Here is a 269,796-nt window from a genome sequence, read left to right on the forward strand (position 1 = left end):
CATGTTATGATTTTTAATTTGATTTAATTTTTTATTAGCAGGCAAACTTTTTGCATTTCTGAGTTGACACATGCCTCTGTCAGACAGAAGGAGAAGAGCAAGAAGGAGCACGAGGTTGCAGCTGAATTTAGAAAGTCAGAGGTGCTCCCACAGCCACATGAGATGAACGGAAGATTCCTTCCAGTGGGGAAGAGAGCAGAGTGCAGACAACAGATGTGAGAAGGTGCTCAGCGCTGCGAGCTCCAGCATCCTCGTGCTGAGAAAGGGGCGGTGCAAACATGATTGACGTTCACAGGGAACATAAAGGCGCCGGCCTTCTCCCCAGCTGCTTGTCACGCTGACCTGTACCATCTCTCGCCTGCTCTTGGGGTTTCTGTCAACTAGCACCGGAAAGGACAAACTGTTTGGAGAATAACATTTTATTGTGACCATGCCAGAACCCACTAAGAAAGAGGGTAAGATTCATCCCTAGATCTTTTTGTTGTACTTTTTAAATAAAGCATGTTTTGTTTTTTTTTTTGCTGTTTTCAAAAAATATTCTATTTCTTAAAGAGACTATAAGATAATAGAATACTGTGACTTAAAGAAAAGAATCTTAGAGTAAAAAGACCAGAGGCTAAATATAGGAGGAGTATAACCAATTAAAAAATATCTGTTAATGATCATTTATGAAGGAACATTAACTAAAATGATCAAATTAGAATTTTATCATTAGTTGCAAAGAATCCTTAAAGTTTAGTTTTCTTAGGTTCAGTCACAAATTTTTCACCATGTATTTGCAGTTTGTGGGGAGTGGGAGGAGCTTGGAGTGCTTTCTTAAATAGTTAACAAATTTGATCAAGATTTCAAAAAAGAATTTGTGACAGTATTTCCCAATTTGCTATATTTTTCTCCTAGAAAGACATTTAAAATATGCAGATGCAGTTATTTTTTGCTTTTATCAGTTTGGAGCTTTATTAATTATGACATTATTACAATCTTGCACGGGAAAAAAATCAAACACCTGGTTAAAGAATGTCTTTGAATGTCACTGACAGACTGTGTTCTTTAATGAGATTTATTGTAGGTAATTTCATAGTAACCTTTTAAAAATAATTAAGCTGAGAATCATCTTCATTAGGAAAAATGCTTCCTCCAATAAACAGCTTCTCCCATCTATGAAAAATCAATATCTTAAAACTACTTATTAATAATATAAATAAACTAAAACTCAAAATTACTAAAATAACTAATGAAAAACACAAATTAACAGCAGAAATATATTGAATTTAATTTTAAATGGTAATCAACATCTTTTAAAAATACTTTTTTCACATGTGTTAGTCTTCATTAGTGCCTACTAAATCTTTGTTTTTCACTTTTGCAAATAAAAGCAACAAACTGACAAACGTTAGCAGGGAGCCAGAGAGCATAAAAATGGTATTTAGCTTTGTTTTCATTTTTAATTCTAAAAACTCCTTTTAACCATTGTTTTGAAGAGCCTTGGAAAAGATGCTAGATGTTGAATCTGAAGTTGAAATACTAACCAAATTACCAAAAGTTTTTGAAATATATTTTCTTTATGTAATTAAGTAACCAGTGTTGACAGGCTGTGGTGATCAGCTTACAGGTTGGCTTTACTTAGTGGTGGAGGGCATTGATGGATGAAGTCTTCTACCCGAAATAACCACACCAAATGCATGCATTAATATGGGAACTTAATCCTGACTATCAAGCAGTGAGTCCAGTCCCTGCTGAAGTGTCTTATTTGTAATGCAAATGATTTACTTGTGTATTAAGTGTCCTTTTCATTTGATCTGTCACTTGACTAGCCTCTTCAAGGCTTATTTGGATGAAATGCATTCTATGTTTCCTGACTGAGGACAGAATATTGTTTTAATTATCCTGCATTTAGTGGATGAATTTGTATGTGTTATTTTAAAGCCCATTGGAAAATGGCAAGAAAAGCTGATAAACTAATAGGTAATATGAAGAGCTGTAGAGCCTATAAAGCTAATTAAATTATTTGGATTGCTAGATGTGATTAAGTTTTACTTCTTGTCTGACAACTTAATCTGATCCATTCTACTTTCAAAGACAATGAAAAAAAAAAAATAAAGACAATGAAACTAGTGAGACAGGAGGAAAATATATCTTTAACTTCAGCCCTTCCCTCACCCCACCTCCCAAAAACCCGTGTATAAATTTTGGTTATAAATCAACATATATACCAAAGTGCCCATAATCTTTTACTATAAAAGTACTGTGGATATTCTGTGTAGGAGTTGCCCTCAGCACAGTAATTTTATACTCAGATTCTTTGGTTAGTTTAAATTTGGATGGTGGGGAGTCAGGATAAAAAGAGGGTTACTGATATATTTAAAATCCTTTGAGGAAGTACAGTGATTTTTTTGGTTTCCTTACCAGCAGAACTGATTTTTAAAGGAACTACACCTTAAAGAGTTTTCTTAATGAAATCATTGGATTTTTGTATTGTTTACATCAGAAACGTAAGGAGTGTGGCAAGTCAGGGGCTGTTCTGGCCCTTGCATCTTCTCCCAATTAATGTCATTTACTGGCGTTGAACTACCTTAGTGGCTCAGACGGTAATGTGGCAAACCCGGGTTCAATCCCTGGGTCGGGGAGATCTCCTGGAGAAGGAAATGGCACCCCACTCCAGCATTCTTGCCTGGAAAATCCCATGGATGGAGGAGCCTGATAGGCTACAGTCCATGGGGTCACAAAGAGTCAGACACAACTGAGCGACTTCACTTCACTCCTTCCTGGGGTTGGTTTTGGTCCATATACACACGCCTCTGAAAGACAGCCTAAGAATAAAATGTGCTGCCAAGCCAGTTCTACAGAATCCTTTCAAACTATCTGCAGAAACAGCCCCCTCAAGCAGGTTTCCCCAGCCCCTATGGGTCTGCTTACATCTCTTCCTTAGCTGGAAGAACCATGCCCAGGCGCAGCGTGATGGCCTGCTGTAAATCTTGATGACACATGAGCTGCTTTGACCTTCCCAGGATCCAGGAGCACTTGACAACTCTTCAAAAGAGGCCGAGTTTTCAGCACCTGGGAGTGCAGAAGATGTCTCTCTCAAATAAATGCCTCCCGACCTGCAGCGGCCTAATTCTGGGAGCTTCAAGTTTGGTCTGGGGAGAGTTGGTCCTTCTAAGGAGAAGGGGGAAGTATGGTTGTACCTTTAGACCTCATGGAGGGATGCTAATGGAAGTAATTAGTCAACAGCCCTTATTTAGACCCTTCAGAATATTCTGGATGGCTCAGTAAGCTCTTTCTGAGAAATAAATTTTTTTTAGGAATAGTTTCCCTGGTGGCTCAGACAGTAAAGAATCTGTCTGCAATGTGGGAGACCCAGGTTTGATCTCTGGGTTGGGAAGTTACCCTGGAGACAGGCATGGCAACCCACTCCAGTACTCTTGCCTGGAGAGTCCCATGGACAGAGGGGCCTGGTGGGCTACAGTCCATGGGGTCAGAAAGTGGTGGACATGACTGAGCAACTGACACTTTCACTTCACTTCCCTTTATCCTCTCCATCTCTATGTTATATATTTATTCATTGTAGAACTAGACCACTTGTACCGCCAGTTCCAAAGAAAATGTCTGTCTTAAACTTTAGATTGATGCAGATCTGACACCCAGTAAAAGTAAGGTGTTCTAATCAAACAGTGAGAAGGAAGTTTCAGATTTGTGGGAATCTCCCAGGATGTCTTGCTGATACATTCATTTACCTATCATCAATTAATTGAGCGCTTACTATGAGCTGGTTGCTGGGATTTCAGAGATACATGCAACATGGTCTCTGCTCTAAAAACATTTATGGTGAATTGCCCCTGAGTCTCACTGAGTAAAGAAGTCATCTTTTGCTGAAACTCTCTTTTCCTGTCAAAAAGTGGTTTTATCAACGTGAAGTTAGAAACATGCAAGAATCATATGCTCTTAATAATGTTTTTGCCCACAAATCATTTTTTAAGAATTTTTGCTCTGTACTATGTAATGATTAAAACAATAAAGTCTGGTTCTTTAATATATTTAGACAAATCGTTAACTGTCAGACCCTATAGAACCTAGAAAAATTCTTTTCTAAAACACCAAGTTAAGGTGTTAATGTGAATTTCACTTTTTGTGATATATCAGGCTCTATTATATTTCATGCACTTAACTTGTAGGAAAGAGGCAAAAGTTCCTTATTGGAGCTTGCGGGTCATTCAAAACACTTTGAGAGTGTCGTGGTAGATTTCTCATCTTCCTTGTAAGATCTTTTGTTGAAAACTCAAGCATATGGCAAAAGATACCTTCATTGATGACCATAGTTTTAGGGGCCATTCTAATAACTCCAAGAATCAAAAGTATGGCGTTGTTGCTACAGATTCGTTTGCTACTTCAACATGCAGTGTCTGTCTATTCTATCTTGGCCTACTTCAGTAAACTTAAGTGGGAACATGGTCATGGAGAATAACTTTTTCAGTCCATAGGAGCTTTTCCTTTGCTACTTCTTTTTCTTGGTCACTAGAGATTTCACTACCTTTTAAGGTTCTGCTAAGCCCCAAACCCGTCTGAATGCAAAGCAGCACTCATCACCTCTTACCTACTTCCCAGCGTCACTCAAGGCTTAGTCATCATCAGAAAAAGAACCTTGGTGATGGGAAACCTCCCTCTCATATATACTCTTTGACCTTCAGTTTCCACCCAGATGAGACTGGATGGTCTGTTTCAAGCACCAAAGTAAATTTGTCTTTGGAGAAGTTGTATTACATATAGAATATTATTTTTCTCTCTATCGAGAGAAAAGTAGGGACTTCTCTGGTGGTCCAGTGGTTAAGACCGTGCTCCTAAGGCAGCAGGCCTGGGTTCCATCCCTGGTTAGGGAACTAGATCCCACATGCAGCAAATAGGACCTAGCGCAACCAAACAAATGAATAAATATATATTTTTTAATTAGGGAAAAGTGCAATTGTTGAAAGTAATGAAAAGAAAGGGAGAAGAGGGAGGAGGTATTTGATTGAGGGTGGCTACTTCCCTCCAAACTTCATGTGGTTCATTTAGGCCACATTGAAGATTTGGATGAAGAATAAAGAAGCTGCATGAATGAATGCCAATGTTTCCCCCCACCCCCACCTCGAAAAAACTTTGCAGGCTGTACTGGCCATGCACAGTGTAGATTTGAGCTATCTGCTGTAAGAAGGAATACTCTTGGGCTAATGCATGCTAGAGGAGCTCAATACTTGGCAAAATCATTCTTTTTCAGTAGCATGCTTTTATGACTGTCCGACTGCACCTGTTAGGAAGATAAATAAAGGACTGGCCAATTCTTTCCTCTCAAGCGCCCTAAATATATCTCTTAAAAAAAAAAAAAACTTTGAAAAAACAAGTTGTATCTTTGTTTCTCATCCAGTAAGTTTGAAGAAGTCTCCCCTAGGCCTTGCAAAGAGCAGGGGTAAAGGAGTTCCTGAGATGAACAAAGGTTAGGCTCTCTGGCTAGTCTGAGAGACCCCAAGAGAAAGGAAAAAGAGAAACACATAATCATTGCTCTCTCAATGCCACACTTTATTCTGGCCTGTGATATAGCCTTGAAACATTTTAGATTCCTCATGGGCACACACTTCACAGAGTTCTCTTCTTTTTAGCAATTTAGAGGTATTCCTGAATTTGGCATGAATGTTAAAATAAACTGCCCAGGCTGACATTACTCTAAAGAAATGCTTGGACTTAAAAATAAATAAACAAACCATCTTTTAAAAACCTTGAGTCAACATAAAATGATGTTTTTGCAATCTTTTTGGAAGCTCATAGATGCTTTCTTTTAGAGAGAATTGTGGAAAGAGGCTGCCATGAAAGGAAATAGAATGCAGTTGTTTTACAGCCCTAGAAAGCAGTTTTGTTATTTTTGCTGAAGTCTCTTATGATTGTTTAATTTAAAATTTATTTTTCAACTCTTTATGGCCAAATAGAAGAATTTTTATTGTTAATAATTACAATTGTATCTGCTTGCCTCCTTAATTAGTCTATGAAACCTATATTAAGAGACACAAAATACTCTTGGCAGCCCGTGACTTCTGTGGTAATTCTAGACCTCATCTCTAGACATACTTGGGTGTGTTAGATAATAAAGAACAGAATTAAAGTTCCAGCATTAAAAAATAAGCAGAAAACTTCTAATTTCATGTGTGTTCCTGCAGAGATATGACCATGTCTTTTTCCTTCTTTTTTTTTTTTTTTATCTTTGTTTATCTGTGGCTGTGTCGGATCTTAGTTGCAGCATGCAGGCTCCAGAGCATGTGGGCTCAGTAGTTGTGGCTCATGGACTTAGCTGCCCCACGGCTTGTGGGATCTTAGTTCCCTGGCCAGGGCTCAAACTGGCATCCTCTGCACTAGAAGGAGAATTCTTAACCATTTGGACCACCAGGAAAGTCCCCCATTTCAGTTCTTGAGGGGGACAGATGTCTTTTCTGAAGTCCTTAGCTTGTTCAGAACATGGCATCCTGTATGTTCAGTCACTAAGTCACGTCCAACTCTGTGACTCCATCGACTGTAGCTCATGCAGGGAAGCCCGACTAATACACAGAAAGGTAGTTATTGAAATACAGTGTTTTGAGTTAGGCTAATCACGAAGTAGGTATCGTTTATTGAAGAGCAATTTTCTAAAATTTAAAAGCATAATGATTAAGGAAAACGAAACTATGAAAAAGAAGAAAAAGACTTCATCACTCAATTTCCTGTGTGTGTGCGTGGTAAGTCACTTGTGTCCGACTCTTTGTGACCCTACAGACTGTAGCCCTCCAGGCTCCTCTGTCCATGGAATTCTCCAGGCAAGAATACTGGAGTGGGTTGCTGTGCCCTCTTCAAGGGAATCTTCCTGACCTAGGGATCAAACCTGCATCTCCTGTGGCTCCTGATTGCAGGCAGATTCTTCACCACTGAGCCCCTGGGGAAACCCCTTAATTTCCTGCATGCCTGCAAACCGTCTCGTACTAGAGAGAACAGAGCATCTGTCCCCACAGCTTTTTATAAAGACAGTCCCCAAATATCAAAGTGATGACACTGTCACACCCAAATCTCTTCTTTGTGGGTAGCCCAATTATAATTTACAGAATATATTTGTTTTGGACAGCCACACAGATAGACAATAAGCCACATTTTCAGGGTGTTCCCATGCAAGGGGCAGATTAATTATGCACTTTTACATGCATTTCCAGAGTAAAGTTGTAGATTTCATCTGATTGGGGCGTGAAGTGGTTGATTTGGCAAAGAAAAAAAGACCAGGATCATTTAATCCCACGCTTATTTTTCTCTCTAACTTGAGTTCCCGATAAGCTAACTGAAATCTGACTTTCATTATGCCTTTCAAATCTGAACTCCGCTTTGATAAGATTTTTAACCTTTTATACTGCCTAAGAAATCTTTTTATGGACCAATTTGGAGCATCAATACAACACCCAAAATTAGGTTTATTTATATATCAAATCTTTTAATTTTGTTTTTTTTTTTTTTCTAAATTTTGTTTTTTGACTTTTACTTTAGATATTTACAAGAGCTTGGGTTTCAAATTTTTTTTTTCTTTTTCTCCAAATCATCCAGTTTATCCTCTCTCTCTGTGTGTATGTGTTAGTCACTCATTTGTGTCCAACTTCTTGCGACCCCATGGACTGTAGCTTGCCAGGCTCCTCTGTCTATGAAATTCTCCAGACAATAATACTGGAGTGGGTTGCTATTTCCTTCTCCAAAGGGTCTTCCCAACCCAAGGATCAAACCAGGTCTCCCGCATTGCAGGAAGATTGTTTAACATTTGAGCTACCAAGGGAACCTGGTTTTTCCTCTAAATAGCATCAAATCTCTAAGTACCTCAGGAATTCTTTGCTTGCAGCAAGTATTAGCTTTTGCCTTCTATAAAATTTTATATCTCTTGGAACAGAATGTTCTGCTTTTAACTAAAAATTCACCTTATTATATAATTCTACAATTTAATTTCTCATTTTTTTAGTTACATGTCTTTAGACTTATTCTTCATCCAGTATGTATTTTGGCTTTTTTCTTATGTATACTAGGTAATATTCATCATTAAGTATAGTGACATAAAGTTAACTATTCACAGAATATTCTAGACAGCTCAGATTCCTGCTGTATCCTGTATTGAGTTAGTTATACTTCACATGTCTCATTTTCTTCATCTGTTAAATGTGAATAATAATAGTAACTAGCTCACTGGTTTTTTGTAAGAATTAAATAAGTTAGGTGAAAAGCTGAGAATAAACCCTAGCATGTAATGAGAACTTAAGTCCTTTCCTTCTAAAGCAGCAAACTCAGAAATTTTGTCGAGCCTGAGGTATTAAATGCCTAAAGTTTAATATAAACTTTGAAGGCATTTCTGCCAACACATATCAAACACTGTAAGGTATGTTACAACCACAGTTCACCTCTCTGCCTGGTGTTAATGTTTATAATACAGTCCCAAACAGCTGTGGTTCCGATCATAGCCATCATTGCCACCACCTTAAGTATTTCTTTCTTTTTAGACTTGAAGTAAAATATCTTTGCTTTCATCCATGGAGGCTCGGCTCAGAGGCCTACACTCTAGAGCGTCTGTGTTCACACTGAAATGCGCCGTGTCCAGCTGAGGGTCCCCAGTTGTTAGGGAGGTGGTGATAACCACTGTGGGGGCATGGCCTTCCCCACTTGGATGAAAGAGTCCCCCTGCACAATTGAACATGTAACTGTATCCTCCACCAAGGGCTAGAAGGCTTGGGTGTGGGGGGGCATTAAGATTTCTCTTCCCACCCGGGGTGCTATTGGCAGGTGGGGAGTTTTCCTCTGGTCTGAACATTTCTGAGATAGCCACATAAAGAACTCTCCATGACCGCGTATGAATATGGTGGGTGATTGATTGAGTGGCTGTGTTTACTGCTGTGGAATTTTATTTTTATGACCCCACCTGGCATCAGGCTTGTCGTTCCTCTATTTTTAAAAAGTCACCCAATGTGAGGCCCAGCAATGGCTTGGGAAAGGCCTGTAAGTGGTTTATTCTGATAACCCTATAATCACAGAAGAGTGATATGATTGTAGGGATGGTCTACTCTGGAGCAGACCTGTCAGGGAAAGACAAAATGGGATGAAAGGGAGAAATTTTTAGTGATTCAAATCACTTTTGACCTGTGCTAAATTTTTAAACTTCAGCTTAAGGAAAGCTTCTTCTATACCACTATACCCACCGAGGTTACTCCCAACCCTCACTTTGTTCTTACATTAAAATATATTAAGAAGAACAATAAAGAGACAAGTAATCAGATCTTAGCAAAATATCTCATTTTCATCCAGTCCCATGTTAGCAGTGAGAAGCCATTTGTTGCTCTGTGATAATCATCTGACTTTAATCTTCCTGCGTGGAATGACATCTTAAGTTAAAATCATGTAATTTGAACAATGGAAGAGCAAGTTAACTAGGAAAGGGAAAAAACCCTGTGGATTCAGGGAATTTCCATCAAGTTAACTAATGAGTCATTGAAAATTTACTACTTGACGTACAAATAGGCTCCACCTATTCACAACCTTAGAATATCATCTTTGGGGCTATTTGGCCACAGTCAATATTAATAACTATTAAATTGATTGAATCAAATTTTGAAATAGCTGGAGTCGATGGATAGCTAATATCTCATTTTGTTCTTGAATCTTATTATTTCAACCAATTTGGATATAAACAGACTTAAGAAGTAACGTATTACTCCTTGTTTTTAAAAGCAAAGTACACTGGATATAATTTAACTTTGTCATCACTTACAGATATCAGTCATCTTACCACATGATATCTGCAGAGCTCAAATTATTTGTCTTTTTGTTAATGAGGCCACATTGGTTTGTATTTTGAATTCGTGGCCAACTCTGGATAGCTTTCCTGTCTCATCCCTTGCCAGAAGGCTGCTGTCTTCTTTAATTACTCTTACTAGTCAGTGTGTGAAGCTGCCCCCTTCTCTTCCCTCTGTTGCTTGCTTTGGATCCTGGCCAGGTCAATACTCTAGCTGAGCAGGACGACACTGCAGAGTACCCCATTTAAGGAGGCACTCATTCTCCAGGTCGTGCAAATGCAAGGTCCAGACCTGGGCCTCAGTGCCTCTCTAAGTGATGCTCCCTAGTCGCCTGGCTCCCCTCACCCTCGTTCCAGTTCCAGGGCTGGGGACCCAGGTGAGGTCTTCTCTTGGAAGTATAGCATTTGAGCTCTGAGAGTGCCAGGTAGGAGGAGCTGGAGACAATTCATTTCGCTCTTCAGAAGCCCCTGTAATTTGCTGATCAGCAGCTGTTATCTGGATAAGTAAGGTTGCTAGATAGCTGAATTCTAAATAGGGGAGGTGATACCAGACAATATCACCCTTTGTTCCTAATAATTATGTACACTGTAGAATAAGTTACTGCCCCCAAATCAGTTTGTGGCTTTTATTTTGACTGAATCACTCATTTTTATTAAGCAAGGCTACGGATTTCTCCTAAATGATGCATTTGACCTGAGTTTATTTTTTTAAGTGTACACACACAAAATAATTTTCAAAGATTTACCATAAATTCTAAATAATTCTCACACTTTTTGGTCTTAGATCAATTGGCATTCAGTAATTGCTGAAGACATTAAAAAGTATTTATGTGCACTCTATTAATACTTACTGAATTTGAAATTACAATGGATGAACTTTTAAAGCATAAGAGTACAAAGCACATGCTCTACTAGCTGTCAGTGTTGACATCATCACACATTATAGATCTTCTGGAAAACTCCACTGCCTGTTTGCACAAAATGTCTCAGCATTATTGTGAAAATAGTTTTGACCACATGGACCCCTCAAGAGGGTTTCAGGGGCTCTTGGGGACCCAAGATCATACTTTGAGAATTTCTGTTGTAAGTCAGTATATAATTGCCTCTAAAAAATGTATAATCCGCCCTTAAATTTCCAAGATATAAAATCCAGACCTGTGGCCCATAGTGAACAGAACAGGAGACAAGACAATCATTTAATTGTGAAAACATTAAATTACATCTTAAGTTGTGTCCAAAAATCTTGAGCAATATGGTCAGTGCAAATCCACTGTCATTCCTATTTGCTAATTTTTTTGGTGGCCTTTATGATTCATATAATCAAAACTTCTTTAAGTGCAATGAATGTCCCCATGCAGACAATATTTTACATTAAAGTGGTTTCCATTGTGCTATTATCAAGGCATATGAGAGATGGGCTGGGACATGACTTGTGCCAGACTTCACTGTCAACAGTGTTTATTGTATATTTAATCCAAAAGAGAAGACAATGCTATAGTACCAAAAGTTACAAGAGTTGGCCAGATAAAACCTTTTTTACCACAATGTTTGCAATATATAAAGCATTCACATATTTTATTTCAAACCAAGAATTTGACTTTTAGGGAATTTCCTGGTGGTCCGGTTGTTAAGACTCCATACTTCTGCTGCAGGGGCGTGTGAGTTTGATCCCTGGTTGGGGAATTAAGACCCTACATGCCTTGTAAGGTGACCAAAAGTAAATTTTTCTTAATAAAAATTAAGAAAAAAAAAGAATTTGACTTTGAGAATAAGAAATAATAATTAAGAATAGCGTGAAATTTTCTCCTGCACCCCAGGTTACCAAAGGATGGTTTTAATACATTTGTTTTATCCAAAAAAAGTGACAGAAAGTCACATAAATACAAAAAAAGATGTTTAATGATTACAACTGTTATTATGTGTTCTAATTATCTTTTCTATGCCTATTAACATATTCATATAATGTAATTATGCTCTCTATGCTATTAAAAGCCTAAATTTAAATGCACACGAGGGCCCATAAAATAATTTTTAAGTAAATCAGGCAGTATATTATTTGAGCAGTGAGCCCAGGGGAAGAAGAGACCTGGGTTGTTTATATCATTTTGGTGTATAGACACACGAAAGAGAGGCAGATTAATGCCTCTTATTAAAACTTAACATTTTTTCCCCCTTTAATGTATTGACCATGGAACCCTTGATTATGGAAAATAGAAATAGACTGCATTGGAGGGAGCCAACCATTTATGGAGTACTGGGTGCCTAGTCTTTCTGCAGAGCAGCAGAACCACATATGGGCTGTCTCTTTTATAGCGGCCACCAGTGCCCGTCAATTAGAGGGCCCTGGCACTAACTGTGCGGGCCTGCCATTGGTGGCATACCTGTGCTTTTTACAGTAGGTGGTCATAGGAAAAATCCACCATAAATAGACCAAGCCCTTTGAAAGCATGTCAGTGTCGCAGAGGGAAAGAAAGGCTATATCTGTGAATTAGGGAGGATCAAGGACAGCCGCCCTTGCTGAAGGAGCCTTAGTTGCTGGTTCAAAGTCTGGTTGATTTTTATGTTGTCCATAAAAATATTTCCTGGGTTTAATTTTTCAGAGTATACCGATTTCTTTCTTTCTTTTTAATTCAAAAACTGTTTAAAGACAGCCACTTACTTAACCCTGCTTCTTGAGTCCATCCTGTTGGTCTGTTTTCCAGTGGAGACAATAGGGAAGGATGGATGAGGGGGACAAAAACCCAACTTTATTCACCTGGGAGAAAAGTCCCACGGAATTTGCCTTTTTTTTTTTTTTTAATTGAATTTGTTACAATATTGCTTCTTTTTGTTTGTTTGTTTTAATGTTTTGGTTATTTTGGCCACAAGATAGGATCTTTGGTCACAAGATAATTTTGGCCACTTGTAGGATCTCAGCTCACCAAGCAGGGATTGGACCCACACCCCCTGCATTGGAAGGCGAAGTCTTAACCACTGGGCAGCCAGGGAAGTCCCTTCCCTCTGGTTTCTGAATAAGCAGAAATATAGCGGCCATCAGAGAAGGAAATGGCAGCCCACTCCAGTATTCTTGCCTGAAGAAGTCCATGGACAGAGGCTCCTGGTGGGCTCCTCTTTACAGTCACAAAGAGTCAGACACAACTGAATAAACCACAGACAATAACCTCAATAGATGCCTATTTGCTCAAATCTCAGGAATCAGAGAGCTTCCCAGGCCTCGTGTTTCCTGCCAGTTCCAACACGGTAAAGCTGGGTGATAATGGGATTGGCATAGTTGGCTGAGGGTTATTTGCTAAGAAAACTAGCCAGATTTTGAAAAGCAGAATCCTTAGAAAGGCAAAAGGTGGCAATTTTATTTATTTATTTATTTATTTGACTTTGCTGGATCTTAGTTGTGTCACATGGGATCAAGTTTCCTGACCAGGGATTGAACCTGGGCCCCTGCATTAGGAGGTCAGAGTCTGAGCCACTGAACCATCAGGGAGGTCCCCAAGGGGTGTTTTGGGGGTCAAAACTCTGGTCCTAATTGCTCTTTCAAGATGGAAGGTATGTTGACGATAAGAAGAATCTAAATGATGAAGTTGGGTGTGTGCCTGGGAGAAGTCAGCCAGCAAAAGGGTCACCAGCGGGAGACATAGTGTACCCTACGGGTAAGGCAAATGAAGAAAGCTGCCCTTGGAGTGCCAGGGGACGGTTCTTGATTTCTTGGCAGTGAGCAGAAGGGGCTTTTGTGTGGGTAGAGACAGCCTGCCAGTCAACTATATTTATAGAGCACCTGCTGTACGGAATTTGAAAAGGAGGAGGAGACAGGCCTTGTCCTCAAGAAGCTTGTGATCAAAGAAGTGCCCATGTACTGTGAACCCATTACCATTCACAGTCATATTTGGAATGGGAGAGGATTCAGTGATATTCATGGCACAGTCTGAGCCTCCTTATTCAAAGTGTGCATCATGGACCAGCAGCACTAGCATCATTGGGGAGCCTGTTAGACATGCAGAATCTGGAACCGCCCCTCCGCAGATCCCCAGAGTCAGAACCTGCACTTGACCAAACCCCAAGATGATTCGTGTGCACATAGCAGTGTCAGAAGCACCAGAAGGACTGTGAAAGTGCTGAGTCTCAAATATTTTGAGAGAGGAAAGCCTTCTGACTTGGTGACTAAACTGGTAGAAAAGGCACTTAATTACCTCTGAGATTCTTAAACATGGGCATCTCATCTCATCTAATGGATTTGGGGAATGTGCAAATTATTTCTGGAGGTGTAGGCAAAGCAGGGCATGACAAAGCCTGTCAGAGACAAGCATATGAGTAAGAGAGATACATGAAGAGTTTTTTTTGTTTGTTTGTTTTTTAAGGCAAAAACGGAGATGTCTTGAGGCCCCAAAATTACCCGTAGTGACTTATTTTCAGACGAAGTCATGTGTTACTTGGCTTTCACCATTCCTGGTTCCTCATCTCTTCAGGTTTAGAACAACTGGAATTCATTGTTTTAGATGCCTTGAAATCTATTGAGAGTTCATCTTTTTATGCTTTCCGTTCCACCAGGATTGATTTGACTGATCAGTTTACTTAATTGTGCAAACTCTGTAATGCATATGTGTGTGTATGTGTGTGTGTGTGTGTGTGTGTGTGTGTGTGTGTGTGTTGTGTGTTAAGTTGCTTCAGTTGCGCCTGACTCTTTGCAACCCCATGGACTGCAGTCCTCCAGGCTCCTCTGTCCATGGGATTCTCCAGGCAAGAATACTGGAGTGGATTGCCATTTCCTTTTCCAGGGGATCTTCCTGACCCAGGGATTGAACTTGAGTCTTTTACATCTCCTGCATTGGCAGGCAGGTTCTTTACCTCTAGTGCCACTTGTAGATCTCATCAAAATATTAATTATTACCATTTTACAGTAGAAGACTGAGGGGCCTCCCTGTGTCATTTAATTCTCAGATGCTTCCTCAGACACTGCTCCAATCCCAAACGTGGTCTAACGTGGTGTAGCCCATGTAATAAGGCGAATCTCAGGAGGTAGCATGTGAGGAAAGGCAGGAGCATCATTCTCCCAGGTGTGTCCTGATAAAATCATGATCATAATGTGAGAACCATGAAAAGAGAGAGAAAGTATCTATGATGTGTACTGCATTACCTGTCCCTGCACGACCCCCTTCATTCCTGCCAGCAACCCTTGAGATGAGTTCTGTTGTTATTGCCATTACTCAGATGAGGAAACTGAGGTGTATTCTACTCCCTGGGGCAACATCTAAATGAGGCGATGTGGCCTTGACCATCAGACCAATCAGTTCAGCAGGGGAGAACACAGTGAAATCTCTGAAAAGTCCATCAGCCCATTTCTGCCTCTACAAGAGTGACCGGCCAAGAAGGGCAGTTCAGTTCCACCCTGAAGAGGCCACGTACTATCTCAAGCAGACCTGGGTCAGAGCCTGTTTCCACCCTTCAGGGACTGTGGGACCCTGCAGGGCCTCAGTTCCCATCTGTAAAATGCCAATAATGATAATACTGACTGCAGTGTTGTAAGGATGGTAGGAAGTAATATACAGTAGGTCCTGCATGCAGTGAGTGGCCAATACATAGTTGTTATTTATTTATTCCTTCACTGGCTGTAAAAAAAATGGGGTTTCTATGATTTTAAGAAGGAACACTCTGACTCTGCCTACTCACCAGGCCGACTTGCGTTTTCCTACTTCTGTTTGCCAAAACTACCCTAAAAATGCACCAGCATTACTATCCTATAATGTTTCTATAGTTCTGAGTATCTGACATAGCTGACTGTTAGTGATGGATGAAATGTGGATTTGTTGGAAGTTGAACTAAGCCCTTTAAACTGTCATTTTGGTTTGATTTGGGGGCTGTTCCATAGAACGCTGGGGCTACAGACATCACAAAAATGAAGAATACACAGTCAGGACATTTTTACAGTTTCAGTGTCTAGAAACATTCTCTTTTGTTTATTTAATTAGAATTCACCCTTGGCCTTTTCCCACAGCTTTCCTTACAAAATGGGCCTTTGTTTACAAAGATGTTGAGAAAGCATGACCAATTTGATAGTTCACATAGTGACCGAAGAATCCCTTGTTAATTTTTTTTTAATCAATTCATTTAAAGTGGTTTTAGCAATAAGAAGAGGTACTAGGGAGATAGGAAAGGAATCAAAGGTCCCTGTTTTTGTTTAGTTGAGAGGGACAGGAAGCATCAATATATGGGACTTCCCTGGTGATCTAGTGATTAAAATATTGCACACCCAACGCCACGAGTGCAGGTTCAATCAGTGGTTGGGGAGCTAACGTCCTGCATGTTGCGGAGTGAGGCTAAAAACACCCCCAAAAAGCAAAAAAGAAACAAATAACAAAAAAGAAACATGAATATATGGAGGCAACTGGAAAATAATTTTTTTCCAGTTCATAAATATTTGTTTAGTTTTCCCTTAATTTCTCTCAATAGTGTTTTATAAAGTTCTGCATAAGAATTTTACACATTTTTAATTAGGTTTATTCCTATATATTTTACTTTGTGAACTTTATTCCATAGTAAAATAATGGTATTTTTTTTTTACATTATTTTCTATCTACCTCCAGCCTAGCAACCTTATTAAGGTAACATTATTTTAAAATATTTATTTATAGATTCAGTTGAATTTTTTTAATTCCATCTGAGAAATAATAAAATAATTTTTCCTCCATTGTAACCCTTCCACATATTTTTTTCATATCTTACTGCATGAGTTAGAAACCGTTAAATACTTAAGGAATAAAGAGTGTATTGTGAGGTGGTCCACAATGCCTCCAGAATAAAGAAGGGGAACAGAATGGTATCACCAGCTCTGAGAGTCTTTAAGACAAATGTCAAAAAAACAGACCAAGATTGCCAAAGAATAATAATGGTAATAGTTACTGCTGCAAATTCTAGGGCTCTATCTACACGCCAGGAACTGTGCTGTGCATTTTACATAGGATTAGCACCCTAAGAGCTCATTTATCTTTTTATCCCTATTTCATAGATGAGCATGCCAAGACTAACAGAGATTAAGGAATTGTCCTCGATTACACAACTCGTAAGATGTAAAGTCAGGGTTCGAACCTAGGTCTGTCTGACACAGTCACATGTGGAGAAAAAAACCAAAGGTCAGTTGCGGAGAAGATCATCACTCTTTTCCATGGCAGAAAGGTCAGAAGGTGAAAAAAGAAACCGGCTCTAGAGCAGAGGGGCCACCAGAGTGCAGTGAGAAGAGGGGGTGGTAGGAGGTGTCTGCCAGCAATGGCTTTGACCTTTAACCTGAGGAGTGTAGACCCAGCCTAGTAGGTAACAGGAGCCTTCACGAGCAGAGTAACAGGATGAAAGTCAGTGAGAGCAGAAGTAAACCTGCCGTCGTGGGGGAAGAGACTAGAAGGCAGGGAAACCTGTTTTTATCTCTTCGTGTATTTTTTAATCAGAGTATAATTGCTTTCCAATGTTGTGTTAGTTTCTGCCAAGCAGCGTGAATCAGCCATAGGAACACACATATCCCCTCCCTCGCGGAGAAGCTTGTCTTAGAGGGATCCAGGAAGAGGTCCATGGGCATTGGATGACAATGGCTCCGTCCAAAAGATAGAGTGTCAAAGACATTGGCTCCTCACTCTCGGTATTCTGATATCCATGTGCAGCCTCAGCTCACCCAAAGCTGAGAGGTCAATATTAGATTTCCATTGCCACAGTCAGAGCTCTGAAAATAAAATCCTTTGACGGAGGGTTTCATCTCCGGGTTGACACTGGCAGGAAAGATCCTTTCCATGACGTGGCAAAGAAACAAAGCGTTTCTGGTGTGCCATCTATGGGACGCTTATGCTTTCACCATATCGCCAAACCATATCACATCCTGCCACGTTAACTTCTGCCTGTCTGTACGGTGATTCGTCTTTTCTCCTTTCGTTATATTTCCCCAATAGTAAATTGTAATATACTTGCTTGTGATCATTTGGATGAAAATGCAGTAATTGTGCATTTTAAGCAGTAAGTTGGAATTTATACCCAGCACAAAACATTAGCGATGAAAAAAGCCGTTGCTGTCTCCTGGCAGCCCTGCATTCCTCCTCTCTTCATTTGCTGCTCTTGCAGTGCAGGCTCCTTCTTCTCCTGTCTCCTCCCAGCCTGCCTAGACTAAAACGGGGCACCTGACTTGCACGGTGATGATTCTCAGGCCAAACTGCTTGCTGTGAAGTATTGTCCTCTTAGCTTGGAAAGAGCCACTTATGGGGGAAAAAATGTGGAAAATCATAGATCTGGACAAAGCTAAAACTCCTGGGATCCCACAATATGCTTCTACTACAAAAACTTTTCTTTGCTGTTTATTTATCAAACAAAAAGTAATTTTTTAAAGAGATCACCTTCATTAACTCTCTCTTCCTGCCCTAAAGTAGGAGCAGCTGATTCAGATACCCGTCACTAATTCCCTGTTCTGGGCGTCCATGGGGATTCAGCAGGGGAAATCCTGTGCCCCTTGTTCATAGGATATGCCTTTAGCTACTTGGATACGTATTCTTCTATTTTACTGGCATATACTTGCTTTACAAAGCAGCTTTAGTTTCTGCCGTACAATGAAGTGAATCAGCTGTATGCATGCATAAACCCTCTCCTCTTGGATCTCCTTCCCAACACCCTGGGCATATATTCTTCAGTAGAAGTTTCTTTAACAGACTTCACTGCCAGATTGCTATAATCCTGGGCACCCAAAGCCAAGTATAAAACCTCAAAACCAGAGCCCCAAGAACTTTGGATACGTGTAGGCAAAATATCTCCAGGCACACAAACTTCCAAGAATGACTGTGACTCTGAGGGTGGCTGGTTCTCTTTCCCAGTGAACAGTGGTTTACTTCATGATAAGAGGTACTGCGGCAAAGCCAGAGGACTTGGTTCTCATCATTATTCAGAAAGAGATGCTGCTGCTGGTGATGCCGCAGGGCTCTTGCTCTCTGGGGAATGTGGGGTCTCATTTTCTGAGCACCTGGGGTTCTAAGGGACATGCTTGGTACTCAGCGTGTCTCATTTCAGCCTCACAGCAACCCTAAACGTATGAGCTAGGTGTCTGTCCATTTTTCCAGGGAAGGGAAACAGGCTCAGTGCCATAAAATGCTCTGCCTGCCGCCCAAGATTATAACTAAGTGGAAGGACTTCTGGATGCCCATTTCACCCACGCTCTGTCCATTACTACACACTGCCTCTCCTGGAAGTCTCCACATCTTCAAACCACATTTAGATCCTCACCTCATGCCGTACACCAAAAGAGAGTGTGCCTTGGGTTGAAGCATTTCTTTTCTTGTCAGTCTCGGGAAGATGGAGTTGAGCAGAGCCTGGAGCTGTGGAAAATAACTTTTCTCAGGATAAGAGAGACTGACACTTCCATTACTCTTTTCATTTGTAGAAAATGAAGTGCTGGCCCCAGCTCCAGCTCCACCCCCGGGAGGTGAGTAAAACATTACGGTCTTACATGTTTAGTCTGCAAACACAGAACATCCATCCCAGCGTGATTTGTCCTCCATGGAAGCTGTGAGTATTAAGCTAACTCCCAGCTGTCACGGGTTTGTAATCATAATGGTACCTTGTGTTTATATAACTTTCTTACGTTAATCTGGTTTGGATAGCACATCGTACACTTATAAAACCTAGGAAATTATGCCAAAGTTCTTATGCTCATGCTTTCTCATTGTGGAGGCTGAGTCTCCAAGGGGCTGAAGGATTCGCAGTATTTCTTCACACATAGCTACAGGTAAACAGAGCTAAAAGTCAACACCTATTTCTTCCTTAGTCCTGGAAGATGAGCAGCACTTTTCTTACTTGAACTGTGTCACCACCAAGAACTTCCAGAAACTCCCAGGGGAGTTTCCAGGAAGGTTTGGTGGCCTCGGAGGCTCAGCAGCAAAAACTTCTGCAGTCCTCAGTACTCTGCTATCCAGCAGACGGCAACAGAAGCAAGCACAGTCCCAGTGACTTTGGCAGGTAGAGGGGGTGTCTAGCAACACAAGTGAAGCCTGCTTTTTTTATCCAACACCTAAGGAAGAGAATGAGATTGGAAGAATGGCAAGTTCCACTGGAGTCTCCAGGACCATTTTTCTGCCTACTCAAATAGCCCCCACGGTGGAGGCAACCAGAATTACATGCATTTTCCTATGAAGATGGGCTTCCCTGGTGGCTCAGACAGTAAAGAATCTGCCTACAATATGGGAGGCCTGGGTTCAGTCCCCGGCTCGGGAAAATCCTCTGGGTCGAGAAAATCCACTGGAGTGGCTACCCACTCCAGTATTCTTGCCTGGGAAATCCCACGGACAGAGGAGCCTGGCGGGTCATAGTCCACAGGGTTGCAGAGTCGGACGTGACCGAGCAATAACACTTTCACTTTTCTTTACCCATCAAGGCACCAAAGTGCCCTCTCTAGGAAGATGAGAAACTGGAATCCATTCAATAATTATTCACAGGGTATTTTCCATGTGCCCTAGCCCTTCAGAAGGATAGAGAGCTTACTGATAGCTGTGTGCAAATATACTGTGTTTAGAGTGGAGGAACTCTTAGTAGTAAACAGTCCCCTGTATTCAGTTTGCTTACAGCCAATTAGATAATAAAATACGGCTCAGAGAACAATTAAATAAGATACACTGGTGGCTCAGTGGTAGAGAATTTGCCTGCCAATGCAGGAGATGCAGTTTCAATCCCTGGGTCAGAAAGATCCCCTGGAGAAGGAATTGGCAACCCACTCCAGTATTCTTGCCTGGAGAATCCCATGGAAAGAGAAGCCTGGCAGACTACAGTCCACGGGGTCACAAACAGTTGGACACGACTGAAGTGTCTTAGCATTCATGCAAAATAAATGAAACAGCCTCAGTGCCATTTAGTTCAAATGGGGGCAAGCTCAAGTTTGGTTTTCTTTCAAATCTATGACAGTCTTCTTAGGAACTTCTTTGGTATGTTTTCTCCTTGCACATACAGACTTTTTAAAATTTTGCCAGCGCTGAGGACACAGAACCTGCAGGCCAATACAGATACAACTTTTCTTTTCTCCAGATCAGCAGCTGTCGCTGGATCACTGTAAAGTTTCCCTTGCTATGCCACATTTCATGTTTATTATGCAATACTGACCCTCTGTTCCTAAAACAAGTCTTCTCCCAAACTCTGGTAAAATTATCCGTATTAGTTCATTCAGATTCAGATGTCTATTCATCAATCAAAAAAAAAAAAAGAGAGAGTGAGAGAAAATTCATGGTTGAAACAATTCTTTTCTTGCATAAACCATAAGTCAGACACCATTTGGAGGTATCTAAACAATTGATGATACAATTTTAATTAGAGATGCAAGCCAGAAGTTCTCAACTGATAAAATCTGCTCTTGTGTTGCATTTTTTTTGCTACACAAATTAACCAAGAAGGTTCAAAGAAGGTTCTTCAAAAAGTCTATCCTTTTTTGGGGTCTAAAATGAAGTGATCAACATTTTATACTCATTCCATACCAGCATGTTATAACGTGGTCTCAGCATAGCTAAGCTATTTTAAGGAAATCTGTATTGCATGTTTCTATGTGTACTTTTCTTCAACATGATCAGATTTATTAACTGTTTTTATTAAAAGTTTAATGTGACTCTACATTATCATTCTTCAATTCATAATAATTCACATATAGTGTAATAAAGGAGTATGCAGCATCATTTCTGCTCTGTTCTGTTGTCATTAATTTCTTGATTTCCCCCTTCACCTCATTGCTCATCACACAATTGAATGCTTTATTTAAGATACTTTATAAAATGTGCTTGTACTTTCCACAGAACCAAATAAAGAGAAGGAGGCTGGAACTGCACCAGCAAAAGGTGAGTTGAAGAGAGGAAGAGTGAGAATGAATTCAACAAAGTTAGAAGCAGAAAGAGCTTGATCATCATCGCCAAGGAAGCCCCATAGAATGTGTCCTTATTAGTTAACTATGATTCCAGATGTCTATTCATCAATTTTTAAAGAGGGAAAGAGAGAATTTATCATTGAAACAATTCTTCTCTTACATATACCACAAGTCAGTCACTGTCTGCAGAATTCTAAACTCATATGATTCTAAATGGAGAGACACAAACCAGAGGGTCTCAACTGATACAATTTTATTTCTTGCTCTTGTATTTATTGCCACTCAACTCAACTGAGAAGATTAATATGGACACCCAAATATTTTCTTTGAAACCACTGTACAGTTGCAGATTTTATCCCCGATTTTTTAATATTATCTATAGGTCTGAACTATTGGACTTCAATCTTTCTTAAAATGTCTGTCTGTTGTTGGAGTCTAAAATGAAGTGATCCGTACATTATGCAATTTCCACACCAGTATGTTGTAATATGGTCTCAGCATAGCTAAACTATTTTGGCAAAATCTATTTTGCATGATTTTATGTACACTCCCCCCCTCCAGGTGATCAGATTTATTAGCTGCTTTAATTATGTTTAATGTGACTTTCTATTATAATTTACCAAATTGTAATTCATGTATAGCATAATAAAGGAGTGCATAGCATCATTCATGCTCCATTCTGTTGTCCTTAATTCTTCTCTCCCCACCTCCACCTCGTGAAACGAAATGCTTTCTTTAAGATACTTTATAAAATGTGCTTGTACTTTCTACACAGAACCAAACAAAGAGAAGGAGGCTGGACCTGCACCAGCAAAAGGTGAGTTGGGGAAGGAGAATGAGGCTGAATTCAACAAAGTTAGAAGCAGAAAGAGCTTGGTCATGGTTACCAGGGGGCCCCATAGAATGTGTCCTTATTAGTTTGCTATGATTCAGATGTCTATTCCTCAATTTTTAAAGAGAGAGAGAGAGAATTCATGGTTGAAACAATTCTTTTCTTACATACACCACAACAGACACTGCAGGATTCTAGACTCCTATGATTCTAAATGGAGAAATACAAACCAGAGGGTCTCAACTGATACAATCTGATGTTCTTGCTCTTGCATTGTATTTATTGCCACTCAGCTCAACCGAGAAGATTAATACAGGCACCCAAATATTCTCTTTGAAACCACTGTACAATTGCAGATTTTACCCCTGACTTTTTAATATTATCTGGAAGTGCAAACTATTGGACTTCAAGCTTTCTTTAAAAGTCTGTCTCTTGTTGGAGTCTAAAATGAAGTGATCAAACTTTATATTATTTTCAAGCCAGTATGTTATAATATGATCCCAGCATAGTTAAGCTATTTTAGCAAAATCTGTTTTGCATGGTTTTATGTATACTTTTCCCCCAAGATGATCAGGTTTATTAGCTGCTTTAATTAAGTTCATATGTGATTCAATAATTTCCCAATTTGCAATTCACATATAGCATATTAAAGGAGTGCATAGCATCATTCATGCTCCATTCTGTTATCATTAATTCTTCTCTCCCCACCTCCACCTTGTGAAACGAAATGCTTTCTTTAAGATACTTTATAAAATGTGCTTGTACTTTCCACACAGAACCAAACAAAGAGAAGGAGGCTGGACCTGCACCAGCAAAAGGTGAGTTGGGGGATGAGAATGAGGCTGAATTCAACAAAGTTAGAAGCAAAAAGAACTTGGTCATGGTTACCAGGGGGCCCCATAGAATGTGTCCTTATTAGTTTGCTATGATTCAGATGTCTATTCCTCAATTTTTAAAGAGAGAGAATTCATGGTTGAAACAATTCTTTTCTTACATACACCTCAAGTCAGACACTGCAGGATTCTAGACTCCTATGATTCTAAGTGGAGAGATACAAACCAGAGGGTCTCAACTGAAACAATCTGATGTTCTTGCTCTTGCATTGTATTTATTGCCACTCAGCTCAACCAAGAAGATTAATACAGGCACCCAAATATTCTCTTTGAAACCACTGTACAATTGCAGATTTTATCCCTGACTTTTTAATATTATCTGAGGTCCAAACTATTGGACTTCAAATTTTCTTAAAAAGCCTGTCTCTAGTTGGAGTCTAAAATGAAGTGATCAAACTTTATACTGTTATCAAACCAGTATGTTATAATATGGTCCCAGCATAGCTAAGCTATTTTAGCAAAATCTGTTTTGCATGATTTTGTGAACAGTTCTTCCCCAAGATGATGAGATTTATTAGCTGCTTTCACTAAGTTTATATGTGATTCTGTAATTCCCCAATTTGCAATTCATGTACAGCATATTAAAGGAGTGGATAGCATCATTCATGCTCCATTCTGTTGTCCTTAATTCTTCTCTCCCCGCCTCCACCCCGTTGCTTATCACACAATGAAATACTCTCTTTAACGTATTTTTTAAAGTGTGTTTGTACTTTCCACACAGAACCAAATAAAGAAAAGGAGGCCGGAACTTCACCAGGAAAAGGTGAGTTAGAGGGAGGGAGAGTGAAGCTGAATTCAACAAAGCTAGAACCAGAAGGAGCTCAGCAAGGATTACCATGGAGGCCCCAAAGAACTTCTCTGCAGTCTGTTTCATCAGTGTGGTTTAGAGTTCTTCCTTTGCATCTTATCTGCACAACCTAATCAACATTAACGACAGATGGTGCCTTGAGCAGTTTTCATCACATTTTCAAAAGAAAAGCAGCAATGATACAATCACAAGCACTTGCTGGGATGCCAGCAAATTTATTAGTAGTTTCCAAGTTCCCATGTGCATGTGAAGGAAAAGAGATGTCTGGTTTTCTTGGGATTACGCTAATTTGGAAAGCTTTCTTGATTACCCAGATTTTTTTTTAATTGAATGTTTTCATGTTAGTGTGTAAACTGTTATAGGTTTCACTGGTAATTTTGAAAACTAGCATCCCATTTTGTAACACTTTGTATTCATGTAGATTTATAGAATGGGTCATATAGAGGGATAATACAAGTTTAAGCAAGCATCATGTTACTTCCTATTGAATTGGAAGCATTTATTTCTGTACTATTATTCTAGTCTCACTTTATATCAGGGTAGTCTAGTTTTAGAAAATGAATAATCTTTATCATATACTTTTTCATGGATCTATGAAATACTAATTCCTTTGTTTCCCCATGGAGGAAGTCATTGTCATTCTTGACCATTTGTTTCAAGTCAAGGAGCATTAGTCTCCTATAAAAGAAAGTTTCCACTAAGGTAGATGACAATTTTGCTTTGTACATCTGTATCATCATTTAAAAATTTTATTTGGTATTTGTGCAATGAAAAAGATAGTTTAAATTCTGGAATAATCCATTATCTTTTTTTTTTTTTTTTTTTTCTGGAAACCCCTTCTGTTTGTTCTTACTATGTTAAATTTCATTAACTAATTCCTATGATATTATTATCTTCTATACATTAGTAAAATACTTTTTTTTTCTTTCTTTCAGTAAATTGGATCACTTTTCTTCAGCTAACTTATTATTATCTCCTATACATTAGTAAAATACTTTTTTTTTCTTTCTTTCAGTAAATTGGATCACTTTTCTTCAGCTAACTTGAATTTACAGCTCTCATAAATGAATACCTAATGTTAGTACACTCACTTTGTCCTTGACCTTCAGTGGCTTCCATGGATAGTAACATGAATGCTAATCCCGGCCACATGGACCAGTCTGAAAGTTATTTGCTTATGGAATGCAGAAAGTGCAAACTCCTAGAACACCTTCCACGAGATGAGTTCAAGGAGGTTTGGACATCCTGGCTGAAGTTATTGTAATATTATTCTTTGCAAGGCTGATAGTGTACACCTGTTTCCAGATTTGGAAAGGTGCTTGGACCAGGCTGTAAGGCTTAACCAACAGAGCAGATGATGTAATCCCAGAAGGCAAACAGTCAAAGTTTTAACAAAGCCTGTGCCTGACCCTTAATCTGAAAAGCCATATTATATTTGTATGTTTAGATGAGAAAATGCCTACCTTTAAGTTAAAATCAACCAACCAACCAGTCTACCAATCCAAAAAGCTCTTTATGCAGAACATAATATGATGAAAGAGCAAGGTCATATGACCAAGAAGGGCATTTTGAAATTGGTAACATTTTCTTTTTCTGACATTTGCAGAAGTTAAACAAGGTCATGGCTACATGCAGTCACATGCTCAGGAACATAAACTGCCCTGTATGTGTTTGCTGTACATGCCTAGAAAGCAAATCAATTTAGGATAGAAAGTGACATCCCTAAATAAAGAAGGTAGGTGGTGGAAGTTACTTCTAAATATTCAGTCCCCTTCAATTATTACTTACTTTCATCAAAGACAGGGAAATTTCAAAGAAAATGCTCAAGTGAAAAGTAGACACAATAATCATTGCTACATATATAGCCCTGGTTGAGAAAGAATTCTTGCATGAGCATAAGCAAGACTGACAGGTGCAAAAGACCTGCCTTCCAGTTTACACTAGAATTGCTGTCCTTCACCCTCCCCCAACCCTCAGTCCATCTAATTGTTTTTAATCATTCAAGGCAGGTGCTACTTTTTCCCATGACCATCCTAACTAACTTTCACTTCCTCTTCTTTCTCCTGATTTTTCTTGGATTGTGTGTGTCACTAAATCACCCTTGTCTCCACTTAATCTTGTATTAATTGTTCACTCCTTTTCCTAACAGGCTGTAAGCTTTGTGATGGTCACGCACCAAGTTTTAACACCTCTTTGGACCTCTCATCTCATTTCTTCCAACATCTGGCAGAGAGCTGCATATGGCGATCTCCTAATAAATACCTGTAGATTGAATGATCAGTTGCATTTCCGTGCTGACTTAGCTGCTGACTGTACAGACAATGGTAATCTAGATAGATTTTTATTTCCATTTGCTGGGCAGGAGGACGAACACCCATCCCACGCATGCTCTTAGTAAGGTTTGGCATGGGATGCCCGTGCTGTGTATTTTGTGTGCTAATCCTAAGATCACACGGATGACATAAGATCAGCCCATTTAACATTGGAAATGGTCACAGCTGGATTAGAACATTTCTTGCACTTTAGTGTACTATCTAATTAGTTGAAGTATATTCAGTTAATAGCTCCAAGATGCTCGCTATTAAGAACATTCATTAGATTGATTGTAGTTCCATCAGGACAAAGATAGAACAAAAAGCCATCAATCTCCCTTTATACCACATACATGACATACATTCTGGGCTTAACCTGACCTTCATTAATAGAGCCATAGAGGGCACATCATTAATCATGGCTCTCTCTGATGATATTAATCCAAATTAATTTTTTTCATTTATTTTTATTAGTTGGAGGCTAACTACTTTACAATATTGTAGTGGTTTTTGTCATACATTGACATGAATCAGCCATGGATTTACAATCCAAATTAATTTTAAAAAAGAGAACAACATCCATAGCAAAGCCATCTTAATGTCTTTTCCAGATTGATTGCCTCATTCTGTGACAACCTGGCAATGTTCTGAGTTTTTTTTTTTTTGTAGTTGCAGAATGTTGTTTGGTTCTGATATCAGTCTTACCAGTAGTGTTTGTGATTAGATGCGCCAGCTTTTCACATCTACTGAGTCTCTGGTAAACAGCTGATTTCTCAGGAAGTGGTTTATTGGTTTGTTTATATTTGCTTGCTTGCCCCTGAACTTTCCTATCTAGGTATCCTGTTCCCTAATACTGCTCACTGTCTTGGAATTGAAACGATCAAGATGACAATAAAGGAATGGGTTTAACCAAACAGCAACATTGGAATTTAGATATCCCTTTCGGAGTGATCCTACTGGAAGATAATGTCCTTGAAAAAATAATGCTGCTGTGGCTTAGAATTCTTCCAAAATAATCACAGGTAGCAAATCAGTGGAAAGCTAAGTATAGTATCTATATCCTCAGTGGGGCCAGAGATCTGCCTTCTATTCCAATATTCATTTATTCATCTCAAGTATCCACTGAGTATTGGCTATGTGCCAGGGGCAGGTCTGGGAATTGGGTCTTGCTCTCCTAGAGCCAATTTTAGGGAGCTTTAGAGGGAAGAATGGGCTTCCTTGGTGGCTCAGATGGTAAACAATCTGCCCTGCAATGTGGGAGACCCAGGTTTGATCCCTGAGCAGAGAAGATCCTGGGGAGAAGGGAATGGCTACCCCCTCCAGTATTCTTGCCTGGAGAATTCCATGGACAGAGGGGCCTGGTGGGCTACATGGGATCGCATGGGGTCCATGCAACCTGGGGTCGCAAAGAGTCAGACACAACAGAAGCACTCACACTTTCACTTTTCAGAGAGGAGAATACCATTAGTAGAGGACGGTGGATTTCAGCTTTGGAAGTAGGCAACTGCAATGAAGAGCCATGGGTGGGGAATAATGTGGGTGCGCAAGTGAGGTCATACTTTTTTTCTTTTGATCAACCAACATCATATGTGTGAACTTAGTCTAATGAGACTGAGTCTCTTCTGTGCCAAAACGATTAGCCCTGTGGGACATTTCAAGTCTGGTCCTATGAGTGGTTCTGCATCTGTCAGTAGCATTAGAATCAGACATCAGTTTGCAGATCAGTACTCATCCTAATGCCTAAGTTCTGATATATATTTTTTAATTTTGAAGCTTATCATTTTATAGCCAGTATATTTTTTGGTAAGACCAGCTGGAATTGTTACTGCCACTCTTTATTTTCCTTCCAGAGAAAAAACTGCCCTTGGTTATTGCTGCAACAGAAATGAAAACTTTTTCCCCAGGCATTTTCATTAACGTTACCACAAACTATCACGAATGAACCCTGTGTATGTTCACTGTCGCATAACTTGAGATGAAGAGTCGTTATTTTGGCGTGAATGTGGTTGTTGGATGAGGAAGTGAGTCAGCAGAAGTTCCAGCAAATTTCTCCTAAATGATATGATTTCTTAAGTGAAATGATTTTTTTCTTCCTTTAGGTCCATTTACATCTGCAATAACACTGTCTTGTTCTGTATATTCTAACTACATGATTTATTTATAATGGATTTTGTTAAAAAAGTTAGTATGACTATACTTCAACATTTCAAAACACAGCCATTATAAAATGAAACATTGATTTAATAGATTTGGAGGGAACTCATTAAATAAATGCATTTATAGTACAGTGAATCCTGATTTCAGAAGCACCAAAGTGTGAAGACGTGTGTCTTATTCAGAAAACACCATAAATTAATCAAATGTCTCAAAACATGATGAATTAATATTCGCTGTTTTTGTTATTGCCTTCCATATTGATTGTTGTTGTTGCTGTTGTTATTTTGGTAACACATGCCGATATTTACTACAATTGACTATCCTGCTTGAGGAGTTCATAAATTCATCTATATGAAACAAAGTATTATACCTGTATTTAATTGAGGTTTGTTTACAGTACATTTTAACTGTATATATTCTAAAATCTCAGCAATTGTCCTAAGTGTGTATACTTTAAAAATTAATTGTAAAAAGGCAATTTAAGTCAAACATAGGAGTTATTTTATGCCCAAGAGAGCTTGGAGAATTATAGGAATGGATACCATCTACATCTCTGGGGTTCTTTCCCTCACTTTCCAGATTTTTCATATGGAACCCCTGAAAATTCCCGGCTTGTAACATGAGTTCTTTCTCCATTTTCCAGATGTTCTTCATCAGCAACTTCAGTGTTGAAAGAACTATTTTTATGATTTTCCAAATGCTGTTTTCCCATGACTTAAAGACATAAAATTCAACTTTGGTAAACTTCTCTTCTGTGTGGCTCGGGAAGAGAGTTCTGTTGCTTTCAATTTGTCATTCACATAGGCCATATCTTCAGCCAAAAACGGATGTTTAAGCTTTCATCACCATTGTGGTTGCTTTTAAATAGAAATAAGAAAATGTGACATATTTTGCATTTTTTGTTTGAAAATGATCTTTGTATAATGCCACACCTTTCATATGTGTGATGTTGGATTAGGCAGATCCCAAAAGAGTTGGATATTCAATTTTCCTCCAAGCAGTAGAACCTGTTTTTCTATGGTACATAAGAAAAAAATTCAACCAGGCAATTTTTTAAAGGAGTTCAGGTTAGAACCCCAACATCTTAATTTTATTTCCCAATCTAAAAGATGACAGGAACAAAACTACTTTATTATTTTTTTTTAATGTCAACATTTAAGTTTTATTTATTTATTTTAAAATTCCATCTCATTTTTAATTGGAGGATAATTACTTTACAATACTGTGATGGTTTCTGCCATATTTCGACATGAATCAGCCACAGGCATACCCACATGCCCTCCCTCTCACCGCCCTCCCCAACCTGCCTCTCGAGGTTGTCACAGAGCACCAGCTTTGGGTTCTGCTTTATTTATTTATTTTGACCGTGCCACATGGCTTGCAGGATCTCAGTTTCCTGACCACAGGTTAAAACCAGGCCACAGCAGTGAAAGTCTGTGATGTTTTCTATATTGTGCCTTAATAGTCTAAAATAGTTGTGCACGTTCCTCAAATAGTCTTAAAATTTAGTGGACTTTGAAACTTCTTACCCATCAAATTTTTGCTTAGAATGTGGCTTCTCTTTTCATGTCAGTTTTACGAAAGTGTGTGCCCTTTTCCCAATCATTTGCATTCTAAACAAGTAACTCCAGGGTTCATTAGGGTTCATCAGGCACTGTGCATAAAGTAAACAAACAACAACCATGCCTGGATAAAATGCAGTGTTCGTTTCACTCAAAATGGTTCTAGTTCCTAGTTAATACATAATAAAGGAAGCTGCTTTCTAGGATTTGGTTGCACTTTAAAACTTCATTTTTAAGAATTTTTACAGGACTTTAAATCAAGATTCTTTATGTATTTTAGTAAATAAAGGCCTTCAAATAGGTTACACGAATAAAATACTACATACTGAGTTAAACGTATGGCAAATAATATAGAGAGATTGCAAGGCATTTTATTTTTGGTTATGTAAAATTTTAATTATATAAGTTTTCTGAAATGTAGAATTACACTAAGAGCTCAGAAATACCTCAGTTCAGTTTCAGTTGCTCAGTCACATCTGACTCTGCGATCCCACAGATTGTAGCACGCCAGGCTTCCCAGTCCATCACCAACTCCTGGAGCTTGCTCAAACTTGCAGAAATACCTAGACTTCCCTAAATGCAAAGAGTCTGTGGAAAGTAAATAGATATTCCAGGAGAAAAGGATTCAAACATGAACTGAGTTTGGGAAATGCTAATACTGTATCATTTCTGATCTCCATCCTCATGAGCACTGAAGACTTTGAGATACCCTTCCCACAAACAACAGTCTAAAACACAAACATGTAACTTTATTTCGCCTAGTGTTTCCCAAGCTTCTTTGACCAAAGAGACCTTCCTCTGAAGAATCTTCAATCCCACAATACCCAGTGAATCACCTTTTGCGTTCTGAAGATATGACATTAAGGTTTTCTATACATTACATTAGTTATTTTGTTAAAAAAAGTAGTAAAACACATCTTCGGTTGACAGTTTAAGAAATTTCAGATTAGTAAATAATAGATGTTGTAAATATACTAATATGTTGTATCTGTGCTATTTTACTTCTTGTCAGGACTTTATTAAGCACTTTTTTAGTCAAGAGTCTCATGTGTTTGTTTTCTATACCCTGTTTTATATAGTCATTTAAGTTTGCATTTTGAAGCCCACAATTATTCTAGTATTTTAAGTACAAAGATTATTATTATTTACACTAAGGCTAGTCTTTCTGCTTTGGGAGGAAAGAAGCAGAAGTTTAGATAAACACCAAATACCTATTTAACCATCTAAAATGTAAGACACTTTGAAATTCAGCCATTTTCTAAAAGGGAATATTCAGTGTCTGTACAAACACTACAAAGGATATTTTGAATTTTTTAAAGGGGTAAATATTGGATTGGCTAAAAAATTCATTCGTGTTTTTCTATAAGATGTTACAGAAAAATATAAACAAACTTTTTGCCCAACCCAATATCTTATAAATGTATATAAAGTATTTGTAAATAGTTTACAAATTGGTAAATATTTTTCAGATTATATTGTCCAACACCAATATAATCTTGGGAGAAGATAGATAAAATTTCTATAATAACTACTGGTGAACTTAGTATAACAAGTTGATACATACTAGTTATTGTTGACTTTTGTTTCCTAAATATAGAAGGAGAATTAATTATAAGGCTTTCTGAGGGCATTGAGTTATCAAACTATATAAAAACATATATGCTTTTATGTCTGTGTTCAAATGAATGTGGTATATGAGTTATGCTGTCAGGGACTTTTGCTACAGAATAACTCAAAACGCACCTCCATTGTTGATTTCATCGAGGTTAGATAGTTTGCATTAATTTTGTTTCTAATTTACAAGTACATAAAACATTTGCATAGACCACCATTTTTAAAGCTACTTTCATTGAGATTATCCAAGTCTCTCACTCTTTCACAACATTTATTTATTTTTCTCTTTTGCCTGCAGTTTAATCTTTCAGGTGCCAAGTCCTCTAAGGCTTACTCATCAGTTGAGTGTTTTGTGTAGTTTCTCTTCTTCTTTTGCAGATTTCTCTTTTCCCAGGATGCTCAGGATGAAGTTCTTTTCTCCTTGACTTTTGATTCCTCTTTCTTATTTCAGATGAAGAGGACGCCTCCCCTCCTGGTGCCCTGCCTCCAGGTTAGGATGATTCCAACTCCTTTCCCCACTTTGCAATGCGTTATTGATCGACAGCTAAGGTGATGGGTTGACAGAGTTGCTCGATGAGACCCAACTCCGAACAGGGTCCCCCCTTCCTGGCAGTGCCAAAGAGGGAAAATGTTGGCTTTGAGGGCAAGTTTTTTTTTTTAACATCAGAAGCTTTTTAAAAAGAGGCTTTCTTTGTGAAATAAAAGTAGTAACTCTTGGATATAAATTTTAGGGGCAAAAATGTGTTTCATCTGCAGCTGTATACTCTTTTCCCCTTGTTCTTTAGATATGTGGATTTGTAAAACTTAATTATTGTTTTTTAAATAGGACACATACCTTTTATAAATGTTTTCAAAGTTGAAGCTCTACTGATTTTCCATCCAGACCAACTTCTAGTGTCTTTTCTCCCCATCATCAAAAGAGACAGGATTTGGGGGATCCGAGAGGGTTAAAGCCAGCGTTCCATTTTCTCCCCTCCCCTTGTGTCATCCAAATCACACTTTCCTTTCAGGTTTGGGTAGTCGGGCTCTGGAAAGAAAAGATTCAGGTGAGCACACACCGGAAGCAAGGTGTCTCGACCTCATCCTAATATAGTAATCACTAATGACGTCACTTCTTGAAGCTGTATTTGATTCTAATCTTGGTTTTATTCAGTTTGTAGCTTTTATAGCAGTCTTTCATTACATTTCTCTGACTAGAAAACTAATGCATTAAGAAACAATTAATTTTGCATGATACACATACACACACCCCCACACGAATTCAGAAATCTAGCCACATACACCACAGGTTCCTTTGTTTCATTATCACTATCATTTTAACATTTGGCAAAGACAAAGAGACTTTTAAAATCACCATTCCGGGGATGTATTGACATTGGATAATAATTCCTATTTTTATAGAAATTTACATGCACTTAAAAAGAATATTGCCAAATGTAACCTGATGAAGTCACAATTCTGGATGGTTATTTATTTTTTCATTTATCCAACAATTGTGTTTGAGTGAGGACTGATTCTGCTATGGACCTCTTTGTGGGTGGGGCATTTTTGCAGACCCCTTCTGAAACGAGCAAAACAGAAAATCCCAAGTCCTCACATTTCAAATATTAATGGCCACTCTGCACTATCACAAATATGCACAACATAAAATTTTAACATCAACTTGAGTATTTTTAAAAATTGTACAATCATGTGAAAACATTGCTTAACTTCACTGTGAAAATGATGGTCTATGGATAGGAATACTAAGCATGATTGAGACATGGGAACTAAAATAACTAAATCTACATTTCCTCCTTTTCAAGAAACATTAACAGGTTGAGTGTTGGCAACCCATGCACTTTTTTTTTCCAGTTATTAGTGGCTGAAACTGAACTTCCTTTCATTCAGCTCTCAGAGACAGAAGAACTTTCTACTGTTCTCTCTCCTGCTCTCCTCATTGGACAGCTGATTGATACCTCCTAAGCACCTGGAGTGCAAACTAGAAAATGCAAAATAAGCTTCATTTCCAGATTGTCTGTCTTCATGGGAAAGCCTCAAAGAGATTATTTCTCTTTCTGTTTTTCTAGTTTTTCCCCTCTCTTTCAGGATGATCCTAGAGTTCTTGAAATCTGTGCCTGCAGGTCACAATCTGTGACTTAATTGTCAAACTAAGGCTACATCATACAAGCATCATGGAATTATCTACTCATATAGCAGTGAAGAATCTGGACGTATGAGGCCAGGCTTGGCAGCCTGATCTTTCCCACTTGACCTGCAGACTGATCCATCCCGTTAGTCTTTTCCAACTCAGCTGTTGTACAGACAAGGCTTTATAGCCTGTCACCTGGAAAAACACTAAGGCTCTGCTTTCATGGCCTTCTCAGGGGTATTTATCAGTTAGGGGATAAGCAGAACTAGGAAACCAAGGAAACTTGGCTGCCAGGAAAGAGTAACAACCTTTCTGAGAAGTTTTGCTATTCCTAGAAATTAGGTTCCATCTGGAAGAGATAGCCCTTTAAGAATGGGAATCGCTCAGTCTCTACTGATGGCTGTGGGAAGGTGGATGGAAAAAATGATGTTATATTTATCCAGGTTAATTAGACAGAGAGAAGCTTCTGTGTTGACAAGAAAAACAAAGCCAGGTAAGTAAGTGTGCCTAAAAAGAACCTGGCCCTGAAATGATCCTTTTCCTCCTTTCCGCTCATTAGAATGGTCTATTGGTGAACCACCAGCTGGGGAGGAGCAGGACAAGCAGAATGCCAACAGTCAGCTATCCACCCTGTTCGTGGAAAAGCCTCAAGGCGGAGCCGTGAAAGTTGGTGAGTTCCAAGCATTAAATCCTGGTCTTTTTTTCTCAGATGAAGATGAAATTCAAATAACATAGAGTTAAGCATTTTACAATGAGTGATAAGTAGCTATTAGTACACTCACCTGTATAGTTCAGTTCAGTTCAGTCGCTCAGTCATGTCCGACTCTTTGCGACCCCATGGACTGCAGCACGCCAGGCCTCCCTGTCCATCACCAACTCCCGGAGTCCACCCAAACCCATGTCCATTGAGTCGGTGATGCCATCCAACCATCTCATCCTCTGTCATCCCCTTCTCCTCCTGCCCTCAATCTTCCCCAGCATCAGGGTCTTTTCAAACAACTGTATAACCAAGTACCAAAATACATTCATCACCCCAAATTCCATGGACAGAGGAGGCTGGTGGCCTTACAGTTCATAGGGTCACAAAGAGTTGGACACAACTGAGTACATACACTCCCCAAAAAGAAACCTGCATCCTGTCCAGCTTTATCCTGCTTTCTCCCTCCCTGAACCCTGGCAACCGATAATCTCTTTGTCTCTATGAATGTCCCTATTCTGGATATTTAATATAAGTGGAATCACACAATAATATGGAACCTTTTGTATCTGGTTTTTTTCACTTAGCATAATGTTTTCAAGGTCTATCCAAGTTGTGGCATGAATCAGTGTTTTATTCCTTCTTATGGCTGAAAAATATTCTTTTGAGTGACAGCTATTGTTTCAATAATCTGTAGCACAGAGTGTTGAGTGCCTGGACCCCTGCCAGGGTAGGTTCAAATCAGCTTCCTCATCTGTAAAATGGAGATAATACTACCCATGAAGCGCTCTGAATAGTCCCTGGTGTATCTTCAACTGGAAGCCTCAAGGTGGAACCGTGAAAGTTGGTGAGCCGGTGTTTGCCGTCATTACAACACACCTCATTCCATAAAATGATTATAAATCTGCACACATGCTGGATCAAGAGTTGCAATGTCTCAGAGGAAGCTGATCAGATAGACGGTTTAATTCTGAATATATTCATTAATGAATATTGACTATACACCTCCTGTTTTAGACATTGTGCTAAACACTGAGTAAAATATGTGAGCACTCAGAATTTACAGACTTAATGGGATGAGCAAACAAGAAGAAATTAAACAAATCACCACAAACGCCATCACAGGTGCCATGAAGGAAACAAAGTGGTAAGCCAGAGAGTGACCAGGGGGTCCAAGACTTTTAGTTAAATCAATTTTTATAAGGAATATTGTGATCAGAACTAGTCTTTGACACCAAATGTTTTGCAAATGAACACACAGCTGACTACAGTCTAAAATTACTTCTTTTAGGCCTGGAATATAGAAGCACACTGCATATGAATAGAAATGCTTGCTCTCCTTGTGTTTGTGGAAGACACCAAAATGCTGAACTGGCCACTGGGCTAGAATTTTGATGTCCTTTAGGTCTAATGAGTCAATACAAATAGATAGGAGACTGTACTTCAAAAAGATCAGCTTCATTTAGTCATATTCTTATAACTCCAGTCTTAGCATTATCTTGCCTAATTAAAAGGATGGAAAAAATTCATATATATATACATATGCATATTTAATATATGGTATGTATGTGTTTTCTCATTTTTTCACATTTATGCATACTCATAGAGATATTGTGGATTTGGTTTTAGACCACCACAATAAAGCAAATATCATTATAAAGCAAATCCCAAGAATTTTTTTCCTCCCAGTGTATATGAAAGTTATGGTTACACTATAGTCTTTTAGGTATGCAATAGATGGTTGGTTGGATGGTTGGATGGCATCACCAACTCAATGGGCAAGAGTTTGAGTAGGCTCTGGGAGCTTATGATGGACAGGGAAACCTGATGTACTGCAGTCCATGGGGTCACAAACAGTTGGACACAACTGATTGACTGAACTGAACTGAGTGTTATGTTTAAAACAACAATGTACTTACCTTCGTTAAAAATGCTTTATTGCTAAAAAATGCTAAGCATTATCTGAACCTTCAGTGAGTCATAATCTTTTTGTAATACTAACATCAAAGATTACTGATCACAGATCACCATAACAAGCATAACAATAATGAGAAAGTTTGAAATATCACCAAAGTGTGACACAGATTGGAAAAATGACTTGCTCGATGCACGCATGCCACACACCTTCAATTGGTTTAAAAAAAAAACAAACAGTAAATTTGAAGTACAATAAATAAAGCAAAGTGCAATAAAATGAGGTATGCCTGAATAGGTTGTTTTATACACATTACATGTGCTTGGATTCCAAAATTATTTCCACTAATTTCCCCATTGCTCCTTTTCTGCTCCATAAACCTCAAAAGCAGAAGCAGTTGGAGTATCCTAGAACCTAGGGTGCTCATAAAAAAAGTCAGGGCCCTTCCATTGTTCAATTCCAGCTGTGCCAGTCACATCATAGGAGCCCTGTCTAACTCCTTTTGTGCATGCTAAGTTGCTTCAAGTCGTGTCTGACTCTTTGCGACCCCATGGACTGGAGCCCGCCAAGCTCTTCTGTCCATGGAGTTCTTCAGACAAGAACAATGGAGTGGGTTGCCATGCCCTCCTCCCGGGATCTTCCTGACCCAGGAATCAAACCTACATCTCTGTTGTCTCCTACATTGGCAGGCAGGCTCTTTACCACTAGCACCACCTGGGAAGCCCCAAACGGCAATTTTTAAACCACAGTCTGAATTGCCTGTGTTTTTTTCCTAGGTGAAAATATCACCTTTATAGCCAAAGTCAAAGCTGAAGATCTTCTCAGAAAGCCCACTGTCAAATGGTTCAAAGGGAAATGGATGGACCTGGCCAGCAAAGCTGGGAAGCACCTCCAGCTGAAGGAAACCTTCGAAAGACACAGCAGGGTATGACCCTGAGCCCCTCTGCAGGGGCTTGGCCGGCTCGCTCCTCTGCATACGTCAAAGGCCATTTTCAGGTTCAGCTTTGAGGGACGTCAGTTCCAGAACACCCACTGGAGTTACCATTCCCAGTGTTTATACTCCAGGTGGTGGCCCTGCTGTGCCCAGCGCTTCAGAGCACTGCTCTGACCCCTCCTGTGTTGAGAACATTGTACCCGAATCCCCAGAGGCAGACACATCTTTAAGCCAACACTGTGGACTTGGGGAAATAACTGCAATGTGGTGGCTTTTTTCTGCCAGCAGGGTAGGACTGAAATATGTTCGGATGCGTTTCATTGCAGGTGTACACATTCGAGATGCAGATCATCAAAGCCAAAGAGAACTACGCAGGAAACTACAGATGTGAGGTCACCTATAAGGATAAATTTGACAGCTGTTCATTCGATCTTGAAGTACACGGTAAGAGAGGCTTCTAGTCTGGATAAGTGTGATTTTTTTTTTTAATGGAATGTGAAAGGATAGAGGAGAATAAGATCATTTATTAGTATGAGATTTTGAAAATAAAGTTTCCTGGGACAAGAATGTCAGGAAACCAGGTAGAAGGGAGGATTTTCTCGTATAAGGACTAATGTCAGATACGGACATTCTTCATCTATATGTTTTGTGTACTGCCAAGAGTGAATTTGATAAGAATAAATTAAAGGCATATATGTAGATTAGGGGAAAAATACTTCGATAGTTAAACAAAGGGAAATTTGACTTGGTAAGAAATCAGAAGTGTGACATAGCTTTGGATTTTTAGACAAAGCTGATGTAATTTAAAACCAGAGCATTACAAATGCTATAGGATCTAGGTTTAGGAAGTGCTACTGCTCTCTATAACATGTTACTTGTTCCATGTTTGGGGGTCATGCCTTTGGTCATAGGCACTGTATCTCCCCTGGGATCCCTCCTGGAGTAGGGTAACTGGGAGGATGAAGAATCCAGGAACCATGGTCCATTCACCTCGAATGTGTAGGTGAAGGAGGTTCAGCATTTATGACTCATTGTAATAAATCACAGAAGGGCTGTCACAGAAAGAGGGAAAGGCTCATTTTCGGTTTCTTTGAGAAGTGTTTAGGCAGATTAGAATCGAAAGGTGGAAATTATGAGAAGGTGAATTTTACATTCACGTTAGCACTAGCTCTTTCTTTAAAGCCATATAGACACCACAGATGGCTGTGAGAGTCCCAGTCTGAGAATCGTCAAGAGGCTGAAGGACCATGGGTGGAGGTGCTGTCGAGATTTCAGTATTAAGTGGGACTCTGGTCCTGAGCACCGCTCCTTCACCTGGCCAGGCATCTGAGAATCACCTAAGGGGCTTTCTAAAAATACTGATTTCTGTGTGCCCATCCTCAATCTGGTGAATCAAAATTTTCAGCAGGGAAATGAAGAAGCTGATATTTTCTAAGCTTCTTGGATGATTCTAATGGGCACACAGGTGGGATGACAACAGGATAGAGGAACTCCTAAAGCCCCATCATCGATTCTGAGGGAGGGAGGATAAGCTCTGATGTCTCAGCAGCTCAGCCAGCAGAGGAGAGCCACCCCTCCCCCACCCCCTTCAGCGGATTCCTTCCATTGGAAGAATCCCCACAGCCTGGAGAGGAACTGAACACAAAACTGGGTTCTTCATGGATGTTTATTTTACTGTTTTCTTTCCTTTCAAAGAATCTACTGGGACTACTCCAAACATTGACATCAGATCTGCTTTCAAGAGAAGGTAACTTCAAAAGGGGGATCTAGGTATCTTTTGTAAAACATGAAAGTAAAGGATTTTCAAATACATGTTCCCTTCCGCCACACTCTATATTTCAAATGAGATCAAGTCTCTTCACCAAAGTCAAACATACTGAATATTGAGACGTTAGTTTTCAAGAGATGCCATGGGCTTAAAGCCATATTGTGTATATGCTGATCATTTTTTAGAATATTCTTGCTATAGTGAAACTCTTATTTTACAGGTCTCACTGTTGCCTTAGAAAGACACATTTTCTTACTATTCATATGTGGCTTCTTCATGAATTGCATTATTTTCTGCCAAATGACCCAGAAAAATATATAACAATACACATCTCATATAGCATCAGTTAAGTAGTGTCAGAAAACTTACATTGCTTTTTATTTAGGAATCACATACAGAGCTATTAGACCATATGCCCAGAAAACTACAATTAAGTAGCTCCTTACTAAAGTTAGCACAATTTAAGTATGGGATTATCCTAAATGAAAGACCATTGAGTCTGCTGGAATAAGGAACATTGTAGAAAGGCAAAATATAGACACTTACCTGATTTATTTTGCAACCACCAAGGCTGAAAAATCAGAAAGTCAAGGAAGAAAAATGAAAAAAATTTCTAGCCTGTGAGAAATGCGACTAGTTTCTTCCCGGTATTATTTTCTTCTCTGTACTTCTTTACTTATCTAGAATTCTTCCAAAATAGAAATTCATTAATGAGAGGAAATGATTTGTTCTTCCTAAGACTGAATCCACATAACAGTTTTGTTGAGTAAGGAGAGTCATCCCAAACTAGTATAAAGCAATGATTTAGTCTTGTTCATAAAAGGCAAAATTTCTTTCTAAATTATGAAGTAATGAATATTGTAATTACTCTTAAAATATATGTAGTATGTCCTGATCAGTCCATTGTATTTTTTAAAGTCATAACTTTCAAAATCTCCTGGCTTCCCTTCACCCCGCAGTTAACAAACACATAGATCTCACACTAGGTTCATCCTACGTATGTCTCTTTTAAGAGAGAAAGATGTCATCTACTTAGTTTTGGGCTTTAAGAGAATAGAAATATGTTTATGTCAATAGGTCTTTTCCAAATATCTGCTTTAAAGAAATTTTGAGGACACATTATTTGAGTTCAATTCTGATAACTTAACGTGTTATACACGTTGTTTTTAAACCTGCAGACTTTTTTCTTAGAAACCATAACTAACATTTGTAAAGCGCAGGAAACAAAATCTTCATTAAAAAATTAAACATGTAAGTAACTATGTAGCACCATTTAAATATCAGTTCATAGCTTCCATTTAGAGTTTATATGAAATCATGAAGGTGGCTGCATGCCTAAATTAAGATGCATTTCTCCACAGGAAAACACTTTAAAAAACTCCTAGCAAAGGGCTCAACAATTCCAAGACAAACTTTTGGAAAACACATTTTAAATGGTATAAATATTAACAAGAAAATAAAAAGCTTATAATCCTTTCCCTTTCAAGAGAAAGGAATGCATCTTTTAAAAAGCCCTGCGCTAGCTCCATTTTTATGTTATGTTGGTATCACATTACCTGATTCGTCTATTGATGGACACAAAGAGGTTACCTTTGAATAGAAGCTTTGTACTTATATATTTGACACTAGTCCACTTCATCTTCCAAGCCAATCTCTGTATGACTGGAGTAACAGAGATTGGCAAAAGTCCTTTGCTTTTTACACACGACATTCCCAGAGCCCCCAACTTGCAAAAACAAAGTACTTTGTGTTGTTTGGCTTTAGTGCATTTGTGTTACTCTGTTTTAACACAAATCCAATCAGTTTTACATATGCAATCTACAAAAATGTGTCTTCCGAGATCGTAGAGTAACACAAGTTCCTTGTGTTTACATTTCCACAAGTACATCCTCCAAAATTGAAAATGTCACTTGTGTGAAAAGAAACTGTTTGTGTTGATTTAGTCCCATGATTTGTGTGCATATACATTGGACGTGGAGTGTTGGGGGAATTGTTGTGTATGTGTCTCAGCATTAAACCCAGATTTGCTTTTCTTTTGTTAATGACAGTGGAGAAGGTCAAGAGGATGCAGGGGAACTTGACTTTAGTGGTCTCCTGAAACGTAGGTGAGAACCCAGTGATGGAGTGAGGCGCTTTGGCCTGGAAATCTTTTAGATACCCACTCAGAGAAGTCAAGTTTAAAGTGGACCTTTTTCAAAGAATTTCTCATTTCTTAAAATGTGTTTTGCTTATGGAATATTATAACAGTGTTGATTAAGAGACAGTGAAAAAACTGCCTACTAATCTGCTAAATATTTTAGCTGATGCTTTTACTTTCTTTTTAAATGTTTTATGAGTCTTCATGTATTTTCTTAGTAGGGGATGAGGAAATTTGAAAACTGAGACAGAAGACTTAAATGCCTGAAAACTTCTTATTTCTCTCATGATTTCTATTATTTCAATCATGATCCCTCATCATGATTGAATAAATAAAGCCTCCATTCTCCTGCTTTTGATATTTGACTGAAAAGTCAATTTCAAAATTTTGGTAGAAGTCTCAGCAGATGTATATATTTATGTGTGCATATATATATATATATATGTATATGTATATATATATATATACCTACTTTAACATAGTATTGATGATTTACTGTATTTCATCAAATCTAAGACACCATGCTAATATATACCTGTATTATAAACCACTAAGCAATGAAAAAAATTGTCCAAATAGCTTATTATGACATACTGCTGATTATAAGGTACATCCTTATTTCAGAGATATTTAAAATGCCCCAAATTTGCATTTTTAGAAGGGATAAAGTAGTAGTGAAATGGCTTAGTGTTTAGTATTATCACTCACGCTCCTTTAACTTTGTACTCTCTGGCAATAAAATTTATAAACTTTCATTATGGATATTTAGTACACAACCATTTTATAGAATTTCTGCCCTATATATGCATATTTGTTTTTTGTTTTTAGTTGCTCAGTCATGTCCAACTCTGTGTGACCCCATGGACTGTAACCCACCAGGTTCCTCTGTCCATGGGATTTCCCAGGCAAGAATAGTGAAGTGGGTTGCCATTTCCTTCTCTAGGGGATCTTCCCAACCCAAGGCTCAAACCTGCATCTCCTGCATTGGCAGGTGGATTCTTTACCACCTGGAAGTCCATATATGCACATACATAATCATAAATATACTATATTATATATATGTTATATATAAAGATATACATGTCTAGATAGTTGCTGTAGCATAGAAGAAACATAAAGAAAATGACTTTTGCTAGGATGGTGTTTATGTACCAAATTTGTGAATAAACAGTAAAACTACAACTCTAAATTTATGATATATGATATTGATATTGGGCTTCATTTAGTCTTTTAGGTTCACTTCTTATTATTCTTACTGCTTTCTATGTCTACTGAAAATCATAGGTATAGATATGCTTCAAAACAAATTACAAATGGTAATAAATAGGCTTGTCTTCATTCTTAGTTTAGTTGGGTGGTTTTATTCAAACCCCTGTGAATGAAACATTCACCCCCAGCTCTAAACATTTAAGCTGAGAACAGAAAGATTAACAGGTGCCATTTATTAATAACCAAATGGATATTAGCCAATCAATAGACTTTGGCAGTATCAAAAACATCATTCCTTCTCCGGATACTTCAAATAATCATTGGTCTCAATAATATTAATTCTCCAAAAGTATTTTAAAGCAATAGAATATGAAGTGACCTTAATGAGCCACACTCTTTGTGTTCTACAAGTGAGAGACCAAAGACCAGAGAAGTTGAGTGACTTACCCCAAGTCATACATGTAACTTGAGGGAGGGCAGGCACCTACATCCAAGTTCCCTTTTCTGAGTCAGCACACTTCCTGACTCCACATAAGAAACGTCACTCTGAATCTGCCTGGGAAGTGGGCACCTTGTACATTTATAACAAGTTAAAACTTTAGGAAGACAAGAGGTTTTGTTTTTGGGTTTTTTTTTTTTCCTGCAGTCATTTACTCAACCAGGAAAATGCTAAATGCTTTCTTTGTGTAGACTGTAACACTAGTTGAGGTGAGGAAAAGAAATCCAATGCCTTCCAGCGCCTGGCACATGGAAAGATATAAATACATATTTGTGGGAAGAAAAAGGTAGTGGTTAAAACATGGATTTGACTCTCAGCTCTCCCATTTACTAATTACTGGACATGACTGGGGTCAAGTGATATGTCCTTTCTGAGACTTGCTTTCCACAACTGTAAATGCAGAGGATAAAAGCTACTTGAGTATTATTGAGAGAATTAAGTTAAATGTAAGAGACCAGACTCATACAGGTGTCAAATAAATATCCACTTCCCCCCAAAATGTGACATTTTCCCTTGAAGAACTTACATTAGTGTCAACTGTTTAATTTGTACTTGCCATCTTCCTCTATAAAGATTGAATCACGTGCTGATTTTCAATACTCCCTGAAAGGAGTTCAGGGTGGAGAGCAGAAATGAGGCACTGTGTGCTTGGAAGAAAAACTGGAAGGACCGGTCTTCAGGTAGTTATATTCGGATATTTTCAGGAGCTGATTTTATGAGCCCAATTCTCATATCTCCTCATATCTAGAAAGCACTAAAATCCTTCGTGATAACGACTCTTCCTCATAACTAGCAAAAGCTTCATGAGACTAGCAGAAATTTTCCAGAAAAATATGTGCTTAATTGTGTGTATTCCCCCTTCACCAAAATCACATATATACTGACCTTCCTCACTGCCTCTCTGGAACAGTTTCTCAGAGCTATCTGAGGTGCTGTCTTTTAGGCTGCAGTCCTCATTTTGTCCCAAATAAAACTTAATTCATAGCTCCCACATTGTGCAGTTTTTTTAAGTTGACATTAGTAAAGTGACAAAATACACATACACACACATAATCAGTCAATAAAAATGTAATAGATTATTAAGTGCCAAGTCTGATTAAAAGGAAAAGGAAAGAAAAAAGAACACGCTAGTTCTATCAGTAGTTTTCAGAGTAAAAGAAATCTAATTAATGGTCAAAATGACTATAGAAAAAAAGTATTAGAAAAAAACTGAGCAGTCAACATGTCTCTAGTTCTCATTTTCTTTACATCCCCTAATTATGATTTTGACTCATAATTAGATTGTTGTCACCATGAGACTATATTCATTTAATATACTATGTACTAATCCACCAGTATAACTTTGGAAATCATTGTGTTTTCCTACTAATTTGTGAATTGCATGTGTTTTCACTGTAGTAATAGCATGTGGTAATAACATTTCTACTCCTAGAGTGTATGGCAAAATCCTCATGAGAATAAATATCATTACCACCAACATCTTTATACAATGAAATATCTGCCTGCCCTGAACAAAGTTAGCATACTCCAAATAGACATTAGATAAATCACAGTCTTTGGGCAGTATCTTGTTATGAGACCTGACCTATATAAATACTTTAAAGTTTTATTCTACATAAAATTTCTATAACTGCTTTGTATTTCACTAGGATTGTCAAGTTATAGAAATTTTGATGTAGATGGAAGTACTGTAAATATTATATAGGTCTATGCTAATTCTCAGAATCAGTAGTGCCTATAGAAATTTGGATTTTTCTCCCAGCTGAAATTTAATGTAGCCGTACAGATATGGTCATGTGCAGCCGCCACGGTAAGTAAACATATGTTCTGAATGAGTTAAGGAAATACTACAGATGGGCACCTTGACCTCATATTCCAATACAAAATGAGGAATCCATCTCCTTGCAATTTGGGTTTCAGTTGAGTGGTGGAGAGGAAAGTAAGGAAGAGGCAAGAGGTTACTTGTGTTTGTATACAAAGCGTGATAGGATTAAGGTTGTGGTAGAGTGGGATGTATTTTGGTGTTAATGAAGAAAATGGTGAGGATGATCAGTTTTATGAATCTATCAACAAAACTGACTCAAAAAATCACACTGAAAATAGTCTTTATTCCTTAGTGACTTCCTCATGTAAACATTCACCCTTATATCTGGATATTCTCAGCGTTTGGTGTGTAGCTCTTGTTAGCTCTTTTATCTGTCTTTGTCATTGATATCTTTAAATCTTTTCACCAATGTCAAGAGGATATTTGAAATATGTGGGTAATTCTTCTTGGTTGAGATACAAATGGAACAAAATATAGAATGGGATAATTTTACAATGTGGAGACTCAGGCTAATATGACTAAAATAGAGCAATAATAAAGAGGATTGAGGAAAGTCTCACAGGAAAAAATAAAATGTATACACACACATACACATTTTTTTTCTGATGTAATTGTTTAATGACACAGGAAAGTAACGTTATGAAACAAGACGGTTACAAATACTGGGTAGAGGATCACTTCACTTTTGATAAAAAAAATTTAAAAGTAATGTATGCAAAACACTGGAAGATTAAGTATCAAAATATTAACAGTATTTACTTCTGTTCCAGTGATTAAATATTCTTCTCTGCTTTTGTGTGCTTTTTGAAACATGATTATTTCTGAAACAAAGAAAAGTCACTGTAAACACATACACATTTTAATCGCAATTCTCCAAGACTTCCTACAAAATATTTAAATGTTAAATTTGAAATGTAGACTGCTTTCAGGCAATAGATATAGTAGACCTGACAAATTATTACTAATATTTCAACTTCAGGACAATTTTCTTAAGCTTAGCAATTTCCCTATGTTAATAGAGGGCGTAGTTACCATTTCAGTGAAATGAGGAGTTGGATCTTGAATCTTTAAGAAGCACATTTTCCTAATGTGTTTCTAGTCCTTCCCATAAAGGTGGCTGAGGGACCAATGACCTCTCACTTTCTTCCGTTATCCAGATGTGCCTCAGCATCATTTACTGGGCAAAAGACTTACATGACAATGGAAATTAGATATGCAGAAGCCATCGTTGCCTAATGCCACCCCAAACTCTATTCCATTCTCCTACCCTTCCCTGTGATTATAACCCAGTATTTCCTCAAGAAATTCTGAAATGGGTATAATTAATATGACAGTGCAAACATATGTAACTCATTATTTGCTATCATGATAGCATGCACCTCTTTTCACACTGATGTTTAAGATGTGTTGACCAGTTTTCCTGGAAAAATCATACCCAAACCAGCATTATTCACAGTAAGTAGTCACTAAAATATTTCCAGTCTAACCTTAGTCAATAAAAACAGTCAACTAAACTTAAACAAAATTGCAACTTCTTAGCTAGTTAAGGAAATCAATTTAAATTATATTCAGCATTTACAACTAAGGCTCTTTCCCTGAAGAGGGCTTCTTCCTGAGTTTTGTTTCACTTTTAGGTTTTAAAATACATACAAGTGTATGTACTTTAAATCCTATGTATGTGTGTGTACACAGTAGTTATATATGTTCTTTATATGTTCTATACGTTCTTTTGCCAGTGGTCAAAAGTTAGAGTCATGATTTTGATAATCACAGTAAGTTACTGTTAGCTTGTTCATGGAACACTTTATGACTTGCTCTATAGTTTCACACTTATATTTTCATGATTCAAAGCAGTTTATACCCAAACTACTTCTATTTTTTTTTTTTTTTTTTCTTTTTTTTTTTTTCCAAACTACTTCTAAAAAAGTTCCGGACAGTACTTTTAGATGAAATATGAGAGAATTTTGAACCTCATTCTTTTCATTCTGACAATTTAGAAAAAAAAAGAAGTTTTCTCTTTAAAATAATATGTATACACAAAAATCATATGAAAAACAACCAAAGCAAACAAACAGAAGCAAAGACCAAGTGTGCTTAGTCACAGTTTCAAATATTTTTTGTGTTAAAAAAACAGCAAAAAATGGTTAATGTACACATTTACTAACATGGTAGGGAAAATGCTATTTGCAAAATCTGAAGATTTGAAACACTGTTATTGGTACCATCTCCATGCAGAGTTAGGGTATGCACACCAACGAAGGCAGAAGGAGCATTGTTCTTTCATGGACCAACACCTAAAATCTTCTGGTTCTTAAACCTTATTTCAATATCTAAATCCTAGATGAAAACTGATCTTTTAACTTTCTCCTATTTGGATTTTCAGGTTGAAAATAAGTAAAAATAGCTAAAGGATATTTCCTGAAATCCTTCTATCTCCTTAATACTGTGTGTTTAACTAGGAAAACGAGAGCGTTAATGCAAGTGCAGGGATCTGATCTTTGACTATCTAGAAGTTGCACTGAGACTTCATGCAAAGTAGACTTTCTCCTTGGCTATTTAAGTACTCAGGCTATAAACAGAGCTTTTAGCGCCGAACCAAAAAAATCGGTACCATACTCCGACTTTCCTGGTCTTTAAAGGCCAGTGGGCAGCTATTAAACTAGGCAATGGTTCTCCCCGGATAGGGAGGTGAAGCCGCAGGAGGAACAACCCGAGGTAGACGTGTGGGAGCTGCTGAAGAATGCGAAACCCAGCGAGTACGAGAAAATCGCCTTCCAATACGGCATCACGGACCTGCGTGGTATGCTCAAGCGGCTCAAGCGCATGCGCAGAGTGGAAAAGAAGAGTGCAGGTGAGGACGTCTGGGCGCTCCCAGCGGAGGCGATAAGCCTCCCTATTTCGTTCCGGGTTTACAGGTCGGACTAGCTGCAGTGGCATTTGTAGGGGTTCCGCTTCCCTTGGTTAACTTGGCTTCGGGTGAAATGGTTCACCGCCCCGCACGTCTCAGCAAAGTAGGTAGTGGAGAGCTGCTGAAGGTTCAAGGTAACAAAAGTCCATGACAGTGACACAACGCATAATGGAGGATTACATATTCCTGTGTTCCTGGGGATTTCTCAGCTGCCCCTTTCTCCATCCGCTGCATCTCTCCGTCACTCTCAGGTTCCTGGTCCTTATCTAGGTACAGTAGATTCTGTGTTTGTTTTACTGTTACATTCTTCCACCCATTTGATGCGTCATGGGGAATTCACGTCTCACACCTGCAGAGGTAACCCAAGTGTTTAAGCATGTCAATATTTGCACAGGTTTCCACAGTACCAAAACTGTGATAAGCTTACTGTTTCAATCAGTCGAAGGCATTCCATTTAAGCTCATGAGTGGTTGGAAGTATCTCATAAATTCTGTGATAGAAAAAACTATCTGTAAGATAGATGTACACAGATAATGCCAATGAAACTGAAAATAATCACTTTAGGAGAATAAGCATGTCCTTCAAGTTCAAATTTCATTTGGATATTTTATATTATACATTGCCCAAAGAATGAAGACAATCATTTTTAAAGCCTCTTCAATAATTCTTTACTTATGTTTCTTCCAAAAGCATATGGACTCTCTTAAAATTTTTAAACCATCTTATTATTTATAAATCGATGCAGAATTCTAAAATATGAGGGATAATTTGAAAGTTTCCAATTTTTTCTTTTTGTCTCAATTTATTCAGTTTTAGGTTTTCAGATTGACTATTTAAATTCATATCATATGCATATACATATTAACATAGTTTTGTATCTTCTCTCCACTAGCTTTTGCAAGAATTCTTGATCCTGCATATCAGGTTGATAAAGGAGGCAGGGTAAGATTTGTCGTGGAACTGGCAGATCCAAAGTTGGAGGTGAAATGGTATAAAAATGGTCAAGAAATTCGACCCAGTACGAAGTAAGTCAAATTTGCAGATAATCAGTAGTAACTATATAAATCAAAGAGTAATTTGACTTGATTTTCTATGCTTGAAAGCACTTTTTAGTTATATTCGTATTATGCAAAATCATATGAGGGGACGGCAAAAACTTTTTATGTATTTTGGAAACATTGAAGTTATGTTGCTATATAAATTGAACCTTGCCTTATGTTTTAATTCTATATAAACTATTTCAAGTACTTGTAATATGATTTTGTGTCATTGTAGGTTATATGTGATTACTTCAGAGCATTGCCAAACTTCGCCCAATTTAAAAAAAATTTGAGAAAAATTGAAATATGTATTCGATATACCAGTTTGTTATGGGAATCACACTTTATAAGTAGATAACTTTTGTTCTTCCAGAATAGCATCTAAAGCCTATATTTTATTGTTTTTTGACCCTTTTCCCAAATGAAGGAAACAAACAAATCCCTGATTTCTGATGGTATTGCTAGGGTATTAGGAAGCTACTTTACAGAGATCCTTCTCAGTCTGAGAGATTTTCAACTCCAGTATATTTTTTTAAGTTAACAGGAACCATGTGTATATTTATAAAGGGCTTTAATCCTGAAAATCTGTCACTTCTGTGGAACAATTAGGTAGTTTCCAATTTCTTAATGTGGTCCTGCTCTCAGAGTGACTTTGTGATAATAATGTTTACATCTGGTAAAAATCTCTTGAAGGCAGCCTGAATTTACCAAAAACATAATTTTACTTGCTTACTTTTATCTTGAAAATTGTTGCTTAGTGTTTTGTTCTTGAAGTCTTCGAGAATTTGCCAAGTAAGAACTCTTTCTTTCATCTGTTATAATGCCCTAATATACCCATCCATAATCTAGATCACAGATAATCAAATTTTGCAGTCTTCTGGATTTCAGGTTTTTGTTTCCACTTAAGTTCTTTTTCAGTAGATGATAACTATGATATATATGATAGTACTAGTTCTTAAGCTCATTTAAGATAATATCACATTGTATACAATTACCATCTATATTAATGATTAAATTCATATTATTGCTTAAATTGTGTAATCATTTACTCACCCAATAAAATGTCACTGGGCTAGCAAGGAGTGAATTCAATAAATCAATGAAAAATATAAACCTTCTTTCCCTCTGTAGAGTAGATGAATTGATCACTTTAAAAAATGTAAAGAGTTAAAAATCTTAGCCTACTGTATTTTTCAACAATCGGTTAAAAATTGTTCATTGGTAAATATGTGAGTACTGATTTTATGTTTGGAATAAAAAATATGTGTGCTAAGTTGCTTTAGTCTTGTCTGACTTTTTGCAGCCCTATAGAATATGGCCTGCCAGGTTCCTCTGTCCATGGGATTCTCCAGACATGAATACTGGAGTGGGGTGCCATTCTCCTCTCCAGGGGATTTTCCCAACCCAAGGATCTATCCTGCATCTCTTATGTCTTCTGCATCGGCAGGCATGTTATTTACTACTAGCACCACCTGAGAAGTCCAAAAATCATATATAAAAGAAAATAATGACAAATATTATGTGCAAATATGCATATGTATTACATTATGTGTTATAAAGATAGAAATTGACTTCATGTTTAATGTTTATTAAGCTATGTAAGATATGGCTAATAAATTGCAGATCAAAATGACTATTTCTGACTTTCAGATATTATGGAATTATAAGCCAAATTTGCTGGCAATAAAGAAAAGAATAAAATTGGATTCACAGATTCTGTTTATCTTCCTCCTATTTAAAACAGATACATCTTTGAACATAAAGGATGTGAAAGAATCATGTTTATCAATAACTGTGCGCTAACAGATGACTCAGAATATTATGTGACAGCTGGTGATGAGAAATGTTCTACTGAGCTCTTTGTGAGAGGTAAAGTAAAATCTCTTACATAACCATTAAGAGTCAATGGCTTTCTTTCTCTCAGGGGTAATAATCAAAAACGAAAATGAAGTGAGCTCTTGGGCTCCAGAGCAGAGATAGTAGTACCTCTCGAGATGGTTAACTTGGGGTTGTTAGATTGGCTCTGGATTGAAGCATCTTTGTACGGGTGTTTATAGGGTATCCTAATTAATCTTCAGGTTTGTTGAAGACTAAAAAAGCTGACAGGAGAAAAAATCTGTTGAGTAAAAATGTCTTGTAGTTTTGACTCATGTAAGCAGCATTTTGCAATTTAATTGCTCTAGTGATAGCTTTTGAAACCCAACAAAGCCTACTGGATAACCGTTTCACACATTCGGCTCATCACAAATTGATTTCCTTTGAAACAGCTTCGTTAGTAAAAGTCATCGATGGTTGGCACTGAGGTTGCTGAAGACCATCATTTACTAGTGAAAAGAGCTGGAGGGTGTCAATGAAGCCATGAAGCATTTATTTTCTTTATGAGGACCTGTGACTAAGACAGCTTTGTAATCTTGCACATCAACTATACTTCAATTTAAAAAAAAATTTAAAGACAATTCTGTAACCTCTATCATCTGTCTAAAATCATAAGTAGAGAATTTTAGTGTTATAGATTTTCCTTCCTCAGAAATGTCCATCTTCTGCTGTTTTATTTACCCAAAGAAGATTATTTGATACAGTGTGTCTGCTTTCTAAAACAATTATTTATTTGATTTGAAGAGTTCTTGGGAAACTATGTGAAACTTACCCAAGGCTGCCAACTGTTTATTTTACCATGAAAAGTCATTAAAAAATCCACCTTCTAACTACCACCATCTAACCATCACTCTGTGATTGACCACAATTTCTTACTTTTGGTTTTTCATCTGTGAACAAACCAGGGTCATGAGCAGATTTGGGGGCATTTAATGATTCTGATTTTCTTTTTTTTTTTTTTTTCCCACAATAGAGCCTCCAGTTATGGTGACCAAACAGCTGGAAGATACAAAAGCTTATTGTGGAGAAAGAGTGGAATTGGAATGTGAAGTGTCTGAAGATGATGCCAATGTAAAATGGTAAATAGATATCCTGAGGTCTGTCCATTTTTAATAAACAAAAAAGGGCCTTCATATTTTGGAGAGTAGGAAATTGCTTTTACACATATGAAAAGGATCTCAACCTCATTTGTGTTAGTAGAAAATGTAACTAAAACTATCCTAAGATACTGGCTTTTTTCACCTGTGAGACTGAAAAAAAAAAAAAAAAGATTCAGATAGCAATATTGATAAGGATATAGGGAAGTAGGTACTTTCTAGTAAATGAATATTTCAAGGTTCCCCATGTCTATTTGACTCCAAAGCCCATGGGTGCTCTTTCCGATGCATGCTCTCACTCTGCCATGACGGCAAGTTTTATGGAAAATATGCTTTTTTTATGTCCTAGTCACTTTATTGTCACAGTATCTCAGAAAAATATTTTAGGCTTAGAATCACCAAATTACTTGAATATTTCTTAAAAATAAAAAACATATTTTGGGGGTCAGATGGGATGTGTTTTCTCAAATTCACTGGGAGTAACCTCAAAATTAAAGACTAGAAGATCTGGAATCTTAAAATGTTAATTGAGAGACAGTGTATTCTGCAGCAGGAATCACTGGTAATTTGGTTTAGAATAGATTGTTCATTGTAACCTAGAATCATAGCTATCTTTAAAATGTATTAAAATACTATTCTTCGTAGTGTGCACCAAGAGCCCAAACATAGGTAATATCCACTCTTAGCATCTTTATCTAATTGATCTTGAGTGAAAGAAATGGGATTTTGTCTTTTTAATGTAATTTTCAGATAATACTTCTTACAGCAGTCATCTATTGATAGAGACTGATCCATACATTCTTTCATTCACCAAGCAGTTCTTGAGTGTCTGGTGACTACCTCTTGAAGCATTTTTTATAAAACTTTAAAAAAAAATCATCTATTTAACTCAGGTTTAAGAATGGTGAGGAAATCATCCCTGGTCCAAAATCAAGATACCACATTAGAGTTGAAGGCAAAAAACACATTTTGGTCATAGAAGGAGCAACAAAGGCTGATACTGCAGAATATTCTGTAATGACAACAGGAGGACAGTCATCTGCTAAACTTAGTGTGGACTGTAAGTAAGAATTCTTGTGTGTCTCCCAAGTTGTTTTACTAGTGTGTTGTGTTTGTTAATTCAGTTTTAGAAAAGTTTCAATCTGTTTGAGTTCGACCTGTGACAGTTTTAGATGTGTAAAATTAGATGGATGCCATTCCAGCTGAGTGTCTATATCATGTCAATCAGAGTCTCTAAGAACTTAGCACTCAGTTTAATAGAGTACCAGTATTGAGAAGGAGCTCTCCACCATGACCCATCCGTCTTGGGTGGCCCTACATGGCTTGGCTGGAGAGCTCTGACAAAATGTGGCCCACTGGAGAAGGGAATGGCAAACCGCTTCAGTATTCCTGCCTTGAGAACCCCATGAACAGTATGAAAAGGCAAAAAGATAGGATACTGAAAGAGGAACTCCCCAGGTCGGTAGGTGCCCAATATGCTACTGGAGATCAGTGGAGAAATAACTCCAGAAAGAATGAAGGGATGGAGCCAAAGCAAAAACAATACCCAGTGTGGATGTTGTGGTGATGGAAGTAAAGTTTGATGCTGCAAAGAGCCACGTTGCATAGGAACCTGGAATGTTAGGTCCACAAATCAAGGCAAATAAGAAATACTCAAACAGGAGATGGCAAGAGTGAACATCAACATTTTAGAAATCAATAAACTAAAATGGACTGGAATGGGTGAATTTAACTCAGATGACCATTGTATCTACTACTGTGGGCAAGAAACCCTTAGAAGAAATGGAGTAGCCCTCATAGTCAACAAAAGAGTCTGAAATGCAGTAGTTGGATGCAATCTCAAAAAAGAATGATCTCTGTTCATTTCCAAAACAAACCATTCAGTATTACAGTAATCTAAGTCTATGCCCCGACCAGTAATGCTGAAGAAGCAGAAGCTGAACGGTTCTATGAAGACCTACAAGACCTTCTAGAGTTAACACCCCAAAAGGACATCCTTTTCATTATATGGGACTGGAATGCAAAAGTAGGAAGTCAAGAAACACCTGGAATAACAGCCTAACTTGGCCTTGGAGTTCAGAATGAAGCAGGGCAAAGGCTAACAGAGTTTTGCCAAGAGAACACACAGGTCATAGCAAACACCCTCTTCCAACAACACAAGAGAAGACAGACTCTACACGTGGACATCACCAGATGGTCAATACTGAAGTCAGATTGATTATATTCTTTGAAGCCAAAGATGGAGAAGCTCTATACAGTCAGCAAAAACAAGACCGGGAGCTGACTGTGGCTCAGATCATGAACTCCTTATTGCCAAATTCAGACTTAAATTGAAGAAAGTAGGGAAAATGACTAGAACCATTCAGGTATGACCTAAATCAAATCCCTTATGATTATACAGTGGAAGTGACAAATGGATTCAAGGGATCAGATCTGATAGAAAGACTGCCTGAAGAACTATGGACAGAGGTTTGTGACATTGTACAGGAGGCAGTGATCAAGACCATCCCCAAGAAAAAGAAATGCAAAAAGGCAAAATGGCTGTCTGAGGAGGCCTTACAAAGCTGTGAAAAGAAGAAAAGCAAAAAGCAAAGAAGAAAAGGAAAGATATACCCATTTGAATGCAGAGTTTCAAAGAATATCAAGGAGAGATAAGAAAGCCATCCTGGGTGATCAGTGCAAAGAAACAGAGGGAAAAGGAGATGAGTCCTGGGTGTTCATTGGAAGGACTGATGTTGAAGCTGAAACTCCAATACTTTGGCCACCTGATGTGAAGAACCGACTCATTGGAAAAGACCCTGATGCTAGAAAAGATTGAAGGCAGGAGGAGAGGGGATGACAGAAGATGAGATGGCTGGATGGCATCACCAACTCAATGGACATGAGTTTGAGTAAACTCTGGGAGTTGGTGATGGACAGGGAGGCCTGGTGTGCTGCAGTCCGTGGGGTCGCAAAGAGTCGGACGTGACTGAGTGACTGAACTGAATTTGATTGAGAAGGAAGTATAAAAATCACCTGCCAGAGAAGTTACCCAAATGATTAAGAAATGTTTTAATTCTAAAGCCATATAAATAGATGATAAATACTTAGATATGATATCAAATCCTGATATCCTATTTGCTTAATCCCTAGGTGAATTTGCTATCTATTCAATAAATATTCAACATTCTATAATTGTTGAATTATAGGGGTGAGAAATTACTCAAACTAGTGGGCCTCAATTGAGAAGATTGTAAGAGCTAATTCGCTGACAGGCTTTAGAGGTGTGAGAGAATTCATGGCCTTCCTCAAATACCCCATGATGGTAGTAAGTTCTTAATGGCAGAGCCTGTCCCTTCCAGTTAGCCATGAAAATTAGAATAGCAAACTCCACAAGAAGATCAGTTATAGGTGGAGAAAGCGAAGTCCTGTTCCTTATTTCTTAGTCCAGTTGCAATTCATATGACCATTGAATTATTTGGAAGTAATCACAGTAGACTCCTTATGTTTTGTGGGATAATGGCCATTGTAATGTAATATCAAAAAAGTTTTTTCAGCCATAGGCAGATCCTTATCTGATATTTATATTCATTTCAGCAGTTATAGTTAGTCCTACTATAACATTAACACATGCATTTTAAAAAATTACTATGCTGTACAAAGTCATGCAGTGAAAATCACAGGGGCAAGGGGGAATGTGGGTTACAGACACAACACTCAATAATTTTTCAGGGACCCAGTTTTTAAAAAGTAAAATGAGGGACTTCCCTGATGGTCCAGTGGTTAAGACTTCCTACATCCAATGCAGAGGGCACAAGTTCAATCCCTGGTCTGGGAGCCAAAAGCCTTCATGCTGCATGGTGCAGCCAAAATAAAATAAAATGGTAAGAACCTAATAAAAAAAATCAGTGGCACAATTTTACACATGTCTAGTAAATATTTCCATAAATATGGCACTTTACCTTGAAAAAGATCTGAAATTTGCTTGTGAAAGTGGGGTTAAAAATATTGCAGCTTGTGAGCAGTTGGAGGCAGTGGAAGTAGGTTATCTGAAATTGGGAGAGTTGTAGTCTCAGGCGTGCATGGTTGTGGCTCATTTCACAGGGTGAACTAAAGTAACTGGTCGATATTTCAGGTGTATGTGTGCGTTCTGCACAATCCTGCCTGGCTCAGTTCAGCTGGGTGCAGTTTTCGGGATTCTTCTAGTCTTTCTCATGAATGAAATCATGGATAATCAAACATGAAATGCATGTTATGCTCTGATTGTCTTGGAATATTTCAGTTGCATTGGAGCAAATGCTCATTTTCAAAACAAGCATTATAGTGAAACTGTGAAACAACACCATCTTGGCCTGTCTGAAATTTGGATTTGGCACTTATAACTATTATTTCTGCAGTAAAACCTCTGAAGATATTGACACCTCTGACTGATCAGACTGTAAACCTTGGAAAAGAAATCTGCTTGAAGTGTGAAGTATCTGAGAACATAACAGGAAAATGGACTAAAAATGGCCTACCTGTTCAGGAGACTGACCGTCTGAAGATTGTTCACAAAGGAAGGTAAACAAGTCAGGGCAATCCCTGGAGGGCTGTCCCCATACTGGCTTCTTCTACTTCCTAAGTTAGATGATTGGTAAGGATGTTTGGAGAGTAGTCATAGGGAGAGTATCTATTTCTGGTCTTTTGCTTCCAAATAGCAAGAATAGGTGATTTCTCTGCTGTACATCGTGTCTTACTCGTGACCTGGTACCTGCACCTTACAGTGAGTTGCTGTGTTATTTTGGAATCCATTGATTGAGTCTTTCCTTATAAACATGAACTTAGAAGAATGATACTCAATTCAAGTTGAGGAACTGGTCAAATTGGATTCACTGTCCCTAACTAATAAATGTCACATGATCTTTCCATATTTTTTTTTTTTTTTTTTTTGCTAGTGGGGAGGTTGCTTAATATTCTAGAATCTAGCAAAGAGGCAGGGCAAGTCCAAGAGTTCTTAAACTTGAATCCATGGATTCTTAGGAAGCCTATGAACTTCAGGAGCCCCCCAGAATCCTCTGAAATTGTAAGCAGATTCTCTGTGTACAAAAATACTTGTTTTTCTCCAGATTGAGGTGCCATTGTGTCCATCAGATATTCACTGGTTCATGATGCCAATGACGTTAAGAACTACTGTTCTTATGCCAATATTTTTTAATAACTATCAATGGAGTAAAACCTTTAAAATTGTGAAGTACTATATTTTATGTCGGAAACATAGAATACTGTATATCAACTATGCCTCAGTTTTTTTTTTTTTTTTAAAGAACTATTGCTCTTAGGTTTGCATAAAAAACCAAAGTCAAGGTTATTCTTGGTAATTTCTTGAATCTTAGAGTGGCATCAGTGAGATGTTATCTTCTATTCTTTTTTTAAGCTATGAAATTTTTAAAAGGCAGAAGAGATTCTTTTTTTTTTATTTTTATTTTTTTAGAAGAGATTCTTGCATAGTAAACAGGCTGTATTTGTAGAGATGGTTTCATATAGCCCAAAATAAATACTGAATGTGGATCAAAAAATAGGCTAGTCAAGTATTCACATTATTATCACTCTCTGCAGGCTGCGCTAAGCAAGTTAAGATAAAACCATGTGTCTCCTCAGTTTGGGTCTTACACAGTCTAAATCTCTGCACAGTCTTAGAAATATGTTTTTTCATTTCCTTAGAATCCACAAATTAGTGATAGCTAATGCTCTCGTTGAGGACGAAGGTGATTATGTATTCACACCAGATGCCTATTCTGTTACTTTGCCTGCCAAAGTTCATGTTATTGGTGAGTAGATAAAAGAAATCATTTCAGAGTTGTATTCTTGTTTTTCTGGGTTTGCTTACCTTGGAATTATATTCAAAATGTGACATTTAAAGAAAAATGCATAAATTGGTATTAATCACTAGGCACAATGTTAATAGTTGATTCTTAAGAGATCTTAACAATGAAATAGTTTTGCAAGGTACTGGTACCGACTGCTTTGACTCCTCTTATATCCTTTTTGACCAAATAAAATATTGGTTATTACCAATGTTTAACACTAGACAAGACCTAACCCATATAATCACGTGGAAATAAATGTCTGATAACAAAGGCCATGTTTCATATTCTAGATCCACCTAAGATCAACCTGGATGGTCTTGATGCTGACAATACAGTGACAGTAATTGCAGGAAATAAGCTTCGTCTAGAGATTCCCATCAGTGGGGAGCCACCTCCTAAAGCCATCTGGAGCCGAGCAGATAAGGTTTGTTCTACACACACAAACACACACACACACACACACATACACACACACACACCCTACTCCCTTCCTTCCATAAGTCAGATGAAAGAAGGCAGCAAATAAATGTATGGCAAAGTTATAATTACTTTAGCAAATAAAGATCACGGATTTTTAGGCAAATATAATAGTTGTTCATTTGCTTTTCATATTTCTGACTACCTACTATGTGAACATATGCAAATGAGTGTTATTATGTGCCGTGAATGAGATTCTATCTTTCCTTCTAATGGGTATCAGAGAATGGAGTGGAAGAGATATAGATAATGAATTATTAAATAAATAAAGTCCCTTTGGATAGTAATCAGTGCTATGAAGATTAAAAAAAAAAAAAAACCAAGGTAATATGATTAGTAAGCGACTGCATGGAGAGTCTACAGCCTCTATGAATGACAACAGGGAACCATTATGTGGATATAAGAGCAAAGAAATTTCCAGATGATGTCAATGCAAGAGCAAAGAACAAGAGAAAATGCGCTTGACCTTCTGGAGGAATAAAAAGAAAGCCAGTGTGGCCAGGACAGAGTGAGTAAGGAGAATAATCAATAAGACTGGAGTGGTCAATTGGAGCCAGCTCAAGTGTGATTCTGTGGCTTCCTATATTAAATGTTTTAGGGGCAGTAAAACTATTCCACATAGTACTATAATTATGGATACCTGTCATTATAACATTGACATCATGACATTATGATCCACATGACATTATGACCCACATAACCCATATGACATTGTAGGTTTTTCAAAACCCATAAAATGTACAACAGGAAGAGTCTATGTAAACAATAGATTTTCAATTATAACCTTGTATCACTATAGGTTCATTCATTGTAACAAATGTACCTACTCTGGTGGGGGTGTCAATAGTGGGAAAGTTTGTGTATGTGTGGAAACAGGGATTATATGAGAACTCTTTGTACGTTTCCATTCAATTTTGCAGGGAACTCAAAGCTGCTCTACAAAAGCAATTTGTTTTTTAAGGAAGTTGGAGACTGTTTCCTCCTTTTCTGTTTTTTGGAGAGAAAAAAAAAGAGCTTTGTTAAGCTATGGAACAACTTCAAGAAGTCAAATCTATGTGTAATTGGAGTCCCCAAAGAGTAGGACATAAAAATTTATAAAGAATTAATGGCCCCAAATTTTTCAAATTGATAAAAACTATAAAATCTCAGATCCAAGAAGTTCAATAAAATCCAAGCACAAGGAACATTAAGAAATTTACACCATCATAATCAAATTGCTCAAAACCTGTGGTTAAGAAAACAATCTTAAAAGGAGACAGAGAAAAAGGTCACATTAAATCTATAGGAACAAAGACTAGGATGACAGCTAATCTCTCTGGAAGCAAAGCAAGTGAGAAGACAGTGGATCAACATTTAAAGGGGGGAAAAACAGTCACCTAGAATTCTATACTCAGTAGAAATAATTTTCAGAAACAAAGGCAAAGTAAAGTTATTTTCAGATATACAAAAACTGAAAGAAGTAATCTCCAGCAGACTTGCAGTGTAAGAAATGCTTAAAGAAGTCCTTAAGTCAAAATGAAGTGATGATGGGCTTCCCTGGTGGCCCAGTGGTAGAGTCTGCCCGCCATTGCAGGAGACATGGGTTCCATCCCTGATCTGGGAATATCCCACACGCCGCAGCGCTACTAAGCCCATCCACCACAACTACTGAAGCCCAGGCCCTAGAACCCAAGCTCCGCGACAGGAGAAGCCACTGCAATGAGAAGCCCACACACTGCAACTAAAGGGTAGCCTCCATCACCACAAACAGAGAAAAAGCTTGAGCAGCAAGGCTCAGCGGAGCTAAAAATAAATGAATATTATGTTAAAGAAGGAAGTGATACCAAGATGAAAGCATTTTCTCAAAGGAACTAAGAGCGCCAGCAATGGTACCTACATGGATAAACATTTAAGAATTTTTCTTATTATTTAAATCTTAAAAGATAATTGGTTGACTTAAACAAAAATAATAATTATGCATTGTGGAGCTTTAAACATTAGTGTAAGTAAAGTTTATGAAAAATGAAAACATAAGACCAGGAGGGGAGAAACAGAAGTAAGGATTAGAAGGAGTGAAATGGATGTATGCTGTTGTAAATTTCTTTTGCTAAACATATAATAATACCACATAAAGGTAGACTATACTATAAACCCTAAAGGAACCACTAAAATAATAAAACAAACAGTTATAGCTAATAGGCCAACACAGAACATAAAATAGAATCATGGAAACATATTTAATGAATCTGAAAGAAGGCAAAAAAAAAAAAGAGGCAGAAAGAACAAATGGGACAAATAAAAACAGCCACCAAGATGATAGAATCACAAAGAAAAATGGTTAAGTTGGAGATTTTAATACTTTTTTCTCCATAGTTGATAGAACAAGACAGGCAATCAGTGAAGATACACAAGGTTTAAGAAATACTATCCACCAGCTTGATGTAGTTGACATTTATAGAACACTCCATTAAACAAAGCAGAATGGGCATTATTCTAAAATGCACAAGAAATTTACCAAAATAGGCCATAAATAAGTCTCAATAAATGTAAAAGGACTCAGGTCATGCAAAGTATATTCTTTGACCACAATGGAATTAATTAGAAAACAATAACAGAAAGATTTGTAAAATTTCTAAATATTTAGAAGCTAAGTAGCTTCTGTTTTTTAAAAAAAAAAAAAGAAAAAAACATAATTCATAGATCAAAGAAGAAATTACAAGGAAAATCAGACAGTATTTTTGTGGTCAGTTGCTTCTAACTGTTTACCAGGCTCCTCTGTCCATGGAGTTTTCCAGGCAAGAATACTGGAGCAGGTTGCCATTTCTTATTCCAGAAAATATTTATGAACATACTATATATCAGAATTTGTGAAATATGACTAAATCAGTACTGAACATCCCTATATGTATTAAAGAAATGGAATTTGTAGTTTAAAATGTTTCACAAAGAAAATTCCACACGTAGATGGCTTTATTGGATAGTTCCACCAAATGTTTAATAAAGAAGTAATATAAATTTAATATAGACTTCTAGAAAAAAATTGAAGAAAAGAAGATAGGAATATTTCTCAACACATTCTTGAAGGCTAATATTATCCTTACAGAAAAACCAGAAAAAGACATTACAGAAAGAGAAAACTACAGATCAGTATCACTCCTAAACATAGAACAAAAAAGTTCTAAACAGAATCTAGCAAATCAAATCCAAAAGTACATAAAAGGAACAATGTGTTATATCCACAGGTGGCTTATCCCAGGAATGCAAAAGTGGGTTTAGCATTTTAAAATAAATATAATTCACCATATTAACAAACCAGAGAAAGAATGTGACCTCATCTCAATAGACACAGAAAAACATTTGACAAAATTGAACACTCATTTCTAGTAAAAAAGAAAACCAGAACATGAAAGGAACTTCCTCAACATGATGAAAGACATCCTTGAAAATCCTACAACAGTCCTATCATCCTATGTAATGGTGAAAGATTGAATGCTTTTCCTCTAAGATCAGAAAGAAGAGAAAGATGTTCACTCTTATCACTTCTATTCAACATTGCACTGAAGGTTATAGCCAGGGCAATCAAACAAGAAAAAGAAGTAAAAGACATACATTTTGGAAAGGAACAAGTAGAACTGTCCTTATTTACAGTTGACATAATCATTGATGTATTGGTTTGGCCAAAAATTTCATTCAGGGTTTTCTATTAAAATCCAATATAAGCCACACACACAAAAAAACAACCCTGCTAGTACAAATAGTCAAGGTAGCCCTATTTGTAATATTCAAAAGCTGAGAAAAATGCAGATTCCATCAATGAGTGAATGGATAAACAAAATTCATACAAGGGAATAATACTCAGCAATAAAAAGGAATAGATTTGTGATACAGTGCAATAACTTGGATGAGTCTCAAAATAATTATGCTCAGTGAAAGAAACGGTACCATTTTAAGAAACCGTTAAAAAAAAACACCTGACAATACCAAATAATGGCAAGGATATGGAACAATGAAAGTCTCATACGTTGCTGGTCGGAATGCAAAATGGTCCATCCAGTTTGGAAAAGAGTTTGATATATTTTTAATATAAACATATACTTCCATACAACTACAAAGCTATCCCTAGGTATTTTCTCCAAAGAAATTAAACACGTGTCCACGTAAAAACCTGTTCAGGAATGTTTATAGCAGATTTATTTATAATTGTCAAAACCTGGAAATGACTCAAAAGTTCTGTTGTATAAGGATATAGTTTGTACATACATAAACCAACTGCACATGGAATATGCAATGGAAAACTGCACAGTAATTATTATTTTTTTTAATTTTATTTTATTAGTTGGAGGCCAATTACTTCACAAACTGCACAGTAATTAAAAGAAATGTGCTCATAATATATGCAGCAAGATGGATCAATCTAAAAAGTTTCACTTGAAGTATTTGACTCCATTTATTTGACATTCTGGAAAAGAGGAAACTAAAGTAGCAAATAACAGACCAGTGATTGAAGAGACCAGGGTTTAGTGGGCTGAATGCCAAGGAGGGTGGGGACACTGTGGGAAGTGATGGAAATAGTCTGTATCTTGATTATGGCACTGGTTACAGAATCACAGAAATTTGTCAAAATTCATGCACTATATATCTAAAAGCTATGAATTTTACTCTATGTAAATTATAGCACAATGAACAAAATAAAATACAGAAATATGAAGTGGATAATATAACACTGCCCTAAGTAAATCATTTTTCTTTTCACATTAGAAAAAAGAGCAGAACATCTTTTACAATCTTAAAGTAAGGATTTGGCTAAAATGAGGATATTTTGTTTTGTCATAAAATAAGAATCATGAAAACCACTTCAAATATTCTTACTGTTGTAACAATCTTATGTTATTGAAGATTTGTAAGTCCTAATCCAGACCCTAAAGAGTAGAGGTGACAATAGTTAGTGGCAAATTACCCAGGTTCTAAACTGCCTGTACCTTCTCTGCTTTTCCTCTTTGTGTATTGGCTGCCCATTGTTGCATGGAAGATATGACCTGGGAATCAGAAAAATGTAATGTTGCTTTAAATTTCTGGTGTGAGAAAGAAGGAAGGGGAGAAATGAAGGAAAATAAGAAGGGGAAAGGGGGAAGAAGGAGAAAAGAAAGAAAATATAATAGAAGTCTCAGCTTCCTTCTGTCTTTACTTTAGCAATTAGATGTTCATTCTTTCATGTCCCACTGGAAGGGAAAAATCAAATTGGAAAATTGCCACTGTGTCCTTCTTCAACCCCTTTCAGTATTTAAAAAACTTCAAAACATTTAAAGAAGTGAACAAATCATTATTTAGTTTCTGATATGAGCTTAAATATTTCTAGTTTAATGTACAAAGAAACTCTTCTCCTAGAATGACTGTTTTGTGCTTATATTTTTGGTCCTCCAACTTCCTCTTTTTAAGGAGTTAACTGATAGTGAACTTGGGAGTCAGATCCCAGTTCATAACTTTCTTGGCATAATTATGGCAGCCTTGGGCCATAATTTTCTGATGTGTGAAATGGGATGACAATACATTTGTCCTTAGAGCTGGTCGAGGATAAAACTAGGAACTTGCATTTCAGGCATTAGCACCATTTCCAGCTTACGTGCCCAGGCACGCGAGGTGTCCTTATTGTTTGCACAGGTCATACCACATTGCGTTTCCTTTTTCCCTAGGCTATTATGGAGGGCAGCGGCCGGATAAGAGCTGAAAATTACCCTGACAGCACCACTCTTGTTATTGACATAGCAGAAAAAGATGATTCTGGTGTTTACCACATAAATCTGAAAAATGAAGCCGGGGAAGCACATGCAAGCATCAAGATTAAAGTTGTGGGTAAGTCCTCATGTCAACAAACTTCTAGAATCAAGCTGATGTGCTTAGATCCTAGGTAGACTCTCCGAGCTTTTGGTTGTCTCAGCTTTTCTGGGTAGCCGACAGAGAAACTTGCACTATAGCTGTAGTTTATAAACCACTGCCTTTCTTTCTCTGCCTCTGCCACTTCTTTATATGTCTTTCTTTTTCTTTTCTTTCTCCTCTTTTCTTCCTTTTCCTTCCCTTTTTCCCCTTTCTCATCTCTTTTCTTGCCTAGAGGACTAGTTGCAAGAAGGAATAGCTAAAGTTAGACTTTGGGGTTACTGACCAAGTTCTCTCAGTCACATTCCCTTCAGTGTCTTCCACAGTCGCGGACACACAATTGTTGAATAATTTCCGGCATCACATTCATTGTAGAGTGCCGAGGCAGTGTAAGCGCAGGTTGGCAAAGAATTTCCAGAAACAGCTTTTCAGAAGGGAGTGAGTTTATTAAGAACAAAGAGCAGAGATTATGGGGGCACTGCAAGTGCAGTGGGCTAACCTCCTGGCAGACCAGGGAGAGTCAATGCTTTTTTGGGTTAGTAGCCAATTTTTATAAGCCTCAAGACAAAGCAGATTCCTGCTAGACGGTTGGCATTAGGTGATTGGTTAGGTCGCCATAGGGTGACTACCAGAGTGGGCACTTTAGCTTCATTTGGGATCAGGAAGTCTGCTGACAGTTAAGGATCAGGGTGGCGTTTGGCACTGGTTACAAAGGGGCTCAGTCAGTTCCAGCGGTGACCTTGGTTCTGGGCTCCACTTCTGTGGCCTTGGTGCAAGGCCTAGCACCTGTGGCCTTGGGGCAGGACTCCACATAGAGGAATAAGACCTGCCTTGGTTCTTAGATGACTTTCTAAATACTTTTTTCCAGACCCCAAAACCAAGTGAAATGAGTCTAGCAGATTCCTGATAGACCAAGATCTCTTGATTTCTTCATTCCATTTTAGTTTTCCCTCAAGAAACATATTTCAAATTGACCCAAAGCTAAGGTCATTTTATTACATATTGAACTATAGAAGACATGGTAACTTGACGTTTTTTAAAAATTTATTTATTTGGCTGCGTCGGGTCTTTGCTGCGGCGTGCCAGATCTTCGTTGCATCTTGCACGGCCTTTCATTGTGGTTGGATGGACTCTAGTTACGGTCTTTCGTTGGGTTTGGATGGACTCTAGTTATGGTCTTTCGTTGGGGTTGGATGGACTCTAGTTGTGACATGTGGACTCAGTAGTTGCGGCACACAGGCTTGGTTTCTCCTAGGACTGCAGGATCGTGGTTCCCTGAGCAGGTGTTGAACCTGTATCTCCTGCATTGCTAAGTGGATTCTTAAGCCCTAGACCACCTGGGAAGTCCCTAACTTGCCATTTTTGACTTGGATTTCTACCAGTCAATATCTTGAATTTTCCAACTGATGTAAAATGTACAATACTTAATTTTTGACTTAGTTCTGCTGGAAGTTCACTTTGTAGTTAAGAAACAAAATCCCAACCAATATTTAGACAGTAATTTAATTTCTTAGTTACCATTTTCAAGACAAACAACAAGAGTCTTGGATTTCATGTGGTCCTATACCGTGACACTAACTTAAAGGATTTGGAGACATCATTTGTATTTGTATTGGGCTCACCTTCCCTGATTTCATAGGGAATAGGACCTTATGCCTAGTTAGGCAGTGTATTTCAGTAAACATGGAAAAATAATCAGAAATAGCATTGCTTCTGTGATTATTACCCTAAAACATATTTTCCAATGAATGTTTTTCTTTGTGCTTTTGGTCAATTTTATTTTATTTTATTCTATTTGTTTGTATGTTACAGATATCCCTGATCCTCCAGTGGCACCAAATGTGACAGATGTGGGAGACGATTGGTGCATCATGACCTGGGAGCCTCCTGTCTATGATGGAGGGTCCCCAATCTTAGGTAACTGCATGTTGGTTCATCTGTGGAATGGCCAATGGAGTTGATGTGCTCTTTATGCACATTAGCACAGAACACATTTTAAAATGCTGAATTTATTTATTTATTTTTAATTAATAAAAATAAATAAATTGAAAGGTTAAAAAAATAAAATAAAATACTGAATTTGGAAGAAAATCTTTAAATATCCATGCAAATTAAAATATATTTGGGGATGTCTGTCCTTTAAGTACTTGAGATTTAAATAGCTCTGATGAATATCATCTTACTTCCTGTCCTCATTTTTGACATTTCTATTCAATATCTAATTTTGAAATAACCATAAGTCTAACTTTGTTCTGGTCAGTAAATGCCCTGTTCCAGAGAATTATGTCTATGAAGCAGTTTCATTAAGGGTTAAATATTTAGAAGAATTTACTTCCCCCATGGAACAAGAACATTTTTCTCCTTGCTAATAATGAAACTTACAAAACGGGTTATTTCCCCCTTCTTACTTACATTGCTGGGACTCAAAGTCACTGTACAAATTTCTATGGCCTGCATATCTGTGGTCTACTTTTTCCTCTTCTCTTCCTAGCACCCCTTTAACTTTTTTCTAGTGTTTTTATTTTTGTCTATATCCCATGATGTTAATATTTGTATTCCTTATAATCTCTCTCAAACAACTGATGGAATAAGATGAGTTGAAAATACGTGTATGACTTTTTCACTTAGAGTACTGAGAATTTTTGAGAATTCTAATATTTGACAAAGTTTACTTTTGGAGGCCAAGGAAAAACCTGTTTCCATTTTGTGTCCCCTTCAGGGTATTTCATCGAGAGGAAAAAGAAACAAAGCTCCAGATGGATGAGGCTGAATTTCGATCTCTGCAAAGAAACAACCTTTGAGCCCAAGAAGATGATTGAAGGTGTGGCCTACGAGGTCCGCATCTTTGCCGTCAATGCTGTTGGCATCTCTAAGCCCAGTATGCCCTCCAAGCCTTTTGTTCCATTGGGTGAGTCAAGAGAGATGTGTCTTTGTCATGAAAATCATTGCCCCAGGTTGTGACTGCTGTCTTCTGACTTCTAACTGAACCAGACCTAGAAGCTTCTTGGAGTGGTGCCAGAGCCAGAAACTAGAAATTGTTAGGGACAATTGTCTAAGAAATTACAAACAGTGTGATAGAGTTGAATGCCTTCATAATGTAGGCCTGGAATTTGTTACTGGAATTCCAAAGACAGCTGTGGGTGGCTCTGTTGCCCCTCCTCCCTGGAAACATAGTTGAGCCTGTTGACACATGACTACCCTCGTTTGACCTTTTGAAAGTATAAGCCGGCACCTTAGTATAGACACTATAACTAAAACAAATTGAGATCTATTCAACCTAGCACACTTGAAAGCTAGTCTCTTTGCTTTACAGTCACACTTTAAATGATATCTATGAACCAAAAAAGTCAATTCAGTAAAGGCAAAGAAAGAGATAAGATGTCTCTACCATTTTATGGAAGAGAAGTGTTATTTTCAATAGAAAGAAGAGTTTGCACTTGAAAATTAAAAAGTTGTGGGAAATCTACGCTAGATCATTAGATCTCAAACTGACTTTTTTCAATGCCTTGGGCCTCCCAGAATCCCACACCAACCTCCCAAGTGGAGGGCAAGTGTGGCCGCATTCCTGAAATATTTTTCATGCCTGGCAGATCTGGCCATATATACAGCGTAAACTCAAGAAGTCTTCGCTGAGTTTTATGAAGATGTGGGGGCTTCTGTGTGCATTTTTATTTGTATCCTAGTCCATTTTACCGCAGTTCCTGTGCCATCATTCTGTAGTTTATAGTTCCGGCTTTTTCTGCCTTTCTTATCTCTAAAGCTGTTACCAGCCCTCCTACTCTCCTGACCGTTGACTCGGTGACGGACACCACGGTCACCATGAAGTGGCGGCCCCCAGACCAGATTGGCGCAGCAGGTTTAGATGGCTATGTGCTAGAGTATTGCTTTGAAGGAAGTAAGTACAGCTCATAATTCAAACGAATACCGTCGCCAATAGGTGAGATATGCCCCTCTTTCTTTTGTTTCTGTCTTGGGAATTCTTCTCCTGCCTACTGAAAATGACAAGCCAAAGGTCATCCTTCTGTGATGGATAAGAATTCAGCCCTTCATTGGTATTAATCATTGGAGCTCTCCAAAATATCCAGATGGGCTCTCAGATCTGATCACACGATAGATGTAGGACATAGGAGGAGGGATTCTAACCAAACTTCCGGGATGCCTTCTTCTTGAATTGGTGGAATTAAAATGTGCCAAAGCAAAATAAAAGTCTCGCTAGGATAAAGCAAATTGGAAATGCTAAACTCTATATTGAGCAGAGGTCAGTTATCAGCCGAGCTACCTGTTTCTAGGTAAGGAGAGATTATATATTTGACTGTTTGGTGATCAATTCCTGCCTTCTTCCAGGAAAATAAAAAGAATAATCAAGAACAACTTTCAGTGTTTTAAAGAATCAGTAAAGAATCTTCACCAGAAGGTGTAAGAAATAGATTTGACAAATGGCAGTAATTTGTCTCAGGACATGAGCATATAAAATTTTAATGGTTTAATGGCTTATATTTAGGAGGTGAAGAGAAGCTGACAAAAAAAAAAAAACCCTCTTGCTGATAGCAGTAATAAAAATAGAAAATGACACAAGAAAAGATGGGCCAGAGTATATCTAAAACCAAACAAAAAAGTACAGTTCACTAAAAGCCTCTTGTATTTTTTTATTTCCTACTTGTCATGATTTGGAGATGGGTGAATAATACTGCCCTAGCTCTAAACTCAGGCTCCATTCTAGATGATGGTAGGTAAACAGTCCACCTGGAAAACTTGTTCAAATCTTGACAGATGAGAGGCCAGGATAGCCTCTAAGGAAATTTTTTGGACCCACAACTTTAACATGACTCTTACATGAATAAAAGAGAGACTCCAGAGCACATCTGAGAAAACAGGAGTGTGAACAGAAGGAAAACGTCTATGAAGAAGAAACTTCTCTGAAGAGGCAGACTGCTGAAAAAGAAGCCCCAGGCCTCTGGATGGGAGCACCTGTGGAAATAAGCTGAGTTGGTCGGGAGGGTAGAAGAGAAAGGGGAAATAGAGAATCTTGGTAACACTCCATTCCATTCACATGCACTCACTTACAGAGCACTGTGCTTGATTTTTCCAGGGCTTAGAAATCCACTAACCAAAACAACAATGGGGGGAATTAGAAAACAGTTCCCAGAGTTATCTCAGTGTGGGAGGGGGCATTGTCACTCAGGCAACAAATAAAATCTTGAGTACTTCAGAGTATGGTTTGTTCCCATTCCATTCCCCTCCACCTGTTGGGAACACCCCCCGAGCCCTCCTCTCTGCTATTTATACTGCCCTGCTGGCAGACTTTCCCAGTCTTCTATGTGATGGGGCTGCTGAATGTGAACCTTTTGTGTATGTATGAAACAGAGCAAATTCTTTACTCTTTTCTTTCTGATAGGTTTAAAAAGTAAGAAGATACAGCAAAATGATAGATGGCTGTCATTTTGATGTTACCCACCTTAGATAAAATACAACGAAGTGTATTTTACATAATTTTGTGTGTGGTCTGTGTAGATATATATGTATACCCCTATACATATATATATGTACACAGTCATTATTATGTACATATTTTGCCACATAACGTGTTGGAATTAGCTTTCTATGGAAGTTCTTTCATAACGTGTATATCTTTCTTCTTGCAGTCTTTTCTTACTTCCTCTCTGTGGCTGCCCTATTCTCCATTCTCTTTTAATGGCTGTTGTCCTCCAGACTAATTTCTGTAGTGTTTGATGCTTTTAGATACGTCAGGTTTTATTCTGTAAGAGAACTCTTTCTTTTATAAGATCGTGTGTTGGTTTGGACTCTGTCTTTCTCTTGGTTTTTATTTTATTTTGTAATGCCTGCACCATTTTACTCTTCTTTTTCTTCCTTCACCCTGGTTCTTCCTTTTCTTCCTGAAAACTTTTCCTCATGTATCAAATAACTTGCACATTCCTTTCCCAACCCCCGGACACCAATTTCTTTCTGTTTCCCTCAAGTCGTTCCAACGTGAAAAGATGTTTTTGTTTCTCTCTGATCTTGCTTTGTCCTGTTTCCTCTTGAAATTTTCTTCTCTCCTAGTTCTTCACTCGTTCGTGCATGTTTTCTCAGTCTCCTGCTTCACATTCTCATCAGTTGTCTCTTCATTATGAAATATCAACATGGTAGCTCCCAAACCGACCATTGACTTCAAGGTGTTTCTCTTTTTCAAAGTCCTGAGTAATTTGTATCATTCACGTGCCCGCCTAGCCACCAGGATATTCTGGCTTGCTGCTCCTTCTCAGATACTCCTAGAATTGTTGAAATAAGAGAAAGAAGAATCCCCATCCCCCTGCTCCCTTCCTAATAACCTAGATGGTCATCATTCCGAACCATTGGGGGAGCACCCATAACGACTCTGTGAGCCAGGAGCATCCTCCACCTGTGTGGAATGCAGGAACCCAGGACAGCTTAATTTGTTGCTAGACCAAGAACCTGTTGTCATGACAACCAGGGGCTGCCTCCTGGGCTGCTGGGGCGGTTTCTATTTTCATGGAGAACACTTCCAGTTCCTGGTAAGACAAGGTTGCCCTTATCTCAAGTGCCCTCACTCCCAGACTCTGATGTGTGAGCCCCACAGAGGGAGGACTATGTTCCCTGAGGACCCACCGGACCCTCCCCGGCTGAGGCGGCAGGGACAGGAGCAAGGGAGACTGTTCCACTGTGGACGGCCCCCCTATGGAGTCTAGGCCCTGTTCCGCTTTTGTCTGCAGGGTCTTGCTTTGTTCTTCTCTACTTCTTGCTCCCAGAGCTGGAGGTGTCCCAGCCTGCTTTCTCCTCCTCTTCTCTGTGGCAGGTGCCTCAGGATAAAAAACCACAGTCTGGACAGAGCAGGCTGTGCCTCTCCTGAGGACTCCCCCCTCCTCTAACGTGTCTGGTCTCTTCCGTCACTGTTCTGAAGACAAATATCTTTGCATACTTTGCACACTTTACTAACAGAGAATGCTGACTACTGATACGATATTCTTCTGGTGTGAAAGTGGGTGTCTTTAATTAATTTTAATGACGGATTCTCAAAGGTACATCAGCAAAACAGTCTGATGAAAATGGGGAGGCTGCATTTGATCTACCAGGTAAAGTATTCTCTGAAAGCTCTCCAAGTTTCTTACTATATGATAAAGTTTCTGGGAATGTTCCAAGACCAAGCATGAAGTACACCCACACACAAAAAGCCCTTAGAGATGGAGGGGGAGGCTGGGCCGTGAGTTAATAATGTGGGAACCGAGCCTTCTTCTTTCTTGTTTTCCCCCCGTGGGCATAATAATGCATATAAACTTTTAGAACTTGAAATGTTTGTAAAACCTGGATGCTGGGTTTAAATTTTCTTGATGTTATAGACAAAGCTACCAAAAGCATTTTAAAAAATCAGAACTTTTGACTGAAGTGAAAGATTATGCCAGTTCTTTATGAGGTCTTGGCTCTTGAGCTGTGTTTCCTCTTTACTATGATGAAGCTTCTTTTCTATATAACTGGAGGCATAATCCAACTTCCCATGGGCTTCCCTGGTGACAGACGGTGAAGAATCCACCTGCAATGCAGGACACCTGGGTTTGATCTCTGGGTTGGGAGGATCCCCTGGAGAAGAGAATGGCTAACCCACTCCAGTGTTCTTGCCTGGAGAATTCTGTGGACAGAGGAGCTTGGCAGGCTACAGTCCATGAGGTGGCAAAGAGTCAGACACAACTGAGCGACTTTCACGTCACTTCACTTTACTTCCGACTTCCCGTGGCCATACTATTGTCTTATAGTAATAAGCCTGCCAGGATAAAATGGAGAGATCGTATGACTATAAAGGTCAGTGTCTCTCATTCATAAGAATAGCATTTTCCTTTTCCCCTGAACTTTAATGTATATTGATAGATAACTATCATGGTTATATCAATTGTAAAAAATGTATACTGTGAAACCAAATTAGAATAAGCTACTACAAAATTCCTGGAACAGTCACTGTCATTCAGGATACCCTAGTATCGTGCATAAGAGACTTTTTAGTAATAGCAGAATCTAATTATCATTCCTGATTTTTACCTTAGCCATTCTAGGCCATTTTTCATTTAAATATGATAAAAGCCCAGCCATGTAGTCTTGAGTTCAGACCAAAGTCATATTCCCTCAAAATGATCTAATTTAGAATAAAATACTAATTTGGAGTCAGTTGTTTAACAAGATGATTTCTTTCACTAACTGTTATTTTTCTTTTCTTTTTTCCTTAATGGATTTTAGCTGACGACTGGATAGTTGCAAATACGGAACTGATCGACAAGACCAAGTTCACCATCACAGGTCTGCCGACCGATTCAAGGATCTTTGTGCGTGTGAAGGCTGTGAATGCCGCCGGCGCCAGCGAGCCCAAGTACTACTCTCAGCCCATCCTTGTGAAGGAAATCATAGGTAGGTGGCGAGGCTTTCAAAATTTTGTCTCCATGTTTTTTTAACCGCTTTCTTTCTGAAACCCTCCTCTTTTGTTGTCACTCCTTTGATACTTTATTAATATCTCCTGGGAGTTAGAAATGGACAAAATAGCCCTTTATAGGCAGTGTGAGAGGTCAGCTCCCAGTTTTAACCTAGTATTAGGACCAGATAAGTACACCAGATTGCATGAGCCAAATCTGATGGGGCTGCCTTTTTATAATGGAGACAGACAGGGAAGAAACAGTTCAAACAATCCGTACAGCAGCAACAATGGCTCCAATGAGTCTGTGAGGTCAAATAATTTTCATAGTAATATGAATGTGTTGTTTTCCCTTTTCAATGTTTGGCCTTTGCACTGATGGTGCAAAAGCAATGGTGTGTAAAACTGCTGGTGCCTTAGCACAGATCGTATTCGTGCTACCACCTTGTCTGGTCAGTCTTTTCTTCTTTATCACCGTGCACTCCCAATTAAAATAAATGGGCCTTAGAGTGTTCTTGATGAGGCATAAAAATCATTAATAATCATTTACTATGATTATTTAAATATTTAGTAATAAAAAATTAATCATTTAATCATTTTTAAACCTTGGTTCTTGAGTACACTTTTTCCCTGTATGTGTGACAGTGAAATGCAAAGTATATGTCAAGATTTTATGATCTGTACCCTAGTACAATTGTTGTCTCTAGGGAAAAGTATTTCTGCAACTGAGTTAAGAGCCTAAACTAGTGCCCTATTCCAGGAAACTCCATTCTTCCTTGAAAGAATGACAGAGTGACAAACTCTGGCTTGTCAAGTTTGGGTATTTGGCAGATGTTTTCTAGGAAATGAATGGAGTGAACCTGTAACTTCAAGAAAAACAATTTACAGTATTTGTTGTCAATTTGCCCATGAAAAAATTTAATCTTCGAAGCAAAAATTAGAATTGGAAAACTGGTATCCACCATTATTGACTTGACAGCTTTCTAATACTTAAAATCTTTTCTGATAAAGTAGGTGGTGATATTAGCAAATGCAACTTTTTGATACTGAATAACGAATGGAGTGTTTCAAAATTTGAATGATCCACATAATTCAGTGAAGCTATATTTTCCAAAAGACTAATGCAAGTTTAAAAATCATGCCTGATTAGATACATTCAAAATGAAAGGTAGATCAATGGACTTTAATGTAACAGAATATGAAAAGTTCATAGAAGGTTTTGGATTCCACACTGTAGCTAACCCTTAAGAAATTACAATTCATGTTTTAGTACAGAATCAAAAAGGAATACCCACAATTATCTGAAAAATTTTATTAAAATATTCTGTGTGAAGCCAAATTTTCTTCAAGCACTTCAAGCAAAACAACATATTACAATAGATTAAAAGTCAGACAATAAAGAGAATTGCCAAAACAGAAAATAACGCCGCTCATATCACAAGTTTTTGTTAATGTAAATATGGTTGTTTTCATTAAAATGATATTTATGTTGTTAGTTTTCAAGTAAGCATATAAATATTTCAAAATTTACTGGTTTTAATTTCTAATATGGTTAATATGATAGATACAACTTACATAAATAAAAGCTTTACAGGACCTTCCTTTAATTGTTTTTAAGAGTGTAATGGGATACAGAGACCAAAAAGTTTGAGCATCACTGCTCTAGGGCAAAGAATATTGGAAAGTAGCTTGAGCATCTAGATCTGGACCATGCTGAGCCACAGACTTATGGTGTGACTGCCTGAAACCTTTTGGGAGGTTAGGGGATGGATGGATGGAAAGAAGTGTGAAGAATGCACATTTTCTTAGTTGATTCTGGAGAGAGACTATGAAAGCTGGGTTCTGTTTCTTTCATTTATTGACTGTGTGGTTTCAGGCAAGGGACTTGCTTTTCCTGAGCCTTAATTTCTTCATCTGCAAAATGGAGACAATAATAGGACTTACTACCTCAAGAACTTGTGAGAGCTGAATGAATCAATCCCTGTTATTTGCTCAATGAAATGCTTGCCACACAATAAGCTCTTGGTGTATGCTAGCTTTTATTATGATGATGGTCTAGTATGCTGTGGAACCTCGCTGAATCTCTGTTTCCTTAACTCTGTGAAGTTAGGGAGTTAGAGGATCCCTCAAGTTCTCTTCCAACTGGAACATTCAGGATCACCACTACTACCACCATCATCTCCTGAGTTTATTGAGCACTTACTATTCTCAGCCAGCATGCTAAAGGCTTTATCTAGATGACCTTTTTAATCCTCACAACAATCCTGTGAACTAGATCTTGTGGAGCAGGCTGAGACCAGATCTACTGTCTGATCTAGAACTCAAACCCAGATCTCTCTGACCCCGCAGTCCGTGTGTCTAAGCAGAGTGTAGGTACTCAAGGCTGACTTCAGGTTCTAATTCTGGCTGTGTCACCTTGGGCAAATGACTTAAACCCCTGTTGGCTTTAGTTTCTTTATCATAAAATAAAAAGAATACCTTTGCCATAAATGTAGCTGTGAGGGTTAAGTTGGTCCCTTCATGAGAAGCATTTACGTTCCATACTGAGCCCTCAAATGACACTTCTTCCCTGTGAGCCATGAGCCTCGACTTTCTTCTGCCTTTGATGGGTTTCTATCCACATGTCCTAATATCTTTGCAGTGTTTAATGAATATCAACATTCAGTGGATTAGGGCTGCATGTTACATACTTCACCATAGCCGTAGAGGGAGAAAGCTACCATCAAGTTCTAACATAATTACATAAGCGACAAGTGCTAGGTACTAAAACTTTTTATAATTTTTTAAATTATTAAAAAATATTTTTTATTGGAGTACAGTTGCTTTACAAAGTTGTGTTAGTTTCGGCTGCACAAAGCTATTTTATTATTATCATGTTCTGGTAAGAAAAAATGGTCATTCCTACCAGCTAATGTGGTGACTGTAGATCTTTTGTCGAATGTTCATTGGAGAATATACTCACTGTTAGAAACTGAAAAATATACGTAAGGCCCTAAGAGAAACTTTAGTGTTTGCTTTCAGTTAGTTCAGTTCAGTCGCTCAGTCGTGTCTGACTCTTTGCGACCCCATGGACTGCAGCACGCCAGGCCTCCCTGTCCATCACCAACTCCCGGCGTTTACTCAAACTCATGTCCATCAAGTTGGTGATGCCATCCAGCCATCTCATCTCTGTTGTCCCCTTCTCCTCCTGCTTTCAACCTTTCCCAGTATCAGGGTCTTTTCAAATGAGTCAGCTCTTTACATCAGGTGGCCAAAGTATTGGAGTTTCAGCTTCAGCATCAGTCCTTCCAATGAACACCCAGGACTGATCTCCTTTAGGATGGACTGGTTGGATCTCCCTGCAGTCCAAGGGACTCTCAGGAGTCTTCTCCAACACCACAGTTCAAAACCATCAATTCTTCAGCACTCAGCTTTCTTTATAGTCCAGTTCTCACATAATAAAATAGGAAGTTGCAGAAAATCAAAGAGGTCAAGAGTAAATTTTGTTGAGTCAAACTGTTAAAACATCTCTTCTTGAAGGTAACATTTGGAACCAAAGTTACCATATATAATCTATTAGTGGCCCACCTAAGATTTTACTGCAGAGACATAAGCACAGGGAAATCCTGATGAGTGTGTGCCAGGTACGCCGCTTATGTAAGGGTGCTTCCAGTGTATGGTACTAACTACAAAATTATGCTCTTCTACTCTATCTCAGAGCCTCCAAAGATTCGCATCCCAAGGCACCTGAAGCAAACCTATATCCGCAGAGTTGGAGAAGCCATCAATCTGGTTATTCCTTTCCAGGTAATAATTCAGGGTTGTTCACTTTCTCTTTACAGTGCTGGGGTGTTTAAGGAGTAAAAGGAGATACTTCAGCATTTATGTTATTCACGATTGAAGATTTCCTCAGAGGAAAAGTAGGAAATGATGGACCAGATTGGGAGAATGACTAAACAATCTCCTGCTTTAGAAGTACAGAAATATAGAAAACTGTCATAGATTTTCCAAATGAGACCTCATCTTGTCCGAAGCTCAATGACTATAGTGGGTCAGAGAGCAAATACCGAGGAGACACCAAAACAAGAAATGCTTAAAGATCTTTCTGGTTCTATCCATCTGTAAAAACGATCTCCCTTTTAAGTGAAGTTCTTGCTGTAACACGCAGGAAAACACCATGTGCTTCCTTCCCACAGTTACCCCAAACCACACTCAAATTACCCAGGTTCCAATGAGGGATAACTGAAGTTTGAAATTTTCATGTCACTAACTGAAGCATATGAATATTGTTAAATCATTGCTCCTGAAGAAGAATCTGTTGTTTATAAGTTTAACCAGGTTTTGCATACAGTAATCATTTTTGCACTCTCTCTCTCTCTCTCTCTCTCACACACACACACACACACACACACACACACACACACACACTGTACCATTACCTCCTTACTCGTTTGATTCCTTTTATGCCTTAGACAATGCTGTTCAATAGAACTTTCTGTGACGATAGACATATTCTGTAAATGCAATGTCCAGTATGGTAGCCAGTAGCCAGATGAAGCTATTAACTTAAAAAGAGCATCTAGGAACTAGGGTGATGGGGGAATTTTTAATTTTCTTTAATTTTCTTTAGTTTTAGGTTAAACGGTCACATTTAGCTTGTGACTCTTATATCAGACAGCCTTAGAACTAAAATTTAGGTCTCTGCACACTTTTGAACACACACATACACCCACAGCTGTTTCAAACTCAGGCTCCCATGAAAATTAACCTAAAGGGACAGCCAGTTCAGGTCATTCTCACTGCACTTGGGGCCTAGCCGTAGAAGAAGTTATCTTCTAAATACACAGAACGTGAAGTCAGAACGGAAGTCAAGGAGGAAGTGAGCGTAAACATGGCGGAGGAGGAAGGAGACGGCTTGGCAAGACTCCTCCCACTTCTCTCCTCCCACAGCCTTAAGTAAAACTAGGAGTTGGCCAAGGCAGGCACCCAGGACCCTGCTCTGTACCGGGGCTGAATTAACCCTCAGTCTCCACACCATGTTGACAACTGGGCCTAATCCAAGTTCTGGATCTTGTAGAGGGAGGCAGTGTATTCAGCTTCTGTCACTGGGTCTTGGGGAGGAAAGAGCGTGAGAACAGGGACCTCGTATGTATGGCATCCCTAGGGGCTGGTCATTTACCAGGAGAGGGATGGTGAAACTAGTATGTCATGTTTGTATATTTACGTAGCCTCTAGAGTTCTGAAACCTCATGTGAGCCTCATGTGAGCCCCATGTGAGAGGCAGGAATGGCAGATTTCCTTACCTACCTTGAGAAAGGAAGGAACTGATATTCAGAGAAGTTAAGTGATTTGCCCAAAGTCATCCAGCAAGAAAATAGTAGTGCATGAATAGTGTCTATGTCTCCAGACACTAAATTCAGTGCTTTTTTCACTTCATGCTTTATCAGAGAACTCAATTTCCCCCCTAGTAGTTAATAATAAATTGCAGTTTAAGGAAATGAGACCTGAAACTATTTTCCTATCTTTAACAATATTGTTAAACTTCCTACTAGTACATCTGGGCACCCTGTCCATTTTCTCAAGGCCTGCGGGCAGGGGTTTGAAATATGTCTCTCACATTCCTTAACAGAACCTATCAACAAGCCACATTAGGGTCCCTTGGGAAGGCCGTGCCTTACCAGACACTTGGTTCTTGTGGGGGTGAGCCTGGAGGCTCAGGAATCCTACGAAGTTCCTTTGTAATGTAAACTAGAACTCGCATCCTCGAATGACATTATAATTACTCAAAGTCTGCTCTTAAAGATAGTTTCAGCTGTTATCAGAGAGAGAATTACAGACAAATCTAAAATGAGCAACACAGCACAGTGGAGTAATAATCATTAATATGGAGATGATCAACAAAACACGCAGTGCGCAGAAGCTTAAAATTTCAGTCTTGATAACCACAATGTGAGATGGGTACTACTTTCATCCCATTTTACGGATTAGGAAACTGAAGCAGAGAGTTTAAGTAACTTGCCCAAAGTCACACAGCTATCAGACAGTGGAGTCAGGATCCAAATACAGATTCTAGGGCCTTGGGGCCTATGTTCTGAACCATTAGGCTGGGATGTACAGGATTTGGAGCTGAAGAGACCTGGCTGGAAGACCAGGCTGCAGCACTTACCTGCAAGGCCTTGTACAAGTCATCTGATACCTTTATCCAAAAATAAATAAATGAAGATAAGGATACTTACTGTGAAATGAAGATTAAAGGAAGTCATAAATATCATGTACCTAACAGTGCCTTGCATACCCAGTGCAATGGATGGGCAATAGTGAATCTTACGATACTGCTGTAACTGCCCACCACCAGACAGTTTTCCAGTCTTGCCAAGGATGGGGTAAGCCACTGACCATTTTTTTAATGCTGAAAAAATCTGGAGACAATCTGATCCCCTTCCACCTCTGCTTTTTGTCTTCTTTTTTAAGGGAAAACCAAGACCAGAATTAACTTGGACAAAGGATGGTGCACCTATCGATAAGAATCAGATCAACATTCGCAACTCTGAGACAGATACAATCATATTTATCAGAAAAGCAGAGAGGAGCCATTCTGGGAAATATGATCTACAGGTCAAAGTGGAAAAATTTGTGGAAACCGCATCCATCGATATCCGGGTTATTGGTAGGTTTGGAGGATGAAACTAGAATATTCTATGCGGTATGGAGACAAATTGTCCTTGTCAATAAGGAAAGAGTCAGAATTTCTGTTAGGTTGGCTCTGCAAAAAATTCCTTTTTTTAGAATTAAGAAAAAAGATAAATTAGTGAAATTGGTTAGCTTGTTAGAGTAACTTTTCACTGATTAAAAGGACTAATCATGAGAAACTTGGGGCATATATATTAAATAAAATTAATGTTTGTACTTCCTGGTGGAAACCCTCTGTACTGTTTACAGTCTAGGTCTCTCTTACTCCGTTTCCTAACTCTTTGATGATAAAACTATTTCTTGTGTTGAATTCTTGCATTAAGAAAAGATTGTAGATTTTGGATATAGTTTAACATGCTTCTTACTTCGTTTAAAATTGGCTAATAGTAAAGTTAATGTAGATGCAGTTTCGATCCCTGGGTTGTGAAGATCCCCTGGAGGAGGGCATGGCCACCCACTCCAATATTCTTTCCTGGAGAATCTCATGTACAGAGGAGCCTGATGGGCTGTAGTCCATAGGGTCACAAGGAGCCAGCCATGACTGAAGTGATTTAGCACAAAGTTAATGGAGAATGAAGGATTTTTATTAAATGTAAGAAAGGTGTACCTAAACAGAGTTAAACAATTAAAGACTGAACTGTGGTTGGTCATGTAGAGCTAGTTAGATATTTACCTGTCCAGATAATGTTAGTTCTTACTTCTTTCCACAGTCAGGGTGATAGAGAGAGGATTTCTTATAAGTAGACTCTTCTTGCTTGAACGGTTCTACAATTTTTGCAGTGTCAAGAAATAAATCTAAGAGCAGAGTTAGGAGAATCCTTGTCTCCAATCATTTTTATTAGTACAGTTTAGCAAATATGCTAGAACAACAGGTTCTCTAACCAAAGGAGCAACTTCCTATGGCAAGCATTCCCTTAGGTGAAAGCTCATGTCCTTTAAACTAAAAATTCTTTTCCCACTAACTATAATTGTCTTGATTTTTGTTAAGTAGAAGAGAGAATGGAGGATGCTGTGTGTGCCCTCGGGTCTGGCCTGGCTCCATTTTAATGGAAGCTCTTGTCGTTGGATCTGGAAGAGGCTTACCCTCTGAAACATGGGGAACGACTTTTTTATTTTTCCGACTTTGACATGTGGTTACTTCACCAGGTAGTTAAAAGTGCTTGGCACAGTCACTCACACATTCAGAGGGTGCAATAAATAGTAACAATGATTATCCTACTTACTTTTTTTAGCCCCAAATTTATGTTTCTGCCATGGCCATAAAAATCTAGCAATGCCATTTACTCTTGGGGAGCAAGTGTTTGAAAAGTCAGCGCCAATTCTGAAGACAAAGCAGATGAGTGCAGGTGGGAGGTTGAACTTAGAGAAGCCGGCTGTCTGTGGACAAGTGGGTGAAAACAGGTCAGAGATTGTGCTTGTAGAGGCTTGCCACTGGTAATTGTGGAAAGAGAGCAGGGATTATCACTGTGGTTTCCTTCCTGGAGCCCATGAAGACTGCTTGTTAAATGTTGATTAAAAGAGAAAAACATGACCAGAAAACACTCTGATATTTACTCTTTTCAGTCTGACATTTCATATAGAAATAACTATAGGGAATACGGGAAAGATGTTCAGTTCACTGGTGGCTCAATGTTAAGAATCCCCCTGCAGTGCAGGAGATGCAGGTTCGACCCTGGGTTAGGAAGATCCTCTGGAGAAGGTAGTGGTAAATACTTGTTCCAGTATGCTGGCCTGGGATGTTCCATGGACAGAGGCTACAGTCCATTGAGTTACAAAAGAGTTGGACATAACATAGCAACTAAAAACAAACAGAAATAACTATGATTGCATTTTAATACCTGAAGAATATTTCAGGACAGAAAGGATGATGCTTGTACTGCAGAGGACAACAGATGTGAAATTTCCCTGAAAAAAATTAAGAAATTATGTCTTTAAAAATACATAATATTATTGTCTTTCCTTGCACTTCTGTGCAAAGTTTCTTTGTTTTTTTTTTTTTTAAATGGGGCCTCAAAGAAAAAAGAAAGCTTAGTTTTCTTAACTTTGGGCCTTTCTGAGTGTTACTGCCATTTACTGAAAGGTCAGAGGTTACAGAAATTCATGATGTAGTGAAGAAAGACTTTACTTCCTCATGAATGCATTTTACTTCCATAAAATGGAAACACTTGATAAATACCAATGACTCTTAAAGTGAGAGACGGCAGAGGAAGCATGTTTTCCTCACTCCCATTAAAGATGCCTTTTTAGTACAGCAGGAAACCCCTCTCACAGGCTGCAGGGTTTGGGCCTCTCACCAAAAGCTGGAGTCCCACAGCCCAGGTAGACTCTAAGATTTCAAGTCCAGTGTCAGCTTACCATTCATTAGGCAGAGTAGCCTGTGATTCATTGCCAGTCATCGGCCCCTGGAGGATGTTTAATGAGGTTTGAAGTTTCATTTAAGTTTTCTTTACAAAACCTTTTTCTTTCCATGAAGATGGAAGTCAAGCATTTGCAGATAAGCTAAGCTGGACTGCATTGCACTTCTCTGGATAAGAAGTACGCAGAAGAATTGTGGGTGGAAATATGGGTAGGAAGTTCAGTTCAGTTGCTCAGTCGTGTCCGACTCTTTGTGACCCCATGGACTGCAACACGCCAGGCTTCCCTGTCCATCACCAGCTCCTGGAGCTTGCTCAAACTCACGTCCATCAAGTCAGTGATGCCATACAGCCATCTCATCCTCTGTCATCCCCTTCTCCTCCTGCCTTCCATCTTTCCCAGCATCAGAGTCTTTTCCAATGAGTAAGTTCTTTATATCAGGTAGCCAGAGTATTGGAGTTTCAGCTTCAGCATCAGTCCTTTCAATGAAGATTCAGGACTGATTTCCTTTCGGGATGACTGGTTTGATCTCCTTGCTGTCCAAGGGACTCTCAAGACTCTTCTCCAACACCACAGTTCAAAAGCATCCATTCTTTGGTGCTCAGCTTTCTTTATAGTCCAACTCTCACATCCACACGTGACTGCTGGAAAAACCATAGCTTTGACTAGATGGACCTTTGTTGGCAAAGTCATGTCTCTGCTTTTTAATATGCTATCTAGGTTGGTCATAGCTCTTCTTCCAAGGAACAAGTGTCTTTTAATTTCATGACTGCAGTCACCATCTGCAGTGATTTTGGAGCCCAGAAAAATAAAGTCTGTCACTGTTTCCATTGTTTCCGCATCTATTTGCCATGAAATGATGGGACCAGATGCCATGATCTCAGTTTTCTGAATGTTTAGTTTTAAGCCAACTTTTTCACTCTCTTCTTTCACTTTCATCAAGAGGCTTTTTAGTTCTTCTTTGCTTTCTGCCATAAGTGTGGTGTCATCTGAATATCTGGGGTTATTGATGTTTCTCCCGGCAATCTTGATTCCTGTTTGTGCTTCATCCAGCTCGGCATTTTGCATGATGTAATCTGCATGTAAGTTAAATAAGCAGGGTGACAATATACAGCCTTGATGTACTCCTTTCCCAATTTGGAACCAGTCTGTTGTTCCATGTCCAGTTCTAACTGTTGCTTCTTGAACCTGCATACAGATTTCTCAGGAGGCAGATCAGGTGAACTGGTATTCCCGTCTCTTGAAGAATTTCCCACAGTTTGTTGTGATCTACACAGTCAAAGGCTTTGGCGTAGTCAATAAAGCAGAAATAGATGTTTTTCTGGAACTCTCTTGCTTTTTCAATGATCCAACGGATGTTGGCAATTTGATCTCTGGTTCCTCTGCCTTTTCTAAATCCAGCTTGAACATCTGGAAGTTCACAGTTCACGTACTGTTGAAGCCTGGCTTGGAGAATTTTGAGCATTGCTTTGCTAGCATGTGAGATGAATGCAATTGTACGGTAGTTTGAGCATTGTTTGGTATTGCCCTTCTTTGGGATTGGAATGAAAACTGACCTTTTCCAGTCCTGCGGCCACTGCTGAGTTTTCCAAATTTGCTGGCATATTGAGTGTAGCACTTTCACAGCATCATCTCTTAGGATTTGAAATAGCTCAGCTGGAATTCCATCACCTCCTCTAGCTTTGTTCGTAGTGATGCTTTCTAAGTTCCACTTGACTTCACATTCCAGGATGTCTGGCTCTAGGTGAGTGATCACACCATCATGGTTATCTGGGTCATCAAGATCTTTTTTGTATAGTTCTTCTGTGTATTCTTGCCACCTCTTCTTAATATCTTCTGCTTCTGTTAGGTCCATACCATTTCTGTCCTTTATTGAGCCCATCTTTGCATGAAATGCTCCATTGGTATCTCTAATTTTCTCAAAGATATCTCTAGTCTTTCCCATTCTATTGTTTTCTTCTATTTCTCTGCACTGATCACTGAGGAAGGCTTTCTTATCTCTCCTTGCTATTCTTTGGGATGGGAAGGAAAGGACATTTTAAATACCCTCCTACAACAAAAGTCTAGATTGGGGGAAAGTGACCTCACAGTGACACCATGAATTTATCCTACAGACCGTCCAGGTCCACCCCAACTTGTGAAGATCGACGATGTCTGGGGAGAGAACGTTGCTCTATCATGGACCCCACCACGGGATGATGGAAACACTGCCATTACAGGGTACACGATCCAGAAGGCTGATAAGAAGAGCATGGTAAGCTCTGGCTTTCTCTGGTTCAGCAGCAGCAAAATCAGAGTTCAGCAGAAGTTAGGGGGAGGCATGAAGTCCTCTTTGGTGAGGACTCATTATGGTCATGGAGAAGTGACATGACACAATGCGAAGACCTTAGGAGCCATGGAGAGTTGGATTTGAGTTTCCACCTAAGACCACATATACATGGACAGTCACTTGGCCTCTTTGATTTCCATTTCCCTCAAATGTAACATAAGGACAGTGAAGTTTACCTTGCTTGTTTATCAAGAGGCTAAGACAATAGAATGCTCAATAGAATTCACTAAATTTGTTCATTCAGCAAATATTTACTCACTCTGAATTCTGGCTCAAATTTGCAGCCATGCAGTTTCTTTCTCTTTGTGAAATAATTGTTGGATACCATAGACTGATGTCTCAAAAAAAAAAAAAGAAAGATACCAGTTAGAAAAAAATATTCTAAAGGGAACAGCATATGCAAAGGTCCTGATGAAGAAAAGAACTTAGAGTATTCAAGAAGCAAATCAACTGGAATATAAATTATTATTACCTATGCTTTATAAATGAGGATATTAAGGCACAAAAGGTTAAATGAATTGCTGGAAATCACTAGATTTTAAATGCTAAAACCTAGGTCTTAACATTTGATCCACTATACCCACTATTGCCCTGCCTGTAAGTCAGTAAATGAATAAATGAATGTTTTACACAGAATGTCATGGAGCCACTATCCATTCTCATAGGAAAAGTAGAACAGCATACTGAATGAATTTGACAGGAAGTCTTTAGGCATTTATACTAGTAGATCTCAGTAAGAGCTTAGGTTATAAGGTTACACTGGATTAACAGAAGGGGAGAGGGATGAAAAGAGCAGCCTAAGTAACAGGAATGGATTTCAAGTCTTTCCTTTTCATAAACTATTTCTAGCCTGTCTTTCCCCACAGTCCTCGGTGGGTGCTACATGACAAAATAAGACTTGGCATTTAAAGAAACATCTTTCAGCCAAACCCAGACAGCTTGAGAGCTAGGTCAATGGTGACTTTGCAAGGAAAGTATTGAATATGTTGGATTTCCTTAGCAAAAAGGGCTCTTCCCTGGACCTTTGTCTGGATACTGGCAGTGAATCCAGGGGTACTGCATTTCCCCAGGTGCCCCACCCCTACCACACTGCCCAGCATCTGTCTTCTTAGATATCTAGTCAAGTCCAGGTGAGCCAGGATTTTGCTGCTGCTTCACGTGCCTTAGCTCTGCCTGCTGATAGGAGAGGAACCCCAACACCGCACCATTGTGTTTCTGGCGCATTTCAGCAGACCTGCAGACCTGAATTATGTTTCTGGCACATTTCAGCAGACCTACAGATCTGAAAATGCTCACTGTGCCCAGCGCACTTCCCAGGAGCTCACCACACCACTGTGTCACTGTGTCTACAGATGCTGTTTTTCACTTAAGTTCCTATAGTCCTCTATACCTTCCATAAACATTGTTTTCATGATGTATGCCAGCACATTCTTGTATTTATTCATTTCCTATGTGTTAAGCGCTGTTCTAGCTGCTGGATCAAAAACAAATAGACAACTCATGCTCTTGGAGCACTCATAGTATAAGCAAGAAGAAAGGCATAAACCAAATGTTAAAAAATAAATCATAAATATTGAAATAAAGGTGTGCATAAAGTGTTTTGGAAGTTAAGGAGGACATAACTACAATTGCCGGGTGTCTTTAAAATAGAGATCAGAGGCCCTAAACCTTGCAAGAAAAATCCTTTTCCTTTAAGAGTTTTCTGGTCAAGAAATGTATTTTCTCAATTAGTGGTACTAAATATATGTAGTACAATGTGGTTTTCTACTAGTGGCAAGATAAACTTTGAAGCTACTTTATTTCTTGACATGGTGAAGGAAAAAAAAGAAAGAAGAACATAACTTTAACTCACTCAATCATTCAAGTATTCAGTTTTGTGCATGCTACCCACTCTATACCAGGTGCTGTGATAAGGCACTGGAGATACAAGGGGTGAGAAGAAAAGTACATTTTTACCATCACTGTATATCCATTGCAATGGGGAAGGTAGTGAAAAAGCAAGTAAAATAGTAAGTACATGATATATTTAAGGTAACAAGTGCTGTGAAGAAAACTAAGCCAGGTCAAGGTGAAAAACTATGACCAAAGTGGAGTGGTGGGAGGGTAAACAGTTAGGGAGGAGCTAATAATTAATAACTGAACAAAGAATTGAAAGATCCTATGATAATGATATTAGACAAATTAATTGGGTGATGTTAACTTTTCTCTCGTGATTTAGCATCAGTATGACTCTGGTGCTTGGGAAGGGAGCTTTATCATGGAACATATACCAGCATTAATGTCCCAGGAAGGGAGGCATTTATCTGGATTTTCAAAAAAGACACTCTTTACTTCCAGGCAATACATGCTTTTCCTTAAATGTTTAAAGCAGATGTACAATATGTGTTTAATAGGCCACAAAACAGGCTGTTCTAGTTAGTATAAACTTTAAGTTAAATCACATATAAGCCAGAATGACATCCCCAGAGCTCATTATGTGAAAATTTCTCCCATCATCATCTCAGGTAAATGAATCTAATGTGTAAATGAATATTAAATTACATAATCAGGTATAAATCAATTATAAAATATTAAATTAAATATATATTTCTGTTACTCTAAGTATAAAAATTAGTGCTTTTTTTTTCCTTTTAGTTAATGAAACATCCCTGTTATTTATTCTAGTTAACAGTTGAAATAGCTGTGTATTTTGAAGTGACTTTCCTTAAATTATCTTTGTTTGTTTTTAGGAGTGGTTCACTGTTATTGAGCATTATCACCGAACCAATGCCACCATTACTGAACTGGTCATTGGAAACGAGTATTACTTCCGGGTCTTTGCTGAAAACATGTGTGGCCTCAGTGAAGATGCAACAATGACAAAAGAGAGTGCCGTGATTGCCAAGGATGGTGAGTTGGGAGTGGGCTGGACATCTGTGAACCTTAGTTTTAAGTGATGAGACAGAGAAGACAGAAAGAAAAAGAGATGTGGCAAAATGAATAAGAAATCATAAACATGCATTCAAAACTGTGGTAAGAATGTCCAACTAAAATTTTAATCTTACAAGTAAAATATCTTAAGGAAAACTGTATTATGAGTATATTTTTTCACATACATAATTTCATTCATTCCAATATCTGGACAGCGAGTCTCTCAATGACTAACATCACAGGGATAGGAAAAAGTCGCCATTTACTTCTAGAGCTTGGGTAATTCTATTCCTGGACACCTTCGAGGATGCTACTTATGAGAGCCATTTTGTAATGAAAGAAGTTGGATTCCACCTCCATCATTTCATTTCCTCATAAATCAAGTCCTTCCAGCCCTTCCTCATTATATTCAGGTTAAAACACATTGTTGAGCAAGACACCCAGACATTGTATTCTTCCCAATATTTATTTTGGTTCCAAGATGGTTCTCTGGCTTTCTGGCCCATGTGATGTTGGTTGTAATTGGTACCTTTCCAGATGAATGCCCTGTGGTCTTTGTTCATGTTTTCACGTGTTTTTCTAAGCTCAGAGGGGCTTCCCAGGTTGCACGGTGGTAAAAGAATCCGATTACCAATGCACGAGATGCAGGAGACCCGGGTTCCATCCCTGGTCGGGAAGACTCCCTGGAGAAGAAAATGGCAACCCACACCTGTATGCTTTTTTAAAAATTATTATTAAAACATCTAATTAGCAAAAAATATTACAATAGCAAAGAAAAACCCACTCCAGCATTCTTGCCTGGAAAATTTCATGGACAGAGGAGCCTGGTGGGCTACAGTTCTTGGGATCGCAAAGAGTCAGACATAATTGGGTGACTGAGAGCGTGAGCATACACTAAACTGAAGGAAGTTTTTATCGTAGTCAAATATGCCAAGAATAATATTTTTATTTTTAACTTGCTTATTTTTAAGGCAAAATCTACAAAAACCCAGTGTATGAAGACTTTGATTTCTCAGAGGCACCTATGTTCACTCAGCCATTGGTCAACACCTATGCTGTAGCTGGCTACAATGCTACCCTGAACTGCAGTGTGAGAGGAAATCCTAAGGTACCACTGTTTTCTTTAATCACATTAATTAAATTTAAGAATTAACTCCAGACTCCATCTTTTATATTTGCTATGTTATAATTGTAAGTATTGGGTTTGTCAAAACGTTTACTCAGGTTTTTCCATGACATCTTATGTCAAAACCCAAATGAACATTTTGGCCAACCCTACAATAATATTAACTGACTTTCCAACTGCTCAATGTGTGTGTGTGTGTGTGTGTGTGTGTGTGTGTGTGTGTGTGTGTGTGTGTGTGTGTGTGTGTGTGTGTGTGTTTTCTGGGATAGAGAGATGGGACATGCAGGGTAATGATGTTGGAGGGCAATAAAGGACACTATTTAAATGTATAAAAATGTTCCTTTACTAACTAAGGAATATTTTCTAAGGGGGAAGCAAACCACTTATTTTTAAAAGAACTGAAAAGTAAGGAGATGGAAGTAATATTGTGTCATCTGAACAATTAGGTGGTGATGCTGATTTATCAAGTTTCCTGTAATAGTGTAAAGCAAATGATGATACTGTAATGCCAGGCAGAATACAAAATGTACAGTGATAAAGGTATAGAGCACCGGGAAGGAGAGATGGCATCTGACTGAACAGGTTACCTGTTGTTGGCATTTGAAAAGAACAACACATTAATGAATGTTGCCCACAGAGCTGTCTATCCCTGGGTGGCGCTGACAGAAAGTGCCCTAGAGTTTGGAAATATTGCAAACGGTGATGTTTTTCCAGCATATACCAAGAGCAGAAATAGAGAAGTCAAAGGGAGAAGCCAGACTGAGGATGCAAAGAAGATGCTAAATCTATGTTTAATTGGAGGTGATGTTGGTACACGCAAGTGGGAGTGGCCAGGAGGAAAGAAGAACATCATCAGAGCTTGGGAGAAAGGCGAGGGTAGTGACTCTTGGTTTGGGTGCCCCAAGCATAGAATTACTGCATCCCACCCCTTGGAGGTGAAACTCTAGAAAGGAGTATCAGAAGAAAGAGAGAAGTGAAATGGAATGTCAAGGACCAAGATGTGAGCCTCAGGGAATATGCCCATTTGAAAGGTGGAAGGAGGAAAAGAACGGTGAGGTCACTGGGAAGTGCAATCTTTTGGGTCTGAGCAAGACAAAATCATTTAAGAGATAGAGGCAAGAGTGTGTGTTTACAGGAAGGAAGAGAAGATAGTGTGAGAATGGAAAGGAGAGTTAGTGTTGGTGTAGCAGAATGGAGTGGCCTTCCCAGGTGAATGGATCATTATTGATCTGAGATTATCTGATTGGAGCAGGTCCATCCATTGCCACCAGATGATGAAGACAGATGTCAGAAGAGAGATGAAATAGTGAGGAGGGTTAAACAGTCCATAAAAAATTAGAAAAGTATATTGGGGAAAATGTAAAGAAAATTGACCGGTGATGACACTTTACAGGGATTCTTTGAAAAACATTGAGCGATATACATGCTCCTTGATGAGTCAATCTCATAGACATGTAGATGGAATTTAAATGTAATTGAATCTGTTTGGGAAGATTGCCCCAGGGCTGTCCTCTAGACAAATCTGGCTGTTTCTTAGAAACTACTCATTTGCTTCCTGGCCGAGCATTAAGTAGAATTTAATTTGAAGAGAATCAGTGCCTAAATTGATGTGGATTCTTCTTAGATGTAGTGTTTTATTTCTAAGCCACATTTTAACATTCTGTCACTGGCTTGGATGGTCTATTACCCCAGGCCTACTACAGATATGTTTTGACCTAATTTGCCTCCATCTTCAGCCCAAAATTACCTGGATGAAGAACAAAGTTGCTATTACGGATGATCCAAGGTACAGGATGTTCAGCAACCAAGGGGTCTGTACTCTGGAGATTCGCAAGCCCAGCCCCTATGACGGGGGCACTTACTGCTGCAAAGCAGTCAATGAGCTTGGGACAGTGGAGATCGAATGCAAACTGGAGGTGAAAGGTAGGACATCCCAGATCTCGTGTAGACCTAGATGAAAGAAAATCATTTAATTGCTAATCCAAATTGCATGCTAGCATTTTGGGGATAGGCTAGGAAGGGGGGGATAAGATCCCGGTAGAGGACATTTTTACATTCTGCATTCACTTTATTTGTGATGGCTACTTAATTTTTTAAGTAAACTTATTTTCATCTCTTGCAACTCTTGTTATTTAAAGGACTATTAATTTCAGTGAATTGTGTTATGTGCACAGCATGGTAACAACGACTCAAGTCAAGGGGTATTACTTTCATGATGTAGTCCATCTTAGATAAATGGAAAAACTCACTGATAAAACCGCAATTAAGGAATTTACACTATTTTTAACGAGTTTACTATCTTTGTGAAACTTTCTATATATGTAAATTTTCTAATTTAGTATTTAATATTACAAATGTGCATGCTCTGTTGCTTCAGCTGTGTCCGACTCTTTAAGATCCCATGGACTATAGGCCCACCAGGTTCCTCTGTCCATGGGATTCTCTAGGCAAGAATACTGGAGTGGGTTGCCATTTCCTTCTCCAGATGTAGAATTCAGCATACACATAACCCACTTCTTTTAAAATCTCACTAGAGAATTTCCATTTGGAGGTATACATTTCATTTATACTAGTTTTCAGAAGTGTTGCAACTAATGTAAACCAAGAAAGGACATAAAAATTGATGTCGTAGAAAAGTCTCAGTGTAATTGTCATCTTAATCAATTTTCATATTAATTGAGGATAAGTTTTATGCTGAAATTTTTTCTTGACAATGAGTACCTATTTGGGGACACCATGAAGACTCCTACACCTGTCAGAGTCACTGTTAGGAGTTAATGGGTGACATGATGCTTATGTCTTTTCTTTCGTTCTTGTATTATATTGCCGCTTTATAACAACCAAAGTCTTTACTTTTCCTCCATCTTTATAATGGAGAAATTATAATCTAAAAGTCAGATATGACTTTATAAGTATCTATTTTAGAAAAAATGATAGTAAATGTTTAAGGTATTTATGTAAATAATAGCAACAACAATGAAAGAGTTTTTTAATTCCTAAATCTAGTGTAAATATAGTGGAAAAACTTCTTGAAACATTTTTTTCCTTCTCTAACTTTAAAAAAATCAGTGTTCTTTCTCTTATGATTTTTGTCCATCCTCAGATAATATAGGAGAGTAGATGCACAACTGATAGAAATTAAAACATTTTTTCTTCGTCTCAAACGTAAAGCATACAATATTCTTAGAAAATTTTAACCCTTTCTATTGAGATAGTGGATACAAATTTAAATGTTGTTCTTTTAGCTATTTATTAGCTTTAAATGCAAATGAAGGTCACAATGCAAACACATCTGATTTCTAAACTCCTAATTAGATCCAAGGTATTGTTGCTACTTACATTCCAACACCCAAAAAACAAGAACTCAAAAATCAAAAACCCAAGACTATATGTGCATGCTCTGAAAGTAGCTGAATGTTGCTAATGATATATAATTATGGTTTCATAAATGGTTCAACATTTGGGGTCCTCCATAAGTGAATAATTTTATGCATCTATAAATGTTATATTTTATGGTAATTGTATAATAAATTGTAACATAAATAATATAATCTAGTATATAAATTCATAATAAGCTATCAACTGTGATATATTGGTAAAAGCTTTTGGTCCTAAAAGTAAAGCCAAGATTGTTTGTCATCAGATTTGTTATCTGATAATACGTGACTTGAATCAAATTAAGCTGTGAAAAAAAAAAAAGGTAAGAATGTCAACTGAGAATAAATAAATACTGGTGCAAATATTCTAATTCTGCAGTGATATATCAAGGAGTAAATTCCCCTGGACAACCAGTCTTCCTGGAGGGGCAGCAACAGGTTTTACAAGTTCATATCCCACTGGATATTTCTTCCTTCTGTTCCATTCCTCTTACATGAGATCGCACTTTGCATGTAAAGCTTGTCTTTCTCTTTTGCTTTTAATTATATTTCTTAGCAGCTCATGGCATACAGTGGTTATGCCATGAACAAGGAAGGCCAAATTATTCAAGGATATTAGGTAATGTAGGAATATGTTTTGTCAGAAAACCAAGTACCATACCACAGGTTCCCAGAAATAAAGCCCCAAAGCCACATTAGATGATGTCCTCATTTTAGATATAAGAGTACCAGAATTCAGGAACCAATGACATTTCTTTAATACTTTCATTTTCAAGTGCAGAGAGATATGTTCATCCTTTAAGATAGCATCCAGTGTAGGTTTGTTAGATTCATGTTGAAGCTCAGAAAATTGAACATTTTTCTGTTACTAGACTATAGAAAAAGTGTTCTGTGTATTTGTGATGGGGAGAGGACACAAATAAAAAATGTTTGGAATATTAGGGTCCAATATTTGCAAACTTCCATATTTAAGATTGTCCAATGAAAACTTGTAGATACTAGTAGAGTATCTGTAATCCATCTATCTGTTGAACATTTTGTATATTTTCATGGGGCCAAGATTATTTCATATATTCATGAACTTAAAAGAAAATTCTAGACCCCGTTACTTAATATATTAAATGGTAAATGGGTTCTGCTGTTTATATACAGATTGAGCCCCATTGGGAAGAGTGAATTAAGGAGTTCTTCAGTGCTAGATGAGCAACCTGATGTAAACTCTAATGACGTAGACCCATGCCTGAGTTTACAGTGTTAGCTTTCTGAATTCCTAGAGATGTCAGCTTTCAGAAGAGGAAAGAATTAGGATTCTTTCTTTAAAGTTTGGTAGATTGCACATATAGTCACTTTCTAGTCTTTTTTTTTTTTAAGCCTTGTGTTTATTTAGAGCAGTCGTATTGGGTTGGCCAACAAGTTTGTTCAGATTTCCCCCTAAGCTGTTATGGAAAAACCCAATGAACTTTTTGGCCAAACCAATATATTGTCAGTTCAGAATACAGTGTTATAGTTTAATTTTTAAATCCACTTGATAATTTTGCCTTTTAGAATTTCAACATATATATATGTACACTAATGCTTTGTCTATTGTCCCTGTTTTTCTTTTGTTGAAAAACACAATATATATATGTTGCAGGGTTTTTTTTTTTTTTTTTTTTTTTAGCTAATGGTTTGGAAGCTGTTCCTATAATTATTCACATTACAGTCAAACTGGCTTTGCCACCTGTTCAGGCAAAGTGGTTGTGCCTATTAATAAATGTTTTACCTATTAATGATCCTTTTGAAGTGACTGGATCCCTGCCCTTCATTCCATGCGCTTCTCTTTTCCTATACTTTTCACCTGACTAAGGATTAATGAAATCACCTCATCATAATCGTGACCGTAATTTCCTCCAACAAGTAGTCAACTTTGGATTTAGCACTTTATTAATGCTTACAACGTCTCTCTCTCTTTCTCTCTCTTTTCCTTAGTTGTAGCACAGTAAGGATTTTTGAATGTGTATTATCATCTAAGGTAAGCTTTCATATGGTTTCGGCATATGAAGCTTATGACTGTCATAAGCCATACAGAGCCTGTGGAGTATGGCATGATTTTCATTATGTAATCCAATGAAAATAGACTCTTTAAAAATCTCTAACATTGTAGCTGTAATGTGTATTTCAGTATCTTGACATTAACGGCTAGTACTTATTCATCACAACAATCTTCTGTTGACATGAAGCGAGTTGCTGAATGCAGTAGAGCATGAATTGAAGCACTTAATGTAGATGAAAATGAGTGATACCCAAGCATTCTGAACGCTTTGCATCAAGGAATGGACATGTACATAAGTGGCATCATTTCTACCAATATGTGACTTGATTTTTTTTTTAAAAAAGGAGAATGATTTTCCCAAATTTGCATTAAAGAAGTTTTAAGAATGTTCAAATGGCATGCTGTTTTTGTCTGGACTTGAATTTATTAGCAAGTAGTAAAACACTTTTCTAAAGGACCATGAATTTTTGTGGTTTCATGGGGTCTCTCATGAAAGGTACTTTTAGTTTTAAAATGCAATTCAGAACCATGGAGGGTAAGTATGAAATATTAAGAGGTGTTTCTCTCACCTTCAGAGGTACTGGACAGACTTTACTATTTTACTAATTTTTTAATTTTTATCTTATTATTTTGCAGATTTTACTCTTGGACAGATTTTACTATATTTCCAATTTTTGCACTTTTGACAGTGTGTAAATAGCCAAAGTTAAAAGAGTATTCCCTTTTTTCGTCTCCCATGTGCTTGAATGGGAACTCTTTGTGCTTAATTAAAAAGAACATTAACAAACTGGAAAAGGTTCTTCCTACTGACTCATAACACGATTTGCATTTATTCTGCCATTTAGGCAGAACACTGAAATCATTCTATAGAGGAATCTCAAAACCTTGCAAAGGGCAATAAATACTCTCCAACTAGTTGGGAATTTAAAACAAGAACAAATAATAGTAGGGAACAAAAAACTGCTATGCGTCTGCAGGGAACTTGCTTTTCCTTCTCAATGCGGAGTGTTTTAGATTCTAAATGTACTAAACCCAAGAGAAGATTTCCAAGTAGGGACTGAATGAATCTTTGTAACTAACTGAAACATAATTAGTCACATTTGCAGGCAGCTAGTGAAGAGGTCTTGTTTCAGGGATTTTTCACGTGTAGACAGTTTTGACTTTGCTTTTTCCTTCTTATCCTTTCTAGGTGGCCTTTCCTTCTGCAGGCTCCTCTTGCAAGGTGTGCCTCCTAACATAATTGATTCATATTTGCGAGACTTGCACTCAAGCAGCCACGAGGAATACTAAGGGCCTGGGCACTGCCTCTCTGCACGCCACTGCTTTGAAACCAGGTTGCAATGAGAAAGCATTTCTGTTTTTCCACCAGGCTCCCAAGTGTGGTCGTTTTTTTTCCTCCTGATGCTGAAGAAAAAAAAATGTTTGCACGGATTGCTTAATTAAAAATTGCAAACAAAATCTCATTTGAAGTTAGCATTTTGGTCATTGTTGTCTTTGCTTGATCACTGTACTTTCCAAAAAAAGAAAGCTATAGAATAAGCAGAAACAGTTATTTTAGCTTAACATAATAGACTCTGAAAGCTTTTTTTTCCCTTAGAGTAAAAACAAAAGTATATATATATACATACAATAAACAGCAATGTAATCTTAAAACCCATCTTTCTCTGGATCTAAGAAATTTTTCTAAGCAAAGAAGAATTGTTTATTTCCCACAACCCTACTTAACTCTAGTGGATCTGTACCCTTTCTCCCCATTTAAATTCACTATGAGCTATTCTTGAAGTCTTTCAGATAAGTTTTCTCAACAGAAGGGAAAATGTATTCAATAAGTGGTACAATAAATCTGAACCATTTATGATGAAATGATACAGTATTCGTTTATGTGTTTGGGGTTGCATGATCGGACAGGCCTAAGGACACAGGCTAGGAGTCAGGATGCTACCAAACTCAGGCCTGACCCAAATCATGTCTCTGGCACAGCATCCTGGCCAAATCCACCAGAGTTCCTGCCAAAATACCTCATCACAGTGATGGAGAGCTATTGTAGACTACAGAGCAGTTACAGATTTAGAGTTTGCTAATGGCATCTGTTCAAATTGATGAAAGCCTTTTCCAAATTCTAGATGCCAAGAAACACTTGTATTATAAACAATGTCCTTCACTTTCCTGATACTGCAGAGAAAGTTTCACTTCGGGGAGTGGAGTAGAGGGGGAGTAAGCTACCACATCATTACTGTTTTCTACGTACAGTATCTCCTCATGTTAAGAGTACTTATACACCGCAAAGTTCCCATAAGGAAGAAAATGTCCATTTTGAAATTGCAAATAACAGAGCATCAGCAGCTGTCATTGCTATTAACTTTCCTATAAGTTTGTGTAAATTTCCATTAAATTTGTTTAAATTCCATTAAATAAGTTTGTTTAAATTTACATTAAAGAAAAATGTTATACCACAGGAATTTATGAAAAATTCTCTTGGGAAATGAAACATTCATTAAAATTTTTTAAAGAATTACACTGTTGACCCACTTTATTTTTCTATTTACTCACTTTGAAAGAAAGCTTGATGAATGTTTTCATCTAGATTAATGAAGAAATAGGAAAAAACCCTACTAGTTCCAAGAAACATTGGAATAAGGCAATATATCCTTAATCACTCACTTTCAGTTTTGTTTTAATTTTATTGGAGTATAGTGACTTACAATGTTGTATTAGTTTCAGGTGTATAGCAAAGTGATTCAGTTATATATATACATGTATTTATTCTTTTTCAGATTCTTTTCTCATATATATTACCACAGAATATAGAGTAAAATTCCCTGTGCTATGTAGTAGGTCCTTGCTGATTATCCTTCTTATATATATAGGGTGTGCATGTTAATCCCAAACCTCTGATTGATCCCTCCCCACACCCTCCTTATAGTTCCCTTTTGATAATCATAAGTTTGGTTTTGATATCTCTAAGTCTATATCTGTTTTGTAAATAGTTCATTTGTATCATTTTTAAAAATTAGATTCCACATGCAAGTCATACCATATGATATTTGTCTTTGTCTTATTTACTTAACTTGGTATGATAATTACTAGGCCCATCCATGTTGCTGCAAATAGCATTATTTTATCCTTTCTTTGTGGCTGAGTAATATTCCATTGCATGTATATACCACAACTTCTTTATCCATTTCTCTGTTGATGGACATTTAGTTTCCTTCTATGTCTTGGCTATTGCAAATAATGCTGCAATGAACATTAGGGGGCATGCTCAGATATGTACCCAGGAGTGGGATTGCTGAATCATATGATAGTTCTATTTTCAGTTTTTTAAGGAACCTCCTTACTGTTCTCCATAGTGATTGGACCAATTTACATTCCTACCAACAGTGTAAGACGGTTCCTTTTTCTCCACACCCTCCCCAGCATTTATGGTTTGTGGACTTTTTGATGATGGTTATTCTAACTGGTTTAAGACAATACCTTCTTACAGTTTTGATTTGCATTTATTTCTCTGATAATTAGTGATGTTGAACATCCTATTGTGTGCTTGTTAGCCATTTGTATGTCTTCTTTGGAGAAATGTCTAGATCTTCTGCCCATTTTTTATTGGGTTATTTGTTTGTTGATGTTGAGATGCATGAGCTGTTTGAATATTTTGGAGATGAATCCCTTGTCGGTCACTTCATTTGCAAGTATTTCCCCCCATTCTGTGGGTTGACTTTCATTTGGTTTATGGTTTCCTTTACTATGCTGAAGCTTTTAAGTTTAATTAGGGTCCATTTGTTTTTGTTTTTAACTTCATTAAAATGAAATTTTAATTTTAATGTAAATTCATTACTCTAGGAGGTGGGTCAAAGAAGATATTGCTGCTATTTATGTCAATAATGTGTTCTGCCTATGGTGCCCAGTCTTATATTTAGGTCTTTGATCCATTTTGAGTTTATTTTTGTGTATGGTGTTAGAAAATGTACAAATTTCATTCTTGTACATATAGCTTGCTAGTTTTCCCAGCACTGCTCATTGAAGAGACTGTCTTTTCTGCATGGTATAGTCTTGCCTCCTTTGTCATAGATTAATTGACCATAAGTGCATGAGCTTATTTCTGGGCTTTCTATTCTGTTCCACTGATCTATATTTCTGTATTTGCATCAGTACTATACTGCTTAACCACTCATATTTAAATTGATACCTGAAACATTCTTATTGGTTCAATGAATGAGTTTTTGAATGTCTGATGTGTGCATGGCACTGTTTTGGACTCAGCTAAGAATTCAATGAGAAATAAGCCACTTCCTGCCTTCAAGAAATTTATAAGGTACAAGACAAGTAATCAAAGGGAAGCATATAAATAGGAAATACTGTAGGTGTAAGAGAATACTATAAGGATTCAGAAGTCAAATAATGTATTTAGGTAATTGTTATTATCAATGTATGTATCACATTAGGATGGCATGCAGGACATGCCACAGGATTTTATTTTTCTAAATCAAATATGACTCTAATCTCCCCACTAGCCAGAGAGATTGAAAAGATCTCTTTGTCTTCCTTCTGGATCTGGGTGAACTCACTCTTTCTCAGTGCCTAGAAGATGGAGAGAAGGAAAGGTCTCTGGTCTTCAGGTTACACTGGTGATGGCAGAGATGCCCATGGTCCAACCCAGTATAGTCCAGCCAAGGACAAGTGACACGGAAACTTCCCGACAAGTGTGGGCCTGGGTCTTTTGACCTCCAAGGCCAGAGCTTAACTATTTACCTGCTACACACACACACACACACACACACACACACACACACACACCTTTTGGCCACAGCCTCTGCTTGCAGAACCTTAGTTTCCTGAACACACACACACACACACACACACACACACACACACACACACACCTTTTGGCCACAGCCTCTGCTTGCAGAACCTTAGTTTCCTGAACACACACACACACACACACACACACACACACCCCTTTTGGCCACAGCCTCTGCTTGCAGAACCTTAGTTTCCTGAACACACACACACACACACACACACACACACACACACACACACACACACCTTTTGGCCACAGCCTCTGCTTGCAGAACCTTAGTTTCCTGACCAGGGACAGAACCCAGGCCTCTGGCAGTGAAAGCACAGTGTCCTAATCACTGGACCACCACAGAATTCCCTTTACCTGCTACTTTGACAGATGTTCTTTGTGGGGAGACTGGACAGTTCTACCACTTAGTATTAGACTTGAACCTGGGCAAGAGGACCCTCTATGCTCAAGCCTCTCCCTCTGACTCTCCTCCAGCCGTATCTTCCTCCACAAAGCAGGGAGGCCATAGACCCAAGGGGGCATGCATACCTAAAGCCTTCAAACCTTCCTCCCTTCCTGTAGCCTGCACCCAGATCCAGTTTTAAGGACTTTGTGGGCCTCTTCCTTTTCTATCCCCAAGGAAGAATGAAGTGACCAGCATACATATCCTGAGGCACAGTGGGTGGCCTAGTGAAGTGAGGTCACTCAGTCGAGTCCGTCTCTTTGTGATCCCATGGACTGGAGCCTGTGAGGGCTCCTCTGTCCATGGGATTCTCCAGGCAAGAATACTGGAGTGAGTTGCCATTTCCTTCTCCAGGGCATCTTCCAGACCCAGGGATCAAACCCAGGTCTCCTGCACTGCAGGCGAGTTCTTTACCCTCTGAGCCTAGAAATGCTTATTTTTCAGGGAGTCGCGGTGTGGAGGGTAAGACTGAGGCTGCACGTGAGGCAGGGCATTTGTGTGTGTGCATCTGAGACCCCTCTTGGTGCAGGGGGCAGCAGGGTGGAAACCACAGGGGGGCCTGAGCCTGGCTGGGCGCCACAACATCCTGGCAAGTATCTTTGAACTGATGACCCAACATGCAGTCAGCCTTCTGGGGCTTCCCTGGTGATCCAGTGGTTGTGACATCATGCTTCCGCTGCAGAGGGCGCAGGTTCGATCCCTGGTCAGGGAACTAAGATCCTACATGCTGTGGAGCCCAGCCAAATAAATAAATGAATAAATACAAATAAGGACGTGTACTCAGTTGTCATGATTTAAGAAGGTTAATTTTTTTTTTTTTAATCTAGACTTCCAGGTCATTATGAGGATAACTCCCTCAGAAAACTGAAGGATACAACCATTTTATTAACCATGCATTAGATTTATAACTTCTAAATATTCATGTATATGAGCTATAAAAAAGAGGGGTCAGCCAGCCCCCAGCCACCTTTGTTCCCTTTCCTGTGTCCCTTCTTCCCCCTCCTCTACTATACACCATCACTCTTACCTCTCCACTATCACCAGTTCTCTCCTGACTCCAGGCCTGACCACCCATCTCCTTCCTTACTTCAGTTCCTCTGAATGGAATCCTAGAAACACCAATTTGGCTTTCTTTTCCTAGGAGTAGGAGCAGGAGTAGAATTGTCTCATTGTTTAGTTGCTAAGTCCTGTCTGACTCTTGCGACCCCATGGACTGTGGCCTGCCAGGCTTCTCTGTCCATGGAATTCTCCAGGCAAGAATACTGGAGTGGGTTGCCATTTCCTTCTCCAGGGGATCTCCCCGACTCAGGAACCGAACCTGGGTCTCCTGCATTGCAGGCAGATTCTTACTGACTGAGCTACGAGGGAAGCCCAGGAGTAGAATAAGGAGTAAGAAACCAGACAGTCTTCTCACCAACCCTCTCTTATAACATTCCTTGACTCTAAACTGAGCTCTGCCTTTATTACCATCCTTGCACCAAAGAGTCAGCTGATTGCTATGCATGGGTATTTATAAAATTCCTTTGTGGCTCAGCTGGTAAAGAATCCGCCTACAATGTGGGAAACCTGGGTTCGATCCCTGAGTTGGGAAGATACCCTGGAGAAGGGAAAGGCTACCACTGCAGTATTCTGGCCTGGAGAATTCCATGGACTATATACTCCATGGGGTCGCAAAGAGTCAGACACAACTGAGCGAATTTCACTTTCACTTTTGTATCAGTAATTGAATTTTGATAACTTAGACTGGATTAGAGAAACAAACCCACTAATGGGATGACCAATTCTCCTGATTCTAAGGGCAGAAATCACCCTCTTAAACTCACCTGATGATCTCTTTCTGTCCCTAAATACCCTGACTTGAGAAACCTTTGGCCTAGATAAACATTTTTCCTCTATCTGGAGTTGATTGCTAGGGACAAAAGACCAGGCGGGTGGCAGGAGTTAAACGCTTCCAAAGGGGTCACTCAGCATGTGGCTTAGGGCACTGGTGGACTCATGTCTTTAAAGGCAAAAACTTTGCCCTCAAGTGCATAATTGACCATAGCTTCTTTTTCTCTCAAGCAATAGCTTTAGAGAAATCTTTCTGTTCTTTGTAGGTAAGCACTTACACAGGCAAGAGATTTCCTCCTTTTACTCGCCTCTCACCTTCATCCTAGTCTTGGAGACCAAGAAAATATCTTAAAGACATTACACACAGATTTTAAAATGTTGGCTTAATATTTTTTAAGTTAATGGGTAAAAACACAAAGAACAAAGGAAAAATAAACAGGAGTTACCAGCAAGACTGTGACAAAGAAAGGAGCCATGCTTCCAACTCTGCAGGCGTCCCTTTTGGACAACTGGGACGAGGAGTGTTTGGAAGGGAGCCATGTTTCAAAATAAACCGAAGCTGATTTGAAGTCATGTGGTCATTTGGAAAATTCTAAGTACTAGAGAGCCAAATAATGTATCCCCTGCAGGATATGGGATGAAGTGCCCCTGGGCTGATCATCCCAGCCTCATTCCTGCGTGTCCACTGGGGGGGGGTCACTGAAAATTCAGTTCTCATTCCTGCGCAGGGCAGTACCGCTGAGTTGGAGGCAGGTGGGGTAATGGTGGTTGGAGGCAGGTGGGGTAGTGTTGGAGGTTGCCAAGAAGGGGCAGAGCCTCTCTATGTGGGGTTATTTTTATGTACTTAATAGCTTATGGCTTCTTAATAGCTCATGGCTTCCCAGGTGGCGCTAGTGGTAAAGAACCTGCCTGCCAATGCAGGAGATGTAAGAGATGTGGGTTTGATCCCTGGGTCAGGAAGATCCCCTGGAGAAGGGCATGGCAAGCCACTCCAGTATTCTTGCCTGGAGAATCCCATGGACAGAGGAGCCTGGTGGACTACAGTCCATAGGGTTGCAAAGAGCTGACTATAAGAGCTCACAGTTAGGGTTCAAGGAACATTGTCTTGCAGTAGAATCAAGAGTTCATTAGTGAGACAAGTTGTTCTAAGAATCTTTCCATAAATGTCAAGTCTTCATAGTGGCCAGCATGGACTCTGACCCACAGTCTTTAGTAACTCCACTCCCTGAAGAAGTTAAGCAACAGTGATGAAGAGACCAGGAGGGTGTGGCTAGGATGGGCTCATCAAAGGCCAAGACCCAGGATCATTGTCAAGTAGGAGGGAGGAAAGGAGCACAGACGAACACATTAACATCTGTACAGAGGGAAGGGCAGTCAAGAGCAACGAGACAGAAATGAAGCCAGAAACAACAACACCAGGCAAGGAACTAAGGAAAGAGGAAACAGAAATGAGAAAATCAACAACAGAAAGAGAAGAGCACCTGTTTCTGTGCTTCACTGGGATTATCTCAGGCACGGGCTCTTCACCCTGTCCGACTCAACGGCCCTCCTCTTGGCAGAAAAAAGGAAAATGGTGGACAGGATGTGAGAGCCCAGCCTGAAGCCACTGCCACAACCCTCACTTGCTTATTCGTTAGAGTTTATCCATGTTACCTTCTTCTCCATGATATATGCATTTATTAAATAGAAAACTATGTTTTCTTCCCAGATCTTCAAATAGATGTCATTCCAGTCATGTCAGGGAGCTAAATGTATCCCAGTCTGGAAAGCACAGTATAATGAAATACCTCATCAACAATGAACAACCGGGACTCTACCAGTGGTCTAGTGGTTAGGACTCTGCATTTCCACTGCAGGGGGCATGGGTTCGATCCCTGGTAGGGCAAATAAGATCCTGCATGCTACAAAAAACAAAACAAATGAAACAATGACCAACCAACAAAATAGACCTCAATTCCACTGTAGATGGTATTATATAATCAGTTTAATACACATGTGTATTAGTTGTCAGCTGTATCCATCTCTTAGCGACCCCATGGACTGTAGCGTGCCGGACTCCTCTGTCCATGGAATTCTCCAGGCAAGAATACTGGAGTGGGTTGCCATTTTCTTCTCCAGGGGATCTACCTGACCCAGGGACTGAACCCGGTCTCCTGCATTGCAGGCAGATTCTTTACCATCTGGACCACGAGGGAAGCCCTTAATACACATATGTAATATAAAATAGAAAAATTTAATCTATCTATATATCCCTTCTTTGTCCTGGAAAGCACCGTTTAACCAAAATTAAGTGAGCCAACCTGGTCTTTCTCATCCTTAAATTTTCCACAGCCCTGTTTCTCCTCATTCTGCTCCATCCCCTTTTCACCTGGGGCCTGCTCCAAGCCATGCCTCAACCCAAGCCTTCCAAGACTGAATATCCGTCAGCCCCTTATGACTCAACATGGGGTCTGGTTTCCAGCAGCATCAGCATTACCTGGGAGCTCCTTAGGACTGAAAACCTTCCCTGCACTCTCTGTCCAGATTCGCTAACTTAGAAGCTGCCTCATCACAGGATCTCTAGGTGTTACATGTGCTCGTCTGTGTTGGGGCAGGCAGCTCCAGCTGTCTCTCACAAGTTCCTGGCATGGCTGTTTGTTTGGAGTCATTCTCTCTCAGCTGTCTCAGAGGAAAGACTTTCTGATAAAAGCATTGCTCCTAAGGTGTTCCTGATAACGACTTAACCTAACATGGAAATCTGACCTACCTGCTTATCCTAAAAGCCCCAATCCAAAGACAGGAATAACTCATTGTGCGGCTTTACCATAGATTGCTGAAGAAGGAATTTGTGAGGAAGGAGATTCGCTCCAATGCTCCTCAAATCATATCATGGAAAACATTTTAAAGCAGTGGGATGAGAACTCAGAAAACAATAATAAATAAAAAACAGTTAAAGGATATAAATAGGACCGCTAAGAACTGTGTCTCTGAGGAAAATCAGTTTCCAACCATAAATTGCTTTTGAAATATCAGACAAAAAAACACAATTACAACATCTCAGGGATTCTATTGTGAAATCTGCTTTTCTGATCTTGATCCAGAAATTAAGTCTTTCTAGAGAAGAGAGCAAATGTTTCTGTCAATCTATTATTGAAGACTTTATGTCCACTCATGTATTTTGTAAGGTGCCATGGTTCTATAAAAGTTGGACTTTAGAGTCACTAAGTACAGAACTATAAAAACAAATTAAACCAGAGCACGTAAATGAGAAAGGGCAAGGATTTATACCACAGAACTATACTAATCTTCATAAATACTCCAGCCTGTGGGTCCAAAACTCTAAACACTTATACACATAGCTTGACTCCCTGAAAGATAAAATTCTGCTACACTGAAAATCTAGCCAGGTGATTTTTTGATTGCAACATGTGCCTTTCCAAACCAATGAAATTTAGGGGCTTTTTGAAGCAGTTATTTTACACTTAATCTGGCTACATGAGACCAGAACATTTTGTGGAAATTTGATCTAGATGCTGAGGAAGAAGATTTGAAATATGATTGCAAGTTACACAAAAAGAACTGGTAGTTAGACCAAGATAAACCACCAAATAAAAACTTATGGATATCTCTTGTACTGAGGATAATGTAAGACATTACTACTGGGAAAGGCTGGCTGAAGAGTACAAGGAATCTCTCTGTAGAATTTTTGCAACTTTCTGTGACTCTATTATTTCAAAACAAAAAGGTTTTAAATGTATGGATATCTACTCGGTACCAAGGACTGAGGAACACAGTGCAGGGATACAGTCCTTGTACTCCAAGCTGGACAAGAAGGAGATCAGAACATAAACAAGTGCCTCAAGGCAGACTGGATTACAAGGTATAAAGGACTCTGTAGAAGCAGGAGAGATCAAACTGGAAGAATCTGAGAGGCCATTTCAGAGAAGGCAGAATTTAAGCTGAGCCTTGCCTAATTAGCAGTGTTTTGGGGGTGATGAGAGGTGGAGGGTACTCCCCAAGCCTAGGAAGCAAAGTAGGGCATGAGGAAGTGCTGGGTGTACTTGGGAATACCTCATGGACCCATGACGCTGGAACATCAGATTAGGGAGAAGAGTGAGGGAAGAGACACTTGGGAAATAAGACTGGAAAGAAAGATTGGGTTTTTGAATGCCAAGGTAGGGAGGCTGGACTTTACCAAAGTCTTCCTGGCAAGAGAATGCATCATTGATTTTAGTAAATTTAGTAAGATAATTCCTTTTTTTTTTTTTTTAAAGAAAGAACTGTGGGGTATAGTAAATGTGTTTTTTTATTTTTTAAAATACTTTTGGCTGCACTGCACAGCATGTGGGATCTTAGTTCCATGACCAGGGATCAAACTTGAGCCGTCTGCATTAAAGGCACAGAGTCCCAACCACTGGACCACCGGGAAATTCTTTATATGATCTGGGTACTCTTCAATATGGATTTTATTTGAAGGAAATACCTTTTCCCAGCTTGCCCTTTCATTCTCTTTATGATGTTTTTTGATCTATAGTTAAAATTATCTGTAACAGAGTTAAACTTATTAAACTGGAAAAGGATTTTTCCTTGACTCATTTGTGACCCTGCCAAGTTAAAAGATAGGTATCTCCAAATTTACTGTACAAAAACCCCAACAAAGTTAAGAATGAATCTCTATCATTCTGATTCCTTTCCTGCATTTGTATAATTTTTCACATAAGAGACTAGGAAATGGATATTCAATGCATGATTTTGTCTACAGACACCCTCCTATTCTTCTAAAGAAGGGATTGCCAAATTTTTTTCAGTAAAATGCTAGACAGTCAATATTGTAGTCTTTTCAGGCTATATGGTCTCTGTCACAACCACTGAAATTTGCCCTTGGAGCATGAAAGCAGAAAATTGTATATAAGGCATAAACATGGCTTTATTAGTGGCACTGAAATATGAATTTCATGTTATTTTGCATCACAGAAAAAAATTCTTTTTTTAATCGTTTAAAGTCTAAAAATCATCTGTAGTTTATAAGCTGTATGGGAACAGCTGGTGGGCTGGGTAGTAGTTTGCTAGCCCATCTCCAAGGTGTTGTGGTGGCATCTGCCGGACAAACTGTACCCGCTGATAACCACTGCCCAACACGACTGTCACTAAGCAGCTTCTGAGTTAGTTCAGTGTCTTAGAGAAGTGCCTACCGATAAGAACCCTGAGGTGAAGAAAAGGAAAGTGGCAGGCTTGTCTCTGGTTGTGCAAAATAATATGTTTATGACAGGCCGTCCTCTGGTCTAAAGAGTGCATTGTGAGGTAAGGGGCTGGTGAACCGCCATTGTGTGGTGGGCAGTGGAAGGTACCACCTGGATCCTTGTCTTTGGGGGGAACGGTGTGTGTTGAAAAAAACAAGGTTATCGGTAGGAGCTGCTCTGAAAAACAGGCATTTGGGTTCCAACCATTCAGTCCCCTTGTTATACGGTGTTTCTAAATCCTGATTGGTAGTTCCAATACCTTGGAATCTGAACCCTGAACCTTGATCCCTGAACCGGAAAGTGAGGGTTCTCTAGAGCTAATACGCGGCCAAGGCCCCAGCCCTGGGGGTTGGAAGGAAGACCTATGCCCGTACGTTTATCAAACAGGACCTCTCTAGGGGCCAACGGATGGGCCCCTCAAAGCGGTGACCCAAGATGGGCAAAAATCATGTTCTCACACAGTATCCCGCCGACGCCGGGTCTGCAGGCAGCGGCGTCCTTCAGTGTGGCTGAAGACGAGGGCGTTCGCCAAAGAGGAGAACCGAGCTTTGCACAGCCCAAGAGTTAGAGGAACCCGCTACTAACTGTCCCGCGGACGAGACTTCCCTCCGGGGGCGTCACCAGCGGTCCCGGGAGAAGAATCGGACCTTAGAGGCAGGTGCATCGGGATCTTGCGGGCGTCTGGGCCCTTCGTGCGCCAATGAGAAGGTGACGGTCGGCGGAACCCCCGCGGTGACCCGAGGCCTGCGCGGACCGGTCGCGCCGGCCGGACCCCTCGCGGGGCGGCCCCGCCCCCTCCCCGCGCACCCCAGGCCCCGCCCCCTGCGGCCGGCGGCGCAAGGGGCGGGGGCCCCGGGACCAGGGGCGGCCCGGCCTGACCTCGACCGCGGCCGCGGGCCGGACCGGCGAGTCCCACCCGGCCGGCGCAGGCCCGGGCCCGCGAGCCCCTCCCTCCACCTGTCCCCGCCCTGGAGCCCCGCGCGGGCTGCGCTCGCTCGCAGCCGCGGGGCCCGCAGGCGGCCATGGCGGCGGGCGCCGGGGCCAGGCCGGCGCCGCGCTGGCTGAAGGCGCTGACCGAGCCGCTGAGCGCGGCGCAGCTGCGGCGGCTGGAGGAGCACCGCTACAGCGCGGCGGGCGTCTCGCTGCTCGAGCCGCCGCTGCAGCTCTACTGGACCTGGCTGCTCCAGTGGATCCCGCTGTGGATGGCCCCCAACTCCATCACCCTCCTGGGCCTCGCCATCAACATGCTCACCACGCTGGTGCTCATCTCCTACTGCCCCACGGGCACCGAGGAGGTAGGGCCCGCCGCCCGCCCGCCGCCCGAGGGCCCCCGACTGCTGCCCACCTTGAGCCGAGCCCCGGCGCAGGTGCGGCCCTGGAGGCTCCCGGGGCGCCCGTGGCCCCCGCCCCCAACCCGCGCGCACCGCAGAGCCGCCCGGGACCGCGGAGGGGTGGACACCGTCTCTGCCCCCGCGCCGCGGCCGCCGCGAGCCTTCTCCGCTCTGCCTGGAGGGTGTCGCGCCGCTACCCAGTCCCGTGTGTACCCCGAGCCTCTTCCGGGCGGCGGAGGGGCTCTCAAGGTCACTGCCCATTCCCGTCCACCCCACGGGCGGCGGACGGGCTGTCTCGGCCACTGCGAGCGAGGGGCCTGCCTGTCTGGCCGCCGCCCCGTTCTGCGCCAAGTTGGGGGTGGGTGTGGACAAGCAGTCGGTGACTTTGCACACTGGTCACTGAACACCCCCAGCTCCGTCCCGCCTGGCCTTCGCGCTTGGGTCGGCCAAGCCCGAAGTGCCCTTTGGACACTTCTGTACTCAACCGTCTGTTTCTCAAAGCTTGTGCTAGTCATCCTGTAATTACTGATAGCGCTGATCAAAGATAAGCTACTTTTAAGAGATTAACTACTTCCTTTTTCTTCGACTTATTCGTGGAAAGCAAAAGTATTAGCAAGGTGTTAATGCTTATCATCAAGACCCAGGGATCGTAAAAGCCAACGGATTTTCTTAACCATATTTAACCTGTATCTGAAATAAGAGTAAATAACGTGGGCTTTTGACACGTGGTAATCAGAAGCGTCCCTTGGACTGAGTGTGATGGGGGGAGCAGGAGGCAGAGGGGGCCACTCCCATCTATAGCTTTTTAGAGTACCTGGAATAAAGACTGCTTTGCACGTTCTGTGACATTGCTTTCTTTTCTTTGCCCTCCACATAGAGACTCCGTTTATAATCATATTTGAGTATAGGTCCTGGTTCGTTGGTTGGTTTAGTCGCTAAGTCGTCTCCGACTCTTGCAACCCCATAGACTGCAGCCTGCCAGGCTCCTCTGTCCATGGGATTCTCCAGGCAAGAGTACTAGAGTGCTGGCCATTTCCTTCTCCAGGGAGTATAGGTCTTGTGGAGAACTAATTTGACTTGAGGTTGGATAGGAATACAGTGCTCTCCACAATGGATCCATTTTTTTTTAAAGTATTTGATGAAGCCTACATTTTAAACATAAATTGATGGATATGTTAGTTATATTAATATTTGATTTTTCGACAGACGTTCCCATTGTCAATTCATTTACATATTGTTTAAAAAATGTAAGTGGAAGCCCATTTGCAGAATTCCCCAGAGGCAGTGTGCCAGAATGGTAGGTGCATTGGGTCAGAAGGGAAGGCCTGGTTATAATGTGGCTTTGCCACACTATGGAATGACAAACAACGTGGGCCTGCTTTCCTCATGTAAAATAGAAATAATATACTTGCCAAACCAATTTCCCAAGAATGCAGTGAGGACTAAATGATATATTACGTGCAGATAAATGTAGAAAATTAGAATTTGTTCAACCTGTTAAAAATATTACTGTTATGAAAAATGTCCTGCAAACCTATAATAAAGTTTAGCTTTTATTGGGCCTAGGTTTGGCTAACAACATTTGAATGTTTCTGATATTTGCCAGTTAAATCATGAACTTTTCAATATTAATTTAATAACCATCTGTTGAGCACTTCCAAAGAGCAGGACAGGCAGAGAAATCCAGGAGAATCTGTTTAGGGATCACAGGGGGTGGGGCCTGATGGAACAGGTAAAATTATTAATTTTTAGGCTATGCCTCATTTATTAAAAAAAAGGGGGGGGAAAGGTGGCAGACAGGGAGGATCTGAGGGACTTAAAGGAAATCAGAATGACCCAAAAACGGGAAGTAAGGTTTGAAAAAACAAAATGAAACTGAGAAGTATTTCTGAAATGTAATTGGATCCTGCACGTGCTTCTAAGTGGCTGTAGCAGTGAGGGGAAACACCCTTACAGGAGTCACGCTGCCTTCTGACAGTATCCTAGCAAGACCACAAAAGCAGCGTTGTAGTTCATTGGCCACAGAGACAGGATCTGACAAGATTCAGATCTAAGAAGTCCTGACTACAAAGCCTGATTCTTTTCGCCACATACCACCACTGTCTCATCTGTAGTTCTTTCCTTTCTGTGTGATCTGCAGGAAAAATACCTTGTGTTTCATGTAATGCTTATCAGGTGTGTAACATGCTATCACATTCACTGTTGCATTTGTGTCTCCTATCAACCCAAGGAGGCTGGCAAGTTTTTTCCCTTCCTAGAAAGGCCTTCCCACCATTTTAGTATTTCTTCTATCCATCCATCCTGAACTAATAGTGGCATACATTTTATTAAGAGGAAGTTGAGGCCTGGAGTGCCTTTAACCTGGCTTGAAACTTGTTTTCTGATTCTTAGAGTTAAGAGTTAGTACTTTTTCAGACTTGGCAGGTTCCTTCCAGAAAGGGTCAGGGAAAGCCCATATGATTTTTGGACTCTCATGCTTGGGTTAATCTACCCAGTTATGATTAATACTCACTACGTATCTATGTTAATAATAATATTTGATCTACTTTTTAACTGTATTGATATTCTAGGACATGACTGGGGATGATGAGAAATTAGTAGAAAAAAGTTAAGTGATTTACATTGTTTGTACAATGTGCTCTGAACTGCATGTCACGCCACCATTTCATTAAGGAACTTTCCACTCCAGCCAAATTGAACTACTTCCTATATCAAGGGTATTTCTTGGGACTTCTCCTGGCAGTCCGGTGGTTAAGACTCCATGCTTCTAATGCAGGCTGGGGTTGGGGAGGGGGGTTCATTCCTGGTTGAGAAATTAAGATCCCACATGCCATGCAGTACAGCCAAAAACAGGTTTTTTTTTTAAAGATTTCCTTCCTTCTCGTCCCTCTCTTTTCTCCTTCCTCTTTCTTTCTCCTGCCCCACTTCATCTCTCAGTGTCCATTCCTTCTCTGAAGTCAAATCAACCACTTAATCCTATGAACTTCCATAATAGTAGCAATGATAACTAACACTCTGGAGAAGGAAATGGCACCCCACTCCAGGACTCTTGCCTGGAAAATCCCATGAACGGAGGAGCCTGGCAGGCTACAGTCCATGGGGTCGCAAAAGGTCGGACATGACTGAGTGACTTCACTTTTTAACTAACATTTACTGGGTATTGCTTATGTACTTGGGGCTTCCCAGATGGCGCTAGTGGTAAAGAACCTGCCTGCCAGTGCAGGAGATGTAAGAGACATGGGTTCGATCCCTGTCGGGAAGATCCCCCTGAAGGAGGGCCTGGCAGCCCACTCCATTGTTCTTGCCTGGGAGATCCCATGGACAGAGAACCATGTAGGCTGCAGCCCTTGGTGCTGCACAGAATCAGACATGATCGAAGGAACTTAACTTTCACACGCACACACTTGTGTACCAGGCATTCATTTAAACTGCTTTTGTCTATTATTGCATTTAATCCTCTCCACAACTTTATGAAAAGGTACTACTATTATCCTCCTTTTATAGATGAGGAAACTAAAGGGAAATAAATTAACCTCTTTAAACTGAGTGCAGGATTCCAAGCTGGAAAACTATACTTCTGCTGCCGGTCTTTGTAGCTCTCCTGTGGATCTTCTCCATTTTATTTTGGTTATGTGTGTGATGTGATGTTTGGTTATGTATGTCCTTATTGAGTAAGACAGTCTACCATATTTTAAGACATCTAGTGCCCATTTATTTGAACATTCTCCACAGCACAGTGCCTTGTGTAAAGTAGACACTTGGTAAATATTTGCTAAACTATTGACTGCATGCAGGAAATAGCAGTTTATAATCTTGGGAGATTATGTTTTTCCATCCATATTCAGTTTTAGCTTAAAACTTAGCATATTTAGTTTCAGATTAAATACTTATCAATTTGGTCCAGGGAGTTTTGACATGAGTATGCAAGAGTCAGGGCAAACAGGAAACAAGAACTGAGTTGCATCCCCTCTCGATGAGAAAATTTGGTGATTTGAGTCTGGTTCTTCGGGCTCCAGCTTAGTAGCATTCTTTACCACAAAACACTCCTCTGCTTGTTTTTGACTGGCATAAACTGTGGCTCCATTCCCTCTTCAGCTTTCTTGAGTAAATGTTTTTGCTCTGCCCTCTTGCTACCTGTATATAAATCCATGTGACTACTATTAAGAGTGTGTTTCTAGCAGATTGGTGCCCAGCATAGGGCTGTGTCAAAGGGCCTTGAATAATTTCTTTCCTTTATGATATGAGTCGAAAGCAAGTGTATCTGAGGAGATATTTACGACCTTAAGAAATGGTTTGTTCCCTGTCTAAATAATTCAGATTCGAGTGGACTATAAAGAATTATTTGTTGGAGGAATAATAAGATAAGGCCATAACCTAATCAAATTCTGTTACAGGTTGGGTTTCTTTGAAGTCTAGAATATTTCCTTCCAGTTCAATAGCTTATGAAGCGTCATTTATGAAGGCAGGACTCTTGTGAGAGAGTGGCCTCTCGTACTAAAACAAAATACCTCACAGGAAGTGAAAGTTCTAGAAGCAGGGCAGGGAGTAGAGTGAGGCAGGCAGGCACAGACCACCCGAGAGTGGAAAATGCCTCCTTCAATTCTGCAACCACGGTGCCTTGCCAGCCTCACCTTCATCCCAGTGCTTCTAGAAGGAGCTTCTGCCTGTGATGTAGGAGTAGCTCTGATGCCTGTGGCTTTTCTGTACTTGACTCCCAAGGAACAAGCTGTTTCCCCTTTAGAAGTCTGGTTCAAGTGTGGCTAACATGGCCTTGTGGGCACGGCAGGAGCTTTAAATCCTGCTCCTAGTGGGTGTGACCTGGGCAGAAGCTCCGGCCGCCTGGGTTCTGTGAAGGTACCCGAGGCAGGTGGCGGTGACGGTAGGTCTGTCCAGGACTTCTCTTCGCTGCCCTCCCGCCTGCTTCCCTCTGCCCAGAGAGAGGCTGGCATTGTCAATGAGAATTCTACTAAGCGCTCAAAGAGGGCTTTAAAAAGAATACTCCTGTTTACGCTGAACTTACAAAGGAAGGCTGTCTTTCAAGTACAGACTTCTAATGTCCTGAGAAAGTGCCGCTGGCCCTGAAGCTGGTTGAACGCTGTTGGGTGTTCGCGTCCTGCCTGCTTTCCACCCCGCTGGTAACCCGCCTCATCTGATGAAGGTGGGTGAGCTCCTCCCAAACGGGGCCCTGCCCGGAGTTGAGGCCACAGGGTGGGGTGGACCAGTGAGCTGGGAGGGATGGAGAGGGACTCGGCTTCCTGTCGCCAGGCCTCTGGAGCCTCCCGGCCTGGCTCCAGCAGGGACCCTCCCTCTGTGAACAACGAAGTGCCTCTGGCCAGGCTCCGCTGCGTCACGGGCACATAATGCAGGTCAGAGCCGTCAGGTTAGCAGTCTGTTAAACTTCCATGAGTTTTCTCTCAAAAATCACTAGACTCGGGTATACCTGTGGCTGATTCATGTTGATGTTTGGCAGAAACCAACACAATGCTGTAAAGTAATTATCTTTCAATTAAAAGTAAATAAATTGAATTATATTAAAACAAATCACTAGACTCACCCAACTGGGTACAAAGGCCACCTTCTAACGCTGTACCAGCATTACAGTTTTTCACACATGCCTGATCTTTGTCTAAACGCAGCTTTTATTTTTTTATGGAGAGAGAAGTCAACTGATGTTTGGATAATTGAAGTCTCTCCATTACCAGCTGACCCAGTGGTTACTGGTTATGTAATATCTTTTGCATCTGTGTCAACTTACACCCAAGGCCATTTAAGGCAAAGAGGACTTTTTTTTAAGTGTGCACATTCATATAAGCAGGCATGTATAGTTTCAGTATTTCCTAAATTTTAATTTGGGAACATTTTTGCTTTTGTGTATTACTTATACTGTTTTTCTTTACATAAACTTTAAATCTACTCCCTAAAAACTTAGATTCAAAGCCTTAATATCTGTACAATTATAGGTTTGATAGCTATGCTAGCTAGTTTTTAAATTGTTATTTTAAAAATAGATTAAAGACATAAGTATTAAAATGAAAAGTTTACCTAAGAATCATTCAAAAAGTATCTTATATAGTGTCAGAAATAATAATAACTAAAATTTACTGAGCTCTTCCCAAATGCCAGGCACTTTTCTAAGCACTTGACATGTAATAATTCATTTAATTCTCACAATGAGCTGAGAACAGTGATTATTCACATTTTTCATAAAGAGAAACTGAAGCATGAGAGGTACAGTAGCTCATTCAAGAGTCATTTGCACGTGGAGTACAGAGTATATAGTCCTATCCAGTCTGCAGAAAGCCCCAAGACATGTACTCTTAAATTTGGAAACCATTTTACTGAATAGTTACGAGGTAACCTGTTACTTAATCATCAGCTGATTTTAATCATCTAGTTATTTAGCTCCCATGGTGTATGTAGCAGGTTTTAAAACCAAAGAACACACCTCCTTCTCTGGAGAGGATTCTATTCTCATATCAAAGATGGGGCCTTGGAGACAACCTGGTTTAGCCTTTTCATTTATAGAAAAACCTAAGAATGTATTCCCCCCAAATCCAGTATTCTAGGGTTTGAGCTGTAAGTTAACTTTGTCCAGTGGGCAGAAATGGTTCACTGATCACTTGCTAAGTCTCTTTTTCCTTTTCCTGATGTGTGTGCTCAAATACACAAATAAAAAGGAGTATGATACCTGGAATAAATAATTGATCTATATATGAGTGTTCCCAGATCCAGAGTTATTTTGAACAAAAACAGTTGCCACATGTTCTAGTTCAAATCTCTGGTTTCTCTAACCCTTTAATTTAAGTAGCTAGGAAAAGTAAAATTTCCCAAATACTTAAGTTTTATATAGTTCTTTTTTAGTGATGTAACTGACAAGCAATTTAAATTTATTAGTTTTTTTAATGACATTAACTTATGATTATTTCTTAGTAGTTATTTTATTTTCTAGAATAAACTTATAATCTTCCATACAATCATGTAAGATTCATCTAATGATGAAGATATTATTTAAATTGTGATTTACCCACATCATTGAATACCATGCAGTCATGTAAGCAAATGGTGTAGATCTTTATACTTGACTTGGAAAGATTTCTATGATATAAACTTCTGATCTTAAAAGATACAGTAGATATTTTTTTTTCTTTTGGCCGCACCACATGGCTTGTGGGATCTTAGTTTCCTGACCAGAGACCAAACCTGTGTTCCCTGCAGTGGAAGCATGGAGTCTTAACTGAACCATCAGGGAATTCCCAGATACAGTAGATATTATAGAGATAATGTAATTTAAAACTTTAAATGTTAAGGAGCTCATATGATCTGGAGAAGTTCCACTTTTTGTAATAGCCTTCTTCTATAGAAGTATTCTGATATTAACATATTGCTTATGACTATAATTCGTAATCCATGCCCTGATTTTCCTGGGTTTACATTTGAAATTTTTGAAAGTAAGTTTTTTTTTTTTTTTCTCATTTATTTTTATTAGTTGGAGGCTAATTACCTCACAACATTGCAGTGGCTTTTGTCATACATTGACATGAATCAGTCATGGAGTTACATGTATTCCGCATCCCGATCCCCCCTCCCACCTTCCTCTCCACCCGATTCCTCTGGGTCTTCCCAGTGCACCAGGCCGGAGCACTTCTCTCATGCATCCCACCTGGACTGGCAATCTGTTTCACTATAGATAATATACATGCTGTTCTCTTGAAACATCCCACCCTCGCCTTCTCCCACAGAGTCCCAAAGTCTGTTCTGTACTTCTGTGTCTCTTTTTCTGTTTTGCATATAGGGTTATCATTACCATCTTTCTAAATTCCATATATATGTGTTAGTATACTGTATTGGTCTTTATCTTTCTGGTTTACTTCACTCTGTATAATGGGCTCCAGTTTCATCCATCTCATTAGAACTGATTCAAATGAATTCTTTTTAATGGCTGAGTAATCTTCCATTGTGTATATGTACCATAGCTTCCTTATCCATTCGTCTGCTGATGGGCATCTAGGTTGCTTCCATGTCCTGGCTATTATAAACAGTGCTGCGGTGAACATTGGGGTGCACGTGTCTCTTTCAGATCTGGTTTCCTTGGTGTGTATGCCCAGAAGTGGTATTGCTGGGTCATATGGCAGTTCTATTTCCAGTTTTTTAAGAAATCTCCACACTGTTCCCCATAGTGACTGTACTAGTTTGCATTCCCACCAACAGTGTAAGAGGGTTCCCTTTTCTCCACACCCTCTCCAGCATTTATTGCTTGTAGACTTCTGGATAGCAGCCATCCTGACTGGCGTGTAATGGTACCTCATTGTGGTTTTGATTTGCATTTGTCTGATAATGAGTGATTTTGAGCATCTTTTCATGTGTTTGTTAGCCATCTGTATGTCTTCTTTGGAGAAATGTCTGTTTAGTTCTTTGGCCCATTTTTTGATTGGGTCATTTATTTTTCTGGAATTGAGCTTCAGGAGTTGGTTGTATATTTTTGAGATTAATCCTTTGTCTGTTGTATGGTTTGCTATTATTTTCTCCCATTCTGAAGGCTGTCTTTTCACCTTGCTTATAGTTTCCTTTGTTGTGCAAAAGCTTTTAAGTTTAATTAGGTCCCATTTGTTTATTTTTGCTTTTATTTCCAATATTCTGGGGGTGGGTCTTAGAGGATCCTGCTGTGATTTATGTCGGAGAGTGTTTTGCCTATGTTCTCCTCTAGGAGTTTTATAGTTTCTGGTCTTACATTTAGATTTTTAATCCATTTTGAGTTTATTTTTGTGTATGGTGTTAGAAAGTGTTCTAGTTTCATTCTTTTACAAGTGGTTGACCAGTTTTCCCAGCACCACTTTTTAAAGATGTTGTCTTTTTTCCATTGTATATCCTTGCCTCCTTTGTTGAAGATAAGGTGTCCATAGGTTCATGGATTTATCTCTGGGCTTTCTATTCTGTTCCATTGATCTATATTTCTGTCTTTGTGCCAGTACCATACTGTCTTGATGACTGTGGCTTTGTAGTATAGTCTGAAGTCAGGCAGGTTGATTCCTCCAGTTCCATTCTTCTTTCTCAAGATTACTTTGGCTATTCAAGGTTTTTTGTATTTCCATACAAATTGTGAAATTATTTGTTCTAGTTAATAAGTTTTTTTTTTTTTTTTAACTGGAATTGAGTTGGGATGGCTCTGGAAATCCTGTGTCCACCTGGAGAACTTTCTGGAGTGACCCACAGTTAAAGCAGACTCCTGGAAGGAAGAGGCCCTCTGTTCCTGGCAAGAGGATCTCCCTGGGGGCCTGTTTTGCAGAGATAACAGATGAGAAAAGATGTTGAAAATCTGCAGACTATTTCATAGCCCCCAGGTGGAAATGGAGGTGATGACAGTAGGGAAGAGAAGAGACAGGTCTAGCCCCTGTGGCCTCAGGAAGACTGGCAGCTGGTGGACTAGTGGGCCTTCCTGGGTTTAAAAGGAAGGAAGTCTTTCTCAGCTTACAGCCAGTTTCCCACCGCTCTGGTTCACTGAACTTGAAATTGTATTTGTGGGGGCAGGAAAGTACTTCTCAGCAGGTTTGAAAGAATAGCTAAGAATCCAGGTGGGACGCTGCACCTACTCTGTGTAGCCTGCAGAGCAGTAAATCTGATAGACCTCGTCTCATGGGCCAGGTCATAAAACTAGGGTTTGCTTCCTGGATCCAGTCTAACTCTCTTCTTGATGGAACTTTATCACCCCTCCCTAAGTTTCACTTTTATCTGTGATGAAAAGAACATAATAGCTGCCTTGTCTCTGTGGATTGCTGTTTCAAACAAAACAATGCATTTTTGAAAGTCCTTTGTTGTACTGTTGAAGATAACATTACTACCCTTCCAGTCTGTCTTGTAATGACCTGTGGATCATCTGTTTCAGAAACGTGAGCTGGTCATGGACTCATGAATAAACCTTTCACTTTCAGGCCTCTACCTTCATTCCTGCCTAGCCCTCCTCTCTGTCTTTCTCGTTGAAATTCCCCTGCCCCTCTTTCCCTATTTAAACTCTAAATCTTAACTCCATTGATATCCTAGTGAAGTCATGTTAGGCCAGTGAGCCAGTTTTCATTTCCTTTCTCCAAATAAGGGGCAGAGTCCACTCCCAAGTGTGGTGTCCTGGAGTAGCCAGATTTATTTTGGCATGGATTCTGTTAACACCTTGACCTTTAGACTTGTTTGCTGCCGGGCTCCCAGATTAGAAGTTAGAATCAAGAGCTTTTTAATGTGGACCTTTAGGAGTTGCTTCTTGAGAAGCTCCAAATTTTCCATGTAAGAAGGTTCTGTATAAGAAGGGAGAATTGGAACATCCTCATGTAGATGATTTACTTTCTGTCATTTAGGGGAAAAGGATTCAGTGGACAGGAGCTTCCCAGGTGGCACTGTGGTAAAGAATCCACCTGCCAATGCAGAAGATGCAAGAGACCTGGATTCGATTCCTGGGTTGGAAAGATCCCCTGGAGGAGGGCATGGCAACCCACGCCAGTATTCTTGCCTGGAGAATCCCACGGACAGAGGAGCCTGGCGGGCTGCATTAGATGAGGTGGCAAAAGAGTCGGACAGGGCTTAGTGACTAAACAACAACAGTGTACCTATTAATACTGGGTGTCTAATATTAACAGATGATGAAATGTTTGTTAAAGTTCAAAGTAAACTTTTGTTTACTTTGAAAGATTGAGGAATGAGGTAGCAAGTTGATTGGTTATTTGCAGAATTACCACATAAGCCATACCTACATTGATATGTCAAATAAAATTTTAGAATGTTTAATGACAATAGCTAAACTTCATTGAGCACTTATTACATTCCTGGTATGTGTAAAGAATTATCTTAAGAATTTTTTCATTGTGTACAATTACAAGTTTTATTTGCATCTTAAAAATGAGGTAACCAAAGTTTAGAGGGTTTAAATGACTTGCCCAGGGTCACTTGACTATTAAATAACAGAGCCAAGAACTCAAACACAGATCTAACTTTGAAACCCTAGGTCTCAATACTTTTGCTATACTTCATTTCTGAGGCAGAATTCTGGGTTGGCCTCACATGGGTCCCTGAGGAAGTAGAATACATTTATAAAGTGCTGAAAGAAAAGAATGGTTGTTTTAAAATCCTTTTTCTCTCTTTCGTTGAAATTGCATCATTTCTATTGACCTACCTACCCAATAATTGGAACACCAATTATTACTGACTCTTTGCTCTGTCATATTTATCTATGCTTCCGTATGTAATGTGTCTTTTTCTTCTGGCTTCTTAAATGATTTTCTCTTCATCACTGGTCTCCAGTGATGTGCCTCGGTGGGTTTTTTAAAAAAATACTTATTCGGCTTGGGGTTTGCTGAGCTTCATGGATATGTGAGTTTATAGATTTTATCAAATGTGGACATTTCCAGTCATTATTTTTCTTGTATTTTCCATGTCCAACCCTTTCTCTTCTCTCCTTCTGAGACTGTAATTACATATATCCCACACGTTACTGAGGCCCAGTTCAATTATTTCTAGCCTTTTTTCTTTTTATGCCAATATTGGATATTTCCCTCTAAGAGTCTGTAAATTCACTGATATTTTCTTCTGCAGTATCTAATATGTTGTTAATCTCATATAGTATATTTTGCATTTGAAATATTATACTTTTCATTCTAGAAATTTTACTGGAGTCTATCATGCTTTTCTTCTACCTTCTTGAATATATGAGGCATATTTATCAGAACTTTTAATGTCCTTTTCTGCAAATTTCACTCTCTCTGTCATTCCTGGGCCTAATTGTTTTGATTGATTTTACTCCTAGTTGTCAGCATATTTTTCTGCTGCTTTGAGTGACTAGTAATTTTTTAATTGGATGCCAAACATTGTGAATTTTACATTCAGGGGTACTAGGTTTGATGGGGTATTCCTTTAAGATGTACTTTGTGTTGGCTATAGATATGTTACCTGGAATCAGTCAGATCCTTTTGAGGCTGGATTTTACGTCTGTTAAGGCTGTCAGAGAAACCTTGAGTCTAAGGCTAATTTATGCCCACTGCTAAAGCATTGCACTTCTGAGAACTCTCCCCAGTGCCACAAGTATTACAAGGTCTTTCTGCTGTACCTGGTGGGAATGTGGTTCTTTCCCTGGCCTTCACTGGTAGTTTTTTCTCATTGGGCACAGGTCACTTCTCAGCCAAAGACTCAAAGATCCCCTCTGTAGATCTCCACGTGTGCCCCTCTGCTTACAGCGCTCTGGCCATAGATTCTGTCTGCCTTGACTTTGCTGAGCTCTGCTCGGTTGCTCCTCAGCACAGCAGGGTCACTGGGCTCTGTCCCAGGTCCCCACTCCTGCGCTGCGGGCTGGACACTGCCTGCAGGCACTCAGCTGGAGTCCTCAGAGGGCGCCTGACGCTCATTTCCCTTGCGTCAGGGATCACAGCGCTGCACTGGCTGCGCTGTCTGAACATGGTGGTTTTGTTTATTTGATCGTGTTTCTAGTTATCCACGGTGGGAGAGTAAATCCAGTCCCTGATATTCCATCATAAATGGAAGCAGGGGTCTGTGGTTTGTCTTTAAGTTCTTTTTTCACAGTGGAGACTTACCGAATAATTTCAAATCCAGTGCCATATATGAATAGTATTATATTAAAGGAGCTGTGGACTAAGAATCAAAATCAGGGTCCCAATCCTCATTCAGTCGTTTAACTTTCTGCTTCCCATAGTATATTCTGTGACCTTCTACCCAATCTAGAGCAATTCATTTCTTACTTTAATTCATATCTGTAGAAAGAGAGTTATGAATGTTTTTTATATCATGCTGAGGTGCTATAAAGCGAGAACATAAGAAAATGTGTTGGTTGGCTTGGGTTGAGCTGTTTTCAAACAGAAGCTGGCTTATTGTCACTCACCAATCTTCATTGTTAACATTTCATGTTAGGCACCATACTGGACATACCTTTTATGTGCATTAGGACTCTTCATCTACCAGTCACTGGATGCTATTGATGGGAAACAAGCCAGAAGAACAAATTCTTGTTCTCCTTTAGGGGAACTTTTTGACCATGGTTGCGACTCTCTTTCCACAAGTAAGTTAGTGGAGATTTTTTCCTATAGTTGTTTTTTGTTTGTTTTTTAATGATGGCTTAAAAAATGAAATGAACTGAACTGTTTGGTTTGTTTTGGTTCACATTTGGAAGCAATTTTGCATAGTGTATTTTTTTTAAATACACTAAAAAAGTATGTTCAGTAATTTATTCTTGCCTAATTTTAATGCCAAGATTATGCACCTTAAAATTCTATATTTCTAAACATTCAGTGGCAATTATTTAACTTATTTTAAATACTTAATGGTTTCTAAACCTCATTTCTTTCAGTTTTTATGGCAGTTGGAGCTTCAATTGCTGTTCGCTTAGGAACTCATCCTGACTGGTTGTTTTTCTGCTCTTTTATTGGGATGTTCATGTTTTATTGTGCTCACTGGCAGACTTATGTTTCAGGCATGTTGAGGTTTGGAAAGTAAGTATGTATTTTAAGTTGTATATTTTAAGATGTAATCAAATTCATTTTCACTGTCATACTTCATTTAGTCATAATAAAGGGAACAAACTGTCAATCAGGAATTTAAATTACCTTTTAATTTATTGAAGCATCCATAAATGTTATATCTTAGGGTATTAGTCTTTCAGGTGTTTTTGTTATAGTTACATACTTGATGATAATTTTATTTTTCTTCCTCTCCAACTTACTAGCCCAAGTTTACATTGACAGGAGAAAAAGAAAAATAAGGGATATGAATAAAGTAGAAAAAGGATATAAAGTACCTAAAAAAGAAGCATTTGGCTAAAAGATAAAATAATGAGGTATGGAATCTAAAGGTCCTTTATAGTCAAATTTTTGTGTGTCCATAAAGGGGAACCCCTTGACAAGCAGTCCTGAACAACAGTAGTTGTGAGAATCTCAGCTGTGGTGTACGGTTGGTGAGATAATGTAAAAGCATCTTGTAATATTTTCCCCGATGCTTTATTCTTACCAGGAAACACTGCACAAGACTGGAACTCTGTTCTCTCCCTCTCTTTCTCATCGGCTCCCTCTTTGCCTAACCCTTTAGTAGCCGTCTCCCTTTGGCTCATTCTCAACTTTGGCTTCCCCTGCCTTCAGATATTTTCCTGCAGCCCTTTGAAGCAGTAGCTCGGAAAAAAAAAAAAAAAACTTCTGATAATGATAAATGAAAGGAGAAGCTCAAAACAATGGATCATTTAGCAGAGTGAAAGCCATTGGCAGTTTTTCACGTTGACTTTCAATTACAGAATAGTCACAGCTGTCAGCTGTTGAGCACTTGCCTGGTTCTGGCGGTGTTTTCAGTGCTGTACATGCCTTTTCTCATGTGTTCCTCACTTTAACCCAGTTAAGGGTATTGCTGCCACTGTACCAGTGAGGCGGAGAAGTTCTGTAACTTCCTTATACTGCTAAAGAAGTGTGGAAGCAGGGCTAAACTCAACTCTCCAGACCCCACACTCTTAAGACTGTTGTTCAGTAGCAGCAGTTATTTAATGACTTAGACTTTACCTCTTTGACTTTTAACTTCATTAAAATCTTTCTGAAATGAATTATTTTACATTCCTGGCCTAGTTGTATACTTTATACTCATTTACTGTTGACTGAGAGCTTAATGTGTGCCTAGAATTGGACATAGAAAGATGAGTCACTTGTGGGTGGGATGTGGCAGACAGATTGAGGAAAAAGCATTGTAGGCAGGAGGATAAGGAAAGGAAGTACTCAGAACATTAGGGAAGTGGTTGCTGTGGTTGAGCCCCAGACATGTGAGGGACTGGAGGAGATCCTGCACTGCCCAGGGTTTCAACCATGTGAAATACTTACTGTCTATGGCACAGACCCTCCTCTGTATGGTTTCACTTTATCAAAGTAAATGCATCATTGAGCATTGAGTAGGATACACATGGATGGTCCAGCTTAACACTATAAGAAGGATCTATGTGTGGGACATCAGCCAAGCTTCTGTAAATACTTACAAAGTCAGTCAGTATCAACTGTCAGTTGGCTAGGATGGATGTCCTGAAAAATCTGTCAATAAACAATAATAAATTTCCAAAAAAATCAGTCATTTATATAGTTTATTCTTAAAAGAGGAAGAATGGCACTTTCTGTGGTATGAATGATGCATATGTGAAACCAAGGTTCCTAGCTCAATCCCTGTATATGTCCTTTAGTTCACTGAAAGTTTGTCCTGTAATTTCTGTCAGCTTTCCTAGTTGCTTCTGGTCACTAGTCATACCCTGGAAAAATTATGGATTAACTTAATGGAATTCTTCACTGTTACTTGAAAAAGAGTATAAAATTCTGATAATAAATCATAGGTGTAGGGGAAAGAATGTTGACTCTGATGTCATTTCTCTATAGCAGTATCCAGCCGTTTTCAATACAAGTGTGGAAAAATCACTTCACTTTCTCTTTCCCAAAAAACAGGTATAATGTATATATAGCCCATAAGACTCATAATAGATGCTCAGTAAATGTCAGTACTTTTCCTCTTTTTTTCTTCACAAAATACCATACATTATATTACTTAGTTTACCTTTTTGAACTAACTTGACTGTTTCCCCATGCAGTCTGGAGGCCTTGATTGGCCTATCACTAATCTTACAAATACTGCAATGTCATTACATTTTCCTTTTATTTGTGCATTAATGTTCCAGTCACCTTTTCCCTCTAAATGCCCTCAAAATAACTCAGCTGAGAAGTCTTTTCTTCCATATCTGGATCTATTTTATCATCTAATCCCTACATTTCTTGTATTTGCAGCACAGTAAGTATTCCTCTAGCACGGCATTTAAGAGGAGATGCAAAGGAGGTAGACACATAAAATCTGAAGCTCAGAAAAAAATATATGGATTTGGAGAAATGATTTAGAGGTCATTGGCATATAGATGATAGTCTTAAGTATAGATGTAATATTCAGAGAATCTAAAAAGAGAAAAGAGGAATTCTGGAAACAGTACCTTTTAAGATGTGGAGGAAGGAGCCTGGGAAGATCTTCTAGAAAGGCAGGAGAATCACAAGAGAACATGGCATAAAAACAGCAAAGCTTTTCAAGAAAAAGGGTGTGATGAGCAATTTAACTATTGAGGAGTTACATGAGATAGTAACCAAAATGAATCCCTTACGTTCAACAAATTGAAAGTCACTGTTTACCTTAAACAATTTTAATGGAATGGGGCCAAAAACTTGACTATGGTGGATTATGCAGCAGTATGAAGAGAAGAGGAAATTACAGCTGTGGACTACTTGCTGGCCTGTTTATGGAGCAAAAGAGAGAGGAATTGGTAGCTTCAGAGAATGCAGAGTAGGGACTGATGTTGCTTGGTTTAGTGGGTTTTTAAAAGAAGTTTAAGTATGTTTAGGGCTTCCCTGTTGGCTCAGACAGTAAAGAATTGCCTGCAGTGCAGGAGACCTGGGTTCAATCCCTGGGTCGGGAAGATCCCTTGGAGACAGGAATGGCTACCCACTCCAGTATTCTTGCCTGGAGAATTCCATGGCCAGAAGAGCCTGGCAGGCTACAGTTTATAGGGTCGCAAGAGTCAGACAGAACTGAGTGGCTAACACTTTGACGAGTGTGTTTATATATAGGGGAAATGTCTGTGGAGACCAAAAATTATAAGGACTATTAGTAACATGATGAGGAGAACTATTGGAATTTTCCCTACTTTTTAATGAAATTGACTTGAGAGTGTTTATAAATTTGCCTTAAATCATCTGGTTGTTTTTATGTTACTATTAATTTTTCCTGATTATAAGAGTAATACATGATTGTTATTAAAAATTCAAACTTTGTAGAAGTATATAAAATAGAAGATAAAAGCCTTCTGTAATCTCAGCGGTAACTGTTACTAGCAATTGTATATATGCTATACAAGTTTTTTACCTATATGTGAGCACATTGTTGTTCCTGTAGGCTTTTTCACTTAACAGTGTAGTTAACTGATAATTCAGTGATGGAACTAAAGATAAAAATAAACTAAGCCTGTGGAGATTTTTACATCTTTGATTTCAATATATGGTCCATGAACCTTCATATTCCGGAATTTGATTTACAAACCTCTCTTCTTTATCTTTCCTCTAGAGTGGATGTAACTGAAATTCAAATAGGTTTAGTGATCATCTTTGTGTTGTCTACATTTGGAGGAGCAACAATGTGGGACTATCTGGTAAATCTAAGTGTTTAAATTTATATTTAAGTACTTTTTAAACATTTGGGGAAAATATTGTATTGTTAATTTTCTTCAGATATCCTTAGAGCTATATTTAATACTCATTCCATTTCTTAACCTTTTTTCTTCATTTTATAATTTTATTATTCTATATACCTTATTACAGCATGACTATACTACCACATGAAAGAAAACGACTCCATTTCCCAAATACACAATTAGACTTGCTAGTTGAACTACCTTTTCAGGCCAAAATTTATTTCATAAAATAAATTTATAAAAAGTAAATTCAGTCAAACACTTTATGTTTGAAACTTGCCCCTCAACATTAGGAAAGTTGCTAATTTGTATTTTTTATAATTTACTATGCGTGAAGTTTCTCATGTTGAATGTTTTTTATTTTCTGCTTGGTTGAAGACTTCAGTATTTAGATAAAAGTTGACTCTCAAGGAGGCTACTGTTACAAATTCATGCTTTCCACAGGAAGGAAATTTATGAAGAAACAAATTATTTTCTCACTGCTACCTAAGTTTACACTATTGGCTGATTCAAAACTTCATGCCCATAGAGTTAAGAAGAATAATAAGGATAATATCAGCTGTCAACAACTACTGCTTATTCAACACTTACTATGTTCTTAAATATTTTACTGTCACTCTTTTCATCTGACCCCCAGAACAATTCTATGAAGTAGATACTGTCATTATTCTGATTTATTAATAAGTCTTAAAATGATTAAGTAATTTGTATAAGGACATGTAGCTAGTAAGTACTGGAGCTAGAAATTAAGCAGACTAATTCCAGACTCTGTTTTTAATCACAAAGCAATATACCCCTGGTAATACAAATAGTAAGAAATACGAAGCTAAACATACTCTTACCGTAGGATCTAGTGACTATGCTCTTTAGTATTTACCCAAATACATTAAAAATTATGTCTATGCAGGGAATTCCCTGGTGGTTCAGTGGTTAGGATTCAGTACTTTCACTGCTGTGGGCCAGGGCTCAATCCTGGGCAGGGAACTAAGATTCCACAAGCCATTCCACAAGCCACATGGCATAGCCAGAAAAAAATTATATCTATACAAAAACCTGATTATGGATATTTATTGCAGCTTTATTCATAATTACCAGAACTTGGAAGCAAGTCTTTCACTGGATAAATGGATTAACTATGGTGCATCTAGGCAATGGAATATTATTCAAATAGTGCTAAAAAGAAGGAGCTATCAAACCATGAAGATTCATGGAGGAAACCTAAATGCATATTATTTAGTGAAAGAATCTAGTCTGAAAAGGCTCCATGTTGTATGACCCCAATTATATGATACTTTAGAAAAGGCAAAATGATGGAAACACTGAAAAGATCTGCTATTGCCAGAGGTTATGGGGTTAAGGAAGGATGAATGAAAAAAGGATTTTAAGGGATGTGAACCCATTCTGTGTGATACTGTAACGGTGGATACCTGTCCACCTGTCCTTATACATTTGTCATTTATACATTATGCATTATCACATATTATGTGACACCAAGAGCAAACCATAATATAAACTAGGGTGATTATAAGTGATAATGACGTCAGAGTCAGTTCATGGATTGTAACACATGGATTGTATCGCCCTGGTGGAGGATGCTGATACCAGGGAAGCATGTGTGAGGGCAGGGAGTAATGGGGACTCTGTGTACTTCCCGTACAGTTGCTTTGAACCTAAAATTTCTGTAAAACTTATATCTATTTTTTAAAACTGTAAGAAATTTCTCTGTGGCATTTAGTTTCAGAATTGCCCATTGTAATTCATATTACTAGGCTCAGAAATAGACTCTGAGCATATTTTTAAGTAGTGGAACATTCTCTGTGATGTTCACATTCCTTCTTATCATGTAAGGATAAATAATAGAATCAAGGATGTGCTACATAGGCCTCTAAAATACGTAGATGTGTCTTTCACGGTAGTGGCTCTGCCAGTACCCATCAGAAGGTAAATGTGGGCTTAGAGGCAGTTAGGCAACTCCGGTCATTATCAGATGTGGTTGTTTTAGTTTGGAATTCTGATTTAGTTATTCTGTGGAAGAATTTAATCTTAAAATCATTTCATTCAGTATTTTGGCAATACCATAGGAAGAAAGCATACCTATTTATACTGATCAATAAGAATACTTGTTTTAGATATAGATTTTCTAAATTGAATTGTTAACCTGTAGTTTTCACAAATTTTGGTACAGTATTTCAAAGTATATTTTCAAAACACAATAGCCTATAGCTTTTGGCAATTCATTGTTACTGTTTTTTAAATCCTTTGCTGCCTTTGGAAGTTTTCTTGAACAGCAATTGACCAACAGGTAAATATATATTGCTACAGAGATTTAATCCTGGGTGTTAACTACACAGAATTTTTGCATGCACACACATTGTGATATTTGTCACATTCGTGATACAGATCACAGGTCACAGTGTCTGACTCCTGAGATGCTGCCTTTTAGAGGTACTAGAGTCAAGTGAACATCTTTTTTCATGTTTCCTTTAAGTCAGATGAAGGCTTGTGAGATGAAATACTTCATCACAGTTATTTAAGAAGACTTAGCTAAATTTGGTGCATTCATTTAAGAGATAAAACCATTAGAAGAAAAATGAACACTTCAGGTTACATTCCAGAGGTTAAGGTTTGATTATAAGAAAATGGGTAGCTTATTATATAGGGTCCTATTGTAATGTTTCTTTACTGTTTAATAGGAAAATAAATTTTGTTTTCTTAATGAAGTGTTTCTTTCCTCTACCCTAAAGATACCCATCCTAGAAATAAAATTGAAGATCTTACCAGTTCTTGGAGTAGTAGGTGGAGCAATATATTCCTGTTCAAATTATTTCCATGTTATCCTCCATGGTGGTGTTGGCAAGAATGGATCCACTATAGCAGTAAGACATTAATTTCATCATCATTCATTATTAATTTTATGATAAATTTTCTTAACACCCAGCTATAGAGATACTATACATCTGCTGTTTCATTATTGACATAATTAAAAGGTGCCATTTGTTTTCTTCCTTGTTGTGCCTGGCACTGATATAGGAGAGGAGGAGGAAGGAATGAGTTCCTGATTGAATGTCAGGAAAGCAGTCCAAAGTCATGGTTTCACACATAGGCCAATTTATTACACATGAAGTAAATTTTATTGAAATTTCATCACTGAAATATATTTTTAAAACTACCCTAATATTTTAAAAGGTAAAAACTTCAGCCTCAGTTCTTGAGTGGGTACACCTTGTATTTGTTGTGTTATTTACACTTTGCTCATCTATAATTCTTCTGTACTTATTCATATTTGTTTTTTTAAAAACTCCTTCAATACTTTTGCACAGAAAAGAGGCAGAAAGAATTCTGCTCAGTTTTTAAACAAATATAATATCTATGTTTTTTAAAAACATGTCATCAAAAAAATAAATAAATAAATAAAAAACATGTCATCTTCAAGGTAGTTGAACATTATGAACTTATTCCAGTGATGCCATCTTCTATCAAAACATTGCTGGAATGCCTTTAAGCTATAGTTCATTCTCTTTAATTTGCTGTAGTTCAGAATTTCTGTCCTGTAAGGATGGGTTTGACTTTGAGAAAAATCAAAGTCATTTGAAGCCAGACCTAATAAATAAGAGGAGTAAAACCCTGAAATATAGCATTTTTACTTAAAAAAAAAAAAACCTCATTCTCTTAAATGACATATACTGGCTCTTAAAACAATTTGAAAGGAACCCACATAATTCATATATTATGGATCTTTATGAGCTACAACTACTGAAGCCCACGCTCTAGAGCCCAGCTGTGCAACGGGAGGAGCCACCACGAGGAGAAGCCTGTATCCCACAGCTGGAGAGGAGCCCCCACTCCCCGCAACTGGAGAAAAGCCCACACAGCAGCAAAGAGCCCAGCACAGCCAAAATAAATAATTTTAAAGCAGCATTTTAGTAGCATAAATATTTATAACATTACTGTATAGTGTTTTGTTGACATGACTTTAAAATATTTATATTAGTGTAAGTTCTAACATTACATATAAACTTAATATACAAGAATAAGGCAGTTTTAATAGATACATTTAAATTGATGGTTATGTAATTAGTAAGCCTTAATATCAAATTTATTACAGTATCTTGTTCAGAATAAGCAATCCTGACAGAATCCCGATTCATATAGATAAAAATATAATGGGTTCAGTCATACAGTGCTACATAAGAGGGCACTTGCGGTCTAAATGTAAAAAGCAGGGCAGGGTGGGATGTTGGTATAGAGACTAGAATTAAATTCCTCCTAATCAATGAATAAGATATTGTGTAAAAGTGGCAGGTTAAGTTTTATTTCAGTATCTCACAGAAATATGTTAACTTGGCAACTGGACTGTTGATGGTCTTTAACATGGTAAAATTTAGTACAAGATAAATGATGTCATTTTTTAGTGATTATTAGCTTAAAGTGTATATTCATATCAAATTGGAATGAAACATCTGTAGCACTGTATTACCTCTTTGTAACCCTTGGTAGGGTTCTGTAGAAGTTTGAAAAACACAGCTAAGGTCTGTATACTCCTTTAAGTCATATACTATCAACACTCTTCTCTACCTCTCTAGTTCCTAACACAAAGTAGATGCTCAGAAAATATTTGCATTGTAATAAATGCATTGTTAAAATGTGGTGCTGATTTTCTGCTTTATCCCTTAGGGTACCAGTGTCTTATCACCTGGACTCCACATAGGAATAATTATTATACTGGCAATAATGATTTATAAAAAGTCAGCAACTAATTTGTTTGAAAAGCATCCTTGTCTTTATACCCTAATGTTTGGATGTGTCTTTGCTAAAGTCTCACAGAAATTGGTGGTAAGAAATTCTTTTAATTTATGATTTATGGTATAAATAATGTATTTGTTTCTCAAACACAAAACTGGAAACTTTCATATAATGGGTAGGTTTTTTGTGGTGTTATCACAATAAATAGTTAGCTATTTGTGCTCCAAGTAATACTGTAAATGAATGTTTTATTCAGAGAGACAAGACTCCTTAGTGTAAGTTCTCTTAATTGTTTGTTTTAACGACGACTATCAGTTATAACCTTCTGATATCAAGGAATTTAAGTTGGAAGCTTTAACAAACTACCTAGTCCTGAATTTGAGAGATTTGCAATTCAGTATTCTCATATCAAATGTGAGATTAAATGGTCTCTTTGGTGGTGGTGGTGGTGGTTTAGTTCTAGGTTGTGTCCTACCCTTGTTGATACCGTGGACTGTAGCCCGCCAGGCTCCCCTCTGTCTGTGAAATTTCCCAGGCAAGAATCCTGGAGTGGGTAGCCATTCCCTTCTCCAGGGAATCTTTCAGACCCAGGAATCAAACCCAGGTCTCCTGCATTGCAGGCAGATTCTTTACTGACTGAGCTATGAGGGAAACCCAAATGGCCCTTTTATCCTTATCTTAACAGTAAATTAAAGATTTAGTTATTTCTATCCTAAAAATAAAACATTTAAAATTTAATAGTGAAATTATTTTGTTTACTTTTTTATAGATAGCTCACATGACCAAAAGTGAACTGTATCTTCAAGACACTGTCTTTATTGGCCCAGGTCTTTTATTTTTAGACCAGTACTTTAATAATTTTGTAGACGAATATATTGTTCTTTGGATAGCAATGGTAAGTACCTTTTTGCTAAGATTTCTTATTTGTTTTTAACAAATGTCAGATAATACTATGCTTAAGAGTCATTTCAGTGAGGTATTAGGTAGCCTTAGCTTTCTAATCTATTAAGCATTTTTGAACATTTAAAATTATTTCTTTAAAGTTCATTTTATATTGTGTTTGAATGTGGCCCACATATATATGGAGATACAGCTCCAACAATGTAAATCCTTAAAAATAAAACTCTGTGCCTTAAAAAAAAATAGTACCAGAAAACAGTACAAGTGGCCTGAGGTGACCTCTAAAAATGGTACACTATTCACTCAACCCAGAAAACCCCACAATATCATGCAGATCAAGAGGTTAAAATCTTCGTGTTCACTTTAAGAACACTCGTGAAACTGCCCAGGCCATAAAGGCTATGCATATCCGAAAAGCCACCAAGTATCTGACAGATGTCACTTTAAAGAAGCAGCGTGGGCCATTCTGTCCTTACAACGGTGGAGTTGGTAGCTGTGTACAGGCCAAACAGTGGGGCTGGATGCAGGGTCAGTCCCAAAAAGAGTGCTGAATTTTTACTGCACATGCTCAAAAATGCAGAGTAATAATGCTGAATTTAAGGGCTTAGACATAGATTCTCTGTTCATTGAGCACATCCAGGTGAACAAAGTCCCCAAGATGCAGTGCAGGACTTATAAGAGCTCACGGTTGGATCAATCCCTACATGAGCTCTCCCTGCCACATTGAGATGATTCTTACTGAAAAAGAACAGATTGTTCCTAGACCAGAAGAGGAGGCTGCACAGGAGAAAAAGATATCCCAGAAGAAACTGAAGAAACAAAAACTTATGGCCTGGGAATAATTGCCACAAAAAATAAATGCAAATAAAAGTAAAAAACAAAAAAAGAAACCAGTACAAAAATGTCAAAAATCACTTCACTCTCTAGCAAAGGGTTACAAACATGAATTAGTGTCTTATTTAATCCAGGTTATTAGAATTACTTTGAACTTACAGCAGATAACAGGCAAATTAAATGGAATTGGTGTTAGCAGAGGGCACTACGGCATCAAGAAATGTCAGCTAATACTGAGGAGACAGAACAGATAGTACAACTAAGTACGGGATTCCAGGACCATTTGTGCTAGAAGCAAGCAACCATATATATATGTATGGCCCTTGAGAATAGTGCAAAATTTATATTAATAATGATGATTCTTATCAAGCAGATTCAATTATCATAGCTTGCATCCTGCTTAAAAAGTGATATAGATAATATATAATTTCTATTCAAAAATTACAAAATATAAAATTATGGCGCATAAGAAAGAAGCTTTAGCCATCTAAGGAAAAGAAAATCATTGTTTCTAACATTTTAATCACAAGTAAATAAAGGAGGCAATATTAACTTTTTAAAAAATTTTACTGAGACATTAATGGCTAGGCTTCAATTAGTGCTATTTCTGGACAATTTTGCCTCATTTTTTCCTACCTCCAGACCTCACTAGACTTCACAAAATTGTTAGAGATATACAAAAATTAATATTAAAGTGAGCTAGAAGAAACATTGAACCTTTTGATAATTTGAATGATCTCATACTATTTACTAGAGATAGGTGTTTTTTAAAACCTATCTGTTCTGTGCATGGACCAATGGGGTACATGTGATCATTCTTTATTCTAGGTTTTATAGTATTATACTTTTTTGGAGTAAATTAATATCTATTCAGAAGTCTTCCATTCTTCAAATGGTGGTGAGATAAATCTTAATTCTTGAAAGGTTCTCAGGCAATATTCTAAAAAATGTTTGAAAGTCAGCATGATCTCTTTTAAATTACTATCCACTATAAATATTATTGCTACAAAACAATCTAAATTTAAGAAATAGGGGGTGGTTTTTCAAAGTATCTGAAAATTCAATGTAGGGTTTCTTTCGGTCAACTTAAATGTATTACCAAATAGAATGAGTGTAATTAAAATATCAGGTGTTAAAAATTCAAGCACCTAACTTGTAATGAGTGAGTTGGCCTAGTTTTACATCAGTGGTGGAGATTATGGTAAGGAAGTTAAATTCAGTTTTTCTTTAAAACACTTTGTTAACCACAATTAAGAACAGGCAAACAAAAAAAAAACACCGAGTGGACCAAAACCAACATATTGTGCCCTTTGGCATCCTTAGAAAAAAGGTTCTTGCTTCAGAGAGAGAAAAGCCAGATGGAATTTTTCAAGTAAATATTTTTCTATTATCAGTGAGAATTTTCTACCAACAGAACCACGAGGCTCCTTTCTATGAGAGGAAGCATTTGCCCCCAGCCTCTGAGAAAGTTCTTAAGTAGTGTGCCTTCCTCCTTAGTTTTGTAAAGAACACAATTTTTGTATGCCTTCCCTCAACTATGGTGTCTCTTCCAGGCCTTTACTTTCTTACAACTACTTTCACAGGAATAAGGAATAAAAGTATATGATGGAGTGATTTCAATTCTAATGACTGACAGCCCCTTCTAGTAGAAATTGGTGGCTTTGTTGCACAGCAGAAAACTGAAAGAATGTGGAGCCAGAAGACTTGAGTTCTGTTGCTTTTCAGCTTTTATAATTAGTTTAGACCTTTTATCACTCTGAGCTGTTTCTGAATCTGTGAAATACCCTGTATATCTCAGAGGACTACAGTGAGGCCCAAATACAAACTATAAAATGTAGTATTTTTGATGAAGAATTTTTGGCTAAGGTTTGAGATTAGGGGGTGGACGACAGAAAAAAATAGCTGCTTCTTCAGAAAAGATAGACCATAATCCATTTTATATTTTCTTTTTTGCTTCTAAAGGTCATTTCTTCACTCGATATGATGAGGTACTTTAGTGCTTTGTGCCTGCAAATTTCAAGACACCTTCATCTAAGTATCTTCAAGACTTCATGTCATCAAGCACCTGAACAGGTTCACAAGCATATTGACTAATATCCCAAGGAAAAGAGGAGAAGCAGTTAGGGGAACCTATGAATAAAGGAAATCCCCCTTTGCAGGAGGCTAGTATATTATCAAATAAGGTTATATTTTAATATAAACATTAAGTCCTATAGATCCATTGTGTCTGTCTGAGTTGCAAAGCCCTCACTATCAACATTTTTTATCAAGGTATTATCGGAGTAATACAACCTATAAATTAATTCTAAACAAAACCAAAGAAAGAAATTTCAATTTTCTAAGAAAGTGAAACACTACAGTTCTAAAGAGCAATCTTTCTGTCTCAGAAATCCTCATCAGAAGTTGGGGTTTTCTCTGCCAAAGGATTACATAAAAATTCAGGACAAAGGATTTTAGCCATCTTAAGGGAGATGCTTACTTTGATTGCTAAAAATTGATAAATGAGTTCATAATATTGTATAAGTGCATAGACTTATAATGTAATTATTGAGTCAAATGTTATAAGCATCTTTACAGTGACAGCCAGTTATTCCTTGATATTCTAAGTTTCACTGTCACAAAAAAGTGGATATTAAACATTTCCATTTGTGAAAAATAAAAACAGTAGCCTAAGCACAACTGACATGTAAGAAAACCAGTAATTTATGAAACCATGACAAAAGTATCTTTCCTTTAGAATATCAGCTAAAGCTACTTCAAGTATACTTTCACTCATTTGAGATAAAATGGGGATAAAATAAGTATCTTTTATTCAGTCACTAAGTACATTATATATTGATTCTTATCTTTCCACTCTCAAAGTGTTTCTATTGCTCATTATGAATAATAGAACTGTCAAATGGTTCTTTGGTAACCCAGATCCTCAATTCTCATCTTACCTGTTTGTAATTTTTATCTAACAGTTCTGTAGACCATAAGCCATGTGTTGAAAACATTTCTTTAAAAAAGAAATAATGAATATGTACTATATTTTAAGCAAGAAAAAGGCATATTGTAAAAAGAGTGAAAGTTGATATTCCTTGAAATATGTTACTTAAGTACAAGGAAAATACTCTGGAATACTTATTTTGCTTCTAAAACAACTGGTAAATTCAGTAAGAACAGCTTGATTTGAATAGTACTTAAAATTTATATTCCAACATGTACTTTGGCTTAAAAGGGAAATCCTTTACAAAATGCAAAAATTTAGGAAGTAAACTGTCCCTAATGTCAAATATTTGTTAATGATGGAGGACTAATTTCTTCCAATATAATTGATCACAGAAGAAGAGAATCAGTATGTTTGTTTTTTAAAATTTGGAAAACCTAAAATAAAGGTGGATTATGAGACAGAAATTAGAATTTAAAATATGAAAAAACAAGACAAAGTCACTCTTCTCTACTTCTGTTGGGCATATTTTTTGTTTTGAATGACTCAGGGAAAGTATTTTCAGCAAAAAATGGTAAGTTTAACCCAAATATTTCAAATTTGTTTTTGCTGAAACAATATTTATTAAGTGTTCAGTATGTTTTTCTGTGTTTAAAAAGTGCACATTTAAAAATACCAGGTATAAAAATTAACAGTTTGGAAATGAATGTAAAAACTTCCATATAACTGAATATTGAAACTGGAAAACAAAATATTCTATGTAATTTATAGTTAAAAAGAGATGTGATGTACTTAAACCATAAGTAATTAGGTATGTTAATGAAATGCTCTTAATCCTTACTAAGGGCATGTGTCATTTAATTATGGATTGAGCCCAGTTAAATGGCATTTTGATGTCATTGTAGAAGTGACATTCACAAATCCATGCCTTAAAACAGTATTTATTTATCTTGTTTGTTTTTTTAAATGGATTTTAGCAGTTTAATTTATTCCAGAAGGGAAACTTAAGTTGTTTTTAGTAAGTTTTATAAGTCAATAGAATGTATTTTTTGAAATCTTATTTCATTAGAATTGGCAGTATAACTTCATGAATATGCATGAAAGGATGTACGTATAATAGATTGTGTGTTTTTTTCCTTAAATAAGAACATTAACCATCTATACTTGTGTTTTCTACCTTTCGGAAGTAATACAAATACACTGAAGCCAAAACTTGCAATTAAATCATTTTTATTGCTAAAAGTTAAATGACAAATGTTAGAAAAATTCACTACTGCTATTATCACTAGTACTATTAAAGAGCTGAAGCACAGTGGTACATATACTTTAGGTATTGCTGCTCCTCACATATGTTCATATTTGGAGGTGAACAAAAAGAATGGTCTTGCACTTAAGCTAATGATTAATACGATATAATATTTTAAACTAGAATCTTAAATCACTCTAAAGACTTATTAGCTAATGTTATATCATATTACTTAGGTTCAAGTTCTTCCTTCAAAGAGTCATCAGAATAACATGGATTGAAGAGACTTTCGGACACTTGCCATCTCTTGCTGCTGCTGTTACATGAAAGGAGATATTAAACACTGGTTTAATTTTAGATAAGTGTTAATACATATTTCAGCAAATAAAATATTTCAATGCTTACATTAATTCTTTTTCAGTTCTGAACAACTTACAGTTTCCATCATAATTTTTTTTTGCAACAAAGCCATTTCTTTTTTAAGTTCATTTTGTGCACCAGTAAGTAGATTTTCATGATTCTTCTCCAAGTCCTCCATACTCTAAAACACAAAAAGCTAGGTCAATTACAAACCACCACTTTTCATCTCAGTTTGAAAACTTATGCAGTTGACTTTCAAAAGTAGGAACTTTTTAATATTCAACAATGCACATTACTTATCTCAAAAAAAATATTCTAATACATGAAAACCAAAATATCTACTAAAAGAATAGAAAACATCATCATAAATCAAATATTATTAAAGGAGTTACAACAGTAGTGTACTTTCTCACTGGAAGAAACAAACAAAACATAACAAAATTTTATAAAAGGAATAGAAGCACAACTGGCTGTAGCTATGTAGTAGAAAATGGGGATTAATTCCAATTTAGTTGCCAAAAGAATAAGATTGAAAAGGTAAGGGAAAAGGAGTTAAAAGTATTCTAGGGCAAGCGCATAAACAACAGCATGAAAGTGCAGAGTTCAGAGAAAGCAATTATGTGGAAGGGTGGAAGTAAAGGAGGAATGTAGTAACTGAAGCATAAAAAAAGGATCATATTATTGGGGGGAGGGGGTAAATCTTGAATACCTAAGAATTCGTAATGAGACTCTACTGCAAGTTTTTCAGGAGGGAAATGATAATGTTTTCGGAAGATAGTATGGCAGACCCATGAAGGATGGGTTGGTAAACAGACAAATCAGTTAAGAGTTTCTATAGTATAAGCAAAGAATAACAAGATTCTGAACGACGGCAGTAGCAGTGCTGAAGAATAAGGGAAATGGAGGCGTCAAATATAGTACTAAAGTTCCTACACCAAGTGATAATGGCCAGTGATAGCATTTAGCACTTAAATAAAATATAATGAATTCAGAATGGAAAATAGTTAAAAATTTAAAATGTGTAAGCAAAATGTTTTCCCCTTAAACTGAGAAAAAAATTATATTCTACTTCCACATATAAACTATATTTTGTAAGAATGTGTTACGTTACCAAATACAACAGACCTTTATGAACTGCTCACATAATTGTCTAATTGTTTTCAGTCTCTGGCTCTGAACAATTCTAGACTGTTGGAAAACCTTTTGTTGCTGTCGAAACAGATTCTACAAATGTAAAATAAAAAATTATGTAATAACCATTTGGGTAAAATTTAGGAAAAAATAATTCTATGTTAAACTTAAAAGGAATAGTTTTTAAATCAGTATTTTTAAGATTTTATCTTAACATTTACTATGAGTTTAGATAATGTGTTCACCACTTATATACAATAATATAATAATCCAGCTAGTCACTGAATAGGAAATCTCAACAGTGCTCAAAACATGTCTTAATTCTTCTTGCTTTCTATGTCAACACAGATGATCCTTCCAATATTGCTGATCTTTTAGTTTCTTGGCCTGTTTTCAACCAATGGTTTTTGCCCTTCACCCTACTTTATCTATTACTTACATAATCATAACCTAGATTTTGTCATTACCAGTAACTATAACCTCTACATTAGTATTAATAATAGCAAACTTCATATTAACAAAGTGTTAGGTAGGAAGCAAACATCAACAGCTTTTATATATGGTATGTGCCTGTACTTGTGGTTTACCATTCACCAGAACCAAACTCACAGCCAGCAATAGGTAAAGGAACCTGGCTGAGTTCCATGGGTGTACTGCAAGGCCAGGCTCTCCACTTCTGCTTGAAACTTGGTTATAATAAATTAATTATAAAACTACAAAGCTAAGCATAATACTAACAGCAAGTTTTTCTTCTTGTTCCTCAGCTTTCTGCATATCCATATCCCACTGCTGGAACAAAGTCAGAAACTGCTGGGAATATTCTTGGTTAAGCTTCTGCCTGTAAAACATATTATTATATTTCATATCAACGTGGAGCAACTATCAAAACAAAATTAATTTGATGTAATTATGCTATAGTAAAAGAGAAAGTATCAAATTTCCAGATGTGAAATCAAGAAGTAAAAGTATGACTCATGCTGATTCCAGAAATATCTGTTTTCCTAACCAACTAACAGAAAAACCCTCAAAATCCTCTCATGCACTTTAGTTCTTGAAAACTAGTGGAGTTTTATTATACATATACATTTTCCAGAAAAGTCCATTTTATCTCCAAGCAATTTACTTTTTCATTTTCTCCTACTGAATATAGGTATACTGAATATGATAGATTCACCAAAGTTACTACAGAAAATTTTCAAATAGAAATATTTCACTTAATTTTTCCCCACTTTGGTACAGTGATTTTGTACAAAGAACAGTTAATTCAGCTAAAATATACAAATTGTTTATAATATATAAGGTTGATCATTTTATACATTTATACTTTTTATACATTGTTAAATAGTTAACTGTTATAAGACCAATGGTTTATAGGACACTGACTTTTTATTCAGCTAGCGTACTTTTAAAATGAAAATAAATTCCTTTTATTGTTTAAAAAAGCCTCAATCATTATATAAAGGGCTTCCTTATAGCTCAGTTGGTAAATCTCTGGAGAAGAGAATGGCAACTCACTCCAGTATCTTTGCCTGGAGAATCCCATGTTCAGCTAACGTATTTTTAAAATGAAAATAAATTCCTTTTATTGTTTAAAAAAAGCCTCAATCATTATTTAAAAGGGGAAAGAGGTCATCTTTATTGATTTCTAGGAAATGTATCTCAAGTCTGTGAAGGAATAAAGTTATAGGACTAAAAGACGTAAGAGCAAAATCAAATCAAATATAATTTTTACTAGAGAGCCCAATAAATTGAAGACGATACTACTTCTCATAATTTGTACCCATGAGTAGTAAGGAATGATACAAATGTTGTGGCAGTGAAAAAAACCAACAACTTTACCTTTGCTCTTGTTGGGTTTTCCAAACATTTTCAAGTTTCTGGTTACTGGTTTTGAGAGAAGCCTTGGTATACATTTCTAGTCTCTTTCTCTTAGCAAGAAGAGACTTGTTAATATCAGCTATAATGAAAATAGATACTCATTAAATTTAATGTGAAAGTAAGTTATTTATTCCCACATATTCAAATAAATATGGATAAAGCTGGTTCAAGAATTTTGAAGATATTTTAAAAATACACATACTATCAAAAAACATGATTAGTTGCTTGCTTTTTTTTCTGAGAAAAATTTTAGTTATTGGTATCTCAATTCTTATTTTCTTAACTAGAGATAATTTTAATTTAGAGATGATTAAAAAGAGCTAATAATTGAAAAAAAAAAGGTCTCAAGGACAGACTTTAATTTTTTCATAAGAAGACACTAATAAAGACTAAATTTAGAACTCATATAAAACACAAAACTTTTTTAAAAGTCTAAAAAGAATAAAAACAGTTAAAATGTTTTTAAAAACACAGTGATACTATTAAATATATTTTTTACTAAGAGAGACAAAGCATAGGAAGATCTTAATTTAAGTAGGTATCTAAATAAATTCATTCAGGAACTCTTTTAAATATGTCCATGGAAGCTTTGTGCAGTGGCAGTATTGTAGCCAATGAGGTTTATCCGAGGCACGATTATTGCTAATTGAAAACTAAATATTTCCATGGAGCTTTTTACAGGCCATTTTTTACCAATAAGTACTGCATTTCATAAAACTTTTAATACTTCTAATAATTCTTTGCTAGGCACATGCATATGGATCTACTGTCAATAGTCATTTTCAGCAACCATGATGAGGTTACCTATACTATCAGATATTTGGTATTTCCAAGTGAAAATGAAACTGAAAGTCACTCAGTCATGTCTGACTCTTTGCGACCCTGTGGATTATACAGTCCATGGAATCATGGAATTCTGTAGGCCAGAATGCTGGAGTGGGTAGCCTTTCCCTTCTTCAGGGGATCTTCCCAACCCAAGGATCGAACCCAGGTCTCCTGCATGACAGGTGAATTCTTTACTAGCTGAGCCACAAGGGATTTTCAATATCCATCTCCAATAATACATTTATAAGGTCAAGTATTTTGCTACAACCAAATAGGGCAAAGCTTTCAAAAAATATTTGATTACATGAATATAGAGAAGAGCCAAATATTTACTTTTTTCAGAATACTATCCCCAATACAGTTAACACAACTAACATTTGACATACAGTTTAATGATCTATCTGATTATACATTTCTTTGGAGAAGGAAATGGCAAACCACTCCAGTATCCTTGCCTAGAAAATCCCATGGACAGAGGAGCCTGGCGGGCTGCAGTCCATGGGGTCACAAAGAATTAGGTGTGACTGAGCAACTAACACTTTCACATTTTCATACATCTCTTACTAGCAACACTGTCTTTAATTCTCAATTACATAGTTTGATAATGTAAAAATAACAATAAAGTTATTTTAAAGGTTTCAGTTTACACTGCATTTAGTAAAGAACACAAGAATGTCATAGAAAATAACCAGAGAGAGAATAAAAAACTGACACATATACAGATATGCGTGTGTTTGCATCACTTAGCCTATGAAAGTCATACAAAGAGGGATAGATATTTTTCCCATTCCTTTTTGATCTAAAATTCCATAATCTATTAAACCCACACATGTATAAAGTAACAGGACCATTCTTAACCCACCATTGTTAGTACCATTCTCTTTTCACATCAACTGGAAAAGGTTAATAAGGAAATCTATGAAGCTGAATCACATATATCTGTGCAAAATTTTATAAGAACAAAGCATTAAAAAAGTCTTACAGTCCACTGATTATTATTTACTGTTATACAAGTTATATGGTTTAAAACAATGTTGAACACAAATATCTCCTAAAACATACCTCCAAATCTTTCCAGCATATTCTGTACTTCACCCCTATGAAAAAATTACATCATAAAAGTTTTAAGGATCCATACAATATTTACTGTTTGGGAAGGAATATCACATACCCAGTATTTTACATGCAATACTCATTGGACAACCAAATAGATGTTTCTTAAAGTCTAATAGGTGAAAATAGTTTGATGGTATTACCCCATATCTTCAACTACTGCAGAAGTCCTTTTCCTCCCATGTTTCTCAAGTATTGGGGTCTTCTCTGCATGACAATAAAAAAAAATATTTGAAATTAAGTGTGTTATTTTGGTAATTTTTTAATGGTATTATATCTTAATTTTGAGGGTTTTTTTTTTTTAAGCTTTCTGCCAAGACAAGTTTTTAAAGCAGATTTATAAACACACTACTTTCTCTGCAGGTTTGTTGTGTTGTTTAGTCCCTAAGTCATGTCTGACTCTTTTGCGATCCCACGGACTGCAGCCCACCAGGCTCCTCTGCTCATGGGAGTTCCCAGGCAACAATTACGGAGTGGGTTGCCATTTCCTCCTCCAGGGGATCTTCTCCTGACCCAGGGATCAAGCCCTAGTCTCCTACCTTGGCAGGCAGATTCTTCACCACTGAGCCACCAGGGGAAGCTGCCTCTATGTTGGTTAGATGGAATGAAATCAGGATCCAAGACCGTTTTATACGAACAATTCTGCAAGTCTTCCTGTGTTAATGTCATAATAATCTCTGTACTATTTATCAGACATCAGCTGAAAGATGCTATAGAAGCTTCACTAGCCCCAAAACACAAACATGAAATACATGAAAATGCAGGACGTGGTCAGTAAAGGTTAGGTTCACTGTACCTTCAACAGCATCCTCCTCTGAACCACTCAGATCTTTTTTGTCTTCTTGCTCAAATTCATAGGCTCTTATAGCCTGATCCCCCACAGATGGTTTCGCAGACTTCCCGGAATATTTTCTTCCAGAGGGCACCATTTTTTCAATGTTTTCTTATTTAAAAAAACAAAAACGAAAAAACCCTTCTGAATCTAAAGACACTATTTAAATAGACCTGCAAATTTCAAAATGAGAGATATCAAATAAAGATCATTTTAACTGATCATTTAACTTTAGGAGTCTCTTCGTTTACTTTGTTGAACCAAAAATTAATAAGATAATGACAGAGCTGCTCCTGACTCCTGGGGTGCCTTAATGGAGAGTTCTCAGAGGACAGGGAGGGCAGGTAGGGCGGTGGAATTCTAGATCCGCTTTTGCCAGTTTCTGGCTAAATACAGGCAAATCTAGATTTTGCATTTCAGTCACAGAGTGAAATCAACGACTGACAGGATCAATCACGACCCCACCCCAAAGAAACTGCTAGCAACAGAAATACAAAATAAAACCCGCAGAAAAGACATCCAGTAAGAATTCCACGACCCAGGCCTCGAGGACCAGTGAAGGGGAGCCCTGAATTAAACTAAATGGTTCCTGTAGACTGGCGGGGGGAGGGGGGCGGGGCGGAGACTACAGCCCACCCTCTTCGGTCAACCTGTCCACCCGCCACGTTCAATCCAAGTTGCCCAGCCTGGGCCTTCTCGTCCGCTCCCCGCCACTCACAGGTCTGACCACTAAGAGCTTTACGGCTTTCAAATTCCTGTCAGAGGCTCCCGGGAAATTTTACCTGGTCAAGAGTAGCCCTTGGCTCAGACTCCCACGCAGAACAAACACTTCCCTCCTCACGCCCGAAAATCACCCCCAATGGCCGAGGACCGCAGTTAACGTCTCCGGACAGGCGTACCCTCCACTCCCGCTGCCCAAGTACCTTACCTTAAGTGTCCACTTCGCAGCCGCGACACTCCTCTGAGGAAACTCCAGATTCCGGCGGGAGAAAATCCAGCCTCGCCTCCCAGGAGCGTTGCTGATTGGCTGGCTGGAAGGCGCATGCTTACAGTGGTCTCAGGGCTCCGCCCCTTCAGACGACGAACTATGTGAGGCTGCTGACGCTGAGTGCGTTTTGGGCGGCAATTTGTGCCTAGTACAAATGAGGCATGGCGCTTTCCAGTTGCTTTTTGTAATTTAAAATTTTTCAGAATATTTTAATAAAATGGCGAAAGAACATGTAAGTTATGAAATGTGAAGAATACACATCTTAATTTGCGAAGTAGAATTTTACCAAAACCCATTGAATCTTCTCAGGAAGTCCTTTCCATCCCACTCACACCCTCATTTTCTACTCAGAGGTTTTTTAAAAACTTACCTTAAATTCTGTGTGAATCCTTGGAACCTCCCATTTTCTAAGTTTTCTTACCACACATATGTGCCCATAAACAACCCTTCTAGGTTTTGTGTTGGCATAGTACAAAAAATTGTACCATATTCTATGTAGTTTTCTGTCACCCGTTTTTTTACTTAACATTGTCACTAAGAGAATCTAGATGATTATACCTAACTAAAGTTCTTTCATTTTCACTGCTGCATAATACCCCATTGTGCCTCTATTCCACAATTTATTAGTTTATTTTCTTGTCTGTGGACTTATGGGTTGTTTTCAGACTACAGCCTATATAAACAATGCTACTATGAATATTCTAATCTCCTGCGTATATGCCAAAGTTTTTACAGAGGACCTGGGTGTGAAGTTGTTTGGTAATAGGCTAGATGTAATAAGGCCAAATTGGTTTCCAATTTATACTCCCACCAACAGAATGAGTTTCCATTGTTCAATGTACTCATCATCAGTTGGTATAGTCAGATTTCTCAATTTTGCCATTCTCAGAGGTGTAAAATGATATTTCTTTAGGGTCTTCTTTTTTATTTCTCCAATCACGCATAAGATTAAGCTCTTGTTATGTTTATTGGCCATTTGCATTTCCTTTATCTTAAAATATCTGAGTTTCCTGCTCATTTTTCAATTGGGTTATGTGTTTCTTATTGATTTGTAACTTTTTATATATTGGGTGAGTGTTAATAAATATTTGTGACTGCTTTCTGTATCTTCTATCCTGAAGTCATAAGAAAACAGAAGTTTGAAGGTTTTATTTTTCATTTTTAAGCCTTTATTCATATAGAATTTTTGTGCCTGACAGGTAGGATCCAATTACTTTGCCTCACTCCTCACTGTGGAAACCAATTTACTGAATAGTGCATCCTTTCCCTTTAACGGCTACATCATCTGTCAATATGTCAGATGTCCCTGAGTCTGCTTCTCTAGCCGGTTCCACTGGATCAGTTTGCCTATCTCTGTGCCATCATTCCAGCTTTATTAAAGGTTTGGCATCTAATAGGGCAAGTCACACCTTATTTTTTCCTTCAGGAGCATCCTGTGTATTCTTGAACTTTGCTTTTCAAGCAAATTTTATAATCAGTTTTCCAAGTTCCGGGAAAAAACAAAACCAAACAACTTATTGGATTTTCATTGGAATGGCAATAAATCTATAAATCAATTTAGAGAGAAATGAATCTTTCTATTCTTGAATGTAGCATATTTTCCATTTATTTAGGACGTCTTAATATAATTCAATAAAGCAAATTTTTCTCTGTGCAGTTTTCACTTTTATTGAATTTTTTATAAATAACTTATGTGTCTCTATTTTGCTCTAATTGTTCAGTTGCTCGTGTCTGACTCTTTGCTACCCCATGGACTGCGGCTTGCCAAGCTTCCCTGTCTTTCACCATCTTCCAGAGCTTGCTCAAACTCATGTCCATTGAGCCAGTGATTGCCATCCAACCATCTCGTCCTCTGTCGTCCCCTTCTCCTCCTGCCTTCAGTATTTCCCAGCATCTAATATCCAATTGATTTCTGATATGGGTCTTATTTCTTTTAAAAATATGCATTTTAAAAGTTTATTTACCTGTTTATACACACACAACATTGTTCCAGAAAGGGATTAAGGTGGCTTAAAAGACTCCGTAAAATACAGGAAGGAATTAGTAACAGAAGAAGCAGGAATGAAGCATATGCAAAATGCTTACACAATCCTACTCCTTTACTCTGGATGCAGCTACCACAGATTTGGCTCTAAGGTTTTTAGTAGGCAGTCAGAAAAAGAAACTTAATTACATCATTTGCAGTATCCAAAAAACAAAAACAAACCAATTACTCATGCAAAGCAGTGTTATTCCTAATATTAAGACAGAGAAAAATTTCTCGAGAGCCTTTATAAAGAGGTCAGTGAATGATGTAATTAATAATCAGTGTTCTCAGTAGCAACCTAATTGGAGACCAAAAATTAATTTCGTAGGGTTCTTTCTTCAATACAGGCTGATGGCATCACATCAACTTTTTCTTTTTTCTTCAGGGAAAGCAATTTTATCATGACTCCATAGAAGTCCTGAAACCCTAAAATTCTATTCAACACTTTCTGAATAGGTGTGTTTATTCCTCTTGGCAGAGCAAACATAGTTTATCAGATGCACGCAAGTTAGGAATCATTTCTTTAGACAATTGAGAGAATTAGACTACAAATAATTCATGCTATTCAGATACTTACGGTTTTTTCTTAACAGTCAAGCTTTTTTTTTTTTTTCCCAATCTCTGGAAAAGGAACCTTTCTTGTTTCCATTTGGTGCCACGGCTTGGGGGAAGGTTTCAGAGTGGTTAAAAAGTTGCCTCCTGGCTGGAGGCAGCGGCTCTGGCAGAGATCTCGGGACTGGGGAAGGCAGAGGGGTCCCGCCAAGGCCACCAGGTTCCGGAGACGCCTAGTTTCGCTGGCAGGAGAGCCTTTGGAAGAGACCCTCGCTCAGCCCGGCCTGGGGGCGGCCAGCCTGCACAGGTTGGTCAAGTGGACGCCCATCTTGGCGAGCTTCTTGAGCTCCTCCTCCAGGAAGTGGTGCTCCAGGAACCCGGAGAGCTGGGCGTCTGCATCCGCAGAACCCAGGACGTGTAGATCCTAGAGGGAGCCTGGTTCGGGCCCTTCTCGGGGGCCATGGGGGCCTCCGTGGCTTCCGGGGCGGTGCTCCACTCCTCCCGGGCCATCACCTGCCGGTCCTACCAGGGCGCGGCCACCCCACTGCTTCCGCGCCTTAAAAAAAAAGCTCGGCGCCCTTGCACTTCTCTTCGGCCAACATCCAGAAGAAGTGGCCCACGCCTTCCAGAGCCACCTCGTTGCCTTCGAAGTAGAAGCTCCGAGAGGTAGGTGGACGAGGCCCAGAGGTGTGGCTGATGGCGGCCTCCTCCTTGGTGGAAGAATTGCGCGGGATCTGGGTGCTCACGATTAGTTAGCGGTGAGGACTTCTCTCTACTGTGTGCTGTGAGGCTGGTCCTGGAAGCGGGGGATCTGGGGCTTATTCTTCTATCCAGCATCTTGCTAACCGCCTGTGTTACTTTTAATGATTTGTCTGTAGAGTCGGGGCTCATATCTGTGAATAGTGACTTTTTTGTTTCTTTCTAGTTCTTAAGCTTGTATTGATTAGGCTCTTCAGTAGAAAGATGAATAAATGTATCAATATTAGACATCCTTTATAATTTGAAAGGGCATATTTCTAAAGTTTCTATTAGCAATGATGCTACCAAAACCTATGTTAAATCCGTTTCACCTGCCATCACTAATCAAGGTTGTTTTGAGACTCGCAGGTCTTGTTGGCTACACTTACCCCAAACAGTAAGGTGTCTGCCCAAGTTGTTTTCAGGAATTTGGAGTCAGCTGGGTATAGTTTGAGCTGAGCTGGATAAGTCTGGACCACTGACCCGTCAACTGGGCATTCAAGAGTTGCTTAGTGACATTTTTGACATCAGAGGAGTGAAAACTCTAACCTTAAAACTTGCAGAGGCCTGTAGCCTAGTTAACAGATGCTCAGAATGGCAGATTCTACACCTTTTTCCAGTTATCTTTCTCCACACCCCGCATGCCTTGGACCGCCCTGGGTTTTTATTCTTTATCCCATATATAACTGAGCTCCTTGCCTTAGGGAGGCAGCGCTGAGACTGGTTTTCCTGTCTCGGAGCTTGGCTATCTTGTGTATAAATTCTCTCTTGGCTGCAAACCTCAGCATCTCAGTATTTTGTCCTGCTGGACTTCAGGGGAGACAAACCTTGTTCAGTAACACTACTGTTTGTGTGACTTTGGCAGTTGCCCTTTTTGAAAGCTTAGTTTCTATTTTCAGTTGCTAAGGGCTTTCTTGCTTGTCTATCACGCTTTGTTTTTTAAAATTATGAGTGTTGGATTTTATTAAATTATTTTTCTATATCTATTGAAATGACCTTTTTCTAAGGTTAAACCAGTTTACATTCCTGTGATAAACCCAAGTTTAAACCTTTTTCTAAGGTTAAACCAGTTTACATTCCTGTGATAAACCCAAGTTGATCACGAGGTGCTAACTTTTTAAGCACATTACTACATTTGGGTTGGTCAGTGTTTTGTGTCCATTTTCATGACTAAGGTTGGCTTGGGATTTTCTTTCTTTTTTTTTTTTTTAAATATTATTTTATTAGTTGGAGGCCAATCACTTTACAGCTTGGGATTTTCTTTTGTCCATGCTTGTGCTCAGTCTTGTCTGACTCCCTGACCCTTTGGACTGTAGCCTGTCAGTCTCCTCTGTCCATGGGATTTTCCAGGCAGGAACACTGGAGTGGGTTGCTATTTCCTCCTCCAGGGGATCTTCCCTACCCAGGGATCAAATCCACATCTCCTGTGTTTCCTGCATTGCAGGCAGATTCTTTACCACTGAGCCATCCAGAAAGTTTGTAATTAAGACTATGCACAAAGCTTGCTGCTTCTTCAGGTCTTTGCTTAAATGTCACTTCATCTCAATAAGGCCTCTCTGTCCCCATTTTTAGATATTGTAAACTCTGCACTATAATTCCTCTTCTTTCCCTAGACCTCTTTCCCAGGTACCTTTGTTAGGCACTTACCTCTTTTTAATGTAATAGTATATAGTTTGATAATTTACTCAATTGTCTGCATCCGGTCCCATCATGGCAAATAGATGGGGAAACAGTGAAAACAGTGAGAGACTTTATTTTTGGGGGCTCCAAAATCACTGCAGATGGTGACTGCAACCATGAAATTAAAAGACGCTTACTCCTTGGAAGGAAAGTTATGACTAACCTAGATAGCATATTAAAAAGCAGAGACATTACTTTGTCAACAAAGGTCCATCTAGTCAAGGCTATGGTTTTTCCAGTAGTCATGTATGGATGTGAGAGTTGGACTATAAAGAAAGCTGAGCTCCGAAGAATTGATGCTTTTGAACTATGGTGTTGGAGAAGACTCTTGAGAGCCCCTTGGACTGCAAGGAGATCCAACCAGTCCATCCTAAAGGAGATCAGTCCTGAGTGTTCATTGGGAGGACTGATGTTGAAGCTGAAACTCCAATACTTTGGCCACCTGATGAGAAGAGCTGAGTCATTTGAAAAGACCCTGATGCTGGGAAAGATTGAAGGCAGGAGGAGAAGGGGACGACAGAGGATGAGATGGTTGGATGGCATCACTGACTCAATGGACATGGGTTTGGGTGGACTCCGGGAGTTGGTGATGGACAGAGAGGCCTGGAGTGCTGTGGCTCATGGAGTCACCAAGAGTCGGACACAACTGAGCAACTGAACTGAACTGAACTGAACTCCCATTAGAATATAAATTCCAAAGGACCAACAGAATTGTCTATAGTGCGAGGAAGAGATCTAATTTCATCTTTTTGCAGATGCCTGTCCGGTTATCCCAAAATCATTGACCAAAATGTCAATCTTTGCCCCCAGTGACTAGTAACACTACCTTTATTAAACACACTAGATTTCCATAGAGTTGGGTCTATTTCTGGATATTCTGTTACATTCCACTGGTTTATCTGTTCATGTATCAGTACCACACTGAATTATACAAATTTATGGGTGTATTTTAATATCTCATAGGCTACTTTCTTCCCCTCAGAGCTATTCTTTTTCAGGGTTTTTTCTAACTAGTATTGGGTTGTTTTAAAAACATGAATTTTAGCATCATCTTGTCTCTCTCCAAAAGAGGGGGGAAATTTTGGATATTTGATTGGGATTGCATTAAAATTTGTAAATTAAGGAAAAATGCCATTTTGATGATGTTGAGATGTCCTAAAAAGGAAAAGGGATGTCTTTCCACTATTTGCATCTTGAAGAAGCATTTATAGTGTTTTGAATATAGATTTTGAATGTTTCTTGTTTAGGTTATTCCTAAATATTTCATTGTTTTTGTAGCTAGTATAACTCAGGTTTGTTTCCATTTCCATTATATCCTCTAACTTGTAATCATTTGTGTGTGTGAAGACTTTTGAGGTTTTTAAAATTTTTTACTCTTAATTTTTATTGGAGTATAGTTGCTTTACAATGTGTTAGTTTCTGCTATGCAGCAAAGTGAATCTGTATTATTTTTTATTTTCTTTTTTTGAAGACTTTTGAGTTTTGTGTGTTACTTTCATGTCCTGCTACCTTATAAAATTAATGTTTGAGTTTATTTACTGAGTCTCTAGAGTTCTCCAGATGTATTTTCATGTCATCTGTAAATAGAGATAATTTTACTACTTTCTGATTCCTATGTCTTTGTTTTCTCTCATCTAAATTTCATTGGCTAAAGCCTTCTGTACAATGTTAAATAGTAGTGAAGGTGGTGGTCAGTTTTTCTTTGTTCTTTACCTTAGTAGGAATGCCCCAGGCATTTCTCCATTATTTTTTTTTTTAATTTTAATTTCTTTTAACACCAAAAACATTTCGTACTGGGCTATAGCTGATTAACAGTCTTGTGATAGTTTCAGGTGAACAATGAAAGGACTCAGTCATATGATGACTTTACGGTTGAATGTTTTAAATGACTGTTAGATTTCTGTCAAAAGATTTTTTTAAACATCCATAGAGATAATAATACATTTTTTTCCTTATACCATTATTTTGGTAAACTATATTAAAATGTTAATATTCATCTATCTTTGCATTTCTGGAATGAATTCTACTTGGCTATGGTGTATTATTTTCTTGTAGTATTGGAGTCTGTTCAGAATTTCTGCATTAACATTCATAAGGGATGAAAGTGAAAGTCGCTCAGTCATGTCTGACTCCTTGCGACCCCATGGACAATACAGAATATTGTATTCTGCAGGCCAGAATACTGGAGTGGGTAGCCTATCCCTTCTCCAGCAAATCTTCCTGACCCAGGAATTGAACCGGGGTCTCCTGCATTGCAGGCTGATTCTTTACCAACTGAGCTATCAGGGAAGCCCAATGACCCATAATTGTCTTTTATGTTTGCCTTTAACAGGTTTTGATAATAATGTTATACTTGCTTTGTAAAAAGAATTTAAAATTTTTGTTTTTATTTTTCATGCTCTGAAACAACTTATTAGTATTGGGACTCTGTGGTGCCAAATGTTTGAAATTCTTTTGTGAAACTTTGTGAACCTGATGACATCATATATATAATGACTCAAAAAAAAATTCTTTCTTTTGTAACAGTACTGGGCAAGTGAGCAGGTCCTTGGGGCAGTTTCCATCTATGTGGTCAGTCTGGGGCCCACGCTGGTGGGAACTGCAGTTTTCAACATGTGACTTACAAGTTTGCCCTGGAAGTGGTTGCCATCCCAGACATCTAGAAGAGAAACGAATATGGAGGTTGTTATGAGCAAGGCTTGGAAGTGGCACAGATTATTTCTGCTCATATTTTAATGGTTAGAGCTCAGTCACCTGGTCAACATCTAGCAGCCAGGAAGGCTGGCAAATGCTGCCAAGCTGAGGAACCAGGAAAGGATGAATGAGTATTTAGGTGAGTAGCAATCACTGCTTCCTACTAAGAAGAATTCCAAAAAGAATCTTAGAACTTAAGTTAATATTATTCAAGGAGAAGCTCCATGAAAATAGTTTAAAATGTGACATGAAAATCTAGGACAAAATTAAATTTGGCTCTGCCACTTATTTGGAGGAAATGGCAACCACACTCCAGTATTCTTGCCTCGAGAATCCCATGGACAGAGGAGCCTGGCAGGCTACAGTCCATGGGGACACAAGAGTTCGACACGACTTAGCAACTAAACCACTGCCACTTATTAACTGTGATAGTGGTCAAATGACTTTAAGCCTCCATTTCATTCTTCACTAACATAATGACCGTAATAATAGTATTTATCTCATAGAATTTTTTATTTTAAAAAGTGAAATAGGGGGATTTCCCTACTGGTCCAGTGGTTAAGATTCCATGCTTCCGCTGTCTCTGGTCATGAAAGCTCCACATACCACAGGCTGTGGCAAAAAAAAAAAAAGGAAATGATGCATAAAAAATCTTAGTAGGCACTTAGCATATAGCAAATAGTAGATGTAAGATATCAACACTGATAATATAATGGGTACTTGTTTGAGTCTCTGGTATAGTATTTCCTAAATATCAAACACCAACACTGGAAACATTTAACATAAAAAATAACATTTTTAATTTAAAAATTATAATATTTTATCAACAAATGGAGATTTCTTTTAGATGTAAAATATAACAGTTCTTTCAATATGAGTTACTTATATTATATAGATTGTCACAAGGAATTTCAGTCTTTGAGGAAGTATTTCTCAAAAAAGATTGAGAAGTTGGCAGCTATTTAATGAAAAGGAAAATTGCTTGCATAGTCTGGTTTGGAAGAACCCTATGGTAGTCACCCTGCTCTCAAAATCTTAAAACTAGTCTCACATACGTTGTCCCATCCAGTTCCACCTCTGATTGGCAAGTTTGTGTTGATTTGTATTAAGTTTAGTGAACTGACTCTTTGCACATCAAACAGAACAACTTCATAGACATCCCTTTAACTGGGGAGTCCTTCTCCTCTAAGGCCCCCTGGGAGAGCTTCAGGACAGCTGCCAGGCCCCTCCCACTGCGTCTCTTCCTTGCTTGCCTCCCACTATATCTCAGGTTTTCCGTTTCCCCATTACCCTGGCTCTTCCCATTTCAATCCTTCTATCACTTTCTTTTATAAACAACATAACTTTCTCATGCTTTTGATGCACCCCCCCCCCCCCAATAACTCCACTCACCAAAACAAAGGAGCCTCTTAAGAAAGTTTGAAAAGGACAAGATTATATATAACTAGTTGATATTTTTGCAATCACAGTTTAAAAGAAAGCTTCATTTGGAAAATTGAACTTCTTGGCAGACATTGCAGTCAGCCTTGATAATTGGCCTCTTGGTCTCCCCTGTTCATTCACTGAGTACCATGACTTCTGGCACAGTCTGCTCGGCTGACTCCCCCTCTTCCTTTAGCCTCTCAGTTCCTTAAATGGCCCCCTGCCCCTGCACTCCACGAAGTCCTCCAACTCCTATGGCCGCACATGAAGCAGTTCCACCTTCAAAATTCCTCAGATATCCTACCCTCAAACCAGTTCCTCCTACCTTGCCAGCTCCTTTAGTTTCCTCTGTTCCCACTGTTCCCCATCTGCCAGATTCACCAGAACTTCCAGTCCTTTACCTTTTTACTTTTCCTCTCTTCCTGTCTTCGATTCAGATTCCACCACTTCACTCAGTCTCTTGCTAATAACTACCTCTGCTTCCCCTGCATTTGATCTGGCAAAGTGTTGCTTCTGCAGAAATCCAGTTCTCTTTTCTCTGTGCCTGCCTCAGCTTGGGCATCTCAGAATAAACTTACCCAGTTGGGCAAATGTGTAACATATAAATTTACGAGTTCTAGCTTCAACTGAGCCCTCAGCCTTGCCCCCAGATTCTTCCATTTCCCTCTAGCTTATTCATTCTCTCCAGTAAGCCTTTTCTACTCTAGTCCACGTTCAACCCTGCCACCTCCCTTCATGCTTAGTATTTGATCCTCTTCATATTTTTTTTCCTGAGGAAATAGTTCAGACTGAAACCCCCAAAACTCTTGCCACCCAACTACAGCCTACCTGCATCTTGGCCATCTGTTCTTCCTCTTAGACTTTTCTGTGATCTGGGACTTCCTAGATGGCTCATGGGTGAAGAATCCACCTGCAATGCAGGAGACACAGGAGTTGTGGGTTCAGTCCCTGGGTTAGGGAGATCCCCTGGAGGCAGAAATGGCAACCCACTCCAGTACTCTTGCCTGGAGAATCCCATGGACAGAGAGCCATGGCAGCTACAGCCCATAGGGTCACAAAGAGTCAGACATGACTGAAGTGACCTAGCATGCATGTCTGCCTGTGATCTGAATTCTATGGCATCTTGTCTTCCAAGAATCTTACATTATCCATTATTTCTCTTTTTCTCAGCTCAGTCCCTCCTATTAACATTTGTTGTTGTTCAGTGGCTAAGTCATGTCTGACACTTTGTGACCCCACAGACTATAGCACGCCAGGCTCCTCTGTCCTCCATTATCTCCTGGAGTTTGCTCAGATTCATATCCATTGAGTTGGTAAAGCCATCCAACCATCTCATCCTCTGCTGCCCCCTTCTCCTTCTGCCTTCAACCTTTCCCAGCATCATGGTCTTTTCCAATGAGTTGACTCTTCGTATCAGGTGGCCAAAGTGTTGGAGCTTTAGCTTCAGCATCAGTCCTTCCAATGAATATTCAGGGTTGATTTCTTTTAGAATTGGCTGGTTAGATCTCCTTGCTGTCCAAGAGACTCTCAAGAGTCTTCTCCAGCACCACAGTTCAAAACCATCAATTCTTTGGTTATCAGCCACCAACTCTCACATCTATCTGTACGTGATTACTGGAAAAACCATAGCATTGACTATATGGAACTTTGTTGGCAAAGTGATGTCTCTACTTTTAATATGCTGTCTAAGTTTGTCATAGCTTTTCTTCCAAGGAGCAAGTATCTTTTTATTTCATGGCTGCAGTCACCATCTGCAGTGATTTTGGAGTCCAGGAAAATAAAGTCTGCCTCTGCTTCCATTTTTTCCCTATCTATTTGCCGTGAAGTGATGGGACCGGATGCCATGATCTTCATTTTTTCAGTGTTGAGTTTCAAGTCAGCTTTTTCACTCTCCTCTTTCACCTTCACCAAGAGGCTCTTCAGTTCCTCTTAACATTTACAAATACTCAAATCTGTCATCTTAAAAAATTCCTGCGCCTTATTTCCAAACAAACTGCTGTGCTTCTATCTCTTTCTCTTATCTGCCAAAATTCTAGAAAGAATTATCTAAGCTTGTTGCCTCAATTTCTTTTCCTCCTGTGTGTGCTTTAAGCTACTTTAAGCCAGCTTTGACCCCTCCTACTAATTTGAAATGGTGTTCACTCAAACGACCTCCATGTTGCTGAATCCAGTAGACATCCTCTGATCCTCACTCACTTGACTCTTAACAACAGTCAAAGTAAACTTCCACTCCTTTCTTCCCTCATGCTGTCTTTCTTTGATTTCCATAGTTTTACATTCTCTTGTTACTCCTCTTTTGGAAACTTCTCAGGATGTTGCTAACTCTTCCTCTTCTAATGGACCTTTAGATGTTGGAGTTCCCCAGGAATTGGTTTTACTTGTTTTTATTTTTCTCTCTCAGTTTCTCTATGCTAAATGTTTTCGTATATACATATGAGTTCAAATACCAGTTTTTCAAAGTGTGGTTCATAGGCCAGCCTGTACCAGGATCACTTGCAGAAGATGAAGTGGGGCATGTGCTGGAGCGGGAGAAAGGAGTGTTGAAGTTCAGATTCCCGGGCCCCGTCCACAGGCTACTAAACTGTGTGGGTGGAGACTGGGAATCTGAATTTTAAATTCATTCTCCAGGTTATTACCATGCTAAGTTTGGAACCACTAATTTGATTCGTCGCATTAACAAGGACAGCTCAACATCTCCATCTGCTGACTTATTAAAACCACTGCCTATTTTCTCAAATGTTAGGAAACTTAAAAATGTGGGGGAAAAAACAAGAACAAAGGAGACGAAAGAATTATCTGCTTTGTGAATAATCAAGATTGGGTTTTGTCATCTTTTGACTTTTCTAGCGACAAATGAGATCTCGTCTATATTTGGGTTTCAATTTTTAATCCATATCCCACTGTTAATAAATATGTAAGAACTGGAATGACTGTTTCATCATATAGTCTCCTAAAATGGAGCTCAGGCATTTAAAGAATTTTCAAAATTAGCTTTCCTGGAATTGGCTGATAAAAAGCATTGTACTTTCCACAAAAAAAAAATCTAACATGGGTCACTATAATTCTACCTAATATTTACTGTTAAATTATTCTAGTTACAAAGTTTTCATTCTAAAACAACTTTTAGAAAATAAATAATTTATGAAGGAAATGAAATTCACTCATAAATCTCACTACCAAGAGACAATACACAAATTTTAAATTTGGGGTATTATTTCCTTTCTTCTCTACATATATGCATTTTCCCCCAAATAAATTAAAAGTATGTTTTGACTTTTGTACCTACCAGTTCTCCAACTTTTTTTCCTGGTTTTAATCATGTATTTTTACCTCTTTAAGATTTGGCAAAGACTTCAGGATTTTGACTGATCGCACTTAACTAACAAGTTCAAGTCTCAGGGCTAATCTTATAAGACTGCATTGCTAATACTTCTCTGTATATGTTGCTGTTGTTCTGTTGCTAATTTGTGTCTGACTCTTTGTGACCCCATGGACTGCAGCAGATCAGGCTTCCTCCTTCACTATCTCCCTGAATATCACTGCCCAGTTATTCCCTCTAATTACCGGGATTCCTGAGAAAATGTTTCCTCATTTTCTTTTTTCTAATTGTTGCAAATTTTATTATTGAAGTATAGTTGATTTGTAATATTGTGTTAGCTTCAGGTGTGTAGCATAGTGATTCAGTGTTTTTGCAGATTATAGTCCATTATAGGTTATTACAAGATAATAGGTATTATTTCCTCTGCCATTTCCTTATTGCTTACATATTTCATTTGTAGCAGTTTGTATCTATTCATCCCACACCCCTAACCTGTCCCTTTCCCCTCACTTCTTCCCTTTGGTACAAGTTTGTTCTCTGTATCTGTGAGTCAATTTCTGTTTTGCATATACATCCATTGGTATTTTTTTTTTTTTTTTTTTAGATTCCACGTATAAGTGATATCATATAGTATTTGTTTTTCTGTCTGATTTATTCTTTTTTTTGAGAGCACATCTTTTTTGGAGGTGGGGGCCATGCTGCTAGGCTTGTAGGATCTAAATTCCCCAACCAGGGATTGAACCCAGGCCCGTGACAGTGAAAGCATCGTCTCAACCACTGAACCACCAGGGAGTTACCTACGCCGCATCTTCCTTTTTGTCTTTATTTTTGGCTGTGCTGGGTCTTCACTGCCGCTCCTGCTTTTCTCTAGTTGCAGACAGCAGGGGCTGCTCTCCAGCTGTGGTGCTCAGGCCTCTCACTGCGGTGGCTTCTGCTGAAGAACACGGGCCGTGGCGTGCGCTGGCTTCAGGGGCTGCAGCTTCGGGGCTCTAGAGCACAGGCTTAGTTGCTTTTTGGCATGTGGGACATTCCTGGACCAGGGATCACACCCTGCCCTGGCACGTGGGGTCTTCACCCCTTAACCCCCCGGGGAAGCCCACCACCTCTTCTTTATCCAGGTGTCTGCTGATGGGCACTTAGGTTGCTTCCTTTTTTTTTCTTTTTTTACTATTGTAAACAGTGCTGCTATGAACATTTTGATGCCTATATCTATTTGAATTAGTGTTTTCATTTTTTTCTGGGTGTATACTGAGGAGTGCAATTGCTGGATCATATGGTATTTTGATTTTTAGATTTTTGAGGAACTTTCATACTGCTTTCCATAAGGGCTACACCAGTTTACATTCCTACCAACAGTGTATGAGGGCTCCCTTTTCTCCAAAATCAAAATTTTGTTATTTGTAGACTTTTCAATAGCTATTCTGACAGGTGTGAGGCGATATCTCATTGTGCTTTTGATTTACGTTTCTCTAATAATTAGTGATGAGCATTTTTTCATGTGCCTATTGGCAATCTATATGTCTTCTTTGGAAAAATGTCTATTCATATCTTCCCATTTTCTTGATTGGATTGTTTATTTTTTTGATATTGTATATTTTGGATACTGACCTTTTTTGTCAGTCACATCGTTTGCAAACATCCTCTCCTGTTCAATTTTGAATGGTTTCCTTGACTGTGCAAAAGTTTGTTTGGTTTTGCTTTCATTTCTTTTGCCTTAGAAGACTGATCCAAGATAACACGGCTACAATTTATGTCAAAGACTGTTCTGCCTGAGATTTCTTCAGTGGTCCAGTGGTTAAGGCTCCATGCTTCCAAGGCAGGGGGGTTAGGGTTTGATCCCTGGTCAGGGAGCTAAGATCACGCATGCCACAAGGCACAGACATTGTTGCTTTTAGGAGTTGTCTGTGTTGTCTTTTAGGAGTTTTATGGTTTCAGGCCTCACATTTAGGTTTTTAAACCTTTTCATTTTTGTATATGGGGTAAGAGAATGTGCTGATCTCATTGTTTAGTTCTGACACCTGTGTCTGTTTCTGTTTTGTAGATAGGTTCATTTGTGCCACATTTTAAGATTCCACATATAGGTGATTATCATATGCTGTTTGTCTTTCCCTTTCTGACTTACTTCACTTGTTATGATAATCTTTAAGTCCATAAAAGATCTATAGCTTCTATTCCCTTCCTTCATGTTTTGTTTTTCATATCATATTTTATATTTTCATGTTTATCCCTTTACAGTTTATTGTAGTTATAGTTGCTTTTTGATTTTTAAAAATGTTTAAATCTATGTACTGACTTATTTAAGTGATCTTCAATCAATCCTTACTACATGTATGTCTTTCCTATTAGGATTTTTTCCCTTTCAGAGAAGACCCTTCAACACTTCTTTCAGGGTAGGCTCAATATTGCTGATTACTTTGTTTCTGCCTGAGAAATTCTTTATCTCTCCATCTATCCTAAATGATAATCTTGCTGGGTAGAGTATTCTTGGTTGCAGATTTTTCTGTTTTAGACTTTGGATGTTTTGTTACTCTCTTCTGACTTTCAAAGTTTCTGCAGAATAATCAGCTGATAGCATTATGTGACTTTCCTTGTGTATGTCCCTCTTCCTCTCTTGCTGCCTTTAGGATTCTCTTTAACTTTTGCTATTTAAATTATATGTCTTGGTGTGGGTCTGTTTGAGTTCATCTTTTGGGGGACTCTCTGTGCTTTTTGTACCTAAATATGTTTCCTTCTTTAGGTTTGGGAATTTTTCAATCAAAAGTTCTTCAAATACATTTTCAATTTCCATCTCTCTTCTCCTTTTGGAGTCCCTTATAATGTCGATGTTGGCATATTTTTTACTATCCCATAGATCTCGTATATTGCTGTGGGTTTTTTTTTTTTTTTTAATCTGTGCCTTTCTGCTGGCTGTTTCAATTGGGTGATTTCCATTATTCAATCTTCCAGATCACTTATGTGTTCTTCTGCATTATTTAGTTGTCTATCATTACTTCAAGTGCTTTTTATCCCAGAAATTGAATTATCTGTTATTAAGCTTAAGTTTCCAGTTTCTTGTTAAAATTATCTGTATTTAGATTGATTCTCCTAATTCAGTTAGCATTTTTATTACCAACATCTTGAATTCATTGTGTGGTAGACTGATTATCACTATTGCACTATTTTTTCAGGGGTTTTCTCTTACTCTTTTGAGAGTAATCCCTCTGCCTCATCATTTTACTTACCTTTCTCCATGTCTATGAATTTAGGTTGACCAGTTATCTGTTGTCTTGATGGGATGTTTTTATTTGGGAGCATCCCTGGGTAGACTTTGTGTGCCCAATGTCTTTGGTGTGAGGGCTGGATTTGACATTGATGCCAGCCACATCTTTCCTCAGTGTTGTACTGTCTACTTGATAAGGAGTGTGGCTGGTGTTGGCAGAGCTAGAGCCTGCACAGATGAGGTAGACTTCCTCTCTGCTCAGTGGCAGGGGTGGAGGTCTGTTCCCAAGTGACTGGAGTGGGTGCCCTGAGGGTCAGACTTGAGCTGGCTCTGCTCCATTTAAGGGTGTGTTTTTCCTTCTCCCTGCAAGGGGGTCTTTGCCCCAAAGGAGGGTACAGCTGATGTGAGTGTGGCTCAGAGGCCCCGCGTGCTGCCTGTATCGGTGCCTGCGGCTCTGCTCAAATGTAGCCCGAGGTCGCATCTTCTCCCCTACTCTGGTCGTCACCGATCTAGAGCGAGGTTATGGTGTGGAATGGGCAGGGCTAGAGCATTCGCTTGGCTGAGGGTGGGGTATTCTGGTTGTGGGAACTGAAGCAGCCGGGCCACTGTCAGAAGTGTGGCCTGCAGCTATGATGCTGAGTAAATGCCAGTGGCCTCCGCCTACCTGGCCCATACCATAACCCTGGACCACTTCTGCATCCTAGATCAAGTCTCTTCCCAAGACCTGGCTGCCCTAGGCCCAGTACCAACTGGTGGTGTGGAGTGAGAGGCTGGGATGGTCATTCAGCTCAGACTGGGGAGCACGGTGAGGCAGCAGCCAGTAGGGCAGACGCCACTGGGTCTGGGGACAAGCCAACGCCCTGGTGCTTCTCAGGAGTGGAGTCTAGCCTGCTCTCCTCTGCATGAGATGCCTAGCTTGTGGCTCAACCCACCCACTCCCCAGGCAGGGCATGTGTCTGCCCTCGTGATCACCCCACTCCTTCTCTGTGAGTCCCACCCCAGGGCAACAGGTCTCTACCTGAAGCTTTCTTTCCTGTTCCACCACACCACGTGAGAATCCTTCTTGCATCCTTGGTGTATAGGAATTATTCTGCCAATTCTGTTTTCCATGAGAATTGTTCCACACATAGATGTAGTTTTCATGCGTTTGTGGGGGGAGGTGAGCTCTACATCTTCTTACTCCGTCTTGATCCCCCTCCCTATTATTTAGTCAGTGGGGCTGTAGAATCTTGTCAAGGTCATTTGAAAGCCTCAACATTATATCCCTTATGCCTTTAGTCATACTCATAGCTAGTCTTACAGAAAATTTCTTAGTAGATCAGCTATTGGTGATGGAACCTGGAGGTACAAGGAGTTTAACAGTTAAGGAAAGCATCTGTAAGGGAACAGAGGCATAGAAGTGCACAACATGTTTTGGAAAATGAGATGTGTGTGGCCAGGGCAGGTGGGGAAAAAGGCAGCAAGAAGATCAAGAACTTGAGACTAATTGTGAACCATTCTGGATCACTTATTACACGACAGCTACTGTATTCTGTATTGATGCTTTCCATAAATTTCTTTGATTCCTTTCAATAATGAAAAAATTATAAGGTCCACTGTATTCTTGCTTTCAAATATGGCAGCTTGCCTTCAACTTGACTCAATAATCTAGAAACCTGGTTGTCCACATGTACCCAACCTCTGTCCCATGAAGCTTGAGTGGTGTGTTTTCATTAGCCCAACACCCCTCCCCTCCTTTGGGTAAAAGTCTGCACATTCTGGCCACAGATGTGTGGACAGAACCTAGAGTAAGCCAGTCGCAGTAACTCATCTCCACCAGGGTTTTCAGCACCTGAGTCAGAGAGGAAGCTTCCTGCCTCTTGGGGAGATGGGGGCCGGGAAGTGCTACTTCCCCACCGTGGGGAGAAATGCTGGCATGTAGAGGGGCAGGGATGGGCGGAGCCGAGCCACGGCTCTTCAGGGCATGTCTTCTGTACCACTCTTTTCCTTAGGCAACTTGTTAGATGTGTGCATTTAGCACATAAAACGTGTCCAGTCAGCAGAGTTTTTATCAAGGCAAACGGGAAAGAGGAGCAGTTAGACTGATAAGAAGCCCTTCACCTCCCCGTCTTCTTGTCTCTAGGAAGTCTAGGATTTACTTTAAAATATACCAATGAAGAAAAATAGTAGAGCAAACAAATTGACAAAAATGTTGAAAACTATTGATAAATGGGGAAGTATTATCCTAGACTCTCAATTATTTCTTAGTCTCAATGGACCATGCTTGACTTTTTTTTAAATTTATTTTTAATTGGAGGATAATTGCTTTACTTTGCTTTCTTTAAAAAAAGGTTATCATGCAGTTTCCTTTTTTGGTCCTACTGATGTGAATTACACAGATTTTCAAGTGTTGGCCAACCTGCATTTACTAATGTTTCACTTGGAATTCTTATGAGGTAAACTGCCCTATGGTTTTCCTTTCTTGTTAAAATTCTTGAAGACACGTGAATGCCCATCACTTCTGAGGTTCCTTTGTTCTACTGATTCTACTGAATCATTAGATAAATGATTCTTATTGCAATTCTGTATCCATCTCATTATCTATTAAGCTCCAAATAAATAAAGTGTGGATTATGTTCACCTAACCAGAAATCTCCATCACACCCAAGTGTTCATTTCTTGAACTTTTCTAGAATTCTTCACTTTAAGAATGATACCCAGATAACCCCTAAATTTTTACCACATAAATCCTATTTAGAACTTATTTTCCCCCATATAATGACATTCTCCAGGTAGTAACACTACCAACCTGTCCTTACACTATTTTCCACTTAATTTCAGTTGTGGAAACTTAACTTTCACTTAATGTTTAGTCGCTAAGTCATGTCCAGCACTTTTCTAACCTGATGGACTACAGCCCACCAGGCTCCTCTGACCCTGTGATTTTCCAGGCAAGAATACTGGAGTGAGTTGCCATTTTCTTCTCCAGGGGTTCTTTCCCATCCAGGAATCAAACCTGCGTCTCCTGCATTGCAAGCGGATTCTTTACCACTGAGCCACCTGGGAAGCCCCTGACGTGCCATATAAGCACTCAGATGATTGCTGAATCTAGATAACAAACTCACTCTTCAAAGATCGAAAGCTAAAACATCAGATAAAATTTAAGTTTTATGAGACTTCAGTTTTTGAAATACGTAACTCTTACAGCACAAACACAAGTTATTTACACGTTCTTTTTACAAAATGTGTATGCCATTTTGAAAGAATACTGTTAAGATCATGATCTAAAATACCTGTCAAGAGTTCAAAAAGGACCCATGGAATCTGGTCTTCATAAATCCACAGTACAACGACATAAAACACAGCTGACTGTCAAGGCTTACTTTACACATAAGAATACTAATTCTGTATCATGGCCTATGGCCTATTTTTGTACAGCTGCAAGTTAGACATGGTTTTGACATTTTAAAAAGATTATTAAAACAAAAGCTAAATGAAACAAAGAATATGCAACACAGACCCATGTGGCCGGCAAATATTTTTTCTGTGGCATTTTAAAGAAAAAGTTTCCTGACCCTGCATTACATGAAGCTGATTGAGAGTCAGCTACTGGAATATACTGATGAGTATTTTAAAAAAGACACCACTGTTATGTGCCAGTACCATCAGCACTACTCATTTCTAAAATGAGGCACTTCTTTTTGAATATGTACATCTTCAAAACATAATTACATCTAGCAAGTAGCTCTGCTACTTAACTCTAGCCCTTTGTAATCAGGTCTCCACATAAAATCACAGTATTCTTAGGGGCTGAAGAAAACAAGCACAAATATTAGATGTCTGTCATTGAGTTCATGGTAAGTAGGTTAAGATCACATAGTCTTCGGTGTTAATAAAATTTATAATTTAGATATTGTCAATAGGATATGTTGCTGCTGCATTATTTAAATAATATCTATAAAAACATGTTACACATCCTAATTCATTGTTTTTGAAAGGAAGAATAACTTAGTTAACTTAGTAGCTACTTTAAAAATGAGAAATGGAAAAAAAGAAACACCCCCTCCCCCACAAAAGGTAAAACCACAGCAAAAAGCTTTGGAATGCAAAAGACAGGGGACTCCTAGCAACAGCACTCAGGTGCCTTGGTGTCTCATTTTAGCTAGCTGCTCAGTTCCCAGAGCAACCTCTGTCTCATCCGTGAGCCACTTCATTTAAAGGATGACAGACAGGTCCATGAGCCAATGTTTTAGAAGTAAAACCAGGACCGCTCAACACGCACATCTTCTCCGTGTGGGTTAAGCAGTTCCTGGTCAGTAGGCTTTGTTCATGCCAGAAAACAAGTCCTGTACTGGGTGTTTTCCCTTCTGCAGGCCAAGCAGGCTGAGCATCACATCATGAAGACATCTCTGATGCCGAGTTTTCAAATGCTCAGTGAATGCTGAGGTAGATTTCTGATGGAGCTCTTTTATACCCTGATTCGATCAGGACTTGCTTCTTTGTGTATCCTCCGCCTGGGAAATATCTTCCGCTTAAGTGCAATTAACTAAAGGATGAAAGACAGAAGATAAATTGTAATTCTCCAGGTTGATAAACTTTTAACTTTCTTGCTGAGGGTCATATGAGCTTAATCTTTTCCCTAGCCCTATACATAAAGAACAGACGGCAAACAAGGCTCCATCATTCCTCCCCTCAAAACAACACTAATGGCTTTTTATATGGTTCAAATTATTTTTCCCCAAGTTTCTTTTTCTTTAAGACCTATAAAAACTACGTACTTTTATATAACAATTACCACATGTATTTATTTTCAAGATGTCTGTCAAGTCTTTCCACTGAAGGACACTGACTCTTCTTCACCCATTAAGATACTGTCTCTGGGTTTGAAAACAACTACACATGTAAGCTAGAATTTTAATTTTTTTTTTTAAGAATTCTATCACCATTGCTTTCCTGTACTTAGTAACCATATCAACAATCATTGGCCATTACCTGTATTTTCAAGTTTATGAATAGGCTGAAATGCAAAAGTTCATCTATGACTTAGTAGATTAGAACTTGGAATAAATACTTATAACAGAAACAGTTTATCCATGATACATCTGAAATAGAAAACCTGACCACTGTTAGAAGAAAGCTTCAATGAGAAAAATGTGTTCTTTACAGTTTCAATCTCTAACCTCCATCTTGAGGTGAGAGCTGGGCAGTACCCAAGCATGCACTGCAGTGGTCTGGACGAGCTGGATTCCCGGGCAGAGGAAGGGGCAGCCGTGGCTTGTTTGTGAGCATGGCAGAAGGTAAGGAATTTGATTCAAGCTGGTGAAGAACAAGGCGCCAGGGAGGATAGAGGAGTTATTCTTCCTTTCCCCCTCCTCCTGCTGGTATAAACAACAGGAAGCAAAGACCCTCTTGTTCCTTCCACGGCCTCCTTTCAGCCAGCACACACACAGCTGACCCACAGGCTCCTCACTGGACTCTGCTTCTAAAAGCAGGCACAGCGTAAGATTGCTTCCTGAGATGTTTACTTGCCAAGAACAATGGCGACACAATCAAGAGCGGCGTTTCTATTCCCTGAGAGGTGGACGAAGGTGCAACTGCTGGCCTGCCAGACCTTTCTTTCCCGAGTTTCCTTCCATCCACAGCAGGAAGCCGGGGAGTGTTTATTCTAAAGCTCTCGGTTTTCAGGCCGCCGCTGCCTCCTCAGTGTAAGTAAACTCAGTGAAAACATCCCACCGTGACCGCCAGATAAGCCTCACTCCAGAATCACCAGGAAGGAGGCTGAGGTGGGTTCACCTGCCCGGCACAGGTCAGGTCAGCCTGCACTATTCCCCTTTCCTTGAATCCTTTTTCTTCTTTCTGAGAATTTCACGTCTGCTGTGGCCTGAAGTGGTTTCTCTTAGTCCTCTTTTGACCTCACAAATCTCCCTCTTCCTTCCCGACTGTCACATGAAGGAGGTGTGTGCTTGCCTGCCTGGGGAGGAGCTGCCAGCAAGTCAAGGAGTAAGCCTAAGTGGGAGAGAATGGACTGGTGCGTGAACTGGGGGAGGCCTGCAGGTGAAGACACTGTGGTCTCTTTTAGAAAGATTAAAAGAAACAAAATTGGAGACCCATAAAAAATTAGTATCAGATGCAGATTCTGGGTGGTTTTTTTGGTTTAAAATAGTTTGACATGTAGACCTCAGGCTAAAACTGAAAAGCTCTATTTACTGAACTCCACGAACAAAGAATATTGGTAATAGGTTTAGAACATAGGTTTTAAAAAGGCAATTATGACTGCTGCCTGAATATTATGAAATATTTGACATATGAGCTATAAGCCAATAGGAGAAATAAACATTTTCTTGTCATGAATTTATATCATTTTCTTTTAAAAAAAAATTAGATGGGTTCGGGGCTCGGGGCGCGCAGGCGCGGACGACGTTGGTCCAAAGAAGACCTTCAGCGGTGCCCCGGCGGAGCGCCAGGCCCCTCCTAGCGGAGCGGACGGGCCCTCCGGTTGGAGATATGTGTAACACACCGACTTATTGTGACCTAGGAAAGGCTGCCAAAGATGTCTTCAACAAAGGATATGGATTTGGCATGGTCAGAATAGATCTGAGAACCAAGTCATGTAGTGGAGTGGAATTTTCTACTTCTGGTCATGCTTACACTGATACAGGGAAAGCTTCAGGCAACCTAGAGACCAAATACAAGATCTGTAACTATGGGCTGACCTTCACCCAGAAGTGGAACGCAGACAATACTCTTGGGACAGAAATCTCTTGGGAGAATAAGCTGGCTGAAGGGTTGAAACTGACTCTTGATACCATATTTGTACCGAACACAGGAAAGAAGAGTGGGAAATTGAAGGCCTCATATAAACGGGATTTTTTCAGTCTTGGCAGTAATGTTGATATAGATTTTTCAGGACCAACCATCTATGGCTGGGCTGTGTTGGCCTTTGAAGGCTGGCTTGCTGGCTATCAGATGAGTTTTGACACAGCCAAATCCAAACTGTCACAGAATAATTTCGCCCTGGGTTACAAGGCCACAGGCTTCCAGCTGCACACTCATGTGAATGATGGCACTGAATTTGGAGGGTCAATCTACCAGAAGATGAATGAGAAGACTGAAACGTCGATAAACCTTGCGTGGACAGCCGGCAGTAACAACACCCGCTTCGGCATCACTGCTAAGTACCAGCTGGACTGTAGAACTTCTCTCTCTGCTAAAGTAAACAATGCCAGCCTGATTGGACTGGGTTACACTCAGACCCTTCGACCAGGAGTGAAACTGACCCTGTCAGCTCTAATCGATGGAAAGAACTTCAATGCAGGAGGGCACAAGGTCAGTCTGGGATTTGAACTAGAAGCTTAATGTGGTTTTGAATAAAGCATCAGCTTTGTCCCTGGAGGTGAAGAGAAATGAACCCACTATGTTTTGGCCTTAAAATTCTTCCGTGAAATTTCAAGAGTGTGAACTTTTTATTCTTCCGAAGAATTGTACTCCTCCCCACACTGAAGCTTAGATACTGAGTCCATCCTAAGGGAGGTGCTTGAAGGCATGCCCGGAAGTTGTCACGTTTGTGCCACATTTCAGTTCAGTTCCGCAGTGTTTTTTTCAATGTGTTCCTCAGCGACGGTGTAGTGTCACGTTCAAAGGAGACGCCCCGACCCTCCAGTTGTCCATCACGTCCTGCATGTCCCACACCACTTTTTCATGACCTTGTAATGTATTGGTCTCTGTACGGTAGTAGCATCTTTGGTTTTGCATCAGAGTAAAATAAAATAAACCCATCACATTTGGAACAAAAAAAAAAAAAAATTAGATGCCAAGAAACTGACACCCACATAAAATTGATAAAACTTACCTGTTCAGCAAAAAATGAGAATACAGTAAACATAATCAATGTTGCTAGCACACAATGAGTCCAGAACTTCAATTTGTCTCGATATGCCCTCCTGTTCAGAGAAAAAAGAAAGCAAAAATGTAGTTCTGTGTAGGGTTTAACTATCATTAGCTAGTAAAACTAACTATGTAGTGTTTACTAGTTTAGCAAACTATACTAGCTTCACAGAAACAATGTGAAACACAGAAACAATGTCTGAAGGTAATTCTAAAATGTTAACATAATTATGCATTTCCCATGTGGGTTCAGATTTTTCACTGTTACAGTAAACATTTGAATCAGTAATAGTTGCAGCCAGCTTGGCAAGGCTGGTCACCACACAGTGGCTTGAGCATCTAGCCTCCCCCGTCAACGCTGCGGGACCGTTAAATGCCTCTAACAGAGCTCAAGGGAAGCGCCTGCACTTCAGCTGTTAGTGGAAGCATCGCCCACAGCTGCAAGCAGAATTTTGGGCCATGTCTCAAGTCTCATAGGTACTGAGCTTAGAACTGCCCTTTCTTGACCCTAAAAGAAGTTTTTGGAGCTAAGATCTTCATGTCTGCTATTCAAACTGATGTTAGTGTGCAATGTGACTGTCAAACTGAATTAGGGCTTCCCCGGTGGCTCAGTCGGTAAAGAATCTGCCTGCAGTGCGGAAGACCTGGGTTCGATCCCTGGGTTGGGAAGGTCCCCTGGAGGAGGACATGGCAGCCCACTCCAGTATTCTTGCCTGGAGAATCCCCGTGGACAGAGGGGCCTGGTGGGCTGCAGTCCACGGGGTCACAAAGAATCGGACACGACTGAGCGACTGAGCACAGCACAGCGCATTTATCCATGCAGTCACCCAGTAAACACTCCTGTGGATACACAGGTGATGAGGAGAGGTCCCTCCCCTAAAGCCCCTGTGAACCGGGGAGGTGCTGACGTGCAGATAACCAGCCACCACACCTGGCGGACAGAAATATCTATTATCAGAAGCAGTCTTGCAGAGAAACAGTGAAATGAGGAATGCATCAAACAGATGGTGACACTTCATTTAAGCCTTGGAGTGGGGCAGGAAAGCCTGTGGCTGAGAAAGGGGAGGAGCATGAGCGGAGCGGCAGCCCAGGTCCCGCAGAGCTGAGTCCAGTCTGGCCTGGAGGACACGGGGGTGCGCAGCCAAGAAAGAGCGGTGGCTGTGGACTGCAGCTGTTCTGGAAAACCACACGCAGTAGGTTGGACACAGTGCTCTAATGCGTGTGTGTGTGTGCACACATGTGTCAGAATCGGGGTGGCTATTTGAAGGATGGATGTCACAAGCAGGTGACCAGAGGCAGGCAGTCCCGTTAGTCCAGGCAAAGGAAAGGATGAGGGCTGGATGAGGGCAGCGAGGATGGAAGGAAACAAGCAACATAAGAGACACTGAGGATGGAATCAGACTAGGTGGGAGGCTGTTAAGGATAAAGGTGGGGCATGGGGGGGTGGTGCGGCGCATGGGGAAGTATGGCAGGTTTCTCCTCTGTAATTTGGAAAGAATAATTTTTTATGAAGATTAAATAAATGCTTATCATAAGGCAGAGTCAGTCTCAGCTGTCTGGTAGGCGGTGTCTCTATCCCAAGTCACATATTCAAAATGGTACCCTCCCCTATACTGTTCTTCCTCCTGTGTTTCCTGCATTAAGAGGATCAACAAGCAGCTCAGAGAGGAAATCACGTCACTTCTATTCCTGTAACTCTCATCTCTCTGTGGCAATCAGGGCAGCACTTTTCATTGTAAAGAGTAAATACACTGCCCAGCACAGTGCTGGCTAAGAAACAGGGAAGCCACTCAGATGGTAATGATGACGAATAAGGCTCAGTAGATATACTTGACCAGTTAGATCAATAAAAACTATACCTGTCTTTTTACAAAGAAATTAGCAAAAATAACACAGTAAAGAAACTTCATCACTCTAAAAAAGAAAAATATACATGTACATGAAACATGAACACTTACCATTCCTGCAGCTCATGCATATGAAGGAAGCGGTTTCGATACTCCCTTGGCAGCTCAAACTGGGATGGGATGGGGAACATGGATTCGTAGAAGTCCCTGAGAACAGCCTTCACTGTCTGGGCATCTTTGTGATTGTGGTCAATGTTGTCATTCAGACAGACAAACTTCCTGGAGACAACAGAGACCCAGGGTTGTTATTGGTTCTTATGAGGATGATCCTTACCTAACAAAACAAGAAGTGTGGATTTGGAATATGTTTAAATGGACTTATGTCCCAAGTTGTGGCATTTACTGATAATGATTCTCTGGGGGAATAACAGTCTGTAAAATTTTTCTTTAGGTATTTCTCTCCTGTAAAACAAAAAGAACTAGGGATGATAGATAATTTTGGATCTGCCTTCTAGCTAGCTATAGGAGTAAATTATTTTAATTGCTGTTTGGGGTTGGCACGTGCCCAGTTTAGGGTTAACTGACTGAAGTGTTCTGTTAACATCCAGGGAAAAAACTAGCAAGTGCCTACAACTGAGTTCTCTGAACTGACAGGGTTACATTACTAAGAACAGTCATGTAGACAGCTGAGATAGAGATGGTTCCTTATAGCTACAGATTTTATGAGGTTGATGACTTCTTAATATTGACATGTCTCCAACTAGGCTGCATGATGAGTTTCAGCAAAAAGGAGATTACAGTGGTGCTTCCCAACTTGTTTCAAGTTCCTTCAAGGCAAAAGTCAATAAGTTGAGGGCACATAAAATGGTCGGTAGAGATAACACCACTTTTGAATTACATTTAAATTTTGTTTTTACAATTTTATCAAGTATAATAAAGACCTCAGATCCTGCCACCAACTTAACAGGAAATACAGAAGACACAGGAACACATTAGATAACTGGGAGACAATCAGAAATGTCCAAGGTTCAGGTAATCTGCAGAATATATAATCTGATTTCTTCATGTGCATGCATTATAAGTCGTTTCACTTGTGTTGGACTTTGTGACCCTATGGACTGTGGCCTGCCAGGCTCTTTTGTCCATGGGATTCTCCATGCAAGAATATTGGAGTGGGTTGCCCAGGCCTTCATCCAGGGGATCTTCCTGACCCAGGGATCGAACCCGTGTCTCTTGCGTCTCCTGCATTGGCAGACAGCTCTATACCAATGCACATGCAAAAGTGTATATGGATTAAAAAAAGAGAGAGAGAGGGGGGAACTTATAGACATAATTGCAGTGAATGTACTTGATACCATTTCAAGCCAACAAAGTTAAAAACATAAATGCTTATAAAAGAACAATGGGGGAAAACTGTGTACAGAGGCCAGAGAGGTTATCATGTTAAGGAATAAATAATGGTATTGTGGTTATTTTCAAAAAATCTTTTTAATTTACAGATATATACTGAAAATTTTACAAAAAAAAAAGGATACTTTTACTTTAAAATAACTGGGAAGTGCTAATGAAGGAGTGGGTGTGTTCAGATGGAACCAGATCAACTAGTTGCTTCTTACTGAAGACGAGTGATGAGTGAGTGAAAGTTCACGGCCCTATCTCTTCTTTAAACTTGGGGAATGCTTTTGGTTAAAGGATATTAAAGAGTTATGTCCACCAGATACAGTGCAGGAGCCCTGACTGTTTCCTAGACTAAAAACAAACAACAGCTAAAAAGGGCCTTTGGAGGCAACTTGGGAAATCTGAGTATAGACCATCTATTAGATGGTATTATTTAGTTGGTGTTAAGGTTTTTGGATATGTGTGAACAGTCATATGGTATACACGATAATGACTTTGTTTAGAAGACCTATGCTATGATAATGAGGGTAAATTCGGGTATTGTTGTCTGCAACTAATTTTCAAATGATCCTGCAAACAAAAGAAAAACCAAACCTGTGTTTGTCTGTCTGTATAGAGAGATGAAGCGAGAGATCAGACAGACATAACAAAACACTAAAAATTTAAGAGTCTGAACTTATTGTACTGTTTTTTTCAGTCTTTCTGTATCTTCAAAATTTTTCCAACAGTTGGGAGAATGTAAAGAAGAAAAGCATGGGAATGAGACAGAGAGAACATGTGGATACAGGTAACCAAGCAGACCATGTGGGGTGCCCAGCACACACTCCCTCTCTTTCCCAAGAGAACCTGCACTTTGCTCAGTATTTCTCCCCCTGTGAACTGACTCAAAGGGAGGCACGCTCACCCGACCCAGAGTCAGCTTCTGACACTGGGAGTCCCCCCTTCACAGAGACTGGTGAGGAGCTGAGGGAGGGACAGTCCTCTGCCGCTGTGTCTGCAGAGACATGACAACGGTGGCGCGGGCCGGCCTCCAACCTGGGAACGCAGCGACACGGAGGGCGCAGGGCCCAGATGCTGCTGCCTGTCCCGGGCTCCCTGTTAACGCGATAAACCTGTCCTCCATGCCAGACTTTAAAGTGAGCCTCGGAAAAGTGAAACGGAAGAGCTAATAACGATAACATCTGTTCAGGGTCACGGGAGGGATCTGAGCCTAGTAGACAATGCTGGAAAAGCCTGTCTTGACTTGGATCTTCTTAGCAAAACCCGAACCCTTTAAGTTACATGAAGATGTCTGTGAATTTTCTCACCCAATGACTTTTAAACTAGCACGGGACATGAAAGAATAGGGTACAACTAGAAACACTAAGTTCTCACTTGGTTTTACTACAGATAACCTGTGACTGAGCCAGCACATTAACAGGATGGGGTGGGGAGGGGCAAAAAGCAAGTATCAAATTGGCTCTTAGTTTTTAAAAAATGAGAGCAGGGCATTCTCAACTGAGGGAAGAGCATACACGGGGTGGTTCTTAATTATTATGACTTATTGTTTTCTTAGCTTGTGGGAAATGTTATTTTGTAGGAAATAAAATGTTTTATGAATACAGTATGTAAGTATTAAAAAACATTTTCATTTTTCTGAAAATTCTATACGCACCCCCCCCCCAAAAAAAAAGAATGAAATTTTAAGGAAAAATTCCCTGGCTTTAAAATGCCTGGAAATTTTACACTTCTGATCACGTATAATTAAAATCATAATGTAAATGAGGTGCAACTGAAAACTTCCAAAAGCATTTAGAAGACTCAGATGAAAACATTCAACTTCATGTACCAATGTTCTTTTCTCGAGAAACTACTTCTATTTCCCATTGAAATTCAAAACTCAGAATGTAGATTTTAACCAATTTTATCAAACTAGGGCAACTGTTGGAGGCGAGGCTGGACATTTTCAGGGCTATGTAAAGCTGAACACTTCATTCATTCCCAAAGAATGGCTGCAGTTTGCTAGATTAATTTTCACAACTATGGTAGCATTCCTTTTTCCTCAGAAGCTAATTTGAACTTTCCTTTGAATTGCAAAGACAGGTCTAATCACCACAACAACTTCTCTGGAAGCTCCTATTTCTAAAAATAGAAATCTATTTTCTGTAACAGAATTTTTTTTTTTTACTATAACAGAAATAGAAAAATAGAAATTTCTAAGAGTCCCAGTCATGTGGCCTCACCTCCCCCGCAACACAGTAAACTCAGCCTCGCTGAACAGTCATGTCGCTGGACTCAGAAATATCCATGCCGATCCCAATTCACAACCCTCATCTCTCTCTCTTTTTTTTTAACCCCCATCTCTTAATTCAGACATTACCACCACCATTAGAGGTTTCCATCTGCTCCAAACAGAACTAAGGCACGCCATTCTCTCCAGAACTGCTGCCTTCTATTTCATGTTGACTTGCATCATTAAAGATATTTTCAAAGTTAAGGGAATTCTCTGTCCATTCTATTCAATTGTGCTATGAACCTAAAATGTTCTAAATTCAAAGCAAAACAGTACCTGGGGTTTTTTCTTATATCATCCAACTGGCCAACTACATGAGAAACATTGGTACGGATCATCTTAAAAGCAATTTCTTCTTCTCCCATGATTTCAAACCTAATTATCAAAACATAATGAGTGAAAATATGTATATGAATGTGTAAAACAAAATTTCAATAAGAAAGTTTTATAAGACTTTAAAGAGAACAATCACATATAAAGTTCAAAGAATGCTTAATAGATAAACTATGGTAAGATTATGAAAATACCACACCCATAATTATTCTTAAACTAAGAGAAAATGCATACAGTACTCACCTGTATTTGTTTTTGTCCTTATATGCTTTGTGGATCTTATCAGTTACTGGTTTACAGTTGGTTACTAGACTTTTTGTGACTGGTGGCTGTGAGAAAATACAGACATTACATCAGCCTGGGGTGAGGCAAGGGAAGCATTCATCTCAAGTGCAAGTTTTAAGGGGCATGAAAAGATGAACCAAGATGAATCAGTAATCAAGATGAGTATTTTAATGCAATATTAAAAAAAAAAATCAAATTGGCATACTATGGCTCACATACCAATTGTCTATTTTTTAAATAAAGTTTTAATCACATATTACTATAGTCTTATGAGTTGTTATAATTTTTTCAGAAGGAAAATAAATTTCTAACCAACTGTAATGGACTGGTCTATAACAATACTCACAGGCTAAGCTATCATTCTTACAGTCTAATTAGAAAATACTTCATCCTGTGTGTGACCACAGGTAATTACAGAAATGAAGCCGACATCTGGCTAAGAGTTCACTCAAGTAATGTCTGCTAACGCTGCCTCTGTGACTAGTGCTTGTACTCTAAACAGCTGATTTGCATGAGCCTCAAGACTGACTTTGGAGAAGGAAACGGCGACCCACTCCGGTACTCTTGCCTGGAGAATCCCATAGACGGAGGAGCCTCATAGGCTGCAGTCCATGGGGTCGCTAAGAGTCGGACACAAGTGAGCGACTTCCCTTTCACTTTTCACTTTCATGCATTGGAGAACGAAATGGCAACCCACTCCAGTGTTCTTGCCTGGAGAATCCCAGGGACGGGGGAGCCTGGTGGGCTGCCATCTATGGGGTCGCGCAGAGTCGGACACGACTGAAGCGACTTAGCAGCAGCAGCAAGACTGACTTGTAACTGTGAGCAAAGCAGCCCCTACTTAATTCTTAGCATTCAAAGGATATTTGCTGATTGTAAACCTTATGCCAGATTATTTGGTAAAATAATAAAATACTCTGCTCATAAATGAAGATGTATTTATTTCTTTAAAAAAAAACCCAATACGCTAAAATCCCTCTAAAATCTTTCATCATGCCTATAAAAGGGCAAGATGAGTAACTGCATAGATCATCTTCTTTAGAAAAGAATATGCTTCTGTAAGTTCTATATAAGTACAGGGGATTGGCAATTGTACAGTCTTACTCGGAAGCCAAAGTTTATAGAGAAGGAAAGAAAGAAAAGTGAAAAGATGGATGCGGAAATAAAAGGTGATGAAAAGACAAGTCTGGAGTGAGTGCCAAAGCAGGCTAGACCTGGGGTGACTTCAGTGGCCTCTAGGGCAACCTGTCAACACAATCTCACTGTCCTCAGGACCACGAGAGGCCTGGTCCGGGGGAGAGGGTGAGGGGCCATGGTTTAGGAGCCCAGCACACTTCCTCCTTCCTTCCTCTTCTGGTCAGTGCTCTGGGATTGCCCACCAAGAAGACACCAGAAGGGACAAATCAGGACAGCCTGGAACTCATGGCTCCCTGTCCCTCTCCTGAGAAAAGGGTGTACCCAGATCTTTGAGAGAACTTCAGTTATCTTGACACATAATAAAGGGTGTTTTTAAACCAGGACATTGACATCCAGATGATTCAGAATTGATTACATTATCTTTGTTGGGGAGTAATTCCAAATTTGGGGAAAACAGAAAAAAAAAGTATCACTGTTTGAAAGAATGTCTTTTAGTCTACACAACCTAATTTCTTTTTTTAAACTGTGATTCTGTTCTCTCAGGAGGCAGGGAAAACACCTACAATGATTACAAATGTGCCGTTTTAATCTTTAAGAACACACTTGTAAAGAACTACTGACGTGTGCAACAGTCTGGGTTTTACAGAGCACTTTTCACTGTACGGCCTAACATCCCGGAGAAGCTGCTGCGCCTCAGAGACAAGCTGCTGATCTGTTATCAGCCAGGCCTCCCAAGAGCCCACGACCAGGGCCAGTCTCAGACTCTGGCTGCTGATTCTAGCCTGCTCACCCCACTACAGCAGACTCCCTTAGGCTGACACCAGGTCCTACACCTTATCTCAGTTTTATGGATTTCATAGTTAAGAATCTTTAGAGAGCTGGCTTTCAGTGACATATATCTATACACCAACCTGTGTCACATGCTGGACTAACCAGCACACAACCAGCAGTACGTATAGTTTGTCTGCATGTTCCAGCAGCTGTGAAGGTGCGCCTCACATGTGTCCGCATGGGCGGGCTTCCCCGGGCCCTGAGAACACGAGTGAGAAAACCATCCCTTCTGTGTGCAGTGAGTGCTAAACGAATGCCGGCCTTCTTTGAGAAACCAGACTTGTAACTGATTCATTACTCTTCTCTACATTCATTTACAAACATCTTGTCTCCAGATAATTATAGGGCTTGAACATTTGCAAGGTGGTCAGTTTTTAAAAACACAAGTTACTTTGGACTTCCCTGGTGGTGCAGTGGCTGAGATTCCCATGTTCCCAACACAGGGGACACAGGTTCAATGCCTGGTTGGGGAACTAAGATCCTGCATGCTATGTGGCCAAATAAAAATTTCAAGATTAGAAAAGAATAATTACTTAGGTTTGAAAAAACATTATTTTGATTATGAAAGTTATCTATTCATTACAGAAAATATGAAAATACTAGTGTGAAAAAAGATATTAAGAACCACCAGTAAAAAAAAATAAGCCAGATACAAAAGACTATATGATTTTAAAAGAAAACTACCTATGATTTAACCCACCACCTATTTTGAAAACATTTCTCCATGTGTGTGTATATGCGTGTGTGTGTATATACATACATATATATGTATCAGTAAAATTAAGCATCACATAAATGGCTGTATTATATCTTGTTCCATCAATTCTAAATGCACTTTTTTTAAAATTTACATTATCATTTCTTTGAAACTGGGATGCATCTTAGAATCAACAGTCTTCCAACCATTTCAGCCAAGTGGCACTCTAATACACTTGTGTGCAGATCATCTACTGCCCCTACTGGTAAGATCCAGAAAGTGCCATCATCAAAGCAACTTAGCTTTGAGGAAAGAAGGGGTTCAATTTCATGAGTAGGCCAGAATACTGGAGTGGGTAGCCTTTCTCTTCTCCAGGGGATCTTCCCGACCCAGGAATCGAACCAGGGTCTCCTGCATTGCAGGCAGATTCTTTACCAACTGAGCTATCAGGGAAGCCTGACTATTTCCTTGGTTAATGTTTAACAGGATTACTCTCCTGAGGTTACCTTCTGCCATCCTTAGTAAATGGCTGCTTATAGAATATAAGCAACTAATCTCAATATTAGCTTAACATCCATTAGGGAGGAAAAAAAGATATTCCAAATGAAAATATAAATTATTCTAGATTATTGGTGCTACTGATTTCTACCGGAGACCTATAAACATAGAGCCAGCTTCTAGTTTTTGAAGTGTTGTACAGAAATGACAGTGACACCCAATAAGGATGGACTCTGTTTTACATAAATGAACCCACATCACTCACCAGATTCGGATCATAGTACGCTTCCTGAGTTGGCGGGATGTTGTTTAGCTGAGTGATATTAGCAGGAAGCATTTTCGAACAATTTATTAACATGTGTTCCAGACCAGTTAAATCCTAACAAAGCAAAAATAAAAGGATAAACCTTCTACATACAAGTAATGATTGTGGTTTTAAAAATACGTTAAAGTCACCAAAATATAAGTGCTACCTTCAAAGAGAGTTTGACTGTATGATTCTTAAAGAGTGGAATGAGAGAATACAAACAATTCATCTTTGCCTCAGAGTGGAATGTACGGGACCGGGAGGCCCCACTGATACTAGGTGAGCGAGGGGGTCACCAGATGGGTGTCCTACAGCTGGAATCCTCTTGGTGCTCATTATTCCTAAGTGTCCCACTCCTGGGACTAGAGGATGCCAAGGCAGAAGGGACTCTGCAACACTACAGGTCTGGCTGAGGGCTCCATTCAGCCACATCTGAAGCCCCTGAATGAACCTGTCACGAGAATCTCATATGCAGTTATGGTCTGCCTTTCCTCCACACAATATCATAGCAATCCCTATTTATTAAAGTCTTAAAAAAAAAAAGTCATCCTATAAAACACAAACTTCAAAGTTGATTTTAATCCTGGCATTAAAAATGGACTAGTTGTGAACACCCTCATTTATTTGTACTTGCATCACACTGAAGTATGCAGTTGAAAAGAAAGTATCAAATTTAAAAGTTTCATTTAAAATGTCACAAAATTTAGGGGGGATGGGGATAAGATTACAGTACCTGCAAACTTAAAGGCAAGTCATGAATTCTGGTGGCCAGCGTGCGGATTTCTCTGTCAGACAGGATGCCAGATTGGTCTGTGTCAACTTCATCAAAAACTTGAGATATGTTCAGCGGCTGAACGGCACTCATGAGATAATAGAAATAAGAGAAGGCAAACTGCATGTCCTCGGAGTGGCGCACTTTGTGAAATGACGTCTTGTCAAATTCTTCAGGAAACCTGTCCAAATGTAACACATGGTGAGATCTGGATACTTACGATATATGTGGTACCCGACACTTGTGGCATCAGAATCTTACTTCCCTCCTGCCGAGATAATACTAGTCATCAAGCGTCAGAGCCACAGATGCAGCAGAGCGAGGATGTGAACTTCAAGCCGCCCTGGCTGAGCACAAGCAGAACATTCAGACGTGAGTGACTTACATGTCCTGCAGTTCCTGCATCACGATTCGGTCGATCATGTGAGGCATGTGTGCAGGGACTTTCCGAGATGTGAACCCAAACTTGCTGTTTAGAATTTTGTTCACGTATCGGAGGGAATCGGCGAATGTGTCTTTTAGCTGCCTCCCCGTGTGCCTGCTGTCAGTAAAGTAGGCCAGCTGGGTCTTCAGTGACTCTTCTTCCTGCAAGGAGCATCCCGCCCAGCACAGCGTTACATTTACCGCACAAGTGCCCTGTGTTAACAAGAGACGGGGGTACTACTTCATGTAGCGTGGAAGCAACTAGTCACTGTTGAGTGGGGAAAATGAAACGAGCACTAAACAGGTCTCCTTCTGCATCCTGAGACCAGGCCTGACCTGGCCGAGTTCAAAGTATCGCAGACCACAGCTGTTTACAGGGTCTTCTTCAGGGACTAGTCATTGACCCTGAGATTTCACAGCCCATTTCAATGCAACGTTTAGAAAATCGATTTACAGTCCATTTGAGTGTTTTCAATATGAAGTTATTTCTACTGGTGAAATCAAAGCAACAAGGACTTGAGTTTTGGAGACACAGGCTAGAATACAAAACTGGTTTCACCATATAACAGTGTTAATATTATGAAATGTAAAGAGCCCTATCAAAACCACTAAGAGGTGAAACTGAATGGGCAAAGAATATTGGCAAAGAACCTGAACACACTTTACAGAAGATGAAATATTTTTCCTTCTCAAACTGATGAGAATATAGAGGGATATTAACTGCTGTTGGTTAGTCTGTGGAGAAACATGCAGGCCTGCACACTGCTTGTCAAAGGAGGAAGGGGTGCAACATAAAAGGACATATTTAAGTTTTATACACACTAGACCCTTTAACCCAGCAATTCTACCTATAGAAATAAAGCTTTCCCCAAGAGTAAGACATATATGTACGAGAATATTTATTGCAACATTAGGTATCTGTAATTGCAAAACACTGGAAACAACTTACAGCTGTTAAAAAACAATGGCAGTTTGCCCACATACTACCACATCAAAGGTGACTGCAGAGAGGTGTATGTGTAACTTCACTGTTCCAAAACAAACTATATATATCTAATAGCAAAATACTTGAAGAATACCCACCAAGCTACATATTCATAGTGACTGTCTCAAGTAAGGAGATTATGGAAGGAAGGAGGAGGAGACCTTTTTCTTTTTTACTGCTTTTTTTGTTTTTTTTTTCTGCGTTGCTTCAATTTTTACCACAAATTTATAGTGCTTCTGCAATTCAGAAAAAAGGACTGTGGTGGTGGTGAGGAAATCAACGCAGGCAAGAACTCTGCAGCCCCTAACTCAACCATTAGTAAATGCTACCCTGTCGGGGACAAAAAGCACCCTGGAGACAATGAAAGGAATGAAACTGCATCCCCTCCACCACTCTCCTCCAGCCTAACGTCTCCTCAGGCTATGCTCTATTCATGACCTAGCCTAGACCACAAGGTTTTTGCCTCAGTCTGTTGACTCCTCCCCACTTTTCAAAGGTCTCACACTTCAACGGATCCTTATCACATGGCCACAGTTCTGGCCTCCCCGCTTGCTCTTTGCGTCTCTAAGAGCACTGACCCTACTGACCATCCTGCGCTCCCGGGTGTTAGCAGAGGGATGGCGCTCCTGAGATGCACACAGGACCCCCGGGCACCATGAAGGCTGTGGGACAGGAGGGAGAGCGCTGAGGATCTGCTCACACTCACCTGCTGTCGTGACATCGGGAAAGCTAATCAATTTGTATGCGTCTCAGGCTTTCCGTTATTGGAAAAGTATGCAATCTGACTGCACAAGGTATGCAAAAGCGGTTTTTGAAATAATATGCCAAGTGAAGATAAGATACCATCGCTGTTCTGCTAGGAACTCAGGGTATGCCCCTGGCTGATCTCTTACTCACTCACACAAAGGCTGCTTCTGAAACTGCAAAATGGGGACAACCACAGCAGAGAGCCTTACAAGGTATTTTTATTGTTAGAATTATTGGGAAGATTCCGGGAGGAGGAAATGGCAACCCACTCCAGTATTCTTGCCTGAGAAACCCCATGGACAGAGGAGTCTGGCGGGCTACTGTCCGTGGGCTCACAAAGAGCTGGACACGACTGAAGCAACTTAGCCGCATGTAAGAAAAGCGCTGAGTTCGGTGGCGGGTACCGGGAAGTTCTGGATTAACGGTAGCTATTACTTTATCACCACCACTAACAAGCTTACTTTTTTTTACTGAGCATGGGAAGGAATAAGGCTGCATGTAACTTACATCAAGCAGATCTTGGAAATACTTTTTCTTCTCCCATGGCAAAAAGCCCAGGTAACTGTCTGTGTATTGCTGCAGTTTTCTTCCAGGTACGACTTCACTGCCACCACGGTAACTGTTGGCATTTTCCTCAGTTTTTTTCTCTTGTTCTTTCCCTGTGATTACCTTTTCCTGTGCGTCCTTGCTTTCCAGTGGGAAAGTCAGAGATGAGAGCTTTTCTCTTGACATATTTCTGCCTCCTACTTTTGGAGTCATGGTTATTGACCTGAATCTTGCTTCCAGGGGTGGAATCTGGCTCTGGGGATGGTTGTTCACTGTCATTGTTACTGCTGGAAAAGGCGATGACCCCTGGAGTCTTTCAGATGTTCCTAAGTTGCTTGGTAAGATGCTTTTGTGAACCTGTTTTGCCAATGGGGCCTCCAAACCGCCATGTCTTTGCTCTGTTGTTAGAGGGTGATTTACTGTTAACTTTCCATTTTGTGGGTTCATCAGAAAGGACCTCAGCAAGGCTGACTTGGACAGGTTGTATCCTTTCATGGTGATGTCTCCACGTTCTAGCTGCAAATCCAAGTTATTAAGGCTCATCTGGGTCTCTTTTGGAAGGAGTGAAATATTGACCTGCGGAATTTCCACCTCCATTTGAAATCTTCTTGTTGTGTTCACATCATGTCTCTTGACCTTAGGGAAGCGCTTTTCTTCGGGGATATCCTCAAACAAGATTTCCGCCTCTGGAAGAAGTGTTGTGGAGCTCACCAAACTTTGGTGAGCCTTCTGGGTCGTAGAATTCCGTTTGGGTTCCTCCCTCGTGTCAACGTCTACTACTATCTGGATTTTGAACTCCTCATCATTTTTACCTTGAAGTGTGAGATTAAAATGTATTGTGGTCGCGTTCATTCCACTGTGCATTAGGAGGTGGATGGTTTTCCACTTATTGGCGATAGAAGCATGTCGAATGATTGGGTTGTCACTATACGCACCTTCGATCCCCTTTTTGGCTATTTCTGCAAAGCTGAAATAAGGCAGGCATTCACCTTTTGGAATAACATAGTGAGTCTGGTTTGGGAGAAGAGTTACTTTATACAATTCATGAAAATGATCTAGAGGAAAAAACACAAACATGACTTTAAAAAAAAAAACTACACATTTTCCCCCTTTTCCTTTAATTCTTAGGATTTGAGTTTTCACTTTCTAAGAGTGACTTTAAGTGGACTTTAAAATAATCAAATTCTACCACAAAAGCTATTGGCCTAGGGGTCTTTTGTACTTTATGAAGCTATCACTATCACTGACATGGAATGCTAGGGCTGGTTCACTACCGAGGTACAACAAGATTCTGGACAGCAAGTTCCAATGGTCAACCTCTATCCTTTTGTTCATTCGAAAAAAATAACTTTCTACCAAAAGGACCTTTGTTAATAATTCAACAACAAGATCCAGTATTCTACCATGCTTATTTAATCAACCACTGGTCTCCTTTTATTGCTCCCCAATTAAACCTTCACTGTATATTTTCAACTAAGATAAATCTGCTTAGTTTAAGAAAAAAAGCAGACTATAGCCAAAACAGGAACAGATGCAGCTTCAGTGTCTATGGCTTTGTAAGGATCTGTGATCTTCTCTTGTAGCTCATAACTCGTTTGGATTTCAGGCTGGGAAAGGGCTACCTAGAGAATAATTAAATAATAAAAGTGATCCAAACACCCTCTATTTATCAAGGACGGGTATCCCCTTATTCTAAATATGTTTTCATGGCAGTAAATATACCTTGCCCACAGTCGCCAGCATCGAACCCACAGGATAAGACATTGCAGGCTTGGTCACAGAACTTATCGGCCAACCAGGAATTTGCACATCCTTGATTACAGTAAGAGACGCCGGTCATTCCAGCACCAAAATGCCAGGGCTGTCCGACTCCGATACTTCCGGTGCCCCCAGCTCCTGCGATGTAGCGGCTGGCACCACTGTTACCTGGAGGAGGAGGAGGAGAGAGAATCATGTGGTGCTTACAGTCTCGGAACAAAAGGGCTCCTAGTTCTCAATCAAGACTGATGCACGACTTTCTACCAGGAAAGGCTCACCCTGCTCTTCAATAGAAGATTTTATGTAGCTTAAAAAGAGACCACCTAAAAAGGGGTATCAGCTGACAGTGGACTGGTGTGGGATGACCAGGCCTGGGGTGTGCTCCTGGGGACACATGCAGATGTGTCTGGAGAAGCACATGATGCTGAACACGGGGACTCTGAGGACGGACAAGAGCACGTCCTAATGCAGGCGCCAGCCCCCTGCCCGAGCATCACCGCTCTGCGAGAGGCCGAGCTCTCCGGACGGCACAGGCCCTCCTGCGCGGCTGCATTCTCTGCCTGCAGCAGTGTGTATTTTTCAAAAGTGCCTCTGACAGATCTGACTGAAGCACAAAGCTTTGTCTCTTCCAATACTCCTCACTTTCCCACACCTGCTTCCTCACGTGGACTAGGGACGGCAGTATCTGCACCTACTCTCTTTTCCTCTGGCGGCTGAGAAATTTAAATGGATACTGAAGGGTGCCTTCTAAGTTTAAAGGCTTTATAAACTGAAAGGCAATAAATAAAGGAAAAACTTGTTTCCTCGACAAGTCCAAATATCAGTGTACAAGACAGGAAGGAGAGGTGCTAAGTAGATGAGACTGTTCATTTCTTCCGAGTCTCTTTAGTCGTTGCTGACCTAGAGCAATCTGCTGACAGCCACTGGCCATGAACTCCTACAAAAACCAGTGAGAGTGAGGGACTCTTGCTCTTGAGCTCACATAATTAAGGGTAGGATCGATTCTCATATTTTTGAATAATAAAATGCATTTGCAAATGCAGGGTCACATGGGAAATTGCCCCCAACAAGGATAACATGAATCAACTAGGTCACAGGTCCAAGAATGATGACAAATGATGAATCCCAACAGCACAGACAAGGTACAGCTGAGCACACCCTCACCAGCGCAGTCACCACCGTCCCAGTCACAGGCCGAGTTATTACAAGCCTTGTCACAGTAGCCGTCTTTAATCCAGGATCCTGGGCAGCCCTCAGCGCAGTTGGGTACAGGCCACGTCAAATAAACCTAGGACAAAGCCAGAGGATGAAGCGGTCTCCGACTTCCGACACTTATCACTCGCAAGCTAGAACTCCTTTGAAAGAGAAATAAAGCAAATGGAGCCTGCAGAAAGGGCCACCCTGTGGTGGTTTCTGGGTCCCGCCCTGCCGACAGGTCTCAGCCGGCACAGTCCCTCTTTTCTGACTGGAGGAAAGCAGGCTTACAGGTCTAGCCTTACAACACAGGCTTATAAATACTCTGCTGTTAGATAGAGCAGCAACACGCCAGACCTAAGTCCAAGTACAAAAGCGTGCAGGTGGGAAGTCTGCAAGAAGTCACTGCTCTTCTCTGATGCTGCTCTCAGCTCCTGAGGGGATGCATGTATCGTCTCATCTCGAGGCTGAAAAGGGGCGCGGATGACCTCTCAGTGTCCTCGCCTCCACCCGTGAGGCCGTGATGAATAATCCACACAGCATCTGGAGCTGTGAACAACTCTGCTTTCCAAACAACTGACAAGCTACATGCGTGGTATGTGCTCAGTTGCTCAGTCATATCAGACTCCCTGCAACCCCATGGACTGTAGCCCGACAGGCTCCTCTGTCCATGGAATGTTCCAGGCAAGAATACTGGAGTGGGCTGCCATTTCCTACCCCAGGGGATCTTCCCAAGCCAGGGATCAAACTCTCATCTCTTGTGCCTCCTGCATTGGCAGGCAGGTTTTTTACCATTGCGCCACCTGGGAAGCCCTGACCTGCAATACGGTTACTTCCTAACATTTCTGAAAACTTTTAACATCTCTACATCTTTGTACTGTCCAGCTGTTTGGAAGGGCTTTCTTCATCTGGTTAACTCTTACTTGCTTTTCCAAGCTCATCTCACTCCCAAGATGGCGATGCCTACACAGCTGACACCTATAATATCTGTGCTCAGGACCGCTTTTTCCATCCTGCCCCTTAAAGTCAGAGTGGGACCGGCTGCCTTCAGTGACACTTCATCCATGTCTTTAAAGCACTAGGTTGAGCTAAATTTGCTTTCCGTGTTTTGCTGACATGGTGAGCACAATAATTTCCAAGGATTTTGCTTTTCCTGCTGTTGCAGTAGCAGAAAACATACAGGGTGGGTTTGGGTGTTGAGAACATAAGGAAGCAAAGTTCCTGCCGTAGGAACTTTTCACACTCCCTGATTGTTACCTCTCCTGAGCTTAGCACTCAAAAACGCTCACTTGGACAAATCTGAATATGATACATACACTGATTTCCCTACGTCCCATCCACAACTTCTAAGTGATTCCTAGACCAGGCACCTCTTAGCTACGCACCTTCTGACCTTTGGAATGACTGTAGAAATCATCTGGCCAGACGTCCTTCCCGAACATGACATCATCATTCAGGTAAATGAACTTCTGGGACAGCCCTTCGATGCGATGGATGTGACTTTCAATAGCGGGTGAACTGAAGGTGGGTAAGTGGCTCAGGTTTCGAAAAACATCCTTTTAACACAAACAAGCAAGACGGAAGGGGAGTGAGAAGGGAGTTTTGCTTTGTTTCTGGAAAGAAACTAGGGAGGTGACTGGAAGGATTAAAGGAAGGTGGATGTGGAGGAGAGGAAAGTCGGGAGATGAAGTGAGGGACCAGACAAAGAAATGGAAAAGACGGAAGAGGAAACTGCAGCCTTGTGACACATGGCAAGTCTCTACCTGGTGCGTGACTATCGTCACTCGGGGATTATCGAGGTTCAGCCAGGATGGAATCTGCCCGTTGGTGACAATGAAGATGTTCCGAACCCACGGTGCGTGCCTCTCGATAGATCGCAACGAGTACCTCAGCTCTTCATTATCTTCAAAACGGCTGGCAGAGACATCTTCATCCTGCTTAGACTGAGAAAAGCATGGGGCACAGAAAGATATAAAATATCCCTAAGTCACACTGCCCCTCCTGACTGTCCCCTCTGTCCTCAGGGAACTCCAGCAAACTTTCAAAGACTGCATCCAGCTTCTAAACTTTGAAAATAATGCAAAACACTTAGTATATTTAAAACAACACAAAAACGGCATTTCTTTCATACACCTTTTTAAAGAAAAGGTTCTTGGCTCTGAATGTGGGTCATTTCAATTAGTTATTAACCAATGGCAGTGACAGGGAATCAAGTCACTCCTCTGTAAGTCCTCTTCCTTCTTCTAATATGTCCGTGTGTGCTCACTCATGTCCAACTCTCTGAAACCCCATGGACTGTAGCCCTCCAGGCTCCTCTGTCCCTGGAATTCTCCAGGCAAGAATACTAGAATGGGTTGTCATTTGCTCCTCCAGGGGATCTTCCCAACTCAGGGACTGAACCCACATCTCCTGCATTGGTGGGCAGATTCTACCATGAGCCACCTGGGAAGCTCTCTTCTAATACAATGACTTATAAATCTTTAATAATCAAAACCCTCAGTTTGGGTTCTAAAAGAATCTCTGCATTCCTTACCTGGCTGATGGCACTCAGATCCCATAATAAATATGCAGGACTTATGGTCAGTTCCTTTCCATTGATGGTCATATTCTTCTTCGTCTGCTTATTCAGTTCTTGGAAATCTTTGGGATTATTCAACTTTAGAAGTGCTACACTGGCCTCTGAATACAACTGCAACTATAAAATAATAGGAGAGTTACATGTGGGAAAACTGAACAACAAAAACACCTTTAAATGCCCAGTTGGTCCTTGATCTTAAATATAAATAACATGTTATATATACTACATATTGTGTACTAACTATACTATGTGCTGTTTATTGTACCCATTAAATATATACTGCATATATTTAAAAGATTAAAAATTTCATATACATATTTGAAACAGCAAGCCAGTATTGCGGAGAGAAAAACCTACACAGGCCAGACACATTTCCCAAATGAATGCAACAGACCAGCTATTTAGAAGCAGGAGAGCGTTGGGGGCTGTGACAAGTGGGACATCTCAGGCCCCACCTGAAAAAGGCAGCCACTAGTCCATAGGGACAGAGGCAGCCAGATCTCTGGAGAGGCCGGAATCCCCGGTATCACGTGGAATCTCCCAGTTTTCAGTGGTGGCTCGTACAGTTTTGATTGTCACGCATACAAACAAAACACGTCTGGTCACCAGTCTGAGGCCCCTGTTCCAGAACACCGCCCGGCTGCCTGCGGTGGGGCAAGTCCTGCAGGGTGATGGAGCCGCGGCGGGGGCGAGCACGTGTGTCGGCAGATGCCTCACGGCGCCCGGGCTCACACCCAGCCCTGGCGGGGCTGCCTGAAGCGCCTGCACAGGAGAACCGCCGTGGGGGCAGTGTTTTCGAAGCAGCCATAAACCCAAGAGGGGCCATCGCACACAGCAACACATTTTACAAGCACCCTTCCCCACCTCGGCCAGAGTCCACACCACCCTCGGTACGTCTTTTTTGTTGTTGTTTTACTTCTGTGTCAAACAAATTCCTGTGAAGAGAGGCTTTCAGATCTCAAAGAGCAGGGAGACGGTTGAAGACCACTCATCTAGGACAGCAACGCCCTACTGCGAACGGGCTTTCCTCGTAGGGTCAATTTCTTTCTCAATTTTTAGCCTTCTCAATTTACAGAACAGAGCAAGGGGCTTCTCTGGTGGGCCAGTGGCTAAGACTCTCTGCTCCCAATGCGGGGGGCCCAGGATGGATCCCTGGTCGGGGAACTAGATCTCAGGTGCCACAACTAAGGTGCAGCCAAATTTAAAAAAATAAAAAAAGCAGAGAAAACACAAATTACTTTGGGCTCACTAAGCTTTGGCATGTGCTACATGCCTATGTTTAGGTCACCCTGCAAAGTCTCCCGAGTTTACGTAGGCCAAAAGTAGAGGTCAGAGTTAGAATTTCATTTCTCTCTCTTCCCCTTTGTGTTGTGTAGGCACTCAGTCCCACTGCAAATTGTGTGTGTGTGTGCGTGTGCGCGCGCTGTCCTCTTTGCTGATCAATTTCTCCGGCCTAACAGTATCTGGTGCACACACAACGCTCACCACAGACCTGCTCAGGCCGCTGTCACTGTCCTGCCTCACTCCAGGAGAGGGAGGGGAGGCGGGCCACGCGGGCAAGCGTCCTCTGTCTGTTCCAAGTACCTAACAGTCTCCCTGTCCTCCCCCAGCCTCCCGGCCCAGAGACACTCCCAGAACCTCACAGGGCTCCCTGGAGTGCAGAAATCACTATTCCAGGATAAATAAATCTCGTACTTCAATATCCTAATTAATTTTAAATTTACTGGGAAAGTGAAAGTCACTCAGTCCTATCCAACTCTTTGCGACCCCATGGACTATTCAGTCCATGGAACTCTCCAGGCCAGAACACTGGAGTGGGTAGCCTTTCCCTTCTCCAGGGGATCTCCCCAACCCAGGGATCAAACCCAGGTCTCCCGCATTGCAGGCGGATTCTTTACCAGCTGAGCCACCAGGGAAGCCTAATTATGAAAGTGAAAGTACCCTTTATTAACCTCTTCTACTCAAGCTGCTTTTATTCTAGAAAACTACTTTGAAATTTCCCAGGGATTTGTCTAAGAGATGGAAAATTGGAAAAGAGATGAAAACTAAAGAGCTTAAAGGAACGTTTGTATGTATGAAGAAAAAATATGTCAAGTCTTGAGTGGTGCAAAGGAGCCTGTGTTGGCCGCGAGGTGGCACCCTAACCCCAGACGCCTTAATTACTCTTCAGGGGAAGAGACAGGAGGTGTAAGGAAACCGCAGGGTGGTGAGTGCCTGAGGCTGGAGTTCTTAGCCTGGGAACCTGTGGGTCAGCTGGTTCCATATATAACTGCTTACTTGAAATTACAAGCCAGTCTTAATTCTTTAAATTACAAGTTTCTCCAAGACAGAACAACTTCTACACCCACCCCCTGCAGACCCATAGCCAGACATGTAACAAGACCGAGAAATGAAGTTTTGCTATTTTTTAAGCCACTGGGACTTTAGGATGTTTGTTACAATAACATTATCTAGAATGATGTGACTGATCCACCTTTAGATGGTAGTGTGAGGTTAGGGGAAAAAAATGTGCCAGCTAATGCAACTGAAAAACAAATTAGCTCTTTTTAGTAATTTTAGAACTCAGAGCAACTAGGTCTTAATATGTCCTAGTGGTTTTCTAAAACTTGTATCAGTTTCAGAGGTGCCGGTCTAATCTACCAAAATGCTCACATGAGGAACAAAACCAAAATAAAGGGTGCCTGAAAATGGTTTTGTTTGCAAAACAAAATTGTGTATGCTTTAAAAGGCACACAAGATGGCTTCAGGGAAATCACTGGAAACGGGGGCATTAGTACAAATATTACTACCATTTACTACGACCATGAACGTATCGTGGTTTGAGGGGTCAGAGTCCAAGTCAGACGGTATGCTGTTCCCACCTTGCCCACACTGTCCTTCCTGCAGAAACAAATTATCAATAACTAATCAGCCTTCGAGGGTCCCGTGTAGCCTCCTAACTCTTTGGAAACTTGTCTCTGATCCATGCAAATCTTTCTTTCTTGTCTCTAAAATGCCAACTCATCCTTGATAGCTAACCTCATACTATCCTGTTTTGCTCCTTGACCACTACATTTACACATACATTGCCTCCAAAATAGCCTGAGGACAAGTGCATGTCCTCCATTTCTGCACACCCACTCAGCAACCAGCATCACTTAATTCAACCACAGGTGAGAATTTACTTGACAGCTCGGGGAAGACCTTCTGCTCCAACATATGCTGAAGTGAACAAAAACAAACCCCCCCCCCAAAAAATGAAAAAGTCACCATGAATGAAAATGTCCAAAAAGAAAATGATTTAGAGGAAGCTGAAAATAAAGACCATGGATATATGCTAGTATAAAATAAAAAAAATTTTTTAAAGACCATGATAACCTGATTTCTCAAAAGTTGAATTCTGAGTCCATCACATTAAAAAAAAAAAAAATTCTACAGCAAAATTAGAGGGTAATTAATCAGACCACAAAAGGACTCACATCTCAAGGTATTGGGTAAAAAGTTCATTTGGATTTTTCTGTTAAGATGATAGGATTCTTCAGGCAAGAATACTGGAATGGGTAGCCATTCCCTTCTCCAGGGGATCTTCCCCACCCAGGGGTCAAACCTGGGTCTCCCCCATTGCAGGCAGATTCTTTCCCATCTGAGCCCACCAGGGAACTCCTAAGATGTTATGGAGAAACCCAAACAAAATTTTTGGCCAACCCAGTATCTCAAACTACAAAGTTTTCATCAGAGAAGAGTGCTTGATTTGTTAAGATTATAGTCCACAGAAGAGTTTTCATGAATTCGAATCTATCACCTTGCAAACAAAACCATTTTCAACTAACTCCCACTTCCCCTGATGGGGGTAAGAAGGGAATCTTACCTTCTTTTTCACTAAACAAGATGATGAAGGCCAAGTTGTTGGATGTATAAAATCATGACATCAAAAAACTAAAAGACTTCTTTGAATAATCATTCCACTAAAACGGTTCCCTTTACATCCCAGGACACTGTATATGGCAGGTGGCAGAGTCTTGCTTCTTGCTCATTCTCTCAATAAGGCCCCCTAAATGCCAGGCCCAGAGGTGATCACTAGCGTACAAGATGAGCAGGCAGGACCTGTCCTGAGATGCTCGCGGCCCGCCCAGGGTCTCGGGGACAGGACCGAGCCCGAGGTGGCTTTGGTGGTCACGGGCCTTAGCAAAGGCCACCGGAGGGTCCTGGGGAGGCACAGCGCTTCACCGTTCAGGTCCTCAACAGGAGCCGGCATCTCACCCTTCCTCCACGTGCCACCGGGCACCTCCAACGTGTTACCCCAGACTGAGCTTTCATTTCCCTCCCCAAATCTTACTTCTCCCGTGAAGCTCTGAGTGTGGTTAATGTCACCATGTCCATCTTCACTGGTTCACATCCACTTCCCCTTTCATTTTTCCTTCCGTGTCCTCCAGGAGCTAGTAAGTCAGCGGGTCAGGCTGAGGGCTTCCAGACGGTTCTGGAACCATTCTCATCACTGGCACCACGGCCAAGGCACCTGGGGAACCTGCATGTCTTTCTGGGCTGTGGCAGCAGTGGATGGGCTGGTTTCGCTTGGTTAGCCTTGGCACGGTCCCTGGCACATAGCAGGTGTTTAATCAACGCTAGACTGGGAACCCGGAGGTTGGAAACTTCATTCTCAGGGTGCCCATAACAGAACCAGGAAGTAGGACCCAAAGAAAGACAGTGCCTTGGAGAACCAGGCTTGAATGCTGACACCACCATCTTTCTGTGCTTCCTCCTTCTCATTTTCTCTTGAGCCTCCAAAGATCAGAAGCCCTTATTCCTGAAGCCAATCACAGGTGCTGGCACTGTGACAATGAGCTGCAATAAATACTGTGAATACCTGGCTGGATCCCCCAGGAGGTGCCAGCCTCTACAACGACAGGTCTGGGGAATCCAGATCAACCTCCAGCCGGGTGAGTGGCGGAGGAGGGGGCGTCCCCATGGACAGAGCCTGGGGTTCTACTGCCTCCTTCAAGTCCTGCCCTCCCTGCCTCTCCTGGCACTCACCACTGCTCACTGCCCCAAACTAGCCTACCAAAGAGGTGACCACGACTTGGATCTTTTGGCAGGCTACGCCCACCCAGCAGCAGATTCGCTGGTCAAAAGTACAGATAACCACGTCCACACCCGTACAACTAACAGCTAGGAAGCCAAGAAGCTGAATAAATGCTGATCTATAGGTTTATCTGCCCAAATCAACACTAAAAATAATTCAGGGGAAGGAGGAATATAATTATTTATTTTAAGAAAAAACTACAGATTAAGAAATAACCCAACCCTCATCGGGCTGGGCATTACTGTATTTCCAGGTACCAGAAAGAAAATTATGTGGGAAAATATGAAGAAAAGACAGAAGTGTCATTCATATTACCAAGGTATTTACAAAGGTAATACAAACCATCTTAAAACAGTGAAACACTTAAGGGGAAAGGAAAGGAAGGGAACTAGGACAGGCAGAGAGAAAACAGGGTCCAGACATAAACTCAAAAAGCCCCTAGTCACAGCTCTCCCCGCACTGCCTCCACCTCCATCCTTTCACCTCCCCATTGTTAAGTGACATCAACAGGAGACAGAGGGGAAAGCAGGAAGCTAAAAACTGGCAGAATTTAGAGAACGTTTCTTTGTAAAATCAGGAGCAGAGCCTAGCAAACTCTGAGCCAAGACCTTTATGCCTTCCATCCTGAGGGAGGAAGCATCCATCCTTACAACCTTACAGCAGGCGTCCTGACAGAAGGTCCCAAGGACTGCACACCCACACGACCTGTGCGCTACGTCAGTCAGACACACGGCTCTAAGGACGAGAAAGGTTAACGCATGTCACAGCCTCCAAAGTCAGCTCTCACGGATGGGCTCGGTGTTCAGGTGTGAAGAGTTAACGTGTATAAATACTATATATTTGTTTGTGGCTCAGCTAGCTATTAAGGAACGAAGGGCTCCCAGTATCAAATTTCCAAGTACCTGCAGCATTGCCCTGTGTCCATGGAAGCTCTAAGCAAGTCCGCAGGCTGGGGCCTGTGTGTGCCTGCAAACACGTGCTGGGCCTCCCCCATCCCTCCTTCCAGGCTCACTCTCAGCAGAGGTAACAGCACCTGGCTCACACAGACGCACCTTTGTTTAACAAATGAATCCTTATTCTGCCTGGGAAACCTACAATCCAAGTCAGACTCCTAACATTTGGAATTAAGAGCAAAAAATTAAGAATAAAAAAGCCAGAATCTTCTACAAATAAAAGGCTGTCTTTACGACAGCATATGTGACAGACTGGAGAACATCTTTGCTTCATTTGGGTTTTTTGGTTTATGTTTTGGCCACACCACTCAGTTTATTGAATCTTAGTTCCCCAACCAGGGATTGAACCTGCACTCTCAACAGTAGAAGCACAGAGTCCTAACCACTGGACCAGTGGGGAACTCCCCCTCTGCGTCTTATCGCCAGCTGTACTATGAATATAACGGAAGGGGCTGCCGAGAAGATGTGTTAAACGGGATGTGCTATACTAATTGCTCTATTTTCTAAGCTCTTACCAGTTTTATTTTAGAAGAAAGATTTTCTGGCAATTTTGCTTTTAGTTGATTGGTTTCCTTGAATGTCGGTGGGAATCCACTCAGGAAAGCCAAATCTGGCATTAGCACTAGCCCAGGGGCTTCCTTATCTGTTGTCTAAAATAAGAACAGGAAAAATACAGCTCACTTTCCACATCATAAGGCTGGTGAAAACTTACAGCTGAGAAAACTAGGAAAGATCTATTATTGCATCACACAAGCTTCAAAACAAGAATGGTATGATTATTTAAATCAATACTAGTACTGGAAAGCTTACAGGAAAAGTAAACATTAAAAAGCCTCTCAAAGTAAAACAGCTTTATTTCTCACGCTTTTATTCTACCGGATTGCAAAAATACAGCTAATTTAAAGCAACATACCAAATAGCCCCTCCAAACTGTCTGTCTGCTGTTTCCTTTAAACATTCCAGCCTGGGCATCTTCAACTACAACAGAGAATACAATAAACAAGCATGATTTTAATGAATACTTAACCATGATGTCTGGCAGGATACTGTACAAGGCATTTTGAGAGCTGTCAAATTTTCCAGTAGTCATGTATGGATGTGAGAGTTGGACTATAAAGAAAGCTGTGTGCCAAAGAATTGATGCTTTTGAACTGTGGTGTTGGAGAAGACTCTTGAGAGTCCTTTGGATTGCAAAGAAATCCACTCTATCCTAAAGGAAATCAGTCCTGAATATTCATTGGAAGGACAGATGCTGATGCTCCAATACTTTGGCCACCTGATGCAAAGAGTTGACTCATTAGAAAAGACCCTGATGCTGGGAAAGACTGAAGGCAGGAGGAGAAGGGGACAACAGAGGATGAGATGATTGAGTAGCATCACTGACTTGATGGACATGAGTTTGAGTAAACTCCGGGAGTTGGTGATGGACAGGGATGCCTGGCATGCTGTAGTCCATGGGGTCACAAAGAGTCGGACACGACTGAGCGACTGAACTGAACTGAAACCAGTATAATACATGGTCTCAAAGAAAAGGTAGTTGGGGGAGACAAAATTAACCCATCCAACAAAAGGGGAGCTACTATAACCCACTGTAATTCTGCAGTACTGAAGGACAGGCTCCGGTGTGCAGAGGAAACAGAAATGAAAAGATTGACAGGAATGACAGAGGTAGGACCAAACATCAAACATCGACAAGTTTCATTTAAAAAATGAAATTGTTTGACGAAGAGTAAAACATTTGGGAGTGGTGGGTACGAGGAAAAGAGGGCAACCAGAAGGGGCCCTTGAAAGCCAGGCCAGTGGCATTTATTGATAGATGGACGTGGGGAGGCACTGTAAGTCCAGGGATTCCCCCAGAGTCACCGTGAACTCCTGTGATTCATCAGGTAATGTGATTAGAGCAGATTAAGTTGGGGGTCAGGACAATCCCCTGGAGTAGGAAATGGCAACCCATTCCAGTATTCTTGCCTTGGAAATCCCCTGGACAGAGGAGCCTAGCAGGCTACAGTCCGTGGGGTCGCCAAGAGTCATACATGACTGAGCAACTAAGCATGCACAAGCAAGGACGATGATGATGCATGCCGACCAGGAGAGAGGTGTCAAGTGATAGGGACAAATGGAATCAGCAACCTGCTGACATCTGGGGACCACGGAAAACAGGAGGTCAGAAGGCTGTAATCCTCATTCTCAAAACAGACACAGAAAGCAGGGTCTACAGATTATAGCCTGCAAGATGGAGGTCAACCCTGGGCAAGAGTCTCAAATATACCATAAAAATATAGTTGGTGAGTGCTGGAGAAGGTCTTCACAGTATACTGTTTATCTTTAATGGAAGCACTGGGGGCTAACTGCATGAGTCCATCATGGAGAAATTTATCAGATACACACTTCACTCTGTCCCCATCTGTCTCTCCCCGCTGATAAGGTGGATTCTATACTGGTAGATCATTTCATGGCAAACACACAGAGGAAAAGTGGAAACAGTGACAGAGTTTGTTCTCTTGGGCTCAAAAATCACTGCGGATGGTGACTGCAGCCATGAAATTAAAAGATGCTTGCTCTTTGGAAGGAAAGCTATGACAAACCTAAACAGAGTATTAAAAAGTAGAGACATCACTCTGCTGACAAAGGTCCATATAGTCAAAGCTATGTTTTTCCGGCAGTCATGTACGGATGTGAGAGTTGAACCATAAAAAAGGCTGACCAGCACAGAATTGATGCTTTCAAATTGTGGTGCTGGAGAAGGCTCTTCAGAGTCCCTTGGACTGCAAGAAGATAAAACCAGTCAATCCTAAAACAAATCAACCCTGAATATTCACTGGAAGGACTCATACTGAAGCTGAAGCTCTAATACTTAGGTCACCTGATGCAAAGAGCCGACTCATTGCAAAGACCCTGATGCTGGGAAAGATTGAAGGCAGGAGAAGAGGGCGACAGAGGGTGAGATGGTTGGATGGCATCACCGACTTGATGGACATGAGTTTGAGCAAGCTTCGGGAGTTGGTGATGGACAGAGAAGCCTGGCGTGCTGCGGTCCATGGGGTCGCAGAGAGGCAGACATGACTTAGCAACTGAACAACAACAATACTGGTCGATCAGACAATTAGAAGAGTTGCACAATATGTCTTTGTTCATAATCTCAGGAAGGCAGCTGAACACCACCTCATGTCATCTTTATGGGTCAACAGAGACTAGATCTCAAGGTAGGCAGGTTATAACCAATTCTGACCAGAGAGTATAAAATTATAAAAGCTATAGTCAACCCAGAGAGGGGTTTTGGAGGTCTGCTATAGGTTCTGTCTTGTTCAACAATCCATCAAGGTTTTGGAAGATACAGAAGTCATGCTTGTGGAATGTGTGGGCTTACAGGAATTCAACAGAGAAGCTATTACCTGGGGTAAGAGAGCAAGGGTTCCCCCCAAAGTCCTTGACTGTTTAGAGCCATCAGTCAAATCTAGCAAAATAAACAGAGGTAAGATCTTTAACTGGGCAACAAAACAAAACCAAGTATAAATTAAAAAGGAATCTTTGAAGAAAAATCAAAATTAAAAAAAATTAAATAAAATGGGTATTTGAGTTAGTAAATTTAAGTTTTACAAAAAGACTTAGGGGCGTTTTAGTTGACAGCGAGTTCAGGATGAGTCAGTAATGCTAAGGCCATACTGAATTTCCTCCTAACGCTGTGCTTTTAAGCAGGAGAGGGCTTAGAATAAGGGTGATATTCCCCAACACCAACCCATCAGGAGACCCTATTGAGTTGACCTTCAAAATGTCCAGAGCCTAACCACTTCTCACCACCACACTGATCCAAGCCCCTTTCCTTCTTACCTCAATTATTACAACCTTTGCCCTTCCTCAGTCTGTTCCCACTACAGCAGCCAGACTGATTCTTCTGGGACGTAAGTCAGATCACAAAACCCTCCAACACTGATTCCGCAACACACTCTGATTTAAAGGCAAAAGCCTGTGCCATTGGGTGCCTGTTGCTTCCCTGGCTCATCGCTTGCTCTCTCCTCGTTCACTCTGGGCTAGCCACACTGGCCTCCCTGCCCTTCTTCGCATGTGTCAGACAGACTCCTGCCCCAGGGGCCTCCCACTGGCTGTCCCGCTTACCGTGTATACAGGGCATATATGGAGAAGCACCGCTTGCCCACAGACTCGTGTGGCAGGCTCTCTCACCTCCTTCCAATTTTCATCAAATCACCCCCTCGGGGAGTCTGCCCTGCCCGCCCCCCAATTTCCCCTGTCCTGTTCTTCTCCACAGCACTCACCGTCTACAAACTATAGGATTTAACCTGTACGCTCTATCAGTTGTCTGAGCCCCGGGCCAAGAAGTAAATTTGATGAGGGCAGGGATTTCTGTCCATCTCTTCACTTCTGCATCTGGCATATAGTATGCACTTGATAAACAGTGAAGAAATAGTCCCGATCTTTTTGAAGACTGAACCACACTGGAATAGTGCTCAATCCCAGCTGAAACACTTTAAGGTAATAGAAACTAAAGTTCATTCTGAGAGGATCAAACGAGGGTGCAGTGAAGTACCTAACCGACCGCTAAAGAAGAAGAAACGTTACACAGGGCAGGGACTGGCTCCACAGGATCCCAAGGGCACAAACTGAACCAGTGTGACAAAGCTGTTAGGAAGCACTTCGTAGCTCCTCGTAAAAATCAATGTAGTCCAGAGGCAGAGTCAATTGTCACAGGGGGAAATTCATTTCCTAAACATCAAAGGAGACAAGCTTGACTGGAAAACCCATTTTGCTGAGATGCGGGTCCTGGCTGCAGGACTGGACCGTGTGACTGCTGAACTCCTGTCCAATCGGCAGTCCAGGACACAGTGGAAGTGGCAGGGTGATCAGGAGAGGGCAGAAATGACACATTTCAGAAGGAAAAAAAAAAAACAACCAACAGATCTCAATGACTAACTGGAAAGAGGTTAAATGAGATTATCTTTAACATGCCAAACATGGCTATAATTTCTTAATCTAGATCAGGGTTTGGCAGTCCATGGCCCAAAATCTAGCCACTGCTGAATTCAGCATGGCCCCGATCTAAAAACAATGTTAGCATTTTTAAACGGCTGAATGTTTATACAAATACCTACATGATATCTGGCATTTTGCCTCTTAGCCCACAAAGCCTAAACTATTTACTACCTGGTCCTTTATGAAACAATTCTGTTATCCGTGATCTAGATACCTAAGCATGATAAAAGAGTGAGTTTGTGGCCTACTAAAAATGGAAGCTACATGAAGGTAGGAATATGCCCTTTTTTCCTCTGCTGTTTGCCTAAAACAACAACCAAGTCAGGGCAGTGGCTCAACAAATATTTACTAAATGAGTCAATGTGATAAGCAGGACAGTCAAATAAAAACCCAAGTGGAAATTAAAAAAAGTGTTTAAGAGACTATTACTTACTATGAATCTTACCTGTATCACACATTACAATTCTTTTTTTTGGCCACATGTGGAATCCGAGTTCCCTGACCAGTGATCGAACCCATACCCCCTGCATGGGAAGTGTGGAGAGTCTTAACCACTGGACGGCCAGGGAAACCCCAAACTTTACAATCTTTTACATCTTCGACATGTCATAAAATGAGTAGAGGAAAACCCAAGCTTCTCTCCATAGACTTTATAACTGAGTTATAATTGCTAACATAATATCATTCCTTTTTCTCTTCCGGTGAAGTGTTATCAGAGTAAATTGCCAATATCCACAGGATCATCGAAAAAGCAAGCAAGGTACAAAAAAACATCTACTTCTGCTTTATTGACTACTCCAAAGCCTTTCACTGTGTGGATCACAACAAACTGTGGAAAATTCTTAAAGAGGTGGGAATACCAGATCACCTGCCCTGCCTCCTGAGAAATCTGTATGCGGGTCAAGAAGCAACCGTTAGAACTGGACATGGAACAACAGACCAGTTCCAAACTGGGAAAGGAGTACGTTAAGGCTGCAAATTGTCACCCTGTTTATTTAACTTATATGCAGAGTACGTCATGCGAAATGCCGGATGAAGCACAAGCTAGAATCACGATTTCAAGAAATATCAATAACCTCAGATATGCAGATACAACCACCCTTATGGCAGAAAGCAAAGAAGAACTAAAGAGCCTCTTGATGAAAGTGAAAGAGGAGAGTGAAAAAGTTGGCTTAAAACTCAATATTAGGAAAACTAAGATTATGGCATCCAGTCCAACCACTTCATAGCAAATAGATGGGGAAAAATGGAAACAGTGATAGACTGTATTTTTTTGGGCTCCAAAATCACTACAGATGGTGACTGCAGCCATGAAATTAAAAGACACTTGTTCATTGGTAGGAAAGCCATGATCAACCTAGACAGCATATTAAAAAGCAGAGACATTACTTTGCCAACAAAAGTCTGTCTAGTCAAAGCTATGGTTTTTCCAGTAGTCATGTACAGATGTGAGAGTTGAACTATAAAAAAAAGCTGAGTGCTGAAGCATTGATGCTTTTGAACTGTGCTGTTGGAGAAGACTCTTGAGAGTCCCTTGGACTGCAAGGAGATCCAACCAGTCCATCCTAAAGGAGATCAGTCCTGGGTGTTCATTGGAAGGACTGATGCTGAAACTGAAACTCGAATACTTTGGCCACCTGATGCGAAGAACTAACTCATTTGAAAAGACCCTGATGCTAGGAAAGACTGAAGGCAGGAAGAGAAGGGGACGACAGAGGATAAGATGGTTGGATGGCATCACCGACTCGATGGACATGAGTTTGAGTATGCTCTGGGAGTTGGTGATGGACAGGGAAGCCTGGGTTGCTACAGTCCATGGGGTCGCAAAGAACTGGACATAACTGAACTGAAAGCTAAACTCAGCCAAACAATAAATCATGTAGCTTGTTAAATTTGTCAAAAAATTATCCTTTACTTTCCCTATATATTTAAAAATATAGCATAAATTTTAAAAATAAGTTTCTATACAAAATAGTTCAGAAACAGGTTGGTAATGTGAAGGGGGAGATGTCTGCACTTGGACCTTTCAAATCACAAAGGGTAAGTACCAGGAAATGAGCACTGTTAGACACTGTTCAGCACACAAACTGGTGAGGAGGTTTCTGCTGGGAAGAAATCAGATGAGAACCCCAGAAACTCCAAAGCAGTCAAAAACTAAGCTGTGAGCTAGATTACAAGTACTGCAGGGATACAGGAAAATGAAATCATTGTGAATGTCCCAGCCCAGGATCCTCATGGAGACAGCAGTGGAGATGGGGCTGGAAAGAACAGGTGACGGCGGGAATTCCCTGGTGGTCCAGGTCCCTGGTCAGGGAACTAAGATCCCACAAGCCATATGGCACAGACACACACAGACACACACACGAAGAACAGGAGATGGGCTGGGAGAGGAAGAAGGATGGGACAGGCAACAATCTGTGCGTAAAGACACTGACATTGCAAGGAGATGCAAGGAGGGCTGGGAAGCAAGGGATGACGGGCACGACCACGGCAACTAAACCTCGAGCTGGACCACCAGCAAGAGGGCCTGTATCCATGTAAAACACAAATACGTACTACTATTATTCTCTCCAAAGAGAGAGCAGCTGTAAACAGGTTGGAAAAGGCTGATTTTATCAGTTATGTGCTGGACAGATCCGAGAAGAACTTTAGAGGTAGACAGAGCAGACAGGACTCTCTTACTGGAACTGAGTGAAGAAATTTGGTCTGGTGTAGAGGAAATCTGATTAAGTATGAAAGATAAGATTCTTGCAAAAAAAAAAAAGCAGCTCATAGGATGCGGCTGATTATAGATTAGAGTAAGAACAGGTCAAAGATAGTTCCAGAATGAGAACTTGAGAAGAGAACTGTAAAGGGGACAAGGCAGCTTTCATCTTACACAAGGGAAAACAGCGGTTCCGGGGAGCGCGGCTCAGCGCCGAGGAAGGATAAGAAACAAGAGGAAGGATTATGGAGGGAGACACAGGCGTGGGGCTCAGCAGCTCAGTGGCCAGATGGGAGGACGGGATCTCGAAGGATGTGGGTGCGTGTTTTATGCCAAGAATTACAAATTCAATGATATTATCTGGCCAAATCAACTGCATAACCAGACATTTCAGAACATTCAGCATGAATGCTCCAAGTATGGTCAGTCCAAGCTGCAGAAGACAACCTCACTGAGGAATTATATGGTTAAAAAAAAAAGCCTTCAGAATAACTCAGAGCCAAGAGAATACAGTAAACTTTGAGTTCCAGGTTTTAGGACCGGACCTCAGCATTCAGGCTGGCATGTGTATTACACAGAATGAAATATATATAACCCCTTTCTGAAATACAATGGCAGCTCTTCTGCTTCCTGTTATATTTTTAGTTTATCAGGCATTTTTTAAAAACTTAATCAATTCTGTTCCATTTAAACTTTTGTTATCCCAGCATCCAATGATATCAAGACTTTAAAACACCCACAAGAAGATCTTACCGTTCTTAGTACTGTCGAAAACAACAACTGAGACGTTAGTGGAAGGGTTTTTTGGTTTTGCAACGTTGAATACATCACTGGCAGAATGGAAAGAAGGATAAAGAGACGGCAGGTCCTTCAGTGTGATGTTGGTGGGTAGGGCTGGGTCCAGGACAAGCATTGGCACCTTAATGCAGTGCGTCAGCAAACACTCCAGAGGCTTCTCACTGGAAAGACACGAACACGCTCACAACCACATGCTTGAAAAATGTGAGCAACGCTGAGAAGCCCACTGGTTACTACTAAATTTTACAGGTGTTTCTTCTGTGTTTTATTCAAAAATCATAAATGCTCAATAAACAAGGAGTTCTATTTCAAAAATAAAAATTTAGTAAGTTAGCAAGTCTGGTAGAAAATTATTAAACAAGTGCAACTCAAAAGATAGAGCTTTCCAACTCCTATTAATAAAGTAAGACTGCCACAAAATTTGCAACCCAAAGGTGCACAAGAAATTAAGCATTTCATTACTATTGTTTTCAACATTATCTGTAACTCCAGTAAAGCCCATGATTAGACAGGTTAGGAAGTAGATAAATTCTGGTTAACAATGTCATGTTATCAGATACAGTTTACCAATTCCAACTAGAATAAAACTGAGTGCCCTGAATATAACAGAACACAAGGCAAACAAAAGCAAAGGTGACACAGCGTGATGGACTTACATGAAATATTCCTGCCTAAACATAAGAAACACCTAAGATAACAGTCAGTGGTCACAGAGAATTCAGAAGGTAGGAGCTATGACCATTTAATAAACAATACATGAAACTGTGACACCTCATCAATGGTCAAAGAAATGCAAAGAAAATGATGACCTTTAGCCTACTAAATTAGCACCCCTCAAAATATGAAGAGGCAATGTTTGTCCAAGTGTAGCATGCCTACCTTTCTCAAACTCTGCAGTGTCCCTCCAGACGAATTCCCCATTTCCACTTTGCAAAAGCAATTTGCTAATATATACACATACATTATGTATGCATATGGGCTTCCCTGGTGGCTCAGATGGTAAAGAATCTGCCTGCAATGCAGGAGACCTAGCTTTGATCCCTGGGTCAGAAAGATCCCCTGGAGAAGGAAATGGCAACCCACTCCAGAGTTCTTGCCTGAGAACTCCATGGACAGAGCAGCCTAGCGGGCTACAATCCATGGGGTCACAAAGAGTCAGACACGACTGCATGACTCACACACACACACCCCTATACCTCCATCAGACCCATGAACACACGTGTGCTTCTTCTGAAGTAGTTTATGTCCAGGAATGTAGTCCAAGTGGAAGAGAAACAAAAACAGGAAAAATAGACAAACCCCCACGCAGAAAATGCCACAGACCCAAAGATAGCCTCAGTAGTGAAAATACAGCAGTTCCCAACATTTAGCAAATTACAGTGCACTTTATGGAATATTACATAACTATTAAAATGGATAAGTAAGAAGTAGTAAGATAACATAGAAATATGTACGATTACCTAAAACAAAAAAACAGAATACAAAACTGTAGGGATGAGAAACTGTTTACTATAAAAACGTGCATGGAAAGGAAATAAGAAAACGATCATAGTTGTGGAGTGAGGGCCACAGAATTACGTGAGCTTGTTCTTTCCTTTCCTCTTGACCTTTCTGTAATGCTGCATCACAGCTTTAATTTCAAAGTCATTTAAAAATAACAGTATTAGCAATAGATATTTATAAATAAATATGCATAATTAACATTAAGAGATGATTCAGAAGGCACTTCTGGATCACGTCTATGAATAACTCTTCTATTTTAAGTCTGATGGTTCAATGGGCAAGTGGCAGTTAACAGACTTCCGCTTGTTCGTGCGACAGTCTTGTGTTAAGGGCCTATTTAGTGTCAGGTACGATTCCAATGAAGAGAAATAAATCTGATTCTTGCCATTGGGTTAAACCTCCTTTCCAAATCCTTAGATATAAGACATATGATTATGTTGGCTTTTAAAGATAAGGAAATATACATTGAACACATAATGAAACAATGGACATAGATCCTATAAATGAAAATACTAGGTATAAGTTAGATTTGAGTGGACCAAGAGAATAGCACATCAAGACAGATGAACAGCAAGGGCAAAGAAGAAAAACGTTACCTAATGCATTTAGAAACGATAAGGCTTCGGTTACTGACAGCAAGAATAATCAGAGCTCTCAATCAGCTCTGCCGTTCTGTTCTCATCTAATGTATGCACTCAATTTAGGGAAGAGTGACTGAACAGGAGCAAGAGTAAGCGAAAAATACCATGTAGCCACAAAAGCAAGGAAGAAAAATCTGGACATTTCACTTCTCTCCTTTGATTTTCACTCCTGAGAGGAAAATCAAAATGCTTACCTCTTCTTGGTTGGTTCTGTTGTGTTCTTTCCAAGGATTTCTCTAGTGAAAGGACACAGATTTCATTACACACGCATGGACAAGTGTTAGCCTTACATGAGAATATGAGGGAATTTAACAACATTGATTTTCCTGGTTACCCCACAAGGACCAACCAGTAGGTTAAAAGTACTGTCCTGTGTATGGTATTTATGCATAATAAATTCTACATTTTAATAAGATATTATCTACAATATTATCATGTCCCATCCATAGTAACCAGGAAAATTTACTTAAAACATAAGCTTTTACATTTTGCAGTAAAACTGGAACGAGGCTATCGCAGTCACTTTCATGCGCAGAGAGAAGAGAGACAGACAGACAAATGTCTGCAGCACAGCAGGGCCAAAGGCCTGAAGCTGGGGCGCCCATAGCATTTACAGAGAAACGAGTAGGGGGTTCCCAGTAAACACTCCTGAGGAACCGAAGGGGAAAGTACATCAGTCAGACCTCTGGTTCAGACGGTTCTCCAGAAACTCACTGTACTTTTCCCAGATAAAGTAAATAAAATAATCAAAATTCCATTAAAACAACTACCCAGGTTTCTAATTCCATAGTGTACTGTTTGATATTAAAAAGGGTGACAAACACACTTTTTACTACCTTTATCAAATGGAAGAAAAGTTATGTCTGCAGGTCTGTTTTATTTTCAAGGGACTAATCCAGCTGTCTTGTATAACAAAACCTTACTTCATGAAACTGTCACACCTGGGACTCAGGCTAAATGAGAAGGAAGACCAGGGCTCCCCTGGGTGGCTCCTCCACCTTTCGGCCCCCAGAGACCCAGAGCACCACGCTCATGAGACCGTGGCCACCCGGCAGGGTGAGGCCAGGATCTCGCAAAAGTGGCCAAGTCCTCGCTGGGCACCGAGAAACAAGGGTCGATGCCTGACTGCCAGAATCGTGTAAGGCATGAACCTGAGATGCAGGTTCTTGTTTGGACAACAACGTGAGCACCATCTCACCTTCTGAAGTGTACCGTTACTTATAACTGTAGAATATGCTGTGTTTCGTTCTCTTAACAATCAATCCAATCAGTTTTACCTCATTGCTTTCTGCTCCTCCTCCATCTGTTCTCTGACTTGCTGCAGCTCTTTCAGCAGTTCAAGATCTGTGCCATTCACCCAGGTGTAGACCACGTCGATCGGCATGGGCAGACAGAGCCTAGGGAAACCCATAAGTCCTCCGGCTTATACACATTTTTCCAATATATTTGGGAATAAGAGCATACAGGGATCAAGCTCAGAGGTTATAAAAGAATATCAACAAAAAGGTAATCCAACCATGGTGCGTATCACAGACTTGCATGTTTTGAAACTGGGGCTGGAGCAGTAATATTTACTGAGGACCTTCTCTGCGAGCTGCATTCTGCTAGACGCTTGTCTGCTAGACGCTTGATGTAGTTTTGTATCATTTGATCACAACCACCCTGTAAAGAGGCTGCTGTCCTTTCCATTTTAAGACTGTAGAGGAGGTCTTGGAAGCTCAAACTGCTACATTCTCAGTTTAGCAAATGAGGAAACTGGGATACAAATGCAGCCAAACACAGAAAAGAAATTAGAAGCTTAAACAAAATGACCCCCCAAAAAGTCAGCCAGCAGACCACAATGCTGGGGCTTCCCTTGTGGCTCAGCTGGTAAAGAATCCGCCTGCAATGCAGGAGGCCTGGGTTGTCCCTGGGTTGGGAAGATGCCCTGAAGAAGGGAAAGGCTACCCACTCCAGTATTCTGGCCTGGAGAATTCCATGGACTGTACAGGCCACAGGGTCGAAAAGAGTTGGACACACCTGAGCGACTTTCACTTTCCACAACGAAGACCTACCCATCTAATGCCACAGACTTCCCATTTTCTGTTGCCCCCAAGCCGGGTCCCTCCCAATCCTGTTTGCTGGACCCTGTTTTTTTCTTTTTTTCATAGCAGTAATCTTCTAACATATTAAATAACTGACACGCTACATACACTGGTAATTCATGTGTGCCTCCCCTAGATTGTAAGCTCCGAGGCAGCAGGAATCACATCTGCTTTGTCCCCTAAAGTGCCCTGCGGACTAGGATTTGTGCCTGGCAGGTGGGAGCTCGATGATTTACTTGAGACACTAGCATAGAAGACCTTCCCAAACCTGCTCGATTTTTCCCTCACTATCCATCATACCCCTGACCTAAGGAGTCAGTGAAGTGACGGTCACTCAGTTGTGTCCAGCTCTTTGTGACCCCAAGGACTGTAGCCTGCCCGCCTCTGTCCATGGAATTCTCCAGGCAAGAATACTGGAGTGGGTAGCAGTTCCCTTCTTCAGAGGATCTTCCCAACCTGGAGATCAAACCCAGGTCTCCCACATTGCAGGCGGATTCTTTACCATCTGAGCCACTGGGGAAGCCCAGACGTCAGGCAAGCTTTTAATTCCTGACTGTCCCGTCTAAGGTCCATCTCAGGTTTGCTGCTGCTGCTGCTGCTAAGTCACTTCAGTCGTGTCCGACTCTGCGAGACCCCATAGACGGCAGCCCACCAGGCTCCCCCGTCCATGGTAATCTAACCCCTGCTAAAAGTTCTCTCCTCCTTTCCTTCATCAACTAACCAAGATCCTACCATCTTTCAGAGCCTGCTCCGGAGCTATACTACAGAGTTCATGGTAACGTAAGACACATTTTGGATGATTCTGTTTCAGGTTTGATCTTTTCCAAGGAACACTACACTTTCAGGGTTATTTTTTTTAGGGGGTGTGAGGGGGGTTGTTTTATTTTTAGGCCAAGGACCCAAGCTCACCCTCCTTTTGTCTTCCTCACAGGTCAGGCACAGGATTGGGCCCCCGGTGCACAAAGGGCTCCAAAGACTATAACGTTTGACAATCTTTGTTTTGGCCACAGGTTAATAATCTCGGGGGAAATAAGGCAGTTTGGGGGACAAATCAATCAAATGATGGAAGGAAGTAAATAGAGAGATAATCACTTGTAGCTTAAAAGAAGATGAGATGACTGGATGAAAGAGGTGTTTATCCACTGATTGAATAACTGTTTCCTGAGCACTAGCGTGTGTGTGCCAGGCGCCGTCTCAGTGCTGGGGACTCAGCACAGACCGAAACGCATGCCTGCATTCTAGAGAGGTGGAGTCAGGAAATACACCAAATAAACGAAGTCAGATGATGTTCAGTGTTATGGAGCAGAAAGGGGGTATACTGTGTGTCTAGGTCTTGTGGGGGGGGGGGAGCAGTTTTAAATAGGGAGATCAGAGATGGCCTTACTGGGAAGGCTGGCATTTCAGCAAAGAGGTTAAGGAAGTGAGGAAGCTGCGTGTGGGCAATTGGGCAAGCAGAGCCCAGAGAAGGGGAAATGTCCTGTGCAAATGCCCTGGGGCGCCTGCTTATCTGGCATGGTTAAAGAATGAGAGGCCAGTGTGGCAGAGAGAAACAGGACCACAGGGAAGAACCTAAGAAGAGACGAGAGTCAGTCAAAGAGGGACCGGGGGACCCAGAGTCTCACGGGGAAAAATGTGGAAGCAATCACCTCACACTCAGGCACAAGTGACGGCTGAACGTCTGCGAGTCCTCCCGTCAAGGTGCATCACTGCCAGCAGAATGCAATCTAAACTCCATAATCCACACCTCCTGCTCTAGACGTGCCAGCTATACGCCCTTACCCAACAGCTTGCAGGCTTCTGTACCTTTGCACACACTTCTCCCTCTGCTCAGAATATCCTTTCTCTCATGCTTCTTTTAACCACTTCCTCATTCCCCAAACGCCCTCTTCCCTCACCTCTCACAAAAACGTACTGCCTAACAGGCAACTTCCACTGTACTCCACACTCTAAGGAGTCCTTAGCACACCGGCTGTACCATTTTTCTGTCTTCCACTACACCGAGCATTTCTAAGGCAGAAATGGTATCATGCGTTCTGTGCCCATTTTCATTAATTACTTCCTCTCTTTCCCATACACTCTCAGGCTCTCGCTCCCTACTGTCATGATATGCAAACACTACCTTCTCTTGACTTTCTTCTGCATGTTTCTATATGGATGGTTCCGAATGTCAGCAGACATCAGAAGCACCTACAGGACTTGTTGGACACGTGGCTAGGCTCCATCTACAGAGTTTCTCGTTGATTAGGTCTAGATTGGGGGCCCCAGACACTGCATTCCTAACAAGTTCCCAGGTAATGCCAGTGCTGCTGGTCCAGAAACTCACTTTGAGAACTACTAACTTATATGTAGGTTACAATTCACTTTTTTTTAATTAAAATAAATAAATAACCCCCCCACACTAAAATATCACTTCTGTGTGAGGTCAGTGAGTTCCTCCTGTTCAACACTATGTGCCTAGGAATATTGCCTGAGACACAGTGGGGTTTAATATGTATTTATTGTCTAAATAACTATCAGTTCATTCCCTCAACATAAACAGTGGTCTCTTCTCTTTAAAAAAAAAAAAAAAGTTTCACATTACCCACATGTAAGTTAGGTCACAGGTGGTCTACGTTTAGACAAAAAATTAACAACAACAACCAAAAATCCCACTTAAGTGACATATTTTAGAAAGGCTTTTAAAAAGGAAGGAGAAATCTGTACATTCCAAAGTTTTCCTTTAAAAGTAACTATCAGCTATTAAAGATTTTTTTTTTTTTTTAAAGATTGTTTTAATAGTCGAGAGATTATCTCTACAAGCTCTACCAAGGAAGGCAACATTAAATATATAATGCATTTATGTCCTGGCTCTTTTAGTAAGACTGCATTACATGATCAACTTAACTCTCTGGTGTTAAACTGACAACCCTAAGAAGATCCTGTGATCTGCCCCTGGCCAGTGAGTCAGTTGTTTTTCTACTTATTAGACACGGTCACAGTGAGTCTGAGGCTTTCATTCTAACCACAGACCACTATCTTAGTCTCCAGATGAGAAGGAAGCCCTTATCTTAGAGCTGAAGACTAAACAAGTGATCTATGATTCAGAACCAAAGCCGTGATGACAGTGATACCACTCTTATTTTAATCGCTTTAGTTTGAATGAATATGGAGGCATTTGATAGTCCCTTGGTCCCACATGGCATAAAGCAGAGAAGATAACTTAGAGCATAAACAGCACCTGAGAACCAAAGCTGGAAGAGACTTCACACTTCATCTAATGTCTGCATTTCAGAGATGACAAAACTGAGCTCTACAGAGACTTTCTGCCTCACAATTAGTAGCAGTACGTAATTTATATATTCACTTGATACTGGCATATAGAATGGGATTTTTTTTTTTTCCATTCAGGGACAACATTAAAAAGACATGCAGAAACATTAGCAAAACACTGAAAACTTCCTATAAACATTATGGCTATTTTAAAACATACCGGAACATATGATGTTATGGTGCTTTTCTTCAGTCGCTAAGTCACGTCTGACTCTTTGCAGTCCCACGGACTGCAGCACACCAGGCCTCCCTGTCCCTCACTATCTGCCAGAGTTTGCCTAAGTTCATGTTCACTGAATTGGTGATGCTATCCAACCACCAACATCCATGTAATATTACCTTTTCTTGTCACCAGCAAAATTAGGTAATTTTGAAATATCCCTGCATAAAAATCAAACTACATTTTAATACAACCTAAAATTAGGAGAGGCTTCGCTAGTTCCTCAGCAGTAAAGAATCCGCCTGCAATACAGGAGACTCAGGTTTGAGCCCTGGATCAGGAAGATCCCCTGGAGAAGGAAATGGCAACCCACTCCAGAATGCTTGCCTGGGAAATCCCACGGACAGAGGAGCATCGTGGGCCACAGTCCTTGGGGGTCACAAAGAGTTAGCCGCTAAACAACAACAAAATTATAGGAAGTACTGAGAACACACACATGCTCTTTAGAAAGAGAACATGATTAAGAGAGCTGACCTCCGTATCTAGATTATGTGAGCTGATTTTCCTTCTAAAAGTTCTGAGGCTCTGTCAAGGCTGAGAGGTGTGCGTCAGTGCACAATCAGCGCGCCGACAGCATCAGACAGAGCAGGCTGAGTACTCACAAATGCTGGGGTAAAAAAAGACAGCCAGTTCGAGCTTTTCTTAGGACAATCAGCGTAGTTTTAAAATAAAAACTGGAGAAGTAGGAAGATTACGTCTCATTACGAATCTGTTAACGCAACAGTTCTCATGGTGTGGTCACCAAACCAGCAGTTTCAGTATCACCAGTGAACTTTTTAAGACATGAAAATTCTCTGTAACCCTGAGACCTACAGATGCATAAACTCTGGAGGTGGGGAGAAACTCCGTTTTGTCAAGCCCTCTGTGGAATTCTGCTGCACACTGAAGCTTGAGGACTGCTGTGTTAAGGAATGATTTTCAGACTTTTTAGGGTCCAGACACTTCACGCAATTAAAAATTCTTAAGGAGCCCCAAAGCTTGTTTAACGGTTGTAAATACCCACACTTGCCATTTTCAAAAATTAGTCAGCCGTTCAAAAAATATTAATTCATTTTAAAACAACAGTAGATCCCTTCATGTGCTGTTTTAAATGAAAAGAGTAGTATTTTTCAAGAAACGAAACAAAAATTCAGTGAGAGGCATTGCTTTTCATTTCCCCACATCTCTTTAATGACAGGAGAAGCAAGGAAGCGTATCAATCTTCGGTATTCAATCTGCTCCCAGATGTTGTCTGGGTTGAAGAAAATTCAGGCTTACAGATACGCAATTCGAAAGGGAAGGGGCATTTAATAGCCTTTTCAAATAGTGGTGGATATTATTTGATACCACACCAAAATAAGTGGTAGTTTCTTAAAAATCAGCTGCAATGTATAATCTGAAACCATATTAGTAAACTTTTTGTGCTTTTACATTAAAATCCATAGGTCTTTCTTGCACATTGAATGGCTTTTATCTGTGTAAAATTCTATAACATCAATACATTGGTTATCTGGAAAACAAAAGCTTACTGAGTTATGCAGCTCAGCCACATGGTGACGTATATTTCCTTCATTTTCTTACATAATATTAACAAATGTGATTTTCTTGGATAATGCTGCAAATCTAATCAAAGAAGTCTTTATATAATATTGTGAAATGTTAGGCTCACAGGGGTGGAAACAAGTTTTCTTAAATTCTGATTTTCACTTGAAAGCTCAACAATGACTTTGTTTCTTTCCCTTCAAACACAGGATTGCTTTGTTCACTGCAAAGAAAATACCTGCCAAATATAACCAAGCCTGAGTACTGACACTGTCATCTGTCCTTCCAAGTAATAACAATGGCGATCCATGAAATAAACCAAGTTCAGGTTGCAACTCAGAACAACTGCATGAGGGCTTTTCCTCAAGACAGTCACCATTTGGTGCTTGATGTGTGCTTTCCACTGCATCGCACACAACGTTAAGAAAATGTGTACTCACAGGGCCAAGATATAATCAAATAAACGTTTCAGAAACACTTAAGCAAACTCAGCATTTTTCTGACCCCTGCAGAGAGGATAATGGTGTTGCAATTGTACCCACCATGGCTTTCACACGATGAGTGCAAATGTCAACACAATAAAAAAGACAAGTAACACCTCAGTGTTGTCATAAAAGGAGCTTTGGTTCCACTGCCGCCCCCCTCAACTGCCCCCCATCCCCAGGGTCTTTGGAAACTGTTGTTTTAAGAGCTCCTAAGAGAAAGATCTAGAGTTTCCCTACTTCCTTAGGTACTTGTTGATAAGCTATCTCCCCTACTTGACTGCAAAATGCTTTATAGTAGAGAGTCAGACCTCAGCATCTAAAACAGAATAGGGCTCAAAGATTCAACCTTAATTGAAGGAGGAAATTCAGGGATGCCACTCACACACAGGATGCTTTAAGGACTAAAGAGGAAAGCTTTAAGTGAACTCAAGGAATCCCGCAGCCCTTCCTTGCTGAGATGTTCAGACTATAATAGTGCATACATCTAAGTCTAATTGGCATAGCTTTTTTAAAAAAACTACTTATTTGATAGGAACCACATAGGTACTCACAACAAGTGGATGGAGGTGCCAAGCAGTAATTCTAAACAGAAACAAGAGCTTCATATAAATTGCTGATGTAGTCTATAGAGGCACTCCCAGAAAATGTTCAAGGTGCACCAATCAACACCAATACTAGTTACATTTTTACTAGATTTTCTAGTTCAGTGCAGGCAAAGAGGACTCATGGAGTCTATTCTCCAGGGAAAATAAATAGTCAGGATCTAGGGAAATTTCCGATTACGGTCTTTGAGAGTTAGACAGATGTCTTCTAAGAGGTTAGCTATCTTTACTGGCTGCCCCACATTTGTTTTTGGTCACCCCCTGCTCTATGCCTTCCAGCGACTAGCCTTGTGCCATTACAATGGAAAGGAGTCAACAGATACTGCACAAAGTTAAGTCAAAAAGGAGACAATTCTGTTCTCCGTTCTTTTTTTTTTTTTAGCTTAAAAGGACAGACACCAGAAGAAACCAAAACAAAAATTCATTAGCCATGGTTGCTCTGGGTCAGGGGAAATTCAGAATGAGGCAGAGATAGGCTTTACTTTTTACTTCTCTGTACTGCTTGAACTGTTTTCAAACACAAACATATATTGCTTTTATGATATAAAACAATGCAAGTAACAGGCAAAACAGGAAAAGAGCCTGTGTGATTCATTTTAGCTGCGAGAAGGGAAGGAGGATATTGGAAAAGATTGCTTGCACTCTGAGGTCTGCCTCGTGAGGCAGGAAAAAATCTCCGAGGAAGAAGAAGGGTGAAGGCAGCATTCAGGAGTGGCTGCACCAAGAAGCTTGGCCTTAGGGAGAAAAAGACCCCACGTGTGAGGTTCTTTGCTCCTCCCCATAGCGAGGCAGTAAGGTGTGGTGACCACAAGGGCATGTGAGGGTCCTGGTGGATGCCACAGCGGATGCCCTGGTTATAAACACAGTGATGGGCAAGACACTGGCTGGGGCTTGGAACTGACTACAGCGTAGCTATCCGGCTTTCTCATCCTAGGGGGATGGAATCATCTTTATCTCACACAACTGGGTCAAGGACAGAGTGAGCTCATGTAACTCAATACTCAGCAAGGCAGGATTGCTCTTTGAGAATCAAATTTGTCATCCCGAGAAACGTGAGGATGGATTACAAGGTTCCTTCATGTGCGAGTCGTTTTAAACAAGCTAAATGATACCTACAACTTGGAAAACCCCTTCAGCTGTTCCATATAAAGCATGGGTGATTTCACAACTTATCATTTGAGCCCAAAAAAGCTACTCTCCAAAGGTGGTTTCTTCTCACCGATTCTGAAAGGACTTCCCAGCAATGTTGTCTCTGTAGGAATCAAACAAAACATGGTATTGATCCCGGCTCCATTCCAGAACCACCTAGGGAAAGAAAGAAAAAGAAACAATGTTTACTTTGCATCAAATATTGAGAGTATATAACTTTCATTTCATCTCTATTTCATTAAGGATTGCCAAAGGACTCCCAAGGCAATAGAAATAAAAGTAAAAATAAACAATTGGGACCTAATCAAACTTACAAGTTTCTGCAGAGCAAAGAAAACCATAAACAAAATAAAAAGATAACCTACAGACCGGGAGAAAATATCTACAAATGATGTGACCGACAAGGGCATAATTGCCAAAATATATAAACAGTTCATGCAACTCAACAACAAAAAACAAACAATCCAGTTGAAAAATAGGCAGAACTAAACAGACATTCCTCCAAAGAAGACATACAGATGGCCAACAGGCACATGAAAAGATGTTCAACACTGCTAATTATTAGAGAAATGTAAATTAAAACTACAATGAGATACCACCTCACACAGTCAGAATGGCCATCACTAAGAAGTCTACAAATAACAAAGGCCTGGGAAAGTGTGGAGAGAGATGAACCATCCTACACTGCTGGTGGGAATGTAAGTTGATGCAGCCACTATGAAAAAGAGTAGATTCCTCAAAAAAAAAAAAACAAGGAGGTTCCTCAAAAGCTAAAATAGAACTGCCATATGATCCAGCAATCCCACTCCTGGGCACATATCCAGACAGAAATATAATTCAAAAATATACATGCACAGTATGTTCACAACAGCACTATTTACAATAGTCAAGACTGGAAAACCTAATATCCACTAACAGATGCATGGATGGATAAATGCAGTTTTATACACACACACACACACACACACACACACACACACACACACACCATGGAGTACTCCTCAGCAATATAAAAGCAACAAAATAACGCCATCTGCAGCAATATGGATGGAACTAGGGATTTTCATACCAAGTAAAGTAAGTCAGAAAAAGGCAGGCAAATACTATATAACATCATATATATACATATATACACACACACACATATATATATGTGGAATCTAAAACATGACACAAATGCACTTTTATGAAACAGAAACAGCCTCACAGACATGGAGACAGACCTGTGGCTGCCAAGAGGGAGCGGGTGGGAGACAGATGGAGTGGGAGTTTCTGTTAGAGGATATAAACAGAACGGTAAACAACAAAGGTTTACTCTATAGCACAGGGATCTAAGAGAGGCTTCCCTGGTGGCTCAGCCGGTAAAGTGTCTGCCTGCAGTGTGGGAGACCTGGGTTCGATCCCTGGGTCAGGAAGAAACCCTGGAGAAGGAAATGGTAACCCACTCCAGGACTCTTGCCTGGAAAAATCCCATGGATGGAGGAGCCTGATAGGCTACAGTCAATAGGGTTGCAAAAAGCCAGACACGGTCTTCCCTGGTGGGTCAGACGATAAAAGCCTCTGCCTACAATGCAGCAGAGCCAGGTTCAATCCCTGGGTCAGGAAGATTCCCCTGAAGAAGGATATGGCAACCCACTCCAGGACTCTTGCCTGGGAAAATCCCATGGATAGTCCATGGGGTTGCAAAGAGTTAGACCCGACTGAGCAACTTCACTCACAGGGAACTAGAGTCAATATTCTATGATAAACCAAAATGGAAAAGAATTTTTAGAAGAATGTATATGTATATAAATGTATAACCGAATCACTTTGCTGTACAGTAGAAATTAACATTGTAAATCAACTATATTTCCATTAAAAAATTTTTTTAATAAAGAATTGCTAAAGAAACAGGTAAAGCAATCAAAATTCATCCATTCACTCAGTGCCTGCCCTATACTGTGCTCCATTGAAATGAATAAGCTACAAGGATAGTTAGGGACTGCCCTGGGGGTCCTGTGGCTAAGACCGTGCTTCCAATGCATGGGGGCCATGGGTTTGATTCCTGGCTGGGGGACTAAGATCCTACATACCATGTGGCAAGGCCAAAAAATAAAATTTAAAAAATTCAAAAGGATAGTTATATAATTATGTAAATAAAAACCCCAGCTTCTGGCCGGTGGAAGGGGGAGGGGAGTCAAGGGGATTTAGTGCATTGTGATATGAGGACTGGGTCTTGGAGAACGAGTTCACAGGTAGGGAGAAAAGGTCAGTGCCAGGAAAGCATGTTCAGTGCCAGGAGGGCATGTTCAAAGGTTGGCAGGCAGCAATGGGGGTTATTTGAGGGCAACTGTTCCGCTGGTTTTGGCTGGATCACAGGCAGCACCTAGAGAGAGATGGGGCCGGGGAAAGGGAGCCGGGCCCTGAAGGTGGCCTGCCGTGCGTGCCGTGGGAAACGGGGGCCCTGGAGGTCTTCAAGGCAGCTACACGATCCATCCAAAACACGGGGAGCTTTTCACAGCACAGAACATTGAGCTACAACAGAAGAGCTGGACAAGACACGGGGGATGGTGACCTCACAGCCTGTGAGCTTTCAGCTGACCTTGCTCAACACTTCAGGAGGAAATGGAAAGCTCTGGATAGGCGCTCCCTCATGGGTGCACCCCAAATCTGTAAACCTGCCTCACACGTGAAAGTGTCCCCGTCCTTGCAAACACCCAATCTCTGTCTGGATCTCAACACCTCATCTTCTCAAGACCTTGCCTCCTCTCTCTTTCCCTCCCAACAGGGTTATTCTATTAGCATATCGGCATATTCCAGCATCTCAGGGAAATGTTTCCTCCCCTCCAAACCCCGTCCATCTTAGTCACTCTACCCTGAACTTTCTCTTTAAGGGCAGCTATCTTCAGAGAGACATCTATCCACCCTCCAGCCACTCCAACCCCACTTTGCTCTCACCCCTTCACTGGCCCTACCAAGGCTTCCACGCTGTCAAACCCAATGACAATTTCCTGGTTGCGATCTGACTCAGCTGGCAGCGTCACCCAGCGCCTCCTTCTTGAACCACTTTCTTGGTTTTCCACCCATCACTCTGTGGCTCCCTTTCAGTCTCCTTTGCAAGCTCAATCCCACCTCTCTGACCTTTGAATGCGCCCTTTCACTCTGCCCCTCTTCCGGGAAGGCCTTCGCTCTTGCCAAGGCTTCTTCTGGGGTCCCGCTCTACCAACCCTGGGATGTGGCCCCGATACGCTACGATGACCGTGGGAGCCCCAGGCCCTTAGACTTCACTCCAGCCAACAGAAGGGAGAGCGGGGAAGACGGGCCCCTCTTTCGAGGAGACTTTCAGGAGCTGCACCTACCCCTTCCATTTTATTGGCCAGAGTGCACTCACGACATCTGGCTCCACGGAAGGCCCAGCGGACCTCCACGAGCTACAGCTGCGCTGGCTTCTCCCCGTGGCGTTCAGACTTTTCAAGACCCGGCCTCTGCCTCCCTTCACTGGGCATGTTCCATAAACACCACAAATGAACTCTCCCACTCGAAGCACTGCTCCAAAAACAACTGATTTTAGGGACTTCCCTGGCTCCACACTGCCACTGCAGGGAACACAGGCTCAACCCCAGAGGAGGGAACTAAGATTCTGAACGCCGCACAGCACAGCCAAAAGAAACTTTTTTGAAGAATAAAAAAATCAAAAAATAAATAAAACAACTAACTCCAAAGTGTGTTGAGTCTAATGTGCCTGGTACCATATTTACAAAGAGAATTAAGCTAAGTTACCTGACTTCAAAGAACTACAGCTGATTATTTTTAACAAAGAACTTTATTGCAGGCTACAGCTGCACTGAGGGAGCACCTGACTCTTTCCAGGAAGACACGAGGAAATACTGCCCTGAAGAAGCAATGTCAGCAGAGTCTTAAAGGATGCACGGAAGTCTGTCAGCAGTTCATCTGGGAAACAAGGAACAGTGGAGGGACCTGTTCCCAGATGGGACAGAGGGGAGTGAAGGGGAGGAAGAGAATCAGGGCGATCGTTAGGTTTCCAGCGTTTCTGAGATGAGTAACGGAACACAGACTAGGGTCACTTAATGACATGGGAGGAGCAAGTGGACAGGATGAGAGCTGGTGAGGGCCACTGTAGTCATGGTGTACGTGAGGCTGTAGGTGCATACAACTGGCCCGCCCACCTGGACTTGCAGACTCCCAGAGGAGGAGAAATGGGCTCTACCTTGGATACCGAACAGCACCGAACCAATGACAGGCACATAGCTGAGAAATGCCATCTGTTTTGCTAAATATATAATAGACTATGTATCTATACTCAGTAATACAATTGTATGTATCTGTATCAGCTTATGAGCTCAAAAGGAAGCCATTCTCCATCAATACTCCTCTGGAGCTTGCAAAAGAACAACCAGTATATCTATTTTTCTTGTAAAATAAGCCACGAAAAAATAAAGCTCAATATAATTGTCCTCAGTTAGCAGGGCCACCTGGAAGGTGGGGCGAAAACAGCAGAGAGCACGAGCTTCACCAATGTCTGGGCAACGCTGATGTGCTCTGTGTGAACACAACGTGCCTTCCTTCATCAGATAAATTAATCTCTCCATCTCCAAACCACTCTAGTGTGTTGGAAAGAACAGCAACAGTGAAGGGTCCTTCTCTAACGCACTTAGGAACACTCTTCTAGTGCAGAGTTCTCCACTCACAGACCTTGGGGGAGATGGAAGGAATGCTGGGCTATTACTTGGGAGGCGGGTTTTCATCCCAGCTCTGTCACTTTGAGTGACCTTGGCGTGCAAGTGTGCTAAGCTACTTCAGTCGTGTCCAACTCTTTGCAACCCTAGGAACCATGACACCCCAAGCTCCTCTCTGGCCAAGGGGTTCTCTAGGCAAAGAAGACTGGAGAGGGTTGCCATGCCCTCCTCCAGGGGATCTTCGCAACCCAGGGATCAAGCCTGCGACTCTTTCGTCTCCTGCATTGGCAGGCGGGGTTTTTTACCACTAGCATCCCCTGGGAAGCACATGAGTGACTCTGAGCAAGCTATTTAGCCTTTTTGGCTATCCCTTCATCTGTATAATGAAGGGGGCCTGACCAAACTGTCTTTGAAATCCCTGCCATTCCTAAAGTTAAGACTTAAGGAGGTACCCAACTGTGTGGCTATCACAGGGTCCTCCTATTCCCACATGTCAGCTCCATAAGGACACTGGGTCTCTCCCTGTCCTCACCTCCGCTCTGGGTCTTCTGTTCTTGGTCCTAAGCCCATCAACATTTCAACTTGATTCTCTCCCATCATAACCATTTCCCTTTCTGCTATTCCTGTCAACTAAACATTATTATGAAAATCTTCCCAAACTTTTTAGATGAATGAGTATTATGCTGTCTGAGGAATGAAAAAAGGAAACTTGTAAATCAAATAAAATTCATCTAAGCGTTAGTGTCAAATTATTTTCTTAATACTATGAAGAGTAGAAATCTATGCAATTATAAAATTGTTTGTTCTATATATACACCTTACAAACACATTCTAAACAAGGAACCCCAAAAAAAAGAAAAAAAGACTTACATGTGTAATTAGATAGTTTTCAGCAATTATTAGCAGTAAACAAAAGACAAATAGGTTAGAGAAACACCGACTATTGTAAAATCAAGCCTCTGTTCTGGCACAAAGCCTTTCCATATTAGCCCATCTGAATGCTTCCTTCTCAGAACTCTGAATAACTTCTAGCTCTACCACTTATTTGGAAATCAGTTGTCCACTGCCTTGTAAAACCCCTGGCCTTGCGTCATTTAGCTTTTTTATTGCTATTTGCCTTTCATCCCATGTTAGTATCTTGACAGGTCAAACTGCCTGAGGGCAGAGAATGACTTACAATTCTGTTAACTATAAACTCATTCCCAGCACATTATATGCCATTTTCTTCTTAGTAAATATTGCCTAGCTACTGCAGAAGTGACCTAAGAGAAGGCTGGATCTGAGAACTTGGGAGCCTCCTAAGAGAACCTCCCTGCTCTCTGGCCTGGGAGCTGTGAAATGCTGGGTAAGCTAGAAATGTGTGGGCCTCAACTTCCTCAGCTAGAAAGTGAGTACTCAAACTATTTCATCAATCCACTGTGCTGCCAGAGCAGGACGGCGATTCTCCCCTGACGTGGGCAAACAGAAGGTATGCCCAGGGAGCATGCTGGGCAAACAGCTGGCCTGTCCCCCTGGACTCGCAACTCCCAGGAGGAGAAATGGGTTCCACCCTGGATATCAAACAGCACCAAACCAACGACAGGCACACAGATAGGAAAGGCCAGCTATTTTGCTAGAAAACAAGGGTAAGCAAGCGAAACTTCCTGAACAACACTTTTATAATGGCAAGACATTTGAAACATTATATTGGCAGTAATGCAAAAATTTTATGAGAAACTCATGTGATAAAAATACAAGATACAACACTGACCTTCAAAAAATGTCCTACTTGCCAGTTTGAGCTATTCCACACAGACACACCCACACCCCTACACTATTCTTCTCAGAGTACTTCGTTACTAACGGTAGTTCATTGGTAAAACTTTAAGACACAATAAACCAAAATGCTATTTATTAAAATACTACATGAGCTCTGAAGTAACATATAAACAATGTATTATTAACAAATAATTTATCTAAAAATCATCTAAAGGTAGTTTACTAATTCGAAATGCTTTTTACTTTTATGACTCCATTTTAATATCATGGCATCCAAGGCATTCAAGATCACCTGCTGGTTAGTTTTACAACACGGCAGGGAACCTGAGTCTCCGAGCTGCCTGCAGGGAAACGGTGCTCGCACACTCACCAGCTCCATCGCGCCCGGACGCCTTCCCTCTCAAATGAATCCCTGCAACAAGCTACCAACGGTGAGGCAGGGGCCACAGGGACCCAAGAGAAGCTCCCGGCCAAGCAGCAGTGCGTGCGGAGGAGCCGAGATTGAGTCACCCCAAGGCCGCGGCCGGCGCTCGTGCTCAGCCTGGCCCAGGCTCTGAGCGCTGCCCGGCCGCGCCCGGCTGCCCCGCCAATGCTTGCTGACACAGAGCCAGCTTTGTCAAATACACATTCACGAGTGTGGGCATTTAACCAGCTGAAACTGGTATGTTTACCATCCCTAATTCAATGGCCCAAAACTTTCCCTAGCATGTTTATAAATAACCACAAGTCACGTAATGAAAGTTGTGTTTCTCCTTAACATTTGTACAATGTCTAATAGTCCTCTAGCTGGTTTTTGCCTACAAATGCTAAAATTTTCAGTTGGTAAAACTTTCTTCAGTTTTAAAACTGGTGCACACTTTTGCTGATGACTTTGATGGTCCCGGAAGAGGACCGAATGCACGCCTGTGGTAGGATCATAGAGAATGAAGTGTGAGCTCTGTAATCCTTTGGGGGTCTCCCAGTCAAGGAAAGGAAGAAGGGGGACTTCCCAGGTGGTCCAATGGCCAAGACTCTGAGCTTCCAATACAGAGAAACTGGTTCGATCCCTGGTCAAGGGAACTAGATCCCACATGCCATGATTAAAGATCCCGCAGGCGGCAACTAAGGCTCAGGGCACCCAAATAAAGAAAGAAAAATAAACCTTTTTTTAAAAAGGGAAGGAGGAAAGTAATTATTAAGAAGGGAACCAGTATACAATGCAAGGATCATAAGACTTACAATCAGAAGACAAGAGTTTAAATCTGGCATTTAATAATAAAATCCAGGGTACTTCTCCATTTTCAACTTTTTCTTCTGTAGAATGAGGATATCAACAGCACCTAGTTCACAAGATTGTTTTGATGAAGCATGCAAATCCAACAGGGCTGTACAATACTCCTGCCAACCGCTCACAGGTCTCTTAGAGACAGCATTTACATGCTACATACAATATAAACTGTTCATTTGTTTAAATATCTGTCTACACCTCTGCGAGCAACTCAAATCCAGGAACTTGATCTCTTTCTCTTGTCTTTAGTCCCACAACCTTGCACAGTGCCTGGCACAAAATTAATAAAACTTTCTGGAGTGAGTGATTACGGCTACTAGTTTTATAAGATAAAACACCTTAGAACAGGTTACCGCTCCATGGTTTCCCACCAGAATTTCCTGCTTTCAGATCCAGTCCCAAAGAGTCAAGGTAAAAGCTAAAGGCTGGAGGTACAGAGATGGCAGCACACAAGGGTGCAAAACTCTCTCCATTAAAACACACGTCCCCTTCTCAGCATCTGAAGTGTCGAAATGTGACATGAGATCTTATAAAACTTAAGATGCTGAGGCTCTCCAATCTCAAGCAGCAAGAACTCTAAGTAACTCTGACAGAGATTTTCATTCATTGATAATCACATCAGAAGTTTATACTATTCCTAAATTACAAGTTCTTCACAGTTTCTGAGAACCAAATATGCTTTGCATTAAGAGGCGCTAAATGAGAGACCAAGATAACGTAAGAGGTATTCTAAATTCTATTTTTTTTTTTTACTAATCCACCTTCTCCTTTAATAGCAATGAGAAAGTCAAATCTGCTCATCACCAGTTTTCTAATCACATTTGATGAAACATGCTCATTTTCCTGCCTCAGTCCATTAGAGCTTCTCTGACAGAATACTACAGACGGGGTGGCTCATGAACAACTTCTCACGGTTCTGGAGACTGCGAAGACTAAGATGAAGATCGCTGTTTGGTGAGGGCCTGCTTCCTGGCTGTCTTCATGCTGTGTCACCTCACGTGTTGGAAGGGGCAAGGGAGCTCTCTGGGGTTTGTTTATAAGGGCACTAATCCCACATGTAGGGGCTCCACCCTCATGACTTAATCACCAAAGTCCTCACCTCCTAATACCATCACACTGGGAATAAAGTTTAAGCTGGTAGATTTGGGGAGGACACAATCAACTCATCTCATTTCTCAACACAAAGTGGCTAAAACAAGAGACTAACCCATTTCATACTAGGCACTGAATGGTTATTAAAACTGGAGTGGTTTCCCTTTTTCACATACTGGAAGTGATCCAAACCTAAGACGCATGACCACTCCTTACTCAAACATTAAATAAATTCAAAGATACCTTCCTAGACCACTTCTACCTTTTGTGAATTCTTCACAGAATCAGACACACAACACGCATTTGTTGACCATTTTAAAGGGCGCAAAATGGGAACCAAGACTCTGTTCTCGAGGAGCAGACATCCTGTTAAGGATTACTCATTGACTTGCATGAAATGATTTATGACTATTTACTGTTCAGCTTTTAAATGAACACAGGTTAAAATAGATTACTGTTGGAGAAAAGGAATAATCAAGGACAGGGTTCATTATAAAAGCTTAACAAAATCTCTCCTTTTCCCGGGAGAGAAAGCTGAGATTCCCTGGTGGCCCAGTGGTCAGGACTCAGCTTTCACTGCCAAGGGGCTGGGTTCAACTCCCTGGTCAGGGAACTAAGAACAGCAAAAAAAGAAGCAAAGAGAAAGGACTGCCACTGAGGGGAGAGGAGACAAAATAATAAAGGAACTTGTATTAAAACACAGAATTAAGTCTTTGCATGTCCCAGGTGGTCCAGTGGTTAAGAATCCTCCCTGGAACGCAGGGGACATGGGTTTGATCCCTGGCTGGAGAACTGAGATCCCATATACCATGGAACAACTAAGCCCGTGCACCTCAAATAGAGTCCAGGAGCTGCAGGAAGATCCTGCATGCCACAACAAAGCCCAGACACAGGCAAATAAATAAAATAAACAAGAAGATCCACTATTTAAAAAGGAAATAAAACACAGAGTTAAGAATGTTAAACCTTTGACAGCACACTTTACTATAAAAAGTTTTATCTAAATGGGGGAAAAATAATCTCAACCACACTTGAATAAAAGTAAAAGAGAAAAAAAAAAAAATAATAACCATACCAAAGATGGTTTCAGAAGTATTCAAACCAACTTCCTGGGTACATAGATGCAGGTTCACTTGTCTTATAGTTCAGAGGTTACGGGATCACAGAATGTACGGGGGGGACTTTAAACCCAGTGCCCTCCTAGCTAAACAGTTACTCTACCTGGGAGTTTAGACCTGCACTGTCCAAAAAAATGCTACCCCGCTGGCCACATAGTTATTTAAATTAAGGCTAGGTTGAATTTAAAACTCTGCACGTTAGTCAGACTAGACATGCTTCACGTGCCGCCAGCCACAGGCGGTCAGAGGCTACTGTGCTGGACAGCTCATGACTACTGACCATTTCCACCCGGCGCAGAGTGCTCTGGACAGCACTGCAGTTATTCATTCCTCAAAGGTTCAGTTCTGGTCACAAAAGGAGGCCTGGACCTCGGCCCCCAGTTCTGTGATTTTAGACAGGACACTTATAGCCCTGTAAGCTCCAAATGTAAAATTAAAATAATAATCCCTTATCCCATAAGGTGTTGTCATAAAAAAAAAAAAAATCAAGTGAGCTGATACAAATCCATCTATTCTAACAATTACAAAGTACTAAAGGAAATATAAGGTATGAAGACAATGAAAGAACACTGAGCATATTTAGTCCTTCAAGGGACTCACAGCCTACTAGGGAGACAAATGAAACAATTACAATATATCACGTAAAAAATATATCCAAAGTATAAATAAAAGTGCAATTGAACGTGGTAAATATTTCTATTATAACAAGAAGTCAAAATTAGTCAAACTAAGTTGGGGTGGTTTTTTTTCCCTCTTTATTTTGGTAAAACTTAATTGTCATAAAAAAGTTTATAGTGAAATGAGACAAGAAGTTTTACAAAATAGCTGCTTACGGTGCTTACTGCAACGTACCTCCACTGACAACTGAATTTTAATCTCATACTGTTACTTGGATAAAAACATTGTTTAAAATTCACCAAGCAGAGTTCTCTTTTTATGAGTTTGTTTTGCAGAGAAGTCATAAATTAGGCAAGAAGAATGTTATATATTTTTAAATAGCTGTAAAGTCATTTTAAAAAGCCCTTTCCTGAGGGGCAATTAGCAATATGATTCAAAGGACCAAAGAAATGCCCGTGTCTTTTGTTCTGGCTAATTCCACTTCTAGAAATACATGCCAGGAAAATCAACACAGGTGTACCCAAAGACTTCTGTACAAATATGAGGATAATCACTGTCACTTGTATAAATAAAACCTGAAGACAGTTTTAAAAATTAAACAATAGGTAACTGGGTAAGTAAATTAAGGTACAGTCACAGAAATATTACGAAGCTGTTAAAAATTATGCAGTTTTTACACTGCTACAGTCAACGAGCGGATATTATGTGGCACCATTCCAAATTCTGACACATGGCAACAGCCAAAACAAAAGGTCTTCCTTTATAGAACACACAGACTAGTTAAATGGTAAAATGTCTGATGAAATACTACGTGAAAAAAACCACCAAAACTATCATCCTGGAACAGAACCTCAGCAAAATAGCAGAGTGGCAACTCCAATCTCTCCTCCCCTCAGAAACACTGAAAAACAAGCAGAAGCTCCAGAATAAGAAAAGACAAATACTGTATGAAATATCCATTATATGAAATGTCCAGAATAGGCAAATCCATAAAGACAGGAAGTGACGAGAGGTTCCCAGGGCGCAAGGGGAGAATGGAGAGTTACTACTTACCACCAAGTTTCTGTTTGGGGTGATGGATACCATTTGCAAACAGACAGTAGTAACGATTACACAACAAAGTAAATGTAATTAATGCCATGGAGCTGTTGGTACATTTAAAAATTATTAAAATGGGACTCCCCTGGAGGTTCGGTGGCTAAGACTCCAGTCTCCCAACACGGGTGGCCTGTGTGACCCCTGGTCAGGGAACTAGATCTATTGTAACCAAGACCCTGTGCAGCCAAAGAAATAATTTTAAAAATCATTAAAATTTTGTTAAATTAAATTTAACAAATTTAAATTTGTTAATTTGTTAAATTTAAATTAAATTTAAATCATTAAAACAAATTTTGTTGTTTGTGTTTTACCACGGATTTTGGAAATCACTACAATACTCCTCCCAAAGGAGTAATAAAGGAACATTATGAACGATTCTACAATCACAGACTTGAAAACTTAGATGAAATGGACCAAATACTTAAAAGATACAATCTACCAAAGCTCAAACAAGCAGAAATATTTAATCTGAATAGCCTCTACTTATTAAATAATTTGAATCAATGAGTAATAACCTTCCAAATCAGAAAGCAACAGGCCCAGATGGGTTCACTGGTAAATTCTACCAAACATTCAAGGAAGAAATGACACCAATTCTCTACAGTTTCTTCCAGAAAAACAGAACCAGAGTGAATTCCTTCTAATTCAGTCTATAAGGAAAACTACAAACCAATAACTTTCGAGAATATAGATGTGAAAATCTGTTATGAAATAAAATCTAACAATGCAGAAAAAGAATCATGTAATATAACCAAGTGGGATTTATTCTAGACACATGTTTTTGAATGCTGGTTCAACATTTGAAAATCAATTAACGTAATCCATCATATTCATAGGCAAAAGCAGAAAAATCTTATGATCCTATCAATAGATATAGGAAGAGTATTTGACAAAATTCAAAACCCATTTTTATTTAAAATAAATAAATAAAAACCTCAGCAAATCAGGAATAGAAGGAAACTTCTTCAATTAGGGTATTTCCAGGTGAAATTAGACTAGTAAAGCAGTTTGCCCTCCTTCCTAATGTAGATGAGCCTCACCTAATCAGTTGATGGTCTAAATAGAACAAAAAAGCTGAGTATGACAGACTATCTTCTGCTCTGACTGCATTGAGCCATAACACCAGCCTTCCTGCCTTCGAACTTGAACTGAAACATCAGCTCTCCCTGGGTCTCTGTGCAGCCAACTTTCAGGCAGGAACTACACCACTGGCTTCTCCGGTTCCTGGGCCTTTGGGACTTGGACTGGAGCTACATCCCTGGCCTCCTGGGTCTCCAGTTTTGCTAATGCAGAACCTGGAGACCAGTCAGCCTCCACAATCCTGTGAGTCAATTCCATATAAGCCTATTTCCATACACACACACACACACACACATGTGCCCACAAGCATGCATGTACATATATACATACATCCTATTGGCTTCATTTCTCTGAAGAACCCTAATATAATTACACATCAACTAATATCAACTAAACCTATATATTTTCCATTAAGGTTCATTTTAGACACTGATCATTCGGGGGACCTTTCCAAGTTCAGATACTAGGAAAAAAGTTATCTCTCTGCACTCCACCTTAGTGCCAGGCTCTATTCCAGGGGCTGAGGATACAATGGTGAATAAGACAGAAACCCTTCTCCCACAGACCTTACATACTGGGGAGGGGAAAGAGAGAGAGGAGACATTAAATACACACACAAACATTTTCAGACTGAAACTAAGTACTATTTTAAAAAAGAAGAACATGGGACTATAGAACAGTGACCTAGTAGAAGAGGCTGCTCTGGGCTGGGTGGTGGGGAAGGCCCATGCAAGGAGCTCCTGAGCTGAGACGTGTGGGACATGGGGGTCTGCGGACAGCGCTCTCCAGACTGACAACAGTGCCAGGGTCCTAAGAGGGGCGCAAATCTGATGTGTTCACGAAACAAAAAGAAAGTGAATGCCCCAATTCTGAGTCTCAGCCTCAGGCAGGTTTGCAAGTATCTGCCTGGGTTTTGTGCCTCTACCACTGCCCTGAGAACATGCCCAGGCTGGCCGGCTGGCCCAGGAGGGTGAAACGCATGTGGAGCAGAGCCAGCCAAGCCCAACCCAGAGGAGCCAACTCCCCTCCGATCTGCACATCCCAGAGAAGGGATAATTTTCATTTTAAGCCAGGGCCTGGGACTTCCCTCTTAGTCCAGTGGTTAACACTCCGCCTGCCAACACAGGGGACGGGGGTTCAATCCCTGGTCCAGAAGATCCCACATGCCTTGGGGCAGCTAAGACCTATGTGCCACAATCACTGGAGCCTGCTGGCCCCGGAGCCTGTGCTCCTCAACGAGAGAAGCCGCCACAGCGAGGAGCCCGTGCACCCCGAGAGAAGAGTCTGTGCGCAGCAACAAAGACCCAGTGCGGCCCAAAATAAATAATTTTAAAAGTCAACATGCAAAGCCCGCTGACTCTGCACACCACAGCCAGTGCAGCAGGATCTCCCGGATCCCTATTACACCCCCCAGGTTCCAGCTCCCAGCTCTCGGCCTGCAATTCACCATCCGTGCTACCTCAGAACCACCGTTCTAAACACAGATCTGACTCATGGCTCTCTTGCTTAAAACTGTTTGAATGGCCCCCATTTTCTTCAGGAGGAATCCAGATTCTTTGGAGTCACTCTCCAGGCAAGTCCTGACCCGGCCACTGCCTGCCTCTCCAGCATCACTCCCGGCTACGCTGCTGCGGCCCTTCGGAACTGTCGTGGTCCGGGCGCAGGTTGGAAAAGAGTTTCCAGACATTAGACAGAATGAGAGGGAAATAAAGTTTATTAGAGTGGGAGGCGCTGTTAGAACAGCGGGCCAGCTCAAGCGAGAACTGACGTTGAACAGGGGTCCTTGGTCCACTTTTATACCCAGGTACAAGGAGTGGGACGGGGGTCTTGAGGGTCACTTGCTGATGGATGAGGCACATATACTAGGTGGGGGGTGGAAGAGTAAGGCAAATACCTTCTCCCTGTGGGGCAGGAGGGGAGGCAGGTTACACTGCTCAGGAGGACCTGAAATCCATTAACAGTTACCACACGGGGGGGAGAAGGACCATAAGGGTCTGGTTTTTCCGTTCCTGCATTCCAGGACCCTCCTTGGTTTTATCTGCTCTTTCGTCCTTGGGTCACCACAAGAACTACCTCTGTTCTAGAAGGTGAGAGTTACCTCTCATCCCACACCTTTACACCTAGGGCTTTCTTCACTTACAAGGGGGCTGGGGAGTAGCTAGGGGGCTTCCCATTCTTCTTTCAGCCATCGCCTTCACAATCAAGCTCAGATGAAAAACCCCTGACAGCCAGGCCTAGCTCTTCGACTGAATTTATCACAATGCATCTTAAGTTTGTTTGCTTGGCCTGACTGGACAGTTAGTTCCTCAACAGCAAAAAAGAAAAGTAACCATCTTTGTGTCTTTAGGCAGTACAGTACCTAGCCCAGGGTGAGTACCTCCACTGAACGGACTCAGGAAAATTTGGTAAACAAACTTTATCCAGTTTAGAATTAGTCAAGAAACAGAAATGAAGTTAATGGAAAGAGGTAATGAAGGGAGGGATAAACTAGAACCTAAAAGAAGAAACAATTTTAGGAAGCAATTTTAAAGGGCGCAACATAGTTTTTAGTCCGATCACAGAATTCGTTTTGTCTGATCACTGAATCATACCCTCCCCCAGCACAACGGTGACTTAGATATAACATTTCTGAAAGACCACTTTTTCCCTTGCCTAATTTAGTGTATGATGAATCACACACAGGCTGGCTAATCACCTGCTAAAGATGCTGCATGTGGATCACAAGACTGAAGTCATCTAAAGACGGTAAGGACTTTAAAAGACATTATGAATATGCCTAACTGATCACAGCTACACTTGTTTGTTACATTTCATAAGGGACTAAAATAACATATGTCACTGTAAAGTGCAGGCTGTATTAAACTAATATGGCACTTGGCCCCCATGGTTTCATTTCAACCACTGTAAAGCATACTCGGGTAAAGAAATCACTGTGAACTTTTCTACTGTCTCTCTAAGAAGAGATTAACACACTCTTCAGTGTGACCTTGAACATCAGCTCAGGAGGTAGGTCCCCGGCTGTCTTACCGACAGCACTGTAGTCAAGGGAACAACAGCGCCAGGATGCGGCATTTGGCATTTAATTAGCATTTACTGAGCGCCCTGCACCAGGCGCTATTGCAAGGGGCCTCGTATACTTGAGGCATCTCTTTTAAACCACCTTTCCTCACAGGCTCAATCACAATCAGCGAGCAAAAATAAATACTTGTAAGTATTCATTCAACCAATATTCACTGAATACCTATAGTTGGGGTATGGGAGGACAAATGAACTTGTCTTGTCTTGCTTAGTTATATCTCAAGATATTAGCAGTGTCTGGCACGTAATGAAACATAAAGGCCAGATGATTCTGCCTGCCAAATCTCTCAAATCTGTCCACCCCTCAAATCTCAAATCTCTCAAATCTGCCCACCACCAGCCTAGTCCAAGGCCACTGACTGATGCCCTGCAGCCATTCCTGTTCCCTCTAACGCAGGCTCTCCCAGCTTCGGCACTATGACATGTAGGGCCTGACAACTCTTTGCTGTGGGGGCTGCCCTGTCCCTTACAGGATGTCCAGCATCCTGGAATGGACAGGATCCCAGGCAGCATCCCTGGCCTCCACTCCTCACATGCCAGTACACAGTAACCTTGAATGGTATCTACCAAGGGCTGGCAACAGGGCACCACCCACTGCACCAACCCCCCCTAGATCACACGTCCTCTTGCTCTCCAGCCTCATGGGCTTCATTAATTTCAAGACCTTTGTGCTGTTTCCAAGGCGGGACACAACCAATGTTTGGGGCTGGACCATCTTTGCTTGGAGTGGGGGAGGGTGGGGGGAGGCTGTCTTGTGCCTTGTAGCATGTTAGCAACATCTCTAGCCTCAACTCGCTTTCGGTCAGGACAATCCGAAATACCTCCAGACTTTGCCACGCGCCTCAGAGGGTGGGGGTGAGGCAGCAACATCACTCCAGCAGAGAACCAATGGCCTAGAGCAGACCTGCTCTCCTTGGTCCTCTGCCTCAGTAATTCTGACCCTTCTGAACTCCAGTGATGTCAAGAAAGCCTCTGCTGAGCCAGCCACTACAGGGAAGGTTCTCCTGAGGATCCCTCTCACAACACCCTCCCCTTCTAGCATTTTTCACAATAGTAAATAAATCGCATTTAATATCTTACGGCACAGCCAGGATATAAACTCCTTGTCTGCAGGAACCCGTGGGGTTTTTCACTGCTCTGTGCCCAGGGGCCTGGCACCATGCTGCAACAGAAAGCTTCCTAACTAAATGAATGATTTAAGTGCTTTGCTCGGGCACAGGGATTCCAAAATAAGAAAAGATCACATCTTTGTGTCCAGAACGCTGAGTGCAGAGACGGCAAATAAGTTTCATCTCCTGGGCAAATTCAATCAATTGGTACCCGCACTGAGAAGCTGTACATCTAAACATGTTTATTCTAAGGCACCAGATACCAGGTAATATTCCCAAGTGATGTGCAGGACCAAGATTCAGTTTCCTAACGAGGTGGCTGAAAAGTCATCCAAATCACGGCAGCAAGGTTCAGAGGACAGCTTTCAGAAGCTGCTGGCATTCTGCTAATCCTGCTCCACCTCATGCGACGAAGAGGCGTGGAAACCCCCTTCCCATCCAGGAAACCTCAAGTCCAGGGAAAAGACTCAGTCAGGATCACCAAAGGTGGCAACCTCCGCTTCATGCTGCAACATCTGCCTCACATCTGAGATCAGAAAGTGAAACTTGCTCCGTCGTGTCCGACTCCGTGTGACCCCATAGACTTACAGTCCATGGGATTCTCCAGGCCAGAATACTGGAGTGGGTAGCCTTTCCCTTCTCCAGGGGATCTTCCCAACCCAGGGATCGAACCCAGGTTTCCTGCATTGCAGGCAGATTCTTCACCAACTGAGCCAAAGGGAAGCACCTTCAGAGATCAGAAAGGGCTACCTCAAAATATAGCACCTTGGCAAACTGAATACTTCCAGCTGAAGGAAGCTGAGAAGCAGCAGATAAGAAGGATTTTCTGACCTTCCCCTGAAGCGGGTCATAAAACTTTCCTTGAGAGGGACCCTCTCTCCACAGGAAGGAGAAACCCTCATCTCCAAAGACAGAGGGATGCCACAAGGAATCTGAACGAACAGTCCACATGTCTCAGAGCTCAGACCCTTTTCTATCTTATCACATTTTCCCGCTACGCTCTACTCTTCATCAAACCTAGCGTTCCATCACTCGGGTTTAACTGCTTCTTCAGTCTTCATTTCCTTACAAAGGCGCCAATGTCACGTAAACCTTACCTAAAATAAATGTGTGTGCTCTTCTCTTGCTGATCTGTCTTTTGTTACAGGACCGAGAACTGAGGAAGGGAGAGGAAAAAGGCAACTTTCCTCTCTTGCAAAGGATGCAGGTCTCTTGTGCAAGAGACATGGGCCGTGCAGAGAGAGCACTGCGGAGGGGATCACCTTAGACCAGGTCTGCGGTCCCCTAGGGCAGCAGGCACTGAGCTAAGGCCAGTGTTGCCAGATTCCTGGGGGCTGAGGAAGGAGCAAGCAACCAGCCCAAAGCAAAGGACATTAGCTCTCAGCAGAATAAAAGCAAGCGACAGTGCTCAGGGTGGGGTCGCTGAAGGATGCCTTTGAAAGCACTCGGAAGAGAATGAGCTTTGACACCAGCAAATCCCAAAGCAACAGCACCTGTTCAGGAAGGGCTTTCCAGCCTTCATTTCCTGTCCTTCATCCAGTCCTCTAAACCCAGAAACAGGTTCCTGGACAGAAAGAAACAACCCACCACGGCCAAACTGCCTTCTTCAGCCGTTGGCCTTCTACCTGGAGCAGGCCTGGGCTGGGGAGGCAAGAAGCTCCAACTTCCACAGGCTCAAAGGTCTGTTTGGACACGTGACTGCAGGCTTCTAATGCTGAGCCGACAGTTCTGTGATCTGAAGCAACCACAGGACTTTTTCTTACTTAAGAGTGAGACAAGAGCAAGTTGAGTTAGGCCCAGCAGAGAGGTCTCCTCCAGGGGCAGAGGCAGAGCTAACCCTACAGGAAAGGGCAGGTGGGCGGTAAAGACCCCCACCGGCTGTGCTCACCAACACGACACCCACAGTCAGGGGCCCCCAGCGACACAGATCTACTCTCTCCCGGTGGAACTCCACCTTCTCACAGCAGATCTTCAGGAGATGGGCCCCCCTGCACAGGAGGAATCAGATGGGGCAAAAGGCAATCTCTTCCTCCTTCCAAGGTTATCTGTTAGGGGTGGCTCTATGACCCAACTGAGGTCAATTCCTGGAAAGGTTTGCTGAGGTCATGGAGCCATGACCTCTACGTTCTGAGAAAGCCCAGGAGCCAGAAGAACCCCACATCATTTAAAGGATTATTCTGCAGCCATGTCTGGAGGCAGTGAGGAGAAAGCACCCTGTGTCACAGGGAGGGACAGGGACGCGGCTGGGACTGGCTGCCGGCAGCCAGAAGGGGGTAAGCAGCCAGGCCTGGCAGCAAGGCCCTGGAGACGGGGAGCTGGTGCAGGAAGAAGCCAATTCTGACTCCCTGTTGGAAAGTGTTTCTTTGACTTGCTTTTAGCTGCTGCTGTTATTAAAATCATAAAGGCCTGTCTCAAAGGACCCTGCCCCTGGGCCTGGCTGTTAAAGTGCCTTTGTTCAACTCATAAAGAGATAATCTGACCCCACCCACCTGTGAATGGCCACAAAAAAAGAAGAGATTAACACACCCCTTTCCACATCCCCGCCCTTCTGGGAGATGTTTTGCAAGACTGAGGACCCTTTTCACTTTACTTCCTCACTGCCTCTCCCTCTCCATTCTGCCTTTTGACTCCGGTTCCCCATTGCTTCTCTCTCTCTGGCTCAGTGAAAGAACCCATGTCTAGATCCCAACAAGAAGGTTATTTCGAGTCTGCCATCTTCTCAGTCGGCCGGCTTTCCCGATAAAATCGTATTCCTTGCCTCCATAGCTTGTCTTTCGGATTCACTGGCCTATCATGGGGTCAGCAGAGCAAGCCTGGACATGGTAACAGAGTCACAAGCATCAGGATGGGGGTCTAAGACAGGACAACCCCGCCCAAGAGAAGACGGCCAAGGAGCAAAGCCTGGGGAGACCCAGCATTAAAGCCTGAGAAAGAACAGTGAGTGGAGAAGGAGAAAAAGTGGCGTGGGGGGGGGGGGGGGGTCTTCTTGAAGAAAGAGGGAGTGAGTATTTCCATACGCAGGGGGTGACAGATGCTGCAAAAAGGTTGGGTTAAGTTTTTTTCTCTTAATGTCCTACTTAATGTCATTAATAAGGTCAATACAATTTAAGAGTAAGTCAAGTTGAATACAACTATTACCCATTAAAAATATATATTGCATCGTTACTAGAAGATTATGAGGGCACACTGGCACTGCGTTTAACAAAACTCCACATTAATACACCCACCCAAGAATACAAGTTTCACAGATAATAACAACATGACATTAAAAATGAAAAACATGGTAATTTAACAACATGACATTAAAAACGGCAACAACCCACTTTCACATCTTCCAGAACAAGGTAGAGGGCTAAAGGCCATCACATTCACAGGGTCAATGTGTCCATGTTAAGGCCAAGGAAATGGGCTTTGTCTCAGCCAGCCTAGGACATCTGCTGCTCTGGCCCTTTTTGATAGCAGCCTCCTAATTTCCCTCTGGGGAGTCCCTCTCACTTCACCTGCTTTAGTTGAAACTGACAGTCCCACCTATAACCGGAGCTCCAGGGATGATCCAGGTGGTTAACGAGGGCACAAGGGCAGTCACTGCCCGGCTAGGCAGGCCGTCCTGGGTCTAGCTGGCACTGATGAGGAAGGTTACTAAATTGGAAGACTAGCTGCTGGAGCTGCTGCCAGCAACCCTGGCTCCCAAACGGGGAGGGCCTGTCAGAACTAAGCTCACTAAACCCTGCAGAGCAGGAACAAAGAGCACTGATGATAACATTCGAGCACCTAGATCTCATCCTACCAGAAATTTCACCCTATATTTTTCAGTTACATGAATCAAAAAACACCTTTTCTCCTAACCCAGGTCCGAGGTGGGATTCTCTCACTTGCAACCAAGTGCTGCTGGCTAATACCAATGAAAATTTTAAACCACTAATAATTCAAAAAGAAAAGGCTCCGCCTCCTTGTAACAGTCTCAACTTCCCCTAGAATGTTTCGACCCATAATTCTCTTCCCCTCCTCTGATTTTCTAAGCCATTATTGTGTACCTACTCAGGCATTCAATTACCTCCTCTCTTGTACTGTTACTCACAGGTGTATGATGGCCTCATCTCCACCTGACAAAGATGGCCAAGGATGAGCTGTATGTACAAAATTCTTCATATCTGACAGCATCTTCCACCATGTAGCGTACAACCTGATCAATCATGTCTGAGAAATAAAGGGCAACTACAGGTGATCTGCATCAGAGTAGCAAACTTACCTTTACTGGAAATGAGCTTAAAGAGATGTTGGTTAAGATCACCCCAATTCATTCATTCACCCATCAAGCATTTATTTGGCACCTACTGGGTACCAAGCACTTTTGAGGTGCTGAAGAATACAGCAGGGAAAAATGACAGGGTCTCTGCTTTGACAGCGAGTCTGTATCTCTTCCAAACCATGCACCCCTCCCATCCTCCCCCCCCCCCCCCAAAAAACGATACCATTTAAAGAGGCTCAGTACAGGAATTCCTTGGCCATCCAGTGTTAGGATTCTGTGCTTTTGCTGCCAAGCACCGATCCAATCCCTGGTCGGGGAACTAATATCCTGCAACCCTGTGGCATGGCCAAAAAAAGAGGCTCAAGGCAGCCACGGGCATTTTTTCTGTAGCACAAACTCCATTACATTATAATTCATGCTTCCCCATGTGAAACATCCAATATATGTAAATTCACAGAACACTAAAGAAAAAAGGCGGGTGTCAGAAATCCAGTCTAGACGTTTTAAACCGTTTTTAATAATGAAAATCTTCCCCACCCCCAAAAGGAATCTACACAAAGCAATACCACTGAGGGTCAGTTTACGTGGAGCTAGAACCAGGCCAGAGGCTGCCTCCCAGCTCTCAGGCCAGGTTCCTGTAACTTCACCTACTTCTTGCCTCTGGCAAAGAACACACTCAAGACGTATCTGTTTAATGAGGGAGCTAATCAAATACAAACATTACTAATTTCTTTCTTGAGACTGAGCCAGTATGAGAAACTGGAGTTGGACCCAGTTTTCAGTCCTTTTTCACTGAACAGTATCTAATTCAAAATGAAAAGAAGGCAGGTGAGCAAAAGAGGAGAGAGGACAGGGAAAAGTTCCTGCCCCACGCGGGCAGACTCCATCTGAACCTGTCTGACTTCCTCATTGAAGTTCATTTTCGGATACTTCTTTGTTTCCATACTTAGGAATATATCACTTCCTTAAACACGTAAAGGAAGTGATATATTTTATACACATGCATGCACACTGATACTCACACACCCAGAGGTGATCTACAACCCTTTATTCACAATCCGAAAATCCAAAAAGCTCTCAACACTGTAGATCTATATTTGGCAGCAAAACCTGACCTGACCTCATTTGGTGGCAAAACCTGACCTAAACTGACTTGAAGTTATTTATAGTCTTTATTTTCCTTACTGACTGTGAATACTCACACGGTTCATTCCAAAAGATACTGAGGTAATTCAGTAGAATTTTCAGATATGGGATTGTGGATTTGCATATAAAATGTACTAAATAATGATGATGACTCTGAAGTAACATTTTTTACTTCAAAAGCAAGTGTTAAGGTCTACAGAGGGACGTCCCTGGTGGTCCAGTGGTTAAGACTCTGCATTTCCACTGCAGGAGGCACAGGTCTGATCCCTGGTGGGGAACTAAGACCCCACAGGCCGCATGGCATGGTCCAAAAAATAAAGTCTACACAATATCAACAGAGGGCAAACAGTTAAAATCAGAAGTCTCTGAGCTAAAAGGGATAATCATTCATTTATAGATGAGGAAACGGAGGCTCCCAGAGGCCACATGTCTTGCCCAGGTCAACTAGTCTACCTGCTACCATCACCTAAGGCAATGCACTTCAGTGGACATTGGTCCCTATCCAGAGGGCCCTCCTATGGGTTTGGATCAGGTTCCGCTTTTGTTCTATCAGAGTTCCCAAGGTCTCTCTAGAAAGTACCTGACTCAAAGGGAAAATATATGCTTTTAATACTTCGCTCCCTCAATTCCATTTTTCTTCCTAAAAATTTGGATGAGTGTACAAATGGCTTATCAAAAGGTAGCAGCCAATACCACTTACCCTAAGAGAGGGAAAAAAGTGATGAGTTCATAATTAACAATGATCTTCTTCATCCTTCTATCCATTACAATTAGTGAAGCTATTATAACGTTGGTAATATTAACTGTACTGGCTTTCCAGGAGGCTCAGTGGTATAGAATCTGCCAAGCAGGAGAGGTGGGTTTGATCCCTAGGCTGGTACTATCCCCTGCAGAAGGAAATGGTAACCAACACCAGTCTCCTTGCTTGGGAGATCCCATGGACAGGAGAGCCTGGTGGGCTACAGTCCAAGAGGCCAGAGTCACGACTGGGAGACTAAACCACCACCATTACCTGTATTATGAATGTATTCTACTTCAGAGATCTGTTTCAAATTAAGTACTAAGGGCGTAAGAGAGTTGGTGACAATAAAAACAGCAGCTGTAGTTCTACCACTTAATGAGAGCCTGTCTTGACCCAGGAACTGAAAGGTCTTTTGCAGACATGACTTATTTCATCTTCACTATTCCCAGGTGGCGCTAGTGGTAAAGAACCTGATCTGCCTGCCAATGCAGGAGAAGAAAGAGACAGGGGTTCGACCCCTGGGTCAGGAAGATCCCCTGGAGGAGGGCATGGGAACCCGCTCCAGGCAGTATTCATGCCCGGAGAATCCCGTGGACAGAGGAGCCTGGCAGGCTACAGTCCATGGGGTCACAAAGAGTCAGACACGACTGAAGCGACCTAGCACGCACGCATGAACTCTATGAAGAAAGTAATTCTGTCTCCTTTTTAAAGATGAGGAAGCTGAAGATTGGAAAGGTTAAGTATCCTTTTGAAGATCATAGAATATCACAGGCTATTTGAGAAACTATAGACATGAGCTTAAGAGTTCCAAACTTTAAGATCTGTGGCCATTTCTAGACTTTCTTTTGATAAATAAATAACCAGGTGTGGAACACATAAAATTTAAAACTTAAAAAAGTACTCAGGCCAAAATAATATTGATAGGGCCTACATGGAGTTTCATTGATAAGATGGCTAGTTATGTCGACTTTGCAAACAAAGAATAAAATTACAATATGTGTTCAGTTCAGTTCAGGAGTAGCCATTATAGTCAACAAGAGTCTGAAATGCAGTACTTGGATGCAATCTCAAAAAGGACAGAATGATCTCTGTTCTTTTCCAAGACAAACCATTCAATATCATAGTAATTCAAGTCTACGCTCTGACCAGTAATGCTGAAGAAGCTGAAGTTAAACGGTTCTATGAAGACCTACAAGAACTTTTAGAACTAACACCCAAAAAAAGATGATCTGTGAGACTGACCAAATGGCCCAAATGGCATCCCGTTATCTCAATGGCTCTTAGCTTCTCAAAGCTGCAAGACCACCAGATTCCAGGCCTCTGGCTACGTGACCATCCCTTCAGAGACTTTTTCTTTGGTGGGGTATAAGAAGGACTCCATCAGAAAGGGAGAATGTTGGTTCTCCTTAAGAGCCAGTCACCCCCTCTTTCCCCTCTAACAAATTTCCTTTCCTTGCCTGACTGTCTGGCTCACTCTCTTCCTCTCTGCACTAGCCTCACATTCTGGCGCCGGAACCCAGGAGGGAAGATCCACCGCAGCCAGGCGGTCCCCTCCCTGGGACCTCGCGGAGAACCAGAGACGGGGTTCTCCACCTGCCCTGCTGGACTGGCATCCACACACCAGCCCACATTTCATCCATCGCTCACAAGGGTGAGTGCAATCCCACTTCCTCGGATCCTCTCTCTGGCCTCTTTTCCAAGCCCCTGCGCTCGGCGGGAGGATCCCCACGGCCCTCAGGCCTTGCACCCTGTCTGACTTTGAAATAGGGGACGCCCATTTCAAAGCAGACTATTATCACTCTCTGAGAAAGTCCTGAGAACAGGGACGCCTTTTCTCTCGGACCTTTCTCCTTGCTTTCTCTTGCTCTTGTTAACCTCCCTATTCGGCCACAAAGGGAAATTCTCAATCCCAGCCCTCAAAATCTAATCCTCTAGCATGCCTTCTTCAAAACCTAAAAGCTTTGGGCTTCCAAGGGGAGATAAGACCAAAAAGACTTATTTACTATTCTAACACTGTTTAGCCGGAATACAGACTTGATAACAGGTCCCAATGGCCAGAAATGGAACTCTCGATTATAATACTCCACGGGACCTCGATAACTTCTGCCGCCGTGATGGCAAGTGGTGAGAAATCCCTCACGTTCTGTCTTGCTTTGCTCTTCGCTCTCGACCCCCTCTCTGAATTCTGTCCTACTTCTCAAATACTCCAAGCCCACTCTGGGCCACATCCTCCTAATACAATGTCTCCCGATCCCTGTTCAGACTTTTCTTCTTCTTCCTTCAACCCTTCGGGCCACAGCCAACTCCCCATGGCTCCCAATACCCTTGCAGCCACTCCAGATCCAGCTCCACAACCTCCACCTTACATCTCCCCCTCCCTCTTTCTCAGGCACAACTCCCCACCCCACTCCCCAGCCTGGGCCTGAGATGAGCTCGGAGACCTCAGCCCACCCTCTACCCTGAGGGTCCCAAGGCTTTACTGGTCTGAACACTTTAAAACAGGGACTGTTGCCGCCTATAGCTAGAATGAAGTGTTGTCGTGGAACCTATTGTACATTTAAGAATAAACTTTTGTTAAAAAAATAAAATAGAATAAAACAGGGAACACTGCAGGGCCCCACTCCGTCCCCGCCCCGCCCCCCTTTCCAGGAAGCAGCTGGAGCAGAAAGCACCGCTCAGGTTGCATCCCATTCTCCCTCACCGACCTATCTCAGACTGAAAAGCCTCTTGGCTCCTTCTCCTCAGACCCGGATCTAAATGAATTCAAATATCTTACCCAGTCTTATGACTTAACCTGGCATGATATTTGCATCACACTTTCCTCCACTCTTCTCCCAGAAGAGAAGGAACAAGTACGGCCAGCCTCGCAGGCGCATGCTGGTGAGGTAGGTACCCAGGACAGACGACACGGGGCCTGTAGGGGCGACATCTGTCCCCCGAGAAGATCCCAAGTGGGGTTATCAGGCAGGGAGACCGGACGAGCAGCCCGTATTCACACCGTTGCCTGCCTCCTTGTGTGCCTTCAAAAGGCAGGGCATGAAGCCATCAACTTTGATCAGCTCCAGGAAATAACTCAAGGGCTAGATGAAAACCCAGCACACCTTCTAGCCAGGTTAATGGGAGCACTGCAGAAATACACAAAATTAGACCCCACTTCAGCAGAGAGCACCACTGTCCTTAATACCGATTTTATCTCCCAGTCGTCCCGAGGTATCTAAAAGAAACTAAAAAAGGCAGAAGAAAGCCCTCAAACCCCTCAACGAGACCTTTTAAATTTAGCCTTTAAGATTTTCAATAACCGGGAAGAACAGGCAAAGCTAGAGAAGGCCTGACGAGATCAGGCCAAATACCAACCACCTTTTAGCCACTGCCCTACATGGCTCCAAGCCTCCATCAACCAACAAAGAAAGGAAGCCACCTGGGCCCTGCTACAAATGTGCCAAAGAAGGCCCCTGGGCCGCTCATTCCTACAGCCAAGGCCCCTCCAGGTCCGCGTCCCAGCTGTGGCACGAAGGGACACTGGAAGGTCCCCTCCGGGGATCCGGACATCCCCTCCTGGTCCTGGGCAGGAGTCCTCCAGCCCAGCCCTGCCCAGCCTCCCCGGACTCTCCGCTTTAGACCGAAGGTGCCCAGGGCCCCGGGCCCCGACTCTCATCACCTCCACGGAGCCCAGGCCACTTACAGTGGCAGGGAAGCTGATCTCCTTTCTCACTGACACGGGGGACACTGAGTCTCCTATGCCTGCCTACTCCGGGGAAACCAAGGTCTCCCAGATCTGTTATGGGGGCTGACGGTTTAATATCTACACCACGGATAACCGAGTCTCTACCTTGCACACTTCAAGATACTCCACTTTCCCATCTTTTCTCATACTCCCAAAATGCCCCACTCCTATTCTTGGGAGAGACCTTCTCTCAAAATTCAAAGCCTCAATTACTATCCCAAGCCCACCCTCGAACCTAGCCTGGTTACTGCTCCTGAACACCCACCACTTCTGACATTCGTCTACAACAGGCTCCTTTCTGTTTTTCCAGACAAAACTCTATGAACAATTCTTACCCCCAACTAGGAACTATAATACCGCCACACCTCTGTAATCACTTCCCATCTCTTCTTCCCTTGAGATATGATCTGTCTATCATGTCTCAGGAACTGCAGGACATTCTCTTACTTTCTCAGGGAGACTCCCTTCTGCATATGGTGCAAATACTCCTCTTGTAGGGTCTACACTGGTAAGTTCACTGTCAGTTTCAGAGACTACCAACAAGTTTCCAGAAAGTCTCCTATTTGCTTTCAATTTCAGCTGTTGTCTTCTTACTCCTGGAATATTTTTCTTATGTGGAACCACTACTTATCTATGTCTTCCCACTAACTGAACAGGAGCATGCACCCTGGTGTATCTGGCCCCAGATATTTCTATTGCTCCTAACAGTCAGACCCTTGCTATCCCACTAACTCATAACCAACCCAGACGGGCAATTCAATTCATTCCTCTATTAATCGGTTTAGGAATAGCCGCTGGGATTGGGACAGGGACCGCAGGACTCACAACCTCTTTAAATTACTATCAAAGTCTTTCTAAAGACCTCACTGACAGCCTAGAAGAAATAGCTAACAGCCTTATCACCATCCAAAACCAGCTAGAATCCCTGGCAGCCGTGGTCCTCCAAAACAGAAGGGGATTAGACCTCCTCACAGCAGGAAAAGGAGGCCTGTGCCTATTTTTGGAGGAAGTCTGCTGTTTCTACACCAATAAATCAGGGGTTGTAAAGGAAGCAGCAGGAAATCTGACAAACAGGACCTGGAGAATATGCCGACACCTCAGTAATTCCTGGGGAAACTGGTTAAGCAACTGGAATTGGATGCCCTGGGTCCCACCTTTCTTAAGCCCTCTCCTTCTACTTACCCTTATCCTAACTTTCAGCCCATATATAATGCGTCTTTTTTCAAAATTTCTTGAGGACCACTTACAAGCCTTCACCAACTGAACTATTCATGAGCTACTTCTAACTCACTCAGATGATCAAAAACTTCGACCCCACACAAATCCCCTTGACCGACATTCCAGCCTTTTCTAACCTTAGCCCCACGAAGCCCCTGTCCCAAAGGAAGCAGATGCAGATGATTGACCTTCGGACCTTATCCTAAATCAAAAGGCTGGAATGATAGGGCCTACATGGGGTCTCATTGATAACATGGCTCTTTGTGTCGACCTTGCAAACAAAGAATAAAATCACAGTGATCTGTGAGACTGACCAAGTTGCCCAAATGGCATCCCGTTATCTCCCGTTAGCTGCAAGACCACCAGATTGCAGACCTCTGGCTACCCTTCAGAGACCATCCCTTCAGAGACTTTTTCATTGGTGGGGTATAAGAAGGACTCTGCCAGAAAGAGAGAACGCTGGTTCTCCTTAAGAGCCAAGCACCCTGTCTTTTCCCTCTAATAAATTTCCTCTTCTTGCCTGACTGCCCGGCTCGCTCTCTTTTTCTCTGCACTCGCTTTACAAATCTTCTATCAGCAATAAGACACAACTAGGTATACACACGATCACTGTATTAAAGTGCAATGCGTGAAACAGAACAGGATAGCAGGTGGTCTAATACTAGGTATGTATTTCACAATTAGAGGTCTGGGTCGTTTTCTCAACCCTTACTTAAGACTTATTTTCATCAGCCCCTAGACCAAGAACTACTAAAACTGGAAACCTGGAAATTGTCCCAAATAATTTATTCATTCATCAGACAAATATTTAGACTGTATACTCTGGCATTACCTGGCACAGTGCCTGGTCACAGTGGTTAAAGCACCCTCTCTTATGGAGCGCAGAATCCAGCATGGGTCCAGACTTCATACTGGAAATGTATATATATATATACTGTGTACACAGCAAATGTATCATGTGGCATTTCTGAACAGCATTCTGTTCATTTTAAAACGTTTTGCAACCTCTTACCCACCCCCCTCAAAATACGTATATATATTAAAACAAAGAGATGGATTTCTAACAACCTGAAAACACAACTTTCTTCCAGTTGCTACGGCCACATTTTAAAATGGGGTGTTCTCTAAAATCACATCCAGGTACACTTTCAGTTCTCACCTACTCATAGTCTCCTACACATTTGTTTACAACAAAGAATACTGTACTGGATGGTCAATCGTGAAATAACTAGGCAACCTCAACCAAAGGGCTGTTTCACTCAAGAAAATGTTTAAAGTTCATATCCAGAGGGGCACAAAATCTATTAAACCTGGGTGTTTCCACCTGCCAAACCTGTTGCTCAGACCCTTTCGGGTTTACAGTCCTACCGAGTTGCTTTATGCGTTATCAACTAAGAGCAGATTAGGAAAGGTTGGGCTTGTGTGATCCGCAACCGAAGTTATTAGCATATCCCATGACCTGAAGGCTTATGCTGGTTCCCTAGAGATCGGGTGCTGGAGTCCCAGATGGTTAAGGGCGTCATGGTCACATGAAGGGGCCCTAGCCTCACTTGATCTCAAGATAGAGAAGAGCAGGAGCTGTCAGGGGCGCTCCCACACCAGCGTACGTACATCTACCAGTACAGCCTCTAAAGATTAACAGATTAAGCTGTCTTAAATAAGAGAGCAAAAATGTAACGAAGGAAAAAAAAAAACCTTTCACGTGTAAGTCCTTTAAATTTGGGGCCAGGACACTCTCCCCACAGCAAATTCACGGGCCAAGAAAACACCCCTCTTGGACAAAGTTTCGAGATCCGGGAAGAAACGGGATTAAGAATATAAAGCGCCTCTGTAAAGGGAAAAGGTTACAAGGGTGACATTAGAGGAGGAAGCCGCAGGAGGGGCAGGACTGAGAATTCGGTGAAATTTAGGAACTCTGGGTCCCGGGAGGGGGGCGGCGTGCAGATCAAGGCCTTAGGGAGAAAGTCAAATGACTCGGGGACCCTGCTGAAGGCACCTGGAGGGAAAAGGATTCGGCAGAAGGAGCGCGGATCTCCCAGACCGTCGGGGGGCGAGATCTGGACCCCAGATGCTGAAGCCGCAGCCCGGAGAGGAGCTCTGAGCTGGCGGCGCCCCCGAGGGAAGGGCAGGCGCCGGCTCATCCCTGTGTCTGCAGGGAGGATGGGGAGGCAAGAGCGCAGCGCGCCGGGGCCGGGACACCGCGCGGTCGTGCCGGTCCAGGGCTCCTGCGCCGCTACTCACCTCTCCGAACTGGAAGGCGGAGACGATGGTGACAACGACGCCCACGAAACAGACGTAGAGCCCATACCTGTGGGACAGGCAGGTATAGGTCTGTCTCTGCAAGAGCTTGAGCAGCATCACCCCGGCCGCCGCCACGCCGCGCCGCGCCCGGGGAGTCGGAGACGCCGCCGCTGCAGCCTCAACGAGCCGCCATTCCGCGGCCCCCGCAGGGCCGCCGCGCTCAGGTCACAGCCTCCGGCCGCCGCGCATTGCCGCTCCGGGGACCGACGCCCGCTCGGCTCCACGCCGCGGCCGCCGCTTCCGGGAGCCGGGAGCCCACGCCCTCCTCGCGGCGGAGGCGGTCGCGCGGCCCCCGAGGCAGCCGGCGCCGCCCCAGTCTAGCCGGGCTAGAGACGGCGGCGGCGGCGGCGGCGGCGGCCGGGCCCGCAGCGCCACCTGGAGGGCGGAGGGGCGGAGGACAGGCGCGAGCCCCCGTGACTGCGCACGCGCGGTGCGCTCCTCGGGCCTGGCAGGGATCCTTGAAACTGGCTTGTGTTGGCGACCACACAGCACAGGCCTCTGTAAGGGGGCCGTGCCCCAGACAGTGCTGCTGGGGCACCAGTGTTTTTGAGCGCAAAACCCTTCCTGCATTTACAGTGATCAGCCTATCATGGTTTTTCACTACGCTAAGAGGAGACGCTGTTACAGATCTCTTTTCCTCTCTAACCATATTGTTGAAAGAGGAATTTGGAGGACTCAGTTCAGTTCAGTTCAGTCGCTCCGTCGAGTCCGACTCCTTGCGACCCCATGAACTGCAGCACGCCAGGCTTTCCTGTCCATCACCAACTCCCGGAGTCCACCCAAACCCATGTCCATTGAGCTGGTGATGCCATCCAACCATCTCATCCTCTGTCATCCCCTTCTCCTCCTGCCCTCAATCCCTCCCAGCATCAGGGTCTTTTCCAGTGAGTCAACTCTTCGCATCAGGTGACCAATGTATTGGAGTTTCAGCTTCAACATCAGTCCTTCCAATGAACACCCAGGACTGATCTCCTTTAGGATGGACTGGTTGGATCTCCTTGCAGTCCAAGGGACTCTCTAGAGTCTTCTCCAACAGCACTAAATATGCTAAAAACGAAATTCATTCATTCATCTAGTTAGTAAATATGTATTTAGTGTCCAGTGTCTGGCGGGGTGCTTGGTGTCAGGTATTCAAAAATGAACTAGAGGGAATTCCCTGGCTGTCCAGGGATTAGGACTCCTCCCTTCCACTGCAGGGGCCTAGGGCTACATCCCTGGTTGGGAAACTAAGATCTCTCAGGCCCCCGTGGTGGTGTTGTTCAGGCAGGGCCAAAAGAACAGTCAGAAATGAACTAGATCTGGTCACTGTTCCCAGGGAGAGACTAGCTGGGGAGATAAACACAGAAAGCACTAAATACTATTAAAAAAAAAAAAAAAAAAAACATGTTGTTACAACAGATGTTGTGCCATGTATTGCAAAGGAGGTTAGTTATTTCTACTTTGGCACCAGGTGATTTTTAAGAGGGCAAAGGAAATGGCAACCCACTCCAGTATTCTTGCCTGGAAAATCCCATGGACTGAGGAGCCTGGTAGGCTAAAGTCCATGGGATCACAGAGTCGGACACGACTGAGTGACTTCACTCACAGGTAGAAGAGGGAGTGTGGACCGTATCCGTGCATGCTTGCTCAGTCGTGTCTGACTCTTTGCAGCCCCACAGACTGTAGCCCACCAGGCTCCTCAGTCCCTGGGATTTCCCAGGCAAGAATACTGGAGTAGGTTGCCACTTCCTCCTCCAGGGGATCTTCCCGACCCAGGGATCGGACCTGAGTCTCCTGTGGCTCACGCATTGCCAGGCGGATTCCTCACCACTGAGCCACCCGAGAAGCCTGTGGACAGTGCTGTTGTTCAGTCACTCAGCCGTGTCCAGTTCTTTTCACCCCCGAGGAAGGCTGCACGCCAGGTTTCCCTGTCCTTCACCATCTTCCGCAGTTTGCTCAAACTCATGTCCATTGATGCCATGCAACCATCTCGTCCTCTGTCATCCTCTTCTCCTCTTGCCTTCAATCTTTCACGGCATCAGGGTCTCTTCAAATGAGTCGGCTCTTCGAATCAGGTGGTCAAAATATTGGAGCTTCAACTTCAGCATCAGTCCTTCCAATGAAAATTCGGGGTTGATTTCCTTTAGGGGTGACTGGATAAAACCAGGGGACTGGATAAAACCAGGGGACTTAACGACAATGTTTCCTATCAGGACACACAGTTTTCTCTTTCAACATTTTATTAATACTCCTGGTGCCTTTTTCCTCATCCCAGGAGAAGAGGGAGGTACCTGACTGGCAAGGTTGCAAGAAATTGAGCTTGTCTGCCAGAGACAGAAGTTCTCATCCACTATCTGCCAACCATAGGAGCACCTATGGCCCAGCCTGGGCCTGGGCCTAGAAAGTGTGTCTCATTCTGAGAGAAAATTTTAGCTGCTCGCTGGTTTGAAAAGATGAACAGCATTCTTCAATTCACCGTATCAGCACTAAAACCAATCCATCCGTCTCCATCTGTCTGTATCTTACACCATATTCTCAATGAGTTTGAAATTCAGGAGATAAAAATGCTTTAGGTGTTGGGCACCTAAACACCATTTATCTCTGAGTCACCTTCTGCTCAGTCCTGATGAAAAATAAACAACCAAAGTAAACAATCCTACACAGTGAAGAGCCTCTTGCCCTGGGCTGGCAAAATATAAACCTCGAATATAGGTATGGTGTACTTGGAAGGCATACCTTGACCTTGATAAGAAAATGACCCTAAACAGAGAGCTTTAACTAGTTGATTTAAGCAAAGTTGAAATGACTCCTGATATGTCTATATTTAGCTTAGTCCTTGCTTTACTCAAGGTAAAAAGATAAAAATGTTAACATTATGAAATACTTGTACTTTTCAGCTTTAGGCTTGAAAAGCTTGCATGTTGTCAGAAAACAAACTTTAATTTTGTCCCCTACTTGTTCCTTTCAAGATAAACAGTGCACGCTCGTAAAGCACAAGTCTATTGTAACAAGTCTATTGTAAGTGACCTCATGCCTTTCTTTTTTTTTTTAAAAAAAAAGCTGAGTGACTGACAGTGTCACTTTTTCACAGAAGAGTGACCATACTTTACTCTCTTTACTTGATTTTCACTTATAGGTTTTTTGGGTATATCTCATCTCTGCAGTAGCTCGGATGGTAAAGACTCTGCCTGCAATGCAGGAGACCTGGATTCGATCCCTGCATTGGGAAGATCACCTGGAGAAGGGAATGGCAACCCACTCTAGTATTCTTGCCTGGAAAATCCCATGGACAAAGAAAGGAGCCTAGTGGGCTACAGGGTTGCAAAGAGTCGGACCTGACTGAGTGACTAACACACACACATCTCTGCAACCTAGACATCACGAAGGCAGGAGACTGGCCCATCTTACTCATAACTACATCCCTACCCTTAGCATTCCACGTGCCTCAGATGGTGAAGAGTCTGTCTGCCATGCAGAAGGGTCACAAAGAGTCGGACACGACTGAGCGACTTCACTTTCACTTTTCACTTTTACGCACTGGGGAAGGAAATGGCAACCCACTCCAGTGTTCTTGCCTGGAGAATCCCAGGGAGGGGGAGCCTGGTGGGCTGCCGTCTATGGGTCGTGCAGAGTTGGACATGACTGAAGCGACTTAGCAGCAGCATCTAGGTTTCTAAATCTCTGTCATGTTTATTGTTATTTACTCTTTGTTTGTGTCATTTTGTATATTACTTTGTACTATCTCAGCGTTTTGCTAAGTAATTTTTTTCCCTTATGCTTTGGCTCATTCTATTTTTATATTGTCTTATATTTAATTGATTTGTGCCTTTATCTTGGTAATTTCCTTTCCTCTTATTCTCTTAATTTACTCCATTGCTCTTTTTTTTTCTTCAGGATACGCCAGTGGGGCATTTTAGCTCTCTGCCAGGGACCTCGGCTGTGAAAGCAGAGTGCTAACTCCTGGACCACCAAGGAATTCCCTTCTTCGTTGCTTCTTCAGCTAGTTTCTCAAATGTAATACTTAGGTCAATTTTTATTTTTAGTGTTTACTGTTTTTCATAAATGTCCCCAAACGATAAGCTTCAAGATCTACTTTTACTGCATCCCATGAACGTCTGCATGGAATGCAGGTGTCCGCTGAGACTCGGGGCTCCGCTGTAGGTACCCCGCCGCGGGCACACGGGGTCCACGTCGGGGGAACCGCGGCAGGATGGCTCCAGGCCGAGGCCGAGGTGGTAACTGGGTTCTCAGGGCGTGCATGGCCGGGGCGGAGCAGCACTGTATCTCCACACACTGGCACACTAACCCACCACGCAGGACGTGGAGGAAAAAAGCGAAAATCACACGCTGGACTCAGGAAGCGCCCCCTTCCTTCCTGCAATAGCTCCCCACCGCCCTCTACTGGCAAAGTTTAGGATCACAGCACTCCGAGAGTGAAATGCTTAGTTCAAGTCCGTTAACACAGAGACGGTTCTGAGCGGATGAACTTGGAGCGGAGAGGCACCCACTGATAACCAGTACATCCCTGAAACTAGGGTTTGGGATGTAGTTTAGATTCTCTTAGTCAGGTGAATTCACAGAAGATTTTAATCTGGCGGTGACATGGGCTAAGAAGCTGGGGAAAGGGCACCCTGCTTTTTTGCTAGTGAGACAGTGGAGATGTGATGTGGTTCTGAAGCCAGCATTGCTGGAAGAGGCTTCCTCGAGCTGTAGCAGACGTCCTGGTCTGCTCTTCCCCGGCCCACCGTGGCAGAATCCACAACTCCCTTGGAGCTCAGTTCAACTGAGATTTGGGGAGCACTTCCTTGCAAATTCAACCTCAAGTCTCTTTTTGTTCAGCCCTCCTGATTGTTCATGGATGAACCAGCTGAATCCTTTTCTGTTTAAATCAATGAATAGATTTTTTAGTCCACAAATAATAATTTGACCAAAACAGAAGAGTGTATTCTGTATGATGTGACACCCTGGAATTCATAGACTTCCTTTGTTGCCTAGTACATGGTCAATTTTTGTGAGTTTCAGGTTTGCTCAAAAAGAAAATGTATTACCCTTCTTCTCTTTCTTTCTCTCTGTATCCAGGCTCCTACACTCCCCCATTTAAGTTCTCATGAGCCATCCATTTAACTAGAGGGTCCAACAATTTCCCAAGATCATTATTAAGCCCACCATGATATACTTTGCAGAGTCTATTTGCAAAATTTAATCCCACCTTTCTGTTTGAAAGTTGTGTCCATTTCCTGATTCCCACGCCTTTGGAACTTTCTGATCTCCACAATTTTTTTTAAATTAGTTTCTGGTTTTCTCCTCCATACAGCCAAAGTAATGAGCACTCAATGTATGGATCTGATAATCTGTAAGCCCTGATTATCTAACTCATTGCATGTTACATGCATAATTAAATAGGAAGAATTTTCTATCATGCACAGCCTTCCTTCAAGAAGACTGTCAAGAGTACTCTGATAGTTTGCTACAAAGCTTTGACAAGTTTCTAAATTTATTATAGTCATTATAACCCATGTTAGGGAACAGTATAAATCCAAGTGATGCCAAATTATGGGCACCAAATTTCAGAGTTACTGACAGTTTATCTAAAGTGCAAATGTTGGACTTCCCTGGTGGTCCAGTGGTTAAGAATTCACCTTCCAGCCACTCTCACCTGTGATGGCCACACTCCTTCTGTGGAGTGTGAGTGTGTGTGTGTGATGTGTGTGCGCTCTGTCACTCAGTCATACCCGACTTTGCAACCCCGTGGACTGTAGCCAGCAAGGCTCCTCTGTCCATGGGGATTCTCCAGGCAAGAATACTGGAATGGGTTTGCCATTTCCTTCTCCACTACATGCCACAACTAAGGCCAAATAAATAAATAAATACTTAAAAAATAAAAAAATAAGTAAAAAGTGCAAATGTCTCAGTAGAAGACAATATAACTGTTGCCTCTGATATTTCAGGCCAAGAGGGTTAGGAGATAACTATGGTAAGACTCCCTAGAGGGTACAAACAGTTAATAATGATTAGCAATGTGTGTGAATAGAGGGAAACTCATGAAAAAGAAAATCTGTTTTCTTTTTGTCTTTCTTTTCTCTCATCAAGTACAAGCTAGCTGCTGGTTTTGCTCTATTGCTTCATCGTAAAATGTATGTAAAACGAAACAATAAAAGTTTCTAGGACTTCCTTGGTGGTCCAATGGTTAGCACTATGTGCTTCCCTGTTTATAATAGCCAGGACATGGAAGCAACCTAGATGCCCATCAGCAGACGAATGGATAAGGAAGCTGTGGTACATATACACCATGGAATATTACTCAGTCGTTAAAAAGAATTCATTTGAATCAGTTCTAATGAGCTGGATGAAATTGGAGCCCATTATACAGAGTGAAGTAAGCCAGAAAGATAAAGACCAATACAGTATACTAATGGATATATATGGAATTTAGAAAGATGGTAATGATAACCATATATGCAAAACAGAAAAAGAGACACAGATATACAGAACAGACTTTTGGACTCTGTGGGAGAAGGCGAGGGTGGGTTGATTAGAGAGAACACCATCGACACATGTATATTATCAAGGGTGAAACAGATCACCAGCCCAGGTTGGATGCATGAGACAAGTGCTCGGGCCTGGTGCACTGGGAAGACCCAGAGGGATCGGGTGGAGAGGAAGGTGGGAGGGGGGATCGGGATGGGGAACACATGTAAATCCATGGCTGATTCATGTCAATGTATGACAAAACCCACTACAATACTGTAAAGTAATTAGCCTCCAACTAATAAAAATAAATGGAAAAAACCCCACAAAACTATGTGCTTCCAATACAAGGGGCATGGGTTTGATCCCTGGTTGGGGAACTAAAATTCCACATGCCTCCTGTGACCAAAAAAAAAATTTTGAAAAGCTACATTCTAAGTTCCCTCCCTTGCAATGTAGACAGTTCTATTCCTCCCTAAGCTGATATCCTCTTTGGGTCCTCAGTTGAGATGAGATAGGGCTAGTTTTGCTCATGTCTCCCATTCCACCTCATTTTGATCTAAATTAGATAGTTAAGTTATTCTTCTTGGCTTTATTTTCACTTCACAATGTGCAGATTTGCTGCTAATTAATTCTGAGAAGTTCTTCTAGATAAGCTAGGAATATTCCTTTTCTAAAAAATGAAACATTATTTTATATTAAGACACATTTCTCTCTAATAATATTAAATAAACAATTATAGGTCTTGGGAATTTCTTGGAGGCCCTGTGGTTAAGACACCACTCTTTCATTGCTGAGGTGTGGGTTCAATCCCTCACGGGGTAATTAAGATCCCACAAGCCATGCAGTGTGGCCAAATATTAAATAAATAAACAAAAAAATGTTTAATTTAAAAAGATAAGAATGATCACATTTTTAAAGAAGTTATGGGTCAAAGCCAGTGTCTGTTGAGCAATCATGGAACAACGTTTTGGTTTCTGTATCCATTTACTGCCCTAATTCTTTTGCCTCAATTTCCTAGAATATTATCTAGTTAACATTATTTTTTAAAAAGCAACTTTAAAGAGGGATAATTTACATACCATAAAATTGAGCCATTTTAGGTCAACAATTATTTAAGTAAATTTATGAGTTGTTCAACCATCATGGCAATCCAGAATTAGCATTTGGAATAGTTTCATTACTCTAAAATTCTCTTGGGGATTCCCTGGTGATCCAGCAGTTAGGACTCCTGCGCTTTCAACTCGAGGGTGCAGGAAACTGTGAGGGGAGCTAAGATCTTGCAAGCCACGCAGAGCAGCCAAAAAAAAAAAAAAAGTTACCTTGGACTTGTTTGCCGTTCTGAATAGTACTCAATTTTATTCCTACCATGTTTTGTTTGTCCATTCACTGAACATCTGAAGGGCTTCCCAGGTGGCGCTAGTGGTAAAGAAACCGCCTGAAAATACAGGAGACGTTTGATCCCTGGGTCGGGAAGATCCCCTGCTGGAGGAAATGGCAACTGACTCCAGTATTCTTGCCTGGAGAATCCCATGGACAGAGGAGCCTGGTGGGTTACAGTCCCCAGGGTTCCAAAGAGTCAGACACGACTGAAATGACAGCACATATGCATGCATGGATATTTGAATCATTTCTGGATTGGGTCTAATTATTTGTTTTGCTTTGCTTTTAGGATTGCATCTAATTATTTGTAATGCTGCTATGAACAATGCACATACATGTCTTCAGGTGGACTTATGTTTTCATTTCTCTTGGGTAAATATAAAGGCCTGGGCTTGCTGACTTATGTGGTAAATTTACGTTGACATTTGAAAAAATTCCCAAACCATTTTCCAAAGTGGGCACACAAATTTTCCTTTCCCAGGATTTATGCAAGAGGATTCCAGTTTTCTCTCATTCTCTCCAACACCCTGCATGGTCTCTTGTTTTAATTATGGTCACTTGGTACACTTTTGATTTGTACTTCCTTTGCATTTCACGATGGAGATTCATGACATTGTACAGGAGACAGGGATCAAGACCATCCCCAAGAAAAAGAAATGCAAAAAAGCAAAATGGCTGTCTGAGAAGGCCTTATAAATAGCTGAAAAAAGAAGAGAAGTGAAAAGCAAAGGAGAAAAGGAAAGATATATCCATTTGAATGTAGAGTTCCAAAGAATAGCAAGGAGAGATAAGGAAGCCTTCCTCAGCGATCAATGCAAAGAAATAGAGGAAAACAACAGAATGGGAAAGACTAGAGATCTCTTCAAGAAAATTAGAGATACCAAGAGAACATTTCATGAATGAAAAGATGGGCTCAATAAAGGACAGAAACGGTAAGGACCTAACAGAAGCAGAAGATATTAAGAAGAGGTGGCAAGAATACGTAAAAGAACTGTACAAAAGAGATCCTCACGACCCAGATAATCATGATGGTGTGATCACTCACCTAGAGCCAGACATCCTGTAATGTGAAGTCAAGTGAGCCTTAAGAAGCATCACTATAAACAAAGCTAGTGGAGGTGATGGAATTCCAGTTGAGTTATTTCAAATTCCCAAAGATGATGATGTGAAAGTGCTGCACTCAATATGTCAGCATATCTGGAAAACTCAGCAGTGGTCACAGGATTGGAAAATGTCAGTTTTCATTCCAATCCCAAAGAAAGGCAACGCCAAAGAATGCTCAAACTACTGCACAATTGCTCTCATCTCACATGCTAGTAAAGTAATGCTCAAAATTCTGCAAGCCAGGTTTCAGCAATACGTGAATGGTGAACTTCCAGATGTTCAAGCTGGTTTTAGAAAAGGCAGAGGAACCAGACATCAAATTGTCAACATCCGCTGGATCATCAAAAAAGCAAGAGAATGAAAGAAATCAAAGAGGACACAAACAGATGGAGAAACATACCGTGTTCATGGATTGGAAGAATCAATATTGTCAAAATGGCTATTCTACTTAAAGCAATCTATAGATTCAATGCAATCCCTATCAAGCTACCAACAGTATTTTTCACAGAACTAGAACAAATAATTTCACAATTTGTATGGAAATACAAAAAAACTCGAATAGCCAAAGTAATCTTGAGAAAGAAGAATGGAACTGGAGGAATCAACCTGCCTGACTTCAGACTATACTACAAAGCCACAGTCATCAAGACAGTATGGTACTGGCACAAAGACAGAAATATAGATCAATGGAACAGAAGAGAAAGCCCAGAGATAAATCCACGAACCTATGGACACCTTATCTTTGACAAAGGAGGCAAGGATATACAATGGAAAAAAGATAATCTCTTTAACAAGTGGTGCTGGGAAAACTGGTCAACCACTTGTAAAAGAATGAAACTAGAACACTTTCTAACACCATACACAAAAATAAACTCAAAATGGATTAAAGATCTAAATGTAAGACCAGAAACGATAAAACTCCTAGAGGAGAACATAGGGAAAACACTCTCCGACATAAATCACAGCAAGATCTTCTATGACCCACCTCCCAGAATATTGGAAATAAAAGCAAAAATACACAAATGGGACCTAATGAAAATTAAAAGCTTTTGCACAACAAAGGAAACTATAAGTAAGGTGAAAAGACAGCCCTCAGATTGGGAGAAAATAATAGCAAATGAGGAAACAGACAAAGGATTAATCTCAAAAATATACAAGCAACTCCTAAAGCTCAATTCCAGAAAAATAAATGACCCAATCAAAAAATGGGCCAAAGAACTAAACAGACATTTCTCCAAAGAAGACATACAGATGGCTAACAAACAGATGAAAAGATGCTCAACATCACTCATTATCAGAGAAATGCAAATCAAAACCACAATGAGGTACCATTACACGCCAGTCAGGATGGCTGCTATCCAAAAGTCTACAAGCAATAAATGCTGGAGAGGGTGTGGAGAAAAGGGAACCCTCTTACACTGTTGGTGGGAATGCAAACTAGTACAGCCACTATGGAGAACAGTGTGGAGATTTCTTAAAAAACTGGAAATAGAACTGCCATATGACCCAGCAATACCACTTCTGGGCATACACACTGAGGAATCCAGACCTGAAAGAGACACGTGCACCCCAATGTTCATCGCAGCACTGTTTATAATAGCCAGGACATGGAAGCAACCTAGATGCCCATCAGCAGACGAATGGATAAGGAAGCTGTGGTACATATACACCATGGAATATTACTCAGCCGTTAAAAAGAATTCATTTGAATCAGTTCTAATGAGATGGATGAAACTGGAGCCCATTATACAGAGTGAAGTAAGTCAGAAAGATAAAGAACATTACAGCATACTAACACATATATATGGAATTTAGAAAGATGGTAATGATAACTCTATATGCAAAACAGAAAAAGAGACACAGATGTACAGAACAGACTTTTGAACTCTGTGGGAGAAGGTGAGGGTGGGATGTTTCAAAAGAACAGCATGTATATTATCTATGGTGAAACAGATCACCAGCCCAGGTGGGATGCATGAGTCAAGTGCTCGGGCCTGGTGGGCTGGGAAGACCCAGAGGAATCGGGTGGAGAGGGAGGTGGGAGGGGGGATCGGGATGGGGAATACGTGTAACTCTATGGCTGATTCATATCAATGTATGACAAAACCCACTGGAAAAAAAAAAAAAGGATAAAATAAAAAATAAAAAAAATAAAAAAGCAAGAGAGTTCCAGGAAAACATCTACTTCTGCTTTATTAACTATGCCAAAGCCTTTGACTGTGGATCACAATAAACTCTGGAAAATTCTTCAAGAGATGGGAATATCAGACCACCTGATCTGCCTCTTGAGAAACCTGTATGCAGGTCAGGAAGCAACAGTTAGAACTGGACATGGAAAAACAGACTGGTTCCAAATAGAAAAAGGAGTATGTCAAGGCTATATATTGTCACCCTGCTTATTTAACTTATATGCATGAGAAACGCTGGGCTGGAGGAAGCACAAGCTGGAATCAAGATTGCCGGGAGAAATGTCAATAACCTCAGATATGCAGATGACACCACCCTTATGACAGAAAGTGAAGAAGAACTAAAGAGCCTCTTGATGAAAGTGAAAGAAGAGAGTGCAAAAGTTGGCTTAAAGCTCAACATTCAGAAAACTAAGATCATGGCATCCGGTCCCATCACTTCGTGGCAAATAGATGGGGAAACAGTGGAAACAGTGAGAGACTTTATTTTTCTGGGCTCCAAAATCACTGCAGATGGTGACTGCAGCCATGAAATTCAAAGACGCTTGCTCCTTCGAAGAAAAGCTATGACCAACCTAGATAGCATATTAAAAAGCAGAGACATTACTTTGTCAACAAAGGTCCGTCTAGTCAAGGCTATGGTTTTTCCAGTGGTCATGTATGGATGTGAGAGTTGGACTATAAAGAAAGCTGAGTACTAAAGAATTGATGCTTTTGAACTGTGGTGTTGGAGAAGACTCTTGAGAGTCCTTGGACTGCAAGGAGATCCAACCAGTCCATCCTAAAGGAGATCAGTCCTGGGTGTTCATTGGAAGGACTGATGCTGAAGCTGAAACTCCAGTACTTTGGCCACCTGATGTGGAGAGCTGACTCATTTGAAAAGACCCTGATACTGGGAAAGATTGAGGGCAGGAGGAGAAGGGGATGACAGGATGAAATGGTTGGATGGCACCACCGACTCAATGGATATGGGTTTGGGTGGACTCCGGGAGTTGGTGATGGACAGGGAGGCCTGGCGTGCTGTGGTTCACAAAGCCATGGAGTCTCAAAGAATCGGACACGACTGAGTGACTGAACTGAGCTGAACTGAACTGCATTTCCCTAATGACTAATGTTGTTAGCATCTTCTCAGATTTTTGTTAGTTATTTGTATGTCTTCTTTGATGAAATGCCAATTCAAATCCCTTGCCAATTCTTTATTTAATTTTGTTTTTATTTGTTTATTTATATTTGGCTGTACTGGGTCTTTGTTGCTGTGCTTGGACTTCCTCTAGCTGTGGCGAGGGGGAGCTACTCTCTAGCTGGGGTGCACAGACCCCTCACTGCAGTGGCTTCTCTTGTCCGTCCCTAGAGTGTGGGCTCAGGGGTCGTGGCACACGGGCCTAAACGCCCTGAGGCACGTTGGGTTTTCCTGGACCAGGGATCAACCCTACGACCCCTGCATAGGCAGGCAGATTCCTAACCACTGGACCACCAGGAAAGTCCCCTGTACCAATTCTTAAATTCTCTAAAGAGAGGTTAAAAAGAGGTTAAAACCCTTGACAACCTGATTTCTACCTTTGCTGCTATTAAAACTGCCCTCTGAAACAATAAAATATCACTGAAATAATGAATCCTGACACATCCAGAAGTATTTTCTTATTCATCTTCACCTTAACCTTTCTGCACTATTTGGTAATATCTTCAATAACCCCCTTCTTTGGCTGTATCGTGTGAGATCTTAGTTTCCCAGCCAGGGATCTAACATGGACCCGTGACAGCATAAGCACTGAGTTCTAACTGCTGAACCCACCAGGGAATTCCCAAATAACCTCCTTCTTGAAATGTTGTCTTACTTTGATGTTCATAACAGAATACTTCCCTGATACTTCTCAAGTTATTTTTTTTTTTTCTTTGCTGAGCACCACAGATTTGTGGGATCCTAGTTCCCCAACCAGGGATTGAACCAGAGTCTTAATGACTGGACCACAAAAAATTCCCCTCAAGTGTCTTTGATAACTTCCTTTTTTGGGTGGTATTCTCCTGTCTGATCTAGGTGGTCCAGATAACATGGACTAGATCTCTGCCCTATGCTCTTCTCCTTTTCCATTTTTTTCCATAGAATATTATAATATTATAATATCTCTAAGGAAATGTCTAATAAGAAAGGAGGTGTTTAACAACATCTTCAAGGAAGTGGTGTTCTCAGAATCTGGTGAGAAGTGGAGCTGCGAAGGGGGAGCTGCCCAAAGGAGTTGTAGTCGTGGATTAGAGATGCAGATACTATCAGAACAGATGCAGCTAGTCAGGCAGAAACTACAAGAGTCTGGGGAAAGAAAGACATTTATGGGGTCAGCAAAGGATATGGAAATGAATCTGGGAGCAAATGGAGAATAGTCAACATAACATCCTACCGTTCTGTCACATGCAGTGTCTAGAACAGGTGTCATCATAGCGCCTACATCACCTTCCTGTTTTTCTGTGCCTCTGTCAGTGGTACCACTATGCTTATAGTCTCCCAGGCTGGAACCTCAGAAATCACTCTGACCCTCAGTCAGTGATCCCTTCTGCTTGCAAATTCTCTGTTCCTTATTTGACATTAGCCACCTCATGAGGTTGAAACAAACAATGGTTAAGATCTTGCATAAATGTGAGATTCCATGGGTTTATGGTACTCAATAGTGCATCATGATTTTATTGTAATTCTCACATGTATATTTGTCTTTTGAACAAGACAGTACATTCTGGGGGTGGGGATAGAGTGTACTGCATGCAATGCAGGAGATCCGGTTCTGTCCCTGGGTCTAGAAGATCCCCTCGACAATGGTATGGCTACCCACTCAAGTATTCTTGCCTGGAAAATTCCATGGACAGAGGAGCCTGGCAGGCTGCAGTCCATGGGATCACAAAGAGTCGAACACAACTGAGTGACTAACATTTTCAGTTTCACTTCTACTCTCTATATTCCTTCAAATCTTCTTCATGCCCATCAGGTTTCTGTTAGGGTAGGCATTCAGAAAATGTTCATAAAAGGAATAGATGAATGACTCAGACATGGACCTAAAACTTGCCTAAATCCTTTGTCCAAATTACAGATTGTGAGAACACACACTCAACTCATTTTGTTACTGGACAGAACTCAGTTTCACTCACCCAATGTGCAACAAAGCCAATCTACTGACTCTGGATTGTAGTGAAGGAAACTATAGAGAGTTTATTTTGCAGGACATCAGGCCAGACCAGGTACTCCCTGTGGGCAATGGTTTTTAAAGGCAACATTAGGGTGAAGGTTGCAGGGTGTGTGATCAGCTTGTGGACATTCTTCTAATTGTGGGTGGTGGTGAGGTAGAAACCACATGTTACATACTGATTCCATGTACTCACTCGTGTCTGACACTTTGCAAACCCATAGGCTGTAGCCTGCCATAGAATTTTCTGTCCATAGAATTTTCCAGGCAAGAATACTTGAGTGGGTTGCCATTTCCTATTTCCCGGGGATCTTCCCAACCCAGGGATCAAACTTGCATCTCTTCCATGTCCTGCATTGGCAGGCGGGTTCTTTACCATTTGCATCACCTGGGAAGCCGTGGTGGTGAAGTAACAAGATAATATTTCTGGAACCTCAATCCTCAAATTTCTGGTTCTAGCAAGTCTGGTTAGCAGTTTCTATTCAAGGAGGGTCCAGGTGTTCATAAAGCAACTCAAGGATATGGATCAGATTGTTCTATATATGTGTATATCTATATGTCTAGTGCCTTTCAGGAGGAACTGAAACCATGCATCTCAGATTGGGATACAAACTCGGGCAAAACCCATGGTCTTTTAACTGAGATCACACACTAAGCTTCAGCACTTGCTGAAGTTCAGGTTCTCGCTCTCTCTCTCTCTCTCTTTTTTTTTTTTCTTTTAAGAATATTTGTTTATTTATTGGCTGTGCTGGCTTTTCTGTAGCTGCTGAGAGTTGGGACTGTTTGTTGTATACCATTGCGGTGACTCCTCTTGTGGAGCACGGGCTCTAGTTTCCAGGGCTTCAGTAGTTGCAGCAAGTGGGCTCAATAGTTGTAGCACACAGGCTTAGCTGTTGCAAGGCTTGTGGAATCTTTCCAGACCAGGGATCGAACCTGAGTCCCCTCGTTGGCGGGAGGATTCTTATCCAGTGACCCACTAGGGAAGTCCAAGCTCAGATTCTTGACATTGCATCACAAACTGACAGGTAGAAAGTGTATTTCTTTAGAAAAACCCACTCCATAGAGTGTGAGCCATCTTAGACATCAAGAGTGGTGCCAAAATATGGTGTGGTTAGGTTTTTATTTTTCCAATAATTTTATTATTTTTTTTTACTTTTGGCTGCACTGGGTCATCCTCGCTGCACACAGGCTTCCTCTAGTTGTGGCGAATGGGCTTACTCCCTAGTTGCAGTGCTCGGGCTTCTCATTGCAGTGGCCTCTCTTGCAGAGCACAGGCTCCATAGTGTGGGCTTCAGTGGTGATGTGTGGGCTTAGTGACCTCTTGGCATGTGGGATCTCCTGGATCAGGGTTTGAACCCGTGTCTCCTGCATTGGTACACTGAGCCTTTAGGGAAGCCCTGGTATGGTTTTTTTTTTTTAATGTTTTATTTTATTTATTTATTGGACATGTAGCATGTGGGATCTTAGTTCCTTAACCAGGGAATGAACCCATGCCCCCTCCATTGGGAGCTCAGAGCCTTAACCACTGGACCACCATGGAAGACACATTGTTAGTTTTTATGGGCTGGATAATTTCATAGGCTAATAAATGGAGGATTATTCCAACTATTTCAGGGAAGAGAGAGAGATTTCCTGGAATTATGCCACCACCCACTTTTTGATCTGTGATAGTTGCCCTCAGGGAAACCCTTGTGGCTCAGACAGGAAAGAATCAGCCTGCAATGCAGGAGACCTGGGTTCTATCCCTGGTTCAGGACGATCCTCTGGAGAAGGAAATGGCTACCCAAAGAATGACATAGCCCAAGGACACAAAATAAACCGAGAATGGGACCAAGATAGAAGAGAAGACTAGATCTTGATGCTCGATCAGCGAGTGAAATGACACCCCCAGAGGTGCCATGACAGTTCCAAGGCATTGTTAAGAACAAGGAGTGAGTAGTGGCCCAAATCCTGGAAATATCTGCCCCTTCTCCAAAATCAGTTCAGTTCAGTCACTCAGTCATGTCCAACTCTTTGCGACCCCATGGACTGCAGCACTCCCAGTCCATCACCAACTCCCAAAGCTTGCTCAAACTCATGTCCATTGAGTTGGTAATGCCTTCCAACCATCTCATCCTCTGTCCCAGCCACATGGGTTCAAGTCCCAAAAATAGCTGGAATAATCCTCCCACTTGTTAGCATATGAAATTACCCAGACTATAAAAACTAACCACACCAGATTTCAGGGCCACACTCGCCCGTGTGATAGCCTACACTTTCTCTGTGGAGTGTGTTTCTCTCTGTATCTGAATAAATCCACTTCTTACCCATCACTTTGTCTCTCACTGAATTCTTTCTGCGATGAGACATCAAGAACCCGAGCTTCATTAGGTCCTGAAACCAGGTACTGTGAATTTTGGCTGGGTTTGAGTAGGGTTCAAGTCCCAAGCAGGGTTTTGGCTGGGTTTGAGTCCCAGCACGTGGGCTCAAGTCCCAGTCTGTGGTAAATGGTTTCTTTGTTGCCTGGAGAATTCCATGGACAAAGGAGCCTGAAGGGCTACAATTCATGGGGTTGCCAAGAGCTGGAGAAGACTGAGCGGCTGACACAGCAGCAGCCGCAAAGTCAGACACTGAGCGACTGACGCTTCCGTTTTCAGCCGGCCCCAGAACTGTCGGGGCCCTGGGGGGCGTCACTTTAGCTGACGATGTGTTACAGTGAGAGTGTACTGAGGCTCAGGTTTCCCGAAGGGCTCACAGGAGATGTGGGTTCAATTCCTGGGTTGGGAAGGTGCTCTGGAGGAGGGAACGGCAACCCACTCCAGTATTCTCTCTTTTTTTTTTTTTGGATGCACCTTGTCCTTGTCTCGGAATGTGGGGTCTTGTGGCTTATGGGATTTAGTTCCCTGACCAGGGATCGAACTCAGGCCTCCTGCATTGGGAGTGCAGAGTCCTAGCCACTCGACCACCAGGGAAGTCTGCACTCCAATATTCTTGCTTTTCTTACTCAACTGCCTTTCCTTTGTTTCTGCATTTTCTTAATCATTAATCAAGTCAACTCTTTGGAACTCTGCACTCAGATGGGTATATCTTTCCTTTTCTCCTTTGCCTTTCACTTCATTTCTTTTCACAGCTATTTGTAAGGCCTTCTCATGCAATCTATTTTGCCTTTTTCCATTTCTTTTTTCATGGGGATGGTTTTGTCACAAACCTCCCTCCATAGTTCTTCAGGCACTCTGTATATCAGACCTAATCCCTTGAATCTATTTGTCACTTCCACTATATAATTATAAGGGATTTGATTTAGGTCATACCTGAATGGTCTCGTGGTTTTCCCTACTTTCTTCAATTTAAGTCTGAATTTGGCAATAAGGAGTTCATGATCTGAGCCACAGTCAGCTCCTGGTCTTGTTTTTGCTGACTGTATAGAGCTTCTCCATCTTTGGCTTCGAAGAATATAATCAATCTGATTATAAAATCACTGCAGATGGTGACTGCAGCCATGAAATTAAAAGAGACTTGCTCCTTGGAAGAAAAGTTATGGCAAACCTAGATAGCATATTAAAAAGCAGAGACATTACTTTGCCAGCAAAGGGCCATATAGTCAAAGCTATAGTTTTTCTAGTAGTCATCTGTGGATGTGAGAGTTGGACCATAAAGAAGGCTGAGCACTGAAGAATTGATGCTTTCGAACTGTGGTGTTGGAAAAGACTCTTGAGAGTCCCTTGGACTGCAAGGAGATCCAACCAGTCCATCCTAAAGGAAATCAATCCTGAGTATTCATTGGAAAGACTGATGCTGAAGCTAAAGCTTGAAAATTTGACCAACTGATGTGAAGAACTGACTCATTAGAAAAGACCCTGGTTAAAAAAAAAAAAGAAAGAAAGAAAGAAAGAAAAGAAAAGATCCTGGTGCTGTAAAAGGTTAAAGGCAGGAGGAAAAGGGGACATACAGGATGAGATTGTTGGATGGCAACATGAACTTGATGGACATGAGTTTGAGCAAGCTCCGGGAGTTGGTGGTGGACATGGAAGCCTGGTGTGCTGCAGACTGAGCGAGTGAACTGAACTGAAATAGATATGAGGAGATGCAAGGGTTGAGATCATAAAATCTGTTCCTAAAAACATCCAACTACCTAAAGACCTGTCCCACCAGATTCCCTGGAGAACGCAGAGTGCCTCCCTCCTCCCTGAGCCCCCGCAGGGGTTGCTGAAGGTCAACAGTCCTGCATGGGGTTCTCTCTCCATAGAGGCAGCTGGCAAATGCCTTCGTTGCTCAGTCGTTGGCAGTGCTCTTGGTAAGTGCCAATTTGTAGTTGACAATAGAATGCAGGATCTTAGCTTCAGACCAGGGATTGAACCCATATCCCCTTCACTGAAAGATGAACTCTTTTTAAAAAAAAATTTATGTATTTCTTTTAATTGGAGGCTAATTACTTTACAGTATTGTAGTGGTTTTGCCATACATTGACATGAATCAGCCATGGGTGTACATGTGTTCCCCATCCTGAGCCCCCCTCCCACCTCCCTCCCCATCCCATCCCTCTGGGTCATCCCAGTGCACCAGCCCTGAGCGCCCTGTCTCATGCATCAAACCTGGACCAGAGATCTATTTCACATGTGGTAATATACACATTTCAATGCTATTCTCTCAAATCATCCCACTCTCGCCTTTCCCCACAGAGTCCAAAAGTCTGTTGTTTACATCTGTGTCTCTTTTGCAGTCTTACATATATGGTCATCATTACCACCTTGAAAGATGAATTCATAAGATTCTTAAGCACTAGACCAGACCACCAAGGAAGTCCCTATTTCTGTGAATTTTAATATCTTTTTGTTTTTAAGTAAATCTTAGTTTGGTTTTCTTATTATAAAAGTATTATGTTTTTAGTAGGTCAAAGAAGACAAAATCTCCTATAGCTCTGGTACAATTTCTTTTCTCTGTGAATGTTTCATCTTACTTTTTTGCTTGTTTGTTTTGCATATTGACCTTTGTTTTTGACTTATCTATTTTTTTAGATGTTTATTATTCTACCAGCGAATTCCCACAAATTGACCTTTAAATTTATTGTTCCAAAACAATTCATGCTCATAAAAATAAAAACAATAACTGAATAAGGTAAGAAGGTAATGACTTCCTTCCCTCCAAAGCCCTGTTTCCAATCTCAAGGGGTAGCCCCTGTTGACAACAGGATGCATATTTTTCCAGACGATTGTTTTTTCAGATTTTAATTATTTTTTTTTTAAAGTTGAAGCTTTTCTTGTTGAAAGTACAATACATATCCCCCACCTTCTTATCTAGTTCCTAAAATTCTACAATACTATTAACATATTGCCTTACTTGCTTTTTTCACATATCTATTCAAACAGTTATACCAATTTCCATTCATTAATCCATTTTTTTGGATTTTAAAATAAGTTGCAGAGATCAGTATACATCATCCCTAACACTTCACCATTAAATTACCTTTAGGACTTCCCTGATGGTCCAGTGGTTAAGACTCCGCCTGCCAGTGCTCCACAAGAGAAACTGGTAGGGGAAGCACACTGACTGAAACCGCCCACCCCGGCCAGGCCCCATAGGAACCATTTGCATGAGTTGTTTTATGGCAGGAGATCCTGATAAGGAATACGGAACTAATAAGCCACCACCAGCCGGAAGAGTTCGGGAAAGGTCTAGAGGAGACACCGCATGTCCGTCCACTCCCCAGAATCCCTCCCGCTAGCATCCATCTTGGCTGAGCGATGCTGCGCCACCAGGAAAGGCTCTGAATTAGAATGATTGGCCAAAGACCACCCGGAAACTAATCCCATCGCCATAAAACCCAAGACTGCGAGCCACGCGGCAGAGCAGTTCTCCTGGGTTCCCTTACCTACTGCTCTCCACCTGGGTGCCCTTTCCCAATAAAATCTCTTGCTTTGTCAGCACATGTGTCTCCTCGGACAATTCATTTCTGAGTGTTAGACAAGAGCCCAGTTTCGGGCCCTGGAAGGGGTCCCCCTTCCTGCAACAAAACCACTGCAGTTAGAAGCCCATGCACTGCAATTAGAGAAAACCTATATTCAGCAATGAAGACCCACCACCTGGGAAGCCCTGATGAAGCCTCAGCACAGCCTAAAATAATTTTTAAAAATATGGCTTAGGCTGAAATGGCTTCTCTTATGTCAAGAAAGCCATTCCTGTGTTAATTGCAAATCGGCGCTTTCCAGTAGCATTTGCAGTCTGCCTCTGCAGAGACTGAACCCTGAACTGTTGCAGCTCTTGACCGCTGACATGTTCTGAAGGGAGTTAAAGTGGAGAGTGAGGCACTCTGTGCTCCAGGCACACTGGTGGAATAGGGTTTTAGATAGATATTTTCAGGAGCTGATATCATATCCAGGTCTTGTATCTCCTCTGATCTAGAAAAGCACTAAATCCTTTCATGGTGACATCAGCTTCTTGTGACTGCAGAAAACCTTTTATAAAATAAGGGCTTGATTACATTGAACTCCCTCTTCACCAAAATCACATACACTGGCCTTCCCGCACGACCTCTTTGGAACAGTTTCTCTGAGCTATCTGAGGTGCTGTCTCTTGGGCTGTAGTCCTCATTTTGCCCCCAAAACCTTAACTCGTAACTCTCATGTTGTGCATTTTTTTAGGCAACACTTTGTTCTCTTTCTCTGGGAACTCCCTAGCCTATCTGCTTACAGTAATGATAATAACAAAGCTAGTAGTAATAACTTCTTGTTGTTTAGCTGTTAAGTTGTGTCTGATTCTTTTGCAACTCCATGGACTATGTCGCCCACCAGGCTCCTCTGTCCATGAGATTTCCCAGGCAAGAATACTGGAGGGTTGCCATTTCCTTTTCCAGGGGATCTTCCCAACCCAGGGATTGAACCCAGGTCTTCTGCATTGGGAGGCAGATTCTTTACCACTGAGTTACCAGAGAAGCCCCAGTATAATAAAATTATGACAAAATACTGATAATTATTATTATAAGAATAAAGTAGTATTTCTTATATGTCTAAAACCCTGACACTGTTTTAAGTACTTTTAAAATATTAACTAGTTAACCTTATAGAGTAAGAACAATTGAAATCTTCAGTTTGGAAATGATGAAAGCAAGCAGGATACAAATCCTTTCTATGTTCCCTGTTTCTTTTTTTGTTGTGGTTCTTAGGAAAAAATGTTTAGGCCTCCTAGACCTTCTCTGAGTACTAAAGGGCAGATTCAAACAGCAGTTACTAACCAGGAAAGTGAAGGAATGCAGGAACAAAGGAGAAGCAATCCAGAAAGAACGATGAAGCCGAGGGGTAGGTATGGTTTCCTCCTGAAGGGATATACATAATAATATCTTTGAGCTCTTCTGAAGAACTAAAAGCTCCACCCAGGTGGAGGATGGTAACTTTAGGCTGAGCACAATATCCCTGGAGCCACAGCCCATCCAACCTTACCACCATCCAATCAGAAATAAATCACCCAGGAACCCTAACCTCCTAAGTACCTATGAAAACTTCTCTCCCAAAACCAAGAGTTTGAGGTTTTTGTACATGAACCACCTCTCTCCTCGCATGACCCTGCAGCCAACATTTCTCTGCTCCAAACTCCCAATGTTTCAGCTCCTTTGGCCTCACTGTGCATGGGGCTTGCCTTGGGCAACAGAAAGAACCCCTGGATGACATTGAAATGAAGTCTGTGTGTGTGTGTCTGTGTGTGTATGTGAAGACACAATCTTTAAAAGAATGACATAACTGTTGAGGATGTTATAGCCGTGCGTTCCAGGAAACAAACTCACTCAGAAAGACAATGCAGATAGTGGAGTGAAGTTTATTACACCGGCGGGCCCAAGGCAGAGAGTCTCCTCTTAGCCAAGGACCCTGACCAGTTTTTGTGAAAACCTTATATACTTGTGTACTTGCTCAAACCCACCTCCCCAAATTCCTTGAAACTAGTCTGCACAAGGTAAAAGAGAGATACGATCAAAGTTAACCCATGATTCATTTGTCACAGGGCTAGATAAATAGTGGACATTTATCAATAGGTCTGGTTATATCCCAATAAACATAATGGAATTTCTGACTTTGTTCTGTTACAGAGATAATTAGCATATTCTTTTAGGCAAGGGAGAGTCCAAGTACAAGTCCTGAGGCTCTTTATCTGGGGGTCTGGTTTCCCATTGGTATGCCATTTCTATAGACACCAGGCACAAAGTTCAGAGTCCATTAGGAGGGTGACGATGCGTGTAGCCTAATGTTCACAGCCTGGCCTAAGAGGGAGTCCAGCTCTGTCTGTTTCCTCCTTCATTCTCCCCTCTTGATGCTCTTAACTCATATTTTGAGCATCATTCATAGGGTTATATTGCACCCTGGCTCTCCGACCGCCAATTTGGGAGAATGACATCAACCTTTGGATTACAAAGTTCATAATACATTGTAAAATTCAGGGTCCACAAAGCAGAACTATCAAGGCAACTATAACAATGGTAAATACAGTTTTCCACCAATCACCCTTCACCCAAGATAGGACCAATATCCAGAAAGGAATGTTTTCGTTTGTCATTGCTTTTACCTGGTTTTTCATGTCATCTAAAGCAGTTGATACATTGTCAGATAAGTCAGGAATGTATACGCAACATTCAACCTTAATTATAGCATGGGTCCCTCCTTGAGCAGCTGTGAGTATGTCCAAAGCCATTCTATTTTGAATTACTGCTTTTCTCATTTGGATTTGCTCTTCATTCAAGGCTTGGATGACTTTTGTTCTACCTAGGAGGGCCTGTTTAGTGAAATTAGTCAAGGCCTCTACTTTAATCATAATATCTGTTGTCCCTATAGAGGGTACGAATAAGGCAGCAATATACTCATACCATTGAAACACAGATCTTGTCCACCTAGCATGTAAATGAGGTATATTTACCGGGGCTTGTTGTAGGTTAGGCTTTTGTTACACTGGCATTTATATCTCAAGGAGTCTTTGGGGCCTAAAAAAGAGAACACCAGTCTCAAAGGCCCCTTGCAGAATCATCTAACTTCGGAGAAAACAAAACAGATTTTTAGTTCCACCCTGATGCTCCAGGCCAGTTGCATCTATATGGGACTTATCAACCCCTGTCCAGAAACTTTCCATCCCCTACACCTGCCAGAAGACTTATCACCCCCTGCCCAACTACAAATGTCATCTCAACAAAAGAATACTCAAAATATCCCACCTGATTAACATTTCCCTTATCGCTTAAACAAACCTCCCTATAAGTTTGAAACCTCCCTGATCCCTCTCAGCGCTCAGCCTGGTCGTCAGGCCGACTGTCACCCCTCTTTGCCTGAATAAAGGTAACCTACTTCTGTTGAGGTCGTCTTTCCTTTTCTGCCTCGCCGGAACTATACCTTACAATATCAAATGTAACCCCATGACCCGAGTCTATTGACTGTAGGTCTAGCTTACACCAAGAGAGCAAGGAGAGGTTATGATTGACAAAAGAGAGGAAAGCCTCTTTTTGTCATCCCAGAAAAGAGCAGAGTGGTTTAAAATCTCTTTGGCAGAGCGGTGACACCCACCAAGGAAGTCCATCCATCACTGACAGAGGCATAGCCCCACATACCCGGCAGTCGGAAGTGTTGTGGAAGGCTGCGTAGGAATGTGCCCATGAGATGAAAACATAGTCCTGAGTTGAAACAGAAGTTAAATTCAAAATCACATTGATGAGGCCAAGCAGCAGGAGTTGATTGTGCGGCTTCATCCTGAAGAGGCTCGTCTGGGATCTTCTTTTCTTTTTCTTCTTAAGGATGATCTTAGTCTCTCGAGGGTCAGTGGGGTCCCTCTGCGTAATCCACTCAGCGTTTTCTGGATCTGTGTGGCATGCCCTCTTCACCCTCATATGATGGATCCAAGGGGCAACATTATACCTGCAACATTAACTGCAGTAGGGGTAGTTAGAATAACAGTATAAGGGCCCTTCCACCGAGGGGCTAGTGAATCATGTTTCCAATCTTTGACCCATATTTGGTCACCAGGCATAAACTCATGAATCTGTTCCCCCAAGGGAAACGGCACTCTTTCTTGTACAAACTTAGTTACCTGACTAATTACCTTACCTAACTACTCCATCTGCCGTGAAGTCCCATTGGTTGACACCTGTTTTATTATGGGAGGGGGTCCCCCATATACAATTTAGTATGGGGAGCAGCCATGGGACCGTGGGTGGGGTCATCCTGAGTCTGAGTAGAGCCATCAGAAGCAAGCCCACCCAGGAGCAGGCAGTCTCTATGATCCATTTGGAGAGTGTCTCTCTAAGTGTCCAGTTGGTCTGTTCCACCATCCCAGAACTCTGGGGTCTATATGTAGCGTGCAGTTTCCATTTGATGTTTAAAGTTTTACTTACTTGTACTAAATCAGCTACGAAAGCTGGGCCATTGTCCGATCCAATGCTGGTAGGAAATCCAAATCTAGGGACTATCTCCCTAAGCAAGCACTGGGCTACTTCTGATGCTCTTTCACTCCGGGTAGAAAAAGCTTCTACCCATCCTGAGATCATACATACCATGACCAGCAGGTAACGGTAGGTAGTGTCAGTGAGGTTTCATTTCAGTGAAGTCCATTTCCAGGTGTTCAAAGGACAGCATGCCTTTTAGTTGAATCCCTGGAGGCTTCTGTCTGTGCCAAGAGGCAGCATTGACCCGTGAGCAGGCAGTGCAGTTCTGAGATTCTGTTCTGCATTGGGAAGAGAGGTGAGGAACCAAAAAATATTTTTGAATTAGCTCTTCCAGTTTATCATGGCGTAGGTGGGTCGCTTGGTGTGTTCGGCTTACCAGAGTGGGTGCCAGTTCCTCCAATACAATAATTTGCCACTTGGCAATTCGCACCACCCCTTTTCAGTCTTAATAGCCCCTTCCACTTTGGCTAGTTGGTTTTGGGCTCCAGTGTATTTTGGAGAGTCCACTGCTAGCTCAAGCAGTTTCCCGAGCCTGGGGGGTATCCTCTTTTTTATGTCCTCGGCAGTGTATGACTGCAACATTTTCTGGTTTCCAGACAGCATCTGGTTCCTTATTTTTTATATCTCTTCCACTAGCTGTCAAGAGGCCTCTCTCCTTATACAGAGCCCGTGTACACGTAGTGTGGCAGAAGCATACCTGGAGTCGGGGAAGATGTTTATTTACTCTCTTGCCTGTTGACAGCGGGAGTGCTCGAATCAAGGCCCATAACTCAGCTCGTTGGGCAGACCAGTGTTGTGGCAAGCCGCCAGCCTCGATGATAGTCTTTTCCATGACTATAGCGTAACCCAACAGCCGCTGTCCTTGTTTTATCAAGCTAGTGCCATCAGTAAATAGGATCCAACCAAGGTCCGGAATCAGTTGGTCTCGGAGGTCGAGTCTGCTAGCGTGAATGTCTTCCAAGACTTCCCCACAGTCATGAGAAGGTCCACCCTCTCTGACTACAAGGAGTGTGGCTGGGTTTAAAGTCTGGTAAGGCTCAATACTGGAGGTTAGGGTTTTCACATAACAGCCCTTGATATTGAATAATCCGGGAGTTTGATAGCCATTTGTGGGGATCTCCTCGTAAGAGTGTGTTGACCTCATGTGGGACTCTTAGGACCAGATTTTGGCCTGAAATCAATTTAGTAGCTTCTCGTACTAGTAGGGCAACTGCGACAATTGCTCACAGCATCCGGGCCATCCGGTGGCGACACTGTCAAGCCGCCTTGAGAGATAGGCTACAGGCCTGTCCCACGCTCCCACAGTCTGAGTTAACACCCCCATTGCTGTTTTGTCCTTTTCAGTTACATATAGAGTAAATGGCTCGGCAAGTTCTGGCAGCCCTAAAGTGGGGGCTGATATAACTGCCAACCTTAGTTCATCAAAGGCTTTTTGTTATTTTTCAGTCCAATTTAGTGGATTTTCCTCAGGCCCTGTCAGGAGTTCATATAAAGGCTGGGACATTTGGGAATATCCTGGAATCCAAATTCAGCAAAACCCAGTAGCTCCTGAAAACTCCTGGACCTGCCGACGAGTCTTAGGTGTTGGGATTCTCAGGATCACCTCTTTTCTGAACTGGTCTAATAACCTTGTGCCCTTCTTCAAAACAAACCCCAGTTACCTTGCCTCCTCCTTGCAGATCTGTGCCTTCTTCTCTGACACCCGGTAACCTGCTTCCATCAGCAGTTGGAGGACTGCTTTCATCCCTTCCCAGCATTTTTCCTTGGTCTCAGCAGGCAGTAGCAGGTCATCCCTGTATTGTAGGAGCCAACATCCATACTCTTCCGAATGGAATGAGTCCAGATCAGAAGCCAAGGCTTCCCCAAAGATGGCTGGGGAGTTCTTAAACCCTTGTGGGGGGGAGGGGTCCAGGTGAGCTGTTGTTTCGTGCTCCCGACTGGATCTTCCCATTCAAAGGCAAAGATGGGCTGTGACGCTGGGGGAGGTGTATGCAGAAGGCGGCATCCTTGAGATCTAGGCAAGTGTAAACTTTAGTTCTCGGTGGGAGGAGGCTAAGTAAGGTGTAGGGGTTTGGAACAGTGGGGTGTAAAGTCACAGTCGCCTGCTGACTAGCCTGAGATCTTGTCCAGGCCTATAGTCCTGTCCTCCTTCCTTTTTGACTGGCAGGATTGGTGTATTCCAAACTGACTGGCACTCTACTAGAATGCCCGCTTGTTTCAATCTATTGATGTAGGGCAGTATGCCAACCCGGGCCTCTATTGGTAGCGGGTACTGGCATTCTCTTATCGGAATGGCGAATGGATTGAGTTCTATTATCACTGGGGCTTGATGTTTAGACAGCCCGGGCGGGGAATAATTGAGTTAGCTCTCTTTCAAGTTCTTCTGGCCCACCTGATTTTCCCTCCGGAGGCTCATGAAACCTCCACTCATCTTGGGGGGGTATTGAGAGAGAGAGCAAATAAGTCATAGCGCACACCCAGAAGGTGGGCCTCTCCTCAGTACTGAAGAGAGATGTCAATCATTGCATGACCTCATCCCATGCTGGTTGATGGGTGCGAAAGATGGCTTCCATCAACCTAGTCACAACTCGTGGCTCTTCTGAGTAAAGGGGCTATGCTTTTGCCAGTTTAGTATGTCAGTTGATGAGAGAGGCTGGTAGTAACAAGCACCAGGAGCTTGATGGTAATTACCGTCCTCCGCTTGCACCGGAGGTTGTTGGACTTCTCTAAGAGGCATCCGTAGTGGCGCTTTTCCCTCCAGCTCTCTGGCAGAGTGCAGTCTCTGCTTAATTCTGAAGTCTCCCTCCCCCCTACCGTAGCACTTACCAGGAGCGCAGGCTAGAGCTTGGGGCGTATGACGCCAGCAGTGGTTGAATCCGGTGGGTTGTAGCCTGTTGCCCCTTCAGCTAATGTTGGAGGTTGCCGGAATGGCGGCTCTGCAACCTGTGGGGCTGTCTGGAGGACCGGTGGAAGTCCGGTGAAAGTGGAGGCTCTGGGAGGCTTACTGGCCTCTGGCCAATTCCCTGTGGGGAAGATCTCCGCACCGCAGGAGCGTTGGTTGGTGGGATCATCATCCAGAACGGTGGCCAGGGAAGTTCTTCCCCCTCTGGATCCTGTGAGATTTCCTTCTCGTTGATGTTTTCAATGTCTTTCTTGTCTGGTGGGCTTAATTGGATGAGGATAAAAACACAGATGAATTAGATACCCCACGTCTCAGGCTTCTCCTGGAAAGGCCAATTCGTACTCACTGATATACTTTTTTCCCTCTTTCTACCCTACCTAATTTGAGGGATTGGGGGTTTGGAAGCAGATAGGGCACCTCCTGGGGGAGGGTAGAATACGGGCACACAAGGACCAAGTTTCTGCTCCTAAAAATCCCTGGTTTGATAATAATTTTCCCCGAGACGGCATGGACACACCTCCTAAATGACCTTCACAAATTTCCTTCCTAAACTCTAACACGCTCGTCAACCTGTGTACCAAGCAATCCCTGCTGCCTGCCTATTCCAGGCTCCTGTGGGTCTGTGCCCCTTCTAGTCCCTCCCAGGGGGGTGATCAGGCCCCCTCTTCCACCCTGCCAGGTGGGATCCTCCTCACCTGAGCGCTCAGTTCCCTGCTGCCGTCTACTACCTGCTAACGTGAAAGGTCCGGGCGTTGAGAAGCAGAATCCTTCCAGAAGGGCGAGGCACCTTCCCCCCTCTAGAAGACTCAAGCCGCAAGGCCTTGGAGTAGTCCCAAATGGGACTTGTCTTCTCAAAGTGAGGCGTTTCCCAGCCAACGCACCAAATATTGTAGCCACGCGTCTGGGAAACAAACTCACTCAGAAGGACAATGCAGATAGTGGAGTGAAGTTTATTACACCGGCCGGCCCAAGGCAGAGTCTTCTCTTAGCCAAGGACCGCGAGCAGTTTTTATGAAAGCCTTATATACCCTAAGTGTACTTGCTCAAACCGACCTCCCCAAATTCCTTGAAACTAGTCTGGACAAGGTAGAAGAGAGATATGATCAAAGTTAACCCATGATTCATGTGTCACAAGACTAGATAAACACTGGACATTTATCAATAGGCCTGTGGTCATATCCCGATAAACATAATGGAATTTCTGACTTTGTTCTGTTACAGAGATAATTAGCATACTCTTTTAGGCAATGGAGAGTCCAAGCACAAATCCTGAGGCTCTTTTATCGGGGGTGGGGGGTGGGGTCTGGTTTTCCACTGGTATGCCATTTCTATAGACACCAGGCACAAAGTTCAGAATCCACTGGGAGGGTGACCAGTGTGTGTAGCCTCGTGTTCGCAGTCTGGCCTAAGACGGAGTCCAGCTCTGTCTGTTTCCTCCTTCAAGGACACACAAAAACTGGTTAGAACCACTACAGCCCAAGATGGTGGCAGGTTTGAATTCCAGTAGACTTTGAGCCTCCTTATATGCCTGTGCATGCTAAGTCGCTTCAGTCATGTCCAACTCTTTGCAACCTGATGGACTGTAGCCCACCAGGCTCCTCTGTCCATGAGATTCTCCAGGCAACAATACCGGAGTGAGCTGCCATGCTCTCTCTGGCCTTCCTGACCCAGGGATTGAACCCGCGTATCTTTTGCGTCTCTTGAATTTGCAGGCAGATTCTTTACCACCAGTGCCACCTAGGAAGCCCATTATATGCTCATTGCAAAGCATTAGTGTATACTAAATGCCACACCCGCAGATCCCAAGAGAGTCCAACCATCAGTTCGGTTTAGTTCAATTGCTCAGTTGTGTCTAACTCTTAACCATAAAAGTCTAAAAAATGAGCAGTGAATTTCTAATTTCATGGAAATCCCCACCTATTTCCCCAAATAGTTGGAATAATCCTCCCATTAGCTAGCCTATTAAATTATTCAGC

At 41.0% G+C, this 269,796-nt stretch overlaps 4 protein-coding genes and 3 pseudogenes across 18 annotated transcripts; 4 read left to right on the forward strand and 3 right to left on the reverse strand.

Annotated features, from left to right (window-relative positions):
- Positions 1 to 307: 307 nt before the first annotated feature.
- On the forward strand, positions 308 to 95,740 carry MYBPC1 (myosin binding protein C1). Of its 13 annotated transcripts, none has more exons than XM_065937653.1 (36): positions 308 to 455; positions 19,194 to 19,235; positions 21,583 to 21,624; positions 22,426 to 22,467; positions 23,259 to 23,300; positions 24,097 to 24,138; positions 32,280 to 32,318; positions 32,839 to 32,874; positions 34,519 to 34,629; positions 37,348 to 37,496; positions 37,832 to 37,949; positions 39,201 to 39,252; positions 41,322 to 41,378; positions 47,628 to 47,794; positions 48,744 to 48,876; positions 50,636 to 50,760; positions 51,740 to 51,845; positions 52,757 to 52,923; positions 56,240 to 56,402; positions 57,543 to 57,649; positions 57,979 to 58,112; positions 63,835 to 63,994; positions 65,828 to 65,932; positions 66,735 to 66,923; positions 67,776 to 67,910; positions 71,053 to 71,106; positions 72,257 to 72,424; positions 76,123 to 76,211; positions 78,876 to 79,071; positions 83,564 to 83,703; positions 86,508 to 86,667; positions 87,660 to 87,796; positions 89,551 to 89,737; positions 91,571 to 91,638; positions 93,160 to 93,202; positions 94,413 to 94,510. In XM_065937653.1, the coding sequence occupies exons 1-35, from the start codon at positions 431 to 433 to the stop codon at positions 93,163 to 93,165; spliced, it is 3,693 nt and encodes a 1,230-aa protein (XP_065793725.1). In that variant the 5' UTR covers positions 308 to 430; the 3' UTR covers positions 93,166 to 93,202; positions 94,413 to 94,510. The 13 variants fall into 13 exon arrangements, with proteins under 13 accessions (XP_065793725.1, XP_065793735.1, XP_065793803.1 ...); XM_065937663.1 differs by having other exon boundaries at positions 91,571 to 91,629; positions 94,413 to 94,508; XM_065937731.1 differs by lacking the exon at positions 91,571 to 91,638 and having other exon boundaries at positions 309 to 455; positions 94,413 to 95,740.
- A 10,651-nt stretch (positions 95,741 to 106,391) lies between these two features.
- Positions 106,392 to 135,132, forward strand: CHPT1 (choline phosphotransferase 1). Of its 2 annotated transcripts, none has more exons than XR_010663433.1 (9): positions 106,392 to 106,816; positions 119,750 to 119,897; positions 120,186 to 120,327; positions 123,950 to 124,034; positions 126,821 to 126,952; positions 128,751 to 128,909; positions 129,589 to 129,714; positions 132,516 to 132,715; positions 134,965 to 135,132. XR_010663433.1 is itself a non-coding variant. In XM_065937785.1 (9 exons), the coding sequence occupies exons 1-9, from the start codon at positions 106,544 to 106,546 to the stop codon at positions 135,007 to 135,009; spliced, it is 1,221 nt and encodes a 406-aa protein (XP_065793857.1). In that variant the 5' UTR covers positions 106,393 to 106,543; the 3' UTR covers positions 135,010 to 135,132. The 2 variants fall into 2 exon arrangements, 1 of the variants encoding a protein (XP_065793857.1); XM_065937785.1 differs by having other exon boundaries at positions 106,393 to 106,816; positions 132,516 to 132,626.
- Positions 134,991 to 143,488, reverse strand: SYCP3 (synaptonemal complex protein 3). The gene is made up of 9 exons (XM_065937823.1): positions 141,796 to 143,488; positions 140,832 to 140,978; positions 140,179 to 140,242; positions 139,985 to 140,019; positions 138,059 to 138,176; positions 136,958 to 137,057; positions 136,214 to 136,312; positions 135,165 to 135,269; positions 134,991 to 135,044 (listed from the first exon to the last, which is right to left on the reverse strand). Exons 2-9 carry the CDS (start codon positions 140,962 to 140,964, stop codon positions 134,991 to 134,993), a joined length of 708 nt encoding a protein of 235 aa, XP_065793895.1. The 5' UTR covers positions 140,965 to 140,978; positions 141,796 to 143,488.
- LOC136156566 (U4 spliceosomal RNA) lies at positions 138,683 to 138,834 on the forward strand (annotated as a pseudogene).
- A 17,131-nt stretch (positions 143,489 to 160,619) lies between the features above and the next one.
- On the reverse strand, positions 160,620 to 240,501 carry GNPTAB (N-acetylglucosamine-1-phosphate transferase subunits alpha and beta). Of its 2 annotated transcripts, XM_065937764.1 has the most exons (21): positions 240,185 to 240,501; positions 210,041 to 210,126; positions 201,878 to 201,997; positions 200,795 to 200,836; positions 198,412 to 198,617; positions 190,882 to 190,946; positions 190,484 to 190,618; positions 183,912 to 184,073; positions 183,142 to 183,321; positions 182,764 to 182,934; positions 181,349 to 181,472; positions 180,149 to 180,352; positions 178,388 to 179,481; positions 176,111 to 176,310; positions 175,687 to 175,906; positions 174,912 to 175,025; positions 171,442 to 171,527; positions 171,142 to 171,240; positions 167,307 to 167,474; positions 165,314 to 165,404; positions 160,620 to 162,010 (listed from the first exon to the last, which is right to left on the reverse strand). In XM_065937764.1, exons 1-21 carry the CDS (start codon positions 240,299 to 240,301, stop codon positions 161,933 to 161,935), a joined length of 3,762 nt encoding a protein of 1,253 aa, XP_065793836.1. In that variant the 5' UTR covers positions 240,302 to 240,501; the 3' UTR covers positions 160,620 to 161,932. The 2 variants fall into 2 exon arrangements, with proteins under 2 accessions (XP_065793836.1, XP_065793845.1); XM_065937773.1 differs by lacking the exons at positions 190,484 to 190,618; positions 190,882 to 190,946; positions 200,795 to 200,836; ... (1 more) ...; positions 210,041 to 210,126; positions 240,185 to 240,501 and having other exon boundaries at positions 198,412 to 198,613.
- LOC136159155 (voltage-dependent anion-selective channel protein 3 pseudogene) lies at positions 163,917 to 164,914 on the forward strand (annotated as a pseudogene).
- A 22,310-nt stretch (positions 240,502 to 262,811) lies between the features above and the next one.
- Positions 262,812 to 267,655, reverse strand: LOC136163852 (uncharacterized; annotated as a pseudogene).
- Between the last annotated feature and the right edge of the window lie 2,141 nt (positions 267,656 to 269,796).

Source organism: Muntiacus reevesi, chromosome 1 (genome assembly GCF_963930625.1).
Source record: "Muntiacus reevesi chromosome 1, mMunRee1.1, whole genome shotgun sequence".
In the NCBI taxonomy this organism is placed as follows: domain Eukaryota; kingdom Metazoa; phylum Chordata; class Mammalia; order Artiodactyla; family Cervidae; genus Muntiacus; species Muntiacus reevesi.

Excerpts from the sequence above, each read along its gene's own strand:
- MYBPC1 (XM_065937643.1), top strand. The coding sequence starts at position 431 with ATGCCAGAACCCACTAAGAAAGAGG. Across the intron at positions 63,995-65,827 it reads CATCAAGATTAAAGTTGTGG|ATATCCCTGATCCTCCAGTG; the intron begins GTAAGTCCTCAT and ends TGTATGTTACAG. Across the intron at positions 71,107-72,256 it reads GGCTGCATTTGATCTACCAG|CTGACGACTGGATAGTTGCA; the intron begins GTAAAGTATTCT and ends AATGGATTTTAG.
- SYCP3 (XM_065937823.1), bottom strand. The coding sequence starts at position 140,964 with ATGGTGCCCTCTGGAAGAAAATATTCCGGGAAGTCTGCGAAACCATCT. Across the intron at positions 138,177-139,984 it reads TATGCTGGAAAGATTTGGAG|CTGATATTAACAAGTCTCTT; the intron begins GTATGTTTTAGG and ends TTTTCATTATAG. Across the intron at positions 135,045-135,164 it reads AAAAAATTATGATGGAAACT|CAGCAGCAAGAGATGGCAAG; the intron begins GTAAGTTGTTCA and ends TTCATGTAACAG.
- CHPT1 (XM_065937785.1), top strand. The coding sequence starts at position 106,544 with ATGGCGGCGGGCGCCGGGGCCAGGCCGGCGCCGCGCTGGCTGAAGGCG. Across the intron at positions 124,035-126,820 it reads CAACAATGTGGGACTATCTG|ATACCCATCCTAGAAATAAA; the intron begins GTAAATCTAAGT and ends TCTACCCTAAAG. Across the intron at positions 132,627-134,964 it reads GTCATCAAGCACCTGAACAG|GTTCAAGTTCTTCCTTCAAA; the intron begins GTTCACAAGCAT and ends CATATTACTTAG.
- GNPTAB (XM_065937764.1), bottom strand. The coding sequence starts at position 240,301 with ATGCTGCTCAAGCTCTTGCAGAGACAGACCTATACCTGCCTGTCCCAC. Across the intron at positions 200,837-201,877 it reads GAGGAGCAGAAAGCAATGAG|AGAAATCCTTGGAAAGAACA; the intron begins GTAAAACTGATT and ends TCCTTTCACTAG. Across the intron at positions 180,353-181,348 it reads GGACGGTGGTGACTGCGCTG|GTAACAGTGGTGCCAGCCGC; the intron begins GTGAGGGTGTGC and ends CTCCTCCTCCAG.